Source organism: Simochromis diagramma, unplaced genomic scaffold, assembly GCF_900408965.1.
Source record: "Simochromis diagramma unplaced genomic scaffold, fSimDia1.1 OVJJ01000387.1, whole genome shotgun sequence".
Lineage (NCBI taxonomy): Eukaryota > Metazoa > Chordata > Actinopteri > Cichliformes > Cichlidae > Simochromis > Simochromis diagramma.
In genome coordinates, this window is record NW_024387152.1 from 9,532,816 (window position 1) to 9,769,188 (window position 236,373).

The 236,373-nt window shown below is 40.9% G+C and overlaps 11 protein-coding genes across 30 annotated transcripts; 8 read left to right on the forward strand and 3 right to left on the reverse strand.

The window, feature by feature from the left end:
• Positions 1 to 1,752: 1,752 nt before the first annotated feature.
• On the forward strand, positions 1,753 to 31,682 carry gnb1a (guanine nucleotide binding protein (G protein), beta polypeptide 1a). 3 transcript variants are annotated; one of them, XM_040048180.1, is made up of 11 exons: positions 1,753 to 2,145; positions 20,198 to 20,304; positions 20,920 to 20,958; positions 21,120 to 21,226; positions 24,093 to 24,156; positions 24,886 to 25,048; positions 26,163 to 26,229; positions 26,585 to 26,786; positions 27,234 to 27,450; positions 29,086 to 29,201; positions 29,352 to 31,682. In XM_040048180.1, the coding sequence occupies exons 2-10, from the start codon at positions 20,248 to 20,250 to the stop codon at positions 29,190 to 29,192; spliced, it is 1,023 nt and encodes a 340-aa protein (XP_039904114.1). In that variant the 5' UTR covers positions 1,753 to 2,145; positions 20,198 to 20,247; the 3' UTR covers positions 29,193 to 29,201; positions 29,352 to 31,682. The 3 variants fall into 3 exon arrangements, with proteins under 3 accessions (XP_039904114.1, XP_039904116.1, XP_039904115.1); XM_040048182.1 differs by lacking the exon at positions 1,753 to 2,145 and adding an exon at positions 17,824 to 18,919; XM_040048181.1 differs by lacking the exon at positions 1,753 to 2,145 and adding an exon at positions 18,989 to 19,639.
• A 2,747-nt stretch (positions 31,683 to 34,429) lies between these two features.
• On the forward strand, positions 34,430 to 52,604 carry nadka (NAD kinase a). Of its 5 annotated transcripts, none has more exons than XM_040048175.1 (12): positions 34,430 to 34,492; positions 35,945 to 36,121; positions 39,282 to 39,365; positions 46,904 to 47,033; positions 47,151 to 47,259; positions 47,357 to 47,442; positions 47,525 to 47,627; positions 47,774 to 47,916; positions 48,427 to 48,526; positions 49,724 to 49,881; positions 50,075 to 50,157; positions 50,559 to 52,604. In XM_040048175.1, the coding sequence occupies exons 1-12, from the start codon at positions 34,458 to 34,460 to the stop codon at positions 50,704 to 50,706; spliced, it is 1,356 nt and encodes a 451-aa protein (XP_039904109.1). In that variant the 5' UTR covers positions 34,430 to 34,457; the 3' UTR covers positions 50,707 to 52,604. The 5 variants fall into 5 exon arrangements, with proteins under 5 accessions (XP_039904109.1, XP_039904112.1, XP_039904111.1 ...); XM_040048178.1 differs by lacking the exon at positions 34,430 to 34,492 and adding an exon at positions 34,504 to 34,652; XM_040048177.1 differs by lacking the exon at positions 34,430 to 34,492 and adding an exon at positions 34,506 to 34,640.
• A 1,532-nt stretch (positions 52,605 to 54,136) lies between these two features.
• Positions 54,137 to 64,693, reverse strand: LOC120744057. The gene is made up of 9 exons (XM_040048184.1): positions 64,561 to 64,693; positions 61,105 to 61,198; positions 60,791 to 60,965; positions 59,713 to 59,858; positions 57,763 to 57,939; positions 57,451 to 57,567; positions 57,222 to 57,308; positions 55,171 to 55,318; positions 54,137 to 54,954 (listed from the first exon to the last, which is right to left on the reverse strand). The coding sequence occupies exons 1-9, from the start codon at positions 64,572 to 64,574 to the stop codon at positions 54,935 to 54,937; spliced, it is 978 nt and encodes a 325-aa protein (XP_039904118.1). The 5' UTR covers positions 64,575 to 64,693; the 3' UTR covers positions 54,137 to 54,934.
• A 3,247-nt stretch (positions 64,694 to 67,940) lies between these two features.
• LOC120743845 (solute carrier family 35 member E2A-like) lies at positions 67,941 to 75,637 on the forward strand. Of its 6 annotated transcripts, none has more exons than XM_040047774.1 (9): positions 67,941 to 68,064; positions 68,881 to 69,357; positions 70,956 to 71,091; positions 71,291 to 71,418; positions 71,601 to 71,721; positions 71,792 to 71,845; positions 72,127 to 72,199; positions 72,301 to 72,446; positions 73,473 to 75,637. In XM_040047774.1, exons 2-9 carry the CDS (start codon positions 69,090 to 69,092, stop codon positions 73,699 to 73,701), a joined length of 1,155 nt encoding a protein of 384 aa, XP_039903708.1. In that variant the 5' UTR covers positions 67,941 to 68,064; positions 68,881 to 69,089; the 3' UTR covers positions 73,702 to 75,637. The 6 variants fall into 6 exon arrangements, with proteins under 6 accessions (XP_039903708.1, XP_039903710.1, XP_039903707.1 ...); XM_040047776.1 differs by having other exon boundaries at positions 68,046 to 68,064; positions 68,890 to 69,357; XM_040047773.1 differs by lacking the exon at positions 67,941 to 68,064 and adding an exon at positions 68,071 to 68,573.
• Positions 75,493 to 80,162, reverse strand: LOC120743846 (solute carrier family 25 member 45). Of its 5 annotated transcripts, none has more exons than XM_040047779.1 (7): positions 79,873 to 80,162; positions 79,316 to 79,371; positions 79,173 to 79,216; positions 79,013 to 79,084; positions 78,723 to 78,902; positions 77,594 to 77,828; positions 75,493 to 77,145 (listed from the first exon to the last, which is right to left on the reverse strand). In XM_040047779.1, exons 2-7 carry the CDS (start codon positions 79,350 to 79,352, stop codon positions 76,850 to 76,852), a joined length of 864 nt encoding a protein of 287 aa, XP_039903713.1. In that variant the 5' UTR covers positions 79,353 to 79,371; positions 79,873 to 80,162; the 3' UTR covers positions 75,493 to 76,849. The 5 variants fall into 5 exon arrangements, with proteins under 5 accessions (XP_039903713.1, XP_039903714.1, XP_039903715.1 ...); XM_040047780.1 differs by having other exon boundaries at positions 79,864 to 80,162; XM_040047781.1 differs by having other exon boundaries at positions 78,723 to 78,822; positions 79,316 to 80,162.
• Positions 80,163 to 82,821: 2,659 nt separating this feature from the next.
• mad2l2 (mitotic arrest deficient 2 like 2) lies at positions 82,822 to 86,496 on the forward strand. Of its 2 annotated transcripts, XM_040047972.1 has the most exons (9): positions 82,822 to 83,103; positions 83,179 to 83,229; positions 83,497 to 83,615; positions 83,714 to 83,785; positions 83,880 to 83,980; positions 84,083 to 84,177; positions 85,057 to 85,130; positions 85,214 to 85,306; positions 85,397 to 86,496. In XM_040047972.1, exons 2-9 carry the CDS (start codon positions 83,190 to 83,192, stop codon positions 85,433 to 85,435), a joined length of 633 nt encoding a protein of 210 aa, XP_039903906.1. In that variant the 5' UTR covers positions 82,822 to 83,103; positions 83,179 to 83,189; the 3' UTR covers positions 85,436 to 86,496. The 2 variants fall into 2 exon arrangements, with proteins under 2 accessions (XP_039903906.1, XP_039903905.1); XM_040047971.1 differs by having other exon boundaries at positions 82,825 to 83,229.
• A 6,551-nt stretch (positions 86,497 to 93,047) lies between these two features.
• tmem82 (transmembrane protein 82) lies at positions 93,048 to 95,802 on the forward strand. Its single transcript, XM_040047374.1, has 6 exons — positions 93,048 to 93,163; positions 93,270 to 93,339; positions 93,504 to 93,702; positions 93,866 to 94,280; positions 94,461 to 94,648; positions 95,144 to 95,802. Exons 1-6 carry the CDS (start codon positions 93,070 to 93,072, stop codon positions 95,222 to 95,224), a joined length of 1,047 nt encoding a protein of 348 aa, XP_039903308.1. The 5' UTR covers positions 93,048 to 93,069; the 3' UTR covers positions 95,225 to 95,802.
• Position 95,803: 1 nt separating this feature from the next.
• On the forward strand, positions 95,804 to 125,207 carry spen (spen family transcriptional repressor). Of its 2 annotated transcripts, none has more exons than XM_040047373.1 (15): positions 95,804 to 95,985; positions 101,986 to 102,306; positions 108,570 to 109,184; positions 112,414 to 112,571; positions 112,742 to 112,942; positions 113,023 to 113,174; positions 113,264 to 113,389; positions 113,527 to 113,640; positions 113,745 to 113,858; positions 113,945 to 114,045; positions 114,132 to 121,932; positions 122,074 to 122,415; positions 122,503 to 122,697; positions 122,900 to 123,058; positions 123,181 to 125,207. In XM_040047373.1, exons 2-15 carry the CDS (start codon positions 102,107 to 102,109, stop codon positions 123,310 to 123,312), a joined length of 10,410 nt encoding a protein of 3,469 aa, XP_039903307.1. In that variant the 5' UTR covers positions 95,804 to 95,985; positions 101,986 to 102,106; the 3' UTR covers positions 123,313 to 125,207. The 2 variants fall into 2 exon arrangements, with proteins under 2 accessions (XP_039903307.1, XP_039903306.1); XM_040047372.1 differs by lacking the exon at positions 95,804 to 95,985 and adding an exon at positions 96,254 to 99,182.
• A 16,476-nt stretch (positions 125,208 to 141,683) lies between these two features.
• On the forward strand, positions 141,684 to 175,002 carry epha2b (eph receptor A2 b). 3 transcript variants are annotated; one of them, XM_040047708.1, is made up of 18 exons: positions 141,684 to 141,693; positions 152,016 to 152,147; positions 152,854 to 152,933; positions 154,420 to 155,068; positions 165,579 to 165,734; positions 166,099 to 166,443; positions 166,632 to 166,759; positions 167,055 to 167,226; positions 167,303 to 167,399; positions 168,130 to 168,185; positions 168,305 to 168,430; positions 169,155 to 169,352; positions 169,453 to 169,514; positions 169,678 to 169,887; positions 169,996 to 170,145; positions 170,276 to 170,469; positions 171,349 to 171,504; positions 172,875 to 175,002. In XM_040047708.1, exons 2-18 carry the CDS (start codon positions 152,063 to 152,065, stop codon positions 172,981 to 172,983), a joined length of 2,973 nt encoding a protein of 990 aa, XP_039903642.1. In that variant the 5' UTR covers positions 141,684 to 141,693; positions 152,016 to 152,062; the 3' UTR covers positions 172,984 to 175,002. The 3 variants fall into 3 exon arrangements, with proteins under 3 accessions (XP_039903642.1, XP_039903640.1, XP_039903641.1); XM_040047706.1 differs by lacking the exon at positions 141,684 to 141,693 and having other exon boundaries at positions 151,965 to 152,147; XM_040047707.1 differs by lacking the exon at positions 141,684 to 141,693 and having other exon boundaries at positions 151,965 to 152,147; positions 169,155 to 169,340.
• A 9,421-nt stretch (positions 175,003 to 184,423) lies between these two features.
• Positions 184,424 to 204,618, forward strand: fam131c (family with sequence similarity 131 member C). The gene is given in 8 exon segments (XM_040048054.1): positions 184,424 to 186,953; positions 187,898 to 188,137; positions 189,635 to 189,696; positions 191,326 to 191,410; positions 198,308 to 198,480; positions 198,482 to 198,554; positions 198,844 to 198,933; positions 204,009 to 204,618. Coding segments are annotated over 7 exon segments (789 nt in total). The 5' UTR covers positions 184,424 to 186,953; positions 187,898 to 188,106; the 3' UTR covers positions 204,284 to 204,618.
• Positions 204,619 to 207,349: 2,731 nt separating this feature from the next.
• clcnk (chloride channel K) lies at positions 207,350 to 227,746 on the reverse strand. The gene is made up of 20 exons (XM_040048173.1): positions 227,450 to 227,746; positions 227,200 to 227,355; positions 225,196 to 225,327; positions 224,944 to 225,072; positions 223,254 to 223,393; positions 223,055 to 223,132; positions 221,508 to 221,583; positions 220,860 to 220,985; positions 218,771 to 218,855; positions 218,372 to 218,473; positions 218,073 to 218,157; positions 216,152 to 216,304; positions 215,497 to 215,566; positions 215,233 to 215,343; positions 214,729 to 214,945; positions 210,876 to 211,006; positions 210,405 to 210,475; positions 209,711 to 209,791; positions 208,069 to 208,155; positions 207,350 to 207,814 (listed from the first exon to the last, which is right to left on the reverse strand). The coding sequence occupies exons 2-20, from the start codon at positions 227,348 to 227,350 to the stop codon at positions 207,776 to 207,778; spliced, it is 2,064 nt and encodes a 687-aa protein (XP_039904107.1). The 5' UTR covers positions 227,351 to 227,355; positions 227,450 to 227,746; the 3' UTR covers positions 207,350 to 207,775.
• Between the last annotated feature and the right edge of the window lie 8,627 nt (positions 227,747 to 236,373).

Genomic DNA, 236,373 nt, shown 5'->3' on the forward strand with positions numbered 1-236,373 from the left:
GAATGTGACACACACACATTTGTCCAGCTCACATTTTAATTAAACTGAATTTAAACTGAACTTAATGTGCATTTGAAAAGACAACACTAAACAGATCTGGCACAAACAGAGAGAGTAGCTCTCTCTAGGGAACATTTCTCTTACAAGCCAAATAGCAGTAGCTGTTGTCTTCCCCTGTCGGACCGAGCCCGTGCACACTTTGTTGTCTCAGAGGACGACAAAGTGTTCCACGTCTCCAAGTAACGCCTTAACCCGCTGAGCATTAACCCCCTCTTCTGAGCACTCTACTTAGACTACTGGTGATAACGATCAAGTCATCTCTGTGTTGCAGTGACGGCCCACCCATAAGCACTGAGTAGAGAAAGCAAACCCCCAATGATTTCAGTTTATATAATTGTGGTGAAGTTAATACCCAGAGAATATAATTTGTCAACAAGATTTTTTCCAGGACCAGCTTATACTAACCATAAGACATTACTGATAGATCAGCAGAAGAGAACATATTACTTGATACTTAGTTTTTGTTAAACACACAAAAAAATACAGGGTCAAATGTACATGTTAAACATATATAAACATCAGATGTTGGTGTAGCAAAATCGTGATATGTACTTAGTCACACACGCTAGCAGGAAAGTAAACATAACATTTGCCTGTTTTGGATTGCAAATGAAAGCGTGTTGTTCATTTGAAACACTAGCTGCTTTACTGGCATGAAGGTCAGATTTCAATGGAATTTGATAACATTTTCATATTGCAAATACATGACACTTTTGGATATGCATCCAGTCTAATAAAATGCCAGGGGCACATTTATTTGAACTTTTTACGTTGCTCATTGTGTATAACAACATAGCAGTGAATACAATAGTCACTTATGTTACTGCTAAAATGTATCCATTAATTTGTGGTCAGTTTTCAGTATAAAGCAACTAATAATCTGTACAAGTTTGTATTCCAAAGTGACAGATCCTCTGGTACAAGCATGGCCTGGCGTGTAGTTGGTTGTTAGCCCTGCCAGATAAACACTGCTGTATTGCTGTTAATGCCTAATCGCCTTAAGTTAGCATTTACGTTATTACCAGTAAGACCAGTAAGTATAAATGCAATCCATTATTATTATAAGTGTAACTGGTCTTTTAGCCATTATATATCCATCATGCTATATTTTGTTTTCTACTTCAAAAACACATCAGTTATTATGAAAGGTATATGTAATTACATAAATTTTCAACCATCATTTTTTTCGCCAATAAATGTAAGATTATTTGTATTGTTTATAGCTTTTAGAAAATAAGCCCTTTAGACATCATCTGAAGCCTGGTTAATCTTTCAGTCATTTCTTTTAGTTAACTTTCTCTTTTGCTTCCAACTGTAGTGTTTTAAATTCACTCGAAATGTATGTTGTTGTTGTTTTATGACATTTTCAAATGTTACTTTTTTCCAAAGTACTTTCGTTTCTCTTTATGTACACTCTTTAGTTGCCCCACAACTTTCCATGTACCTTTCAGCAGCTGCATTCTCTTAGGGTGAAAATTACTATTCAGCCTTGCCTTGGTTTCGAAAACTCTCATTCGCTTTTCCAATTTTATCTTAAGTTTTCACATTAATCGAGTTTTAGAATTAAAAGCAGTGTTTTAGCAGGTAAATTTCCCTCTAGGTACGTTGGAGATACCAAAGATGGCAGCATTTCCTGATCTGAAGTGGTCGCCGACCCCTCCGCCGTGCGTTGTGACGCTGCCGTAACGTGGGGTTTCCCAGACCTGAATGCAGGGTTACCGCGCCCATCTCTGCTGTTTGATGGCCGGAGGAAGAAGCGACTGAGATCCTGGCGTGAAGGAAGAAAAAGAGGGACGACGACGGTGGGAAAGACGAGAAGGGATTTTTTTGCTTTGAGTTGGAATTTGTGTTGAGACGGAGGAACGTTAAACCGGGACTCTGACACGCCTTGTCTGGGTGAACACCGTCTTGTCTCTGCGCCGGTGTGTCTCCCCCCTCGGCGGGTCAAAAACTGGGTTCGGGGAGTGCCGCTCCTCGGTGGCTAAACAAGCTAAATCTGAGCGCCTGGGCGGAGAGAGGAGAGGCAAGAGTTTGCTGTTTCCAGTCAATGTGATATAAACAACGGATACCCTCGATTGAAAGCGGGTAAGGAAATGTATTGATATTTGAAAATGCGCTTCAGGAAATACAGTAAGTCTGCAGTTCACTAGCTGCCAAGCAGGGACGGGGAACGAAAAGGGTTAAACTGGGTTGAGTGGCTCCTTCGTTAGAGTTAGCTGCAGCTAGCTAGACGTTTCTGCCAAGACGGTGAGTGGGGGTCACTGGTTAAGTTTCTCAAACAAAGTGTCGTTTAACCAAATAATATATATCTAATGGCTTTGTCCGGCAATGTTGGAGTTAATGGCCAATGCTAACCTTAATTAGCAGGGTGAATTGTGACAGCTCGTTAAGTTAGCCCGCACCCCCTCTCCAACGTCCGGGTATCTTTCGCTCTCGTTGAAGAAATTAGCTACCTGCGTTAACCTGCTTCAGCTTTACTTAAGTAGCAATTTTTCCCCTCAGCAATCGGGATGTAAAATTTATCAGTTGTTACCAGCATTTTTAAGCTCTTAAAGGGCCCTTTCCCCCCCCACATATTTCCTCTATAGGGTAGCCTGGGATTACCTGATAGGCTAATTGGTGGCACACTTGCTACTATCAGTTTATTGTTGATGAACCCTCGGTCAGCTGTTTAAGAAGAAACACAATGCTACTTCTCAAACTTACACAACTGAAACGGGCGTGAGCAGATTTTGGATTTACCACTACACATACTGCAAATTCGTAGCATCATGAAACTGACAACGAAGGGAGTCTAAAAATGGCTACTTCACCAACAGAATCACTACCACCCCCACTATTCCCTAGCCAGTCCATACAAGTAAGCCAGCAGTGGCCACAGCCTACGTTTGCAGCCTGGTATGGATCATCTGGGTGTGTGAATTACGAATATGGCAGCGACGACAACATGCCTGTATCCATAATGAATTTGAACATTGGTGCTGTTGCTGATTTATGATTTTTAAGCACATTGGTTGTATTTTAGAGGCAACATTTACTGTTATTTGCATAATGCAACAAAAATTAAACACAGTTACTTGCAAAGCTATGTTAAAACGGGGTAGTTGAACCAAAAGCATTTATGTGAGTGAATCGAAACTAAACCGCCGGAGATGATGGCAACTGTATGGCACAGATATGTTAACAAATCCCACGTTTAATCAACAGTCAGCCACCCAGTTCTTCAGCTTGGCCTTTCGTTATAATGCTCAGCGCGTTAAAGTAATATGAATTTGCATCGATTACCAAGCCGTAGGGCCGCTGTATGATCGCGAGGAAAAGGGCAGGCACGGCTGTGGATCTGATTGTGGCCATAACAGTTTTAGTTTCATGAGAGTTAACCCAGCGTCAGTTTGCGAACACAGTTAGGTTGATTTTAGACTTCTTCTTTTAACGGCGTGGAAACAAGATTGACGAGATCCAATTAGACAATCTGTTTATCTCAATCACGGCTCCGTTGCAGTGCAAGTTGTTAGCAGCTACAGTAACCGTGCCCAGTCGGGCCGCGCCGCTCCATAGTATCTCAAGCTCTAGCCCGGAAAACGGGCATGCTTCCTCAAAGGTGAAGCAGCATATCCCAGTCGGCACACTGTCGTAGAGGGTTAAGATAGAAATGAATTGGAACAGTTGTATTTAGCGGCGGGAAATGTTTCGTAAGTGGGTTCAGCGGCGAGGTTGGACGTGCTGTCGCAGGAAGCTGTGCTGTGCGCCTCCGACAGCACCGAGACGAGCTATATGAAGCCTGGCGCTTATACGGACTTTGGAGGCCAGCAGTATTGAGATACTGCATTAGAAAAATCCGTGACCGCACGTAGACGATTTTCAACCGTTTTAGGAAAATTGGTGGTGTTTCTTAAGAGAGCTAGCCGTTTTTAATGGCTCACAAAGATGAATTCATTTTGCCAGTGTGCCCCCTCCCTCCGCCTCCTCGAATGAATGGGTTCCTGTATTCAGGGCCCAAGCAGCTGCAATGAACAAGATGGCGTTCAAAGCCTTTTTCATCACCGCTTTTTCTCAGACAGAGAGAGGCAGCTGCCGAGCATCGGATGGGTTTAGGCTTGGCAAGCTAGATCTCATTGATTATCCTCATTCTAAAAATGTGCAGAATGTATTTGCATTAAAAACGTTTTCATTCTCATACCTGGTCAGATTAATCCAGTATGTGCACCTCACTTACAGGACAACATGGTGGGGAAGGGGTGTTGTACATCTTGACTGTGAACCTGAACATCAGGGGATCTGAAAATTACATTATATCTTTAAATACTGTATATGAAATGTATTTTTTAATTTAGATTTTAATATTATACTTATTTTCTTTTTTAGAATTTTTTAACCACACCTTAGGGAATGGGATGTTTCTTCTCAATCCTCACAGCTGCTTAGAGATATGATAGAACAGATTACAGAATTTAAAGAATGAAAGATGTAATGGCTTCTTTAGATTTTTAAGTTATTTCTTTCACATTTTGTTATTGTTGCAGTAACATGCATTCTGCTTATTTCCAAAACTTTACTTATTCTGTTTCTGTGTGCCTGTATATCAGACACATTTTGTGTATTTGTTTTTAATCATGCCTGTTCATTTCTTAGTCACAATTAGATTTATTTTAACACTGATCCAAAACTTCCAGTTCTAATCTCTTCATACTAATCACATCATACCTCACAACTGATTTGATGGAAGTTAAGTTTGGGAGAAATCTATGGCATTATTTGTTTTTGTATGAAGTGGTCTGGTTTTCCAGGCTTTTGGCCAGACCTGTAATAAACTACAAATAAAAGAGGAAGTTTATGCAGAACAGTATACTGTGAATAGTTAAGGTTTTATCTGTAGCACTTTTGGGTTAAGCGCAACCTGTATGCATGCCCAAAAGCATCCAGTTATCAAACCAAGCATAAAACATTGTTCTATTTATTGTTAATCAGCTCACATGACCTGGATGTGACCCACTCTATATTGGCACCCTGAATATATCCAACACTGTTTTTCTTTGGCCCTGTTGGAAAGCAATAGAAAAAGCTGCATGGATTTCTCCAGCATTTTATTGATGACTTTGCCTTGAAACAAGTCATATACGATAGGCCTGCCTAAAAGCATTAATTGCAGAATTGTCTGTTTGAGACTGAGTTTGTGCACAGTGTAGCTTGTCAGTAGCTTAGCTGTGAGTGAGTAGCACCACAAGATAATGACCATGTGTTTAAAACTTGAATAATTATCCTGTTGGCCTGGGATTTGGGTGGGTGGGGGGGGGGGGATTGTCATCCAGTTTATTTTTTCCCTCATTTAATCTGGGAGTACTGTATATGAATGGGATTAAATTCTTAGATATGTGGATTTCAGTCTTTGGGATTATGTGGCTTTGCTTAGTGATAGTGCTTATTTATTTTTATTTTTTTTTTCACATCAGGCATGATCCTGCTTTTCACTGTCCACTGTAAAAAGCAGATGTGCTGAGGGGCCAAATAAATATGGGTGTACATATAAGTACATACAAGTGATTGATACTTTCACAGGATTACCCCTTTACCCTCTCTTTGATAAAATACCTTTTTCATTCAAGTGTTGGATACCTGAACTCGCAAGATGTGTTGTATGTTTGTGACAGCCTTGGCTGTAACGTAACTTCTGACCAGACCAAAATGATGCAAGTTTTATATACTTGTGGCTCCAAGAGACCAAAAAGCAAGATTGGTTGGATCCAGCGTGGTGGTGGTTTTGTCTCATTGACCATTATGGTATATTATGATTTCTTAGTTAGTGACAGTCTCCACATCTTTGGTTTGCATCTGGTAGGTTGAGGTTTTGTTTTTGTTTTTTTGTTGTTGTTAGTTTTTGTTTTCTTTTACTCAATGAAAAGACGCATGCACTCACAGATTAGTATAGCATTAATGGTGCTGGACTGTGGGAAGAACCCAGAACCCCTGGAGTAAACCCACACAAGACCAGGGAGAACATGCAAACTTAAACTTGCTTCAGACGAGCTGGTTCAATCCAGAATTGTAGCAGTGAGTGTGAACACCATGACAACATAACTTTTCTATTGAGGTTCCTAATAGATCTGTAGTATGAATATATACCAGTCCCCATCCAGTGCCACAGAACATGTTTAATAATGGTTCTTTAATAACATTTATGGTTGGTAATCAATACATTTAGTCAGTAAAGCCCTATCACATCTAGACTGAAATAAAAGGCCTGCATTGAATTGAAATTGCCTTGGTTCAGTAGTTGGTTATGCATATCATCCCCAAGTTTTTTGCATGTTAATAAACAAGATAATTTTATATCCTGTTAATATAGGATATATAATGCTTTTGAGCAATTCCCTGATTGGTGTAGCCGATGGGTAATGGCTGATGTTCAGGAGTTTTGGTTTTATTGAGTGGGGAACTCTTCCGACTTTGTAATGGCTTTTTCACTGTTTTCCAGTGGACTGGTCCTGTTTAGCATGGCCATTGCAAGTGTTATTCAAGTAGTCACAGTATTGCTGCAAAACTGAAATTTTGTTTCCTAATTTCTGTACAAATTTATGATAGTTTTTTAAAATAAAAAAACTGAGAAAAACTGCCCCTTCTGTTATATAGTTATGGAGTTATAAGTATACAACTACTGTAGCCTGATCCAACTTCAGATGTTTTCCAACAGCCACACAAGTATTACTACAAAAAGGCTTAGTTGTGCAAATGCAAATTCAGGTATACTACAATGCTTGATAGAAAGCGTAGGATACATTATGTAAAGTTTGAGTTTCAGATTCAAGACAAGAATGAAATAATGCATTATTTGCACGTAATTGAATATGCAATTTTTGGGTAAATAATTATTTCCTGTTGCATAACAACCCTACATTTCTATCTACCTATATCTGACTTAAAACTTCACTGTGCCTGTATATTCATCTCAATTTCTTCAAAATAAAAAGGAATCATGACACATTTAACGGGGCCTGTGTAAAATGTTTCCTTTAAGGGAAACTGGTGGCATGCCATTTAACTGTTGGTTACAAGCCACAACAAATCAGTTTTCTGCGAAGCATTTTGGGGTTCTGGTTTCTAACACAGACAATTTCATGTAAGAGTTGATGGAAAAATACTCAACAGTATGAGCATGGAACTTGAGTTATCCATTGTAGTATGCCAAGCTCTTGAATAAGTATTTCTCTTCATCCACAATAGTGACTTTATCAGCGACATTATTTGTGAATATTAATTTTAAAAGACCATTAGTCGCAGCCTCTGCAGTATGCCTTCCATTACTATACTCATGGGTCTTGTTGGTTGAGCAATCTAAATCCTTTCTTCTTCTTTGTGTAATACAGCTCCTGAAAGCAGCACAAGCGCAGTTTCATCAGGGTGTGTTGATCATCCATAAGCAAATGTGCAGCTAAAGACTGTGATGGGATCGCTGTGCTAGTACAGTTTTGTTCTAACAATATCTTTCAGAAGATAATAAGTTTCTTAGCATCCACTGGTGCAAGTTATCTAACTATTAATTGCATGCACACCACACATGTGTTTCAGCCATATACATATGAGCACAGATGCAGGCATACATTAACACTAAGTGTTAATAGAAGTCTCAAGGCTACAATGTACAACTTCCAAATTCAAATTTTAGAGCTATTCACAAAGATTATGAAACTTGGCACTGAGTGCAAATGCCAGCACACCCACAACAACAGCAGGGCTTTCCCTCTTTACCACAGCAAGGTTTATAGTGAGGGAGCCCAACAGTAGAATCAAAAACATCTGCATTAAAAGTTCCTCGAATAGTTCAAAGAGGAAAATTTTAGCCTTTTCTAGTTGCAGGAATTTTTCATCAGCCATTAAAGCCTTTTTGAAACTTGGGCCTTTTACCCGCATGTTATCTGGAGGAACCTAGGTTTATATTCAGTTTCTGAGCCAATTTTCCTGTCTAAAAAGTCCCTGTTCAAGTTGTAGTACTTGGTAATGGCCCAGGAAGTAAGTAGTCGTTGATTGTTTATACACAAAACCCAGATCTGTTCTGTGCTACTCGCCCTGCTAGTACAGCTGCTTGCCAGGTATTTTCAGTGAGCTATGCATCTAAATGTATTGCCATAATTAATGTGACTGATGCATAGCAGAGAAAACTGTCAACATGTAGAAAATGTTTGCGTTAAGAACTGCGATGGCAACATGAAGCAAATTCCATGTCATCCAGAGTCCAGTTTCCTGTTTTATGTACAGAAACAGGTCACAGGTAATCCAGTGCCTTATCTAATGTAGCACTTGTAATTTATATCAAACATCTCAGTTTTGTTTTTTTGTTTTTTCTTGTTTGGGTTTTTTTGCCCATCATTGGAAACACACTACTGGACACTCAGTTATAATTTAAAAGGCAATTTAAAAAAAATAAATGAATTTTAAGACTGCAAACTGAACATTTTTGTGTTTGTTTGTGTGTGTGTGTTCTGCTACCTTTAGTGGCAATGCAGGCCAGCTCTCTCAAAAGTGTCACTACCCTAAAGTGGCAGCTACAGTGGTTTACACCAGGATGTTACGTTTCCTGAACACAATCACAACTTAAACGCAAAATGATTTGCTTTTCTTGAGTCATGATTTAAAAATAAATAAATAAATCAAAGGCATATTGGAGTTGGTTTTAATGCCTTACATTGTTATAGGTTATACAATTTAAAGTATTCTATTCAGTTCAGATCTTCCTCTCAGAAGTCTCATACATTTTTGTTAACAGAATCATTGACACAGGTTACCATCTGCTAACCTCACTAACAGAACTGTAAAATTTCAAACATAACAAAGTTATTATTATTTAAGTTATATTGAACATGATCCGTTATATAACATTCACCAATTGGATAAAAGAACATTTAAAAGTTTATTTGGTACTGTAATTGATTTATCAGTAAAGATTGTTTTAAGCAGTGGCAAGAACAGATTACTTATGAAAGGTGTGCAGTAACAAATAAAGATTTGTTTCTCAATCTGTGTCTTGGCAAACATTCTTAGTCTTTTTTTTTCTTTCTTTTTTTTTAATAGCTCCAGGCACTCCCAAGTGTCAATATTACAGCGAAAATTCTTCCTAAGCCTTTCCCACTGTTTAGATTTGTGTATAGTTTGACTGTAGGTGCTGTTATGCTTGCATAACTTGTCACCACTGGCCCAAAGGTCTTAGCCACTGTTTTGAATATTCAAAGTAAGTGGCACCAGAGCCGCTTAGTGACCCACACACTGGCCATCACTGTCATCACTTACACCGTAACCCTCCCACAAGCCCATAACAAACTCTGGCCGTCTTTTGCATGTGGATTTCACCGCCTGATCTGGTTTGAATAGAGACCATCTCTGTGTCTATTTACATTCTCGCCCTTATATTTGACTGCAAAGGGAAAATGTGACCAAACCTGAATCCCGAGATGACTGGGAAAGACAGCTACTATTAGTGAGTGTTCTTCCTCTTCAAAGCAAGAAAGGCCACAGTCACTTGAGCAAGAGTGGGGTAGCTGTCATGTGACTCTTCACACACTTGTTCCTCTCTTGGAAGCTTGGGGAGAAAACACAGGGGGAGGGGTGTGATTATTAATGCAATCAAAGGAGTGTATTTTATGCTTTAAATAAAGTCATGCTTTTGGCTTTGGGCTAGCCTGACCTTCCCTCACTTTCCTTTTTTTTCTCCCTTTACAGTTTTAATTAACTATTAACTCATTTATATCCAAGTATGAAAAGATGGTTGTGCAGCTTTGTAGCAAGTAAATGTTAAGATTGTATATGTCAAGAAAGTAAATGCATTTTATCTTTTTAACAGGCATATTTTTTTTTCTCGATGCTATTGTCAGAAAAAATGCTGAGCATTAGGAACAGCTTTTTTTTATTTTTTATTTTTATTTATTTTTTTTAAAGGTTGAGCCTCATGTTAGAATTCTGTTTTCTTGTTAGTAATGATCAGTTATATTGCAGAGCAGCTTATGTGCATTAAGTTTTTGTTTTGTTTTTGGCTAGGTTTGCCTTTTGAGAGCGTCTTGTTCTGAAATGTGGTCTGAAAAATGCCTGCTATTTCTACCAACAATGTTTTCTGTCTAGCAAAAGAGCACACAGCATCATGGAATGTTTCACTAATCAATCAATTAAACACTACTGTCAGTCGCATTGATGTTATGTCCCCTATCATCAGACATTACCAGCACAGGCCAACCACATTGACGGTGCATGCATACAAAATCGTGTCCAGTAAAAGGGATGGTTCACACAGCATATATAAAGAACACTCAAATGTAGGGCTGGGTAATTGGTTGAGTTGTATTGTTGTAAATTTTTCATTGTAATTGTGCAAATAAGATGAATCATTGTAAAAGGAAATATGTTTTCTTATGCCTTGCGATTTTTCTTTTCTTTTTTTTAAATTTAGGCTTCCCCTTCCCTTTTCAGCACTGCACCCTAAAACCACAAACCTCCAGTAAACAGTGGATTGTTCACTCAGTAAGGTTAGGGTTACCCCACTGATGGGGTTTTGTTTTTTGTTTTTTTGCAATAGTAACTTTACCAACAGACATTGGCAACTAGCCAATTATGCTAAAGTTTTCTCAGCTGATTCAAATTAAAAATAATAATAAAAATAGTTCCTTTACAATTTTTTACAAATTATTACAGACGTCATAGTTGCTGTTGTTGGGGGGGGTTCAGACTTTTATTTTGTGAAATTTCAATTAGATTTTGTCCAAGATCTAAAAAAAAAAAATTTTTGGATATTAGACAAACCTTTTTTCTACAAATGAAATAAGGTTAGGCATTTTATTCAACATCACTCTGTAATTACACCTCCACAGCGTTTGTTTGCTGTGGGGTTGTTATGTGGTGATGAGCTTTTTCTTCCAGTTCAGACATTGCTGATCATGCTGGAGTTGGAGCCAATAATCGAGCATTAGTCTAAACTATTACAATGCAAAAAGGTGTGTTTATAAAATTTCATTCATATCCAAATTAGCTTAAAAAAATCTCCAAGTGCTCTTGAGGATTAACACTTTGACTGCTGCATTCAGGCTGAAAGAAAGCAGTAGATAAGGCTAGTATTTAGTTTCAACTAACTTAACTGTGTTTTCTTGTTGTTGGGGGGGGTGTTTTTGTTTTTTGTTGTAAAATAATTAATTACTAGGTAAGCTATATGTTATGTTGTTGGACATAGCATCCTGAGACATGGAGTGCTTATGGATTTCCATCTCATGTCATAGAAGTGTATCATAAAGCCATCTGTTTTTGGCAGCTGTGCAGAGTCACACATGTTCATCCCCCTGTAATTGATGGTATTCTTATGTCTACATGCCAGAAATCCAGGAAATAGAAACTTGAGTTCCACCCAAAATGGGTTGGTAGTGGTCATTTTTATCTTATCGAGATTAAGCTGGATAGAAAATTTGTCTGTAAGATGTTTGTTCACACTACCAGAGCCTTCACTTCTCCGGATTGGTCACAGTGTAGTGCTCATGCAGAACATAAATTCCATAAAGTGTTGGTTTTTTGATTGCATTGATTAGTATACTTTGAGTAACAGAAGCAAGGAAATGGTGCATTGTGCCATTGACAGTATTGGTGGGGGAGGGTTGCTTAAAATAATTGATATCTAAAATTGGCTTTAGTGGACTTGGTACATATTATAATTCTAAAGCATACATAGAGAAATATCTTGTTTGTGGGGATATCAGTCTGTGTACGTCCAGTATGAGTGTTTCAGAGGCGAAAAAGTATGGATAATAGTGAATAGTTGAATTTGTGGTACATTTCCAAAACTGTTGGGGTAACTGAAGTCTGTGTACTGTACTTCTTTTCTTTTCAATAAATCTTTCAGTTGATTTTTGCACCTCCACTTGCTCACTTAATCAGAACTGTGCCATCTTATGCATACTCATTTGTAGCCTCAGGACTTTACTCTACATTCATTGGAGCAAAATGGGTTATGAGGCCCAAGGCTATTCATATTTAGTTCAGCCATTCTTGAGACTCAGAAAGATTTGCAACCCACCTTCTCAAACAGTGATTTAAGGACTAATCCCCATCTTGTCAACCTTTCCCCGTCATCTAATTTATATCATTAGTGGCACAGTATAAAGTGAAAGTGCCAGTTAATCTTTCATGTTAATTTTAGTTGCGTAAACATAAAAAGTGGTTATGCCCCCCCTCTTTTTTTTTTTTTTTTTTTTTTTTTTCTAGTATCAAGTCCTGTGTTGGTCGTGGGTTTCACTATAACTGCTTAAGCATTTTATTCACTTCACTTTATTTTGGGGTTTTCACCTCTTTCCCCTAGTGACTCTGCTGATGTTTCAGCAGTTTACATGCTACATGACCTTCTGACTTATTTTCTAGTATGTTCAAAAAATGGTAATGGCAAAGAAAACATTAACAACTTAAAAACTAAGGCACTGTTACTGTTACAAAACAGTGGGCTATATTGGTAAAAGTAAAATGAATGGTCATAAAAATGCAAAAATCTCACTTTAGTTTTTTCCAAGTCAAATTATCAAATGTGATGTCAGTACAGTTATATACATTTTATTAAATCCTTGAAAGTTGATTGTGGCATATAAATTACACCAGTGCAGTAATAACAGAAATGGTCTTAAAAATAGTAATATGGTATTGAAACTCTGGTATTTCGTGTCACCGGTGTGAAAACCATTTCATAGTGCATTCATTCATACTGATGCTAGCTAGTCAGGGAAGGGGAAGGAATCACTTCCTGCTCCACAGTGCTGTAGCTGCCTTGTAAACAAGCCGCTCAGAGCTGAATGGTGTGTTGGAAAATGACAAAGTGGATGAGATTGGTGGAGCTTTTAAAAGATGTCCAGGAGCGATTCCCTTATGTCTTGTGTTACTACATCATCACCCCCTTTGTCCTTTCTTCCTTTGTGACCTGGTTGTGTTTCAGTTACATTTACAATGGATCACTACCTCACAGCACTTAGACAGACCCTCGCCCACCAGTAAGACTTAGAAATCATGCACTTACTGTATCTTTTGCCTGTTTTTATACTCGAACAAATTGAACTATAACATATTTAAATATAGAAAGTTTTACAGTTATATACGTATTTGAATTGGTATTCATAAAGTTTGTTTTTTTTTGGTTATCCAAATGAAACAAATGTTCTAGAAATAATCAAGATGTACTGTGATGGTAGTCAGTTGCGACAATCCTCAAATATTTTTCAGTAGACATACCAGTCACACAAATGTTTGACTGTTGTGGAACGTTAAAATTCTCAGTTTTGCTTTTACTTTCATTCTGATGTGGCCCAAAGCCTTTAACATTATTAGTCTTGAAGCATGTCTCAATTATTATGCTCATCTCCTACAGTGTAACCAGTTGTGATGGCTTAACTTGATGTCAAACAGCAAAGGTTTAGGATGTTTTAAATGCTGTAAAATTTAAAGAATAGACACAGGAAGAAATAAGGTAGCTCCTCTCCACATAGTTTTCTAAAAGCTGTTGCTGTTCCTAAAAGTGCATTCCCCAGGTTTTAGGGAAACCATCTGCCATTTTCGTTTTCTGACTTGAACCCAGATAAAATACCACATAACTTTTTTTTTTTTTTTTTTTTTTTCCTTCCAGATATAAATGTTGAAATCAGAGAGGGATCTAATCACATTTTTGGGGGGAGTAGGTTTGGTATGATATGCATATTTAGTGTGTATTTTCAGGGGGAAAAATATTCCTTTTTTTTAACTTTCAGATTTTTAGTTTCACACACTTGTGCAGAAGCAACAGTGACATTCTTTTACACAGCCTGCATTTTTAAACCAGATGTGATTTTTAGCAATGTAAAACTATCCGCAAACACAATGATGCAAAGCACATAACTGGAAACGGGTTGTTGGCGTAATGTTGCATGTGTTTTCATGCAAACACTTCAGTCTGTTTGACTGTAGTGTAACATTGTCACCCAGTAAGAATAAAAGTGCAGCAAAGAAATGTCTTAATGCTCTCAGCTACACATTCTACTGTGAACACAAATGTTGTAAAATTACAACGTTCATTAGTATTTGTCAAATACCACTTACATGTATTGAGTATCGGACTAATTAATCTTTCTGTCCAGTTCACACTATAAACATGTTGGATATTGTGCTGAAGACCTGGCGTTGGATTTGGGGCGTTGGATTTGAGGATTTGGGCGTTGTTACTGTGAATTGAAGTTCACTCGGCTTAAATTCTTTGAACAGGTTTGGGAGCCAGTCTTAAATGCTTGCTAAAAATATTTCCTTTCCTCGTCTGAAGTACTGGATAATATCGTTTGTATATTGCCTTTTTGAATCAGTTGTCATACTTTCATCACCCCACCACCCCCCTCCAAAGCAAAGTCCCTCCATAGACTCTGACTTATCAATGAGTAGAGCTATCTTGGAAGCTGCATTAGCAGGATTCTTCCATGTATAGTTTTTGCCTGTGTGGTTTCTTCTCCAACAGCTAAGGACAGACTTAGAACACTTGTAGCCATATGTCTTCAGTTCTGGTAGACTTGTTGCCTATATGCTGCCTACAGTACCAAAGGAAATGAGTACAACACATTTAGAGAATTTTGGTATTGAATGGTGACCTCCTTATTCACAACTACCATACCTGCATGGGAAGTGTTTGCAAAATGTGTGAATTATAGCTGCAGCATGCACCACCATTACTAAATTCTCTTTTTGTAGGAAACGTACTAAAATTCAGACATAATTATTTAAAAAGGGAAAAATAAATGGACCACACACAACTCAGTCCTTGGTTGGCACATTTCCTTTGCGATTTTAAGCATTAGACTCAGCGGATGCTAAAATAATCTAGCCCAATCTTAGGTCTTTTTTTTTTTTTTTTTTTTTATAAGTCTTTATAACACATATTAATTTGTATCTATTTGTTTAGTCCTGCATGTGGGATGTTTAGTGGCCATTTGTAAATTATAGTTACAAAAAATATCCAGGTTACACTATTCTAAAATAGGCAGTGTACTAGTAGGTCTTATAGTGCCAGTTAACATAACATTAAATGTAATGGCTGTTACAGTAATAACTCTGTGACATCACATGGAAGGGTCCATGGGCTGCCAAGCTAAGAGTAAATACAGAAACTGACATGATGGTTACAAGTGACCTGTCCCACTGCATCCTCAGAGCCTAGCCTTTTGCATTAAGTCGGTCTTGATTATTTGTTTACGAGCATGGGCCAGGTCTAATCTAAGTCAGACTGACCTAATTCTGTGTGAAGTGCTAGCCTGTCCTCTGGTGTTGTAGCTCTCAACACACTGCCTCCTGCTGGATCTCCACCCTCCCCTCGGTCTCTTTGATCTGCTTCTTTTTCTTCTTCGATTTTGTATTCTCCTTTAGCGTAATGCTGCCAGTTATTATTTCCAGAGTAACCTGTTTCCATAGCCTGGTTCAAAAACATAAATGGACAATGGCAAACACGATTGTAATAGAAGAAACCACCGAGCAAGTGTATTTGTAAGTGTGTGTGTGTGTGTGCTGTCGCCACATCCGCTAAATGTTTTGACAAAGGGAAGAGAGAGACGAGCACAGCTAGGGAAACACCCTTAAAAAGGAAACGCCTGCTTAGAGAATCTATGCATTTTGTATCAAGGTGGAGGCTGCATGCTGACACAGATGATCAGTAGCTAAGGCACTGCAACAGCTAGACGCTACCAACTGACTTGCAAGCAAGAGCAGCTCCCATCCATACCATGCTGCAGCTCATACGGTTTGTTTCTACTAGCAGCAAATCTGCCTCAACCTAAGAGGCACATTAAAGGTCAAGAATTTAAAAACAAAAAAACCTTGAGACAAGTTGGCAGGAACAATCAGACAAGTGAGATGGGAGCAGCCCCGAAGAAAGAAAAGGGTGGGGCAGCTGGTATCGAGGCAGGAGGGTGTAAATTATTTAGCCCACCACCCTGCCTTTGTGCCTAATACATGGCTTTTTGTCTTGGTCTCCCAGCTGGGCAAGAGTTAGAAATGTAAAAAATAAATCCTTTTTTTTTTTTTTTTTTTTTTTTTTTAAATATTTGGAATACCTATTTATTCATTTTTAAGAAATTAGAAGAGGTATTTTGTTGTTGCACCAGTGTACAGGCTTTCCACATTGTTTCTATTTATTTGTTTATATGTGCATTAGTCTTTATTTATAAGATTCACTTGTCTTTTTTGGCATTTTATTTGTGAATGAAAGTATGAGGTCTATAGGAATATATCTGGCTTTTGGAAAGATTTAAAAAAAAAAAACCCAGTGCTGGATAGGTATAATCTTTCTTTGTTAGTCCTGGATGCCATGAAGCATATTGGGCCTTGCTCCCCTTTACCAAGCGGTTAATTAGCAGCTACCCTCCCAATTGTCCTCTGCTTGTTCACTCTCATTAGTTTAATCTGGCTCTGTCCTCCTGTTTGCCTCTCTTGTCTATATCCCCTTGTGCACGAGGACACTGTCATCACACGGAGTTATCTTGTCTACCCCAAAATCTGCTGCCTCACCTCACACTAGACCATTTTGTGCATGTCCCTTCACCTGTGATGCCTTACTTTTTTTGTTATGTCTTTATTAAGATATACACTTGATAATTTATCAGATGTTTTGATTAGTTTTCTCTGTATTTAGTGTTAAGTGTCATTGGCATAAATTATACTAGCAACTTTTTTTTATTTTTTTCCTTAGTATTGCCATAGTCACTTCCAAAAAATCACAAAGGGAAAATGTTCAAGAGTAAAAAGATGATGGCCTTTTTAATGAGGTAACTCTTGTATTTAAAATTTAACTCAGACTCAAAATTTGAGCAAACTCAAATTTACTCTATGAAATCCACAAATTTGTTCCTTCGCATGAAATATTTTTGAAATGTTTTGAGATATAGGCTTACCAACTAAAAAGGGGGGAAAAAAGACCTATAAATCTGTATGCTGTGAAAATGGATGCTGTATTTGTGATCATTGTGTATGGGAAGAAGAAATACCAATGAAGTCTCTGTGTATGGAGTCAAATTACACTTCCTCTCTCCTTGTCAATGTGTTGTGCTCGAGATGTCGGAGCTGATAGGAGTGGCTGGAAAATGTGAAGTCTGCTTCTCTCCTCCTCTTTCTACTCCTCCTCCCCCACCACCTCTCTAAAAATAGCTGGCAGAAAGAGAAGGCAGTGAAGTCGAGGCTCTATCTGTTGGGCTGCCAGTGGTTTCAACACTCCCACCACCAGCAAAAGGGGAAAAGAGTCCTCTGAATCACACCTTTTTTATGCTAATTCTAATCTCCACTAGTGCTTGATATTACGTTTTTGTCAATAGACTTCTATGAATTTCTACCATTTGAATAAATTTAGCATTTCAGAGGCTGTTATTTTGGAGCTCAGACACCAAAATTTTAATTCATTCATACAGAAAATTTTCAAGGATCAAACCGTGAAATGTTCATGACACCCTACATTGATCCCCTGACCTCTGGCAACTCCACGTGTTTCACTTGCTAAAGACAGAAAGCCCCTAAAAACAAAGAAAGAAATGACAATAGCTGTAGGCCTCACATGAGAGCAACATCAGGACTAAACTGAAGCTTTTGCACATTTGAATGGTTCTAGCATATTATACAGCTCTATTTTACACATACAGGCATATTATTTATGTAATATGTTATCTGTAGCCTAAAACGGTATACTGTGTAGATTACATGGATTTATTTAAATCTGAACCTGTAGGTTCCTTTTTTAGATTGCAGAAATTTAATATCACTGTAATGATTATGAAAAAAGGCTAATATGTTTACATCGTCTGTGTTCCCATCTAAAAATGTGCAGGAACAAAGTTAAGTTAATTCAGAAACTGCTTAAAAATATGTGTTAAAGATTGACAAAGAGCTCCAGAGTTCCCCCCGGATTGTCCTCTGTCTTACGCTCATTTAAAATCTTGACAATTATTGTAGCTAGAATAGATGTTGTGAATGATTTGGAAGCAAGAAGGCTCGTGTGAACAGCCAACAATGTTTCACACAGCAGACTCACCCCAAAAGTTCCTAGGCCATGGGAAAACAGTGGAGCTAGTATGTTTTTTGTTTTTTTTGTTTTTTTTTTGGGGTGGGGGGCAGGATCTGTGGCTCATTGTATTGATTTACAACAATGGTGTTTGACTGTTGTAAAAGAACAAAGGAAGAACACTTTTGTACGCACACAAAAACATTTAGAACATTAAGAGTCAGAAAAGGACGATCCAACAGCAGTGATTGAATCTCCAATCCTTTCTTTTAAACTCAGTGCCCACCATGTTTTACTGCAATAACTGTTAAAGGGAATTGGATCTTTCATGAGGTTTTATAGAAATGACTAAAATGAGAATAAGTAAATGGAGGGATTTTTTTTTTTAATTCATAGGCTTTATAGGAAGGTTAATCGCAGCTGTACTGATTTTTCTTCAGCTGTGTTGCCAGTTGTGCATCCACTAACCATAACCTAGACTTTATCAACCAGTGGGATGCATCCTTGGTCTCCCTCACGCTTTTCAAATGCTTGTCTTACAGTTTAGTTATGCTCAGGTTGCAAAATCTGAACTTGCAATATCTTTGAGAAAAGTCCACTGGTAGTTTTAGTTTCTTTACCTGTGATTACTTAAAGGGTTAGTGCAGAGAAGACAAGAATTAGCCTGTGATATTACCATGAGACCTTTTTATCAAGATTAGGGGGCTAAGAGGACTTGCTTAGATGCAGACCCATTTACAGCACTAGCCAATCAGGTGACAGGTAGCTACTAAGATGTCAGGCGCCTGAAGGGTAAAGTGTTCATTCAGAAGGTCTCGACACTCTTTAGGACAAAGGACCGAAACCCAGATAAACAGGAAGGTAAGATGTGTTTGCAGTGCAGATGGTAGTGTTCGTTAGCTTGTTTGACACACCAGGGAGTAATGATGCTTACGTTGTTGTCTTTAAATATTTAATTTTATAAAATCTTGAGTTTGTATTTTTGAAGTGAAGATAGGAGAAACCCTAATGAAGACAATCACTTCATATTGAAATATAACACATTTCAATGAGATGGGGTATTTTTTGTTTGTTTGTTTTCCTCCCCACTAAGCAGGTGAATTGGTCTGCTGATTTGTGTTGGCACCTAAATTTTTATTGGTGCTGAAAGTAGCAATGATTGTATCACTTCAGTTAATCTTCTGTCAGTGTAGAATTTCTGAGCTAGGGTTCATTGTTGTTATAGTATTTTTCTTTGAAGTCGAATTTGTCATCTTTCTGTGGATAGTGAAAGTGTCTGTGTTAACCAGAGGATTGGGGTCAGCAAGATAGCCACTGCTTTTAGGATCATCAGCAGGTTTTGTCTTAACCGGATTTGGCTGAGGAGCTGAATCAACTGTGTCCCAGGATTACAGGGATGACATTGGAGGAGAGTTTAGAGTCCCGAGGCCAGAACGTTGACAGCTTTGTCAGTCCCAGCCCATCATCTCAGCACCTTGGGGTTTCAGTAGTGCAGTGAAACTGCTGCTTTCTTGGCCTGTCTTGTTCCTTTCTTGATATCTGGACTCTTGATCCTTGCTCCGTTTTGTCAGTCAGTAGGGGGTATGTGTTTGGCCTGCATGGCCTAGTGGTTTTTTTTTTTTTTTTGTTTGTTTGTTTTAATGTATTTTTGCCTTGATTCTGAAGAAATGGTTATCAGCTGCTCATTGTGGCCAGATGTTTGCCCAAGGGTTTGCTGTCGTTTGGGAGGGGAGAGAGAACAAATTCAGCATCATCCTCAAAATTGTTATCTTAAGCCTAAAGTAGCTGCCTAGTGCTTGTTGCTAGGTAACAGTTTCAAGCTGGCGAGGACAAGTCTTGAGCTGTCTAGAAAGCGATTCCCTGAGACTTTGTCTGGGCCTCACAGATTGGATTTAAAAGATACTGTGTGATCCCCGGCTTTTCTGTAACTAACAAAATGATAACATGTCCATAAATACATTACAGAAGACAAAACATAATTCCATTTTGGCCAGAATCACATGTAAATTTTGTGTACTAGCCAAAGCAATTTGTCAGCACCATATGTTTAATTCACATGTACTGTATTACAACTGACTGCGTTACTACTAAGCAGCATGCGAAATGTATGTTGAGCATCTCGTTGCTTGTCTCCTTCAGATCAGCAAGAGTCTAGGCGGCGGAGCGAAGCGCACCATTAGCTGAGGAAAATGAGTGAACTGGATCAGTTACGCCAGGAGGCTGAGCAGCTCAAGAACCAGATCAGAGTAAGTCCTTCAGTCCCCGAAGTAACCTGTTTGTTTTCTTTAAGTAGATTTATAAATCCAAATAACATTTGTCAGTGACCTCCAGGTTTCACACTAGTAGTGATAATAGGGGTTATGCATTTCTTAGTTTGTCCTATTAAAGTGCTTAAATACATTTTTACAGGCTTTATCACCTGTAGCAGTACTGTAATGCATATTGTCACATGATCAAAATCAATGTAAGCACCACTAACACTAGCAAACAAAAATAGCTGTGGGATGACAGTATTTCTGCATTGAGCCTCTCTACTACATTTTACATGACTGCTGTGGGCAAGAAGTTAAAGCTGCCTCCTAACGCTTGCTCAGGTTCCTCAGTAGCATCATTGCAGTGGGATGCCACTGAGCAGGAATCCAACTTGATTTACATTAATCTCACTTGTATTGCACCATAGTTTCTTATTATTTACTATTATGAAATGGATGTTGTCATTCCAGTGCATTTAAGATGTCAGACATTTATAGTGTAGTTAATTTTTTTACAGAGTGCTTTAGAAGTAAGGAACCCCCAGACATGAAAGCATGCCATTTGCACATAAAATATGACGTTCTAATTTTACTGGCTGCTTTTTTCAGGATGCCAGGAAAGCGTGTGCAGATGCTACCCTGTCTCAGGTAAGCGCTATAGTTGTTATGATGTTGACTTGACATAATTTATTATTTTGAAACTTAAATGAAGACAATCGGCTTGATGTTTGGTTGGAAGGTTTTTAATACTTTGACTAATACATGGTGGTCTCAAGGTGACTTTCTCTCTCATCTTGATCCTTTTTTAGATCACAGCTAACATTGACCCTGTTGGCCGAATTCAGATGCGCACTAGACGGACACTGAGGGGGCATCTGGCTAAAATCTATGCCATGCACTGGGGCTCTGACTCGAGGTAATCTCATTCAACTCCATTCTGTCCATTAACTAAATATTTTATCCCATCAGCCCCAACCCCCACTGCCTAAATGCAGGAAATGGATATAAAAGCTTGCTTGGCTGTCTTTGTGCTGCTTACTTCCTCCTGAGGGTCCTCTTCAAACCGTGGCATTCCACAGTAACTCACCCCACTCTGAATCCCAAAGCAAGTCTTTTGCAGTCTGTTATATTAACATGTACCCACTGTTGTAAATTTTTAACAGTGGTGTACTGTACTGGTGCCCATGCACAATATTAACACACTCATTACCATGAATGGTTATTTCAGGTGCATCACTGTATCTTGGAGTGCTTCTACTGTGCTGTGCCTGTGTTTGTGTGCACTGGGGGTGTGGTATGTGGGTAGGGAAAATACTCAAAATGGAGTCAGTCTTTGTTAAAAACAAGTGTTGAGCCTCATAGCCATGGCAGATGAAGCAATAGTCCTCACTTCAGAAAGTGTATTCCCCAGAGCTGTACACACCTCTCACCTCAGCAATCAACAAGTTAATCACTGTGGCGCTGCCGTGCATCAGTCCACAGAGAGACCACTGCAAAGTGCTCATTCATCTCATCACCCTGCTGGTCGTATAAGTAAGAAAAAAAAAAATCTAACACGGTGTTTTCACTGTAAGAGCTTACTATTTGTTGAATCTCAATGTTTTATCCTCAAGAGGTGTTTGTGGGATTTTACCCAATCAAAAAGATGTTTTGAGCTGCAGTCTAGGCTAGAGTTGGTTCTTCACGTGCCAGACTAGGGTGAATTTTCTACACTTTGAGAAAGAAAGCCTTCCCTTACTTTCATTTACCAGCCAATAATGTGTAATTTTTCAGCATGCAGTCCTCAGTATATTATGAATCTGTTATAAAACACCAACTGTCTGTAAGACAAAGTTTAATTTAAGGAATAGGATGCTAAATCCCAGAAATAGCATGAATATTTTTTTCAAAAGCCTAAATGCATCTCAAAAATAAGTTGTTGTTTTGTTTTGTTTTTCAAAATATTAAAGCATTAGACGTTCTTAGAATAACACCTCAGTTATTAATTTAGAGCTAATTCATCCCCGTATATTTTTTCTTTTTTTTTTTTTTTTTTTTTGTCAGTGCATGTGAGAACACAAAGCACTGGTTTCATGTTGAAAATAAAGTAATTTGTTAAACAACTTTAAAGTAGAAGTTTGTACTGACTTCAACAAAGCAATTTGCGGTTTTTTTGATGAAATATCCTGAGTACTCAAATGTGACTAACTCGTCCCACGAGACGATCCTCAAACACATTACCTAAACACATGTTGGATCATTTTGTTGTTTTATGTAAAACATCTGTATTAGCCATCTATATTAGGCTCTTTCTTATTGCTGCTCATTGCATTTTCAGACCTCCTATTGTATCATATCAGACAACCACAAACGTGTATCTTATGAGAATGAGGTGTGGGTACATGACTGGGAAGCCATGAAAACGAAGTTGTTCGTAAAGAGTACTAAAAAATTGCCAAACGCGTGCACTTTGCTGCATGCGCTTGTCTGCCAGTTGACATGTACTCTGACCCAAAGAACTACGAGCTTCACAATTGGTAACTTTTAAATAGTTTCAGTGTTTTCTTTAAAAACCACGTTTTTGCCTTTGAAAATATTGGTGGCTTCTTCTCAACCCTCAGAACTCTGCCCTAACTTGAAAGCAGCTCAAAGTCTTGTGTTGCAGTCTGCTAACACACTCAGTGTCACAGCCTGATCTGAAGCTAACATTTTTTTCCCAGATCAAATGTGGTCATTTTTAAGACCAAGAAGCTGGTAATTATTTTTTTCCTAGACTAGAATTCCCAGCACAAACCTTTCGGTCCCCGACTTATTATCTGCTGGAGTGCGTATGTGAGCGTATTCCTGCCAGCACAGTAGTTAAGATTTCCATATTCCCAGCAGTCATTGGTGTGTTCACTCTTTTTCCTGGTCCTGTGTGCATTGGGACCATCACTGTGGTTACTCCTGTTGGGTTCACCCAGATAGCAGAGCAGTCACAGAGGTACTGAGGAGCTTTCTCTTGAAAGCAAAAACTGGAATATATTTCAGTGGGGTTTTTGTTTGTTTGTTTTAAAGATGCTCTTCTAAACATACTTGAAAGTATTGGTGTAATTCAGCTGCTAGATCAGTCCAGTTGGGATTCGCACCATCCATTCTGCATGTAAAATTATGTAAATGTATTTAAAACTGGTATCACAAGCTTTTTCATTTGTTTGGTTGCTTATGGATATATTTGTATCTGTCTAGAAATGTCTATTCACTTACTTGCTCAACAGTGCAACACTTAGCTTCCATGATGGTTCTTGAACAAGCCCCCCCCCCCCCCGAATCTCACCACCCACATAATTTACACAGTAAATTGAATCATGTGACCTGCATTGGTTTCTATCTTTTGTCCTGTTTGCTCACAGGAAAGTGACAGCACTGGCAACACTACTAAACATGGTTAAGTGATATCTTTCCTATTGTGTTGGCTCTGAAATGATGGCTCATTGTTACCCCTAATTCCTAAAGCGCAACAAAATATGGATGCAATAAATTGGAAACGCCTTCAAAAAGTAAATCTAAACTATCTGTCTAAATACCATCTGAAATGTTCCGTTCTATCACTTCAAACCCCTTTAATATAGAATAAAAATGTTCAAGTAAGACAAGCCACATCCTCGCGTACTGTGTGTTAAGCAGTGTTTTTGTATTGTGAAGGTCACGGATAAACATTTTCTGGGTAAAACTGTACTATATATACACATATGCATCACACTCTGCTAGTTCAAACTGATGACAGTCTTTCCCTTTATTAATGTCTTCTTTCTTTTCACCAGGCTTTTGGTCAGTGCTTCCCAGGATGGCAAACTCATTATTTGGGACAGCTACACCACAAACAAGGTAACTGAAACAATTTAAATGGTCAGTAATTTGGGGTGCTTTTTTAAGTTCCTGGTGTTTAACCAGTGAAATGTACAAAGAAAGACACACATCCTCTCTTACGTTGGTATGGGAAGTTTTTTTTTTTTTCTTTCCTTGTGGTTTGATCAGTGAGCAATACGTTCTAATAATATTTTAAAACTGATAACACCAAAACACTGTGAAATGATGAGATGATGTCATAAAATGTCACGTAGTTGGTTAGCTTGTTCAAAAACCAGAAAGCTAAAACAAAACTTCTGTTGACCCAGAGCTAACCATCCTTTAATCTTGAGCTGTAAACACAGACGGGCAGAAGATTTTAGATGTCACCAGGACATATAAAACACAGAAAAACACAATAAAGTGGGGCCAGGAGATCTGATGAGGTCGGGGTAGTGTAAACATAAGATGTGTACAGTCATCCTTCACCAAATTTCCAAATGAACTGTTGTCTTTTCCCTTTCATCCAAGATCAAGTCAGAATAGAAATAATGATAACTCCCAGACTTCCATTTGCAAAAGGTTAAGTTCATTGTAATACAATTCACAAGCGTTTTGTGTCAAGTAATGCTATTTATAGTGAATACTGTGCCCTTGAAAGGTTAAGTTAATACTGCAGACAGACTTTGTCACATGCCTGCCCCTTCTCCCTCTCTTCCATCTGTCACTGCATACTATCTAATATTAAATCTTGCTCCTCTCCTTCAGGTCCATGCCATCCCGTTGCGCTCCTCCTGGGTGATGACGTGCGCCTATGCCCCTTCTGGGAACTATGTTGCCTGTGGTGGCCTGGACAACATCTGCTCCATCTACAACCTGAAGACCCGTGAAGGAAATGTGCGCGTAAGCCGCGAGCTGGCCGGACACACAGGTAGGCAGGATGCTTCCATTAGCTTGTACCCATTTACCCCGTCAGTCCCAGGATGTTGGGAAAAGTCTCCCGTTCAGAGACACAAATCCCTCAAGGGTTATGTCAGAAAGGGCATCTGGCGTAAAAATCTGACAAGTGAAACATGTGGCCGTACCTGCTGCAGCAAGCCCTTGTGAAAGAGTGCAGCCCAAAGTAGCTTTGATTTGTCAGCGTTCTGCAATCTCTGACAAGGGCAGTATAGGTCATGGCAGGACTCAAGTCACTTGATTTTTAAGACTGCATTCCTCATTTAGGTTTCAATTTGGCCCTCCGTTTGAGTAGATGGAAGTTCATATTTCTCACTTTTTTTTTTCTTTTTTTTTTTTTTTAACTTTTTGTTGCTTGGGCTTAAATGTGGTTGTGAGACTGGTAGTTTCATCTTGTGAGTCTGATTCTGTCGGTGTGTGGTCATGGTAACATGCTTTTGAATATTTGGCAAGTCTTTTGTCAAAGCAAGACTTTGCAGCCATATAGGATGTAGCCATACGTGTGTGTGTGTGTGTGTGTGTGTGTGTATATTTATACATACATACAAGTCCTTCTATAAACAACCAGTCGGTTATAAGCCATTATGTTGCTAAGGTAGCCCTTATATAATGGTGGAAGCCCAGTTATTTTTTTCAGATCCAAAAGATACTAGTCATATTGTGCATCTGTCTCCATTGTGTCATATACCAGCTCAAGCTAATGAAAGTGTTGAGCTCTTGGGCGCAGAGCATTCATCTGATCAGTGTCACATGATGCAGGAAGTGTGTCAGCATTTTAGTTCCAGTTCCTTCGCTATTGGGAGGGGTTTAGAAACTCTGCCAGCTAGTAAAGGAAGAATTATGGAAGCAAGTCATGAACCAGGAGATGCCCTACAGCTTTTTCTTTTCTTTTTTTTTATCTGGTTGTGAATTAGTCAATTCATCTCTCCCACATCCAGCTCACATAACATTCTCTGAGGGTGGGATGATGATTTGGGATGAGATTTCTTTCTCTGTGCATAGTATAAGGGGAGGAAACTTGTCTTATAGCTCTGCAAAATAATATATCATATTATAGTTTTTGATTCAGTTTCTTTCGCTCCTCTCAGGTTACCTGTCCTGCTGTCGCTTCCTGGATGACAACCAGATTGTCACCAGCTCTGGAGACACCACCTGGTGAGTTGGGATATTGCACCCACTGCGATCAGTTCAATCAAGTACACTTTTTTTTTTCTTTTTTTTTTTTTTCTTTTAAACAGTTGGGTCAGAATTTCAACCTGTCAAGAGCTTCAATATTTTACTGGTTTCAGGGCCATCACATTGGCCTGTAAGTTCTTTAGGTTGTCTACAATATTTATGGAAATACAAGTGTTCCTAATTTCATACACTCGTGTAGTGCTTTCTGCTAGAGAGCTACTGTTTAAATACAAGGTGGCTAATTAGTACATCTTTCTGGGCTAGATTCTGCTCATAGGTCAACAGTCACTCTGCAGAGTAAATGACAGTAAATCATCTTTGCGTTTTCTTGCAGTGCTCTGTGGGACATTGAGACTGGCCAGCAGACAACTACTTTTGCTGGTCACACCGGCGATGTCATGAGTCTCTCGCTGGCGCCCGACACCAGGCTGTTTGTGTCTGGAGCCTGTGATGCCTCGGCCAAGCTCTGGGATATCAGAGAAGGAATGTGCCGACAGACCTTCACTGGCCACGAGTCGGACATCAACGCCATCTGCGTAAGGATACAAACAGAAACCTTATATGCTAGTCATGTCAGGGTGTCAAGTCTTAAAGCCACTCAGCAGATTACAGTCAGATCTGTCAGCAAGTCTGGGGTTCTTGAGCAAGTCGAGTAAAATGACTGGATGACTTGGCTCTGTTTGTGTTGACCTTTTTGCTACGTTTAACTTTAAAGCTCTTTCTAAAAAGGCTGAGACAGAGCAATTTGAAAAAACAATTAACGCTAACTGTTGAGACTTTGTTTTAAATGAACGATCTTGATTTCATAGTACATAGTAGTACTGCAAGTAGTATTCAGTATGCTTTGCTCTAAAAGTGATGACTAGACGGACTAAAAACAGATTTGGTATGTGATATCTGCCCTTAAGTGTAGATAATTAGCTTCACTCTGAAAAATCGCACAAAAGTAAGAATACTTTAGATTCCCCTGCCCTTTGTTACAGTTCTTCCCTAATGGCAATGCATTTGCCACGGGCTCAGATGACGCTACCTGCCGGCTGTTTGACCTGCGTGCTGACCAGGAGCTGATGGTTTACTCACATGATAATATCATCTGCGGCATCACCTCTGTCGCATTCTCTAAGAGTGGCCGCCTACTGCTGGCTGGCTATGACGATTTCAACTGCAACGTCTGGGACACTTTGAAGGCCGACCGTGCAGGTAGGCACCATACGGAGCAAAAGACTGGAGCTGTGTGAATGTGATTATACTTCACTGACAAATGTGAACTATTTTTCTATAATTTGAAATATTCACATTATGAAGCCTTTAAGGAAAAAACAAAACCTAAAATTATTATTGCTGATGATTTGATTCACTGCTGATGCTGAGTCGCCAATATGCCATGAAGTCAATATTTCCACATGTGCTGCATTAGAGTGGCAGCACTTAAAAGGGTAAGGTCAGGACTCCTCATTCACAATATGGAGGTACCTGTTGTGGCATTGCTTCAGTTTCAGAAATATTTGCAATTAAAATTTTCTGATGTCGAGCATTATTCTATGAAAGTAGCCGGCATGCTAACAGCACTTTTGCAACTTTGCTGGTGTGGCCAGTACCTGCACAAACTTGTCAGTTGGTCTTTTACAGTTAGTTCTTGTTGAAGAGTCAGTAATCACCATTGTATTGACATATTCACCATGTGTAGCAATAACGTCATTTAAATAGTTTTAAGTTGTTATTATCACTAGATCAGGCTGTGTGGCAAACAGAAGATTTTTGGCTTGGCGTCATAAATGTTTGTAGTTTGTTGAAGTTACTGCAACTGTTAGTGAAAACACTGATAGGAGTATGTTTGTTCTTTTGTTGTGTTGCATTAAAAGTAGCATTTGTGTTACAGCTTATACAGCTGCATCTATTCTGAGGGTTTTAGTTCTGTCAACATGGCGGTGAAGAGTTCACTGTGTGGTAGTTGTCAGGGAATGATGGATATGTTCAAGCCACCAAATAACCTTATAGCCTGCAGACACTGTTGAGGAGCTGCTATAAAGGGAGACACTATCATAAGGCCGTTCTGGGAAACTAGGAAGAGAGTGTATTAAAATGCCTATTAAAAATGACTTTGACTATTAAACCTAACACTATTGGTGCAAACCAGAGACGCGTCAGCATAAATGCACTACTCCTGCGCAATGCTTTACTTGTGAAGGTTGATGCTAATCTGGTCTAATTGCACTTGCACATTGTCCCTGTGAAACCTGACGAGTTTAAGCAGAGTGGGAATAAATATTTTGTAGCCAAATGTGCAACATGTAACATGTTTTAGTTATTAGTGTATCATATGCCGGTATCGATGTGTATCTGCAGTCTTGGTTAAGCATGTTTGGCTTTATGTGAATACTTTGTGGAGTAATATTTCCCCATTAAATATCTGAAGCCAAACTGTAGCCAAAGGCCAATAGTAAGCAGCTGAGAGAGGAGAATCATCCCCTGTTCGAGTAGTGAAGAGCCCCCATGGAGGCATGAATACTTGATCTATTGACTGCATCGTGGGATCAGAAGCCAACATCTTAGCAGACAATTTTTCTTTTTAAATATATCGATCCACTGGTGTATGGAGTATTGATTATCAGTATATTGGGTCAGCATCAGCCTTTACTAACTGGTTTATAGCCTCCTCTGCACTTTATGGTTTAAAACAAGTTTCATCTTGCCCTCTTTCACCTTTTTCTAAAGTGTTTCATCACGTAATCAATTTCCAAACCTGCATCTTTATTCTCGAGTCTATGTTAGCCTGCAGTACCCGTCAGACAGAGCAGGTTTGGTGCTTTGTCTCATCCTCTGCTGTCTTGGCAGGTGTCCTGGCCGGTCATGATAACCGGGTGAGCTGCTTGGGTGTGACTGACGATGGCATGGCAGTGGCAACAGGGTCCTGGGACAGCTTCCTCAAGATCTGGAACTAGAGTCTGAAGGTAGGTGTTAGCACCAGCGCCTCAGAGTTCATCTTTACTGCCATCTGGGGGTTTAGATTGAAACTGCAGGCACCGGCTTAAATGATTTTAGTTTTGTGCACAGTCAGTAACTTTGCAGAATAATAACGATAAAATGTTTGTTTTTTCCAGATGGCATCCGGACTCCAAAGTTGAGTGGAAGACCATTCCAACATCACGATGTTCAATTTTATTGCATATCCAATCTTTTCGAAAACACACCATGATACTGACTCCAAACACCCCCTCCAAAAAACTATCAAGGGCAAAAATTCTCTCTCTCTCTCTCTGTCTCCTTCTCATTTAAAAGAGCACAATTGTCTGTCACTCATTAAGCTACAAAAAAAGAAAAAAAAAAAGCTTGGGGAATTTAGTGCTTTCAGAGTGGAACTGAGGGGAAAATTGTGCATTCCTCCTACGACCATGGTCTGGTATTGTTATAACTGAAAATACAAAAACCCCACCACCGCTGCCACCACCACCATCACCAAGCGAAATGTGTCCTGCGTCCTCATTATGCACAGGTCTGAGTGAAGGTTATTACATGGCAGTGATCTAACTCTTGATAGCTTTTTGACCATGTTTATTTTTATTTCTTTGTTTTGTTTTTCTGTTTAGTTGAAGAGGTAGATCAGTGAACTGTCAGTTAATGTTTAAAATGAGGATCAAAGCTTTTATTTCCTAGTCTTTACACATTTTTAGAGAATGTTTTTAAGTTGGGAAAAATAAAAGAATCTCCAGATCGCGTCATTTTAAATCCAGCTTTATCCCACCGGAGAACAAAGCGAGAGAATTCAGCTTCAACAGGGAGTCCTCAAAGCCACTTCTGGCCCTTCTGTATATTTAGCCCCGTAATACTTTTACTGTCTTTTGTTTGGGTTTTTTTTTTTTTTTTTTGTTTGTTTGTTTGTCCCACACCACACCCCAGTGTAGTCCACAAATCTGTTTGCACAAAAATTAAACTTTGCATATATACTGTCTAAAGGAAAAAAAGTTAATTAACCAAGCACATGCTGTTTATGATGACGAATGCTCGTTTTTAAAACGGAAAACAACAACAACAACAACAACAAAAAAAAAGAAACCCAAACATTTTAACCATTCTTACACCTTTTTGTCTGGCAACAATGTAGAATAAAGATTAACCCATCAGATCATAATCCACCCTGCCCCTCGTTTTGTTTTGGTTTGTTTTCTGTTCATGCCCTCCCCTCCTTATCCTTTGTTTTTCCCCTGGTTTCTGTTGCCCGTGGTTGGGACCGGTGATGTGATTTGGTCAGGTAGAGAGTACCTCCACTTTAGCCCGGTTGCAATCCGGACGTTTTCTCTTTTAACAGAGGTGCCCATTCCGTGCTTGGAAATGCAGTTACTACTCTGTGAATGACATGTTGTATAAATCAATGTTTGAAAATAATGATATTGAAACTTTTTAAGTTAAAAACGAAAAAAAAAAATTTTGGTTGTCTGCCATGGGTGGGTTATCTCTTAGAATCGCATGCTGTAGAATTGCTTAAAAGGTGCATATGAAATTAAGTCCTTTTGATGTTTTTCTTTGAGAAAATAACCTGTTGAATATATCAATACGATGGTATTTATATTTTTCTTTTTCCTTTTTTCCTTTTTTTTTTTTTTTTTTTTTTTCCTCCTTTTTGTTTTTGGCTACTCCGTGCATACATGATTCAACTAAAATGTCAAAGCTATGCACTCGAGAAGCAAACCCTGCGACATTAACGGTTACTTGGTCCATACTTGGGAGGGATTCCACAAAAATTAAAGTAATGTAAGTGTTTAAATTGTACACACATACATACGTACATTCATTCACGTAAACATACACAATCTCCAATGGAACAAAATAAAATTTTCATTCCTTCTGTAGCAAACGAAATTCCATTTACAAAGGAAAACATTTTATAACAGGTTTTTTCTGTCCTTTAATAAAAAAAAAACGGGAAAAAAAAAATCTTGCAGCATCTGAATGGCAGAAGTTTCTGTTGTTCCCTTCTTGTAAACAAACGCTCTTTCTTTAGCAGTAGTGACATTTTTTCCATTCTGTTTTTTCTCTGCGACATTCTGTACAAAAAAATGTGCTGTAATTGTGCGTTAGGCCTGGAGTTGGCAAAAAATAAAACAAAATAAAAAAAAATATTACAAATTAATTAAATTCCCTTTCCTTTTTCTCTCTTTCTCTATCAAATAACTGTAGAGCTCTGCACCCCCACTGTTCCCTTTTCACCTTTTGTATTTAATTTTAAAGTCAGTCAGTGTACAACCGAAAGCTGGATGCAAGATAGAAACTATATTAAAATGTACTGTTATTTAAGATGTAATAAAAAGCAGTTTGAGATGACCTACTGTGTTGAGTGTGATTCACTTAGAGCATTTCCCACTGAAGCTAGAATGTTGCAGACTGTTTGGTTTCCTTGTAATTATGTTCAAGTCAATAAACAATTTCTTATCCACTGTTGAATCAGCCTGCCTCTTCTGTACAGTCATTAACGCACTCACTTAACTCTTTTTGTTCATCAGCACTTACAATGAGTGTGAAGGCACCTTCTTGTAGTGCCACTCTGTTTGAGTGTGAAGACTAAAAATGAAATTGCAGACTGTGACTATTCCCAGCTTGAGTAACAGCAGCATATGTGTCCACGCTTGCTGAAAACATCAGCGTAATTATACACGCCAATCTTAACTGGCGTGCCTTGCTAAAGAGCATTTCCCTCAGTGTTAGCAGTTTGCATATTGCTTACTCGGTATATTCTCACACTTGCTGATCCCTGCTTCACCGATGGATGATCAGAGTCCCTTCTAATGATGGACATGCTTTGGTAATAATCCTTGACGTTTACTGCCCTCTACTGGGCAGACATTGAAATACAAATACAGATTATTTTGTGTGGATGTGGCAGAGAATGCATGACCATGAGCAAGTAGTTTTCCTTCTAGATGACCAGCACATCTGTAACAACTCCAAAGAAATTACCGAGTCTGGTCTTTCTGATGACATGTAGAACTTGATAAACAAGTGGCAAAAATAAAGATAAAAAAAAAAATACTACATCAAAATGTACTGATTCAGCCTCTTGGGTAAAATCACATTTTTTTCTTAAGAGCTTTGTTTTTAAATTCACTGTATCTCCTGTTAGTTACTGGAGTCGTGGGAGGAGGGGGGATCTAAAAACGGAAGTAGTGGCTCAGGGTGGGGGAAAAAAAATCACACCCCACAATAATTTCTGTTGTAATCTCCAGCGTTTTCTTTGTGTACAGGCTGTGATCAGCTGAAGTGTGTTGCTGCTGAGGTTTACTGCTCTTTGTGGATTTACACAGCTGAATTCAAGCAAATGTTTCACAAGCTGTCTTGGCTGATTTCCATGGTATACTGTTTATACTGTCTTTTTACTACGCAGCACACAGTTGGTATAAAGATTCAGTAAATGAATCGAAGCTTAATCGCTTACATCTAAATTCATCTCTGCTACACTTGATGTATCCTTGATGTAATCTCTGACCATGAACACTACAGTCACTGTGGTGTTCAGTCCAAAGCAGTGCTTTACTTTAAATTCACTGAGCAGTTCTTACCTTTAAATCTAACATTTCTTCTGCCTCCCATCCTGTCTTTCTTATCTTTCTCCATCTCTGAGGTTTCTTTGCTTCTTTCTTTTCGCTCCCTAGGAAATGCAGCAGCTGAACCTTTAGCTGGCAACACACCGTGAGTCAAACTGCATACAAACGGCTTGTGTGTGTGCTGATATCTGTCCAGCTGTTAGAAATGTTGCATTTGATATGACCTGCCGCAGCATGTGTCTCTGTAGTGCGAACTAGATCCTGAAGTACAACACAGGCTCCACTTTAGCCACTGGTAAGTATAGTGCTGTGAATGATGCATAAATAATATGTTGTTGTTTTTTGTATTTTATCTCTGCATATGTGATAAGCTCCGGTGATGGCTACACCAACAGCATTGTCTTTTCTGTGTTATTGTTCCCTCCATTTAGGCTCAATGATGTTTGATGGAAATAAAAACTTCCCTCAAACATGTTAAACCTAAATAACATAAAGTTAGGTAAAGTAATGTGAATTCTAGTATTTGTACTCTGTTATTTCCCACCTCTGTAAAGTTGTACTGATTGACTGAAGCACACTGAAGTGTGTAACAATTGCCACAGTATTCTTTATTTTTTGTTTTTGTGCAAAAGTCTTGAGCCACACCTCATTTCTTCATATTTTTCTAAGAAAATGGGAAATGGGTGCAGCGATTTTTGAAACATGTTTCAAACATACACGGAAATAAGGCAAAACCGGAGTTTGTACAATTCTAATGAGCTTGAAAGTCAATATTATACGTTTTTGTAATTTCTTTAAGTAATCTTCAGGAATAGGCTGAATTCTATGGGATTCTTGACGCACATTCAAAGCTTTGGTTTGGATGTTGGCTGGCTTTTGTTGTGTTCTGTATCAAGTCTTTTCTCCCAGTTTCACTTCCTTAAAAATGGATTCTTAACAGCCACCCTTCCACCGAGACCATTTCTCCTTTGCCAGATTGGATTTTTCTATTTGTTAAAGACACAACTTTCAGACACTGTTCATTTGCTGAAGGATTATCATTTCTCTCCCACTTGTCCACGTTCCTCTGTTCTTTTAAAGACACCATGCACACCATGCTGCATGTTAACTTTTCAGATAATAGCTAATTGAGAATCACCTGGTACATCCCTCAAGTAAGGTAGCTTTTTTTATTGCTGAATGACTATATGAATGTTGAATGGCTAAAAAACAAAACAAAAAATCAATATCTGTCAAAATGGTGAGGTACGCGGACTGGAAAATTAGTAAAAAAGTAATGCCCAAAGAAAAACCTTGAAAGACCAGAATCATTGCTAAAGACCATTTTCAAAAATGAGAAGGAGAGTCTAGTTCCTTGTAAGCAAAATATAAAAGAAATGAGGGATGTTTTTTTCCCGCACAGTACTGTTTAATGGAAAGAAACAGAATAAAGCGGAATAAAGGTTAATTTGCGGTTTAATCATTATGAGGGGTGATAGAAATTTAAGCCTGGAGGCTTTAGTGGAATCATTAATCCAAAATAATCCCTTAATTCATGCAGCAGCTATATCTTTATGTCTTTGCCGTATAATTTTTACCTACAATGTAGTTACTTAATAGTTTGCTCCTGTGATATAATCTGAATGCTGTATATATAACCTGTGGTGCTGCAGCCTGGAGTGGTAGTCCAATATGACGTCGGCGCAGAGGGAGCCCGTGATTGGCTGGTCAGTGTGAGGAAGTTGCGAGGCGATTGTTGATTCCTGAGCAGTGAGATGGTGTAACTATATTATTATCAAAGCGAATAATAATGGTGAAGCTCTGATCCTGCGGGATTTTGCCGCGCGCCAGATTTGCATCGTCTCCCGTGACGTTGTGAGTAAAAAGGTAGCCGTGCAGCTGGATGATGTGACGCTCTGTGATCAGGACGGCTAACTGCTAGCTTAGCTTGGGAACTAGCTCAGTTGCCTAACCGGGGATATATCTGTGGTCGCCACCATTCATCCGTTTATATAGTCAGGCAAGTCTGTGGAGGTCCTGTTGTAGACCACACGGGACAGTTCGACCATTAGAAAAGTGATAAATCACAAAGAGAGCAAAGACGAGGCTGTTAGGCGCAAGATAAACATTAACCTGTGTAAGCTAGGTTGCATCTTTTTCTCTAGCTGGCTGACGGTAAGGAAAAAACTTTAGCCAATATAATTTAGCTGAAGCTTAATTTTGGCATAACTTGAAGTTTTTACTGTTTGGACAAAAACTTTTATTTCAATTTAATATTGACTTAGAAAAGAGTGCATAGTAACCCTTATGTAATTTGGTGAACGCCGGTTACTGGGAGATGTAATCTGTAAGATCGATAGAAATAAAATAAAATGAATAGAAATATTTGAGCGCGTCAGTGGATTTTATGTGACCCGAGCTGTAGACTCGCTCGTGTTTTCTTTATGTATATAATAGTTGGAATGATGTTCTGTAAGTTTTTGCCTCTTTTGGACCATCAGTACAAAAGCTGGTTTTATTACATGAAGTTTGGCGCATGCAGCCAATACACTGAGCCGGGGTTGTTTCTGCCAGCTGAGCTGATTAATGGTTGCTAGGGTGTTAATGAACAGAGTGAGCAGATCAGGACAAACTCATTGCTGTTGATGCACCTCATGGGAGGAGTGTGATTGAGGGGAGAGGGCGCAAATTTAAAAAAAAAATTGGCATTTAGCAATTGAAGAACAAATATATTTTATGTGTGCAACTTTGCCAGCTCTTTCACTAGGTAAATATTACTAGCTATAGTCTATTTTTAAGTTCTTATGCTATAGTCCCTGTATCTGTTAAGGCTGCGATTAAATGTTATTTCAGCAGCTCTTTTGTGTGATCATTTTCTTTGGGTGTCAGTGGGGATGAATACATAAATTGGCACATTTCTTTTGATTCTGAGCCGATTGTGAGAAACACACATACTGTTGTATTTTCCCACATTCAAAATAACTTGAACAAAAGGCTTTGAAAATCATCTTCGACCAGACTCACACAGTTGTGCGTCATCGCCCAGCATTTATTGTCACTTAGTTTTCATTCCTTTGTCGCAGTTTATATCCTGTATATTATACAGATCATATATCAGGTGTCACGCAAAGTGTGACACCTGATCGCTCTACTCACGAAAGATTGCTGTGTCATGTCAGTTTACCTCCAGCCTGGCTGTGTGAGATGGAGGGCGGAAAGGATGTGCGAGTGGAATCGGCCCCATACTCCTGCTCCACCTGTGATGGAGGGGAGGTGCCTGCCCGCAACCTGACTCGAAGAAACAGAAAAGTCCGCAGCTTGAGCACTTCCTCAGCCAGCACCTCCTTTGAATACAGGTAAAGCAGTTGTCCACACATGAAACTTGATTTTATGTTTGTTTGTTGTTTTTTAAGGTGGTAATGAGCCATGTTTAAAGTGCAAAGTCAGAAGAACAGTATTACTTATAACTTCAACCCCTCGTTTTTATCTTTCTTTAGGGTTATGGTCGTGTGAGTGAAAAATTGCTGATTCACTGGTCAAAACCTCCTGCTTATCAGAGATGTGACCCTGGTGCAGACTAACCTTTAAGCAAACAAACCAGTGCTTACTGGATTTAGGTTCCAATATGCTTTAAGTTGTTGTCCAGTTGGTCAGCTCACTTTCATACAGAGTTTTGCTATAAAGGTCAAGATATTAATTCATTGCTGCTCACTAAATTTGCAGTAACTCTGTCACACACATACACAGATACAAACAGCCACGAACAGGCCCGCTACATGTAACGATGCCAAGTGTTCAGCCTGAAACATCCAGATGTTTTTTGTTTTTTGTTTTTTTTAAATGGTCCATGTTGCCATGACTATAGTCCAGTAATGCAATCGGTTAACCTGATTGGTTAACCTGATTGCATTACTGCGCTACCACCTTGTAAGCAGATTGGAAAATGTTGAGACACAATCACAGTTGCAGCAGCTGAGACTTTTGTGAAATGGATTTGTGTGTGTGTATCTGACTTCACGGAAACAGGATGTTTAAAACCTCTTTGGTTTGCTAACTGTTCATGTTGCAAGGTTTTTTTTTTTCAGAAGCATTAAGATTTAGGAGGAATTTATCCTAATTTGGAAAGGACCCTTTTCATTTTAGCAAAGCAAAAAGTGAAGTGGACCTCCTTGGCTGAAAAGTAACTAACGTGAGTTTAGTTAAAAGCTTACAATAAGACCAGAGCTTACGATAAGCGGATCACAGTTTGATATCTGTGTATTATTTTACTAATACAACGCAATACAATATCTTCTGTTGGAGTAGTTTTAAAAAAAAATGTTGTGACTCCACCTGCACTGTGATCCAGTGCTGGACTGGAAATATTGATACATTCTCAGATTGCTCGAGAAGTTACGCAGAAGTAAAGCTTACGTACACAGCTGGTTGCTTGGGGACATTGCAGGCTCTGGTAACCTAGGTGACCGTCTAATGCAAGGATGTCAAACTCATTTTACATCGTGGGTCAGATACAGCTCATTTAGATCTCAAGTGACAATAACAATAATAATATTTATATTTATAACAAGGTGCAATAATAATTAATGTGCAATAATAACAGTGTGCAATACACATACACTTATTCTTCTTTTTTATACTAAGTTAATATACTGTGTTGTGTTGTTTGTTGCGTTGTGATGTGTCATATCGTGTTGTGTTATATGTAGTGCCGACGTAGGACAGTTTTCCAATTTCATTGTACTACTGTACTATGTATGACTGTGCAATGACAATAAAGAGTTATCTTATCTTAAGTGGGCCGGACCAGTGAAACTGCCCATTAACTAAACATTTAGTCAGAGGTCAAGTACAGTTTTAGCAGCAAGTCTCGGTTTTGGTTAATTCACAGAATTTTTTTTGGACCCACTATAAAAAAAATAGATTTCTATAATAGAGAACCTTTCTTTCAGTGTGGTATGAGTAGTCATGTGGAGGTCTTTGTCAGTAGGAAAAGCTGTAAAGCATCTTCCAAAGCCTTCCAGGCCAATTCTGTCCCCCTGGCCTTATGTTTGGTCACATGTCAATCAACGATATACTTAAGTCTCATTGGTAGTCTTGTCTCTCACCTGAGACTGACCTGAGCAGTCTTTTTGCCCATAGTTGCTTGAAGTCACTAAATGCCATTTACTTTTTATGCTCTCTGGTTGCTACCACCACAAATCCAGTGTACACACAGCTTTACTCTGTTTTTGTACTTTAGTGTCAGAGCTTCATCTTTTTATTTCTCTTCTCTTTTTTCCTTTGCCCATTTGGTGAATGTAAAAGTCTTAAAGTTGCATTACTTTTTGTTTTTTCTCCACTGGAGGGGAAAAATGACCCTAAAACAAGCTCACGACTGCTTATCGTTGATCGAACTGCTGTCACTTTAAAACATTTGCCTTTTCTCCACATCATCCCATTGGACTCCAGTTTTTTGGCGTTCTGACAAATACCAAAGCAGTGAGCGAAACAAGAGCAGCAGCAGACTCCGTAGAGTTGTAGACTTGGTGATAACTGTCAGTGCTTTTGTCAGTGTGAGCAGCGGCTCTGGCGTTGCGCGTTAGTTTCTTTACATGTTTGTATGAAAATATCGTTCAGTGCAGCTTTAAGAGCGCGTAAACGGCAGATGGTGCATTCGCAGAGTGAGACGGCTAAGAGGATTTGACTGAGTGATTCAGCATGAAGGCTGCGTTTGCGCCGTCAGTGAATGCCACCGCTGACCTTTTGACCCCACACTCCAGTCACAATGCATTAACAAAGCCTAATACAGACAGGTGCTTAAGATTTTCATTTTTTCCACTGCGCAGAAAGCAGATTTCTGTGAGCTCCAGAGTAAGTAAGTGGATAAGTAAGGCTTATAAAACAGCTTGTCGGGCTTAATTTCACTGATGCACTGTTAACGCTGCACCTACGACAAACAGACGCCCCAAAAAAGTCTAAATCTGAACAAAGAACATTTCAAGCACTGGGCTGTGGCGCCACAGTTTACACTTTCACCTATCAAGTGAAAGGTTTCCAGATCGACGCAGTGACACAAATAGAGACTCTAGTGGTGTGTCGAAGCTAAGTAGACACAAAATAAGCAAATATCGGCTGATTTGTGAATTCTGTAAATTCTGAACTTCCGCTTCTGTTTTGTAGACGTCTCCAACAGCCTTTGTTTCGCTTCCCCTTTTTTTTTTTTCTTTTTTTGTCTTGAAAACTGAAAATAAAAGTGTAATTTGTTTGGTGAAAACTTTGACAAAAAGAGTTGGTAACTTGGGAATTTCTAGAGACTAGCATCGGCATCAAAGGGTGAGTGACATCGTCTGGTCTTGAGCTCAGCTTCCAGTTTCCTGTAAACGAACAGATGACAGTAGAAGAGGTTGTGGGGTCAACTTATGCGCAGTTCGAACAAGATGAGATCATTTTAAAATGCCTTGGAATCTTCATTTGCGTTCTTGCCCAACTACTTGCTGTGTTTACATGTGAATGTTTTTTTTTAATCCTGTCTTTTAGGAGGACTCAATCACTTCATGGACCGAGCCCTGTGACGACATTTGGCCCCAAGGCATGCATGCTCCAGAACCCACATGCAGTAATGTAAGTCAAACAGGGAGAGTTTTTTATTGTTCTCCACCTTTGGAAGTCATTCCTAAGCTTTAGTTTCAGTGTGAGTCATTGTATAGTGAACAGTAGTGAGTTTAGTGTGTCTTTGCATCACTAAAACCCACCTGTACAACAAAGCATCGTGTCATTGCTTTGAAATCCGGTTGGGCCTGTAAAGGGTTTTGGAGCAGAGAAAAGAGCAGTGTTGCTAATGTCCTTATTTGCAATAGCCAATAAGGACATGAGTGGTCAACTTTTGGACCAGTTCTTTTACCTTCAGTTATGCAATCCTGTAGTTAACTTTGACGCTAATCCAGCATGTCAGTCTTGCAATTTTGTGTAGTTTTCGTAGCACAATGGGTCTAAATGCTGCAGTCAAATTAGCGTTAAAGGCTATAAAGGAGCTTTTTAGCATCACGGTGAGACTTGTGCCATCTGAACTTTTGCAAGTTCTTTCACATCTGGATGATTTTAAGGCCTAGCTAAAGCTAGCAGCAGAGTCTGTTTTTCTGGCCTGTTTTGGAGAGGCACAAAGAAAAATAATCTGAAATAACTGATTGTCACTAAGGAAGTGCTGTGGGTTCAGTATTGGTAATAAAAGCAACACCATAGTGTCATAAAGTACACATTCATTTCAGTTATTGTCGGATCTCTTTTCTTTTTTTAAATGACCCATATAGATCTACTCTACACTTAAAAAAAGCAATTTTATTTTCTGTTTTTGTTTTTTAAACAAAAAACAGAAATGCATTTCTGTTCAGTTAAAAAAAATAAAATAAATTAAAGAGTAGAACTGTTTTTAATCCTTTAAGACAGATTTAACACAAGCAAAGCAGGGCTAATACAGCTGACTGCTAATACACAGTCACTTTAGGTTTCCATGTTTAGAGTCAGGTTTTACTTTAAATCTAGAATAAAGCCTGAGCTGAGTTTGATGCTCGGAGGCTGTTTTCATGCTGATCTTCAAAAGCAGGTAAATTCCTCAGAGCTCAGGTCGTTGAACGCGTGCACATGCAGCACATACTCCAACGTGCCGAATATGTATTTTTTTTTTTTTTTTAGCCAACGCCTTTAACAATGATTAGCTAAATGTTCTGCACAAGATTGAAGACCATGTGCATACTAACTAATCAGTAACTTGATCAGCCGTCCACATTGTGCAGGACACGCCAGTATGAGGAAACGAGTGTAGAAAAAATACTGTTAAGCATGTGTCGGCATCATGACTGACATACTCCACTGTTTCTGAACTCCAGTGCAATTTTGCTGTAAAACTAGTTAACACAGCTTAAAAATCATTATCATTCACTTCTTTAAAATAATCAGTTTATGAGAACAAGTCTTCCATGTAAATGTGCCAAATTCCTCTTTTGTAACTTCCAAGTGTAAACGCAGCATGTTTCACATCGTTTGGTACTTCACGTCTAGTCTTTATCAGCCGGTTTCAGTGCTTAAAGTGGAACCTTGAATCCAAAATGAGCTTTAGCATTACACTAACATCATTCTTCATTGTTGTGTTGGCATTTATTAATTTGTCATCAGTGATTTCATTCTAAACAGGGCTTGGTTATTAGTGTTTATGAGTCTGTTGGGTGCTTCGTGATAATCACACATCACGTTGGATCACATCAGCGCATCTGCTTTCCTTTTTCTGAATCTGTCTGACAAATCTGTCAGAGGCACGCTGGGTTTAGTGTGCTGTGAAATGCAAGTTTAGAAAAGCAAAAAGTGCAGACTAGCTGTAGGTTTGAGAGATTCTTCCTTTATTTTAAATTATTTTTATTTTAACCTGAGATCAGTCCATGCTTGATTTGAGGTTTAAGGTCATGTGCCTTGACTACTTAAGAGTGTTTGATTGTTTGGCCTCATAAATTTCTTGGTTGCCGTGTCTGGATGATAAGTGAGTGTCCTGCTGCGCATCTACCTTTAAACATAACATGTAGCATCAAAGAACGCTGTGTTGCGTTGTTAAATAGAAAGAAGGGAACGTGAAGGTTCGAATAATGACTTTTACAACTGTTTAGATTGAGCATATCAACAATGATTTCTGTTCAGTTCTTCTCATGAGGCTGAAAACAGCCTCACTGTTCTTTGTGTCCTGTGTGTTGAGCACAATACCCAGAATAAGAGAAGCATTATGGGTCACTTTCACATTGCTGAACTTTATAATTGCTTGGCTATGTGACACTTTCACTATGTTTAAGCTGTTACCGTTTGACCGTTGTCTTTCTGAGCTTCCATAAACATTAAAAATTATTTTAATTGACTATTTAGTAACACAACTTGCAACAGCATGCTTTTCTTTTTTTTTTTTCTTATGTTCCTGTGGTAATGGCTGGTTTCATGGACACAAGCATAAACCGTAATTTAAAAAAAAACAAAAAGCAGCCAGAGTGTAAGTGTCTTAAACCTGCATTCTGCCTGAAGGTCAAAAAATGGTCATAGCTGTGGCTGCAAAAAGCTTTGTGGTCCTACAGACAGACGTCTGTGGGAAAACATAACGCTTTCCTAGCGAGTTTATGGGCTCGGTCACTTGTTTAATGTCCCACTCAATTTAAAAAAATAAATAAATAAATAAATAAAGAAGAAGAAGAAGAAGTCTGTTTGTTGTAAATCCTTGTCATTATGTTTCAAAATAGTGTTATCTACACACTCACTGGCCAAAAGGTGATCAGTCACAAACCATTAGCGAATAAGCGTAGGAGCTTTGTGGTCATTCCTGCCCCTTTTTGTCACATCCTGTTGTTTGCAACCAAAGATGAAGGCGGCAGGACAGATCATGTCAAGGCTTCAGATTGGGTGATGTCGCCGTGGTTACGTCAATCTTTTCTGCTGTCAGTCTCTTGGTCATTTTTTTTTTTTTTTTTTTTTGTTGATACATTTTTATTTTTTTTTTTTAAAAAAAGCCAAAGTTTCCTCAAATCTTGGATGCTCACCAATTTGCAAAGGAATCACCTTTTCAACTTTCATGTACAGGAATCCAGTAGTTTCTCTGCATAAAAGATTGCATGCAATCCAACATATTTTGATAATGTTGTTCAAGGCGTCAGCACTACTTGTTTCTTACAGTCATTGTGGCATCACTGTCATATACACGAGTCACCTTATTTGATTGTACCCTAGATCACTCATCGTGCTGCAGTTATGAAAGAGTCTTGACATTCAAACTGTTGATCTCTTGACTCGATCAATCACATAAGTGTCTGCGTTTGTTCAGGCAGATTAGCTCCCTTAAAGCTGCTCGACAGGTTAAAAGTAGCAAAACCAGACTATCTTTATTCCAAAGGCTGCACTGTAGTTCTTTTCAGGATAACCTGGTTTCACATATTCAGTGTTTACAAGTGTAATGTTTGCACCTACTGTGGACCCTCAGCTGCTGTGACCAGTAGGTGCTATGCTTTAGGGCAGTAGGAAGAAGGAAATGTGATTAAAGGTAAAGTAGCACCAGTTTAGACCTTCCTAACTGGAAACTCGCCTCTTAGATCACTCTCTGTGGAAGGGTGTGGCTGTGAGTGCTCAAAGCAGATGGATGCAGCCTTGTTTCACTCATTGTCGGCTTGTTTCGGGGAACTGCAGACACATGTGGCCACATTGATACCCGACACCCTAAATACACCCTGAAAACTTCACAGTGCATTGTTCTGAAGACCAGCCATGCTACTCCCTTTGTTCTGTGTTGTGCCTCATTGCTTTGTTGACTTCCACTTGAAAGACAAGAGCTGAGGCAACTGTAGTCAAATCCGAAGTACCGCTGAATGCACACAGAGTGCTTATGTCATGCCTACATGTGCTAAAACATAATCAGAACTTATGTTAATTTTTTCCCACTAAGTAGAGATTTAATTGAACCAAATTAAACCTGGCCTTTTATTAAATCTACAAGTACGTTTAATTCCTTGTGATCAAAACTACTTAATTATCCAGAGTGGCCGAATGGTAGTGACAATATGTTTAATATATTATTTTGAGGTAAAGCCCAATGAGATGCACCAAGCGTGAGCAGTTCACACAAGCAGAGATAAGAAACGGAGTGTGCATTACTAGCATACCAGTGAACAGGTGTAGTGATTTACACATTTGTGATTGTGGGAGGAGACACAAATCCATTTAGGGTTGTCAGGAAGGGCATCTGGTGCAAAAACGGGCTAAATTAAGCGTGCAGAGAATAAGAAGAGTTCAAATTAGTTGGGTTTTTTGTTTGTTTGCTTTATAGAAATTTACTGTAATGTTAGTGATCATCCTCAATCTTCCACTAAAACCTTTCTAAAGGACTCCCAGAAATGCCCCAAAAATATTTTACAGCAGGTACTATTCATAAACTTTGACTCAGCTCAGGCTTTTCTAATTATATAAATGTACACTGATGTGAAAATGTCAGTGGGGAGACTAAGGACAGCTAATGTCTGAAGGCAACTTCTTATTTGGTTTGTGACTTATTTGTGTTTCCTGTTACAGTCACACTGTAGGTTCCCATTATATCATGTGTGAAATGTGATTTTTTTTTTTTTTTATGCTATAATGTTTATCCTCTCAATAAAGCCCATATTGTTTAAGTCTCTCTCTGCTTACCGTAGAGCATGAGGAAGTTCAAATAGATCCTGGTGTAATACCATAACCCAGAATTGCATAATTTCCTAACAAAAGCTCTGTTGATGTGTTTGATTGTTTCCTTTCTTAAGCTGACAGATCACATTAGTCATCTGTCATGCCCATTGGTCTAAGAGGCCTTTCATTGCATTGTACCAGGTCTATGAGCTCCGAGTTCTACCGGCGTGGTTTCAGTGTTTGAGATAATCACACCTGTCTGACAAGGAAGGGCCTTCCCAGAAATGGGCGGGTTCAGTACAGCAGAGTGGGCGGAGTCTGCGATGAAGTCAACTTTAAGATGAGTGAGAGGTCTGATTCAGCAGCAGAATGCAACAGGAAGGTTTAGTGTTAAGTCCTCGCTGGGCCAAATATAGCCACAGAGGATCCATCAGCAGGGGTGGCGTTGCTTCTTGTTGTTGTTAGTTGTTTTCAGCGCATGGAGACACTTCCAGCCTCTCAGACTGCCGGTGGCTGACTCGCGACTGGACTTCAGGAAGCAAACTGATTCAGCTGCTATAATGTGCAGCTTTCAAGGAAGTAGTTAGAAGCGGAATGAACTGTTTTGTCAGAACGGGCCACGACGACAGAGCCCCGTTCTCCAGCTGAGTCATCCTGAAGCAGCATCTCCGTTACATGTGTACAGTTATGAAGTTCAACCAGTGTGTACTGCAGGACGCTCCCGCGAGCCACAGCGAGAACAGGGTCTGGAAATGGTGAGAAGGCTTTCTAGCATCTTCTGTGTCTTTCTCAACAGAGAGAACATGTTCAATAGGTGAAATATTAACTGGCATGCCACCGCTGCCAGACAGATGTTCAGAGAGTTGCACTGCAGTGACCTGCAGTGTAGGTAATATTAAACTGCTTCTTAAGTTTAGACAGAGAATTCCACTTTATTTTTGCGGCTCGGTAACAAAAATAAACATTTAAAAGTTGTTGTTTACGTGTGCCGGGCTTACTGATTGAAAGGGGAAGGTCAGGCTGAGCGTGCTTTGAGGTGGTCAGAGGAGAAACTGTCCATGAATGGATCACAGCTTGTCGCTGCTTCAAATGCTAATGAAGTTTTGCTTTTGTCTCATGTGATTGTGTTTGAAAGCAGGCCTGCACTGCTCAGTTTTAGATGTTTGGACACGTGTGTGTTCGGGTCAGAGCCAAATCATTCGAAATGTTTTACTACATCTAACTAGTCCTCTTGTTTTAAAGAATGTACCAGCCCTCACAGCCTTTGTAAGTAATCTGTGATTGTTCTAATTTTGAGTTTGGGGGTATTTTGTCTTTACGTCATTTTAGGGTTTTTGTTTTTTTTTTTAAAGAAAGGGGAACTGAATGTGTCATTGCTTTTTCATCTGTTACGGTGGGAGTTTCGTAGGTGTGTTTGCTATGGGGTTTTTTTGGGGGGGGTTTTTAAACACTGGTCACTGTTTTATCATATGGGGTTAGTAGGAGTGTGTTGCTTTAACAGTGTGGCAGCTGTTTTAGAAGCATGTAATATGTCCTCGGGTGAGGATTAAAGCTTTAAGGATGTTGAGTCAATCTATTGCGTTGATTCCTGTGACATTGATTCAGAAGAAGTGAAAAAGCGGGTCAGTGTGGTTGTTGCTGCAACTTCCAAATTTTTAGCATTTAAAAAAAAAAATAGCAGGTCATGTGCATTTGCTGTTGACAGAAAGCTGTAGACTATGTAGAGATGTAAGGTCTCAACACACTCACGGAGGGAAGAACCGTTACAGGCTGATGGAACAACTTCAGCACCACAGATATGATTTGGTACTTTGTCTGATTCCTCTGGTCACCCACACATTCAGTGCTGATTTCACAGAAATACTCATGTAGGTTAATGCATTACTTAATAATTATTCATTTTTGTATGTGTTTGCATGTCCAACTGTATCCATGAATGCGCTGAAGTCTTGTCATGAGTAGTTTTGGAAGTTTTTGCACCAGGATAGCCACATGATTTTATTTCATTCCTGAGGTCTATGCTCGTTCTACAGCTGAAATTGAAATGAAGTTTTATTGATAACAGATAAGGGAGAAGTTGTTCTGTGAAAATCTATTCCTCTCGGTAATTTAGCCACCTGACTGTAACGAGGCTCAACACCCCACAAAAAGTCATGCTGATGCTAAGCTAATTAATGTTCATTTTGTTTCAAAGCTAATGCTCGGTCGGTGCATAATACTCCTATTGTATCATGCATTTTAAGTAGCTTTAGTGGTTTGATCCAAACGTTTATTAAAGGATTTACTGAAATGTGTAGATGCGGTTTGATTAAAATCAATAAGGAAGGATTTTAAAAAAGCTCTTATATGAAAGTGTAAAAAATAAATAAATAAAAAATAACGAGTATGTTTGACTGTGCAGTTATGCTACTGGTGACGGAGCCTGAATAATTTCTGACTTTTCACTCCTGTAACTTTAAATGCATATATTTCCAGGGCTGTAAAACCAGCTTCTTGCATAGGAACTGCTTGTACAGAAACTAGAATCAGCTGATTGTAGAGTCATTAAGTTCCTAATATGTATGGCAGAGCTGTAACTAACTCAGGTCAGCAGACTTATCTCTTTTTAACCTGTGAGAGTTTCATCCATCCTGTTAGTTTCTACTTTAATGTTTTAATCAGATGTTTGTTTGTTTTTCTTGCATGTTTTGCAGTTTTGTAAGGATTTTAATAACCGAGATGATCATGGGGTTGAGTCAGAACCCTGCAGACAGATTCACAAGTGTGTGGCAGCAGAGCTAGACAGTAAGCCGACATGTCTAATTGGATAGGTTCTGAGCAGCCTTAGTGGTGATGAACAAGAGGAATTTTCAGTTAGTCAACACATCTTGTATCAGCTAAGATCTCGGGGCTCACGTCCCAGGCCCTTTACGTAAGCCGGTGATGCAGCTCGGTGCAGTTTTGCACCGAGTGACGATGTCTTTGTTCTGACCTGTTTCTTTGTTCAGGCACATTCAGGATCCCGCCAGCCAGAGGCTGACGTGGAACAAACCACCAAAAAGTGTCCTTGTCATCAAGAAGATCCGAGATGCCAGTCTGCTACAGCCTTTCAAAGAGCTCTGCAGGTTCCTCACTGAGGTAACCACAAACCGAAGGGCGGGGGGCAGCGTTTGTTGGTGGGAAGCTGCTGAGTGTTAATGTTATACCGCATGTCCAGTAAAAATAACAGGCTCTCGATTGTCGTGTGTCATTTAGGTGAAAAGCATGATTGTTTACGTGGAAAAGAAAGTCCTGGAGGACCCAGCCATTTCAGGCGATGAAAACTTTGCAGCCGTTACAAAGAAATTCTGCACTTTCAGAGAAGGTAGGGACACCAGTCATCTCTGATCCAGTTACATGAAGTGAATATAACTTTTTTTAAATAAGAGATTTAAATGAGTTGTTGTCTTCATATCTCTTAGATCTCGACGACATCTCCAACCGTGTAGACTTTATCATCTGTCTCGGTGGAGATGGAACTTTGCTGTACGCATCTTCGCTCTTCCAGGTATTCAGCCAGTCGCCCACGCCGCCACTCTGTGCGTTTTTGCTTTTGCTGCTGTAAACATAACAGTCTCCTCCCATCGTAGGAGAGCGTTCCACCAGTCATGTCCTTCCACCTGGGTTCCCTGGGCTTTCTGACCCCATTCAAATTTGAAAACTACCAGTCTCAGGTCAACCAAATTATTGAAGGTAATGAATGTTTTCTAACTGGTCTTTCAGCCTCCATGTTTGTATGACCTACTTGTACAAATCTTTCCATTCTTTTTGCACAACTGAAAGTTTTTGTGTGTTATTTTTCCGTAAAGGAAGCTTAAGAGCATTTGTACTGATTGCAGGTAACGCTGCCATTGTCTTAAGAAGTCGCTTGAAAGTGCGGGTGCTCAAAGAGAACTGGGAAAAGAAGGCCAGGGTGGACGAAAAGGGGATCATTTTGACCAACGGGGACATTGAAAGTAGCCGCAAAGCCATGCAGTATCAGGTAATGTGTCCACCTCGCATTGGGACATAGACATTCAAACTGTTCCTGCTGCAGAATGCAGATTCACAGACGATTGTCCCCCTGTAGGTTAGAGCTTCTGGTTCTCCGATAAAAGTTTTTGTCACATAACTGCAGGGTCCAGCTCCCCTCGCAGCCTGAGCCCGCGCTAAAAATAGGTCAAAACGGCTCGCTAATGCAGTTTGCTCGTCCTGACTCGGCCGTCTTCAAAGAAGGCGCCTGCAGGCTGTTAACCTGCTGTTTAAAGAGCAGCAGGAGCAAACTGAGTCATTAGCGAAATGTAGCTCTGACCGCACGTATGAGGTTAATGGCTTCTGACAAATATTTGTACTGGCACAAATCCAACAATGTGGTGCGAGTGGGTGACATCATATCAGCAGACATGGGGGTTGTGGCAAATTGAAAATCGTTTGATGTGTGAATTGTTTTTTTTTTGTGTTTTTTTTTTTTTTTTTTTTTTTTTTTTTTTTTCTCCCTCCCACAAATCTGCAGGTACTGAATGAGGTGGTGGTGGACCGAGGACCCTCCTCCTATCTCTCTAACGTAGACCTGTTCCTGGATGGACACCTCATTACTACAGTGCAGGGAGATGGTGAGTGGCATGAGAGCGCGGAGACTTAGAGGCCGTCCAGAATCAGGGCGTGCTGACAGTGAAATCAGATCAGTGCTGCGTGCTGATAAGGCTAACAACAGTTTTGCTTCACTATGTGCTTATTAAAACAAACAACAGAATTTGAATGAAAACAACAGAATTTGAATGAAAACAACAGAATTTGAATGAAAACAACAGAATTTGAAAGAAAAGAACAGAATTAAAATGAAAACAACGGAATTTGAACGAAAACAATGGAATTAGAATGAAATTAATGGAATTTGAATGAAAACAATGGAAGTTTAAAACAAACAACAGAATTAGAATGAAAACAACGGAATTAGAATGAAAACAATGGAATTTGAACGAAAACAATGGAATTTGAACGAAAACAATGGAATTAGAATGAAAACAATGGAATTTTAAAACAAACAACAGAATTTGAATGAAAACAATGGAATTTAAAAACAAACAACAGAATTTGAATGAAAACAACGGAATTTGAATGAAAACAACGGAATTTGAATGAAAACAACGGAATTTGAACGAAAACAATGGAATTTGAACGAAAACAATGGAATTTGAACGAAAACAATGGAATTTGAACGAAAACAATGGAATTAGAATGAAAACAACGGAATTTGAACGAAAACAACGGAATTTGAATGAAAACAACGGAATTTGAATGAAAACAATGGAATTTGAATGAAAACAACGGAATTTGAATGAAAACAACGGAATTTGAATGAAAACAATGGAATTTGAATGAAAACAATGGAATTTGAATGAAATTAATGGAATTAGAACGAAAACAATGGAATTAGAATGAAAACAATGGAATTAGAACGAAATTAATGGAATTTGAACGAAAACAATGGAATTTGAATGAAAACAATGGAATTAGAAATGGCGGGTTTTTAAAGGTAGAAAAGCCAAATGGCTGCTCTCTGGGACTCTAATATCCAATATAGGATATCCATGAGTCACTGCAAAGGTTTGGCTTTTTTATTTTAGGAAGAAAAATGTCTAGAAGCTTCTGCACAAAGTTCTTCTTCTTCTGCACAAGAATTACTAAGAGGTGACGGTCAGTCAGAGATGCAGGCTGAACTTTGCCCTTCGTTACACTCTTTTGATGGCTCAGTGCATTAAGTACCTGAGCTTCAGTGAAAATGTGCTTTTGCATCTCTGTCCACTCAGGTGTGATAGTCTCCACACCTACAGGCAGCACAGCGTACGCAGTGGCAGCAGGAGCTTCCATGATCCATCCCAACGTCCCGGCCATCATGATCACCCCCATCTGCCCGCACTCTCTCTCCTTCAGACCAATCGTGGTGCCGGCCGGGGTGGAGCTCAAGGTACTGGCGAACTTGCCAAAAAAGCTCATTCATCACGTGCATTTGCTATTATTTATTTGTTTTAACAAGAAACGGGCAAGTCTTACAAGTACAAGTAGATCTTGTTTGAATCTGAGCGGTAACGCCACGCACACAAAAGATGAAGCATGTTCTTTCTGTGACTTCTGCATTTTTTTTCTGCGTTGTCTCTCAGATAATGCTCTCATGTGACGCCAGAAACACAGCATGGGTGTCGTTTGATGGACGAAAGAGACAAGAGATCTGCCACGGGGACAGGTTAGTCTGCATGCCGAGGCCATGATATAGACATAGACACACACTTGATAAGTTTAACGCCCCTGCAGCTGCCTCAACACTTAAAGGCTTTGTTATGTAACCTTATCAACCTGCCTTAATGGGCTTGAGTCCATGAGTGTCTCCTGAGTCCGATCCAGCTTCTTCCTTTATGTAACTCAGCAAAAACATAATCAGCTTTCTGGTTATTGGAAGAGAGCTGCCAGGATTCCTCAGTAAATGCCTGCTGTTTTGTTTTTTGTTTTTTTTATAAGGAAGTTTGAAGACAACACCTCTTTTGTTGAGACTGCAAACAATGAACATTTTCTTTCCTTGTTCAGCCCTTAAAAAGTACAACTCCTTTCATTTATTTATTTTTTTTCCCATTTCAATTCTTGCTCCAGTATTACCATCACCACTTCCTGCTTCCCTGTTCCATCGATCTGTTTCCGGGACCCGGTTAATGACTGGTTCGAGAGCCTGGCCCAGTGCTTACACTGGAACGTGAGGAAGAAGCAGAACTACCTCAGCTCAGAGGATGAGGAATTCTGAGGCCTTCTTCGGGGTCTCCTTAAAGTGTTGGTTTTAGCTTGACCGTTCTCTGTGCCATTTTTTTTTTTTTTTCTTTTTTTTTTTTTTTTTCATCTTTTACGGATAGAAGGTCTCACCAAACTCCTTTCAAAAAAATAAAAAATCTGTTATAGTAGTTTTCAGTAAAACGAGGTTGCTACAGCCCCTCATTTCATCCACCTTCACAGCAACAGTTTTAGTTCCCCCACCCCCTCATGAAGACAGCTTTCTTTTGATTGGCTGCGCTTTGTAAACAGAAGGTTAGGGATTGTCTGTTCTCACTGACATCATAAATACCCAAAACTAGAAGGGAAAAAAATGACCGAGCAGTTTGAAGCTCTACCAGTGTACCACTGTGCATATATGATAGAAAATAAGGACAAGCATACAAGGTCCTTTTAATTAAAAAAACAAACAAAAAACTAATACTAAGTCCTACTTTCTAAAATACTGTTTCATCATTCTTGTTTTTTGGTAAACATTTCGTTCACGGCAGTAAAAAGCTAAGCTCCTGTAACGACTGCAAAAGGCTGAAATCTGGACGCTGCGACATGCCCTTAAAATTCAAAATATGACTTTAATAAATAAAAACAAATGAGCATTTTTAAAAGCATTAGTTAAAGAAAATTAAACCAAATAAATTTTTTTTTTTCTTTGTGAACTTTGAAGCATTAATACAATTTCCCAAATGTTCCCACTGGACGTTCGGTGTGTGAGACTTTTAAAACGATGGATTTTTGAATGGAGTTTGGTTCCACTATTACTCCAGGATCTGAATGCTGTGAAAACCTCTCCTTTCTTGAAGTTGAAACTTCAGCTTGTTAACAAAGTGTTTTGACTAAAAATGAAAAGGAAATGCAACACTTGAAGTGATCTTGTACTGAAACTTAAAAAGGTCAGTTGTGGTTATCAGATGGTGGTTATCAGATGTGTCGTAGCACTTTTTAATCAGATGGCAGGGTAAAAACTAGCTCTCAGTGGGGGTGACGGCAGAGTTGCACCTTCCAGGAAAGATCCAACTCTGGTAAAATAAATATGGATGTAATGCTATCAATGAAAGGCAAATGTTGTTTTTAGAGTTTTTTAGTTGCGTCTCATGGAGGAGCAGATTTAAAGTACATCTACCTAGCAACAGCAACACAACATTACAGACTGTGCCTTAAACACTGGTATCATTCATGTAAAGAAATAATATTTTTCAAGGTTTACACCACACTTTAAAAACAAAAATAAAAATCACAGATTTGTGTTTTTGTGCGTTCTCATTGTTACCACATTGTGACTGTTTGCGCTGTTCACAGCACTTGATTGTCACTCGTTTGTGTCATTTATTACATTGTGTAATATCTCTACTATCAACCACGGGGTGAACACTAGGAGGCGGTATCCATTCCAGGCTAAGAGAACACAGATTGGAAGTCTTCGTATTTCATACTTTGTATTTTTAAAGTCTGCTTTTTAAAATGTGCTTTAAGCCATAGTATATTTTATAGACCAATGTCTGTGGGCTGTGGGTGGTTTAATGGTCTGTGCGTGAGACTTTGGATCTGTTCTTATCAGTTTACCCCTGTGCTGCCTTTCGTGATTACTTTGAGGTGGCCTGCCTTACATGTCTGTTCGGGCTTAGTGCCCTGAAGTTAATATATATGTGTTGTGAATTGGCTCAACAAACTGTGTCAGGGTGAAAAGATGAATAGCTTTCATCTGTAACGCTAAACAAAAACCACCCGAGCACTAACAGCTAATTATTCCTTAAACCTTTGAGTATGTATATAAATGTAATGTTTGAATAAGATGTATTTTGTAAAGTTCATGTGTTTATTAACAGTTTCTAATGTATTACTAATGGATAATAAATCTATTTAGTACTTTTTCTTTTACATTCTTTGGTTGTAAATTCTGTCTCACTGATGAAGACCAATCTGCTTTTAGTAGTTCTGCTCATCCAACTGAATTTCTAGCACGGTGTCATTGGACAGAAGTACAAACTGAGTTAAATATCTCTTGAAATGCATTCCAGGACAAAGTGAAAAATCTCATTTCTGATGTGGACGGTGGCAGAATTATTTCAAATGTTGGTCTGAACTGTTTAATCTCAGTTTAAAAACACACACGCGAAGTTCAGTAAGATAACCAGGCTTTGACGACTCTTCTGTGAAGCATTGTCGACTCTCAAAGTGCTTTTCACTTTTGTAAATGGGAATTTTGTATGAGTACACTTGTTAATGTTTCTAATATGGAGTCTGATATTTTTCCCAAAACATTTAATAAACAGGTTTAACCAACAACCGTCTGATCATGTGCTTCGACAAATGAAACCAGTTATATGATAAAATCACGGGCATTTGCACAGAGTTCCTTTAAGTACAGTCCTGAGTCGCATCCTCCTCTTCGGGAATAGTTCTCCAGGCTTCTTGAAGATGAGGATGCGATTCAGGTGGTGTACAGTGGAACAAAATCTGATGGTACTCGAGATCCCCAACACCATGGAGTGAAGTGCAGGCTTCAGTGAGAAGTAGATGGATCAGCTGGTCCCGTGTCAGGTCTTTAATGACTTTCCCCCCTCTTTCTTAAGGACGTAACTTTCAGATAATGTTCACCTGCTGTAGATCAGTATTTTTATTTTTTTTAAAGTCCTGCCACTTTTTTGTCCTTCGTCCTGTCCAGTTTCCCCAAAATGTTTAAGTACACACTTCACATCACGCCAAGTTATAAGTTTTCACCCGATAGCTCTCTGTTTTGTGACGTTTCCAGCAACAAAGAGCCTAAAGAAACCATTTAAAATAGCTTCTTTGCCCAGTTGCCTGTTATAGAGACACCGGTTCATCCTTTGATAAGGTGTTTTTTCTGCTTGAATGATTCATCATGATTCAGTTTTAAGTGGCTTAAAATACACAAAAACATTCCTCTGAAAATCCTCGTGTAAAAGGTGACTGAAAAGACGACTTTAAAAAGTTACGTTGACGTCAGCCTGTTATTGTGACGTCAAATGTTGTTGTACTTCTCTCCATGCCCTTTCATATGATACATGGTTTCTTGGGCAGTGACAATTATGGTCAAGGTCAAATACAAGGCCTGGTATATTGTTGTGAAGTTTGAAAACAATCCACTAAGAATTGTGGGTAATATAAAGTTATTAGTGATTTTCACTTTTGGTCTGACCTTGAACTTGACCCTAAATTAAATCAGCTCGAGCTGTTATTGGTATGTACCATCACACAAAATTTGAAAATGATATATTGAAAACTGGGCGATACACTGCTAACGAACAGACGGACAAACAGAAGGATTACACACTCCCTCCCTTTGGAGGAGAAGTACAACAACGTCTGGCTCACTGAAAGCAAAATATGAGGAGTGGATCGAGACTTGCACAGAGCTGCATGTCCCCAAAAAGATCAGTAAATCAAAGTTTTTGTTAAAATACTTTATTAAGAACTTTGAATGGAAAAAACAGGAGCGCATTAAAGTGCAGCAGACAGTTTAAAAAAATATGTCAATAAAAACACGGCTAGTCGTGGTGGTCGACTGCACGAGTTAATTTACACATTTCTAATTTCAAAAAGCAAACTTAAATCAGTCATAACTGTGAATACAATTTACAGGAAGAAATCACATTTTTAAAAAAGTGGAGGATGTTGGCAACGCTACAAAACTCGATTTAGGTGTTAAAATGCATATTGGTGTAAAAACGATTATATGAAGCTAGTTTACAAACGCATGTTGACAGGACACCAGAACAATCTACCTGCGTGGCGACATTCAAAGGAAATATTTTAGTCGTGCCACAGAGAGCGACAGAGCGTACGCTCAGCAGGGGTAAAAACAATGGAGCTCATAGACTCAGTGAGCCATGCTTAGCTAATACACATAATGCACTAATATAAAAGTGTTGGCACAACCTGGATGGTGAGGACTTAAATACAGAGAGCCGCATCGCACGTCATGATGCATGCACGTATTCAGGTACAGACTGATCATATCAGATGCAAACAAAGCCTGAGAATTCATTTAAATTCTGTAAACAGGGACGTCGCTGAAGCCAGAAACACATTAACATTCTTACAGTATACAGAACATGGAAAAATAAAACAATGCTGAGTGATGATTTTGGCACACTTGATGCTGAATACAAATGTGAGCTTCGCAGTCAGCAGCACGGTGCTTTAAGCCCACAGCGTGCAGCTGTTTCCTTGGTCCTGATGTTTTATCACCTGTTATGTGCAAACACTGTGAAGAGCAATAAAAAAAAGGGTTTCAGTATTCTGATGCTCAAGTTTGGCAGATTCAGGAAAACTCTGGTTTTCTTACAATCAACATCTCGAACAAACAAATTCAGGATATTTAGGAACAAACAGAAACTGCTAACTCGTCGTTCTGCAGATGCAGTGTGTGTTTAGTGTTGTGCTCAAAGGAACTCTTAAGGGACTGAAGCAGTAAACTCACTTCTCTCTCTCAGGCCTTGTCCAAAGCTGTGTACCAGTCTGATGAGGCCCCAGAATAAAACCACTTTGATCACCAGTGAAATCAAAGCCCCGGTTATAGCAGCTGCCTCCACTGTGTACGTAGTGTCCTGGAACCATTTCTCTGCCACCTGCGATTAAAGCAAAATCATTGTTTCCCCGCAGGCGCCTGTATCTGAGCGCACGGCTCAGCCAAAGAAGGGAACGCCAACATGCGGCGTCATCCTCACATCACAGAGGCGCTGTCCTCTGTGATGTGAGCAGCAATCGTGTCAGAAAGTGATTTTTGGGGGGTTTACTGGAAATACTGAAAAACACTGGAAAGTAACTATTCAAGTGCTACGCTAACTGCATTTATTACTGCACCTACGTCACTCCCTGATGAGCAAATGCCCAACTTCACAGCACAAATAAACGGATTTGAAGTCTTGGAATAAAAAAAGGTTTATACGGTCATTAGCTGTTTCCACTGTGTTGCTGTGCAGGACTCACTGTGAAAGGAAATCTCTGCTTTGAGTGACTTTTCACATTTCGTAGTGACAGAAAGACTGTATAAGATGTCACCTGTTATGCTAGCCATGTTAGCATCCCATTTAATAATACAGTGCACTCCGCTACCCAAGCTTTACATCTACTCTCATCCATTGATTGTCATGTCCAGATTTGAACCTTGAGGCTTCAAAAAGGTAGCCAGCAAACTAACAGGTGACATCAGTGGCTCTGCCATCTGATATATACAGTCTATGAAACTACGAGGCCTTTTACACCCCAGCGCCAACAAATTTTGGATAGTGTGTAAAATGTAAATTTAAAAAAATCCAGTGATTTGCAAATCTCGTAATCCCATAATAGAAAAATCATATTTGATGTTTGAACTGAGAAAGCGAAATCATTTTGAATTTGACAGCAGCGACACGTCTTAAAATCGCTGGGACAGAGCCGTGTTTTACACTACAGCATCCCCTCTTCTTTTAACAACACCTGATATTTTGTCCGGGAACGGAGGAGATCAGCTGCTGGAGTTTTGTCCCATTTCTGTCTGATATAGCTGCTCCACAGTTGTGGGTCTTTTTAGTTGTATTTTTTTATTTCATCGCGTACCAAACTGGGGAACAACCTGGACTGCAGGGAAGTCACTACCGCACCCAGACTCTTCTACTATGCTGAAATATCCAAGGCCTTCCCTGAAAAATCTCTGCAATTCTCGCGAGGAGAAGATAGTGGCCCTTCTGGATCAAGTTCATATTTGTGGATGTGTTCACAGTTTTCTGTAATTGCTCCTGAGCCCCTGCAGTGATTTCCATGCTAGCATCGCACCTGTTTCTAATGCAGTGCTGCCTGACGGACGAAGATTTAGTCCTTGTCCCTTGCGCACAGAGATTTCTCCAAATTCTTTGAATATTTTGATGATTTTATGTTCCGTAGATGTGAGATGTTCCAAATCTTTACAATTTTACATAGCAGAAAATTATTCTGAATGTTAATAACTTGTAGATACAATTTCTTTGCACATCTTTACTCCTGAGAAACGCTGCCTCGCTAAGAATATCTTTTTATACCCAATCAAGTTACTGACCTGTTGAAAATTAACCTAATTAGTTTCAAAATGTTCCTCCAGCTGTTTCTTTTTAGTGCCACTTACTTTTACAGACTTTTGCTGTCCAGGTCCAAACTTTCCTGTTTTATTGTAAATAAAGTTCATGAGATTTGCAAGTCATTGGATTTGGTTTTTATTTACATTTTCCACATTGTCCCAAAAAACTCATCACTGAGTCACACTGGCACAATTTTCTATTATAAATTCTCACAGATATGATAAAATGTGTATTGATCCTCAATAGAAAGATAGCCCCCAACAAAGGCACCGGTCGGTCATATTTGAAGTGCGAGTTGTGTGACGTACTTTGGGACAGTCATTCCTAAGCAGGATTATTATTAGGAAGACTCACTTCATAAAGCACACTCACACAAACGGAACAACAAAATGTGTAGTTAAATAAAATATATGAATAAATGAGGGAAATCTCAGCCTACCGTGTACATCAGATACACAAAGAATGCCACCTGAGGAACGTTCAGCACCATAAAGATCCAAACCAAAACTTTCTTTTCCTTTAAAACCTACAAAACAAAAACAAGTGGTTACAATTGGCTGCTCTTCAGCTTGTGACTGTTTAAAGTGCATCTATGTTTCTTGTCTTTTTTGGTTTATTGTCGCTTGTGACTCTCTGGTGTGACCAGAGGATGTATAAAAAGGTCTCACCGCAACAGCGCCCACAACTGTAGTCAGGATGGCCCAGAACACTCCGACACCCACGATTATGTTGTTGGCACCAGTCGCGGCCAGGCTCGTTGTTAAGATCAGGGCACACAGGCACAACTGAAAAGGTCACACCAACAGCACAACATCACGAAGCCGCTCATCAGCTCTGTTAAAAACAAACTTGCCTCACTGTAGGACGCTGAACACCAAGGAAAAAAGCATATGACGAGGAGCACGTGCAGAGCGACATGCTGCGCGTGTGAAATGCCAAAAATTTCTACTGTAAAAAACAAAAGGAGAACGTGCATGTACCTGAGCCTGCAGGTCAAAGGTCACCATGGAGAAACACAGGTTTAGCAGGAAATACTGCTCTTGAAGGCACTCCAAGGCTCCGCCCACACGGAACGCCATCATGTTCGGTCTCCGGATGAGCAGCGTGGTGCAAAAGATGTGCACGACGCCCAGGGTGACGATGCACACGAAACGCACCTGCCACACAAACAGATCGCCGCTGTTCACTCAGTTTGTGCTTCAGGTTTGTGCACGGTGAAAAATTAAAGGCTCTGCAGTTATTACATCAAATTATTCTCTATCATTCATATCAGTCACCCGCCAGTAAAAAAGATGGTTCAGTTTGCAGAAATGTGGCATTATTCAGTAACTCAACACTCAGCTGCATGTACAGTAGACTGTCTGTGATATGAACTGCTCTTCCTGGGGCTTTGCATGCTTTTAAACAGAACACTGGTGGAGCTGTAACAGGTTTACCACCTTAGCTTTTATGTATGTTCAGCAAACACCAACACACAGCAATAACCATCAACATTCACTCATTGGATCACTCATTCACACATACAGTCACAGTGACATCAAGTGGTGGAACTGAGAATCATCTAAACGGGAAGTAATCGTTCACGATGCCTGCTGACACCTGTTTTGTTTATTTTGTTTCCTTTCGTGTCTTAACAGCAGCAGCAGGAAGCAACGATGACACTATTCAGAGCTGACGCATACACAGTCGGGTCCAGAAGGATTTTGGATGACGGCACAAATTTGATTTCCTTTTTCTTTTGTACACCATGGCAGTGGATTTTAAATCATCCTATCAAGCATGTTTGAAGTGCAGACTTTCAGCTTTAATTGAAGGAGTCAGAACTAAGGGCTTAACTCTGAGCAACCACCGAAGACAACTAGAGTGGATGATCGCAAATTTTTCCTTAGAGTTTAAAAATAACTTCATAACCTCAAAGCAAGCCAAGAACACGCTCAAGAAGATATCACTGTGAAAGGTGCAAACCACTGGTTACACTCAAGAACAAGAAAGTGAGATTAGACGTTGCCAGAAAACATCTAAAAGACACTTTGGACAGATGAAAATATGATGGGAAGAGAAAAGTGTGGAGAGAAACCACTTATGATCTGAAGCGTACCAAAGTTATCTGTCAAACATAGCGTGGGCATGTATTTCTGTTTACTGATGACTGCTGACACAAGGAGTACGATTAATGGAAAAGTGTACAGGGCTGTGCTCTCTGCTCAGATTCAACCAAATGCTGCAAAATCAACCCAAGAGTTTCTCAAGGAAAAGAAACGAGACATTATTGAATGAACAAGTCAGTCACCTGATCTCAACCCAGCGTGCTTGGCTGGAACAGCTCTCTCAGAGCACGTTTTCGGTTACTGAAAACAAAACTGAAGGCAAAGAGACTCACAGCAACTAGCAATGGGAGGGAGCTGCAGTGAAGACTGGGAAGAACATCTGCATTTGGTGATGCTCGTGGGTTCAGACTTCAGGAAGTCAAAAGACATAAAACATATATATCTCAAATTATGTTTGTTTGTCCAATCACTGCTGGGCCTCTTAAAATAGAAAACTGTATAAAACTGGCTGTAATTTCTTACAGTTAATTAAATATTTTGTGAAAAGAAAGCTGAATGAAGTCTGCACTTCAATCACAGGCATGTTAACGGTTTGATTTAAAATCCACTGTGGTGGTGTACAGAGCGAAAACTACAAAAACTGTCTCATTTTTGCAGCCATCGGTCAGTCACGCAGGACTTATGGAATATCTTGAAGTTTAATATACTTCTGTCGTGCTAAAGATGTTTTACCGTGGTTTTTTTTTTTCTTTTCTACATTTTCTCACATTGCTCATATTAACATTAGTATCTTTTCTGGTTTTGTTCTGCAAATCCAAATCAGTCAAAGTTCTATTTGCTTTTTGCACGAGAAATATTCACGATTCCCTCCAAATTCCTCACCAGCAGCTCCTGTTGGCCTTTCGTACCCAGCACGGAGAAGTTGACCACCGACCGAATCATCACTACCAGCACGCTGAGCACGAACGCCACCAGCTCCTGTCGGTTCTCCTGCAGCACGCCGCGGATGATGTAGTAGATGCAGAACACTGCAGGGGCCAGACAACAGGCAGAGCTCACATGCAGGGCAAGCACTTTGAATAAAGATGAAGTATTTGTACTGTGTGTGCACACCGTTTCTCAATCATATAGCTTAAGGATATAAGTATACAATACAAAGCTTTTAATGAAGCTCTGTGTAAAAAATGTTAATGATCATGAACAAAATCAGTTACTTTGCTACTCTGTTCATCAAACATCTCCTCAGAGGTAACGTTTACTCTGCACTAAGCTCCACAATTTATTTGCTAATCATTGCATTTTGCTTTTATTTCGGTTTTTCACAGCATCCCAGTGTTTGTTGGAAATGACGCTTCGAAAGCGACTTTAACCTCCTAAGACCCAAACTCTTCCATTGCATGTATTTTTAATTTCTCTTTGATATTTGTGCTGATTCGGACCTGATGAAAGTAAAAACAAAGAATTACCTGATGTTTTTTAACCTGATTTTTGTTTCTAAGAAAAATGAGAGCCACATATGAGGATATTTGTTTAAAATTTTGATAGAACAGTAGCAGTATAATGTCCTCGTAAGTGGATATCAGGCCCTTGTAGAGCAAAATTGAGTATTGTGGTCTAAATAACCCAAAATGTGATGTCCACATATGTGGATGAAAGGTTATAGGAGGTTAAGCAAAAGTCATCATTTCCTCAAATCTCTACAGGGCAGGTAGAGAGTGCAGCTCAAGTCATTTTTATGGGAAATGTTTCAGCGAGCTGTAAACCTGAGCTATGAGGAAATAAAGCTAGCTCAGTTGACATAAATCCTCACTGAACACATAAGCCACTGGAACCGGCTCCTTCCACTGAAGTTTTCATCATATGATTGCAACAGAAGAACTTCTGCTTTTTAAAAGGAGGCGGTGGGGGTGGTGATGAATGCTGCAAATGTCTTTTTTTTTCTTGCCCTCAACAAACTCACCTATTCCAACTAGCTGGATCAGCGACACAGTGAAGTTGTCCTCATCGGACACGTCCGTGTCCGTGTGCTGCTTGTAGAGGCTGGACACGGTGAGGCCGAGCAGCGCCAGCAGAGACAGTATGGCGAAGCAGAAATAGACCTGCAGCAGGCGCGGCAGCTCCGACCAGCGCTTTATCTGCAACAGCATGGAAAGGACAAAGACTGTGAAACAACCTGTGATAGCCACAACAACAACAAAAAAAAATCACAATCAAAGCACGACAGGAATGAAAACATGTGCTTCACTTCCCGGCACGGCAGCGCCAGTATCTCACCGGGCCACATGGTGTCAGGATCAGTTCCTGGTGTCTCGGCCTCAGGTTCGGAGACGGAAGGTCCGAGCCATGTGGCTGGTTGCCCAACAGAGGACTGAGAAAGTAAACAAATTTTACATAACTGCAGAAGATCATATTCATTCAGGTCACTAAACTTAAAAAAAGCACGGCTCACTGATAAAAAGAGAAACTCTAAATAAGCCGGGATCCTTCTTGCTGTTACATGCTGCACATTCAAATACAGAAAACGTCCCACAGAGGAGGACAAACATAACAGATATTTATGACAGCAAACATTTGAATGTGTCACTGGTTTCGATAACAACATTAATGATTGCTCGGTGTCACAGTGAAAGCTGTGTCTACTTGTGCATTTCCTCCTACAAAATATCAAAGGTTTTCTTATCAGAGGACTGGATCATAAAATAAATATGTTTGCAGCACCTTACTTCAGCAAATGCTGAGGTCTATAAAAAGGGACCCCAGGAGACGACAAACACACCCCACGTTACATGCGGTGTCCTCCTAAGGTGTGCTCACTGGTAAATTATGATGTGCAGAGAATCCAAAATATCAGAAAATCAGCTGTTCTTACACTGATACACAAAATTGGCGAACATCGAGTTCTTGACAATTGTAGGCGTTCTGTCTGTTCTCTCTAATGTGGCTGAAAAACTGGTAGCTGATCAGTTTGTCACTTCTTTAAACAGCACTTCTTCAGCTTTGCACCCAGTGCAGTTTGGGTTTTGAACCAATCACTGCAGTGATACAGCAAATTTGGGCTTTTTTTTTTTACATAGAAAAGTTAAGAGCGTAATTACACAGAGGGAGCTTGTGTTTTCAGTCTTTGCAAAGCATTTGATAGTGTTAATCATTTCTTTTTTCCCCCCCTCTGATGTCCTTTGTTGGATTGAATCATGTCTTCTGAACTGCAGTGACAATTCCATTGACCAATAACTGTCATTATAGTTTTCATCAACAGTCTTTTTATTTTGGAGAGGAAAACAAGACGATAACTAAATAGAAACTAATGCACGAGGACAAAAACTATGATGAAATGTATTGACACTTTCACCAATGAATAAAAATGAGATGAAAATATTCTGGAGAGATGAGATCCAGTCAGAACGAATTAAGTTGTTAGAAAAGTGGGATGAGTATGAAAGTTCTCCAATCAGAAGTAATCTCTCTGTGTAATAAGGTCAGACACGCACATTCAATCTGCCCCTGGAAAACAGCACTGTTAGCTCCCATGCTCACTGTTTCACATGAAAACACAACAAAATGTCACTGTTTGCGAGGAATAGGAGAGTAGACATATTGACACATTTAGCATTTGATCTCAAGAAAAAAATGACACATTGTAAACTGTGTGGAGCAACAGTCGCTGGTTAAAAATATGAAAAACTTCTCATATAATCAACAATCAAGCTCTTTGTTTACCTGTGGGTGTTCCTCAAGGCTCATTTCTAGATCCTCTTTTTTTCTTTTTGGTATATTAGTGATTTTCAATCTGCTTGTTGCAAACTAGTAGCACGTGAAAATGCTGGTCTACCGTGTCTACTTCAAGCTTTGCCTCTCCAAACGGGAAATGGACACAGATGCAGAAGCTGCAGTAAGTTGCACTGAGTTGCCGTACCAGCACAGGGAGACATTTTATTGCAAGCCAACATGAAAATAATGACGGGAAAGCGCTAAAGCAGACATCACTAACACATTTACATGTACATATTATCTGCCTATCTTAATAGTTACTTAATAGCCTAGCCTAATAGTTTCTGGCAATTAAGGACCCTGGTATGAAGTACACTTACACATACCTTCCTTGCTTAGTAACAACTTCTTGGATTTAAATGTATTATCTCCCACTGCAACTTGTGCATGCATGTGCTTTTCACATTTTGAAGAAGAAAATTTGAAATGGACACAGTGGACCGGCGTGTCTATAACATGCTTTGTCGTGATATTGATTGGCTTGTTCTGGAGCTAATACTCTTTGCTGATGATGTTGTTATATATGCATACAGTAATAATGAAACTGAAATGTTCTACCAAACATCCGTGATTTCTTAATTAATATTAATTATTGTATTACTACACGGTCACAGTCTGGCTTTAATACTTTAAAACTATTACAGTCTTTATATAACAGAAGATTGGAAATATTTAATAGAATAGCATTATTGTTATCACTACTGTTTAATTTTACAGAAGCACAGCTTACGTGGCTTTGAAAATCCAAGTATCCAAATTATGTGAAAATTTATAAATAAGACAAATATTCATGTGTTAAACATGTGTTATAAATTTTCACATAATTTGGATCCTCGACCTTTTAGTCATTACCATACTATTAGGGTAAATAGAAAACCAAACTACACAGAATACATACAATATTTTTAAATATCAGTTAAAAAGATGGCCAATCGATAACCAGAATTGCCAGCACTGAGGTGGTTTTATCTTGTTTCTCTTTAATACATCTGTCTAAATTTTCTCCTTTTACATTTCAGTTTACATTCATGCATCCCCAGCAGGGCCTTGAGGTCATGTCATCAGGGCCAACTGGTTGTGCATCATACCAGGCTGAAAACTATACGAAGCAGAGCTTTTGCAGCAGTGGCCCCCAGACTCTGGAAGTCTCTCCCTCTGAGCTTCAGATCTGTAAACTCAAGGGTCGCTTACAAAATGCAGCGAAAAAATTTTTAGATTTGCATTTGGTTTTATCTTGAAAGGTGCTGAAGAAATATTTTATATTTAAGTACTTACATTGTCCCAATTAAAAATATACAGATAAAAATGCAGAAGTCCTTATTGTTACTGCTTATATAGGTGCTTAAACAGTTAATACAAAGACAGATATTTCCCAGCCAGGTGAAATTACTCCATTTGTTGGGAAACTGTCTAGAAACACCATCTTGTAGACAGTTGATCATAACCACGTGACTTACCAATAATTTCTACAGTTGAGGATTGCAAAACTAGTAATTTACCTTCACACTGAACATGAATCGTGCCCCTTAGTTGGGGCAACTAAAAAGACTGAATGCAAAATACGTTTTAAGCATTAATGTGTCTTTCCTGTTTTGTTCCTCTGGTCGTTTATCTTTGTTTTATTTGGCTTGCATAAATATGACTTTATTCATATTTCTACAGAGGTTACACTCGTCCGTGCCAGGTTCAGTCCTCCACATACAGAAGACTTGTTGAACCATAAAGCCTCTACATTAGCTCAGACTCCATATAAAGCTCGTCAGATGAAGACTCACAGTTATAAATAACAATAAATAACCCGTTTATTGATGTTAATGGGTGTGTCCGGTTATAACGAGATAATAAGGTGTACATGTACCAGCTGTCTGATTACATTTTATCACGACACAAAAGCTCGGTGACTAACAGAGAGAGAAATAAAAAGTAACTTTTACAGTTAAATGCACGAATTAAGCTGCTCACCTTATCTCGTCCATTTCCTGGCGGACTACAGCGCAGCAGCTTACATTCCCGAAACCTTTTCAGTTCGTCTCCACCTCCAGCCCACACAACTTCAGTTTCACATTTTGCAATGTAAACAACGGGAACAGTAGTCTGGCTAAATTCTTCTTCTACTGCTTCATTTGTTGCAGCGCGAAAGTGATGCTGCCCCCTCGTGGACATAAAGAGGCTTGCACAGATTGATATTCACATTTTCATATTTTATGAATTAAATATATATTTTAATCATTTATATACTCTGCTAGTCAAAAGCTTGGACACATCTTCTCATTAAATGCTTTTTCTTTATTTTCATGACTATTTACATTGCAGATTCTTATTGAAGGCATCGAAACTATGAATGAACATATTTAGAATTATGTAGTAAACAAAAAAGTGCAAAATAACTCAAAACATGTTTTATATTTTAGATTCTTCAAAATAGCCACCCTTTGCTTTGATTACTGCTTTGCCATTCTCTCGATGAGCCTCATGAGGTTGTCACCTGAAATGGTTTTCCAACAGTCTTGGAGGAGTTCCCAGAGATGCTGGGCACCTGTTGGCCCTTTTGCCTTCACTCTGCGGTTCTTCTCATCCCAAACCATCTCGACAGAGTTTAGATCAGGTGACTGAGGAGGCCAGGAGATCTGGCACAGCACTCCATCACTCTCATTCTTGGTCAAATAGCCCTTACAGAACCTGGAGGTGTGTTTGGGGTCATTGTCCTGTTGAAAAATAAATGATGGTCCAACTAAACACAAAATGTTATGGGGTGGCATACCGCTGCAGGATGCTGTGGTACATATAATGGTTCAGTGTGCCTTCAATTTTGAATAAATCCACAACAGTGCCACCAACAAAGCACCCCCACACCTCCTCTTCCATGCTTCACGGTGGGAACCATGCATGTAGAGACCAACTGTTCACCTTTTTTGTGTTGCACAAAGACATGGCAGGTGGAACCAGAGATATCAAATTTGGACTCATCAGACCAAAGCACAGATTTCCACTGGTCTAATGTCCATTCCTTGTGTTTTTCAGCCCACACAAATCTCTTCTGCTTGTTGCTTTTAATTAGAAGTGGTTTTCTAAGACTTAGTCTAAGTCTTGCCCTGTCAAGATGCCAATGTTCACATTTTGGACAGAGAACACAGATGTGAATGGCCATTGTGAGCGACCATCTTTGAACAGAGGGGGTGGCTTACGGCACCAACTGTCTGCCATCTATAATCCAGATTTGAGATCCCTCGCCAGACGCCTTAATACACACTCACATCCCGGGCCATTTGACCTAAGTAAATAACATGATAGGGTGGGGCTAGGTTTCACCCAAAACCTTGGCTGATTGTGACCCACACCCATTTTCACACCTTCGCTCATGTGATTAGGCATAGGATCAATCAGGGGTCCATGACCTTCTTAGAGACACTCCCAATAGGATTTAAAAATCTTGGACTCTCCATCAATTGCTCTTAGAACTGAAGACGTTTCTTGTATGAGAGGTGAAACGTCTTCAAGGAAACTCAAGAAGTCCAGACACTTTTCTTTCCAAGCTCCTTAGACTACAGTGACCTGAATGACTGAGAACCTTCACAGACATATTGCCTTGCACTTTGGGAGCAACACCCTTCAATTAGTGCAGGAGCATGAAAGGGAATTAGTAGTGGTTTCTTAGCAGCTATTTGACCGTAAAGGCCTGATTCGTGCAGTCTCCTCTGAACAGTGGATGTAGAGATGTGTCTCTACTCTGACTCTGTGTGGCATTTATCTGGGCTCTAAATCTGAGGTGCTGTTAACATGCGATTTTTCTAAGGCTGGTGACTCAGATGAATTTATCCTCAGCAGCGGAGGTGACTCTTGGTCTTCCTTTCCTGGGGCGGTCCTCATGTGAGCCAGTTTCATTGTAGGGCTTGATGGTTGACTGCACTTGGGGATGCATTCAAAGTTTTAGTAATTTTCTGGACTGACTGATCGTCAGTTCTTAAAGTAATGATGAACTGGTAAGCACATCCAGCAAGAGACTACGACCTCTAACTCATGATTCACTGGAGTGGCCTAGTGTGTGCAAGAAAAGGTTTCCCTCACTTTTACATCACCAACAACCTGGACTGTTTGAATGAACAAGGTGGGGTTCATGGTTTCATGTTGGTTACCATATCCTGTTTGTCAGCTCCAACCCATCAGCTCATTCAGTTCTAAGCTAAAAACCACCAAAACCACAAAAACTATGAAAACTACACATGCCACTGGGCTAGAGTACTACTGATCTTACCACAGCCACGTGTGTTAAAATATAAATCTACTTATGTGATATGCTGATATCCATTAATTACGGTAAGTAGTTGAAGTCATCTCCAGGTCTGATATTAAAGCTGTAAACACCATATATAAGAATCAATTCATGACAAAAAGCACTTTGAGAGCACAAACATCCGCTAATGGAGCTCACTCTCTGTGCAGTATTTACTTTACAGTAGCATGACAGATGTTTACTTTGATTACAGACATTATGGAGGAGTAGGTAATGGGCAATAGATATTGATTTGTAAATAAATGGAAATAAATATCTTATTGTGTAATGTTATACTACAGTATATTTTTAACTAACTGGGCAGCTCATTATTTTTCTTGGGAATAATTCCTTCAAAGGTAAAACACATTTTGGGTTGAACTTGAAAGAAAGGCAGATGTGTAATATAAAAGTGAGCGGTCAAATGTAACATGATATTTGGATGTCAAATATAATGTTGTCATTAAAATCAAAGGCAGCAGAATTTCAAGTACAGTTTTAAAGATAAAAGGCATTTTATGAAAGTTTGACCTCATTTGAGCTTGAATGAGAGGTCAGGGTCAAATGTGACTTGATATTTTACCTCTTTATATGGAAATTTCTTTATGTTGACACCACACATTTGTTTCCTACACACTGTTTATTTCTAAATATGCCGATTTCTCTGTCTTTATTGTCCATCCTGAGCCATCTTGGTAACAGTGCTAGGCATTATTTGGTTATTTGGTTATTAATACGTCACCAATGAAATCAGATTAAAAAATATATTGTTCTCAACATTTTACAAAATTCACCACGTGTGCTGTTGCAGAAGTCATTCCTCTTGTGCCGACGGAAAGCTTAGAGAATGTATAATATTTTGACAAGTGTCAAGTTTGACTTGAGCCCCACCGGAAACACGCTGATGGCAGTATGAAATTAAAAGCACAATTTAATTAATTAATTAATTTTTTCTCCAGAAAAAGCCAGGATTTTTTTAAAGACTATAAATAAGTTTGAAAAAGACGTTTAGAGAGATATTTATAATGAGACAAACTTGAACTCATGATCCTCTGCAAGACCACGGCATTCGCCGCTGGAGATTTTATTTTGAAACTTCTGATCTGTGGCTATTTCGATGTAACTTGACGCATGCGCATTGTTAGCAACCATGTTTCGAAGCCAGGTGCACAGCTGTACGTAACCTAGAAACAAAGGTACATTCTCTTTAACAGCGGGAAGGGTGTTGCGATGTGGGTGTTGTCCGGTGTGGATGAGAGCGCAGCGTACTCTGTGGGTGACGCCACCTTATTATATTCAGTGCAGCAACAACAACCAGCAACGGCTGCTAGCTAACCTCAACTTCCTCCTGTGATAAGTCCGTTGCCTCGCTGAACCGCTGTCTTCTCAGTATTTGTCTGTACAAGCCTAGGCAGTCAGGTTACAGAGAGAGGTAAGAGCTGGGTCTTCCTCGTGACGTGATATTTTTGAGTAGTTTTATCTCGTCACTGCGAGTTTCTGGGGGAAGAAGCTAGTAGCCACCCCCAACCTTGTACGTGTCAAGCTTGTTTGTGTGTCGTTGGCGGTCCTTGAAGCCTCGCTGTAACTCAGTGTTATCATCGGTTTAAGTGAACTTTGATCTGGTTTCATTCACCGTCTGTCCTCAGTCCTAGTCCTAGCCACATGTACAGCTGCTCCTTTCAATTGCAGGACTTTAACGCTGAAGGTTAGTCGTGCAAAAATTAATAACATAACAAGCTGATTATATTCATGTTTTCATCAACGGAGGATACAGTAGATACGCGTTATATGCAGTGAATGGACTTTATGTAACATAACACAGCTTACCGTGTTGAACAGTTTATGAAGTAATTTCACTGTGCACTTGTGTTTCTATGTAAACTTTTGGAGCAGTGTGGGATAAATGTGCTTTGTTTGGTTTTTAAAGTAGGGCACAGCATTACAGAGCAGGGTGATTTATTTAAAGATTTTTTCCCTTCCCTGTGATCTTTCCTTTTTTCCCCCCTCCCCAGTATCTGCAGCAGAGGACTAGTAAGGAAACACCAAAACAGGAAGTGATTTCCAATAGTCACAGCAAGACTGAGAGGTAGCTTGCTGGACCTTTCAGAGGATGGACTAAGAACCAAAAAACAAACAAGCAAACAAACCCTAAAAAAACTGAGCCACATTAAGAGTCCCTCTTTTGGTGGGGCCCGCGGGGGGCCCTCGGGCAGCAGGAATAATGCCGGGCAGCAAGCAGCCACTCTGGTGCCTCTTGTCGCCGTTACGTAGCCGCCAGGAGCGAGTGGTGCTGACCCGCAGTGAGAGCCTCCCGGGGGAGCAGGTGCTGAAGATCACGGTAACGGAGACTACGGTGATCGAGGCAGAGTCCGGGGTGTCCAACTGGCGCTCCATGACCTATCTGGGTCTCTGGTACTTCTTCAGCTTCTGCACCTTGTTTCTGAACAAATATATACTGTCGCTGCTGGAAGGAGAGCCCAGCATGCTCGGTAAGAAGTAGTAAAATCATTCTGCTGCTTCTAACACTGATTAACTGCAATAATCACAAGATAAGAAACATGCACCTCAGTCATGAATCTTAAGATTAATGAAAAGCCATTGTGATTCAGATTGATGAAGGGCAACTTTCACATAAAACTCAAGAACGGCTTGCTGAGACAATACTTATTGTTTTAGATTGTAAAACTACTAGTGCAGCTGTGGGTAGGTGGTTTGGTGCATTCAAGGAGATTTTAATTTACCAGTAATGAGGACCTGTGTGCAGTGGCGGTCCTAGCCTGTTTGGCGCCCTGGGCGAGCACTCCCTAATTTTGCACTCCAGTATGAACACCCATCCCCCAACCCGAGAATCACCACAACATAACCTAATAACATAACCTACACCTTAGTTCACAGATTCGCTTTGTCTAGGGTTTATTTCTGGCATTTCACACAACCCAGGATTCAAATCATGAATACATGATGGACTTGGATTTACAACATTATGAGTGAAATGTGCTCTATTTGGAAGCAGCCGGGCCCCTCCCCTTTCGAGGGGTTGTGTGTGAGACTTTAAATCATCAAACTCTAAATTATAAATATTAATTGTTATTGATCCCTTTACCCCTGGTCCTAAAGTGTATATTTATTTTCTTACTCTTCTTATATATATTGTTTGTTTACTTGCACTGCTGTAACTGGAGCCTCGTCGTATCGTCTCTCTATATACTGGACTGTATGTAGCGGAGATGACAAAGTTTACTTTGACTTCAGCAGCGAGCAGGTGCACCGAGGGCTCTCGAGCTCACTTTTCGCGTATAGAATTTCGAAAAAACATCGGTGCAGATTACAAGTCTGTATCATGATGTCTGGTGTTTTCGTGTTTGTTGGTTTGTTTTTATTTTGTTTTATTTTGCGAGTTGGTTATTAGGTGCTGCTCCAGCCAGCCAGAGAATCCCCCACCGCCCCGCCCTCTCCTCCCTGTGCCGCAAGCAGCAGGCGCACCTCGCAAACGGAGGGCGCCCTTACTCCCAGCAAATGGGCGGTAGAAAACCGATCGGTGCCTATGCCATTCCCACTACGGAATGGCATAGGCACCGATTGAGTACGAGCACTAGTTGTTTTTTTTTTGTTTGTTTTTTTTTTTGCTGATGCCCGTGATGCCGCCCCCACCACGATGCCGCCCCGGGCAACCGCCCGTGTTGCCGTATCAAAAACCGCTACTGCCTGTGTGTGCTAACTGTATGTTCATGTGCATACCATTTTTGTTTGTTCAACTATGAACCGCACCTGAGCTGTTATACAGGCCGTTACAACATGCCGAAGCAACGTGCAGAACAGCACAGCCAAGTGAAAGGTAGTGTGACAAGATGACAGAAGTGAAATTGCAGTGACACAAATGATCAGGTGATCTGAAGTTCAGTTTAAATAGACAACTGTTTATCCCACATCAGTCTGATGTCAGCATTTTTGGCATGAATGGACCCTCATAGTCAGACAGGAAACATATTCATTACAGCAGTATTTTGAAGTGTTTTCTCCCTCATGAAAATTAATGTCTGCCTTCGTTTTTTTTGTGTGTGTTTTTTAACTGCCATTTTCTTGCTAGGTGCTGTTCAGATGCTCTCCACCACCGTCATAGGCTGCTTAAAGATGTTTGTCCCCTGCTGTCTGTACCAGCACAAGTCCAGAAACGAGTACCCCTCCAACTTCATCATGATTATGCTGTTTGTCGGACTTATGAGGTGAGATTGTTTGCTATCCTGTAAATATGCAGATTAATAACAGATTGAATGCATGCATTTGAAAGGAAAACAGACCTCATTGAGAATTTTGTGTTTTGTTTTTTTTTGTTTTTTTTTTTATAAGTGCAGCTTGATAAGAAATTACTCTTGACTGTTGTTGCAAGTTCAGCACAGACGCCATCATTGTCTCCACTTGCAGGTTCACCACAGTGGTTCTGGGCTTGGTGAGCCTGAAGAATGTTGCCGTGTCATTCGCTGAAACAGTGAAGAGCTCGGCGCCCATTTTCACAGTCATCATGTCAAGACTGATCCTCGGGGAGTACACGGGTAAAGTTCACGTTGCTGTGCTGGCTTCAGGGCGTGTCTTTCATATGCGAAGGAACAGTGAACGCCTTATTGGTGTTGGCGTGCCTGGGTGTAGCCAGACCAGTTAGGCAGCCGCAGCTCTGGTTGCTGGTTTAGTTTAGATAAACACGGGGATTCATTTCACCTATCCCTTTTGTGTGCAGGGCTGTGGGTGAATCTGTCCCTGTTCCCAGTCATGGCCGGCCTGGGCCTCTGCACAGCCACCGAGATCAGCTTCAACATGCTCGGCTTCTCCGCTGCTCTCTCCACCAACATCATGGACTGGTACTGCAGCACAGCTTTTCCACCAGCGGTGTATTCCCTACTTTGCCCTAACTCTTGTCTCTGATCTCAGCTTACAGAATGTATTCTCCAAAAAACTGCTAAGTGGAGACACATACAAATTCAGGTAAAATCATGCTTTAATTTAAACGGGTAGTCTCACTGAGAGCGAGGTCTGCCTTTCAAGAGAGACCTGTGTACAAAAAGCATATATACAAATAGAGACAAACGGCTAGATAATAAAAGGGCACATTGTACATGATCATAACTGAAGAAAAACGAGTGCAAAATGGATAATTAAACCCTTTAAAAGACTTCAGTGAAAGCATTTAATGCAGCTTTTTGACTCTAAGCTGTAAAAGGCTGATGGGGTAAACACACAGCTCTAACTTGGTTGTGTTATTTCAGCCCTCCCGAGCTGCAGTTCTACACCAGTGCGGCAGCAGTCATCATGCTCATACCTGCCTGGCTGTTCCTTTTGGTGAGGCAAAACAGAAGTTCTTAATTTCCAGACTTGTTAGGCACTACAATACTTAAGAAAACAAGCGGGTAACTTTCTTGATGGTTCTGTTTAATTTCCAGGACATCCCCACGGTTGGGAAGAGCGGACAGAGCTTGATCTTTAGTCAGGACATCATCCTGTTGCTGCTTTTCGATGGTTGCCTGTTCCACCTGCAGAGCGTCACTGCCTATGCGCTCATGGGAAGGATTTCTCCTGTTACTTTCAGGTAGGACACAAAGTCAGAAGCACTTTATCCTGCATGCCACGAGTTTCTTGGAGGCCATAGTTCCTGCTACAGTTAATTAATTGATGTATTTGAACCGCCCACGCTTAACTTAGTAGATAACCACTTGTTGCATCTGCAGATTTTAAAGTTACACCAGTATCATCTTATCTTATCATCTCACCGGCACTGACTAAAGTCTGTTCTCTGCTGTAATAGTACAGTACAGCACAGCATCGATTTGCACCTCAGTGCTGTCTATTTACAATAGACAAACCAATCCATTAGTGAGCGTATCTGAATCCACAAAGTCCAGCGTGTTTGGCTCCCTATCCCACCTGACAGATGGGATGTGTGCTGCAGATTCCAAAATAGCTTCAATGAAACCACAAAATGCTTAAACTTTACCGTGCTCTGCACAAGAACACGAGAGACAGCAGCAGAGATGCTGAGGCAGGAGCGTGCCCAGTATGGGAATGCTCTTAAGGAGCTCGTGCACACAACACTGTATATTTCCCAATATAGACCTTTTAGATTCTATAGCTGGAAGTTATTAAAGGGGGCCTACTATGCCCATTTCCAGCTCCATATATTTTTCCTTGGGCTTGAGTTGATTATTTTGTATATGCTTCACTGTTTATAGCGGGTCTTTGTGCAGGTATTTTAGTTCCATCTCTCTAAGGCGTCCCCTGATTTAGCCCTTTTCTTTTGATTGGTTGTGCCCCACTAACAGCAGCTTGGTGAGGCTTGGAGAACATGTTAGGGATCGCTCCTTTCTTTGACATCACACAGAGCCGAAAGAAGAAAAAAAAAAAATGAGAGAAGGAGTTTTTAAAGCAGTCTGACATGTCATGAAGATAACTTATATGTACGTTGAAATTAAGATGGGAGACTGTTTAATCTGAGAATTCACCGTTCTAACATTTATATGCAGATCATAAGGATGAACATATAAAAGTCATATTAAGAAGTTTAAACTGGATGAATTTGTTGTTAGCCCCAGTAATAATCATCCTCATTCTTCCTCAGTGTTGCCAGTACTGTTAAGCACGCCCTGTCTGTGTGGCTGAGCATCATTGTGTTCAGCAACCAGGTAACCATCCTCAGCGCCACCGGGACCGTCCTCGTGTTCATCGGGGTCTTCTTGTACAACAAAGCCAGGCAGTTCCAAAGAGCAACCTTACAGGCCATGGCTGCTGAGCAGAACCACAAAGCCCTTCTCCACGACCAGGACTTCAAAGCCTCTCAGTCTCACTGAGTAGCCCGCTCTTAAAGCTGCAGTGCTGCCTGAAATGAACTGGAAGCATCAACAGTTCACTCCGGTTCAAGAGCTTCTGTCTTTCAGGGTTCCTTCAGTGTCACTGTTAAAGTAAACCATTTGATGGCTTGATGAGCTGTGGGTGTGTGACCAAGCTGTCAGCCATCAGTCATCCTGTGGAACATTCTCACCAGTATTTCTTTGTACCTGACCGGATTACCACTTTAAGTCTTTTTGATCCTTTCTTTGTCTTTTATTGGTCAGTAAAAGGAAGCTCAGGGTGTTTTTCCTACATTTGCATTCCATTACAGGCTAGTTTATTTCTCATCTGTGGTATAGCAGCTACTAAACGCATGGGAACTGCAAAGCTCGGACGCTGTAAGATTTAAAATTTTGTAGTGATGTTAATCTTCATTGTATAATCCAGTGTAAAATGTATCTTAATAGCGTCTGAGTGTAGGATGTATGAAGGGCTCCTGTGCCCGAGGTAGGAGGCCTTTTTTGAGGCTTGTCCAGCCAAAGCTTAAGACTGCTTTACATGTTAGTAATCCATGTGTAAAACACTTGGATGCCACATTATTGCATTCTGAGAATGCTCATCCTCTATAACGTTATAGCTTTTTTCACTTTTTTTGTTTTGTGTACACATAAAGCTGACGTGACCACTGATCCACGCTGGGATGGCAGCCCTGTTAATCTAATCAGGAAAAGAGGACTGAAAGAAGGAATAAATAGACAAGCTGCTGTTTTTATACATTTATACCCTTTTTAAAAAACAGTTTATTACAACTTGGGTTTTATTTCTGTAGTTCTTGCCAGTGGCTATCAAGCTTTGTGTCTAGCAGTGCGCCAGCTGTATTTTAAATAAACTGTAAAATCAGCACTTGAGGCGTTACTGTGAGTGTAACTATGTTCCTTTGATCACTTGGTTAACAGATGTTTATGCATCTTGTTATTTTTGGTGAGTTGTTAAACAGAAATGAATTTTAAACTGAAATAAATGAAACACTACTTAATAAAAGAACCACAGCTGCGGTAGTTTTCCAGAACCTCTTTGGTGGGCACCATATTTTGTGTGTCTGCTAATCATCTGCCGTAAACATGGCAAACTTCCTGGTTCGGCTCTGCTTGCTGCAGTTGTAAACACTCGGTTCTCTTATGTGGTGACAGAAACTTGTAAATGCTCACTTTTGATTGTTCCTCAAACTAAAGGAATTATTTACCATATGTGGAAAACAGCTGATGCTTTCCAGGCGTTCTGTTTTTCTTTGTGGATCTTTTCCTGTAGAACTTACTCCACATTTTGCATTTCTAGCATTTAAAAAAAAACCCCCACAAACAACAAAAATAAAACCCAAGTTGCAGTAAAAACAAAAGTCATCCTGTGCTTGTCACTACAAATTTACACAATCTCAGTTCCTCCTTCTGTCCTCGCTACTTCTAATTTCAGCATCCGACCTGAAAGTGGAAGTTCCTCCACCCGTATGTAGAAAGTCGTTCTGACCGTACCCAGGACATGTCTGTCTTATTCATTTCCAGTTTGACTGTTTTTGCTGTGCCTCGAGAAGCAGCTTTTCTTCTTCTCTTACATGTTTGTGGCCACAGTTTAACCACAAGAGCTAACTGACTTGAACTTTTTGTCTTTACATTGGAAACATTTTTTTTTTCCTTCCGTGTGGGCTCTGATTGAACATTCAGACGTTAAGAATTGATCTTTTTGTACTAACCTTCCACTTTGAGTCTTTGAAATGCTGCTTCAGGAGGCAATTTTCAACATGCAGATGCTTTTTTTTTCCAGTCTGTTGACCAGGTTCAAAGTGTTGAGGTAATGATGAGCTGTGTTTGGAACTGTGCAAATCAAAGGTGTAAAATATTTTGCAGAGGATGTAAAAATGTTTGATGGACACTGTGCAGAAGATTAAAGTATTTTCTTTCACTATGCCGCGTGTTTAATAGTATCATGTGCTGTTAATTTACACACAGTGTGCACGTATCCTGATTATGGTAATGCACTCACCAGCCACTTTATTAGGAACGCCCAACTACTTTGAGTGGATAGGCAGGCTGCAGTAACTCTAATAATTTAAAACCAATGTATGCAGAAGAGCATCTTTGAATGCACAACAGGTCTAACGTTGAAGTAGATGGGCTACAGAAGCAGAAGACCATAGTTGGGGCCACTCCTGGCTACAATTTGCACTTGCTCACCAAATCTGGATGTTAGAAAACTGGAAAAACATTGCTGAGATTACTGCAACATTCGGATGACAGATCCAGAATTAGGCATGAACACAGAAGCTTGAGTATTGCTGACCATGTCCATCCCTTTATGACCACAGCGTACCCTTCTTTTGATGGTTGCTTCCAGCAGGATAAAGCAATATCACAGTCTCAAACTGGTTTCTTAAACACGATGATGAGTTCACTGCACTTAAATGGTCTCCATAGTTACCAGATCTCAATCCAACAGAGCACCTTTGAGATGTGGGGAAACGGGAGATTGAAATCAGGGATGTGCAGGTGCGTGATGCTATCACATCAATCTGGAGCAAAATCCCGTAAGAGTTTCCAGCTCGTTGCCCAATCGATATGTTTCCGGTATGTAAAGTGTATCCACTTTTTGCACGTGTGCACAAGATTTCTTCTTGATAGAGTTATTTTAACACTGAGAAATATGTTGACAGAGCACTAAAGCATCGTCTCCTAAAGTAATAATGAAATCTTTCCTCGCCAATATTTACTTTTCTTGCCATAGCCTTTTCTGCTCTCGGGCCAATCCTTGAAGCACTGTACTTGTGGACTCAACGTTTTATACAACATCTGTCACTCACCCAAAAAAACAAACTCAAAAGGTCGGTTTTTTACTGGAGTCATTTCAAGTCATCACTTTTATTGTGATATGTTGTTAATGCAGAAATGTTGACTGTAGCAGTTTTGATCTAAAGTGTGTATACTCGTGTAGCAGGAGGCTCACTGGCAGCAGCTAATCTTTCCTCACCAGTAGGTTGAATTTAAAGTGTTCCCAGGTTTCTGATGCTTTGACTTATTCTACAGGCAGTTTAAAAACAGCATTTAGTAACTGAGAACACTCTTTATACTGAAATCGTCTCAAAGATATTTTATCCTTGAAGTCAGTGTCTCCATCCCTTTACTGTGAAGAGTGACTGGCTCGTGGTGGATAAAAAATCTTCATCAGGCTCTCGTAGCTGAGGAATGTGACAGCGTTGACCGGAAATGCTCTCAGGCTGTTCAGCAGGAGGCCTTTGAAAAACACCCTCACTCCTTCTTCCCTCACGCTCACTCTCATGCAGTGCAGGACGCCGCTGTACTCCCGCCCGCCGGCCCCCGACATCTGGAGCCGAGCTTTCACGACGTCCATGGGCGTGGCGAAGGACCAGGTCACCACACCTGCGAATCCACCTGCCACCAATATCGCAAAGGTGCCTGAGGACAGAGAGGCAGAACTAAGACAATACTGAGGAGTTTTCTAAACGAATAGTTTCCAAAAAATGTGCCAACGGTTTTCAAAGCAGACTCTCGTAGAGCCAAATATGAGGTTGATATAGTAAAATATCCATGTGGGTTAATGTGTGCAGGGAAGATTTTAATGAGGCCTTAAAATCAGGATCCCTGAACATAAAAGTAACTTAAGAAATAAAGATGAATTTTCATGAGTAACTAGATATTTATATTCAGCTTCATCATGTGTGTTCACCTCATTACTGGATTCATGCGCTACAAACTGAAAGCCTTAAAGATTTAAATGACTAATTCCAGTTGAGCAGCTTTTGTGAGATGAAGTCCTTTTAAAATCTGTCAGAATACAAGAAACTATCCCACTATGATATCCAGTATTATGTTATGATTGTGACTTTGTAAGTTACTCTCTGACCTGGCTCTTTTCCATCTTGAGTGAGAACCTTACGAGTGACCTCGTAAGGTAAGAAGTAGAGCCCATAGCAGGGGACGTCCCTCAGAGTGAGGGCCAGGCCTCCTCTGTACAGACCCCTGAGCCCCTCCTCCCTCACGATGACAGCGACGCAGTGCACGGGTCCGCGATATCGTGTTGACGTCGATTGACCCTGAAGACGCACCTTGACCAGGTCAATGGGTGCAGAAACCGACACCTGAAAACAGATTGCCCCAAAGATTCAGTCCACCAAAAACAAACAAACAAAAACAACTTCTTAATAGTTTTAAATGTGTTTATATCCCTGGAAATAAAATAGGCCAGTGTGGCTGGTGCAACATAAAATACACAACTACTGCTGAAAGTCTGTATTAAAGTAGAAGTACTGTTAACAGATCCATATTACTTGGTGCATCAGTTTTTTTTAGAGGAGAAGATTAAAGTAGCGTAAAGCCGAGTCATGATCTGCAGTGTAAATAAATCTCAGTTATGAAACATGAGCTGGTTTTTAATTTCCTTAAATCTCTTATCTGGTTCTGAGCTGCAGTCAGTGAACACTCGGAGGCCCCCTTGTGGTCAGATGTAACATTGCATGAACAAAACCTGAATTTCTGTGAAAGCAGTGATAATCCAGGTTTAATTGTTTAATACAGTTTTTTGTCTATTTGTTTGTTTTTTCTTTTGTTCTCTGTGTAACAGAGTTAGAAATTAGCTTTATGAATTTCCACAAAATTGATGTGCTTTGTGAATAGTTGGAGCCACCTGGTGGACAAATACCGCAACTGCAACTGTTAAGGTTTCAAATTGCTGCACAGCGCATGCCTCAGCAAAGGAAAATACTCCCAAGCTGGTGGTAGGTGCTTGTGAGCGCCAAAGTCTGTCCTAATGCAGTCACACTGATGCAGTAATGGCTGATAAAATACTTCAAACGGACTTGGTTGAGATTCTTCTGTAGGTATGTTTGTATCTCGTGGCTTGCAGCTAGAATGTTGGTGTGAGCAGTGATTTTTGCAACGTGTGTGGTCTCCTGCAGCTCTAACAGATGAAGCTTTGTGCATACACAGTTGCATGGCAGTGACATGTGCAACCACAGAACATCAGGTGATCTTACCTGCACCAGGCCTGAGAAGCAGCCAGCAGTGAAGACCTGTGCAGCAGAGGCCGGTTTGCCTCGACTGTGCTGAGAATTAGTGAGGTAACCTAAAGCATTACTGTAACAGCCAAAGACAACGGAGTTGGTGATGCCAGTGGTCAGCACAGGAAATGCCATGCCCTTAAAGAATCCATGGAGCTGATGTGATTAAAGCATAAAGGATCAGTGCTGTCTTATCCCAGTGGAGCATTACACTACTTCACGTCAGTATTTCTTGCAAAACAATGTAGGAAAAATGTGGTACCCACCCCTTCATGAGAGTATGTTTTAATCACACAGTGAAATATCCCTTTATACACAGACTGGGCTTGGAGACGTACCTACAAATGTAAGAAGAGATGTAAAATAAAAAATAAGAAACAATTTATGCATTAAGTCATATTTATTGGTTTCAAAGTGTCATGCAACCTTCACAGTGTCTAACGGATGTCCTACTGCAATTCCCAGTGCACCTACAACAACCAACAACAACATTTTATTTCTCCACAATCAGACAATTACTGCTCTGTGTTACATTTTCTGTTGTTCTCTTAAAAACAGGATTTTCCTACCTGAAATGCTCCCAGCTAAAAATTCCAAGAGAGGCATGACTTTTACAGTTTCAAATCTGCAAGAAAACCACAGTGTTTCAAAACTCATAAAGATAAAACCTAAAGATGCAGCTTTACAGCTGTCATAACTGAAGCTGATTGGTCTGGCAGTCAAGGAGGTTAATGTGTGACTTATTTTAGAAATGGTACTCTATGGGGGTTGCATCAAAATCAAAGTCCAAGGTGAAAGGAAAAGGAATTTTCAGGAGTGATTGAGAGCACAAACATATGGATTCTGGCCTGAGTTAAGGCAGTATGGCATTTCACACACATTCCTCACAATCTATTGGTATTTACGATCATCTGACAAACAAAAACATTTATTATGCTTCAGTGAATGAACATAAAAGATGGTTTTTAGGGTTGCCAAAACAATAAATGGTAACCAAACCTTATAATTTAGCCAGGTTTAATCTTTGTGGAATGGTTAAAATACAATATCGTGTTCAGGAGGACAGTTCGGTGTTTTTCAATATCTAGTTCTAGAAAGAAAGAAAAAATAACAGCACCTTGCCTACCTTTAGAGCTGTAACATCCTACGAATAAATTTGGTCACAACTCATGTCATTCTTCGCTCTGCGGTCAGAGAATCCCATGGACATAAAAGCCCACTTGTGTCACATGAGGATTTGGCCGCTTCCCAAGATCGCTTTAAAGGTGCAACAGAGAGTGAAGAGGACTGCCCCTCCTTGGTCTCCTTGTGTTGGTCTGGAGTTTTGATCTCCTCCATTCCTGCTTCATGCCCTGGTGGACGGGGCTGTGGCTCCCCACACCCTCTAGCAGATCATTACCTTTTAAAAACAAGCGCGTTCATGCTCACAGGTGTACACACGGGTGCTCACACACACGTGCGGAGTCCTGTCTGTGCCCCTCAACAATAATATTTAACTATTAGTCACAGTTTTGCTAAATAAAAGGATCTGGCTTGCATCAGTCACATGATCACATTTAACCAATGGTCGCTCTTGACGGTAGAACGCGCTAGTTATGAGACGGGAGCGAGCTCACAAAGAGCACGCGCATTTTTAGCGGTCCGGAGCTGTAGGAGAAACACAAGTTAACTCAGAGACACAGACTGATGCGACAAAACCAGTAAGTAGGTGTACAGCGTACACTGTAGTGTATAACACCCAGGAGTATCAGCTTATTACGTACACGTTGGTAAGCTGTCTTGTTGCAACTGACGAACTGAAACAAACGAGCGTGCTGTGTGTGCAACAGCGCGACAAACATTACCTGTCCTTTTATTAACTGCACATGCTGTCATAGCTGCTGGCTACCTGTGTAAGGCTGTCATGGGTCTGTAGCTTTGTCACCGTTTTAGGGAACATATTTAGTTTTAAAGTATTTAGAACATATTTAGTTTTAAAGTAAGTTTCCGGGCTTTTCCTGCCTTTCTGGAGGGATTATATTTCACTAAAAAACGATATAATATGCATGTCCACATAATTATGCATTATTATAATTATAATATATTAAAAAACACACGCTGTATTTTAAAGAACATACATTAAGAAGCAGATTATATTAGATTTATATTTTAAATAAGACAAAATTTGGATTTTACAGCAGTAAAATGATTGTATCTTTGCAGTTTAAAAATGTAATAAGCTTTGCCCTGCACAGAGTGGATAGTGAAACAAATGGAATCATCATAAATACATTATTTCATATTTATTACTTCCCCCTCCTCATTGCTTTATTATTGTAGCTCTAGTAATAAATAATAATGTAAGGATTCTGGATCAGCACCATGATGCCCATAGTATATACAGTATTCTGAAGAAGGTCTAAAATGTCACTGTGTGTGCATGCATGTGTGTGTTTTATGTATATAGATTTTTTTTAAATTATTACTCATGATATAACATTGTCCAGACATGGCTGGTAAGGACATGAGGAGGAAACAGTAGGAGCTGCGTGAGGCTACTAAAGGCAGTGCTATAACATTTTTCTGTCATCATTTTATTATAGATTAAGTGCAAGAGTTGTTAGGTGTGGATAATTAGATTATAGTTTATTGCAATAACAAGTTGTGCCTTGTTCTCAGATAGACAGCAAGTGGAGAGTGATATATGAAATGATGGGATGGAAGGAAGAAGAGAAGCAAAGAGTGATTCACAGGCAGAGCCTAAATTATTTCTCACAGTTTTTTGTTGCCTTATGGTTCCAAGCGCTGTCACCAATCTTTGCATTTTGTTATTATCTCATGACACTTGTTTAATCAGCTACCATCTCTCCTATGGACTTTTTAATGTCTACAGTCTCAGATCAGCACAGCCCTGCCCTTCCCATATTAGATTCTTGATGAATGTGTGTTGTTGTTGTTCAACCTGGTTCAATGTGCCCCTTTTTAACTTTGAGCACCCGCCCCTTTAAACCTCTCTGCACGGCCCTGCCTCAAAGCACACTGCACTGTCCATCTTACGTGCTGCACAATAATGTTTAACACTTAGTATTTACTGTTATATTCCCATAGATCATCATGATGTTGTTTATCCCTTGTTAAATGCTTGTTTTCTTTTTTCTTTCTCAACAGGTGATCCAGGTGATTGATATATGTATTTTTGTCTGCTTATTTTGTTGGTTTTTGTTTTTTGCCCTTTATCCCCGTCCCTCTTCTCCGCTGTTTTTTCCTCTTTCTTTCTCCCTTTTCTTTTCCTCATTCAAGTCTGTCCCGTATCTAGCAAGTGAAAATAAAAAATAAAATAAACAATAAAAGGTGAATCAAATAGACCATTACGGCAAGGCTGGGATGGTCCATTTGGTTAAGTAAATCCGTTGGGCATCTTTCTTCGCCTTTAGACAATAATTCTGATGGCAAAAGAGCCAAACGGGACAGGCAAAAAAAAAAAAAAAACAGAGTGAAGAGGACTTTTGATGTAAGTTAGCATTTGAATTCAAACAACCAAAAAATGTAAAAAGAAAAAGAATAAGCGTAATAAACAGATTGTTGTGATTGTCTAAATAACCAGGTATAACATTAGTCACCCTTAGTTAGGCTGCATATGATTTACTGTTTTAATTCAATATGTTTCATGCATAATTGGTATGTTTTCATATTTATGAGCAATGGGACACCTCGGGATGGCATAACCTTGCCGAGGAGACAGAATACCTGCATTCGGCAAGGCTGATAATTAAGGATATTTTCATTCATGAAGCTGTCATAGCAAGTATAAAACCATAACTAAAAAATTAAAACCAACTTTTAAAAAATCTGATAATTATCTAATAATTGGTAATTATCAAAACAAAATTGTGAACTCAATTAATTAGTGAAATAAAGCCTATTATCAATTATAATATAATAAAATATAATATAATATAAGACAAAAATAAATGTTTCAGTGCTTTAAATCAATCACCTCGCGGTATTATTATTATTATTATTATTATTATTATTATTATTATTATTTTGTAATAACTGTTGCGGAAAAAAGGTGGAAACTAAAAATAAAACCAACGGTCCATATCACGTCATCACAAGTGGACGGCAGAGTACGCAATTGTAAACAACGAGTGACGTCACCTCGGCGGGCGACGAAGCTTCGAGTACAAAAAAAAGAAATGCCGCGGTTCGGGTCGGCAGGTTGCTAATGTCTCCGGGTGTCTTCATGTGGACCGTTGCGGGTTTTTTTAAACACGTGTAAAATTCTGTAAAAACTGAACTTCTTATCTCTTCGGTTGTCAGGTACAGCAGCAACAAAAAACGAGATATTGAACCATTAAAATCAATACGAGGACCGGTAAGACTGCTGCTTTACACAAGTTAGCAAGTCGTACAGAAAATTAAGCATTTAAATTTAATTTTGCTGAACCAGGGGAGTAAAACATGACAACTCTAACGAGGCAAGATCTCAATTTTGGGCAAGGTAAGGCCATTAAAGGAATATATATACCAGGTCTGGTCAGCTCGGCGAGACTACTGTTAATTTTCCAATAGGTAGTTGCCCCCCTTGCAAAGTCATGGGCATATGGAACCTACATAAACCATGCTGTCACTGTCTGCCTGGGTTTTACTATGAATTAAAGTGAGCTAAGTAGGCGACGCTATATTGCTGAATGTTTGCATTGGGTTTGGCGGGACTTTGTCACATTAGCAAGAACACGAGAGGTTTTATTGTTCGCATGTTTTCCAGTGGTTGCTGACATTCTGTGTGAATTCCTGGAGGTCGCTATTCATCTCATCCTGTATGTCCGTGAGGTTTATCCCTCTGGGATATTTCAGAAGCGAAAGAAGTACAACGTACCTGTGCAGGTACTGTTTTATGTGTTATTACTATTTGTTTGCAGCTGTTAGGTGTGTGCATATTAGCTTCTCTAATACAGGACTTCTGTTGGTGTGTTTTATTCCAGATGTCATGTCACCCAGAGCTGAATCAGTATATCCAAGATACACTACACTGTATAAAGCCACTCATTGAAAAGGTAAGCTATGTCCTGAAAGTGACGGGTCAATGTCACACAAAGTGTACTCTCATTTCTCCTCTTACTGCTCTGATATCCTCCATTCGCCTCTTAGAACGATGCAGAGAAGGTGGTTGTGGTCATCATTGACAAAGAGCATCATCCAGTAGAGAGATTTGTTTTCGAGATTTCCCAGCCACCACTGCTCTCCATCAGGTTGCCCTCCACATTTTAATGTTTACTAAAAAGAAGCATCTTTCCGTTGAAATACATTTTTACTGTGACACTGGTCACTGACTGCTATTTGTGTTTTCACAGCTCAGACACGTTGCTGTCACACGTGGAGCAGCTGCTGAGGGCGTTCATCCTGAAGATCAGCGTGTGTGATGCTGTTTTAAATAGTAATCCACCAGGTAATGTCATCGTGGCTCACCGGAAGAGAAGACAATTACATACATGCTTATATACTCATATACTCTGCAAAAGTTTTGGAAAGATTTTTAAATGATATCCTTTAAGTCACATGATTCAGCACAAAGTCTTGCCTAAGCAGCTTAAGAGGATTCTCTTCATTACTGGGGTAAATATTTGTGTTCACCTTTGGAAGATAGGAGGTGCATAAATTGATTTACCCATTAGCAAATGATTTACATTTATTTAACTCTGTGCTCAATTTTCTTCATTGCAAACACCACATACTCATTTAAAGGCTTACAGACACAAACTAACTCATTCACTTGGCACACATAAACATGAGAACACACCAAATCTACCTCAGAAAACTGTCAGAACTCTTATTAATGTCAGAAAGCCTTCCAAGAAGACAGAGTAAAGGTCAATTTAGATTGTGTATATATACCTTATTTTATTTGACTTTGCCCTTTGACTGTACTTGAGATTATTTATATATTTTTGGATTTTAGATAACATTTTCTTTAAAAAAATTTCCATTTAAACGTGACACGGAAATACAGTCAAAGGTTTAGTTTTTTTGTTTGTTTTTTGACAGGTGTTGTATGCAGTTAAAATTTAAAACATTACAATTTCTAAAATGGGAACCAATTGTGGTTTCATTTTGAAATACCTGTAGAATTTTCTATATTTATTATTGCTAATTAATAAGACAAAAGTATTTCTTATCAGATTAATTGATGGAATAATCGAACCTTTGTCAGAAATCTGTGCCAATTAAACTGAAGTCCAGAGAAAGGTGACATTATAGTGCACATAAGGTGGTATGGGCTCATAGATTTGACTGATTGAACTGTTTTACTTTTCTTTTTTTGTCACAGGGTGTTCGTTTACAGTACTAGTACATACCAGAGATGCTGCTACTCGCAATATGGAGAAGGTTCAAGTAATCAAGGTGAGGTGTTTAAATGCACTTACTCAGAAACACAGAATTGTTGTTTACATGTGTTGGTCACATTAATGTGTTTGCCTCTGCAGGATTTTCCATGGATAGTCGCTGATGAGCAAGAAGTCCACATGCAGGAGCCTAGACTCATTCCACTAAAGACTATGACTTCTGATATAGTAAAGGTAAGCAGAAGCATCCCATTCACTGATTCATTTAATGGTGAATTATTGTCATCCGCATGTCCACATTGTTTGGTTGTTTGCCTTTAACAGATGCAGCTGTATGTGGAAGAGAGAGCCCAGAAAACATAGATGCTTTCTTATCAGAAACCATGCTGCAGGAGATAATCTGTGACACCAGGGAATCCCAGGCAGAATCTTCAACACAGCCTATCAGTGCTGAATTGATGAGTTGTTGAGGAACACATGGGGAGAGAGTGATGTTCCCTGTGAAATGTATTTTTATGAGGTCCATTAACTTTGGTTCTGGCGGCGTTAAAGGTTGGACTCGCACACTGGGTTGATAGAAGTCCTTTATCATCAGCGTGGGCCATTTTCTCATTCCACATAAATGCGTGATTATGGTTCTGTTTGTGAAATTCTGGGCCGTTGGTTAAAATGTATATATTTTTAATTTATTTCCCGTTATGTGCCAGGAAAGTCTTTCAGCTCTTCATCACACTCCACTGCTAAATATCATCCTGTTTGCTGATAGCAGTCAAGTCTGATATTGTCATGAATGTGGCCAGTGCAGCTGTGCATCCGTGCTGATACGTAATGTATTTTGTTGTTTTTTGAATGGAGATTTTTTAGGGTAACCGGATGGAAATGTCCTTGTAACTCTATGAAATTCAAAGCATATGGAAATCAGGAAAACAGTGTAATATGTACCATTAACACCAGTCTGTAAACTGAGATGACAGTTGTATTGTTAGTGCAATAATATTACTCTGTTTCTTTGTAGGCAGATTTATTTGCTGAAACTCCCACAGACAGCCTGTCCTTATAACTCCACATGGAGGTCGTCTGTCAGTCTGTCTCACTCTGTTTATTGTACGGTGTCTTAACTCTCTGTAATGTCCTGCCGAGCAGTTTCTTGCATGGTGTCTACAGCAGCATCTGTCAGGAAAGCCTTCCTGGAGTTTCTGTGAAGTTAAAGGATTTCGTTGTGTGCATTTGCAACCAGGGGTAGCATTCTCTTCTATTGTTGGATGGCAAATAGAAAGTTCTAATGGAGCATTTGATTTTTTTTTTTCCGTTCACAGAAGTTTGTTTTAATATGTGAAAGTTTATTAAACTCTAAAAAAAAAACAAAACGAAATGTAACGTAAATAAAGGTCTTGGTATAAGAATTCAAGGACCCAAACACATGACAGGAGGAAGAGTAACATCTGAAAGCTGAATCTTTTAACAAGTTGAAGTCATACAAACAGGTGGTTAATTCCACCAAGGGGCAAAAAACAAACCAAGTGCTACAGGAGGAAATCTAACAAAAACCAATAATGTGCGAGAAATAAACTAACACAGGGAAAATGGGGAAAACAGTTTGTCTTTGTACAACCGAGCTGTCGGCTTTCAATCTGCCGTTTGGGAAATGATGCACAGGAGGTCTAAATACCACGGAGACCGATTAGCTACATGAAGTGTCTCACAAAGCTGTTCTGGCACAAGAATATGAGTTTTCCTGTCTGACAGCAGATCATTTATGGTCTGCATAACAATAGCTAGAATACCACATTAACACAAGATCTTCAGCCTTGCATGCAACTGAACTGTTTACAGTGCTTTTAAATGTAAATGGTTGGCATTGTTTGCACAATGATTCATAGGCATTAACTTTCACGTCAGTTTAGCCCTTAATAAACTTAAAGCTTAAACTTAATTTGTATCGTTTGCAGGATCGTGTCATATGAAACCAAAAGACACTTCATAGATTTAAAATATTAAAATGATCTGATACCACACAAACACGACAGGCTCTCTAAAGTTCAGTTCATTAAGAAAACACAGAGGTTGTGTTCTTTTATGAAAAACAGAGATAACTTAGATTGAGTTGAGGTTTAAAAATAGATCACTTTTTAGCATAAAAGTAAAAAAGTAGGTTTTTAAACATCCATTTTGTCTTTACTGCTTATGTACTGGAGTATGTGTGTGGAGTAGATGTGTTAAATACAAATGTATTAAAGGAAGCTGAGATCCAAAACTGTTGAAGCTGCAGTTGTTCAGAACAGTTGGGAAGAAACTGAACAAAAGCAGAAGGTCTGGATGAGTTTGAGTGTCACTAAAAGACCAGCAGTAGCAAACATTAAACTCAGTCAACTTCCAAGTTGCTGCAGATTCAGGAAAAGTCCACCCCCCCCACCCCGACAGTGGCTGATCTTCAAATGACTCACAAATGTTTGTCTAAACTATTGCTCACCCTCAGTCTAAACCAAGGTGATCTAAGACTCCTGCAGCCCACAGAAATACCACAGTCAGTAGATCCAAAGGTATCTCCTGCCCAAAGGAGTTTATCTCTAGATATCAGTTTGGGCAAAAAAACAGCCTGATATTTTTGGAGAAGGATATGAATTAATATTTTACACTTCATAGAACATCATATAATGATATAACTCCATTTTCATGTGCTGTAGTATCAGTATGAACCATGAATTTGTATATTTTCTGATCACAATAAATCCGATTCAGTCACAGCTCATTCTGCATATGAAGCTTATGCTTTTTTGGTGTGTTTTAAATCTCTTTTCTCTCCTGACCTCCTGGTTCCCCTACGGGCATCGATGGATGTAGTACCCCGTCACATATCCTATGATGTAAACTGCCACCAGTGCAGCTACGGCTCCTGCTGCTTTTACTACTATTCCAGTGCTGCCGACACACATGTTGTTGCAGATCCTGTGAATGGGAAAGAAAGGGGGCGGGTTTATTTGGTACCTGTGGTTTGGTACCTATGGTGGATGTAAGCTTAATTTTAATGGATTAATAACATGACCCCACTCTACACCTTTAAAACAAAGTTATACCACAGTTCATTCAGAACTTGGAGCGATCCCATTCACAGACACACAAAAACTGTCAAAAACACAAGTTCCCTGGAGGAAGTAACTACATATCATTTAAACTATAAAAAATAGGTTGCAGGAAGTTTAAGTGAGATGGATACATGGATAAAACCTATTACAACCTTTCTCCTACACTTGATTTAAACTGTATGGTCAATGTCAAACTCATAAAACCTGGATTCTTTTTATTAAACACATTTAACCTTTGTCAGTTTAACTTAGTCCTCATGTGGTGTCAAGCCCAGCTGCTATCCTCTAAGTCTCACCTCCTCAGTGAGGACTCTGAAGCCTCTACATTCATGTTGATGTTGTCCTCATTCCAGCGGTTGTACTGCACGCTGCCGGAACCGTTGGAGTCCATGAGGACAGTTTTCCTTCGTCTCAGGGGCTGATCTGCTGGAATCACCGCTCACTCACTGCTTCACTGCGCTCTGAAACAGCGAGTTTGGACAGTTGTGTCTTCGTAACAAAATACTAACACTTTTAGGGTATCTTAAAGTCAATCAAATATCCCGGGGCTAAACCATAGCTCATGACTGAAATAATCCAGTTCAAAAAGCAGTGACTGAAGGATTACAAATTCCCTTCATATCCTCACAGTCTTACAAAAGTCTTGTTCACCTGTAGGAGTCACAAACACTCACCAGCCTGCTTAGGAATCTCTGCTCTCCGGCACTTGTAAATCAGCGACTGAGACGAAGAGCTGTGCCTCAGCCTGTCATAAGTCCTTTGCTCCTAATCCATCTGTTGTTTTTGACCCTGTTAAATGACTCTTTCTCAGTGATAAAGGCCAGCTCGATGTGGTTTGTTAGTCTCCTGTTTCATCAGAGCCTGTGCAGATAGTGCACTGCTTAGCAAAGATAGTTGATTTTGTAGAGTTTAATGGTTTGGGCTAAACACAACAGCATGCAGGTTTACTCCTTGGCTTCACTGAAAAGGCAAAATGCAGTACTGTAGTACAGTCCGTGTACTGTTTCAGACACATAATTCAATGATCCCTGCGACTTACTTTAATTACAGTACATACAAGGTAATACCTCAAAAGAAGCAAAGGGATTTTGTTTTTACTTACCTTGAAGTGTCATATTTTAAGCTGAGAAGTTGAGTTAATGAGAATCCTGCGTGTGAACAAAGTCGTTAAGTTGATTTAACCAGTCTGGTTAACAAACATTCAAATCATTTGATCCTTGAAATCGGAAGGAAGAAGAATCGCGGTAGAAGACTTCAGCACTTTGGATTGACAATCTGCAAGGATATAATGGATCCTAATAAGACTACAGCTTGCACTAGTGTTGTTTCACTCTGCTTTAGACATTCTGCAGGTAGAGGTAGAGACTCATTCATCATTAACTTGAATGCTGTACACTGCTGCCCACTTATGGACACGCACTGAGCTTGCCTGCAGCCTATTTCTACTTTCCCTATGTGATACATCTCCCACAAACCTAAAAAAAAATAAGCAATATTGTACTTCTTTAGATTTTCTTTCTAAGGAGCCAGACTTTCAGATATTTTAACTGGTCTTGAGCAACAGTTCTCCAGGGTTTCTGACGGTCTTTCAAAGTCTTTCTTTAAATATTGACTGTGTTTTCACTCGTTTTTCAGTCCAGTCCTTGTAGCTCAACATTTTAAGAGAAATATTTGTTTTTGTTAACACTGACATTGAAATTTTAAAAAAAAGGCACCAAAAAGACACCTAACTCAAGGGACGTAACAGACAACTTAGCAAGGAACAATGTTACATTATATCTTAGGCCCCCAAAAGGTTGATTCTGTTCATCTGGACGTGGCGTTTTGTGGGAGAAACGTTTCGTCGCTCATCCAAGTGACTTCTTCAGTCTCAGCTGACTGCAGGTTTCCCCAGCCTTATAAACAGTACATTTGCATAATGACTGAAACCAGCCTACTGAATGAACAGTGGGCTGTGAGGTCAGTTCCTTGATCATTAATATGAAAATTGTCATGACCACCAACAACCACTCAAACCAGTGATCCTCCCTGTCCAGGATGTGTCCATCCTCATCACTGAAAGAGTGTCAACTGGCTTGTAGGTATGAACAGACTGCAGTCCTGGCCCGACGAATTAGCTCTTCTGTCTTGTGCCATCCGCTTAGCGGCTAAGTGGTATGAGGGGGGAGTCAGGTAGGCTCTTTATGTGAAAAGGGAAAGACCATCTCTGAATCGAGGAGGGGGCCTAAGGGTACATCTTTCACCATCTTACAATGCTGTGATTGCAGCCATTCCCCAACTCTCTGTGAATGGTGCTCATGGCCATTGATCAGTGGTTTTTGATCAGTGGTTGTTGGTCGATGGTCATGAGAATTTGCATATTAATGATCAAGGAATTGACCTCACAGTCCACTGTTGATTCAGTGGGCTAGTTTTAGTTATTGTGCAAATGTACTGTTGATAAGATTGGGGAAACCTGCAGTCAGCTGAGACTGAAGAAGTCACTTGGATGAGCGACGAAACGTTTCTCCCACTGAAAACGCTACGTCCAGATGAACAGAATCAACTTTTTGCGATGTCCTTACCTGGATGATTGAGCATGCATCAAGACATTGTATCTTATGGCACTTGGTTACTACAAGACTGTGACGAAAACACGCAATTTGTTCCAGTTTCTTTCACTGAGTCTAAATATCGAAGATGACACAGTTTAGCAGGGATACAACAGTAATTTTTGCAACGACAAGGTGATTCATGGTGAGTAGCGTGTCCTTAAAAAAGACCTGACATAAGACCTGAGGGATGGATCTGGTCCTTCAGCTGATCCATCCTCTGTTCACTGAAGCTTCAAAGGAAATGGTGTCAGTGGAAGGGTGGCTGTCAGGAAGCCATTCTTAAGGAATCACTCTCATTATAGAAGGAGGAGGTCAGAAAAGAGGTACAACAAGTGAATGTCAACAGCCATATGTATAACACTGTGGAGGCTCTGTCATGGTTTAGGGACACCTTTTAGCCAGTCTTGTCAAAACTGATGAAATTATGAACACAGAAACACAGATGATTTTGATTTTGAGCCACCATACACGACCATTTGGAAAGAGTGTGATTTGGATCGTTGCCATAAAGTCATTGCCAAACACACTGCCAATGCAGTAAAAGCATAACTGAATAAACACACTGAATAACACACAAACAGTGGAACACTGACAGTCATGGGTTGGCCCCCAGCATTAATCAAGCAGAGTGGGATCATGTTGACAGAGAACAGAACAAAAGCCAGCCAACATCCAAAGAAGAGCTTTGGATGTCCTTAAAGAAGCCTGGAAAACTATTCCTGAAAACTACTTAAAGACATGACAAGAAAGCTGCCGAAGAGAGATCAGAGTGTGTTCAAAAATAACGGTGTTCATACCAAACACTGGCTGTCAAGTCTGTACTGTACAAACTGTTATACTGTATTTCTGTTAGGATCCTGGGTTTTTGACTGAGTGTTTTGAGTTTCCTGTGTTTTTGTCACTTTGTATTCTCATTGTTGGTCTTTAGTTACCCCCTTGAGTGTAGTTTCTTGTGTTCTGTGCTTTGTGTTTCCCTCTGTGTATTATTTTTCATCTCTAGCCTTTTGGTTCTTAGAGTTCTCTGCCTTATGGTTTATGTCTCTGTGTTTCTTAGTTGCTCTGTCTCCACCGTGTCTCAGTGTTATACTTCCTGTTTTACTTTGAAGGTCTGCGTCTCATGTGAGTGTATCCTGCTTTGCTTCCTTGTCTCGTCAGTTCTGATTTCTCCCAGCTGTGCTCTCCTTCTGTGTCTCATTCAGCCTTGTGTTTCTCTGTGTCGGTGTCCCGTCGTCCCTCATGGCTGTGTTTCTCTGTGTGGTTTCCCCGTGAGTTTAGGTTATTCTTTCCCAGTTTAGTTTTTGTGTTGCATGCCTTTTTCCTTTGCCAGTGAATAAAGCTGTGGTTTTGAGTTTATCCCTCGTGTCTGAGAGTCTGCATTTTGGGTCCAACTCCTGCCCGCACACAGCCGACACCTGACGATTTCTTTGTACCTTTGCATTTTTCCAATAACACATGAGGTGACTTTTGCACACTGCTGTATATTTTGCTTCAAACAACTGTTTCTTGATGAGATAATAAAATAATATTTGTAGAAATGTGACATTTGAGCTCCATCTTCCCCCAACTTTAAATCTACCATTACACACCTCATCTCACACACTTGGTATAACTCAGGGGTAGGCAACTCCAGGCCTCGAGTGCCGGTGTCCTGCAGGTTTTAGATCGCACCCTGGGTTAACACACCTGAATCAAATGATTAGTTCATTACCAGGCCTCTGGAGAACTTCAAGAAATGCTGAGGAGTCATTTAGCCCTTTAAATCAGCTGTGATGGATCATGGACACATCTAAAACCTCTAGGATACTGGCACTTGAGGCCTGGAGTTGCCTACCCATAACTCTTTAGGTAATTACTGTGCACACTCTAATTTCTTTTCACATATTATTATTACAATATTGCTGTTTAATAATATTGCAAGTCTACAACTGTTTCTTGTGTTTAATGCCATCAGAATAATCCCATGCTGTTACGTGCAGATCACCACAGAACTCAGCTAATGCTTGCGACTATATTTCAGAGAGAGTGTAAAGTCTTTCCCATGGTGCAATAACCTCCACTATCTTGCCATGACTCAGGCCTGAGGGCGCCTCTGCTCCACTGACACTCAGTTGAACTTTGGTACAGGACACAGAACAGGCTTCTGGGTGAGCAAAGCACAACGCTGGGGCAACAGAAAGAAAACGGAAGCGCTGAGCTGATACTTCACAACACTGTAACGCGATCTATGAACCATAAAAGATGAATCTTGAGAGTGCAGATGCTTAAAGTAGCTTACTTTTATAGACATTCAAGGTGATTTTTCCTCCCTTGAGGTAGTACTATGTTATCTTTCATCACATGGCTTCTTCCAACTTCCTACTTCTTACCAGGGTGGCTGACTCTAGATATAAATCCACTGGAAAGTTTACTCCAAGGTGAGTTCCTCATCCTTCAGCACGGCTGCGGGCCATTTATTAAAAGAGTAAATGTCTGAGGTTTGTTATTACTTGTGCTCAAAATTCACGGCTATCTGACCTGCAGGGCTGGTAGCTGCATGTGGGATCTCTGTGCTGTGCTCCCTGTTGAGAGTGCATTTATTCTTGGAGGAGAGGTGAGAGAGGTCGCCTCTTGTGTACAGACTTATGTGGTGTTTTGCTGAAGAATTTCCCATTTTCACTTTTAAAAATAATTGATTTTAAAGGGATTTCATCGTCCACACAGTTTATTTTTATGTCTTTGATGTGACTTTTTTTCCCTCCTCCCTACAACTTGGAGCTGGAGTCAAAAAAATGGTGAAGACACATCAACTCGGAAGACATCTGGTCATCCGATAAGGACAAAACCTGGACTTACTGGGCTGCTTCAGTTTCTCTTTGTAACTGGGATACTGTGTGTAGTGGGCTCCCGTGTGGCCTCACTGGTGGTACTAGAATTCTGTCTTCGAGCTGTCTCTGGATTGGTTACAGCTGGACCAGTAAGAAACCAATTATGTGATAAAAATATATATGAATATGCCTCAGCTGTATAAGGTGATTTTTCTGTGGCTTACTCTGCTGAGTTGGTGTCAGGATGACTCGCGACAGCCATCGCCGTCTGCTTTGATTCATTCATCACTCGTGCTCCTCTTTTTTTCCCAGGAGTCGGGGAAATTTCTGCAGCAGCTGTTAGTTCAAAGCCAGTTCTCTCTGGGTTGCGCCCTAACCTGCAGTTTGCACTTTCTACACGAGGGGGCGGCGCAGCGCTGGCTATGCTTGCTCCTGGCAGCAGCACTCAGCTGGTTTCTGGCTAGGCAGGCCACAAACCTGCTGCACCATGTCATAGCTCTGTATAAACTCCACAGCTCACAGGGCTACTGCGGCATTTGCATCAGCCTCCTCACATCGGGCAGCTCCCTGCTGCCCATGCTGTGCAGGACCATCATCATTACCTTCTCTGTGGCTGTGCTGGCTGCTGTTTCAACGATCAACCAACATTTCCTCTCTGCAACAGAAGCCCTTAGGTTTTGGACACCACTTACTATCTGCTATACGCTGTTGGTGGTGTACATGCAGGGTGAGAAACGTTTAAAGACATAAGCCCTTACAAAGCGATATGCCAGTAGCATCACTTGCTTCTCAATTCACCTGACTAATCACTACAGCATCTGTGGCTAATCTAAGACATTTGCTTAGTTTGTTTAAATGTAAATCAAATACTTCTCCCTAATAGTCCTCTAATGTCATGGTTCTGTAGAAGAGCAACACCGTCTGCCTAGCAGCCAGGCCGTCCTCAACGCAGTGGTGGTGCGTCTCGGGGGTTTGATGGTCCTGATGCTGACTGTTGGACGCTGGGCAGACGTATTCCACATCCTAATATGTTTCCTCGGAGAGGCTAGCTGTCTACTCCCCACCAAGGATCTGCTGGATGCAGCATCCTCACAGGTCAGTGAGTCTCCCTGGGAGCGGCACACGGGGCCAAAAGCACTTCGTTCCCACCGAGGCCTCCCAAAACTGGAGCAGAATATCAATATGTTCATTAGATGAGTCTCAAGATGACACTCGATTTTTTCCAACTTGTATCCCGGGTGGAGAAGGTTTAAGACCCCCAAGACAGATTCAGGTCAACGTGATCTCTGACTCAGAATACTGAGTCTACTTTTCCTTTCACTGAGCTGACCTATTTAAAGTTGCGGGGTTTAAACAAAGTATAATGCAAAATAAAACAAATGTAAAAAAACCTTGCATTTGAATAGACTTTTAAGGTGAGTCGGGTCTGTTTTGCTATTAAAATGTAGCTCATGTGGTGATTGAGAATCATGCATATCAAGAAATCATGGCTACATCATTCACTAAGCTATATGTCTGGCTGTAGCTTAACAGCAGACATGTCTTCAGTCACCCATGTTTCTAGCATCATATTTTGCTGTGTTCACACAGGATGAAGAGGATTATACAGAGTACAGAAGGAGGGAGCGTCAGCAAAAACCACGAGCCTTCAAGAAGGAGCATCAGAGATAGGCACTCTGGGATTTTAAAGCCTGCACGTCTCTTTAATGGCACTATTTAGTGGAAATCATATCAAGGCAACGTTGCTTTCTACCTACAATGTAGTATGCATTTTGTATTAAATATTTGACACAACTCATGTAAGGAATGTTTACAGTCTTTTCACATTTTCTAAAAGAACAATTTCATGGTTATCAACAACTATTCAATAGGCAGCCTTTCAACAAGTCCTGGAGTTCATTTTACTTAGGATGCTAAGGATGTGTTTTTAAGCTTGTTTTCTTCCTGCTGTTAGTCGTATACTGTTTCAACAATAATGGTTGTCTGGGTCTGTGTGACCTCTTGGGAAGATTTACCGTTTGAGATCATTTCCAGTAGAGCAGATTAAGGTCAAAGTATTATTATTTTTTTTATTCAGTAGATTTCGCATTTCCCAGCATTTTCAGTTGAGAAGCAATACAAAACCCATTTTTTTTATATTTCACCAACGCTGAACCCCTTTCTTTTATTCTTGCAGTATAAGGTAGGCATTCAACAGAAACAGAAGTAATAATAAAGCTGCACAAAATAGGAAATTATTCCATTTATTGGAAAAAAAAACCCGACAGAAAATGTAAATTTAGACTCCCATATCACGTCGTCGTTTTTAACCATTAAAGCAGTCGCTGTTACAGCAGGTAAATGCACTCTACAGAGGAGCTAACATTACTAAGTGCAGTACTGACATGACTGCAAACATCCAATAACTGCATACCACACAGCCTGGGCAGTGGGTAAGCTTATTCGTTTATTGTTTTGTTGTTTGTTCACTTATTTCCCCGCGACAGGCCCGCAAACACCATTGTGCTCTGCTAGTGTTCTAAGGCTGTGTGCTTGAAAAGAAAAGGCAAAATGGCTGACGACAACGTTAGTGCTCCAAAGACACACAAAATGGCGTTAGACAAAGAAAAAGCTAGTTTACTTGATTATGCGTCGACCTTAGCTCCATTTTGTTGGACAAACACAGTTAAACAGCTAGCAAGCCGTATTAATTCACACTGTTGTTGTAATGGCACCAAATTCGCTTTATTAGGCTACACTCAAAGGGGCTTTTTATGAGGAAGTTTGAGATACCGCCCTTCCAGTCTGTGCTACATTGTCTCAATAACAGTAGCCAAGGTTAAAGCCTGACTTCGTGTGACAATTTAACACCCATATCGAATTAAATCCACAATGTGTCGCCGGTGTTATGCCCATTAGATCTGTCTTTATTGAGAGCTGTGGACAGACAGAAACATATTCCATGAGAGGGTTTTTGTTATGTCAGTCCCGTCATCCCGTGTCAAAAAAAATTACAGGGGGAAACATTAGCCTGACGGTCCAGTTTCCACGATAATCCACGTCTGAAAATCACTGAAGATGAAATTTAGTTTTTTGGTGTCTAGCCGATCCACCAAAATGAGAAATTGTACTCCCAGAGGTTTATTAGACTTTTAATGGAGTAAAGTTCCACATCAGGACGCTTTCAGTAGACATAGGGAGGACGCTCTGAGCACCCGAGTACGGTGAAAATGCCCATAGAACTAACTGAGCGCCGTTGTAACCTCCTCTGGAGATTTCCAGATTGTTCTGTCTTCATCTGATAGGCACAGTGGACGCATGCGCAAAGCAGTTTCGCGTGTCCCCTGTTACTGCATTTTAACGCAGGCGCACTTCTCCCTTTAAGTATTCTTAATATAGTAACAAAAGCAGAATAATGCCCCGCTGTAGTTGCAGCTTTTTTTTCAAACCAAACAAGCCAGTGATCATTTTCCACAGGCAAAAAATTACAAATAAAATAAAAAATAAAACAATTCAGCTCCAAGGAGGATTTGGGCACAACACAATGTGGAGAAAATAGTTGTTCATCTACCATTTTACTTAAATGTTGACGCCCCTCTTGATTATGTGGACATCATTATTTGGTCTGTTATTTATCAGTCATGGTGGTCATTCAGAGAAAGTGTGCATGTTTTATAATGGGGATAGTCTGTCAAAGAAAAATACACACACATACAGTTTGTATTTTCCCTTACAAGAGGGCTTATCGCCACTGTACTCTTGGACTTTTGGACAGGGGCCTGATTGTTTTGTGTTACTTATTAGCTTAAAGTAGAGCTCAGACCAGGTCAAAGTACTTGACTTAACAGCTCCCTGTGCCTTTTGTAACCCAGTAGTAGAAGCAGTTAAATGTGTCAAAGCATCTTTTTTTTTGTTGCTCTGACAGACTGCAGGTGCAACATGCAGAAGGCATATGTGTCAATTCAAAGTTTAAAGGTTCCAAACACATTCAAACTACCTCAGTGTGGTAAAGTTTCTTACTGTAATCTTAGCCGTGTTGTCTCGAGTTTGCTGGATTGCTTTTCTGGACGATCCGGCTTGGGGATTCTGAATTTTGGGGATTTTATTTATTGTGTCACTGCCTCAGCTTTTCTTTTTCTTTTTTTACTGATCTAGCAGTACGTTGATCTTTTCCATACAAAAGAACAGTTTCCCACATAAGTTTCATATCTGTCAAAATATGAAACTCATGAAAATCCACCTAAACTTCCTGTAATTTCACTTGACACACTGACAAGCAAACTATTTTCTGTGATACATAAGTTATGAATTATGTGGTTTCCCCTATTTCCCTGCAACAGTGCCTTATATCAGCTTATGTGGAAACGTTTTTGTTTCAGTTTTCACACACTTAAGTGCAAAACTAAAGGGATAAACAGAAAGTGTATTGAACCCAACTGAACGAGACAAAAAGGCCCTCATGTGGTGTTTTGTTCTGTTCCAGATAGCAGTCTACTCTAAAACATCCCACCAGTGTTGGGAAGACATAGCATATTATTCACACTAATTCAAGTTAAGGAGAAAAAAAAATCTCTTAAACTTATTATAACTTATTATAATAAGTTGGTCACAGATTAACTTGCAGCACATTCTTGTTAGATTATTAGCATGCAGAGTAGCCCACAGCTGTCCTTCAGTTTCCTGTTTCCTGTGTGCAAGTTTCCGCTTCAAGTGTCAAAAACTTCAACACAACCTGTGCTTAGAATGAGAGTGCATCTAGTCTCCTGATTCTTATGAATGACTGGACTGCAGCTACTGCTGTTTCTGCTGATTTGTTGTGCAGACAAACAGAGCAGTGATCTGAAGTCCCAGCAGTTGGATATGGTAAATGAGTGCCAACCAGCTAGGTGACAGGGAGCAACACTGAAGGCTTTGGTAACTTTTTAACATGTGAGCTGATGGCTCACTTTACAATTATGGGGCGACATTTTTTTGCCTGTGCTTTGATAACAACTGAACTATTACAACGTTGAAACATAAAAATACCAAACTTGGGCTCACTGTGCTGTGCGCAGGATGATTCACCTTGCCACACTTAACTGCCACTGATGGGATCCTCTTGTGAAGCTGCAGATGTCAAAGCACCACCATTCAACCAGGGGTTTTCTCACGCATGCGCAGGGGTGAAAGACCGTCTCATCGGGGAGGGAAAAAAAGAAGTTCACACACAAAGCCACGCCTGCGCGGTGTGCCTCTCATTACAAGCGAAGTTGCTGCATCTTTTTAGGAAGCTACATGCTTTCTTTCGACACCCAAAGGTCGCATGGTGTCAGGGACGCGCCTAGTCACGGGAACAGACCGGAGCGCGTTCATGAGGTGCAAGATCGCGCTTTAACACTGAAGAGTATCAAACAGCGTGCGGGGATACAGCCTAATGGTTTACATTGGGCCACAACGAGCAGTCAATGATTTGCGCCAAGCATCTTTTTTCTTGTCCGCCGTTTATTTTGCAGAGCTTTTGTATTTTGCACGGGGAGAAACGGACATAGCAAACTCATCTGTATGATCGGGGAGCAGGAGCACACAGTATGGTCCGGGAAACCAGACATTTATGGGTGGGAAATTTACCCGAAAATGTACGAGAGGAGAAAATTATTGAGCACTTCAAGCGGTGAGTAGAAACACAAATGAGCGGCGTGTGTGTATGTGTGTGTGTGTGTGTGTGTGTGTTTGTGCGCGTTTTGTAATGTTAAGAGCGGTGCACGTCCAGCATCTCTCTCTCTGTTGTGTCACATTTTAGAGAAGTCGGGATGAAGCAGGAGGTTTCCCTGTAGCAAAGTCCCATTTGGCAACTGTGCTGTCAGTCCCCCCTCTCTCTCTCCATACACACAATCCGAGCAGCAACAACAACACACGGTGCTCCTGCGTTTGAGCTGAGACGAAAAAGCAAAATCTGCTAGCACGCCTCAGCCACCCCAAGCCAAGCAGCCAGCGGACATATGGTTTTGCCATTTTGACACGCTTATTAACTTGTCGAGCTAGGTGATAACTTTACTCACCCCTCTTACGTCTTCCTGGTGCGCATTGCCAGCAGGCTGATTTTTAAGCAGGCTGACTTTTAAGCAGCCTACCTTTCCACCGGGTGACCGTAAAGAAGGGGCTTTTTCTTGTTTATTGTTTTTGTGGTGCACAGTCAGTGTAAACAAAGTTCAGTCTACCCGGAGAGCCCCGTGCTTTTATACGTGCCCGCATCTCCGGCAGACACCATAAAGTCTCTGTGTTTGCTTCTGCTGTCTGACTCGACTCTGTGAGTTTGTCAGGTCACTGCTTCCAGTCAGACCTGCACACACGCACACAGACACACACACACCGCGGTGTATTAGCACGCTGTGCACCCATCTATGAGAGCGTGCCGTTTGCTCCGTTCCTACATCTTCACACAAGTCTGTAGAAGCCGAAAGGTGACGCCGTCACGCCGCCGTCCACGCTGCAACATCGCCGCGGCAAACTGGCTGTGATTGACCGGGCTCGGCTGTGCCGCGGAGCAGATGTGCAGTGCTGTAACGCTGTAGTGTTTACAGAAAATGGTTGTTAAAACGGCGCTGACTCGCACAGCCTGCAGCGTGATCTGATTTCAGGGGAGATCAGACAGCATATCCATGTATACACACGCACACACATGTATATTTGTAATGCAGCCTGCCATAATCGCACTGAGCTCCATTGCTACTTTTGGTTAAGAGCGAGCCGCCGGAGACTGTCTGTGTGCCTTTAGCTCTTTGTTATCTTCCTCGGGCTGAATAATGATTTAAATACGTTTTCTTTCTATTTTTTTCCCTGCGTGTGGCTTTCACGGTTGTCTGCGCGCTCTCGCCTCTCTCCTCTCTCGGCTGTCAAGGAAATAGCAGCCCGCGTCTCCGTTCATATGCTGGAAACCAGACTGCCCCAAAAACACCAGTTTGCCCATATGAGACCTTTTTTTTTATTGTTGTTGTTTTGGATTTTTAATTATTATCACTGTGTGGGCGTCGCCATATCGGATGAAAGCTGCTAAATGGCAACATTAATCCTTAATAACCACAGTGTAACCGAAAGCCATACTCGTCCCACAGCACCCCCCACCTCCCCCACCCTCATCCAAACCTACAGCTGGATGAAATATAAAAACAGATGATATGCATTTGGTGCTTTGCCCTCTCGCGGTCTTATTATTTGCAGTGGGTTGATGCAGAGACTCAGCTACAAATATGGCTCGTATCTAATACGTGCAGCCTCCGAGAGCAGCAGTAAAAATGAGCTACCTATATACACCGTTTTATTTACATAACCCCCTCTTTGAAGTACAACGTAACGTTATGTTTGGGGGGGGGATGGCGACTGGCAGCATCTCTTTCTTTTTTGTGCAGTAGGGGGAACGGTGCTGGCGAGCCCTTTTTCCCCCCTTTTTTTCAGCTCGCTACCTCAGCTCCAGCGTTAACCCAGAGGTAGCGAGGGTATGCAGGTGCATGACAGCCCAATGTGTGATAGAAGTCATTGAAGATGGGGGACGACAGAATGAGTAAGCAGTGTGAACAGCTTTTCTAAAATGGCGTCGGGGGCTGTTCGGTGTTGGGAACTGGCATGCCAATAAATTTTGTGATCACCCTACTGTCTGTCTTGGACAGCAAAAAATCACACTGCTAAAAGACCCATTTTTTTGGTGGTGGTGGTGGTGGTGGTGGGGCTATAGAAGATGATAACAGCTTCTTAACTCTCCAGTGGGAGAAATTTTCTGTAACAGCCTTCTCATCCCAAAATTGAATCCTCAGTTGATCAGGTGTTTTGTCATTTTCAAGACTGAAAAGGGTGTATTCAGCAATTATAACTCCCATTACACCTTAAAAATAAATATAGGCTATAATATATAATATAAATATACTCTGCATGTGTGTCTTGTGTGTATATATATATATATATATATATATATATATATATATATATATATATATATATATATATATATATATATATATATATATATATATATATATATATATATATTAGGAATTTCTTAGGAATTAAGAATTTCTTAAAGGAAATAGGAATTTCTTAAAGAAACCCCATCGCTGTATAAACTGCTCAAAACCTCATCTGTGTGTTTTTCAGTAGCTGTGTCTTCATGGCAGCACCTTTTGCTCGGAAAACGTGCTAATTTTAGAAAATCTATGCATTTATTAACACGCAATGTGGCAGGGTTTCAAGTCCAGTTGCTGGGTTACTGTTGCCGTGTTAGAAAGTACCACAGTAGGGAAAGTAAGAGTAGCAAAATTGCCTCATCTCCCTCGTTGCCACAGACATTTGTGCACATGTACGCACAGTCAATTTCAGGACTGTGCAGAACCCTGTGTGTTTTTTAACATTCCTAAAAAGTTATGCAACACATTTGCAGCTGCAAACCTGGTGGTAACCATGCTTTTAATCTATTCTGACTTTAGATATGGACGAGTGGAGAGTGTCAAGGTCCTGCCCAAGCGGGGATCAGAAGGTGGAGTCGCGGCCTTTGTGGATTTTGTGGACATTAAAAGTGCTCAGAAGGCTCACAATGCTGTCAACAAGATGGGGGACAGAGACCTGCGCACTGATTACAATGAACCAGGAACAATTCCTAGTGCGGCGAGGGGGCTGGACGATAGTCTGTCCTTAAGCTCTCGCGGCCGGGATGTATCAGGATTCACAAGGGCGGCAGGGGGGGCCGTGTATGGGCCCCCCACGTCGCTTCACAGCAGAGATGGACGCTATGAACGCAGACTAGACGGGTAAGTGGACAAAGTTTCTCTGAAGGCAGGGGGAACCGTAGTTTCTGGTAAACACCTTACCTCCAACCATCTTTCACCATCTGTTCATTTACCTGTTTGGGGGTTAAAGAGGAGAAAATGAGCTTGTGTTCGACAATGAAATCTAATAGGAATCCCTTCTAAGTTCCTCAGAGCGCAGCCAGCGCTCCTGGATTCCTACTTACAGGTAGACACTTAAGATATTTTTGTTAAAACGAGGGCACGTTTGCAAGTGTATCTGATAGTCGAATGATAGTCAGTAGTTTAAATGGCTGTTGGGGATTATCTTTGTGACCTTTAAGCATCTCTGTGAGGTGGAAATATCATTTGAGGAAAATACGGGGCAAAGATTGGATATCGTAAAATTTCCCAGGATTATTGGCGATTTCTGGAAAGAGAGAGAGAGAGAGAAAGATAGAGAATACAGAGTGGGGGAAAGAGAGAAAAAGAGAGAGTGGTCCAGCAGCCATCCCCGGGATTCCCCTAATCTGGAGTTACGTGCCCTTGTCGGAGGATTAATATCACCCCTTTTTCATCATGTAACCAAACATCCAAGAGCACACATTACATGTATAGAACACCATTGTTTGGATTAGTCTAATTTGGCTTTAAGTTATAACGCCCACCTCACTGAGGTGTGCACTTCTGTCGCGGGCTGGAGTCATGTGGAGGATCTACAGAGGATATTTATTCCCCACTGTTGGATTAACTCTGGCCCAGTACTTAAAGGATATGCGGTCATTCTAAAGGTATGGGTTGCTTTCTTGGTTCTTTTTTTTTTTTTTTCATTTTGTTTGGGATTATGTCTAAAATCAGGGCATTACAAATTGAGTGCTGGGAGACCTCTACTGGTGATCCGACTCAGTAGAATCAACAGAAACAAGTGAGCAAAAGACTCTTATTCCCGCCTTATTTTTGTGGAGATGATTTTTTTTTCTTTTTAAACTTTCCAACAACTGAGACTTGCAGACTCGATGAGCAAAGCGAACATTTGGATCATACAATGCAAAGAGGACTGCTGGAAATTGTGACTGGAAAATTGCTACCATCCATGCTATTGGAGATAACCTACGTCAAATTTCTGGATTACCTCCTTCTTTCCTAAATGTGGAACTATAATTAAACTTTGGATACAATTACACCGTGTCAGCAGCGCGTTGCACCTATGAACAGTGTTTGATATTGACTCTGTCCAGGCTGGGACAGCATGCACTCTCTTCTGCTTGAAAGCGAAAAAGCAGACATAAACATCCAACAGTGTTTTGAACTGTTATGCATGTTGTTCACCGTTGGGATGAGTATGGTGCTACTATGAACAAGAACTTGGATTACTCATGTGACATCTTCCTCATTCCTAACTTTTTTGTGGCCATATTTCCTTCCCTCTACAAAAGGAATTTGACTACTTTGTTGCTGTGAACGGTGTTGGCCAAAGTGGAATGTGCAGGACTTAATGCAAAAGACGCAAGACTTAATTTTTCACATCAACCATTGCTGTTGGGGAATCACTGGTCAACTAAAGGTGGATTCCTGGATATCATGTATTTATTGCATCGGACTGAAATACAACGCAGGTTTTGTTTTTTTCACTCCTGTTTGGATGGATATTTAGACTCGGACATTTTCCAGCACACAAAGCATCCTAACATGGATCTCTACAAGGCCAAAGTTGTCCTCATTGTTTTAACTAAACAGACACTACCACTCATTTGTGCTCATGAGGTCCCGTGTGCTGAAGACGAGGATTACGTATTCTGTTGTGAACTAGTTTTCTTCATTTTTTTTCCCTTCTCCACTCAACATTTTTGCCCAGTTTTTGCTCACAAAGTTCTATCTCCCAAAATTGTATTTGGAATAATAGGTCAAGTTACCACTCTCTCAAAAGGTTGGTATGTCCTGCCCTGTGCATTTTAGCTGTCCTCTCTAACCCCCTAGTTTGAACCCCTGTCTCTCTCCATTTTCCACACTAACCAAAATAGCTGGTGCATTATTACTGCCTGTGAGTTTGAACCTTACCTGTATTGCTTTCTTTGCTCTGCCTCTCACCTGACCTGACCCCACCTTCAACTCCTTCCCCCAGCCCTCTCTCCTCTTTAGAATTCACAACGCAGCTGATATTTATAACGAATGATCATTGTAAAGATGTTTTTTAATATAAAATATTAATATTTTAACATAAGAAAAACTACAGAATCTTTTAAAATGCTCAAAATTCAAGTATTTGTCACATACCTATGATTAAAGAAATATGCAGTGAAGTGTGGGGGTGGGATTCTCCTAATGGCTAAATGCAGTAAAATAGAAGGAAAAGAAATAAAAAGTGATGTAGATCAAATAAATTTTTCGTGTTTTTCACTAATTCAAGTTTTGTTGCAGTCACACTTTAAGATTTTAGTTTGTTTATACATGTATTGCTTAATTAATTTTGCTTTGATTAATTTGATTTAATTATTTGCCTGGGCCCTGAATGTGCACGTAAGCATGTTCGGTCCATGAACCATGATGCTTATATTACCTTGTTTGTCAGAAATCTTTTTAGTTTTCATTTCTGACCAGTTGCTAGTAAATATTAGTTAATATAAAATCAATTTTACTTAAAACACCCCAAAACAACATATTTACATATTACAATTCTGCTGATTTAATTTTGGTTCTTATTAAAATGTTGGTAGAGTGACAAGGGAAAGAAAATTGTAGTCATTTGTCAGCTCTGGATCATTTTAAATGAATATCTGAATTTTTGTCAGCTTTAAAACAAGAATTGAAATCCTAAATATCATTTTAAACTCTAGAAACAGTACAGTGGCAACAATATTTTAAGTAATTGTTTTACAAAAATGACCTACAATCCTTCCTGAAACACACGCTGCACATTTAATATTATTTCTATGTAGGATATTCCTTTTGTAATGTTGTTAGATTTTCTGGCTTTTCTCTGCCACTTATACTATAGAAGCTTTACAATTTAACAAAAGAGATGTATGTAATGTTTCTGTGTAATCGTGCAACTCACTGAGTGGTGAAGTGACCTCCAGTTATTGGATTACCAGAAGAAATATTCCTATTTTGTTGTTTTCAAAATTTTCTTTTTAATTAAATTAAACATTTAGATATCGCTAAACCCTAGCTCTATAGTTTGTGTTCTAGCTTGCAAGACAAAGAGATTCTCAACAATTAGATTCAATTTGTTGTTTGTACTGCAAAATGGATATTTAACAATTAACCTCTTATACTGATTTTAAATGGATGTGCATGCGTTGCTCCCATATGACGGAGCCTCCATACAAGGCAGCGTTTTGTCATGCTGCTGGCATGTCTCCTCATAATTATGCTATTCACGTGTCCCAAAACAGGTGCTTAGCATGCTCCGCAGTAGATAATAATCAAACACTGATGGAAATTCTGTCAAGAAAGTCTAACAGAATTATTTTTAAGCTCGATGAATAATGTAAAAGCCGATTTGTGTAGAGTGAAATTGAAGAGAAATTGAAAGGTATCTGTTGAGCAGTGAGCCTTGCGCCAGCAAATTAGCATTTTCGAGAGCACCTAGGGGTCAAGGTAATCCGTCATTTTTACAGCCGACATCGTTATAGCATAGATGTTATTCATGAATCCAGCACACAGATGATTAAATCAAATAAGCTGAAAGAGTATTTTCTCCTAACCTGCTCTACTCTTATGTATATGCAACAAAATACAGACGTGGTGTCAGTCTCCTAAACTTAAATTACCCTCAAGATTTTTCAGCAGTGTGAATGCTGCATACAGTCTTTTCTTGATTCTTACGACCCTTAGTGAAAAGACTTCATGGATGACTTCCTGGTTACTACCTGGTTATGTCAAAGGTTTAACACTGATGGATATTTCCAGGTTTGCCACTTTATGGTCCACAGAAGATGGTAAAATGGGTTATGAATTTAATACAAAGGGTTAGGTTTAAGTGGATGTTTGGGGGTCACCTTAAATATAGCAATAAAGTATGAGCATAAATATTTTGAACACAGGTGTAATGGCCAGATTTGGGAACAAAAGCAAAAAAGAAAAACCTAATCTAATCTTCAGCATCATTTACCAAATGACAGTGAGGAGGAAAGATGCTTGTGTCATATGTTTTAAGAGGAATTGCAGACGCCTTCTGTAACGCCAGGTCTAATCCATTTGCCGTCTCAGTGAGATGCAGGCAGCATCTGATTGAGATGCAGGCAGCCGATTTCACTACAGTTGTGGATAAAGAAATCCAGATCGTTAGGTCAGCTGTTTGGTTTGAATCACCAGATTTCATTAAACTGACATTTTTTATTTGTGCAAGAATTTCCACTAATGAAATGATCCAAATCAAGTGATAGAAGACTTGCAGTGGAATCCCCACTTTAAAGCTGTAGAGCACGAACACTGAAAAACTGTAAATGTAAAACCATTAAACGTGTGATGACACATAAGGAACCAGTTGCGAAGCAAAACTCATTCATGACCGTTTCATAACCCTGACACTGCTTAATTACCTTTTAATATGAAGCTTTTTTTTTGACCATGCAGTTCAACTACGGGCAAATAAAAAAGCAAGGAAATGTTTACATAAACACATTTTTAGACAAATAGACAAAAGCATAAAAAAATTCTGCTGGGCCAAACCTTTCAAAAGATTTGCATTTAGGAAATTTAAAAAGTCAGTCTGTGGAATAAAATGAGATAATGGTTTTTTTTTCTTCAAGTCTTGTTAACATTTGTATAGTTTGCACATGAGGCTTTCTTTCTTTCAGACAGTGAGTTGTGCAGTGTGGAGATTGGCAGGAAATGTTAGGGGAGGAGAGAAGAAGGTAGTGCAGGTTCTGGAAAGCACCAGAACTATGGGACCTTTGTCAATGCACAAAATCAACCTCAAGATGTTTCAGTTTTATGATATGGATGTTTTTTTTTTTTTCCCCCTCTCTCTTTTTTTCAGCCTTATGAACAGACTGTGCACACATACAGCAAATACAGTTACTAGTATTATTTAGTTACTATTACACTAGCTTTATGAAGCTTTGACTAGACATATATTTGATTAGTTATTTGAATAGTTATACCTTTGTTACACAGATATAAATATAATGATTTTTGCAGTAAATTAAATAAGACTTCGCAGTTTTTTCCTTTCTAAAGTCTGACTCTATAATCTAACTATTTTTCCATCCTCTGATTTTACCTTGCTAGAAGAATAAACGCCGTGTTTTTTTATCTACAGAAGCACTATAATGAAGTTTTGTAACTGTTGTCATATTAAACCATATTCTGCCTTGTGTCGGAACATCATGGCTAATTTGCTGATTATAATTTGATCTGAATTCAAACGGTGGTAATTGCCGCCCTGTCCCGCTCATTATGGCGAGTTTGGTAATACGACTGCTGTAATGACACAGCGGTCGTATTACCAAATTAATTTCTGATTGCTTTATTCAGAAAGCGAGTGTTCGGGTCTGAACAGAATGTCCTTTCAGGGCCGTTTCTAATGTGCGTCTTCACAAAAGATGCTACTGAGGAGATTCAGTTTTCAGAGGAACAAGTGGTGTCAAATTGTGTAACGATATAAACAAAAGGCTCGTCAAAAGTCACCTCGAAAACCTTTATCCAGGCTTGACTAATAAAACGCCTTTAGAAGTGGCTTCTGTTATAGTGTGCAGACCAGTAGGACTTTACAGCCTATAATGACATAATCTGCCATTCCTGTTATTACGGTAGCTCTGATATATAATATAGATTTCTGTTCTGTTATAAACCAGATGCATGCCTTTTGCTGAAAATGTTGGTGTGCTATGTTGATTTACTGATATATCTAAAAAAAAGAATGAACATAAAGCTTATATTAACACCTTGGAGTTGACAGAAATGCACGAAAAACATCCTGATAGCAGCATTCTTGTTCTAGAAAGAGGATTTCTAGTGTAGATTTGGTCGCAGAAGAATCTGATACAGTTCATCTGAAAGCCATAAATGGTTTGGCCATGAAAACATGTCAGACTTGATGCTCAGTTTCATCAAGCTGTTACTTTAATCCCCTTGGTATAGTGCTTTCTTTAAGATGGGGGGGAAAACTAGCTTGGCCCTTCTCAAAACACTTTGCCCAATCTTTCCATGTGTCTAATTATTGACAAACGCACCAGACACGCCTGTTCATTTTTGTTTGTCTACTGTCTGATGCTAGCAGCTATCTTTTTATGCCCAAAGTGTAACTGTAATATAACTTGTTGTTTCTTCATGTTTGTTAGGACCGCTGAAAGTCGGGATCGGGGGTACGATCACAGTGCCTATGGACTTCACGAGCGTACTGGTAGCAGTTTTGACCGTCAGCGGCATTATGAAACAGACTATTACCGTGACGCGAGGGAGAGAACTCTAAGCACAGCTGGGAGCGGGTCTGGTACCTCCAGCGGAAGTGGTACAACTGTGCCGTCAGGAGTCGGTGGAACTATAGTTAGTGCCGTTTCTGGGAACACCGGAACAAGTGGATCTTCAGGGGCCACAACGGGAGGAAGCGGAGGGTCTACTTCCAGCGGGGTTGGCTTCTACCGCTCCCACAGCAGGAGCCCTTGTCGATTTGAGACACCCGAGCCTCGCTACGAGTCTCGAGCCCGGGAACCCTTTACTTTGGCCAGTGTGGTTCACAGGGACCTGTATCGGGAGGATAGGGGTCGGCGTGGGGAACGTTCCTACCGCCACAGTCGTAGCCGGTCTCCACATTCGACGCATTCACGAAATCCCTCTCCTCAGAGACTGGTGAGTCAGGCGACTCGTCCTCCACGCTCCCACAGTGGGTCAGGCTCTCGCAGCCGTTCCTCCAGTTCAGACTCAGTCAGCAGTACCAGCAGCAGTACGAGTGGCAGGTGAGTGAAGCTTAATCTTTCTGTCAATATTTCTACTTATGTGCTGTTGTTTACCTTTGTGCATCCCAGTCTGTGGCCTTCTGGATCCAAACTGGCCTCTGCACTTGGAAATGAACTCATATTTCCGTCATTATCTGTGTTCAATAAAAAAGCGGTTTCCTCAGCTTATGTTTTTATCATCTATAACTATGGATTGCGCAATATTTTTCACACCCACACCAAACAAACTCAGACTTGTGCAAGATGTGTGCATTTAACTTCTGTCATTCGTTAGCATAGGCTCTTTATAGAACAGGTGGCACCTATTTATGTGGAAGCTGTGTTTACTTTGCCTTTATGTCGCTTTCTTCACTAGCATGTGTATGTGTGGACAGACAGACACAGTGTTGTGGCCAAACCTGTAAAGTTAGGCTCGTTGTTTCTGTTTTAGAGACTGTGTCGTATCTAGAGGCTCCACCCAGCAGGAGATACAAAGGGTGGAAGGTGACAATTGCAGAGAAGTATCTGCACGATAGAAAAAAAAATACATTTCACAGACACGGCATGACGAGGAATATTACTCCACACTTGATTGTCCCCCTCCCTCATTGGTTTTTAAAACTTTGCCCGTGTTTTATTTGCTGATAGGAGCCAAAGAAACTTGGAGAATGACCTTTGATACCTTTAGTGACACAATTGTTACGTAGTTAAGATTTGACCTGAACTGCTTTACATAAACTGGATTAAGTTGAGACGCATTTTATTTCTGCTAGGAAGGCTTTACGTTTACAGCTAGCTTGCCTTCGATAGAGTCTGGTTTCAGTATGGATCCATGTGTTATTCAGGTCCTTTATACTTTACATGCTAAACTTATCGTAAGTCTTTTTTTAAAGATACATTTGGTAAAATATAGTACTCATTTTGTCCAAAATAAAACCAAAACACAAGTTTAAAAATAAAGTAAGGTTTAGGTAGTTTGATCTCACACACCCTCTCACACAACCTAACTATAGGTCGAATTATTTGCGTACAACAGCTTAGACTCATACCATAATGGCACAGGATATGTGGACTTTCGATGTTTCATGGTATGCTGTGTGTGCATTTTTGTGATTGTGATGTCAGTTTCATTTTTGTGCATTGCCGTATGTGGCTTTATTTGTGGTAACTGTATTTTCATCCAAGTTTCTATAAATTTACAAGTAAATCAAATGGAGAAGAATCCTGCCGTTTTAAGCATGTCTGCCCAAGAGGATTTACTCCACCGCATAAATAAACATACTGGAGAGGGGTTAACGGCATCACCTTTGGACACAGCAGAGTCCACAGCTTTTAACGACATGTAGCGACACATGTGGTTTGATGAGGAAGTGCTATGGGGAAATTTCAGGAGACGGCTGCTATATTTTTCTCACTGCCTACCTCTGTGTATGGGTAATGGCTCCCCCCCCCTCCGTGAGATCCAGTTGGAACTGGAAATTTCTGGCCAATGCTGGCTGCCTGCCCACTCCCACAGGCCAGGCTCCGTCAGCAGCTCTTCCGGGAGTGTCTGAGCACAGGAGGAGAAAGTGAGAAGGAAACAAACAGCAGAGGGCCTAGAAAGCTGAGACAGATATGGGAATCATTTGAAATAAAAGGTGGATGAGGCAGCCATGAATTTTGCGACTCATGTACAAATGTTTTTGTACTCATAACTCGATGCAGCATCTAAATGTGAAACTGGGAGGAGAGGGGCGTGTTTTTTCTCATCATTTGGGAGCCATTGCATTTTTTTAAACAGTGGAAGGACACGTCCACAATGCATCATATGCTCTTTTTTCCAGAATGAAAATCTGTATATACAATATTTAATCTGAAATGTGGAGATAAATTATGCATAATTTTGAAAAGGCAATGTTTAACCTTGGTAATTTTGCAGTTCCCTTCAGTTTAGACAGAACCATGTCTTTGGAATTTAGGTATTTTATTTAAAGCAGTGTTAACAAAAGTCATATATTAACTGTTGTTGTTGTTTGTGCACTAGTAGTAATTTCTGGCATTTTCTGGCATACACATACATACATACACATATTTCTGGCATACATATATATATATATATATATATATATATATATGTATATATGTGTATATATATATATATATATATATATATATATATATATATATATATATATATATATATATATATATGTATATATGTATGTATATATACATACATATATATACATATATATGTATATATGTATGTATATATACATACATATATATACATATATATGTATGTGTATGTATGTATATATGTATGTATATATATATATATGTATGTGTGTGTGTGTGTGTGTGTGTGTGTGTGTGTATATATATATACGGGTGGCTGTAGCTCAGGTGGCAGAGCAGGTCAGCCACTAATCAGAAGGTTGGTGGTTCGATCCCAGGCTGCCTCCTGGCTGCATGCCAAATATCCTTGGGCAAGATACTAACCCCATGTTTGCCTACTGGTGGTGGTCAGAGGGCCCGGTGGCGCCAGTGTCCGGCAGCCTCGCCTCTGTCAGTGCGCCCCAGGGCAGCTGTGGCTACAATGTAGCTTGCCATCGCCAGTGTGTGAATGGGTGAATGACTGAATGTAGTGTGAAGCGCTTTGGGGTCCTTAGGGACTAGAAAAGCGCTATACAAATGCAGGCCATTTACCATTTACCATATATATATAGAGAGAGAGAGGCAGGACGGTGGCACGGTGGTTAGCACTGTTGCCGCACAGCAAGAAGGTCCTGAGTTCAATTCCACCATCAGGCCGGGGTCTTTCTGTGTGGAGTTTGCATGTTCTCCCTGTGTTTGCGTGGGTTTTCTCCGGGTACTCTGGCTTCCTCCCACCGTCCAAAGACATGCAGCTTGTGGGGATAGGTTAATTGGATAATTCAAATTGCCACTAGGTGTGAATGTGAGTGTGAATGGTTGTCTGTCCCTATGTGTTAGCCCTGTGACAGACTGGTGTCCTGTCCAGGTTGTACCCTGCCTTTTGCCCTATGACAGCTGGGATAGGCTCCAGCGCCCCCTGCGACCCTGAAAAGGATAAGCGGAAGCGAATGGATATATATATATACATATATATATATTAGATGTAACTATATTCTCAAGATGTAACTATATTCTCAAGTCAGTCACCAGGCACATCATTTTTATTGTGCATCTCTAATGCGAGAGATGACTATGAGGCTTTAACGTTTTAATTCATGTTGCTCTTTTGCTACAGTGATTCTAGCAGTAGCTCAAGCGATGACTCTCCAGCACGTTCAGTGCAGTCAACAGCTGTGCCTGCACCTTCAGCACTTCCCTTATCCTCCCTTGACAAGGATGAACCACGCAAAAGCTTTGGCATCAAGGTCCAAAATCTCCCTGTGCGCTCAACAGGTTAGTTTAGTGGTACTCTAGCAGTATGTGAGCATAAAGTGCCTTTTTTAATGTTAAAAAAAAATAATAAAAAAATAGTGATGCATGAAATTCAGGCAAATTTTATTTTTAAAAAAATCACTACCTTTGTATTTTTTTGCTAAATGTGCGTTCATTTGCTTTATTTACAGACACAAGCCTGAAGGATGGTTTGTTCCATGAATTTAAAAAACATGGAAAGGTCACATCTGTGCAAATTCACGGCGCTTCAGAAGAGCGCTACGGGCTTGTGTTTTTTCGTCAGCAAGAGGACCAAGAGAAAGCCCTTGCAGCATCAAAGGGGAAGCTTTTTTTTGGCATGCAAATTGATGTCACAGCCTGGAATGGCCCCGGTAAGTTTTCTTTGCCAACTGCATTGTAAAGAAAACGTGAATATTGGCATGTCAGTAAGCTCACACTAAGCAATTTTTAGAGACGGAAAGCGAGAATGAGTTCCGGCCCTTGGACGAGAGGATTGATGAGTTTCATCCAAAGGCTACGCGGACATTATTTATTGGAAACTTAGAGAAGACCACCACTTACCATGACCTGCTTAACATCTTCCAGCGTTTTGGAGATATAGTGGTAGGTTAATTTTCATATAGTTTGAGAATCAAAGCATGCAGTGCTGTGAGATAATCATGCTTACTGACAGAACATTTAACTTTCCAAAGGATATTGACATTAAGAAGGTGAATGGAGCCCCACAGTATGCCTTTCTACAATATTGTGACATTGCCAGTGTCTGTAAGGCAATAAAAAAGATGGATGGCGAGTATCTTGGAAACAACCGACTAAAGGTAAGAATTTGTTTGATTTTAATTGTAAATCATAACCTTTACACCATTACAACATTCTTGTCTTTCTCAACCAAAGACATTTGTGTAAGTTGAAAAGGTAAATGAATTGCTGACTGAAATTTGTTCTCTTTTTGCAGCTGGGCTTTGGGAAGAGTATGCCAACGACATGCGTTTGGTTGGATGGATTAGCATCGAATACAACTGAACAGTTTCTTACTCGTCATTTTTGCCGATACGGACATGTTGTCAAGGTAAGCCTGTTTAATTTTCTGCTCATTATTGCACTTTTCTTTTTCTTTTTTAATCTTTTGTTTGCTTTCTAGACTTTTTACCTTATTTTCTGCCATTATTGTAGGTTGTACTTGACAGGATGAAAGGAATGGCCCTTATTCTGTATAACAACATTGAATATGCTCAAACAGCTGTTAAAGACACAAAGGGATGGAAAATAGGGGGGAATAAAATCAAGGCAAGTAAAATATAGATTTTTCTCTGAAATTTCATTCTGTGTTATTGTGCTTGACACACTCTAACCAGCTTTTCTTCCATCTTCAGGTGGACTTTGCAAATCAGGAAAGTCAGATGGCCTTCTATCGTTCAATGCAGGCATCTGGTCAGGATATTCGAGACTTTTATGATATTCTCTCTGAAAGAAGGTTTGTGAAATTGGCTTACAAAATAATTTGACTCCATGACTGTCTAATATTAAAACTGAACAAGATTTGTGGTTATTTCTTGGCAGGGATGATCGACGAACCCAATATGAGTTTCAAGCAGAAAGACAATATTATGAAAATGTTAGAACACCTGGAACGTACACGGAAGATCCACGTCGAAAATATCCTACCAGAAGTCGGGACTTCTACACTGAGTGGGACCCATATCAGGGAGATTACTATGATCCACAATACTTTGAAGACCCTCGGGAATATCGGGAATACAGAGCTGACCCTTATGAGCAGGACATACGTAAATACAGCTATCTGCAGCGGGAACGTGAGAGAGAAAGGGAGCGCTTTGAAACAGATCGTGGACGCGATCATGGAAGGAGGACCATTGAGCGTAGCCAGAGCCCGTCTCACATTACCACTCGCCGACCTGCTAGCCCAACTGCATCTCCATCACTCTCTGAGAGAATACCAAGCGATTCAGACCGCCGTATTTGTTGTCGATCATCTGAAAGAAGTGGTAGCTGCAGTTCAATATCTCCACCGAGATTTGAAAAACTTGAAAAGGCACGCTCTGAAAGGTATAATAAAAGTGAAAAACTCGAGAAGGACAGAGTTTTTGAAATTGACAGTGGGAATGTGGTTGAAAAGGAAAAGAGGACTGGACGAAAAGAACGAGGAGACAAAGACAAAAGTGAAAAACAGAGGGTTAAGAAGCTTAAAATGGCGTCACCTATTATCCAGACATGTGAACCAGAACCTGAACTTGAAAGAGATGTTAGTCCTGAGTCTGTTCTGCGTAGTAAGGCCAGCAAAATCCAAAAAGAAAGCTCAAGTAAAGGGAGGTTAGACCTTCTGCCTTGTGTGGTGCAGTTAACACGAGTTAAAGAAAAAGAAGGAAAATTGATTGGTCATGTTGTCCAAGAAAAACAAATACAGAGGGGTGGGAGTGACAGTCCGAGACTGGCATCACCTCCAGCTGACCAGAGGAGTCCTCCATTCCGCACAGAGCCATCAAAAATTGATATTGGTAAGCATGGGAAGGTTCCCAGAGACAAAAATATGCACAGTTCAGTGGAGGTCACTGACAAAGATGGTAAAATCAAAGCCAAAAAACATGGGAAATCTGAAATGGGATTTGACAGTGGCATTTCAGTGGATATTGACCGTCTAGCTGCAAGGAAAAGGCGTTTTGAAGACTCTGGTAAAGCTGATCGACAAAAGAGAACTAGTGAAGAGGACCTTGGTAGATCTGGACTTTATAAGCTGTGGAACAGTGCTAAGGAGACAGATTTGGATAAGAATCTTTTGATGAGAGGGATTCATAAAAAGGATCACCACAAAGAAAAATGTGTGCGGATGATTTCAGTTAATAGTCCAAAAGAAGGACAAGACAGTGATATCAACCCCGAAGGCCTTCCTCTGGAGCGGCACTCACAACTAGTGCAACTGGCTGAAGATTTTACAGATCAGTTAGACTCTCCCTACCTTAAAATGGATCTAGAGAGCTCAAAAAGGGAAAATACCTCAAGTTTTACAAAAATATCAGATGATAACGCTGTTGATTTGGACGAGTTAAAAGAACAGAAACAAGTTATGCCTGAAAACGCACAAGGCAGAGCGAAATCCAGAGACTCTGATGGAGATGAACAATTTGTGCACATTGACCAGACTAATATTTGCACAAAACAAACTGAACACAGTCAACGGCTCAGATCCAAGCTAGGGGAGCCTGATAAGGGAGTCAAGTTTGACAACCAACTACATAGTGAGACTCGTGACTTTGAAAAGGATTATTTCGTTCAAGACTTTGAAAAATCAGTACCGGATGTGGCCAGTGATGATTTATTTTACTGTAAACGAAAGAAATTGGAGAATATTGACTTTGAAATACTCAAATTAAAAAGAGAGCGCAACTTTTCAAGTTCCCAAAAGTTCAATGAAGACATTTACACCATGTCATCATCAATAGGAGCTGCTCAGTCTTCTGAAAACGAGGAAGATGAAACAGCCCATGTCTCTTTGACAGGTACAAATAAAGAAAGAAAATCCTCTCCAACAGCAGGTGAGAAATTTTCACACACCACCGAGTCATTGAAAAACAGTTTGGACCTGACGCCTAGACATTTTCAGTCTTCTGACACTGAGCTCCCAAAGCTTAACACGTCCTTGCTCGGATGTGATGAAGAGTTAATGCAGCACTGGGAAAGAGGGATAAAGCCTGATTCATTCAGAATGGAAATGGCATTCCAAAGTGATATTTCAAAGCATGAAAGCATTCGGAAGCGCCTTGGTCAGGATTTGGAACCTGGAGAAGTGCAGTCTGATTCAGATGATGATGGAGAAAACAAGTCCAAGTCGAATAGTTCCTTGTCCTACATCCTCAGGGATCGTGATAAGAGGATGACAGACCTGAAGCTTTCAGGCTCCTTGGAAAAGAATAAGTTTTACTCCTTTGCTTTGGATAAAACTATAACTCCTGATACAAAAGCACTCCTGGAAAGAGCCAAAACATTGTATTCTTCTAGGGAAGACAATTGGTCCTTTCTCCCTTCACGCTTTCCAGCCTCCCACAGGTGTTCAGATAAGGACAAGGTGGAACTAACACCTCGACCAATACCTTCTTGGTATATGAAAAAGAAAAAGATTCGTACTAACTCTGATGAAAAGCTGCATGACAAAAAGGAGGAACTTAAGCCACAGGACCAAGAGCGTCAGGAATTGTTTGCCTCTCGTTTCCTTCACAGCTCAATCTTTGAACAGGATTCCCGGCGTTTGCAGCATCTTGAACGTAAAGATCAAGATTTAGAAATTGGAAGTGGAAGGCCTTTGAACAAGCCAGTTGCTGCTGAAGCGGAGCCTGAATCTGCAGGAAGTGACATCCCACAAGAGCCGATAGTGCTTTTCCATAGTCGTTTTTTGGAGCTTCAGCAACAAAAAGACAAAGACCACCTTCCACCTGATACTGAGAAGGATTCATTAGTGCCAGACATAAAAAGAAATGAAGTTCAGAACTGTGATAATATCATACCTGATAAGGAACTGGAGCCAGTACAAAAGGCAGATGACAAATCAGCCAGCCCCTCATTAATCTCTACTGCCTTACCATTTGTTCCTTCCCCTAAAGAAATTTCACCACAAGAAAAGAAAGAAGTTTTAACTCCACCCTCAGATCAACCTGTGCCAGTTGTCAAAGAAGAAAAAGTAGAGCCAATCCTTGAGGTTTCGCAACCTCACTCTGTCGCCGTGGAAGACTTCAAACCTGTTGCTGTTAAGCTAAACAGATCCCCTTCACTTACTCTTTCAGAACCAGAAAATGAAACTGAAACAAAACCAGAGTTAAAAGAACTGAAGGTAGAATGTGGTGATAGTAAAACAGTGGAACATACTCCCATTGTGGAAGATAAACCTCCAACTCCTGGTGGTTCCCTGGGTGGTTTTGAAAGAGAGACTGCAGAAATCACTTACTCTGACTGCCCAAAGATGGAAGAAAAACCTGAAACTATGAAGTCAGAACCTGAAACTGAAAATCAAGAATCAAAAGACTTTGAGGAATCTCAGAAAACCGAAACCGATGGTGAGGTGTGCATGCCAGAACTAGAGGCTGAAATAAAACCGTTACCAAATCGCAGACAACCCAAGAGTAAAAGGGCAAAACCGCTGTCAGTATTACGAACTACACAACCTTCCCAAATTGCTGCCACTGAAAAACCTGCAACACGTAAAAGTGAACGGATTGACCGAGAGAAACTCAAAAGGGCTTCATCTCCTCGTGCAGAAGCACCAAAGACATCAGTTGACTCTAAAACAACATCCAAGTCACCAATACATGCATCAGACTCTGAACAAAACATCGAGTCAAGTTTGATCCATGGGAGAACACGTCGGCGAAACGTAAGGTCAGTCTACGCCACACTACATGAAGACGACCAAGCTGGCAAAGAGGTAGTTGAGTCACCACGCTGCATGCGCAAACGTGGTGCTGATAAAGAACCAATACAGCAAGATGTTCAAATTTCTACCAATACTAGACGTGGACGCCCACCTAAAAGAGGCATCAAACGAGGAGAAGATGTTTCTCCAGTAAAGGTTGATCAGAAGAAACTGATGGAAGAAGACACAGAGGCGTCATGTACAGTAGAGGTTGTGAAAGCCTCTGAGGGCTGGCGTTCACCCCGCACCCAGAAGCAGCAGCAAACACCTCAGACTCCATCTACTCCAACTAACAAGAAAGGAAGTAGAGCAGACAAACTGTCTGGGAGCACGACAGAGCTAGCTGAACAAGATGATATGGCAAGTCAAAACGAGCCAGAGCTTAAGCCTAAAACTGAACCGCTTGGAAAGTTATCAGAAAGGGTGGAAAATCCAAACTCAACAGTGCACAAAAAAGAAAAGGAATTAAAAGATGGTGGAAAGAAATCTGGTGATGTTGATGATGAAAAGCTAGACATTGGCCCCTTAGAGAGGAGACAGCAGCCTGAAAAGAGTGCAAAAGTTAAAACACCAAGGTTAAAACGTAACACCAAACAGATAGCTGAAGACAAATCACACAGTTTAAAAAATCTCGAGATCCGTGTTAGTGTTGATGATGTAAAAGGTTTACTCCGTTCAGAGGATGATGAGCTTGAGACCTTTGAAGCTCCAGCTATTACAAAAACTAAAACAGCACTACAAGATAATGAAGGAATAAAAACAATAGACCAAATTCCAAAAGATTCAAAAGAGCTTGCTGCACAGGATAAGGAAGACTCAGAATCAGAACTTCCAGCTGATCCAGCTGCTGCATTATTAGCACGACAGATGGAATTAGAGCAGGCAGTCGAAAATATTGCTAAGCTTACAGTGGAGCAGCCTTCTCGACCATATAAAGAGCCACCTTCAGAGCAAACTACGATATTGCCTCCTGTTGCAGTGGAACCAGAGAGTGAAGTTGAGGAGAAGCGAGCTAATCCTGCTAGTGAAACTGAACTTGCAGCTGCTATTGATTCAATTACAGCAGAAGAAACATGTGTAGATGCAGATAGCTTCACATCTCCTCCCACTTACACTGCTCTTATTCCCACCCCTGAATCCTTGATATCCTCCTCCTCCAATGAGATTATGGAGCCTGAAACACACATGGTGATCAACAATATTCTTGCCGGGGATTTAGATGATGGTCCTGTGACACCAAGCTCAAATCGGCCAGGGGCAGAATCTAAGGCAGCTGAAGATCCCATTTTACTTGAAACACCCAGGAAAACCGGAAAAGTTAGAGCCAAAACCCCGAAAAAGCCAAGAAGTCGTAAAGGGGCAGGTAACAGAAAAGGGGATGCTGCTGAAGAGGTTTCTCAGTCAGAGTCCACTCCAGTCAAGTTACCTGAATCAATCCCAGAAGACCCAGAAACCAATAATTCAAAAGCAGTCACTGTTACAGCTGCGGCCTCTTCAGCAGCCTCTGTAGTCACTGCTGTTGCTACTTGTAGGCGAGACTTAACAAGTGCCATAACGGTCGACACACCCAAAGAGGCAGAACAGCCCGAGGTTGAACAGCCTGTGCCTAAAGAATCTGCTTTTCATTCTGGCACAAACAGTATCTCCAGTGTTAAAAAGCACCCCCAAGCAGCAGAGCCATGTACTCCTACATTTACCCCTGCTCCTGCTTGCACACAACCTGTATCCCAGTTAAGTGTACCTCTGTTGCGTCCTGCCAAAGTGCCACTTTCACCTGACTGGCCTCAGAGATCTGAAGAAAGCAGAATCTATGTTGCCCCTTCAAGTCATGTAAAAGTGGTAACTCCTTCAATGCAAGCATCAGCTGCACTTGGAACCCCTGCAGCAAATCCTCCAATGCCTCCAGACACCAAGGCCTCTGACATTGACCCCAGTTCAAGCACGTTAAGAAAAATTCTGATGGAACCTAAATATGTGTCTGCGTCAAATAGCAATTCTATACCTACCACTATAGTCACACCAGCACTGTCAGAGCCTTCACGGATGTCAGAGAATGAAAATCCCTCTGATGCAGTGGGTTCAAGACAGTTACATTCTGAAGAGAGGCCACCATTACCTCCCCAGCCCATGCATCATAAACCATCTCCACTGACAGAGTCACAGCAGAACTGTGGAGAGAAAAACCAGCATACAATTATTTCTCCTGCTACCTCAGTAATAAGTCGAATTCCAATGCCTTACGATACAGAAGAAACTCCACGTATTTCACTAAGCAACCGAAGCATTGGCCTAACCATTCCCAAGCAAAAATTCAGATCAAACTCCAATGAGAACAGCCGATGCCTTGCTATGGATATAGTAGAAGATGGGACAAGAGGACGCTCTGTTGTTGAAAGCACTCCATACATTACTGGTTCCAGTCCTGGCCTACGGGTCAATACATCTGAGGGTGTTGTCGTACTCAGTTATTCAGGTCAGAAAACCGAAGGACCTCACAGGATGAGAGCCAAAATTAGTCAGATTCCTCAAGCCAGTGCTGGTGATATAGAGTTTCAGCAATCTGTTTCCAAATCTCAATTAAAACAAGACCCAGTCATCTCATCATCCCAGTCACCTACTCCCAAAGCAGCCCCAACTCCTTCTGGTTATGGTCACACAGGAGTTCTTTTAGCCGGCCAGTCGTATAACTCTCAACCTGTTATTTCTAGTACCAAGCAGGAGAGTCTTGGATCTGACAAATCTGAGTCTCCATATCACACAGCCCCCCAAGGCAGTGTAGTAAAGATGTTCCAGCAACCAGTTAGTTCTTCTCAAGTCTTAATGTACAACCCACCTGTGATACAACAACAGCATGGCAAGAGAGGACTAGGGTCAGAGCCTCTGTCGAAAAAGATGGACCCTGGCAAAGCTGCGCAGCAGTCTAATCTCAGCCCAGTCACACACCACCCATCACTTTCTGGAACCCGCATGAGCCCCAGCCCTGGCATTGTAAATGATCGCTCAGCTCTGCACCTTAAGCAAGAACCACAGTCTCCACGAACAGCTGTTCACTCTCCTTCACCTTTTGTCAAAGCCTGTCCTCCAAGCAGTTCTCCTATCGGCACATCTGTTGTTCTGACTCATGGCATGCCACCAATGTCTAGCTATCATTCTGCGATGCATCACTCGCACTCAGAACAGTCCTCTGTCATAATTCAACCTCACAGTGTCACTCAGTCAATGGCTCATGATGCCAGGATGAACACCCCACCGATGCCTGGGATAAATTATGGAAGACGAGGTGATTCGCTGTCTGCGCCGCTTCCGGGGTCTCAACAGCGCTCAAACCCACAACAGCAAAATGTCATTCGAGATATGGTTCTGCACTGTCATTCAAGTCCCCAAGGTTCAGTGTCAAGTGGTGGCGGCAACAGTGCAAGTGAAGAAGAGCCTAGACACTTTAACCAAGCACTCAGTAGACCTTCAGTTCCCCAGCTGCAGTCAGATGTAATGATGATTCACAGTGATCACAGAGGACTTCACCCAAACATACGCATGGAGCAGTACAGAGACATGCACCAGCGCATCCTCATGCACCAGCAACGGGGTGAACAGGCTGCTGTAGAGGCAAGACAGTCACGCAGAGACTCGGAGACTGGAACAGCATCTTCAGGCAATATCTCTGGACCTTCAAAGAGTCCTATTTCGGGGAAGAGCATTGACCTTTCTGCAAAGGAACCTCTCAAACCACTCGAAGGAAAGCTTATCCATCCAAACTCCAGTGAAAGCAGAATCCGAGGAGTCCATGCATCTAGTCCTGTCATGGTGTCGCCTCACCCTCATGGGGTTCACCTAATGCATCCAGGTGGTGCAGGCTCCTTTCCAGTTTACAGGGACATTCGAGGCTTCTCATCCCAGTTTTCACCACACAACCTGGCTAACCAAGGTGTTACATCTTCACAGGTGAGTTAAGATGCTTTAATGATTACATTTGTGCAAATAATACTACTACTATACATTTTCAACTTAACAAGCACATTTAAACATATACATAAAATATATATGTAAAATATATGATGTCTCTTGCTGGGTTCGGACTATCAGGTACCTCCAGATACTGAACTGGGTAACCGTGGTAAAATGTCTCAGTCCCATGGGTGTGGAGGAAGTGATTCCAAGTCTGAGACCTCCCACCTTCGCCATGCTACCTCTTCGGACCTCTCACACATTTCCCGAATACAGGGGGATACAGTCTCACCCTCATACCAGTCTCCCATGATGTCCCCTATGGGTCTTACACACAAGTCAGATCTATCTCTTCAGAAAGGCCCTCCAGCCTTCCTGTCTACTTCAGCAGTACCCTCTTCGACTTCAGTACAGCCACGGCCGGATGCCAAACTGGAACATTCAGGACATCATTCCGTTGACATGGTGCAGCTATTGACGGTAAGAAGAATGACAGACCAGCTCTTTGGTAACGTGTAGAATTTATTTTCAGGGAAAATAAAGACGTTTTTTCTTTTCTTCATGCAGAAGTATCCTATCGTATGGCAAGGCCTGTTGGCATTGAAAAACGACCAGGCTGCTGTCCAGTTACATTTTGTTTCCGGCAACACCATGCTGGCCCAGCGCTCCCTTCCACCCCCAGAGGGAGGTCCTCTTCTCCGTATTGTTCAGAGGATGAGGCTCGAGGCTTCCCAGCTGGACAGTGTGGCACGCAGAATGACTGTAAGTATTTGATTTCTGCTACCTTTGAACAGCAGGTTCTAAAATTTGGCTGAATATAGCTTTAATCAGGACCCTGACTTTGAAGAACTGACTAAAAAGATGGATCTATGAATTAATTAAGCAATAACGTAAGATAGTGCCATTATCTTTGTTTATATACATATATATACATTTTAAGATTAAAACTTGATATGTGTGGCAGGTGGAAAATGAGTACTGTTTGCTACTGGCTCTACCCTGTGGTCGAGACCAAGAAGATGTCCTTGGTCAAACCCAAGCCTTGAAAAGTGGCTTCATCACATACCTGCAAGCTAAACAGGCAGCTGGCATCATCAATGTGCCCAACCCTGGCTCTACTCAGGTTTGACTTTAAGCATTTTATGTTTTTATATTTTCACATTTTACTGTGTTGTAAGACAGCTAAGATGTTGAAGATGTTGCTCCTTCTCTCATCATGTTATTTTTTCTTCCTTGGGTTTACAGCCAGCTTATGTGGTTCAGATTTTTCCACCTTGTAAATTCTCCGAGAGCCACTTGTCACGTCTGGCCCCGGACCTTCTCAACAGCATATCCAGCATTTCCCCTCACCTCATGATTGTCATCGCCTCTGTTTAATTACCTCCATTTTTTTTCCTGAACTAAGCCAACACCAGCCCTTTTGGACTCATCCAGTTTGTTGGAAGCTGGAATTGCCTCATATTTTTATGAGTTGGACTTCTTTTTACGAAAAAAACAAAACAACCTAATTTAGCATGAACTCACCTTTTCTCCTTCACTTCACCAAGTCCTTAAGTCACCCAGTGATGTTGAATTCCAAAAACTATACCTTTCCGAAAAGGATATGAAGGGTTGAGGGGGATTTTATTTTTGGATGAGGCTTTGCTCATTTCATTCTTGCCATTTTTGGAGGTGTTGTGCATAGCCTTTTTTCTTATTCATAGCATTCATTAAGCTGTGGATGGATACCTTCGTATGGGATATTTTTTATCTTCATAAAAGTGATTGTGATTTTTTTTAAGACTATGTCAGAAGTCATTGCACTATGTTGAAGAAATTGTGAACTTTGTACAGATTTGAGTATAAAATGATACATGTTATGGACTAATTCTTGTGATCACATCAGTCATGCTTGTGCAAGATAAAAGAAAATCATTGCCTGGAAAAACGATCAATCAAGATCAGTCATACATGCTTTTGCTTATTCACCATCAGCAAATTTCTACTTAATTTCTGGACTCAACTCTCCATCCCAAAGTGTTCCCTGCCCCAGGAACTCGTAAGGGGACGATTAGAGTTGTACAGTTTACACTCAATGCCTCAACAGGGGACTATATAAAGAATATTTAATTAGTTTATTTTTGTTTGCATCTTCTTTAAGCCTAAAGGTATTGTTGACAATTGTGAAACTGTAAATATTATAAATATTTAAAGACTGAAGCAATGTGGAGAGACCAAGTGAATATTTTACAAGACAGATCATCAGATCTTTCTTTGGACCGGGGCAGGGATGGGGAACAGCGGGGGAGGATCTGTACAAGATTACCGATTGATATTTGCCCCCAAAAAAACAACAACAAAAAAAAACTTGATTTTGTGCCAAAACATTTTTTTGCTAATACTCAACACGCGCAATGTATCTAAAACATTTGATCAGAACATATTTTCATATGTGACTTTGTATTTTGTCATCCGGAGGGCAGATTTGATTCCTTTTTTTGTATTGTTCATAAACCTTTCTCTGTTATTACAGTGCTTTTACATGATGGAACTCTGTGTTCATTTCAAAAGGACCATTGTACTGTAGGGTTTGCAATTCTGCTCCTATTCCTGTTTTTATTCTCCCCCCATGTGGTCCTGTACTGCCCCCTGCTGTCTGAAAAACAACTCTCTTACTTATTAGGCACTGCATCTTGAGGTCATTTATCTACGACTTCATGGCAGATATGCATGCTTTTATTTTTCAAATTCTAAAAAGCTAAAGTAGGATCATAAAGGCAAAGAATGTGACTTAAACTTGACATCAAGCCGCTAATGGATGTGTTAATCATCTGTCTCCACCCCTCCCCTTAATTGTGTCCTTGAGCCAAGCTGTAAATACTGATCTCCTTAATCTGTGCTCTCGTGTATTTTTCTCCCCTCCCCCCCCTTATAATTGTCTTTCTTCAGGGTCTTTCTTTTTGTTTTGTGCAACAAAACAACGCAGTCTGAAAGAGACGGGAGAGGAGGTGAACCGATGCTGAAAGTAAAAACCATGCTTGTCAGTTTTGTGTTGTAAATATTTCTATGACTGCAAGCTGAGTACTCTCATGGTTATGTTGAAGGCACTTATAATTTTTGATAAACAAATGAAAAGAAAAAAAAACTTCAAACAGCGATTAATATGAAAACTGTCTTTTGATCAACCTTCATTTTGAGTGTATTTTGCTGTTCCTCCATGAGGACATTTTAAACTGTAAAATAAATGGTTGTTTAACTTACTTCTGAAGATCATTAAATGGTCCGTAACTCTGTTTTTCTTCTTCTCCTTTTGTGATTTGTGAATCTGAAGGTACAGGTGAAGAAGGATTTCACCAGAGACCTTCAGTGCTTTAAACCTCAGCTTTAATGCTTCTCTAACATGTTGCAAAAGCTGCAAATGATTCAGCAATTAAAATGCTTAACAAGAGCGGTCTTACCTTGGATACCTTTGCATCTAGACTATTTCTTAAAGTTCTTCCAGTATTCTTTCAATTTAGAATTTATTGATGAAAATATGACACAAAACGTACAATATTGTCTCTCCAGCAATGCAAAGACTCCAGATCTGAATGAACTGGATGAAGTTAGGCCAAACTCTAGTGAAAGTTTTCACATTTTGGATCAATCCTGCCACCAAACGGAAAAACCAGTCACAATCTTCTGGGCGGGGGTAGAAATACTTTACCTGGCATCCATCCATCAATCCGTCTTCTTGATGGGCATGTATACTCCAGACAGAAAGGTGGATTCAAGCCCAAACCGCTGCCCCAGCATGCTGGCTTACTCATTATTACAGTTGTTGCTGCGATGTTTACAGCGGTCAGAAGATGTCACTATAACACCAAACTACAAGGCTTATTTTCAAGCCATGGTACGCTTTGGGAGTGTGAATCAGACAACCACAGAAGGCAGTTGCAACATAAACCTACCCTGCAAGTATGAGTTTTCCTTCACATGATGGTACCTGTCCTGGAGCTTAGGTTTTCTACAGTGTTTGAATTAGAAACTGTCAAAGAAATACGTCCACCTAGGGAAGCAGAAGATCTTTGCTGAGACCTAAACAAAGACTTCATTGCAGATCGGTTGTATTTTCATGTATTTATTTATTCTAAAACTTGTGCATATAAATGTTTCTGTCTGTCTTGCTGGGGGAAAAATTCTAAACACAGGATCACTGTATTACTGCCATAATGGATAAGGAGGATACAATCAGGTCATCTCCTCCTGCATTATGATAACACACAGATGTTGACAGAAGCTGACAAGCTTCGTCACAGTTAACAGAAAAGAAATTGTATCAAATAAATAGGAGTGCTGGCATCTTTTAGACTCTTAGGCTGTTCTGTTGGGCAATGCGGTCAGGGAGGATCTCGATCTGTGCCAAATTCCAGGCAGGGTGATAAAGACCTATCTTCACTGACAAGCATAACAAGGAGTCCTGCAACCACTAAGCCTTGATTTCAACATACAGCACGATATTGTATGAAGACATATAAAACACAGAGTGAGCCTCAATCCACAGAAGAACTGTTAAAATTTGTCAGATATGCACAAAACCACACATCCGTGATAAAAGCAAAGGGCACTCACACCAAATATGATTTTAATTTTGTTATTTTTTTGTTTTTATATTTACTGCAATTTACATAAAGTTATTTCAAACATGCGCCTGCACTGTTGTTGAATCAATCTCATTGCCTATAAATTCTGTCCAAATGTGAGTGCGGCAGAGTCTGAAAACCTCTTTGTGGCTCCGTCTTTAGAGCAGTGCTCAAGTGGATATGGAGCAAGACAAATGAGCACCGTGGCTGTCAAAGCTGCAGTTACAGACTCATCCCTGAGGCAGGCAGCTCTATGGTTTTGGAGGAATTTTAAGACTGTGGCTGGAACATCAGGGTTTCCGGCTTCACCCGTCCAATTCGGGTGTATGTTAGTTGACAAATTCCCCAGAGGGAGGCCTGTGGGGATTTAGAGACGATTGGATTACTATTTGAGAAAGTTTGGTGGTCGGGGCTGTATTATCTCTCATTAATTTTGGAAGTACTCCTTAGGCAGGGAAGAAAATACATTCAAACACATGCAGGCGGTGATTTGATCAATATTAAATACAGTTTTTCATCAAGTGTAATGCATCACCTCAGTGCTTCTCGAAAAAAAAGAACAACAGCTGCTGAGAAGGGTAAAGGGCTCATACCCGAGCTTCACTCATTTTCTCCCTCCTGTCGTTATGCCTACAGTAGAAAGGACCAGAAAGAGGTGAGGCATAAGTGATTTAGTGGCCTGACAGGCCAAGACTTGGAATGTTAATTGACACCCTGTTCGCAGCGTGAGAAGAAGCAGGTCAGACATGACAGAGGAACACCAAGACAAGAAAGACTTCCGCTGATGCTCTCCACACACCCTCCTCCTTCACAATCGTGGTGCTTCTAAGATTACACACTTTGCCTTTGAGCGTTAGAGCAAAGTGCGTGCTTTTGTCCTTAAAGCGGGCCTTGTTCATATTTCAGAGCTGGTTTCCTCTCGAATACATTTCCACAGGATGACATTTTGAAAGTTCAGCTTTTGCCAGAAAATGAGAAGAATGTTGGAAATTTAGAGGTTCTTTTTTCAGAGACCGATAAGTGCTTGTTTTCTGGTTTGTGTCCTTTGCACAATGAGCTCCATGCATTCCACCATGTGGCTGTCAGACAATTTGTCCTTTCATGAGAGCGTAGAAAGGATACAGAGGGAAAAAAATCATTTGCTTTGATTACTTTCTTGCACCTTTTAAAACCATTTGGGTGAAATGAATTCTTAGTGCATTGCTTCCATCATGGGGACCTAAACCACCAGCCACTGCAACAAGGTTAGCGGTTAGTGCAACTGAAGTTTACTGTGGGATACATCAGCAGTGATGATTTAGTTTTAGTTCAGTTTCTTAAGACGCCCATTAACTATTCTTCCTGGTGTCATAAATCTTTATTTTTAGACAGTGCACTAAAAAACATACGCACACACACAAAATCCAACTGTGATCAAAAGTCAGACCAAATAAACATTTTAAAGGTTTTCTAAGCCCAGTTTTATTGCTTTCTTGCATTAGCTGTATTGCCAGTGAATAGCTGTGTATAAAACTGTTCTTTTAATTTAATTGGTTCTTGATATGGTTGATAAAAAATGTTCTCCTGTAGCCTGTCTGTTAAGCTATTAATGTCCATCTGCACATAAATGCGCCTTTTGATGCAAAATGATTGAAACTGCTGTAAGAATAATGCTTGTAATAAACACAACTAAAGAAAGTAATCTATTTTTGCAGTTAACCTAATAAGACAATTATGCATTGTTACAATATTTGTAACCCACGCTCAAAAACTGTTTTGACAAGGACACTGTAACCACCATGCTTTTGATTAAGCATCTAATGATAACACATAAGAACTCATTTAAGTTCTTCTTTAGCTTCTTTTTGAACTGAAGCCTGAAATGTGTCCAAGGCGCAGACCTGTTGTGGAGTGGATAAAGGCACTCCTGTCGTCAGCTTGGTGCTTCTCACCAGATCTCATCATGTCAGATCTACAGAGTCCGGTGTCATTATTCAGGTCATGATGAGCCAGGTAGTAATAAAGGTTACACAGGGATTACTTGTGAGCCAGCAAGTAATCCCTGTGTAACCTCTGTTGCCTCAGAGTGTTCTAAATGTCCCATACAGAAAACAATACTGAAACAGCCACTCACACAAAGTGAACATGACTGATTTCCCTGTTAGGCTGATAAGATACAGTAATACATGTGTTTGTTTATTATCCATGCATGGAAAAAACATTATCAAGGGGAATATGCGAGATATAAACACCGACTGGAGCCTGAGTGTAAATGCTTTAATCCAAGCAATATATTATACGCTTTAAAAAACAAATGAACTGGAATGTGTTAGATAAGATATTATTTTAGTGTTTTAGTGAACCTATCAAAGCATTAAAGATAGGAAGAACAAGAGCCAAAGGTCATGTAGATAAATACACAAAGGCTCTATTAACTACATTAAAGTTTACAAGTTAGCTTTTTATATTTCCATTAGGTTCCATTAGATTATGAATTCTTAAACACTCCTTGGTGCACTTTTTTATAAAGTCAATTTATCTTTCTGACCTGTAAATATGACCAGTTTTCAGAGAGTGAGTGTGACACATTTATAATAACTGTCCATGTGTAGGAATGTTTCTCCAGACTGAAGAGGAGAGGTCGGTGCCAGACGGGCACATATATTGTGATCTCTCCGCTTTACAATGCACAAGAGTCAGAAATGGATTAAGTGACTTACAGGGTCACAGTACACATTAGGTGTGGACAGGCTGCAGTGGAGTTATAAAGGCCTCACCCTGGTGACTCAAGCCTCATAAACGCAGCACCTTCCCCTGACATTGTGGCTCGGTGGCCTACTTGCAGTTCAATGTCTGTATCAGATGTGATGCATACATTTTCATATTATGTTTCCCACTTTGAATGCCTGCTAATGTAATGAAAAGTATGCAATGCTGATAAACACATAACATTGATATGAAAATCAGAGTTCCAAGTGTTTATGTCTTTTACATTTCAAGCATTCAAATGATAGGTTTGGCACCTGATCTGAAATGCGGTCTTTGTCTTGATGGTCTGGAAATAATTCAGATTTCTGTAACGCTTTTTATACGACTCGACAAATGTTTTATTACTAGCGTTACTAATCTGTAAGAGTCAAAACATGGTTACTAGTACATTATCAGTCTAGGAATTTATTCAGTGAACTTCCAGAGAGTCACGCTGTGGAGTTCTTTAAAGGGTTGCGTGATGAGAATTGGCAGAATATTCAGGAGAGTGCGTCATTCATGGGACAAATCAGCTCAACAGTAAAAACAAAGTGCTTATCTTATATCTTGTTTAAAAATAAGTCATGCTAGAGGAGGCAACGCTCTACATCATGCTGAGTGAAAGAACTCAAATGTTCACACTCTGTTTCTGATATCAGAGTTTTATCATGCAAGCATGTGTTTCCCGTTTTATTTTTAAAGTACTTCGTTTTCGTGAAATTCCACTTCCTGGTCTCGTCTCCAGTTTTGCTGCCCATTCTCCCACCTCCTGCCAGCCCTGTGCCTCCTCCTGCCCCTGGCGTCTGCCACTGTCAGCCCCGTGCACTCCTCAGTTCTCCTCGGGCCTTTGCCATGTTGTCTTTGGCTTCCTTGTGTGTTCAAAGCTTTCTTGTGCGGGGGAATAAAAACCTTAAATTCTGAAGAATCATTATATATCCAGTGTCTGCATATAAATACTTTTGAGAAACATTGCAACATGTTTCAATGGTACTTCAAAACTAACCAGTCCTAGGGTTCCAAAGGTTCTGCAAAACTTACTGCGTTTACAGTACTTTTAGTTTTCTGAAGGTTCTTAGATGTTGGTGCAAGAAACTAAAAAGGCTGGTCCCATAAAAGTCCCTGTGACATCATTAATGGTTCTCTAAATGTGGTAAAAACATACTGTAGAGACTAGTGTAGTGTAGAGGGAACATCCTGACTAAAAGTCCTCTGAATGTCCACCAAATAACAACCTACCACTACCTGGATCTTGGGTGGCTGTAGCTCAGGTGGCAGAGCAGGTCAGCCACTAATCAGAAGATCGGTGGTTCGATCCCGCGCTGCCTCCTGGCTGCATGCTAAATATCCTTGGGCAAGATACTAACCCCATGTTTGCCTACTGGTGGTGGTCAGAGGGCCCGGTGGCGCCAGTGTCCGGCAGCCTCGCCTCTGTCAGTGCGCCCCAGGGCAGCTGTGGCTACAATGTAGCTTGCCATTGCCAGTGTGTGAATGGGTGAATGACTGAATGTAGTGTAAAGCGCTTTGGAGTCCTTAGGGACTGAGTAAAGCGCTATACAAATGCAGGCCATTTACCTGGATGCCTGAGAACCTACACAGACACATCTGAAATGTCACCTACATTCAGCAGCCACTTTGTTAGGTACACATGTTTAACTGACAATGCAGTTACTTGGCAACAACTCAATGCATTCAGGCATCTAGACATGATCAAGATGATCTGATGAAGTTTAAACCGAGCATCAGAATGACAAAGAAAGGTCATTAAAGTGACTTTGAATGTGGCATGGTTGTTGGGTTCTGAGTATTTCAGAAACTGCTCAACTTCTCGGCTCTTTGTGCACAATTATATCTAGAGTTTACAGAGAATCGTCAAAGAAAGAGAAAATATCGTGTCGGTTCTCTGGGTAAAAACTTCCTCGTTGATGCCAGAGATCAAAGGTGAATTCTCTTCTGCTTATTCTTATTGAGGTCATGGGGGGTGGAGCATATCCCAGGTACAGTAGGGGGAGAGATGGGGTCTGATGCAGGGCTAACACAAAGACACAGATGACCATTCGCACTCACATTCACACCTATAGGCAAATTTAGAATCACCAAACGAGCACGGGGAGAACATGCGAACTCTACACAGAAAGGACCCGGCCAGATGGTGGCTTTGCTTGCAGCCCTGCTGTGAGGCAACAGTGCTAACCACCATGCTACTGCGCTGCCCTTTAGCATTCAGTTTTATTTACATAGCGTCAGTTCACAGCAACAGTCATCTAAATGTACTTTATATTGTAAGGTAGAGACCCTACAGTCTTACAAAGAAACCCTAACTATCAGTCATACCTATGAGAAAGCTGATAGGAAGGCCACTTTAACTCAAATAATCACTCGTTATAACCAAAGTATACAGGAAAATGGTTGAAACCTTGAAGCATATGGGCTACAGCAGCAGAAAAATACACCACCCTGTCAGCTAAAAACAGAAACTGAGGTCACAGTTTACACAGGAACTCACCAAAATTACACAATAAAAGATCAGAAAAACTTTGCCTGGTCTGATGAGTCTTAGTTTCTCTGCTGTGACATCTTCTGATGGCTGCTTCCAGCAGGATAACACGCCACGTAACAAAACCCAAATCATCTTGAACAAGACCGTGATGTCACTGCCAACAGATCTCAATCTGACCTGGTACTAACAAGGTGAATCTAATACAGTTGGTACTGAGGGTAGATCTCATTAAACACTGACAGTGCTGCACACGTGACCAGGTTATGAAACAATCGCCTTTGAGTGAGCCAAATGAGGGTCTTCAAAACTATTGGGAGCTCTTTAACCAAAAGCCAAGTGACATTAAAAAATGTTAAAAAGTAACATTGTTACTGCCAGAAGGATTGCTGGCAAACTAAAGAGTTTAAAAAGAAAAGTTGGACTTTCATCCAAATGCACCAGTGTGTTCATATGCTTCACCAGTAAATTTCAAAATAAAGCAAACACTACACGTGTAGTGTAAGCATAAAACATGTCAAGTCACTACGAGTTACCACTGCATCAGAATTAGCAGGCAGTAAATATAGTACTACGGTCCATATAGTTACAGTGTGTGTGTGTTGTTCCATTCCTTCTCCAAAGCGGTAGAGTCTGAGTCGTGATCTGGCCCCAGGGAGATGTGAAGCTGATTTGTGGTCGTTTCACTTTTCAGGGAAAATAAAAGACGAGCTTGTGTGTTGCTGTCTTTTTTTCCAGCCTCCATCTATTCTGAACTTAACCACTCTCCGCCTCCAGAACCCAGTCTGTCAGCCACTGTGATTAAGTGTGAGAGACTCGAGATTATGCCTCAGGCATTCGAGTGGCAAAAGTGGACGCAGGTCACATGAGGCGAGCGTATAGTTTGTATACTGTGTATGCAGGTCTGACTCACTCTCAAATACAGTTGGTTTCCAGGGAGGGACAACAATAAGCTTTTATGCCATCCTGGATGTGCTGATTGTTTGCCTGCTTAACGTTGAGCACACTCTCAGTGAAAATGACAAGGTTTGGAATTTTTTTAAGACTGGAAAATACAAAAGTATAATTAAGGAAGAGATAAAGCACAAAGGAAGCCATTTAACTGTCAGGATTCCTCAGCAGCTTTTTCCCCTCTCACTCTCTCGCTCCCATTGTGTGTCTGTGTGTTTGTTGGTTAGCTAATTGTTGCTGCATAACTGGCTTGTGAATCTCCGCTGCTAAGCATCCAGGATACTAACAAGTTATAAGCTGTTTATAGGAATATTACTGCCGCCCTCAAACCTCAACCATGTTATGATTTATAGAAAGCTGTGGTCTCACCAGAGATTTAGGCAATTACCAAAGTCTAGTTTCATACAGATTTATGTCTTGGAGAGAGTCTCTGGAGCCTTTTAAGTTGTATAAACTGGAACGCTGCAACTCTGATAATAATACTTAGCCATTTGGCGCTCTTAGAAGGAGCAGAAGAAAGTAAGTCAGTTTCTCATTTGTTCGGCGAGCCTCTTCCAATTTCACCCAAAACTTTTCAAGCAAAGAACGACCCTTTCATGGCTCGAAGTGAAAAACAGTGCTACCTAAACTCTGAGACGTTTAAGGGTGCTACTAATTATCTCCAGATGATGTCTTCATAACATCCTTGACGAGCATACTCCCCCAATGTCCTATTAAAGGGCAAAACACATGGCATATACTCATCGACGAGTGCCACTGTTCTGCTCGTTCTTATCATGATCAGGATTCGTCCTTGGATGCAGTTATTTTGTATCATAGTCAACAAGATGCCTCTCTTTCTATTTCCTTAAAGGGACAGCTTCTTCTTCTATTAGCTGCTTCTTTAAGGATCATCTACCTGCATCTGACCCTATCCCCAGCATCCTCCTCTGTCGCACCAGCCCTATGCTTGTCCTCCTTCACTACATCCATGAATCCTCTCTGTGGTCTTCCTTCTTTTCCTCCTGCCTGGCAGCTCCATCTTCAACATGCATGGTCCAATATATTTGCACTATGCCTCTCAATATAATCACTAATCAGTCTAATGCACTCATTTCTAATCCTGTCACTCCTGGTCACTCCCTTTGAACATCGTAGCATCGTCAGCTCTGCAACCTCTACGTCATGCCTTTTTATTAGTGTCACTGTCTAGAGGTGGGCGGATCGATAGCATCAATACAAACTCTGGCATTGGTATCGGATCAGTGACTGGATCAATACTTTGTTTCTATCATTTAGATCAGTATGTATCCCACATACATACCTCAAACATGCACAGTAAAAAATGTTTGAGCCTTTTCACATCTATTTGATTTACACCTTATAGTACTTAAAAAACAGAAGTTGCCCCTCAGTGCTTTAGAGACAGCCACATTTAGATTCCAGATTTCCACAAAACCCAGTTTCAAAATACACAAAAAGCTGAAAGGCGTGTTTTGTCATGTTAACTAATTATTGTGGAAAATAAAAAGTGATTCATTGGTCATTAAAACGTGTTCAGAATTTGCAAATTGAATGTGATTCATCTCATAAGTCATGACACACTCCTCTCTTCTGCATAAACTACCTTAATGAGTTAAAAATATTGGCATTGATATCGGCAATTCAGGCGCTGTATTTACTGGGTATTGGGTCGATACCAAAGTTTGCATTATGGCACAGCACCACCACTGCCTCCAAACCACACATCATCATCATCATCATCATCATCGGCGGGTTTCACTGCTGTTATAAACCTTCCAAGATGGTAGTGAGACCTGCCATAGCCTATGGGGGACAAGAAGCCAGTGTACTCCGACTGCCGATCCCAAGCCTGAAAGAGATGGGGGAGGGTTGCCTTTGGCATAAAGTCTTAGCCAAATTAAATATGTGAATCATCAAGAGTGGCATTTTCTTCAAGACAGATCATGTAAGAACGTTTTTCACATAAAGCTCGACTTAAATAGCCTCAATAATTGCTTGACTCAACTGTGACTTGGTTGTTAGGTGTTCGTGGTTACTTCTTATTTAAGCTGCAGGCAATTTGTACAACACAAAGGAGTTTCAAAGAAAACTCTCAGAATACGAGCGGTTGGATTATCCCGCTTATCCCGACACGTTTTAAGAAAAACATTATCTGTTATTCTTTAATTATCTGATCATCGTGGAAGTTTTACCTTAAATCCCAAAGAACTGATTAGCAAATGCTAAAGTTATATGTTTTGTACCACAGTGCAACTCACACATTTCCAGCTGATTAAGTGAATGAATGTGAACTAATTAATTATGATGTTTTAACCAACAAGCACAATTTTCTACTCCAAACCTGCTGAACAACCAAAGACTAAGGCAGATGTGCACAATGGAAGCACAGTGGTAGTTGAAGTTACTTATTCCACATAAAAGATCATATTATTAAACAAAAAATGAAGTTCAGTTATGTAATTTTTTAAAATGATTTTCAGCATTTGGGAGTCAATGTCAGGTATATCGCAAAACTTCAGCAGATAAAATCGCAACTATCTGCATGGCTGTGCACCATAGAGGTATTTATGAAACACAACTCAACATCTCGCTATTAAATCAATAGCTTATTATTAAATACGCTCAAAAGAAAACTGGTTAGTCAGAGTGAGCAGGTTATGCGGGTAATCGGAAATTGTCTCAGTTACGGATGAACTTGCTTTGAGACGGGTGAGAAAATAGTTTGTAGGACTGAGAAAATCTTCCCAGGAACATGTTTGGGCTGGTAATACAAAAGACAAAACTATGCAGCTCAAAAATGCAGCCATTACAAAGCTTATTTTCTCTTTTATTCCCCGTCTCACGCCCACGCTATCTATGTGGCCTCCTCGGCCTCACAGGTGCATGCAAAGATTTGCTGTGGTATTTGGTGTTTGTTGAAAGAGATCAACAAGCAAGGACAAGCTCTCTGCGAAGCAGTCCTGACAGCCCGACATCATTCCACGAACAGCTGTCATGCTCGTTGTCTCCTGCACCACCTTCACCCTATTCGGCCAGCGCCTACGGCACCCCATCAGCGCTGATGCACACTCGCTGTCAAATATAGCAAAGAAGTAAAAAGGCACAGATTGCACCTGCATGTGTACAAGCACACACTGTGCATTCCCACACTTGAATCTGTAGATGTGACAGCTGCAGGGAGGGCTGTCCAAACACAGCCACTTCTGATAGCACTTCAAGTGAAAGTGAGCATGTGGAGGTTTGTAGTAATTTGCCATCTGGAGGGTCACTTTTGGTGTGTTTAAGGTGGCAAAAGGTTAAAAGACTGGAAGTTTCAGTCATCTGCGACGAAGGTAACAGTCGGCTAAGAGACGCGCGCTCCTCTCTATACAAGAAAGCAAAGTGATCAGTCATCTCCAGTGATTTGGCATTTTTGATCTGCCCACACACATACATGCCTCGCCTTGCATTATTATGTCATTGCAGCCCACCTCCTTCTGTAATTCCTATTGGCACACCTGGGTGTGGCAGCTTATGAGGATTCATGTTTGGGTACTTTCGAAAATTACTTCCAGACATTTTGTCCCGGCACTGTTAGGTTTCGTAAGACTTTCATCTCCGAAATGGAAATTAAACAAAATCACTAATGTTAAGTATTTACCTCGGGAATTTGCAAAGTGGAAAATTAAAGAGTAGAAAGAAAGACCTTTTCATTTAAACCGAAGATACTGTTACAGCCGCTATCGTGATTACTGTTGCTGCAGCGATTAACTCCACAAGTGCTGGAGTGGCAGCGAAACACACACGTGAAAGAACGTGATCATGGAGTTTAATGTCAAGATGGAAGAAGAAGAAATGTGAGTGTTAAGGGGTTAAAAGCAGGAACACTGCTCGGTGTGTACTGTGGGCCTATAAGGTTCCATAATTTATCAAAAACAAGTCTGCAATGATCTGTCAATGCAAGGAAATTTGGTTGGGCGACGACTTAACTAAAAGGTTAGTTAACTACATTTGTTAATATGTAATTTGCACTGTCGGACAGTTTGCTCACATAACTTCACACAGAGCTGACAGTCAGTGATTTACACTGCTGCCAGGACACTGACAGCCTTTCACACATACAAACACATGTATAAACGGGTTCATAGAGAAATTCTTCTAAATCAAATAATGACTCATCCTCTAAATGCAGCTGATGTAGCCTCCTCTGTCAAAAGGGAATTATTTCCGCCAAGGCGGTTGTGTTTGCACGCATGTGTGTCATTCTGTCTTTAAACATGATAGCTCAAAAAGTTTTGAATGAATTGTGATAAAACTTTGTAGAGGTGTAGAGTGGGGTCATTTTAACAATCTAGCTGACAGGTGTTGAACTCCAGGCCTCGAGGGCCGGTGTCCTGCAGGTTTTAGATGTGTCCTTGATCCAACACAGCTGATTCAAATGGCTAAATTACCTCCTCAACATGTCTTGAAGTTCTCCAGAAGCCTGGTAATGAACTAATCATGTGATTCAGGTGTGTCGATCCAGGGTGATATCTAAAACCTGCAGGACACCGGCCCTCGAGGCCTGGAGCTCGACACCCCTGACTAGCTTAATTGGTTGAAAATTGACCAAAAGTCTCACAACTTAGAAACTATGATTCTTACAAGTGTGGTTTATAGAGTCAACATAAAGAAAGTAAGGTATAAAGATTTCAAAAGGGTCATATGTGACCTCTGACCTCTCCTTCAAGGTCAGTCTGAAGGTCAAAGTGATAATAATGGTACATAGAGCTGTTTAAACTACCATTATTTGTATTGACAACATAAAGGCATGTAGGGGAATGATATAAATATGATGGGATTTTATCCTGACTTTGTTACATAGATATTTGATATCAAATACAAACATTATAGTAACAGGTTATAATCATTTAAGTATGAATACATGTACAGTGTTTCTGAAGAAGTATAATCTTTGGGTGATCGTGGCTCAAGAGTTGGGAGTTCGTCTTGTAATCGGAAGGTTACCAGTTCGAGCCCCGGCTTGGACAGTCTCAGTCGTTGTGTCCTTGGACAAGACACTTTACCCGTTGCCTACTGGTGGTGGTCAGAGGGCACCAGTGTTCGGCAGCCTCGCCTCTGTCAGTGCGCCCCAGGGTGGCTGTGGCTACAATGTAGCTTGCCATCACCAGTGTGTGAATGTGTGTGTGAATGGGTGGATGACTGGATGTGTAAAGCGCTTTGGGGTCCTTAGGGACTAGTAAAGCGCTATACAAATACAGGCCATTTACCATTTTAATACAAATTAAATGCAATCTAATTATTGTGGAAGTTTTGATAAAATATAATACATTGGATATTTTAAAAATGAACACATTAAGTAAATGTGTACATACTGGTATCAGATGCTCAGTTTTTGTAGAAGCATTATGAACAATTAAGAGGCGCAAGTCATGTTTTAGCTAACCCTACTTTTTCTTTATTTTTTATTTTTTCTAATTTCACAACAGAATAATTTGCTGAGGTTCTCTTGTTTCATGTCCAATTTCAGGACAAGTGTGCCAAACTCCTGTTTCATTGCTGTGTGTTTTGAGAATGTCTTAAACCTCCCAAGTACATGTCCAGTCTGTGCTTCATATTCGGGGTATGGGGAAGCTCACACCCAGCTGTCCCAACACTTTCACTGCCATAACAGCCCTTTATTACTTGGAGTCAGAGTTAGACATGCCTGACGTGCCTACCTCAGCAATCCAAAAACCACATGGGGAGGTGGGATCCAACCGCAAGGACAGGTGCTACTGAGGTGACATCACTGCCAATTGTGGGTCCTGCTGAAAAAGCTCTCACACATCCAGGACCAAGAAGTGATGACGGATACTAATGTGAAATAATAGAGCTACAATAATCCAGCATGGCCAACATAAGGTCCTAGCAATGCTGTAGTCATTTGTTTTTAGAGATCAGATTTAATGTTTTCAGCAGCAGTGGAGATAAACAGAGATTTATGAGTAAGGCTGGCTCATTGGATCAGAAAAAAAGAGAAGAAGACGTCAACTGAAACCTTCTTTGGTTTCATCTCCGAAATTATTCATGACTGCCGAGCTGTACAAATAATCAAGCCTGAGACTTATAGCTAGAATTAAAGTTTTTGTGGGTAGATTTCACAAGTTGATGTTTTATGAGTTCGGCACAAGTAATTTCCATGTTGTGTGAACATAAATAAATTATTTGATATGTCAGAATCTTGGCAGAATTGAGAGTCCTCTGTTTGCTTTGAAAGTAAATCGTGAAGCTTGGGCATGTGACCAACTGAGATCAACAGTGAAGCATGAAAGTAGCGTTCTGTGCGGTTGTCAATCACCTGTTGCTAATTGCTACTGGCAGGGCGAGTGGTGGGAGGAAGGGAACGGAAACTGCAAAACTGTTTATCTTAGTGTTGATCTTTAAACTTACCTACCACAGCTCCGACATCTGGGGCACCTTTTTAGGCAAGTTTATGCTTAACAGGACTGTGTGAGCAATTTTAGTTTGACATACATCCAACTGAGAGTGCTCGCGCATAAACTGTTAACATAACTGGGTTTGCTGGGCTTTTAGTGTCTGTAACTGTTTGACTGGCAGAGTCTCTGTTGTACCATGCTGCTGTGCTGAATAAGGAGCCAAGACAAAAGAAAAAGCTTTCAGAGAACCAGTCGAATCATCGGCTAATTCCTGGGTGAAAGAATGAGATTATGTTACAAATTAGTCTCCTTCATAGCGGTGGCACGCACCGACATATGACTGTAGCTCTAACTACTCAGAAATATATAAGCAAATAAAACAATCATACATAAAACAGGGGCTGCGAGAGAGTTTGGAGAATGGCTGTAGCAATGTATTTCACATAGGGGACGTTGTGAAGATAGCAATATGAGATGAGTTGCACTGTTTGTGCATGTTTCCTAATATGAGGACTGTTTTTAAAATGAAGTTGGTTTGTTAAAAAGTTAAAATGAAATGCTTTGTTCTTTGAAAGCACAATATGTTAGAAAAGACACAGAAAATAAAGGTATCGATCCACTAACTTTACGCAGTGACAAAACTGATCAAGACTAATTTGCTGCACAAACACTGTTACTTCCTGGTAAAACCAGTGATGATCAGATAACAAGCTTCTCATGAATTACACAAACACTTATCAAGTGGCTCTGCGCTGGCTCTTAAGAAAACCACATTTACAAAATATCTTTAAGATCAGAACATATTCACAAGCAAAGCAAAGGCTTTACGTCATCAACTAAAAACACTAACACGTGTGTGTGTTAGTGTTTTTTTAATGCTCTGTATGATGGCAGAGCATTAAATGTTGTTTTCAGGATTTACTCTTAGATGTTTGATTAATAATAGTTGCTGGTTTAAAACACATTAGCCTTCTGCTGCCTTATCAGCAAAGAAATGGTAACATACTCAGGCCATCATTATTACTAGTCTAATGTATGAACAACTTATTGATTTGCCATGTTTGGCCATTTTCAAGGATTCGTAAAAATAAAAAAAAAATCCAAAGTTCAGATTTACGTTGCCATTTTTATTCAAATTTTCATGTTGCTCACCTGTTTGCAACTTTGTGACCACTCTTTAGAAATGGACACTTCAGTTAGCTAAGATCTACTACAGCCACTATTAAAATCCTTCTGTCAGTTTCAGTCATAACAAGAAACCTCTGCATGACTGTATTTTTTCTCCCATTCGTACGGTGGCCCTGAGAGATCAAATGCACTGCAACTCAAAAGCACACAAAACACAACAGAAGTTGGAAAAAACACCACAAAAGTTCACAAGAAATTCAAATAAATGAATGAATTCTCAAAAACACAATGGAAGAGACAATAAAGTAAGCTAACAGTAAACAGCTAACAGCAAACATGTATCTGCACCATTGCATGAAGCTAACAGACCACCCCCACCTGTGGCAGAGGGATAGGCCGTTTCAGCCGGCTGCTCAGCCTTAACACCTGGCTTTCCTCCGCCTGTGTCTCCCACGGCGTGGGTTTTATTAACAATTTTGATGCCTTCTGGGAGAGGAGGCATCTTTTTGGGGCAGACGGGCTCCACCTCAACGCCTGGGGACGCCGTTTGCTGTCCGCCAATTTGGCATTTGGCGTACAGCACTCCCGCACATCGCCCTGTCACTACCCCAAATTGACATTACCTGCTGATCTGTCTGCCACTGACTGATGTTCCCCTGGTCCCAGCTCCTATATTTGTGCCACTTTTAACAGTAATACACAAAACTCTGGACTCGGACCTCTCTCTCCCACAGTCAACACAATACCCGTCATAATCACAAACAGAGAGCAACAGAATTATCATAAATCCAGTAACTCCAAAAACATTAATAACCTCCGGCCTCTTCAAAAATATCAACATCCATTCAACTCTATTGTCAAAAATCCACCAGTCTCAATCAGTATGGCACTTTTAAATGTCCGCTCTCTGTTGAACAAGTCTTTTATTATTAATGATTTAATTTTAGATAATAAACTTGACTGTTTATTTTTAACTGAAACATGGCTGGGTTCGGATGCACCAGTTGTTCTCACTGAGGCCTCCCCACCAAATTTTAATTTCTCTTTTTCTATTAGAAGTGGTAAGAGAGGTGGTGGGACTGCATCTTTAGCCAACAACACACTCACCTCCAAACAAATTTTATTTGATCATTTTACCACTTTTGAATTCCATGCTATTGTTTTCAGCAGCCCTCCAGTTTTATCTGTCACAATTTATAGACCACCTAAAGACAGCGCTGCTTTTATCAAGGAATTCTCAGAATTTTTAACAAACATACATTCAAAATATAATATGATAATTTTAACCGGTGATTTTAACCTGCACATAGATAATCCTTCTGACCCTGCATCAAAAGAATTCTTAAACATTCTTCACTGTTTGGATTTTACCCAGCACGTCACGCAGCCGACTCACAACAGAGGACACGCTCTGGACCTGGTCATCACCCATGGGCTGTCCACCAGCGTGTCCTCTGTTGTTGACTTGGCTGTCTCTGACCACTACTGTGTGTTTTTTAACATCACCGGTTTTATTCAGCGGGAGACCTCGGTGCGAACTGTGAGGAGGCGCTATCTAACCTCTGAAGTGGCTGCAAATTTTACCAGGGTTTTAGACGAATGCCCCCCTGTGATTTTACCTGCACCCTGCGATTTGATTTTTAATCATTTCAACAGCAAACTGAAGAAAAGCCTTGACTCCGTTGCTCCACTCACCACCAAAAAGATTAACGTAAAACATGCATCACCCTGGAGAAACGAAGAAGTCAAAAAACTCAAAAGAAATTGCAGGGCAGCAGAAAGGAGATGGAGGAAAAATAAAAATACTATCAACCATCAAATATTTTGCGAGCAACTTAAAATGTACAATAATACATTAAGGAATTCAAGAAATTCATACTTCGCCAAAATAATCAGTAATAACAAAAATAATCCCAAGGTCCTCTTTTCCACCATAGATCATTTATTTAACCCTGATTTTAACAGCTCCCAAAGAACCCCCACAGACTCACTCTGTGAGCAGTTTGCAGACCACTTCAGGGGAAAAATCAGCGCCATCAGATCTGATATTTTATCTAATCGCGATATGTTTGTAAACACATCTGAGGGCTCGATTGTACCTGAGGAGACACTGGACAGCTTTGTCCTGGTTAATGCTGAGAACCTTAAGAAATTTTTCTCCACAGTGAGACCCACCACATGTCTTTTAGATCCAATCCCTTCTTCACTCTTTAAAACACTTTATGGATTTTTTGAGGCTGAGCTTTTATACATGATGAATTGCTCTCTTCAGTTGGGTGTCTTCCCTGCTGCCTTTAAAACAGCGGTGGTGAGACCCCTTCTGAAGAAGAGCAATTTGGATTGTAATGATTTTAATAACTACAGACCTGTATCCAACTTACCATTTTTAAGTAAAATCTTAGAAAAACTTGTTTTTACTCAGATTAATGATTTTCTAAATGATAGACAGATCCTGGAGATATTCCAGTCTGGATTTAGGGTGAACCACAGCACAGAGACGGCTCTCCTAAAGGTTTTAAATGATCTTAGATGTAACTGGGACTCCCAAAAGCTCTCAGTCCTGGTGCTACTGGATCTAAGCGCAGCCTTTGATACAGTAGACCACAATATTCTTTTAAACAGACTGAAACACACGGTGGGCCTCTCTGGTGCTGTACACAACTGGTTCACTTCCTATCTCTCTGACAGAACTTTTATGGTGAGTATGGATACATGCTCCTCTAAGATCCATAAAATGACATGTGGTGTCCCTCAAGGGTCGGTTTTAGGCCCTGTACTTTTTAATTTGTGCATGCTCCCTCTCTGCAGTGTCATCAGGAGGCATGGAGTGAACTTCCACAGTTACGCTGATGACACGCAGCTGTACATCTCTGTGTCTCCTGATGACACCAGACCAATGGATGCCCTTTTTAACTGTATTTTAGATATAAGATCTTGGATGGCAGAAAACTTTTTACAGCTTAACCAGGACAAAACTGAAGTTTTAATCGTCGGTCCTGAGGCTCAGAGAGAGAAACTCTTGTCTAAATTACAGGCATTTTCACTATGTCCTTCGCTACAAGTGAAAAACCTGGGTGTTATTTTTGACTCTGAGCTTGGTTTTATCCCACATGTTAAACATGTAACCAAAATTGGATTTTATCATCTAAAAAATATAGCCAGAGTCCGCCCTATTCTCTCTCGGGCCAACACGGAGATGCTGATGCATGCTTTCATTACCAGTCGCATTGATTACTGTAATGCCCTGCTCTCTGGTCTTCCTAAGAAGAATATTTCAACTTTACAACTTTTGCAAAACTCGGCAGCTTGTGTGCTGACGAAGACCAGAGGGCGGGCCCACATTACACCGGTTTTAGAATCGCTGCATTGGCTCCCCGTGTGTTTCAGGATCGATTTTAAAGTTCTTTTATTGGTTTTTAAATGTCTTAATGGTCTTGGGCCTTCTTATCTCTCAGATCTGCTTTTACCATATGAACCCTCGCGGACCCTGAGGTCCTCTGGTACTGGCCTTTTGATTGTCCCTAAAGTCAGGACACATACTCACAGAGAGGCAGCTTTTCAGTGGTATGGTCTAGGGATGGGTATCGTTTAGGTTTTATCCGATACCGGTGCCAAACCGGTACTTTTGAAACGGTGCCGGTGCTTAAACGGTGCTCAAACCGGTGCTTAAAGAATGGAGAACACAAAATTGGTCCAAAAACCTCTCATGTTCAGCTGTTTTTTTTGTAAAAAGATAACAATGTTAGCCTTTTCTGCAGCTATGGGGCATATATGGTATCACTCTTGGCTGGAAGCAGTGCTTAAACAATGGAAAAAAAACACAAACTTTGTCCAAAAACCTCTCATGTTTAGCTGTTTTCCACTTTTTCTTTGGTCATTTTAGCCTTTTTGGCCAGGGTGAAGGGAGTATCTGCCATCAAACAAGAAGACAGCCGCATGTAGCTATGATGATGTTTGCTAGTTCACCTTACGTGCATTAAGTTAATAACATGGTTAGCCTACTCAACGTAAATTACACACGAACAACATTAAGCTACTGACCCAGAGAAGAACGGCTGCTGCTGCCATCATCATCCGTCATCATTTCTGCTACACTGGCAGGGCTAGGGGCCAGGACTCTACTCTTCGTGTTTTTGGGGGATGTTGCTAACTCCGGGTCCGATAACAGGCAACCCACCCGCAGTAGATGTGCACGGTGTGAGGTCTCACAGCAAGCTATCAAATACGGCGCATTTCTCGGCTTTAAAAAAAAAAAAACGCTATGTGTCGCCAGGTGTTTCATCGGATTTGAGGTGTTACCTCCTTTGACAGTATCACAGTATCAGCTTAAAGCACTTGTTGCAGGCTGCTGAGTTTGCATATTTTGCTGTGAAGTACAGCCAGACTTTTGACCGCTTTGCCTTGGGCATTTTTAATCTATATCTCTGCTCTAAAAGAATGTACGTACCTGGCCCCGCCTACTATCCTCGGAAACGTAAAATGATTGGCTAGAATCTAAAGTGTATCACAGCTCAGAAAAAAAAAGCACCGAAATAAAGCACCGAAATGTGCGCTGCTTTTCGGTCTGGTTACTACCGTTTATGTCAGAACCGGTGCCATCATGGCACCGGATACCGGTACCCATCCCTAGTATGGTCCTTGTCTGTGGAACAGCCTGCCGGAGGAGCTAACGTTTATTTATTTTATGCTTATTTATTCTATCCTGTTATTTTATTATTAATTTAGGCTTTACCTAATATTTATTGATTTTATTCTTATCCATTTTTTAATCTTCTTACTCTATTTATATTTACATTTATACTGTATCCCATTCTTATTTATTTTATCATTTTACCCTGTATATATCCTTATTGGGTCATATCTCCAGTGTTTCCTCAGAGGGGGCTCTCTGCACCGGGGCTGTGATCGACCGTGGCTGCTGGGTCTCTGGGGGTCCTCTCAGCCTGGCTGGGGGGCTTCTTTGCCTCCCTCCTGCTGTGTGCCCAGCCTGGAGGCTGCGGTCTGTGACCGGCTCTCGGTGCAGACGGCTCCCTGTTATAGTGTTTTGTGAGATTTTTTTTAATAGCTCCATAATGTTTTCTTTTGCAGCATTTTTCTACTGGCTGATGTTTTCTTAAGTTGCTGTGCATTTGACCTCTGAGAGCCACCATACATTTGCACCCATTTTGCCTTTTATTTCAACCAATGGTAAAGGGTACGTGACCCGGACCAAACATGCATGGATAAACACATTTCCACACACTTCCAATCACTTCCTGACTCTTTCCATTCCATCTGATATCACTTATACCTACTTACCCAGTAGGTTCATCTGGAACCAGATCAACAGATGCATTTCAATGGAGGCTCTCAGCAGCCCAGGGGCCTCTTGTCAGAGCCCACGGGACATCCCTCCTTCCCTGACCCTCCAGGAATCCCCCTCAACTATTCTAAGCACTGTCTCCTTTTGCTCTTTCCTCTGCGCCTCCTTAAACGTCCACAAAGGCCTTCAGGTTAGCAGTCACTCGATATGGCAGCAGGAGAGGAAGGAGGCGCCTGAAGGAGCAGGTCATTCTACTTGGGTGAGCAAATGGGAACATCTGCCACTTCATTTTGGTCTGTGTCTCTAATAAAAAAAACACAGGAGGCGTCGTCTGAGAAAATGAGCATGTTCCAGCTCAGGGCATCGGAATGCTGAGTTAATGTTGTGATAAGGAGTTCAATGAATTATATGGTATAACTATTCTGCCGTTCCACCCGCAGGCTAGGCCAATATTTTCCAAGGACAGTTAGCTGGAATGGGTAGAACGGGAGGGAGAGGAAGTTTGTCAGGATAGCTGTTTGAATGATTCATGACTTGATTCACAGGTTATGTAAGCTGCTAAACCAGGGAGATGATACTGTAAATTAAATAAGTTTTGAATTTGAATGAAAAGGACATGGAAAAGTTTTATGTAAATAATGCTCTAATAAAGTCTTTAGTTAATGCTTAATCTGACAAATTCCTTCAAAGATAATGACTAACAGAAACATTTGTATGTAAATACATTAGCATTTCAGTGTGAACAAAAACCACTTCCAGACTTTAATGAGCTTTTGTAAGGCCTGAGTTCTCTTTACTTAAAGTTACTTGAAGGAAGATTTGGTAAAATCGTTGAATAATTGTGATTTTGTTATCATGTCGGTTTATTTTCTCACACGTTAGAGTTCAAGCTTTACCTTTAAACTCGGGTACTGTGGTCAAGAAAAACATTTAATAAATAAATGGATCAACTTCAGTCATAAATCACATTCAAAAGCCCACTGTGGACAAAAACTGTAGGGGACCTTGTTGGAGATGGAGTATATTTTGTCTTGGGATACAAGAATTTCAAGTCTTTCAAGTCATAAAAGCCTGCTGCAATTGCATATTTTGTCATTTCCCTTGGATGACTCAGTGGTCTGATGCTGGGTTCATGCCATGTATTTGGAGAACTGTGTGGTTTGATTCCATGTCGGCTTGGGAACATTCCTGCATTATTTCAAGACTGATACCCCGGTTCCTGGCTGTGTATCACACCATATAAAGATAAATTACGCTCAAATAATTGTGTTTCACATTTGAGGTATAGTCATCTAAAAAAATAAAATAGTTTTCACACGGCTCTATGAAGTCTGTTAAAAACTAAGTATGTCCTTGGTGCTTTCACAGGAATTTAGAGCACCAGGTGTTGCTAATCAAATGCACTCGACTCACTGACTATAGAAGAGTGTGACCACCTCTAGAAAAGCAGAGAATTCAGGTGTGTGTTTACACAATGCAACAATCTTCACAGGAGTGGACGTCCCAGCAAATTCACCCCTAGGTCAGAGAAACTGCAAAAAAAAAAAAAAAAAAAAAAAAAAAAATCCAAAATATTTAAGCTCAACACAGTGGGAAAAAACGACTGAAAAAGCATGGCTTGTGTGGAAGGGCAGCATAGTTTCCAAACATGCATCCTTTGAAAGAACTTTTTCCTTTGGACAGACAAGTAGAGATATTTGGTTATAACGCACAGCGACTTGTTTGACAAAGAAACTCTAACACCCTGTATCAACTTTCAGGCAGGGTGGTGGAGGAGTAATGATTTAGATGTTGTTTGGACACCTTGCAGGCATTTAATCAACCATGAACTCCCGAGGCCTGACCAACAACTAAAACTTGTACCAAACTGGGTCATGCAACAGGACAACTATCAAAGCATAGGAACAAATCTACAACTGGATGAATGAAAAAAAAATAAATTATTTTACAAATCAAGGAGTTACAGTGACCCAGTCAAAATGCAGGTTTAAACCCAACTAAAAGGTGTGTCCAAAAGCTATCGAATCATCCGGTATACTTGGTTTTTTAGAGGACTGTAGATGCCAGCCTAGATGTAAGCCAGCTATAAAACTGTGCTGCTCCTTTAATATCAGAGTTGACATCAATGCAGTGACTTTGCAGCTATTTTTGTACTGAACTTTATTTTTTGCAAAGCAAGCAATTAGAGTCTTGTCATTATGGTCTCTATGATGTGAATTCAGTACAAGAGGAAGATGCTACTGGATGCACTGTGGCACTGTAATAATGTGTGTGTGTGTGTTTAAAATTAACCCATACTAAAGAGCAGTATCGGGATGCCTGGCTTTGACTTCTTTATTTTGAAGGAATCTCTTGTAAGTTCCTCCACCTTTAAGAAACTCAGCAGAGGGCCCCTTTAATCAGCAACATTCAATCTGAGTAGTTTTAGCGCATGACTAGCAAACATACACAAACCCAAAAAAGAAAACAAAATGGGAAAAGTAGACGATAAAAGCAATCACAGACTAAACTCTGAAAGAACCGGAGATTAATCTGAGCATCAGCTGTCCCTGAACGTTTCCCCGCAGCAGTGGCCTCTTTAGCTGTTTGAAATACAAATGACCACAGTGAAACCAGCCACACATGGGTGGTTTACATTACACATCAACACATATCGGTCACACATGCCCCCGGGCCTCCCAGCTTCTCACCTCAATACACGCATCAAGTGGACATTACCACCAACATTTACCCATTACTGCATACTCACATTTGTATATGTAATATATACAGCTCTTACAGATGTCTGCCTTGTATGTTGATGTGTAAAAATCCAGCTGCCATGTGTTTGGCATTTACAGTGACTGATGACAGCTATTAGTGCTGAGTGCTTTCGGGTTGTTGCGCATTGTTTGGGGTTGTATAGCTAAAAATTTGTAGTGATCATTGTCTTTCGTTAACATCCAAACTATCCACGCAAAGCCCAGGTACAAACGGCTTGACGTTTCTTCTTCGCTCGTTTTTTCTTTCCCACTGTCGCCAAGTGCTTGCTCATAACGAGTCGTCTAATAGTTGGGGTTTGCTGTGTTATTGTACGTTCTTTGCCTTACACAATAAAGCACCTTGAGGTGATTCAGTTCCATTTGATGCTTTATAAATACAATTGAATAAAATCAAAAGTAGCCATAAATGTGACAAGTTACATGGAACTATTTCTCAAGCCAGCTCCTGAATATAGAGAAAACCAAAGGGATCAGGTGCTGAGGCTGAGGTGGGTGGGGGAGGGCACTATTTGGAGGAGATGGAAGTTCTGGGCTGTGCAGCTTATAAGACAAACAGACGAGCCAATGTCCTGTTTTCACATACGCTGGCCTGAGCCACACTTGTTTCCCTGTATGTGTGTATGTGGAAACAATGCCCCTGCTGTTTACCCCCCACCACCTCAGTCACTGCTGCTGTAGTTGCTCTACACCTGTGCTTGGCAGAGCTCCCAGCATTTCCACCCCCTCCAGGAACAGACGTTACCTCAATCTAATCTACCCGCCACCCCCGCCTCCACAGACCTCAACCGCACATCCCAAATCCACTTTAGTTCTCAGTTTACACCCTGCACTAACTTTAAGCGCTGCAGTACAAAGAACAATACATATTCAAGAGCTGCACCATGGTCAGATAGTGTACATGTGGCCCCTTTGGGATGTTTTATCATTTCAAGATGGAAAAGAGGACAAAATCAAAGGTTTCTTTTAGCTACTTGCATCCCATCATGAGCCTCAAACCATAACCTCCCCCGTGCTCGCAGCTTGAGGATGAGGCGTGAGTAAGGGGTGCGTGAAGGCAGCTGTGGAGGAGAGCAGGCGGGCAAGTGGCACGTTTTTTAGGGGGTTCATAAGCTCACGAGAGCCATGATGTTCTTGTGGTTTTGGAGTGGGGGAGCTTTGTGAAACCGGAGTCCCCTGAAGGCATAAAGAGGAGGGTGAGGGGAGGGTGACTGGGACACAGCCTTGACCAGCAGAAGCCCACCTCTTTTCCCGCAGTGTCAGCGTCACAGGTGTGTGAACAACAATGCATGTGTGTGTTTGTAGGAGGCCCATGTCTAATCAATGACACACTGTATTGTAATAGTCTATTGTGGGGACACAACTGGTGCGCAAATGTAAACAGAATTAGGAATAAACTCTTGGGAATCAGGTACAGCCCTCGGGCTGGACTGGGATATGCAAGATGGAGTGGGAAGCAAGATGTAAAGTGCGGCAGCGACTTATCGTTTCTATAGCCGGTTCTCAACATTTTGTCACAGAAACAGTGCGCAACAAACAATGAAAGCAGGTCAGATAAAGCTCAACAGTGAATTCCACTCTGCAGCAGTTGCTAGGTAAAGGACTGTTCCTAAATCCCATATTCATACTGGACTCCCTCACTCCCACTCCCACATACCCTCCTGAGACTGAAAACAAAGATTAAACCTTTTTTTTTCCCTTCATAAGTTGACCACTGTCTATCTCCAGGGTTGGCAGGGTGCTGCATTTTTGGGATATTTCCCATAAATTATGATGGGTATCAGTAGGCCAGCTGTACTTTTGAATTCTGGTATTCTGAGTTGCTATTATGCTGATATGAATACATCTCTCTCCGCCTGTCACAATGATTCTGCTGCTGTATGTGGCAATGCACAGAACAAAGGTCGCCAAGTAAAGCGGCTCCCACTCCTCCTTGCACCCATTCAGTGTGGCAAATAATTCTAAATCAATATTTCCATGCAAATGGTGCCATGCAGGCTGCTTGATAGCCAGGTAGGTAAAACTATAACCAACCCAATGATGCCTTCAAGTGGCCCCGGTAAAATGAGCTTCTTTTCCATGAAAACTGGATGGCTGATGGTTCATAATTTACTACAAGGCAAACAGAGCATGAAGAATTTTTTGGTCTACAAATGAGGAGATTTGTGTGTGTGTGTGTGTGTGTGTGTGTGTGTGTGTGTGTGTGTGTGTGTGTGTGTGTGTGTGTGTGTGTGTGTGTGTGTGTTTTTAACAGAGCAAAAAAGTTTCAACACAGCATTTCTTAACACTACCTAAAGAATTGTTGATGCTCACAAATCAGGAGATGAATATACAAAGTAGTCAAAGCTTTCCAGAGTGTCAAGAACTGGAGAACAAAGTATAATTTAGAAATTTAAAGAGAGCCACACAGCAAAGAACAAGCCTGGCTGAGGTAGGAAGGGAAAGATTTCAAAGACTCTGGAAAGAAAACTAGTGAGATGTTTCTCAAGACCAGCAACTAAAGAACAGCTGCAGAGACACGAGTGAATGACTTTGCCAAGTCAGGCAAAGTCATACTTTCAAAGAAGATGATCACTAGAACCCTGCACAGGAATGGACTTTGAGGTTGTAGACCAAGAAGAACTGAAGTATGACTGAAGTATGCTGAGGTCTATTAGGATTATGTATACTGGAAGTGCCTCGTTTGTTAAGATGAGATGAAACTTGAGCTCTTGGGCCACAGAGATGCTGTTCATGCTTGGAGAAAGAAGGGAGAGGTGTACAACACCACCCTCACAGTGAAACACGGTGGTGGGAGTATTATGTTGTGGGGATGCGTCAGTGCATCTGGAACTGGGAATCTTGGTCATGACTGGTAAGGACTGGTCAGGAATCTTGGTGAAGACTCACTGAGATTTTGAATTTAAAAGAAAACCTCCAGCAGGCAGCAGCAATCCTGGGTCTGGGTCATCACTTTGTTTTCACTCACAAAACAGACATCGCTCCTTGTGGAAAAACTACCTCCAGAAGACCAAAGTAAACGTTGCTGACTGGCCTGCACAAAGCCCTGACTCGAATCCCTTTGGAAATCTGTGAGATGAACTGAAGATCAAGATCCGTGCCTGAAGACCATCAAATCTGGAGAAGCTTGAGAGATTCGTCAAAGAACAAGGAGCTGGAATTGCTCAGCAGACATGTGTTTTAAAAAAAGCTGACTATTAGCATCTATTTTGACCCTGGTAGGTTTGGGGAGTTTTGTGATTTATTTTTGTGTGTGTGTGCAAAGTAAAATAATGTAACTTTCAATAATGCAAACTTGGATGCTCTGTTTTTGTTTTTTTAACAGCATTAGGAAATATTAAAAAAAATTATTACTAATGTAATTTTCATTGGAGGGTAATAGTTCTGTCCTCTAACCCTCCTCTCTCCCAGAGGCTAACAGTGCTTTGCCCTTTTAGTGCAATTTGAGGTTGATTGCACACAGAAATATTTCATGTTTTCTCTGGAAACTTGCACCAGGCTGTACTAACTATGAGAAGCTCTTCGAGATGTTCGTGATGGTTCGTTTGTAATTATGAAATGTCCAACAGTCCCTAAGTGCCTCACCACCCCACTGCCATTCACTCCCACCTCTGGAAACGCTAAACACACCATGCACACACATTCCATCGGGCGGAGTCCGTGACGTGTCGTGCTGTTTGTGAATGAGCTGCAGCGAGCTGTGCTCACCTCTCAGAGTCCCAGCCAAGCCCAGCAGCGGAGAGAGGAAGGAAAAGTTTTTCCAAATGGATTTCTTTGGTGGAATCAAACGTTATTTGTTTTCATACGTACTTCTCAGTGGCATATTTATTACAATACAAACTAAAGAAGGTGAGTGACTTTTTTTTTTATAAAGCAAATCATTTAAAAACCTGGTTGCATTAAATCTGTCTGTGAGATTTTGCTTAAGGAAAGCACGCGTGCCATGCGGGACACCAACTTAAAAGCTGTTTTTTTTTTTAACAACCAGGAAATATTCTTCATGCTTTATGACAGTCCTGCACTGCTCTGTCTCTTTCTTTATTTCAATGTTTTATTTGGATAAAAAAAAAGAACTTCCCGGAGTTTGGTTTGATTATTAACCATCAGCAATGCTGAGACTTCGTGTGCGCTGCAGTAAACCACGTCGCACCAGCAGGTGAAATCTGCCACAATTTGAGTGATTTTTTTCCCCTCCCACTGCTTCTCTATATTAAAAGAGGAATAATAGATTTCAACACGCTGACTCGTGTTGAAATGATAATTATTTCAACACGCTGACTCGAGTATATCAAAGTTTGCTGGCATGTGGCAAATGAAACGTCTAATATTCATGCAGCAAGCTGCCGCTCTTATTTAACTAAAATCTGATCGCTTCTTTAGTCTAAGAGCAAAACTCCAACTTATTCATGGCTTCTTATTTACAGATATCTCTTCTGAGGAATCAAAAGTCTAATATTTTTACTTATTTAAAACCAAACAAAATGTTTTCTGGATAAATATATATTTTAAAATAGGTGCATTCTCACTTACTGAAATTGTTCTCGTGTTTCCACAGAAGTGCTTTTGGACATGAGGGCGTCAGGAGATGAACTGGGCTGGCTGACTTGGCCCTTAGATCAGGGAGAGAAGACCGGGGTGAGTAAAGCTCTGCTTCTTTCTCCTCCAGCTCCCACGTTTCCTGTTGGAATTTGCCTTAAGGACAAATCAGCATTGAGAAAATGCACGGAAAGGCTCCAGCTGAATGTAGACCCTCCAATTTGATGACATTTGACTGTTTGACTCCTGTGGTTAGATGTGGAGTGGCTGCTGTGTGTGTATGTTTAGTGTTTTTTTTTTTTTTTTTAATGAAAATCAGTTAACTTTATATGCGATAGAGTAGCAGGATCCTATCAGGAGCTGCATCCAAGCATGTCTGGACTATACCAAAAGCTTAGGCAGACAGAATAGCTGCTAGCGCTCAACTGGGAATACTTGTGGTTTCTTGTGGTTTGAAGGCTTCAGCTCCAGAATTGTATGTCAGAGAGCAATTAACTTTTAAAGTTTGCAGCATGTGGTGCCTCTCTACTTTTTTTTTTTTGGAGAGGATGGGTTTAGGATGGAGGGGAAAACGTAAACGTCTACATTTAGTGCAGTGCCCGGCACATTATTACACCAGTGTACTAGAAACATATAATGCCTTCCGATTGGGCTGCAGTTTCACAGTAATTGACCAGTCAGGCTCATACAAATTCACAGCAAATGGCTTCATTTCATGTACTGATGAGTCAAAGGCATGTGCAGGCGTGTTTGTGATGGCTCACCCAAATTTCTTGAAGAGGAAAAAAAAAAAGAAGAAAAGAAATAAAATCTTTACATAAGTTTCACTTTTTCATTAATCAGCCTCAGGTGTTTTAAGGGCCCCTCGTAAAAATTGTGAAAAATGTTCACCAGCTGTTTTATAGATGTGTGGGTTCTGCTGCTGCACATTTAGTTTATATGCACAGCCAAACAATCGGCCAGCTAAGCACATTTTTTTTAAATTTTTTAATTAATAGGACAGGGGCTACATGCAGAGACTAAACCACAGCCTCTGTCTCCGTGGGGCCAGTTGTTTCTCAGGAGCCAAGGTTTTGTTAAAACTTGCTGTCACTTTTTTTTTCACCAGAAATATTTGTGGCACCATTTAATATGCAAGAAGCAAAGCTATTTGGGGAACATGCCAACAAGTAGCCAGAGGGGGGAGAAAAAAAGAAGAAGAAAGAATTGGAAATAATTTGGTATCTTTGCAATGTCAGAAATGCTCATGCTCATCAGCCCCTGAGGTTTGCTGTATTGTTATGCTGCTCGTAAAGTGCAGTTTTCCATGTCCCAGAAATGTGTTATTGCTGTGAAGCTGTAAAAATATTCACAGGGAGTAATTAGCAATTTGTGGAGCATGGCTTCCCTGACACACACTCATACCGTTCATACAGTAGTACAATAGCTGAACCCTTATGAGGAGTGCAATGGAGCCTTTTTCCTTTGCTGTCTTGGTAGTTTTGGTTTGCACATGCTTATGGGCTGCCCAGGGCTCGGTGTTCGTACCTCTTAACCTTTTTCGCTTGTTTGTGTGTGTGTGTGTGTGTGTGCTCTTATTCTTTAGTGGGAGGTTGTCCAGAGGACTCTAAATGGCTCTCAGTTCTACACGTACTCCATCTGCAACGTGGAGGAGCGTGAGCAGGACAACTGGCTGCGCACCACCTTCATCCAGCGGCATCCATTGGCCTCGCGGGTTTTTGTGGAACTTAAGTTTATCGTACGCGACTGCAACTCTTTCGACGGAGCCTCGTTAGTATGCAAGGAAACCTTCAACCTCTATACGTCCGAATCGGATGCAGATGTGGGCACCACCTTCCGCAAGAGCCAGTTTAAGAAGGTGGCCACCATAGCTCCGGATGAGATCACCGGCAAAAATGAAATGCACATCAACACAGAGACGCGAGTGGTGGACGGGCTGTCTCGAAAAGGTTTCTACTTGGCCTTTCAAGACATCGGAGCCTGCATCGCTCTTCTCTCCGTCAGGGTCTTCTACAAAACCTGCCCGGGCACCATACAGAATCTCGCCACGTTCCCTGAGACGGTGGCCGGAGGTGAGAACCAGCCACTTACGAAAGTGAGCGGGGTATGCGTGGATAACGCAGCCAGTGAGGAGTCACCTCGCATCTACTGCACCGAGGAAGGGAAGTGGGCGGTGCAGGTCGGACAGTGCCAGTGCAAACCGGGCTACGAAGAGGTCAAAGACGCATGTCAAGGTGAGCACATGGGATTGAGTCTCTGGAATTCTCAAAGTCTTTCTGTCTACAGGCGCTTCGTCTGGGTGTAAACCAGGATTTGCTTCCCAGGAGAGTGCGCTTTTTAAAGCACCCATCCAGCATTAGTCACTATTTACCTTTATTTTAATTGCCACAGGGTGTAAAACAGGCCTGGATGGCAGAGTGTGGATCTTCATGATGGGTATTATTATTGTAATTCAGTGGAATTCTGCCTTTGGCTAACATGGTTCTTTTTTTGCAATGGAAGGAATGTTGAGGCCTACTTGTACATGCCCTGGCATTATCCCTGACCTTGAACTGATACCTGTAAAATTAGGAAAAGTGTTTTTGGGTTTCACTATGACTAAGATGTGCAGTTCTGAGGAAAGAGTCATGTGAAGCACTTTAAAGCCTTTGTGATATGGAGGCTTAAGTTGGGAGAAGAGGTTTCGAGTCAGGCTGTACTTGACGTATTCATTTTTCATCGCTGGTGAATCTCATTTGGTAACAAAAAATATTTGAAAACATATCTTTTAAATAAAGAAACCTTTTGGTTGGAGTCACGCTCAGCTTTCAAATCACATATTTTAAAGTCTTGCTCAAGCACATGGCCTTTCATGGTTCAGGGCTTACAGCATGTTGCATCAGGTTGATTTCCTGCCACCTCATTATCACCTGTTCTCGTTATCTTTTGAGTGTGATATGTCGTCCAGTGATACATCTGTCCCTTTGCCTTTGTAGTTGTGGTGCAGTTGTGCCTAAAGTCCTGCAAAAGAAGGGTTTTATTATTGCGGTGAGGGCTGTCAGAGTGACTGAAAGTGATCAAAGAAGCTGGGAGGCTACTGTACTGTGATGGATTAGCATCTTTAAAGATGGTTTGGGGAGGGGGGGAAGTGGGAGGCGGCAGGAGGAAGCTTTTTGAGCCTCACTCACTTTGTTCATATCAAGCGTCACAGAGCGCTGAAGCCCTCCTCTTATGTGTGAACGGGCAAGTTGGCTGCATGTCCCCCTGTCTGCATCCATGTCTTGATCCTCCTCCCTCTGTTGTCACAGATTTACTGAGCTTCCACTGTGGGGTGTGTGTGTGTCTGACTTTAGCAGTGTATATGAACATATTGCACAGCCCGGCATGCAAGGACCTGTTCAGATCCGTTTCCATAACTGAACATAACTGAGCCTCATTCTCTGCTGCTCGTGACACTTGCTCGTACCCACCCACATGCCTGACCTGAATCACTCGTATACGGGTATGAATACCTCTAATCGTCATCTGAAAGACATTTTTGGGGGCAGCGGTTGTAAATCCACCTGTGGCTCTGTAACAGATCTACTTTCCCATTTAGTTTCCCCACCAGTGGCAAAGAGCTGTTTTAAAAGCGATTACGTTTTCTGTCAGTAGATCATTTTTAGCTGCAGGAAAGTGGCAGGTAAGATGATTAGGGAGGAGAAGCAGGAAGGAATGAGCGAGAGAGAGGGGTCATGCAAAAGCCAGAAGCTGTGTTTAGAGGAGGGGGCGTGATTTTTTTTTTATTTTTATTATTTTTTTTAAATGGAGAGAGGAGAGGAATGTAAAGGTAGGAGAACAATGGAGTGCTGTGTTTCCCACCGCATGGCCGGTGGAGCACACCTCCACCTCCTCTCCCTCGTGGTTGATACATTCCTGATCAGTTTGCTGAGGAGGAGCCTTCCAGCATTACTCCAGACCTGTGGAATTCCCAGGAGGGGGAAGAGCAGCTCCGGGTCGAGCCCTCACATAAAGATGACTAAACAAAGAACCCCCCCAAGGGGGAAAAAAACTACCAGGATGAAGTTAAATGAGAGGCCTAAGATGCATGAGGGCAGTTGCAGATGAAGGTGGAAATGAATCACAGAGCTGCAGTGTGGGCCAAGATGAATGGTTCAGAGAGCTTAAAGTGGAATATCCTACCGACGCACAGTTAATCATTCTCCCCGCTTCTTTCCTGTGTGGAGCGCTGTTACGGGAGAAACCACAAAACTTCAATTGTGGCGCTTTTTCGTACTTGGGTTGAAAGTTTCCATGTTCGGCGATGTGTTCACTCACTTTTATGACTCCTCGCTCCTCCCGTGGGACCTATTAAAGTAGAAACCTGTGACTTCATCTGGTTTTTGTCTCCCGTCTCTTCATCACAGCTCCTCACTGTGGTACTTTTTTGGCTTGGGGATCACTCTCTGTCAAACTGTACCGCAGGGATCTTTTTCCCCCTTTTCTCCCCCCCCCCCCCCCCCCCCCTTTTTTTTTAAACCTCTGAGGTTTTTTGTTGTTGTTTTTTTTTCTATTTGGTGTGTGGCGCTGTTCTCTTGGTGGCCGTCGATGCTCATCGTAACGACAGAACCGAGCAAACAGACCCTGAAGATAAAACGCATCGCTTCCTGCACTGCACTGAGTGTTTAGAGCAGTTATTGTAAACGTTTTTATGAACTGGTTGTAAATCATATGAGTCAGCAAGGCTGACAAGATGGGTGGGGGGGGTGGTTTTTAAAATTGGGACACTTTTAGATACTTTACAAGTGTATATTTTGTAAAAATAAAAATAAAATCTTTTTACATTTTTTTTAAAATTAAGCTTTTTATTTAATGCTTAAAACTTTTCAAAAAATTGTATTTAAAAAACCCCACTTAATCTAAACTGTAAATAGAGCACCGAGGAAGCTTTCTTTGATTGTTTCCCTTCACCATCTGCTATGGATCAGGATGCTGTGGAAATAAACTTTGCTTTTTTTTTTTTTTATTCTGTGGGGGGAAAAAAATCACAACTTTCTTTCAATTACCTGGTCAGTCTTTTAAACCTCAACACTTTCCCCTTGTGACTCACTTTTGACACTGACAGTTTTCCTCTGCAGCCGATCACGCCCTTCCTTACCCACAGTCCTCCCTGGCACAATGCAACGGCATACCCGTTGCACCTCCTCAAAGGATCACAGCTGGTCCTCTGGTTTTTGTGTCTAAGTGCCCTGGTCCACACCTCCTCGGTCGCTCTAAAGCCTCAACAAATAAGGCCTAATCCCATATTATGGTTTACAGAAGACTCTAAAGAAAAAGACACGCAGTGTGGAATATTTGGACTGCTGAGGGCACTTTCGGTGGAACAACTGTTCCCCCGAGTTCCAGTAAAGTTCCGACTCCTCTCTCCAAAAAGGTTCCAGTAAACCATTTTCTTCCCCCCCCCCCCACCTCCTGCTGTCTGTGTCCGTGTTTCCGAGCTCGTCCTCAGCTGATGTAACAAACAGTTGGTGACTGTTGTAATTGTGACTGCATGCTGTGGTGAGTGATTTGTATGGGTAGTAATTGACTTGGGTGTGTTTAGTCTTTTTAAGCAGAGTAACTACTGGTTCTGCTTGCTTTTTTGCCTTTGTGCAATCTCTCTTTTTGCCGTCCTCTGCCCCCTCTCTCCCAACATCCTCCCTGTCCCTGAAGAGTCTTTCTATTTTAGCCTCAATTTTCCGCCCTCTCATCTCGTATTTATTTAATAGTTTCGTATCTCAGCGGATTATTTGCATCGTCATTTTATTGCAATTTACTCCCGAAACGCGCTCTGTTGCAGAAGCTGCCCCAAGTACAATAAACTTACAGACAAACAAAAAGTCTTTCCTCCACGTCTTGTGTTCATGTCTCCTGTGAAATCACTGAGTGGCTGTTATTACTGGCCGGGGTTCAGGTCATGAATATGACACCAATAGAGTTTAAACATCCCGTTTCACACGGCTATGATGGGACTATTTAGACTGTGTACAATTCTCATCTCAGCCCTTGATAAATACATTTCTCCGCAAGTGGCTCGTAAAGATAAATAGAAGCTAAATTAGAACAAGTCTGCCAATGGGAGAGTTTTTAGTGGACGGGGAGAGGAAAAAACAACTGGCTTCATGTAATGGTTAAGCCATAAACATTTGATGGAAGTAAATTATTTAAAAACAAAATACTTGATCTGGCATTTGCAATCTAAAATGTCAGAGATAGACACTTCAGTAGATGTAAATCTTTTAATCTGGTTGCGCTGAGAGCTAGCTGGTTCCTCATGGTGACTGCAGACTTATTAAAACAAAGGTGTTGTGCAATTTCACTCAATCTGATGGTGACTGTGCAAAGACGTGAACACGGCACCACTCCTCAAGATGACAGGGATTTCATTTAGCTGGCTTAAAGTGGATTTTACACAATGGAATCATCTCACTCCTGCAGGATAATCCCCACACTGAAATTTTCTGCTCTACCAAACTCCTTTTAACCTTTGATCCCTGTGGCTGATCTCCAAAATAGGGGAAAAAAAGGGGGAAAATTGCTTAAGTCACAAACTTGTTGGACAATGCTGTTCATTTAGATGCACAGTCTAGATATAACCTTGGCTATAAACCCACTGTGATTACACTGATTTACTTTGGATTTCTCAGATCTTACGCCAAGCTAACGTCTGCCTAGCGGGCTGAACTTGAGTGAGCTGGTTAGGTAATGGGGGTGGGGGTGGACTTTCAAGTGGTGTCATGCACAGTCTTGTTGGGCCACGCTTTTAGTGAGCAGAACACTGGCAGTTAATTCAAACAAGATGACAGAAAATGTAGCACAAGTTTTTAATGTGGACTGCAGCTAATCATACTACTGTGGTTTAAAAAGTGTGACTGGTGTTGCGGTCGAGCTGTGGGGCACTTCATGATTTTATTTTAAAAAAAAATATATATATATGTATGTATATACTTTAAAAAAAAAAAAAAAAAAATCTGAGGTGAATACCTAACCCTACAGTGGCCCGGAGAGGTCAAACCAATTGCAACTCAAGAAAACACCAGCAAATAGAAAAACACAATGGAAGTTAAATAAAACTCAGTGTTTTTGCGGAGACATTAACGTGACAGAACAGTTGCGTCTAACCTTGTGAGGGCGAAAAAGTTGCAGGTAATGCATGTTTTAATTCATATAATGCCGCAGATGCATGTTTGCTATTAGCCATTTCCTGTTAGCTTACTTCCACAGCTGTTCCATCACATTATTTTCTCCCCCTAAAATTTGGGAGTTTTTCTGCACAGCCTTTTTTCTATTTCCGTTGAGTTTTATTCAACTTCCGTTGTATTTTGTGAACTTTTTGCAGCTTTTTTCTTTGTTGGTCTTTTTTTTAATTTGCAGCGTGTTTGAACTCTCAAGGCCAGCATACAGTACTAACCACTTAAAACACTTGCTGAAAATTCAGTGAGTTCTAATTATTTTAATTGTAGGCAGACCTCCTGCCTCCGAAACATTTAGGAGATGTGCACTGTAACAATATGGCAGCCACATTAAGGTTTAGCTAAGCGAAAAATGCAGTTGTAGTCACTTGAGCTGCAGAATTAAAGACCAAAGTCTCACACATTGTCCAAGTTAAATGAAGGAGTTAGTAGGCAGTGGACCAAACAACTGTGAGGCACATGAGGGGGAAGCCCACTTTTTGAAACCTAAAAAATGTATAGCTTTGCATCTACAGTGTAATTAGCACAAATGGTTTCCATGCGTATTTTATTATTTATCATTAAATAATTATATGAACATTGAGGCACTGAGAACAGTGCTAGTTTTTGGATGTTCAGCAATCCTCATGTCATGGAAAACCAAAACAATGAGTGAAAAACGGGGGGGGAAAAGGTTCTTTTGAACTAACGGGAAGTGTTTACTTTTCGTGTTCGTCATGACAAACAAGTGTTTTTGATTTACACGTAGTGCTGTGAATGTATTTTTAAAAAATTGATTAGTGCAGCTTTAATCGGAGTCCTCAACATTCTGACCAACACAACCAGTTTGTTTTTGCAGTCGCCTTATTTAGTTTCCAAATGTCCATTGGCCCAAACAACTGACCCTTAACAATTTTTAGCTTTTTAGTGTGCGTGTTGGTTGTGGTGGGGAAGTTGGGACATATTTCCTCTTGGTGACATTCCTGAGCCTGCAGGCTGTGTGTGTGTGTGTGTGTGTGTGTGTGTGTGTGAGCCGATGTGAAGCACATTGTATTGTACTGCTGGTGTGTGAGGTCAGCACTTTCCTTCCCCCATGTCAGTCAGTCACCCCCACCTCCCCCAAGCACAACACACCAGCCACCCGCCCTTCACTGCTAACAGGACGAGCCCACAGCGGAAACCGGAGGTCACCTAATCCCTTGGTGACTCCCCAACCCGTTGGCTCAGGGCTTTCCATTGTCGGTCGATGCCGAGCGGCCTTGCTCAGCCGCTTTCCATTTCGTTGTCCTCCCTGATAACCTTTATTGTTTATTGGTGCATTTCGGTCTCATTTTGGCCACTTCCCCTAGCCAGGAAGCAGACAGTGATCAGCATCCAGCATGTTACCTGTTGGCTTGTTGTGGTGTAGTAAAACGGGTGTCGCGTTTGCCACCTGGTCATCTGGCTCTACCAAGCAGCTTTGCGGAAAACCACTGGAAGCTGTCTCTGTTGGCTCACCTCAACCAGTACTGGTTTCTTCGATGCATCTGCAAAACCTTAGAAACGCTGAGCACATTTCGTGTCTGCTTGACTCGACCTTTCTCTCCCAGTTTTCCTCCTCCTGTCAGTGAATCTGGGTGGACAAAGGGAGTGAGAGGCGAAAGCAGATCGGGGAATTTATTGTGTTTGTTAGCAACCCCAGATGAAAGCCTGAGAGCAATTGTAAAACAGATGTAATGCCCTTACAGCTGCTCCATTGGTCAGCTAATCCCTTTGACTAATGCTTCTCTACCCACCCACCCCCAACATGCACACATGCACACTCTGCTCTCAGCCCTTACACCTTTACTGCCTTCTGCTGCTCTCTCCTCCTTTACCTCAGTGACCCCCCCACCCCAGCTCATATTACCAGTTCACCTCCTTCAACACAGACCCCCATTGTTCCACTACCTCCGAGTACCCCAAAATGCTAATGGCATGTTGTCACCCTACATACAAACAAAATGACATGACATATTGCAATTACAGGTTTGTCCCAAGGTGGAGAAAACCAGGGGGATGGGGAGTGTAATAAGAAGACAAGGGTACAGGCAAATGCCTTCAGTTATACTCGGGGAGCCATTCTGATTAAGATCTAGACATTGCATTTATTTCTTGGTTGGTATTATTTTTGCAAGATGTTTTTTCTTTTCTGTTCACTGGCTGTAGTTCTGAATTTATCCTTTCTCTCTCCCTCCTCCTCCTCACTGCGAGCATGTGTTTGTTTTACTTGGCCACTGACTCCCTGTAAGCCATGCACAGTTTAACTCACAATTGCCCTGAGGCAGACATGACCTTACTGCCTTTAAAAAGCCCTGCACTGGCTTCAATTGTTGGGGGACCAGGGGGGTTTCCCCTTACCATGTGCTGCCCGAGTCCTGAGGGCCGATTCCTGTTGTTGAGCCACCATGTTACCCATTCATCCATCTTTCCGACCGTGCATTCATCATTTCGGCGCCTCCATCCATCTTAACTTCAGCTGACAAGCCTTATGGGGTGGCCATCGGAGGCTCCCACTCCAGAGCCACTCAGGCTCCCAGCAATGTAGCGGGCCCCTGCACTCACTCTCAATAAACAAACACAGAGCCACTCGAGGCACACGGGGCCTCTCAAATGACAAACAGTTCCTTTCTTTGTAGCTACAGGGAGGGGAAAAAATGGCCAGTCTAACTTTGTGAAATGTTTCAACTCTGAAGAAGCTGGCTGAGAGACATTTGTATACACGATCATTCATCTAAGGAGCCCCCCCCCCCCCCCCCCCCCCCCCCCTTCTCTTTGTGGGTTTAGTGCCTCTGTTCGTGTTGGGTCAACACATTCTGGCTTCCTTTTGGGTTATTATTCTGTCTCAGGTCTCTGGTAGCCACAGCGGCAGTTCTTCTCCTGGTCACGCTCCCCTTATGCTTCCATGCTTTGATTGGCTGCTTTAGGAAGGAAGTCTGCGTCAGTCTCACACTTCCTGTTTCCTGTTGTGTCCAGCAACAATCCAAAGCCCCTCTCTCCACCTTCTCCGTGGAACAAGGAAGTTGTCTTTCACCGGACTTTTCTCCTTTGTCGAGGAATCCTCTCATCAAATACCTCAGCAGAGAATCATCTACTTTCATTTACCGTCACAGTGACTCAAATGTTCATGATACACAAACTCCTTGACCTTTTTTTGTTACAGCAGAGACCTGGGCTGAAAATGAATCTGCTCTCAAGGCGCTCTGGTACAGGCCTCCTGTTGGGTGGTGTGCGCTGGAATGCATCTTGATTATAGAGGGGACTCGCAGAGTAAGGCCATCATCTCCGCAGGCCTGACCACGATGCATTGCAGCCGGCACTGTAGCGCCAAAAAGAGGCTAGTCCTCCTCTTTTCAGTTGCCATGTGGCATTCCGGCTATTCCCATCTGCAGCGCTTGGTTGTTTGTATGTTTTCTTTTTTTTTTTTTTTCTTCTTTCAGCACTTGAATGGCATGGCATTCTCTTTGCCTGTTGGTCAGCGGTGAATAGCAATGTTAATGGGTTAGCTGGGAGGCTTTTTAGAGGCGACCGGGAGGAGAGAAAGGAGAGGAGGAAGGAATTTGGGGATTACGAGGAGGAGAGGTAGGGGTATGAATTGGGGTTTGAGGCAGCAGCTGTTCCCCCTTCTCAATGAGCGAGTTCACCCTGCCCCGTCTTCTTTCTTTCTCCCCTCTTTTCTTCAGTCCTCAGCAGGATACAGTATTTCTTCTGTCCCCTTCACACCACCTCTCTCCTGCCTCTCCTGTCCTCTTGCCTCGTCTGCGTTAATGAGTAGCAGTAGCTGTTGGTGAAACAGCTGGCTGAGACAGAAACGAGGCGCTGTCTTGAGGGAGGATTGAGTAACGCGTAAGCCTGTTGGCCAAACTTTAAAAAAAAAAACAAAACAAAATACCTCAAGCTGAGCTTTTTCTGTCTTCTAATCCTTATATAACACACACACCCGTTCACAGCAGCGCAGCTCCCAACCCGCAAAGATCGAGAAAAAAACAAGCCAAGCTGGAGTGAAATGTACGGTTTATTGAGGAAATCCCCTTGATATATCTTAAACAGAGCCACAGCCATGTGCTGTCTGTGTGTGTGTGTGGGCACTTGTAGGTTGCAGATAAACTTTGACTCATTTCGACCTCAGTGAAAGAATTCTGCGTGAATCTGATTTTTATCGTCATCCTCGGCTCTCCTTTATAAGTCGCCCCACTGTTGGAACACGTACATTTTGCCTTTGATTTGAATGTTTTGTTGCTTTTCCTCTGTCAGCGGCGTTAACCACAGTCTTTGAATATCATGAAAGGTTCTTACATTGTCTGATCTCTATTTCTAGCACCTCTTTTGAATTTTTTTTTTTTATCACTTGAACCTTTACAAGTGAGAAAATGTAAAGGTCTGTCATTACTCATTAGCTATTTACTCCAGAAATACAACTTGGAACAAAGGCAGAGATGTCTTATTTTGTGTTTCTGTATGTATATTGTGTGTGTGTGTGTGTGTGTGTGTGTGTGTGTGTGTGTGTGTGTGTGTAGTTGAACTGACTTAGCAGAGGGATGTGAACAGGTGACAGGCAGTGGACATAATCCCTGTTCTGATGTCAGCTTGTCCCATGTGTCCAAGGCTGTGCTTTGCATACATGTATGTGTATTTTGTGCATGTGTTCGGTGCACACATGAACGCGTGTGTGGATGAATGTGCAACGGCGTGAGGACACGAGCGGCAGCAGGCGTTGGAATGCTCTCGCGGAGTTAATGGGGAGCCATCTCGTTTTCACTCCCCTTTATGGCACGCTCTCTCTGAGATTTCACACCACATTAAGTTCGTATTTCACCGCGGCTACGCACAGCTGGACCCCTACCTGCGTCTCTTTATTCAGAGTTGGACGTGTGAAATCGGGTGTCATCTTATCTGAGCGATACAGTTTCAAAGATCTGCATGTGGTTCTGTAAAAGGAAAAAAAAAAAATAGAGATGATGGATTGTCAGGCGCACGCGGATGCAGTTTTGGGCTGATTCTTGGTGTTTTTAATGAAAGCTGTTGCTTCCATTCCTCTCTCCCGTTGCAGCACTGAAAACCTAAGTATCGTCAAATGTGGCATAACTGGTTGTGCTTTGAGAGACGGTGAGAAGCCAGCAGTGGAGTGAGGGAGGAGGCGTTAGTGGTTGAAGAAGTAAAGGGCAGGAGTGCAGGCTGGGTTGGGCTCATCTGAGTATTTTAATAAGTAGAGCCAGCACCATGCAAACTCTTGCACATGTTTTCCCTACAAAATATCTTTCACTTGGAGGTGGCTGAGGCTGAGGAGGTAGAACAGGTCATCTGCTAATTGGAAGGTTTGATCAATCCCTGTCTGCAACCAGCAAATTACTGAGCCCTGTATAAATGTGACTTTTAGTCTTGACATGTCAACTTAGCCTGATTGTGTTGCACATGAGGTCAAAAGTTCACAGCATTGCTGCTCTATTGACGGGTGTAGAAAGGTCTGGAGAGACTAGCTTTGCATTGTCATTTGGGATGCTGCCTGAAGTCATTTGTTGTTCTGCTGCTTATGCAAATGTCGTCTTTGTCTCTGCAGAATGTCGGCCTGGCTCTTTCAAAGCGGAGGCATCGAGTGACGCGTGCGAGCCATGTCCTGCCAACACCGATACGCTGGAACATGGTGCTGTGCTTTGTCCCTGCAAGGATGGCTTCTTCCGGGCCCCAACCGACCCCACTACTGGACCCTGCTCAGGTGAGACCCGTGGAAGAAAAAAAAAGAAACATTTGAAATGAGGATGTGTTTGCTACTCAGCCAGTGCAACCAGTGCCATTTCCACACGTGACCTTTCCAGTGTGTAATCAAAACAGACATTTTAAAAGTGACTGTGAATCCTTCAGGATGTGCAGGGGTGTGTTTATGGTTTTGAACTGGCAGCATGACTTTCAGCCGACACCGGACATGTTTAAAAGTTATTTTTATCAAACTTCTTTTCTAAAAAAAAAAAAGTATATTTCAAGTCATAGCTGGAAAAAAAAAATCCCACACATCTGGCATCGTGTGCTTCTCTTCTTCGTTGCTCTTAATGCTGCGTGCATTTCAAACCTGTGCTCACCAGGCCCCCCCTCTGCACCACGAGATCTTTCGGCTGTCCGTCAGCCCTCCGTGGGAAGACTCATCCTCTCCTGGACCCCCCCTGAAGACACCGGAGGTCGTAATGACATCACCTACAGCGTGGAATGCCAGCGCTGTGATGGGGTTGTGTGTCAGCCCTGTGGGGAGAGAGTTCGCTATGAGCCGGGGAGCACAAAGCTGACTGAGGCCAGGGTGTCAGTGAGCGAGCTGGAAGCTCACCTCAACTACACCTTCATCGTGCAGGCGCACAGCGGCGTGTCGCAGTTGGCTAGTGAGGCTCAGCGGCCAGCATCCAGGAGCAATGTCACTATATTTCTGCACTACACAGGTGAGCGCAGCTGATATGAAGCAGCAGTGTGGGGCTATCTGTGAGGTAGCGACAACTCCACAGGTTGAAAGATGAACTGTCGGATTTTATCTCTAAAGTCTAACTGTTATTTTATCTATTGTTTCTTATATCCTCTCAGCTTTTCACATCACAAAAAAAACCCCTAATATTCTCTACCCTCTCCTTAGATCCCCCCCAAATTACCACAATGCGACTGGTGGGACGGACCTCCAACAGCCTGGCTCTTTCCTGGGATGTATCCCCTCGACCACGTGCCCAGCTTCACGTCCGGTATAAACTAACTTACCACAAGAAGGTGAGCATATTTTGTTTTTCTCACCAGGAATGCCCTGAAATCAAACTTTGTCTTATGTATCATTTTGGTTTTGTGTCAGTGTATGTGTGTTTCGCATGTTGTTTAAATAACAGATCCACTGGATCTATTTTGAGTATTCATAATTATCATCACGAGGCATAAATTTTCAAAATCAGACATCGCCGTTTTGGCCATAAGCTTAAGCCACTAATTTAAATGCTATAAATGGCTGCAGGATCACGTCTTCTGCAGTAACACTGGCTGCTTAGATCACATTTCTTCCTCTGCCTCCCAGGATGATAACCTTGATAAGACTACCTACACCGTGCTCACGCTCGACAAGAACTCGGCGCAAATCAAAGATCTGGCCCCGGGTACGGCCTACCTGTTCATTGTGCAGGCCCTCGGCAGCGATGACAACTCCGAAGGCTCCAGAATGGAGGAGCATTTCGAGACCTTGACTGAAGGTATGGAGCAGAATCCCTCTACAAGTTTCACTAGTTTCATGCAGATGTGTGCGTCTAACCTTGTTTTCTCTTCCAGGAAGCCCGTCTCAGAACTACACTGTCTTATTAGTGGCGGCAGTTGGGGTGGCGATGATGCTGATCGCAGTGTTCGCGTTCCTTTTCTTCCACAGACGGTCAGTAAACGTCCCGCTCTGCTTCCCTTCCCTCCACTCTCTGTCTGCTAATCGGTCAGAATAAGTCCTCCTCCACCAGCTTCCTCCCTCATTCTTCTGCTTTTCCTTTTTGAGGGGCCTCCAAATGGCCCCCGCATTCATCTCTCCTCACCTCTCACTTTTTCCCTTCCTTTAGCCAGCTTTCTCTTTCTATTTATCTGGATTTGTGTCCCAGCATTCACTGGCGAGGAATTTGCGTTGAATGTGCCTTGTCATTGCTCAATGGTGATATTCTAGTGAGTGTTGGGGGGGTAGTGGGGGGGCCCTTGAAAGGAAATTTGCCCAGAGTGGTACATTGTTGGTGATAAGAGGGGCTTGGTTCTTTCTGCACCAGGCCACGGGTACTTTGTCAAAGGTGACCTGGGTCTCTGCTGTAGCAGATTGTACTGTAGCCCGCCTGTCTACCTCCCTCCCTCCCCTCCTGCTCGTCTGTCTTTCAGTCTTTAAATCAGCTTTGCAAACACAGCCTATCGACAGCCGCTATCAAAGGGCCACTTCTTTCTGAATGGATGCATTGCAGCAGTGAAAGCCTTAGAGCAAAAGAAAAATTGCTACAAAGGTTGCCATGTGCTCTTGATGTTAAAGGAGGGAAATAATAAAGAGATAAAGTAGGGCATTAATTTGCAGATGGATTTTTTAAAAATTTATTTATTCTTTTTTTTTTTTTTTGTTTGTTTTTTTTTGTTTTTAGAAAAAGGAACTCTCACACCAGGCAAGGACCAGAGGACACATACTTCTCCACCCCAGGTAAAAATAAATAAAATTCTCCCACCTTTCTGTCTCATTTCAATGAATTGACTTGATTTATTTGTCGACCTACAATAACAGTGTTTGTTGTTGTTGTTGTCTCTTCCTTTGGTTGACAGAACAATTGAAGCCTCTGAAAACCTACGTGGATCCACACACATACGAGGACCCCAACGTGGCCGTCCTCAAGTTTGCCACCGAAATCCACCCCAGCCACATAACCAAACAGAAAGTCATCGGAGCTGGTGAGTGACAGCCCTGCTGAGACAGTCTGTTGTGGGTCTTAGCTCTGAGACGTTGAAAGATTTTTCCAATCCCCCAAATTTGCTGTTTACATTGTGCATTTTCCACAGCTTAGCAGGGTGACTGACGGTGGTTACTTCAGTGAGATTAACATCCGTCAGGCTCGCACAACAAGTTGAGACATTTTATTGTATGGCAACGTCTTGGCTGTGGCACCTTTTTTGTCGTGGCTCAAGTTGACAGCACACTTACACAAAAAAGGAACTGTTGCAAGAACGGTGTTTTGGAACGATATCAGAGCACCTTCCTGAGCGCTGTCGGCTTTTTTTTTCTTTCCATTTTCTGCCCCACATGATGATACGTTTACTCAACTGCGACAAACTTTTACCCTGTAAGCAAACGGTCTTTTCCAACACCCGCTTCCCACGACCGCGTGCCCCCCACCCGTTCTCCTCTCGTGACAGCTGATTCCCATGCCCACCCCCCACCACCACCCTGAACTACAGGCTAATAAAACAACAACAGAGAATCAGGCTCTGAGAACACACCTCTATGAGAGAGCCCCGGGCAAAACAGCCGCGCAGACTTCCTCATTTTCAATCTGTAGCACAGCCAAACCCCTGTGGGTAAACTCTTGAGATGTATCAGATGCATGTTCCAATATTGGGCATCTAGTTTTCAACTCAAGTGTCTGAGTGATGGTGTTTTTTCTTTTTTTTGTTGCAGGGGAGTTTGGCGAGGTGTACCGCGGTATTCTGAAAGCGCCGGGGAGGAAAGAGGTGGCAGTGGCTATCAAGACACTGAAGCCTGGCTACACCGAGAAACAGAGGCAGGACTTTCTGAGCGAGGCCTCCATCATGGGCCAGTTCTCCCACCAGAACATCATTCGCCTAGAGGGAGTGGTTACCAAATGTAAGGGTTTCTGTGAGTTTGGCCGCTTCTTTTCTAAGTTTTATATGTTTCAGTTGTTTTGGTGCAATGGAAAGATGTGTAATTTATTATTCTTGGTGGCTTCTTTGTGCAGTTAAACACGCCATGATCGTAACTGAATACATGGAGAATGGAGCTCTGGATAGGTACCTTAGGGTAAGTCCACAACATACAGTTTTTACTAATGCAACTATCTCTGTGAGTATAGCCACAAAGAAGCTGTTAAAAACACAAGAACGAGCTCTGAAGTTCAGAGTTTGATCCTTTTTCTGTTTTGTTTTTTAAGTTATTATAATAACTGTTTTGTTTCTTACACCAGGACCATGATGGTGAGATTTCTTCCTTCCAGCTGGTGGGCATGCTGCGTGGCATCGCTGCAGGCATGAAGTACCTCTCTGACATGAGCTACGTCCACCGAGACCTGGCTGCCCGCAACATCCTCGTTAACAACAACATGGAGTGCAAAGTGTCTGACTTCGGCCTGTCCCGGGTGCTGGAGGACGATCCTGAGGGGACGTACACCACAAGTGTGAGTAGATGTGGGCCTTCCTGAGAGCTTTTCTCCAGCCAGAATCATCTTACCACGTTTTAAAGATCTGTTTCTTACCGTTTTTTAACATTTTTTTTTCTCGCATAGGGAGGTAAAATTCCGATTCGCTGGACAGCTCCAGAGGCAATAGCATACAGGAAGTTCACCTCGGCTAGTGACGTGTGGAGTTTTGGCATAGTCATGTGGGAAGTTATGGCTTTTGGAGAAAGACCTTACTGGGACATGAGCAACCACGAGGTATGTGCCAGACAAGCAAACTTCATAGAATAAAAAAAAAAAAAAAAAAGACCACAAAGTTTGAAGAACCCTGTCATTTTAAAGAGAAAAAACAAACAAAAAAAGGGCTAATGAGATCAACTGTTTCCAGGTGATGAAGGCCATCAATGAAGCTTTCAGGCTCCCAGCACCTATGGACTGTCCCTCAGCTGTTTATCAGTTGATGCTGCAGTGCTGGCTCCAGGATCGCGCCAAGAGGCCACGTTTCGGAGACATAGTGAGTCTGCTGGACAAGCTGCTGCGCAGCCCAGAGTCCCTGAAGACCATTGCAGACTTTGACCCACGGTAAGATTTATTTAAACACTAGGCAAAAGGCTTATAGTGCATATTTTTCTAGTGCTGACTCTACAGTGGCTGCCACTATCAGCAACCAGTTCTTGGAAAGAGCCCTTTAACCAAAACATTTGGCAATACAATAATAATATAAATTACTTTTTTTTCCTCCTTCTGTCTCATTTATGTAAACGTCCTTTGAGCTCTTTCAGCTTCCCTTCTGCTAGATGTTAAGACGGAGCCATGCGATGTGCATTGAAGACTATGCACATCATTATTAACAAGTCTGTCAGGGAAATGACTCAGTTTATTTAATAAATCAAGGCTTTTTTTTTTTTTTTTTTTAAACAGTTTGACTGACGTCTGACTGGACTTTTGTCACAGGAGTTTTAAAACGTGACTAATCTGACTCGACGCTCAGCTCAGAGTTGGCCGTCTGACTTCAGACTCAACCTTTCCTGGCTTCAAAGGAGAGCTTTAGGCAGCAGCTCAACCATTAAGTTTAATTTTACAAAATTGCAGGATGTTTAGGGTCAACTGGGGCAGTGGCAGTGTTAAGATGTTATACTTAAAAACATCAGGACACACTGACACCTTTGCTGCTGGGCTAATGGAAGAATTATGCGTGCTAAAGATTTTTTTTGTTGTTTTTCGTTCTTTTGTTTTTGATGTTTTTTGTGTGTGAGAATACATACTTTCACCTTTGTGGAAAAAGCATTAGAGCCAGAAACGGTGAGAAAGGACAAAGGATGCCACGCTATCTTTCGCCCCAACTCCTCCGACTGGTTTTTATCACTGGTTTCCTGCAGAGTAATTGCAGTTCAGTCATCAGCCTTTGTTGTGGGGAAAGCCTGCTGATTATTATCATTTGGATCCATTTTACTTTACCAGCGTATCCATCCGCTTGCCAAGCACCAGCGGCTCAGATGGCTCTCCCTTCAGGTCGGTGTCTGAATGGCTGGAGTCCATCAAGATGAGCCAGTACAGCGAGAACTTCACCTGCGCCGGGATTGTCACCATGGAACAAGTCCTGCAGATGAAAACTGAGTAAGTGTGACATGATATTAAAGTAGCAGTTATCTTATTTGCTCACAGGTTTTAAGATTGTAGATCCAAAAGTTGCACACTTGTTTTTCCTCCCAGCCCCTGACGGACTTCTCTCGGGCAGTTCATGTATCTGTTTTCCCAAAGATGTTAAGTTTTAACAGCCAGCAAAATAGTTTGCACTCAATATAATCGCCAGCCTCGGTTACAACTTAAGAAATGTTTGAGATGGAAAATTTAATCGAGGGAAGGAGAAGAAGTGGGGCTCATTTGTGGTCGGCTGATGGTGGTGGCTTGTGGTTACTGCAGTTCTTATTTTTCTTGCCCTCCTCCATCCTTTCTCTCCTCCCTCCCTGCACCCAATCACACCCGCTGCCCTGGACGGCACTTTTACTCGAGCCCCTAACAAATCGCCAGTTTTGCCCGTTTAGATCGGAGGCCTTTTGTGGCTTCTTCAACATTAAAGTAGGGGAAAGAGGGGGGGAGGAGGGAATAGGCTGTAGAGGAGCAGCAACTAGAGGAGATTACTGAATTGAAATGGATGGATGTGATTTCTGGAGAGATTGAAGAGGTGCGCTCAGAAAGTACTCCCTGAACTCATCACAAGATGGTTGAGGCAATTAGATCTTCCCTGACTCCCCCGATTACAAAAGGGGTAATTTAATGAGATGAACTCAACGTTTCGGGAAGAAAGGCTTAGTGAAGCATATAGTATAAGGTTGCTTTAGGTCTATAACGAGGGCCAGAGCATTTTCTAACCACATGACCAACCAAAAATAAACCCCTCCACACCCCATTCTGCCACAACGTATATATGTAGGTCTTGATCTTGGGAAGATGGGCAGACTGTGAAGCAGAGACAAACCCTTTTGAAGTATTTGTCATACAGTATGGTGTGATTTCATGGCCCCATGTTTCCATCTTGGGGCATCTGGTAGCACTCTTGGAAAACCAGCAGTTATTTACAACGCGCCCTCTGCTTGCCAGACAACTGATTCATCGTCAGCAGAGAGAATCCTTGTTAAGTAATTAAGGCTGTAATTAAGGCTTTGACTTTAGGCTGCTGCTTTGCAGGGCTTTTGCAGGTTCGCGTCGTGCGCTCGTCGAGCCCCCTGTGATGTCCTTTTTATTTTTCTTATGAAAGATCAATCAAAGCCTTGGCAGACTGCACACTTGGAAAGCATCCCACGTAGGCATGAATCGGTTCAGCTCCGGGCTGGCATTTCATCACGTCGAATGAGTCAGTGATTACTTCAAGGCTCGAGAGGCAGGAAGGATGTGCGTGAAAAGTGTTGGAATGTGGCCAGACTGTAAATCCATGTGGCGCTTCTCTTATATATCCTCCTCGGTGTGTGTGTGTGTCTCCTTTGCAGGGATATTAAGAACATTGGAGTGAGACTGCCTGGACATTTGAAAAGAATTGCCTACAGCATCTTGGGCTTAAAGGACCAGACCAGCACACTGAGCGTGTTTGCAGTGTGATCCTTATAATGAAGGGAATTCAAATCAGGCACTGCAGCCGGCAGCCCTTTGAACTCTAAACGGAGCTGGAGCACTACTGCGGGGATGGCTTGGGATCATCAGAATCAAGAGGACTGTGCCATCCTTTCAGGCTGACTGAATAAGACAAGCTTACTGTACATTTTTTCTGATTTCTTCTTATCTACAGGGAATGGAGCAAATACACACCGACAAATATATCAAGTAGACTGTGTATATTTGAATATCTATTTTTTTTACTATCCATAATTTCTGTACAGATGCAATTTTATCTTTATTTCTCTCTCTTTTTTTTTTTTTTTTTTTTCCATCTACGGTTCATAAAACAGTCTACTCCTTGGAATGCTTTACACAAATCGTACCCTGAGCTTGTTGTATCCAGTACCAAACAAACAAGCGAAGGCACAGTCAAGGTGTGATCAGCCTTTTTGTTGTGACTGTGGTCGGCAGTGATGTCACAAAATCTTCCTTTAATTGGCACCTTGCTCCATTTCCTGTTAGGCCGGCCGGTGAGGACGGAGTGCCGCAGTGGCTGAAATGAGCTTGAGCTGGCCCAGAGTTAAAGAGATGGTGTTGCCCGGGTGCATAAACACAGATGGACCTTGTGTTTTTACTGGCCGCCTCCTGGCTGTGTGCAGAAATTAAGCTATAATCTTATAAGTGATGTTTATATGAGAAGAAAAAGAGAGGACATATGTGAGGTACTCTATGTGTACAGAATCCCCCCCCCTCTCTCTCTTAGTTTATAGGAACGAAAACCTACAATGAAGCACTTGGATCAAAGAATCAAGAATTGCAATAGTTTGCAATTCCACTCAAAAGTTTCTATTGGAATGCAGCACGTTTGTTTGTAGTGTGCCGGCAAACGAAGAGGGGGAAAAAGAAAAAAAACATACCCTGGGGAAAAAAAATGGGGAGGATTAAATAATGAGTGGTTGTGGTTGAGACAATTTCACACTAAATAATAGTTTGGTTTGCAATTTCAATGTCTCCTTTAGTTTTGTAAAAGCTTTACAGACATTCGTTCATATTCTTGTTGGTTTGGGTAACACGTCGACTGGATGAAGCTCTATGAATAGACAGTTGCTTGATTTCCGACATTTAAAGACTTTATCTTTTTGTTAAAGTGCCTCTTTCTAGGAGTTTAGCGAGAGTTTGCTTCCGTCTATATAAAAGAAGCGGCTCTATAATGTAGTGGATAGTGGACAGTGTGCCCCAGTGCTTTAATTGATGACTGCAATGCGTTGTTACTGATGTACACCTTCCTTTACTTGAATTTTTAATGTATTTTCAAAGTGTATCTATGATTCTGTTGTAGCAGTTAGACACCCATCTTTGGAAAAGGGATTTTTTTTATTACTGTGTTTTATTGATTGCAGTTACATTTTGTATAGTTTTCATGATTTCGCTATTTACCAACTACCAAACAGATTATTTTTCTAAGTTCATCACTTTCCAAAGCAGCATCTCCTACTTTTTTTTGCTTTCTTCCTTCATCAAAGAGCAATTTCCTCCCTTTGTGCCTGTTGTTTTATACTGTATTTAATAGTGTATTTATTTTGAACTTGTATTTATTTATCCTGATAAACATTGAGCTGGGTTTATAATTGGAGCTTGCTCTCTTATTGTCAGTAATAAAAAAAAAAAAAAAAAAAGCTGTAATGTCCCTTTTTTTTTTTTTTTTTTTTTTTTTTCTTTCTTTCCTGGTTTCTTTTTACTGCCTTTGTTGCATTTGCGGAGCAATAAAGTCTCGAGTTTGGCAAAGCCCGTTGCATGATGGACATTAAAACAAGCAGAAGAATGTGTCTTTTAAAAGACGCCGTAATGTTTTTACACCCACCTGGGTATGCTGATGCTATTGGGTGTTTTTAATTCTAGAGTTGGAAACTATAATAAAAAGTCCTCGACGAACTCTTTGGAAACAGATTACAAGGCTGCTCCTGAAAATGTTTTACAGGAGTTATATGATCTAATCAACATTAAAAAACATCTCACATTTAACTCTGATTCCTGCATTTATTAAAAACTTATTTTAATGGCATTTAATTACTTCTTGGGAAATGATCTGATGTGTAGTGCTGTGAAATTTTACAGTAATGAGAAAAGGAAAGTTTTCACTGGACTCTATGCAGTCCTGTGAAAAACTAAGAACACCCTTACTGCTTCCATACGAATTATGAGGGTAGGTAAAAGCCAGGTGTAAAAAGTCGATGAGCTGATCATCAGCGAACATGGCATGGAGGAGTCCTGATCTCGGCTTGTTTTGAAGCCACAGGACATAACCAACTTGCAGTCATTGAGTCAACCATGAATTCCGCTGTGTATCAAAGTACTCTAGAGTCTGATATGAGGCCATCTGTGATGGCTAAAGCTTGGATTGAACTCGGTCAGGACGACGATCAGAACAGACTGACAGGAAAAAAACAAAAGTCCAGGTTTTGCAATTGTCTAAAGTGCTGCAGTGGAAAGGAGGTTATGAGAGCTGTGCTGAGAAAAATGCCCACAAAGAGGCTAAAGTCGTATATAAAATGATCACATCAAGATATCGCTGCTCAATGTGGTTCTACAAGCTACTGAATCCTGGTGTGTGTATATGAGAACAAGGAAGGCAAATCTTAAATCCTTATAGTCATGCATAAAAACCAGAAACTCAGTTTTAGCACCACAGAAAGTCTATCAATCATTTTTTTAAGCATGAGATACGAGACAAAAGTGCAGAATTTCCTTCTGTTAGTTGTAGTGGAAGGTCGTTTCAGTTGATTACATGTTGGCCTTTTCCCATAATGTGGTCATTAAATTATCATTTTTACGTCACTACACTGAACTCGGTGACTGATAAAGGGGGAAAAAAAAAACAAGACCTTCCAAGTTTAGCAAAACTAATCTTAAAAAAAAGAACAAAAAACCCATAAAAACACCTGTTGAAAGGTCAGATTGTAGTTTCCACATTCTTGCAAATTCATGTGATGACAGATTACTATCATCTTCCAAATAAACTGATTCAGACATTCTGATTTAGCGGCTGGCAGGGTTGCAATCTCTGCGTCTGTCCGACTCCTCCTGGTTCTTGTCCCGTCCCGACAGCGTAACAAAGACTGTCGGGCTGGCGAAAAACAGGCTTAAAACAAAATGTGCTTACCAGAGAAGCTGAAAGGGTGACTATTAAGAGTGTCTTGTAATACAACAGAACACAGAAACGGCACCTACCTGTCACTGAAAGCAGCCACGCTTTTAATTGTCTTAATTTTAAGCCTTAATACAATATAGATGGGGAGTAATAAGAAGTTTAAGCCATGACAAAGGACATTTGCTGTTCTTTTGTTTTTATCTAACCAGCCTGTAAACTGGTAAATTGGCCTTAAGTGTCCAGTTTAGGAGCTGCGGTTCTGCATTGTTTTCATTTTTCAATGCACCACAGGTTGCTGCTTGGTTCTTCCACACCTGTGATACTGCCTCTCTTGCTCTAGTGTCTGCACCATTATCTAAACTAACCAAAAAACTATGCAAAAAAAGTCCCAGCATGATTTCTAATACTGTGATTTTCACCTCTGCCCTGAAAATAAGAACGCACTAACTACAGATCAGCTATTTCTAAGGCTGTGGGACAGGATTTTATAAAATAAAGTGTTAACATCGGAGCTTTTCTTTTAGTCATCAGAATGAATAAGGCATTTCTTCCAGCAGGAATGTGGGTTTGCATAAATGTAACTGATCAGCGCAGTGCACTGAGCCAGGTTCAGTTTTTTTTTTCTTTTGCTGGTCCGTTCATGTAAACGATAGGGTTATAATTTCTCCTTTTTCTTCTTCCTTATTTATTTTTTACACGGGACCGTCTCGGGCCTCAGAGTCTGCTGTGCATCAGTCCACATTTGAACCGTGAATGACGACCGGCCCAGCAAACTTATAAATAAAATCACTGGATCACTGAAAAAGACATCAAGGCCGTTTTATATTTGGAGCTCCTTTCTATGTGACCTTCATGGGAAATAGAAATATTGGTGTTGAAACAGGAGAATGTTGTATCAGTTTCTTTTACATTCACACACCTGCTGAGGACAGAAATTACCAATAAAATGTAACCGTGCACAAGCCCAAGAATCCAGCAAGTCTAGACATGCCCCATACTTTTCACTTCACCTTGACTGATCCACTGCGCCTTATCTGACTCACTCTAACCTTGCCGCCCACATTTTGAAAATTTATCAGCTTTGATTTACTGATGTAAAGAGGGGGGGGGGACTTAAATGCACTCTTCCGATAAGAGCCACACACTACAAGGAGGAATGTCAATATTTAGATATTGAATTAATCTGCAGGTCAGTGAAGTAGCAAGAAAAAGACCCTACAGGGCCGGAGCATGGGAACTTGGATCTGCCGCTAAGTCCCTCACGAGTCTTTGTCCTTGACTCCCAGCTGGCTGCGTGTTCTTGCCTCTGTTAAACCAATAGGACGCCTAGAAATAGTCTTGGCTTTATGTGGCGACTGTAAACTGAGAAAGTATTCCACTATTTTCCATCCATGCCTTTACTGTTTCACAGCGAGGTGGATTTTTTTCCCCCCCCCCTCTCTCTGTCTCTCTCCCTTCCAGCCACTATGGAAAAAGAAGAGCAGAGCCACACAGTTTAACTGCTGATTGTACTGTTTGGATTTATGCAAATCCACGTCTGAGTGCGTCCAAGTTGAGTTCGGTTTACGTCCCTGTCGTCGGCTGTAATGCGATTATCCTCGCTCGCCGAGGGTTGAATGTGTGGAAGTTTGCGTCTTGTCATTAGGACTGTAAATGACAGGGATGCATGGAGAGACAGACAAAGAGCAGGAGGTGGGACAGAGAGGCCTGGTGGTGAGAGTGGGGGTGGAAAGGGTTAGCTGCAGATTTGAGCCATACCAGAGCTTTACTGCAGGCCACAATAGCATGTGTGGTGATTATGTTGAAGGCTTGGCGTCCAGGGCCCGAGCCTCCCCCTGAGGACTGTTGTGCGTGGGGGCCGTGGCTTTCGCTTTCAGAGTTTTTCCCTCCTTCTTGTGGCTTGTTAGATGTCTTTGTTCTCGGGGCGAAGGTCAATTTAAAAAGAAATAAAAAGAAGTAAGGAAGGCGGAAAACATTACCCAGGCACTTTTTCATGTATGACCTCTTCCTATACCGCCGCCCTTCCTTTACTTTTTGTTGCTGTTGTTTGTTTGTGTTGTTTTTCTGGCAACTCTCAGTGTCACGCGTGGATCTGAAAACCGGCAACGCTCAGGAATTTACATCCCTGCTAATTTTAGCATCGGGTTCCTGACCAGAAAACACACGCTCCAATTTCTGTCTATATTGGTCTTCCTGCGTCTTTCCGCTGCTGTTCCTCTCAGCAGCACTCCAGGCTTTTGCAGATTATTCTGCTAAGCTAACTCTCCTCCGAGCCCCTCAATTTTCCCATTTTCACCGCATTCTCAACTAGAACATCTTACATGTCCTGATCCAACATTGCTCTTTGAACACTGCCAAAGCTCCTCTCCAGGTTTAATCCACGTGAAAACAAACTAAGCTGCTGGAATTAAACGATTTAATGAACTTGTTTAATAGGATAGTAGCTGAGGAGCAAATAATTATTACCGGCATCAAGCGTTTCCCAAACCGCACTGCTGGGATCTGTTTGATGTTAGCGCAGGCGACATGAGGGGGCGAGTGGAGAACAGTAACACATGCTGCTGCCGCTGGCCTCGTCTTTCCACAGGCTCCTTGTATATTTTGAAACGGCGACCCTAAAGTCACTGCACATTTGCGATAATCACTGTGCTGATGTCATTCACTTAGAGTGAGCGTGCACACGCACGCACACACACAAAAAGAAGGGCCACGAACACATTAGTGCTCTGCAATACTGCAAATTTGTAAATGCGGGGCTAATATTGGCGACACCGATACTTTCAGCCTATGAAGAGAGCTTACGCAGAGGAGAGCAGTGTGTTATGACTTATGACAGAAATCATCATCAGTTTGCAATCTTGGAACACATTTTAATGACCATTAAATCTATAAACTAAATCATAAAATCTAAATGTTTTACTTTCCATAGTTAGTTAGTACAACAAAACCCACTTTTCAACTTTTTATATATTCCCTAAAGCACTTTGGGTCAACTTCTGCTGAAAGCTATAGTTAAAATGAAACGTGTTCATAGTGCATGTTAGATATATATTTTTTCACTTCAAAAAAAAAAAGAAAAACTTATTTAACACAATTCAGTTTGCCATATACTGAACTTAGAGGATAGAATCAAAGTATCGATCCTACTGAACGAGTATCGATCTGATACCAATACCAACGCTGGTATCAATACTCTCTTAAAGAGAGCTCTTTGGCCCACCTCTGGTACACATCATGATGCTGCTTTTCTGGCTGCTGCAGTATACAAGAAGGTTTTGTAATTAACACAGTAAATAAAACCAAAAGCTAGACAGTAAATAAGGCGACAACGTCCCATTAATACAGGAAAAACTTTCTTTGTATAGGTGCAGACATGGTTTCAAATTTTAGGATGAGTTTTTGTCACTGTCTAACTACACATGTGACAGATTTAAACATGTGCTTCCATTCAAAACAGATGTCAACTGTGAGGATGGATTAAGGCAGTCCAGTTTATGGTTAAAGGCTCTCGGCGTGCATTAAAGGAGAAAAGTCATTTGTGATTTGACTGAATCACTGCACAGTACAATGCCAGCAAAATCAACAGAGACCAAATACGTGCAGTTGTGCATGTGGAATATATTGTCTTATGGCTGAGTCTAATTTTTACTTACAAGGTAATACATTTTACAAAAAAATGTCTGAAATGTGATCTACAGGATCCTGAATGGTTCTTTTCATAGACTAGATTAGAGTTTACGCTTCGCTGGTAGTGCTTTATGATTCTGGAGCCAGAAAAATCCAGATTTGATTAAAGAGAAGTAAACATGGGCAGACCAGTCGAATGGGTTGAGTGGCGACCACTCTGATAGGCTGAGACACCTGTCGCGTAAGGAGACATGCGCCTAAAACAGCCAAGTGAACTGCCGGCCAAGTATGTTGACACAGGGAATTTGACTCGGGCGGTCCGTGGTTCTTAGCATACACAGAGCTAAAAACAAATACGGGAAAGTCCAAATACAGCCAGACACAGATAATGGGATGCAGCATAAACATGTAGCCATTACGTACAAGAATTTAGGTATGAAAATAATATTAAACAGCTGGAAACAAACACTCCATTTCTATAGGTCACATACTTGCTGTGTGCTATAAACAGTGGTCAGCTGTGCTATAAGTTTCTTAATGGAACAATAATTCCCAAGATCAGCCCCAGACATCAACAGTGAATCTATCTAAATATTCTCACAGTCGACTAATCGTTAGCTGAGCGTTCCCTCATTGTTCTAACATGGGAAGATTTACTGCTTTTTCATAACATATAAACTAAAACAAGAATTTTTTTAACGGCTGAACAAATGTGCAAGTAATTTTGACGGGAATCTTTTTTTTTTAGTTTAATTCAATATAATTTTATTTACATAGCATCAAATCACAACAACAGCTGCCCCAAGGTGCTTTATAAAACCCCAACAATCAGACGACCCCCTGTGAGCAAGCACTTGGCGATGGTCGGAGGGAAAAATTCCCCTTTAACAGGAAGATATCTCCAGCAGAATCAGGCTCGGGGAGGGCCTGATTATTCGAGACCTTATGTGTGAGGAGAAGGATTTTAAATTGAATTCTGAATTTAACAGGAAGCCAGTGAAGAGAAGCCAGGATGCTCTCTCTTTGTAGTCTCTCACTGCAGCGTTTTGGATCAACTGAAGGCTTTTCAGGGAGTTTTTGGAACAACCTGATTATAATTTTGAAGATATTGCACAAATATTTCACATCAAACAGTTTATTGATTAACTGAAAAACATCACAACCCCCCTCATGCCTCCAGCGCTGACCTGTTGGTTTCTTTGCTTTCTGTCTCTTGTCTTTCTCTTGCTCTGCGTACCTTTGGTTGTCTGGACTTCTGGCGGCGTGACTATACTCACCAGTACCTGCCAGGTCCTTTACCGGCACACATGGCTGGCATCAACTAATTACCAGCCTGCTGTATATCAAAACTGGCTCTTCCACCCACACGGTGTCACATTATCTGCTGTAGTGTAGTGGAACTCATTTCCTCCCAGGCTCCTCTCTTTGGGTTTTAAGTTTCTTTTGATATTCACTTCTTGTGTGTCTGCTCACTGTCCTGCACCTACACAACTTCAGCTACAGGCCTCTTCCAGCACCTCAGGAAATCACCTGCATCCTCTATGTCATAATGAAGCTTTTTAAATCTCCCTCTAGGCGTTGCATCCACCATTAGAGTCAGTCAGTTCCTGTTTCAACCATTAGAGAAAATAGGTCCTTTTCAGTTTTATCATGTGTTGCTATTTGTAACTCCAGAAATGTGCATTTACTCAGTCAGTCTCCCCAGTGATAGTAAACAAGAGAAATGTTGTATACCAATTCTTTTAACTCGCTTATGAGGAAAATCTCTTAAAGAGAGCACCTACAGGGCATTTGTGGTACTGCAACCTAACTCTTTTTTTTAATATAAGTGGTTGTTCATATACAGATGTTTTCTAACACATCATTAAGGTTAACTTTTACCTTTTAACTGTATGGGTGGCATATGTTTTATATGTCCATATGTGTCTCAGATTACATCTCATTAAGATTTTTTTTTAACTTAGTAGAAGATTTCAACCAATAAAGTCCCACAGAGAAAAGGAAAAAAGCTCAAAGTGCTGTGTCATTGTTCTGTTTCTCTTAACCAGCAGGACGTGTCTCCCTCTGCAGCTTTACGGCTCTTTTCTTCTGCACAGCTATTCTTTGTCTCAGTGCCCCCCTCTCTTAATTTCCGCCTGTCTGCATATGTTTTGGAGGCCATTAATCGTCCCCGGCACAACATGCACCCCAGCAGATAATTACAGTCATTAAACCAATTAGGGAGCACATGGAGGGGAAGGTTTAGTCAGCCCTGAGGCCTCCCACTCCTGTTCTTCTCAACAGGACAGCCGAGGTGGTCCGCTGAAAGTCTGGCAAAGCCTTAAATAAAGAAGGGGGTGAACTACTTCATCCCAGCTCTGGATTAATGAAATTTCCTGTTGATGTAGCCTTGAGAGACCTCGCTAACTTCGCTGCAGGCCAAGTAACCAGAGCCATTAGCCAGCAAAAGCCGTCTGAATTTTCCCATCTTTTTTGGAGGGCGTAGCAGCCGTTTAGGTCGGTGTCATCAAAATACGTTTTCACGGAGCCAAGAGGGTTATTTTGGTGATTCTGTGGCAAAACACAAAAAGAGATCAGAAGTGGCAGGAAAGGGAGGGAAGAGTGGTCAATCTGCAGACAGTGGTTTTCAGTATGCTCAGTCTATCATGTGATTGTAGAGCTAATATTATGGTTTCAATGCCCTGCACAGTGGGAGTTCTGGCAGAACAAGGCCGTAACACACAATAAATTAAACTGGGATTTCTTAGTTATTCAGAAAGATGGGAGTGAGACTTTTAGTTACTGGCTACATGTGCAGGCAAGCCACAGAAAGTCCCTCACGCTCGCTCTAAGTCACCATGTTGGATGACAGATTGTCCTCCCTTGTATCAGAGAGGTATTTCCCAGCATTCATGTTATGCTTGGCACATGTTTTTTTTTCCAACCTCTGAAGAGAAAAGAAAAGAAAAGAAAAAGCAAAAAAACTGGGAGCGCTTTAAGTTTTGTCTGTCCTTATGAATGAGATAGAAAAGTAAAAGGCAGATCTTGTAATGAATCCAAAATAAGCAAAGAAAAAAAAAATCCTGCAGGTTAAAAATATGAACATGACCAGCACATATGGTCTGAATAAGGCTGGGCTAAGCTATACTGATGGTGTGAACTTCATTTGCAGGCCTGAAAAATGAAACTTAAAGAAAGAGAGACGTTACCGGCTCAGTTGTAGAGACAAGCAGTTATTATCTGTGCAGAAAGCATGGGGAAAGTAGCTACCTTGACATTTTCCACTATTAGAAAAATACACAAGACGCTTCTAAATTTCAAGAAGAGGGTAATTTGTCCAACCATGCATTGTCTTAACCACTTGACCAATTCAGGGTTGAGGAGGGGGCTTGCTGTTATAGGACAAGAGGTAAGATACACTCTGAGTAGTTTAGCAGTCTATTGAGGTTTTATAGATACTTTTCCACCATTTTGGGCATGTAACAATCCTGGTAACAATGTAGGATCAAGTGAATAAGACTCAGGTCACGCAAGCCTAGACCCGGTCCACAACCATCTGGCAAACATGACAAACATGAAAAACTGGCAACTGTGGCAATCTGGCAGGCTTTTGGCACATCATCTTCTTTGTAACCAGTTGTACGCAGTGAGATCTGGAAACTTTCAGGAATCACTGCCAATCACTTGAGTAATACATATGTTTCCCTAGCAACCAGTGTAGCACATCCAATATGGAGAACTCGGGAGCAACATGGCATGATGTAACATGAGATGCCTCATAAAAAAGGATGTGTTAAATAAGTGCAGCAGTGTGAAAAGGCTAACTAGCTATTACCCAAGTCCAGTCTTAGATTCTGCATTTTAAAGCTTCACTGTTCGTGTTTTGAAGTCAAATTCTACATTACTACGAAAGGGTAGCGGGCTTACTTCTCAGCTAATACTAGCTAGCTTGGTTAGCAAGCTGCATCCATATATCATATTGGTGCAATGCTAAATAGCTTGGTACCAGACTAACAAAGCAATAGAATTTCACTCATCAAAACTGAAGCCAAAGTTCTTGGATGGTCTGTGTCACACAGCAAGCCAAAATCTTAGTCAAATAATGCACAGTGAAAAAGATCCAGTTATATTACTCAAAGTAATGGAGGTGAGGGCTGTCATGCTCCAGAGTTGGTGTGAGGACAGACGAGAAGAAGAGGATATAAAGAACAAAGGATGCCTAATATATAGAGCAACCAGGCAGGAGGAGATGAGAAAGACCACAGAGAAGATTCATGTTTATAGTGAAGTAAGATATTGGTTTGACAGAAGAAGATGCTGTGGATAGGGTGAGATGGAGACAGATGATCTGCTGTGGTCACACCTTAAGGGAGCAGTAAAAGAAGAAGTGTTGAGTTGTATGTGTTGTGAAGACAGTGTATAATATAATCGACTAAGACTGAATGAAACCAGTTTGCTTTCTGTCCTGTCAGGTTATGGTCTGCAGGTCTCATGATCCTTGATATTCAAATTTTGACGTGTGACGCGTGAGCTTATCCTATATTAAATGACATGATTTGTGTTTTTAAAAAACTTTTTTTTAGATACCAGACTGAATTTTAACATCATAATTTGCACAAAGTAAGACATAACTATAATAATAATGGGTATATTTTGCTTTAAGCTAACATTAACTTTAGTACAGATTTTCATCTTTCACTTGTTTTAATGTTTCTCCATTTTATTTATGTCTATTGTGTTCGCCAAAGAAGTCTTTGTCAAAGATCGTCAGGCCTGATGTTATTGTTGGCTGCACATTTAAACCTCATTGAGGTCACATGTTTGATTCTCGTTCTTCTTGAAATGCTGAATTTTCTCTGGGCTCCCACTGACTCTCACTGAAGGACTGCTGTAACATTCAAAAGTGGATCTAAAAAACAGAAAAAGCATGGCGGGTGGACAGCTTTTTAAAGGATTAAAAAGTAATCGTCCAAGAAAGGCTTTTTAATTCATTCCCTTTTTTAATCCTTGGAAATTCCCACATTGACACAGACTGCAGCAAACAGAGGTTGAATTTCCCCAGAAGCTGAATGACTACTTGCTTTGCAATAAGAGCAACAAAGTAATCACACTTGTATTCAATCAAAACTTGGCTGCATGAAGTAAAAAAACAACTTTCATGTTGAGTACACTGTGCATCATCCGAATCATCCAGTACTGAAAGGCATCCAACTTTCTCTCTGCCGCGAGGGATGACAGAAATGACTGTTGCTGAATGATTGTGGCTTCCCACTGAGGAGAATCGCATACGCGTATGTGGATGTTAGACATTCCTCCTTCTCTTTCTGCTCTCTCCTCGACTACTAAGCAAAAACCCACATTCCCCTCAAAGCCTACTCGAGATTGGTTTCGTTTGATGGACAGAGATTCAGTCACACCAAAGGACCATAAAGAGGCCGGTTTTATTGGCGCTGTCTAACAACTGCACACGGTGACAAAAAAAGGTTTGCACAGCAGCCGGCACTGAGACGTGTTGAGGCGTGGTAAAGAGCTGATGTGAATATGCAACAGCAAAGGAATTGACTTTTCTTCAACATGCAAGGTGAGAAGTGGGATCTGACCCTTGGGGCTTTAGTGAACACTTCCACCTGCTGGTCTGAATTATTCATGAAACACTTCCCTAAGCTCTTCCTGTCTAATATCCAAGCTCCGGCTGCTTTAACCACGCACCTTGTTTGGTTTAACAATACATTTACAAGCAACTGAAACACAAATGTCATGAAAGGTGGTAACACAGCCTTCCAAGTTTCTCATGCACTTTTGCCTTTTTGCCACAAGGTGTCAGGCTGCTCCTAACCTTGACCCCATTCCTTTCACCAAGCGTTTCATGATGGGATGGAAGGACATGGGGGAGTCTGGGACTACAGCAGACATTATTAAGAATGTTCCAGAGCAGGTTCAGAATTATTTAAAGGAATAATAAGATTCCTTGAGCTTCTCAAAGGGTTTCTGGAGGGATTTCAGAGCCCCCAAAGTGTATTAAAAGGGTCAGTGAACATATTACAGCCCTCCTTGAGACTGGTCCTGTGGCCCTGAAAGAGGTTTGAGGGGCTCGGAAGGGTTCCTGCGGCTGGAATAGGCTAAATTTGAAGTAGCGAGTTTTTCATTTTCATCTTAAGGTTTCTTTTAGGGGAGCTGAATGGATCAGTGAGGGGTCTCTTTTTCTTGAAGGTGTGTGGTTTCTTCACTATGTTTAAGGAGGAATTTTCTTCACTGTGTTCACTGGTTGTTAGCAGAAGGTCTCAGAGGTCCTTAGATTTTTGGAGGAACATCTGTCATTTCTAGATGAGATGTTAGGGTTCATTAAGTTATCCTGAAGCACAATTTTCTGGAAAAACGTCAGTGAAGGTCAACAGTTTTTAATCGGGATTTCATTTAATTAAAGCAGCTCATTGATTATATTATTCTGTAAAGCTACTCATCAGCTCATACTTATCTCTGTGTCAAATTAGCCAGAAAGAACTTCTCTTTTCCAAACATCGAGTTTCACCCCATCTTCTTTCTCCAATGTGCAACTTCAAGGCTCACTTATATTTTCAGTTAGTTATTTATTGTATGGTTGAGAGGTAGGGTCTCTGGGAATGTATATGAAGGAATACCCTGTGGAGTTTGGGCTTAGTGGAAATGATCTGCCCTTGGAGAAAATACAAAGAGCACTGTTTCTTTTAAAGGGAACGTAAACGCAGCACGATTTGCTTGAATGTTTGAGGTCAGCGTCTGCTGTTTCTCTAACTTTATCAGCGCAGTCCTCCCATGTTCATCAGATAATGTTTCTTTGCATCCTTTCCCCGTCCAATTACAGCAAAACGCTTCAAAAGTACGGAGCAACGTGGTTGCCACGGCAACAGGATTTTCCCCACGTTGCTGCGGGTGATGTCAGCAAAGCCCCGGTTACTACTGTGCCAGCAGGCACCGGGCTCTGAGACCAACTTGCGAAACACACAAGGACAAGAAGAGTCGAGAAAGAAAGAAAAAAATCGTTCCAGGTGAAATGAGCCACTGTGTTTAAATGCTGTGTTTAAGCAAGGGCAAGAAAATCTGAACATTCAGCTCAGGCTGGCAAGTTCAGAGAGAAGATCGTCTCAAAGGCATCTCAATAACGCCACAAAAATGCGTTTAAAGGAAGATTTGGCTTCAATATCATCCATAAAAGTTTCATATCCCCGGAGAAATTAATCAGGTGAGACAGAATTTGCAAAGGAAAACATATAAATTATATATCTATATATATATATATATATAGATATATAATTTATGTGCAGTGTGCGCTGTTGGTCTGCTGTCCTTCTGTGAACTGATGCGCTTTCCCCCTCGTCCCTCGTATAAGGTCCAACTATTTCTTTGTCGTCTGTCGGGGTTCTCTCCTCTGAACTTGTGTGAGTGCTTCTGATGTGTGTTTGGTGTCTTCTTGTTTTTGTGTTGCTTTGTTTGTTTTTCTTCAGTCGTTTTCCTTCTTTTCGTTTTTAAGACCACCCTGTACGTGTTTTCCTCCCCGTTTTGCATTCGGAAAAGTCGGGCTGGTTGCTTCTTTAGTGCTGTTGTCTTAAATACGATGTCATATGCACACAATGTAATAAGAGATTGTCTGCCCTTCGTGGTCAAAAGATAGAAATGGAAATGACTGCGTAAAAATGAGTGAGATCCACCAGAATCTGCACTTAAACATTTTGCACTTTCTGCATGAAACATAGTTTAAGTCGTGAATCAAATATCTATCTATCTATCTATCTATCTATCTATCTATCTATCTATCTATCTATCTATCTATCTATCTATCTATCTATCTATCTATCTATCTATCTATCTATCTATCTATCTATCTATCTATCTATCTATCTATCTAATATTATTTGTCCCACAACATACTTACATACCTCCATCAATAAGCCCTCTTGTCACAGTGTGAAGTCAAATATATACAGCAGCATGAAGACTGGGAGGAGAATAGACGAAAGAGTGGGGAGGGGATTCAAATCGTCACCAAACAGACATTCATGCTTTCTCCCCCCTTTTCCTCTCTCTCTGTCTCTTTTTCTTTGTGTCCCCCCTCCCCACACTTCGTGTCTGTTGCTCTCTCTCTCTCTCTCTCTCACCTCCCTTCTCCTGTATGGAGCAGTGCCTCAGCCTACAGCTCACCAGGCATTCACTCTTACTTACCCCCCAACTCACACACACACCACCACCACAGTTTCTCACTTCCCTCTGCTCCTCTGCTTGCTGATACTTCTGCTTCCACTGCTGCCTTCCTCGCTCCCTTCCCTCCTCTCTGTAGCTCGCTCCTCATCCTCAACCCACCATGGTGAACAGATAACCGCCCCTGCCGTCCCGAGACCATGGGTGCCTGCCTCTGCAAAGGTCACAAAGGTCAGTGCCCGACTCCACCTGCTTGCTCTTCCTCATCTGTGTGTATGTCTGAGGGTTTAATCAGCCTTGAAGATAATGTGACAGCATTCACAGGCTGTTTCAGAAAGTTGCATTATGCCTTTCAGGAATAACTATGCACGTGAGGACGTGGAAAATCATGGAAAATGTTTGATTTCTGATTTTGGCAGATATTCCTGAAGTTCTAACAGCAGAAAGACCACCTGAATCACACTTTGAGGCATGTTTACAATGCACTCCATCATGCGAATCCAGAAACTTATTTTAAGCTGATGTCTTATCTATCCTCGAGCGAATCTGTTGAGGCTGCTTTAGAATAAAGACTCTGGGAGAAGAGGCTGATGACGAGGCTTGTGTGGATCAGTGAAGGACAATTGTAGCTGTAGGATGTCAGAGCTTCGTCAGAAGCCGATTCCAAGTTGTCGTGACTTGAAGATGTGACTTGGGTTGCAATTTATTTTCTCTCCTACTGTGTTTGCTCACTGTCTCTGCTTCTGGGGGAAATAAGTTAGTGTTCCAGCGCTGCCTAGATGAAATAACAATACCTCAGCTGAATGCAGGGCCTCTTCCAGGGAGAACATAGGTAGTAATTTATGCTGTCAAAAATAAAGGTTCACTAGCATCGAAGACAGATGTGAGGTGTCTGTGATACCTCAGAACAGCAGTCTACTTAATATTTTCCCTTTATATTTTACATGACAAAATATTAACATCATACTGCAGTCTTATATATTATTTTCAGCTGGAGCGCCGAGTGCTGTTTGAAAATATTTTGTGAGACAAAGGTGACAGAGTGAGCAGCGCTTTCAAGCTGGGAGGAAAGAGAGAAGGCAGCTGTGAGGATCCAGACAAACAGATAAGAGAGCAGCGGAGGTGTGTGTTGTGTGTACGTGCACAGGTGTGTGTGTATGGGAGTGAATCAGTGTGGGATTTAACCCCACAAGGACAGTGTATTGGATCAGGAATCGCAATGGGGTTTCTTGACCTGCTGATAGGATCCGATGAGGCCAGAGAGCAGATACAGCCCTGTGCACCAGTGTGTGTGTGCATGTGTAAAAGTGTGCTGGCAAGTAAATGGAAGGGCATCACTAGTCACCTCTTGCTGTAGCGTTTCCATAGCAATACCCAATTGTATTGAAGGCACCTCCCGTGGGAAAACCCCTAATGTGTGAGCGTGTGTGTGCGTCTGACATTTCTAATAATGTTAATTCGCCATCGCACGGGCCTGCACTTCATTTCCTCCTGTCATTCATACGAACCTCATCACCATCAATTAGAAAGCAAACAGTGTGAGCTGGGGACGAGCTAAATATGCAGAGAGGCTTTGGTTAAATGACTCTAACAGGATTCAGCCGTCTCCATCTCATCATTTATATATGAGGCTCACTTGACCCCTGGAAGCACATCGACACACACAAAGGAAGCCTAGACACGTACGCTCCAAGTGTAACACCAGGGTTTGTCTGTCACTCCCTACAGAGATCAGCATTCCTGTATCAACACTGCACCACCCCGAGGAGGGTCAGTCATCCCCTGCCAAGGTAAGTGGAAGCCCCCCCCCCCCCCCCCCCCCCATCAACTTGTCAATACGCCCTTTTAGATTTTTAATGGTAGCTTTAATGGCTGTCATTACTAGCTAAAACCTTTTTAAAACCAACAACACAGATCATAGTTTAGCTAATTATCTCCCTATGATATCATCATTAGCTGGACCAGCTCAATTTATGATGACATCTAATATGCTGGCAGCTCTTTCTATACCCGTAACACAAATGTTACAACATTTACAAATTCTCAATTATTATAAAACATTTTTGTCCTGCTGTCTCTCCATTTTTGTAACCCTTTAATATTTTTATGTATGTTTTAAGGAATAATCTTCGTGTTAGCGATGTCACAATTATCATTTTGTAAAAAATGTATAAAACAACACATGTATTAAAACCTTCAAGTGAAATTGAGTTTAAAGGAATCTATATGAACTTTTTAATTACTGTTATGGAAATCTGAAATAAATCAATTTACAAGCAAACATGTTGGTTTTGTGAGGTTTTGATTTGCCTCTACAAAGGGAACAACAGTGGCGTATTTCTCAAAAACCACGAGTTACAGCTCATACACTGAAACACTGCAACTACAGTAACTTACCCTAAACTTTTATTTCACGTGTTAAAAGTGTTGTTGAAAGCCTACCCAGTCAAACTGGTCAAATATTCAGTCCTGGTGAATTCCTCGATTTCTAATTTCTTCTACAATGGTAAAACAAAAATGCGTGCTGCTCCAGGCAGGTTATTTTCTGAGGATAAATGACTGCTATTGTCTATCAAGGTGAAAACTGGGGACCCTAATTTGAAGAGATGAAGATTTCACTTGCTTTTGTAAAGCAAAAGAGCATCTACATTTGGATGTAATGGGGAAAAATAGATTGGACCTCCAGCAGTAACATTAAGCTATCAACTCGCGTAGATTGTACAAAACTGAAATTGAACACATCCCAAAAACATGCAGCCTGTCTGTACCAAAGGGAAAAAAAAATCATATTGTAGAAAACTGAAATATTTTTTCGAATGCTGAAAAACGATAGGAAATCAGGAAACCGCCTTTCTGTGATGCACAAAATGTGAATGTCATTTATTGTTATACATGAAAAACCGTAATATCTGTACAAGTGGATTTGAACTGGTTTCCAGCAGTCTGGAGTGGAACCTTTATCTATGCTCTAATGTGAACAGTTTACACCGTCAGCTTACTCTCAGTTCAAAAATACTAAAACCAAGAGAACACTGTTTGAAAAGTACCTCCCAAGTCTGTATTGATTGCAGCTTCTTGGGTGTAAACAGCAGACACGCTTATAATACCTTTTGTCTGCAACTTATTCAGGCTGAGTGTGATTACTGAGGGACTGTTATTGTCATTATCACCATTTTGCCAGGAAGAAAAAAGTGGGAATAGTGTGGGTTGAGGCTCAACGTGACTGGATGCGGTTGCTGGAAGAGGGTGTATGCAAATGTTCTGTTGCATGCATATGTTTGCATCTACTGTTTTTTTGCAGTTCCCTGCCCCTGAATTAGGTCAGATGTCATAAATGCATTGATGGCAACCTAAAAGGAAGCTCAGTCCTGAGAAGTAATGAATATAAATCCCTTTTTTTATGCTATTATACTGTGCAGGATGACCAGAATCCCTCCAATGGCAGCGTATCAGATAAAACCAGTCGCTATGACATTGCAGAGCTGGCCACATCCTCTTTACTGGGTGAGACACACACACACACACACACACACACACACACACACACACACACACACACACACACACACACACACACACACACACACACACACACACACGTGTTTAGTTCATGCTGTGTTTAATTCCTGCGTGCTTCATCATGAGTCACTGTGCTTGTAACTACGGGAGATTAAAATGTCATTTCCGTCTTTCCTTACTCCCTCATACACAGTAATGCCAAGCAGCACACATATTTCCTTCATCCATGTGTATTTTTTCCTTCTCCACCTTTAACTCTGGCTTCCTGCTCCTCGTCTTCTTCCTCCTTTCCCCATCCTGCGTCTGTCTGCCTCATCTCGACTGCTTCCCCCGCTCAGCGGGGGGTTCATTATCTCGGTTAATGTGTTATGCCTTGCTGAACTTTTCCGAGTGAACGCTTCTTTATTACAGTGACAGAATAATTACGGAGGCCATGAAAACCTCATGAATGCAATAGACAAATACAGACATTCAGGAAGACGGCTGAGATGCTGGCACCTGCTTTGAGAGGCTCCGTGATATAAAAAAAAAGAATCAAAAGGCTTTTTAACATTTACTCAATCTTAATCAGTCTTCAGTCATCACTTAAATTGGCACTGTAAATTCTGTGGACGTGGAGCTGACATCCTAACTGCTTAAATGAGATCACACTGTGCTAACGCAAATATTATTGTACCACTGTAATTGCATTTTGAATAATATTGAGCAGCCGTTGCTGCTTTTATTCTCCTTGTATGATGCTGTTTGATGAATGCGTCAGGCTGACGTGATTGTATTAAGAGCCAATGGTGCTAAAGCGCTGTTAGTAACTCTGGGAAGCTAAAGTCTTCATCAGATTGCAAAGCTGCAATAATATTGGACTGAAAAAGAAATGACAGTTTTGTTATTCATAGAAACCCTGTGTTACTAAACATGCAGTGTTTTTCTACACGTATGTTTACGCTGGTCTTTAAAATGAAATAGGCTTCGCACTATCAGAGTATGAAGGTGCTCAGTGAATTCAGTGTCATTTGAAAGGTAGTCATAATCACAACTAAACTTCAGTTTATATAATGCTGCTGATTCTTTCATCGTGGTATACAGCAGTTCTGCAGGCTATAACAGTAAATGCTGTTGCCACCTCCTAGCAGAAGCTCTTGCTTGACTGCTGTGGCTGGGTAAAGTCAATTGTAAACACCAATCTGCTTGTCCTGTCATTACTTTAGATTTAATTAAAACCATAAAACTAGAAGCATATTCTTGCTAGCTTTGTGCAGTCACAGTTCATTAATGATACTGTAAAGGCCCGATCTCCTTTATCTGGACGTCTGTACAGCTAAAAGGATCTGCTCAGCAGATCTAGTGGGAGTGTGCAAAGTTAAAATAAAAAAAAGATCAGAGAAGTAAGGAGGCACAATCCATGCAATGACTTAAAATCAGCGGGAAAAATGGGGCCGATAAAAGGAAATCAATATGGTTGATCTGTTAAGACCCAAACATTTTAGCCCAGCTGCAGACTGAGCAACAACTCACTGACAGGTGAATAAAGACTGTTACAACAGTCAAGTCACGAAATGAAGGCATGAATAGCCTTTTTCAAAGTCTGTCGAGCAGAGAAATAGCCTCACCTTTTAAGTACCCAGAAGCTAAAAGAGCCTAGCTTTAACAACAGCATTTATCTGTTTATCAAAAGGAAAAGAGCTGCCGCCGGTCATTCTCAGGTTCTTCACAGAGGTTTTGTTTGTTTGTTTTTTAAATAGATTTTTAAAGGTCTGAGTCCAGTGGGTGTCAGGTGCTCCAAAAAAAAATCACTTCTGTTCATTTAAAGTAAGAAAATTGAATGCAATTCATTTTGACACAGACCAGACAGTCCAGTAGGGCCTTCAGAAGAGCCACGGTTTTGCATTTTAAGCAGATAATTCTGTGAATTATCTGCATAACAGTAAAATGAAATATCATGTTTGTTTGTTTTTAGATTAAACTCAAGCAGAGCATATACAATGAAAACAGAAAGTGGACCAAAAATGGATCCCTGAGGGACCCCACCTTAAAAGTGAAGCTGGTGAGGATGGTGCGTCCCCCACCCTAACTAGAACAATTCTGTCAGCTGAATAAGATTTTTAATAATTACAGAGCAATACTTTTATTTCTGACAGTGCTCAAACTGAGCAGTTAGAATATTATGCATATTGTAGATAAGGGTACTAATCTCTAAAAGGTCATTTAAAATTTTAAAAAATGCACAGACTAAAATACTTCTGTAACTCAGCTTCAATCTAATAGGAAGCTTAGCTTTTCGGTCTGAAGCTGATAACAGCTTTCTCCAGCACTTTAGTCAAAGTGAACTCATTAAATCACATCTCAAAAGAAGCAGCCCATTAGCAGACCTTTTAGTCTTTCTGTGTGCAATTTGAAGAACATACAAAAATTTTGAACATGCCATTTCTTTTTAATAAATATTAAATTTAGTAATGGCTGTCTCTACTTACAGCAATGAAAACAAGGCAAACTGCTCTGAAGGCTATTTTAGACCAGATCAGTGCAAGTGAAAATAAATGGGACAAATTTGCATGCCGTCAAACCAACTCTTCTAAATGAGAAAAAGTAAACAAAGAGCACATTTGCCTACAGTTATAGATCAAAATTAATGCCCTAGGTTTTTCTTGAGTTCAGTTAACAAGTTTAACAAATTAAAAACTTATGAAGACTCCAGTTTAAGTTCAGTTAATGCAGATTTTTAACACAGCACTTCAACTTCGTGTTTTAAAATCTCTATTACAGTGGCTACATAAAATGTAATTGTTCATCTTGAAGCGAGCTGAATGTTCCCGGCAGTTTATTTAATACAAAGTTACAGCTTAATATACAGAATTGATGGTGGCTTTGAAGGAACATTCAGGAGCTCCCCTAAATATTGCACTTAATTTGCTGCTCCTTCCTCAGTGGCCCACCCTGGCAAGACTGTGCTATATTGGTAATAATGTAGTAAGGCTGCAGCAAAAGGTAATGCTAACCCATGAACAGTGCATAGAGATATGGAGACAACATAGAGACAGGCAACAGGTCACACTCCTACATGAAATAAAACTGGAAGTTCTGTTGTTGGTGTGCCACCCCAATATTTTTAGTGGCCCCCATATGGCCATGGTATGAAAAAAGTCTGGAGGCGCCCCTGCTTGTCACGATAGATTAGTGTGAACATGGACGTCTGTCCATTCACAGTGGCCAAATTTACTTCCTTTAAGACTATAACCATGGTAAATACACAGAGCACCCCTTTGCCTGTATTTAGAGCCTTACAGAGCTGTTAGCAGGTTCATTTAATGGTAACAATGAATACTTAAATACCCCCCAACAATGCAAAACCCACACTACAGCTCCAGATTTTAAAACCACAGTTTATTCATCTGTCTGTGTTTGCTCATAAACAAAGCACACCAGGAAGTCGTGCTCCACACAACACAGTATATGTTTTTGGTTTTTATTTGATAAAATCACTTACTCCAGACTTATTGGTTGTTTAAGTAGTACCACTATCTTGATTGCAATAAATGAGACATTGAATCATTTATTACAGTCCCCAAGGAATTTCAGATTATTGTTGATATGCTTGTTGCCTCTGACATGCTAAACATGGCTAAATGTTTCATTTATCATCTCATTTCCTGTCTTATTTTAGCGGTGACTCATTTTTAACAGCAAAGTGACTCTTACATATTTTCTGTCAGTTTCATTTTTATGACTGCTTACTTTGTTTCCACAGTCACCTCTACTGAAGCTGCCCATGTTGTGCAATAATGTGTTTAAGGCCAACTTTATAAAGTTAAAAAAAAAAACTCAAGCAAAAAACCATTGGTTGAAAATGTTGGTTTGCATGAACCATTCAATATTTTAAAAGGAATGCCAGCTCTACACCAATTTAAAGCTTGTGTATGTGTGTATCAAATGACTTTGAATGTGGGATCAAAAACAGAGCAAAAAGCATAGTTAGCAAATGGATTTGAGCAGCCAGTCGGCTACAGTAAATGATAAAGGGGAGACATTAGTGGAGAAAATAGCTGGCGACAAGCAAACCAGTTGTGGAAATGGCTTAAAGCAGACTCTTAAAAGCTATGTGGGTTTTTTAAATCATAAAAGCATCACGGTCCTATCCTTTGTTAGGTAGGTACTTTCAGCTGCCCCCTTATTTCCCATGAGGTCACCACAGCAGATGGATTGGTATATTTGATTTGACACATATTACACCAGATGCCCTTCCTCACACAACCCTGCCATTTATCCAGACTTGGAACTTAGGACACTAGGAACACATTAACGTGTGACCCCCTAAGGGTCGGCATGCGAGTTCTCAAACAAGGGATGTTTTGCATATTAGACCTATGTGTTAACTACTGCAACATGGAGCCACTGGACCGTAGCCTTGTATCAGCTTGTTTGTTTGTTTCATTTACTACGAGCTTCTCCTTTTAGCTGTTCCCTTCTTTCTACAGCAGTTCATCTCATCCTATCCCTGGGATCCACCTCCCTCACATTAATATCCTCCTTCTCTACATCCATGAATCTTCTCTGTGGTATTCCTCTTTTCCTCCTGTCTGGAAGCTCCATATCCAATATCCTCTGTCCAGCATATCCACCATCCATCCTCTGTACCTCTGAGCCTGCTAGCCCTTCACCTCAGCTACGTTTTTGGTCTCTACCAGGTCTTGAGGGAGATTTTTTTCTCTTTAATTGCCGACTGCCTAGCTAAAGGCTAATCACCATTTAACCAAGCCTCTGCATGCCCTCCTTCAGTACATCAGTACATCCATGAATGGTCTCTGTCTGCATTTAAAAACTATAAATCAACTGATTCAGTTCTTATATATCCCAGTTCACTCCGTTAGCATAAATGTCAATCATACAGTATAACCTTATTGTTCTTACAGCTTTACAGAATGGCATAAAATAATGAGAAAAAATCATTTCCTGTTTAAAGAAATATAAATGAATTTTTTGTGTCTGCTGTTATTGTCAGGATCCATATGGTTCCAGTAATCTTAACAGGCAAGCTGGGTATAGGGTGAGATGCTAAACTAAAGGCAAAGAAGGACAATATCACTGCCTTTTGTGCTCCACTCACAACTGCTTAATAGGCTCATTGCTTTCAACGCCCAGCAATAATTGAGGCTGACTCAGACAAGCATATGTTTCAGAAGTTTTCAAAAAGACTTCTGTGATAAGGAGAATTATCTGAAACAATAAAAGCGAGGATGACAAAAATAACATCTTGAAAAAGCCCTTTCAGTTAACTGTGCAAACTCATGAAAATGTTTTACTTCTCTTCACACAGAGACAATGCAAATGTGACATTTTGTAGGTTTTTTTGTCTTTTTTTTTCAGAAACATAATAACAGGCCTGTATAGAGGCATGCAGCAGCAGCAGCACAGTCAGTAGCTCCAAACAGCACACTGTGCATCAGCCTCCCATGGACCTGGCGGTCCCTTAAACACTGTTTCTTGTCTGCACTGTACCTACAGATTAACAGCGAAAATCATGCCTGGCTTACTTCTGCCCACTGCGTTCCGGGAACAAATAGGTTGAGCTATGTCAGCCTATTATGATTTAGTCCGTTTCATAACGCAGTGTTGACAGTTATTGCAAAATACCCCGTTTGGAAAACAGATGGGATTTTATTGCTGTGTGCACATAACATAAATAGATGCAAATATAGCTTTTCCCACATCAACAGTCAGCCAGAAAAGAGCCGCAAAAAAAGAGTCGTCACTGAGTGAACGCAGCATGAGACGGAAGTGGGTGTCACAGTGTACAACAAAACGCTGAGAAGTAGGTGTTGAGCTCAGAAGGGAAAGAAGAAAAAGTGATACCAATGTTTTTTTTCTCAGCTTGAACCCAGGTGTCCAGCACATTTGGATCCCTTATCTTATTTACATCATTTCTCAATCCTCAAAGTCACCTTTTGATTTCTAATCCTTGGTTTTCCTCTAAGCTTCTGTAGTCTTAACATTTTATTTCTGCTTTTTCCATAAATTCATCTCTTTTTTTGACCTTTACCTTTTCAACCTTTCCTTTGTTTGTCCTTTGTCAATTTGACTTTAACTCGTCCTTTCCGAAGACCTTTCAACTTTTGTCTCCTTTGATTAAATTAAACGATGGATCCTTTGAGGTTTTGCCCGGTGATTCCTCAGGTTATGAATAACACATTAGCGTAGAGATATGGGAACACGGAGACTTGATATTGCTTGACAAGACTCCATTTATGGCAATATTCAAAGATCAGAGGGAAATGCACCTGATTTGTGGGATCCTTCTGGTTAAGCTAACAATTATGATGTCTATCTAACTACAAAGGAGTCCAAACAGACTGAAATGATCTAATAAAATGATAAATGTCACACAGTTTTTGTTTCAATGGTTTTCTATCTAAGTGAGACTCATACAATACTGTTAAAGTGCTGAGAGTTATAAACAAGAACTGCCTGAGGCGTGCAATGCTCTCATTTCTGTTCTGTCCAGTTTCGTTTCAGTGGCTCGCTACATAAGAAGGCAGGAGTAGAAGTTCTTCTTTTCATGGTTCATGTTATGCAAATCAAGAATAAATGCTCACCCTCAAGCCTGAATTATGCAAAGCTGTAGAATTTCATGTCAAACAACAACCATCTCATTATAGTTCACCTTTCTCTTGCCCTCTATTAGATTTCACATGCTTCGTTTCTCGCTGTTTTCATCTCTTTCCTACTCTACATCATTTTCATGGAGCTATTTCATCTTTACATTGCCTTCCCCTCAATTACTTTCTCTTATTCCTTCGTTACCACACTTACTGCATGCTCCATCTTTTCACCCTGGACAACCAAAATCTAATCTTGAGCTTCATCCCTTCTTGTCCTCCTTCCATTATTTAGGTCTGGTGGCCACAATAAAGGAACACATCACCAAGCCGACGGCAATGGCCCAGGGGCGAGTTGCGCACCTGATTGAATGGAAGGGTTGGGGTGGATGCGGTGAAGCCAGGGGAGGCGGAGGTGGATGGAGTGGGGCCTGGGGTAGAGGAGGCGGCGCCTGGGGGGGGCATGGAGGCCGAGCTGCAGGAAGACGAACAGCTTTATTCCCAAATGACGGACGAGTTCAAAGAAGCTCGCTTCGCTGCAGGTGAGGCAGACGGATGAGTTTCATAGGAGGAAAAACAAGATGTTTTCTGTGGAGATGAAGCGATGCTGTGATCCCTCCCAACATTGTTTTTGTGTGATTGGTTTGTGCCGAGGGAGCATCTACAAAAATCAATAACCTTTAGAACGTCTGATGACCGTGACTCAAACCTCGTGCACTTATTGAATTTCCCTCTTTTCTTTTTTTTGTCTTGTGGTGCTTTAAGAAAAACAACTGATCGACTTCTGAGAAGCGCAGCACGAAATGTGTTTGTTTGGCTTGTGTCTCGCAGGTGTTGCGGAGCAGTTTGCCCTGGCTGAGGCAGCCATGAACGTGTGGTCCATGAGCGACAACACAGAGCAGCCGTCCACCAGCTTACAAGGTTGGTGTCTCCTTTATCGGCATTTCATTTTTGTTTTTCATGCTGCGAACGTGGCCGATCCATTGTGTCTGAATACAAATGAACCAAATGCATTCATTTCTTTTTTAACGGTCTCCGTCTGGGTTTGATTAATTATTATCCCAAAGTCATAATTTTACCTTCAAGTCGTTGCTTTAATGTTGACAATGGATTTTATTTGCAGACAGACATAAAAGATAAAAGAATGAATTTGTCTTTCACAACATACCTGATTTATAGCTGCATAGTGATGTAAGCTGCTCTGTTGTCTTCTTTATTTTGTTACTGCTGCTTTGGCTTGGAGATTAATCTGTCCTCTATTAGCCATGAAAGAATCCAACTGACTGACAGTTACTTTACCTGACATCAAACGTCATCAGTGTGTCAGGATTTATTTTGTCTAGTAGTGGTGGAGATCTCAGAGGAACTGTTTATGCCGTGTGCACCTATTGCTTGAAGGTGAGTGGTGCTAAAACTTTACAGCAGAAAAATTCTGTAACCCCAAGAATGAATACTACTACCTCAGATATGATGGTGTGTACATCTAAAATCTTAAACTACCAATGGTGAAGACTTTTCATCTTCAAAGCACACTGAAATTATGATTCCTAATATGTTCCTAGATACATATATTTAGTACTTTGATATATGTTTGTCTGTAATATGTAATTCTGGGCTTGTTACACTTTCCAGTCGTTGTAAAATCAAAGTACATCCTCTTTCAAATATAAGGTTTTATGTGTATGGACATAATCGAAATCATCTGGTACTTGCAGGTTTTAAAATTGCATAAAAAAAACATGGCAACATTGCTTAAGTTTGCTATGCCTTAAGCCAGTGGTTCCCAAACTTTTTTGCTAGGCCCCCTTTGTTTTACAAGAAAAATGTTCGCGCCACCCCTCCCGCGCACACACACAAACACATCCTTCAACCACACACACCCATATTTTGAGATTTTTTTAAAACTGCTTTTTTGCGTTTCCGTGTGGACGAGGAATACAGAGTTAGTCACGCAACGTCAAAGGTATGTGCCCTTTTTCACATCACGCTGTGCGCCACGTTATTGTTTACATGAGATGAATTGCAGATATGGCAGATAGAGACAAAATACTGTTAATCTGACTATCTTCAGATTTTACACGCTTACATACACACGCAGTTACTGTCCCTCCATTTAGAAAGGCAGAGACGTCACGGTGTGATTATTTTACGTGTAGTTGTTTTTTTTCCTGTGTATTAATATTCAACATTGCTATCAATACATTTGTCAAAAATGCCTCTCTGTGCAAAATGGGTTCAAAAACATAAACAACTGTGGGATACTGTTTGTCCGTGATTTGAACCGGGGGAACAAATCGTGGCAGGATCAGCCTGATGTTATTTGTATCCCGCTGTAACTTTACTGTATAAAGAGCTAACATCTCCAAAATGTCAGGAGTAGTTAGTTATTATAACAAGTGTTTGTGAACTAAAAATCAAGAACGTGGGATACTGTTTGTTCGTGATTTGAACAGCCCAGCGCTGCTCCTAACGAAGGGAAAGCCAATTCTGCAGGGGAGACCTACCTCGGCACTTGTGCAGGTGAAGCCAAAGGGAAGATATGCTTCACCATATTTTCTAGTTTTTGGCTTAGAATGAAGTTGGTTTGGAAACATATTCAGCGATGCTTCATCTCCTGCGTTTGCGTTTGTGTGGGCGCCCCGTGCTAACAGTGTCCAAGCATTTTGTGTTTTTTTCACCTTTTTCATACCCCCCCCCCCCCCCCCGCAATGGCTCTGTGCTACCCCTAGGGGGCGGGCCCCACACTTTGGGAAACCAAAGCAATGCCTTAAGCAATGGTGTTTGGCTATAACGTGCAGCACCACAACACCAAAAAGAGCATATCAGCACAGCACGGTGATGCAGGGGTGATGATTTGAGCACTTGAGTTTTGCAGCACCTGGGCACCTTAGAGTCGTTGCACCATGAAATAATCTCCACACCAAAGTTGGTGTAGTGGGATCATAAGAAAACTGTGTGTGGACACATGTCAACAAGTGTCAGTGAACTGAAGCAACACTGTAAGGAAAAGTGGGCCACAGTTCCTCCACTGAGAGGCTGATAGTCAGCTAGAAAACTGTTACTTAAACTCACGACAGCTGAAGCTTCTGGAGCTATTGAGTCATGGGATGAACTCAGGTTGTCACACACTACTCCTGAATTTTGGCTTGGTATTTGTTGAATAAGATACGGTGTAACATCTCACATGTTGTTGTTCAGCCGAGGTTGTATTTATCTAGTTTGGATTATTTTTTGTGATGTTCTTACACATAAAACCTTAGAACAAAAAGAGGACGTGCTTTCTGTTTAGCATGACTCTTTGTCTTTTTTCTGTTAGCTGTTTTGTAAGGAAATTAAAAAAAAACTTACTGCCTAAAATTCCAACTTAAAGGAAACTTCACCAACTGAAACGTCTCCTAATTGTCACAGTATGGAGTCATGCTTTGTTTCAGTTAGTTTCTGGTTACATTTTGGTGATTTCTAGGTCTTAGGTTTCAAAGATTCAAGATTCAAAGTGTTTATTGTCATGTGTACAGAAGAAAGAGCATTTCTCTGTGCAATGAAATTCTTCCTTTGCTGTCCATACACAAATGCCAAATTAGGTAGGGTCGAAGGAACGAGATAAATAAGGATAAGAATAAGACAAGGTATTAAGATAAATAAGGTTAAAAAAATAGTGAAAGATAAATCAGTACAAAATAAGTAATTGAAGACAAGTGAGATATGGAGTTGTTAATGTAAAAGGATGTACAAAGGAGCTTAATGTGAATGATGAACTTAGTGTGCAGATTGTTCTGATGTGCAAATTGCGGTTGAGGTAGTTTAGCTGTTCAGGAGTCTGATAGCAGTGGGGAAGAAGGAGTTGTTGAGTCGAGATGTTCTGGATTTCACACTTCTAAACAGTCCGTGCGAACAGTCTGTGTTGAGGGGTGTGTGGGGTCTCTAAGGATGGAGGCAGCTCTCCTCTGGACTCTGTGATGGTAGATGCTCTGCAGAGAGGGCAGCGGGGTCCTGGTGATCTTCTTCGCAGTTCTTGGCCGACATCTCAAATTTCCTCAGCCTTCCCTTAGGTTTGTTCCCGTGCCTCCCACGTTTAGAGTGTAATGATTCAGTGTAGGTTTGGTTCTGTCTTCATGTTCATTCATCTGTTTCCCGGTCACATCTTTTGCTCACTCTCTTCCTTATGTTCTGTCAATCTGCGTCTCAGTGTGAGTCTCTGGTTTCCTGTTTTATGGTGATAGTTCTGTGTGAGTGTATTTTGTTTTGCTTCCTCCCTGACTCGTCATGTCTGATTAGGTTCAGCTGTGTCTTCCTTCTGTTGTGTATTCTACGGTGGCCCTGAGAGGCCAAACGGACTGCAACTTCAGAAAACACTTGCAAAAAGAAAAATGCTGCAAAAAGGAAAACGCTGCAAAAAGAAAGATGCTGCACTGCAACTTCAAGAAAAACACTGCACTTCAAAAAGAAAAATGCTACAAAAAGAAAGACGCTGCACTGCAACTTCAAGAAAAACGCTGCACTGCAAAAAGAAAAACGCTGCAAAAAGAAAAGTGCTGCAAAAGCACACAAAGCACAACGGAAATAGGAAAAAAGACAACGGAAATGTTCCTGGGGAGACAATAACCCGACGGACCAGTTGCACGGTACCCCGCATGCGCAAATCTTACGTCACTTCCTCTCTTTGCCAACATTGCGACATTCAATATATTTGAATGACACGGTTAGCACCCATTTAGCTCCTAGCATTTCTCAGCCTTTTTGACTACCGGGACATTTAAACAATGGATAATCCGTAACCGCAACAAAGTTTTTCTTTTCTCCTCAACAGAGAGCGTTCCCCTATTGAACAACAGCACCGTCAAATAAGAAGAATGGTGCCTAATGACAGAGTTAATAATACAGACTTTATAATATGTCACGTGAAGGTTCATCAGCCAGATGAAGTGTTTACTGGCAATTGACAGTGATAGCGGACATCATCATCACTATTCCAACAATCCTCTCCACACAGACAAGCATAAACACACTCGATTATCACTAAATCAAATGTAACACACGTTTGTGATGACGCTAATTCAGTTTACAATAGGGTTCACTAGCTCAGTCAGCAGGTGGCGGTATCCTCGTACACTGGGGAGTAAACTGCCATTAAACGAACAGAAGAAGAAGAAAACCCCTGCGCATGCGGGTGACCGATCGGGTTTCCGGTACGGATCGGGTAGTGACAGACAGCTTGTTTTGGTTAAAAAAAAAAAAAAAAAAAAAAAAAAAAAAGACAGCTTGTTTTGGTTCGTGCAACTGGTCCGTCGGGTTATTGTCTCCCCAGGAACATTTCCGTTGTCTTTTTTCCTATTTCCGTTGTGCTTTGTGTGCTTTTGCAGCGCTTTTCTTTTTGCAGCGTTTTTCTTTTTGCAGTGCAGCGTTTTTCTTGAAGTTGCAGTGCAGCGTCTTTCTTTTTGCAGCGTTTTTCTTTTTGCAGTGCAGCGTTTTTCTTGAAGTTGCAGTGCAGCGTCTTTCTTTTTGCAGCGTTTTTCTTTTTTGCAGCATTTTTCTTTTTGCAAGTGTTTTCTGAAGTTGCAGTCCGTTTGGCCTCTCAGGGCCACCGTAGTATTCCCTGGTTACCCTCTGTGTATATAGTGTGTGTCTTCTGCTTTGTTCCCCGTCAGTTTGTCTGTTAACTTTCCCATATCTCCCCGTGTTCCAAGTTCCTCGTGTCTCAGGTATTCATGTGTTCCTGGTGTTCCTGGTTTTCGTGTATTTGGTTTTCCCACTTTAGGATTTTGTGATTAGTTTCTCATTCATCTGGTTTTTCATGTCTGGTTCCTGTTCTGTTTTTCGGCTTCAATAAAAGTTATGTCTTTTGTTATAATCCAGTTCAATTTCCACATTCCATGTAAAGACCTTCTTAAAAAGTCACAGCAACCTGTGATGACTCACTTGTTTGTGAAATCCAGATACTTTTTTTCCTTTTGTTTTTACAAAGCTACCATCTGACTGATACTGATACCCCTCCACAGCAGCACAGAGCCACTACCTGTCTCAGTTCCTGCTTGATGGTGGAAGCGTTGGCGTCCCTCAGCATCTGTACAGCATTCACACCCAGGTGTATGGCAACAACACTGCAGTCAACCTGATCCCCCCTCCACCACCACCAATCAGCTCCGCTTCCCTGATGTCCAACGCCCAGGACAGAGATCATCCTATTCAGGACAGAAGCACTGTGATTGCAGAAGCCGCTGTCCGCCACGTAGACAGCAGCTCCTTATCCGAGGACGATGTTTTTTACAACTAGGCTGTAAAAAAATAAGTCTTGATGGCAATCTCTAAAATGAGCCTCGGTGTAAGGAGTCTCAACCACCAGCAACGAGTGAGAGGAGAAGTAAAGGCAGACATTTAAGAGGCGACTCTGTAAATGGCTTTTCTGAAAAGGTTCAGAAGAATCCGGATAGTATTTTCTTGAGAGCTAAGGCATATAGTTTTGTTAATGTACATAGTTCGACTGTGACATTAAAAAAAAACATTTTTTATTCCATGTACATGAAGTAGTTATATAGAGCTGAACAGTCAAATGAAATATGCTGTAAATACCTTGTTATAAAGTATGTTTTAATATATGTGATGAACAAGGCTGTCTTGTTTGTGTCGTGGTCTCTTTTCTTCTAACAGGTGAACTGAAGGAAAAGGTTTCGCTTATAAATTAAGGATTTCTCATGTGAATAGAGAGGTGACGTAAGCACACATCCAATTATCCGAGTTTCAGCCGTGATTAGCCATAATTCACACTTTCCTGTCTGCGAGCTGAGAGCAGATGCAGGGAGCGGTGAGAGACGAGGAGAGCGTAGAAAAAACCGAGTGAGAAGAACACAGAATATACTGTGCAGCCGGTGTGTGTTTGAGAGGGAGAGAAGGGAGAGGAGAAAGGTGGTGTTGCTGTTTCCTGTCATGATGTTCTTTTAGCACAAGCTTACACAAAATGAAGCTTCGCCGCGCGGCGTGCTGTGGCTATTCTGTTACCTCAGTGGCTGTGCACGGCTAGTGTGATCGCATCCATCAACAAAGTCTTTAAGGAGTTTATTTATTACTGCAGTGCAGCAGCATCTAAAGTTAAATGTGACGCAGCTGAATGAAAGGTCACAAGTGTATGTTAGCAAGAGAAAAGTAAACAGAGGCTGTTTTTCAAAAGAGGGCCTCGGTCTAACAGTAGGACAAGGATAAAAAAATAAGTCCGAGATGGCAGCGTCCTGCAAAAGAAGAAGAGCGACTCCTCTGGGAGCTTATATTTGACCACCAAACGTCTGCGACTGTGGCTGCTTTCGTTCACCGCAATCAGATTACCCATGTGCTAACTTGAAATGAATGGACAGCAAAATTGTTGGCTTGGGTTGATGATTTGGAATTGAATGCATGAGCAACTGAAAGGCTTCCAAGGGGGTTTTGGAAGTGGAGCCACTCAGACTCAGATCACAACAGAATTTAATGCACCAGTGGCCTGCAATTACCACTTGTGGCCACAGAGGCTCCTGAAAGCCAAAAAGTAATTTATTGCTTCAAAGAATTTCCTAAAGGATGACTCCAGTTTATTCATGTTTGCCGCTGGAGCTTGTTATTTTCTGCCCTTGTTCTCAACAATTACTTACATAGTTATTACACTGTCAGCATAACTGAAGAATGCCAGTGTCTTTTCCTTGTGGTAACTCTAGGAAGGATGTCCAAGTCACAAACTGTTACATTCAACACATAGCAGCTATAATTTTAAATTCAGGGGGCCTTCAGTGGGCAACAAGTTTATAAGATTCAGTCAAAATGTGTTAATAGGTTCGTGAAATTTAGGCACCTTACCTTGTTTGAATTTGGTGGATTTCCAGTTTCCTGTTTGTTGATCACTCCCTTGAAGTCTAGTTATGACCACCTCCACTGTGCACTCAACAATTTCTCCTCAGACCTCAAATTTGTGCAGAGGAAAAGTGAAGTTATGTTTCAAATTGACCTGAATTTCATACGGAGGTGGTGATGAGAGAGCAGAGCAATTTTCTGCAGTTTTTAGTGGAAAAGTCACTGTTCCCAAGCCCAAGGGCTTCGTGTTAGGCTGTCAGTGCAGAGTTGTAATATAACAGCCCAAAGAGGCTGAGGAAAAAAATTCAGCAGGAACGATCTGAACCTTGAGGTGTGGCAGCGTAATATATGGCACATGTGCAATGAAAAGGTCTTTTGGTCACATGAGCATAGAGGTCTGGCTCACATAAGTACAAATGTTCAGAACAGGACTTCTACTGAAAGGTTTAAAAATAGCAGCCATGCTGAAAACAGCCCAGGGGCTTATAGGAAGACCTTGAACCAAATTTAAATCAGGACAAGCTTTTTGATTTTACAACCCCAAGTCTGAAACTTCTGAACTTTCAAAATTACCTCTCATAGATACAAGTCACAGGAGAAATCATAGGTCAGTGTACCAAAGTAGTGCTGTGTGATACTGAAATGTTGGTATCGATTACTAATACCAACACCAATATTGCTACTTTGAACTTATAAATGCAGCTTATGAGTTGAAGCATCGATTTGCAAACTCTGAACACATTTTAACAAGTTAACACAATAAAACACAGCTTTCAGCTTTTCATCAGAATCCAAAATGGTAAATGGTAAAAGGCCTGTATTTGTATAGTGGTTTACTTAGTCCCTAAGGACCCCAAAGCGCTTTACACGCTCAGTCATCCACCCATTCACACACACGTGATGACAAGCTACATTGTAGCCACAGCCAGCCTGGGGCGCACTGACAGAGGCTGCCGGACACTGGAACCACCAGTAGGGAACGGGTGAAGTGTCTTGCCCAAGGACACAACGACCGAGACTGTCCAAGCCGGGGCTCGAACCGGCAACCTTCCGATTACAGGACGAACTGCCAACTCTTGAGCCAAGACTTTATTTATCCCCAAGGGGCAATTATGTATTTTGAAACTTTTTTTGGAGATCTGAAATGTAAATGTGCCCATCTGGAAAGCACTTTGGATTAGCTTCTGTTGTTTAAATGTGCTGTGGGCTGTAAATAAAACAGACGTGACTGTCAAAGGTTCAGACATTTTTCATAGTGCATGTTTTGTTTAACACAATTCATTGGGCTACACACTGAACTTGGAGGATAGAAACAAAGTATCTTATCATATATTGGATTGATCCGCCCAGTTCTTTACCAAAGATACACTACACTGATCCCTTAAAAAATGCAATAAGCAAAAAATAAAAACAAAAACATTTGGGTGTATTTTCAAGGAAGCCTCATCTTGCAAAAAGACACCCCCCCCCCCCCCCCTCCAACCCCCCTCCCCAAAGGGAAAAAAAAACATGGCTGCCCCTGGGTTATTATTTAAGATGCATGGTCACATAACTTTCAGTTGCGCCCCACAGGACCTAATATATACTGAACAGAGACTGACTGTTATTACTTGTATACATTTTAAAACTGTTTTTCTTCTTATTAGCACTGGTTAATATTCTTTGTGCTTACAATTTTACTGTGAGACAAAGTGCAAAGCAGTAAATGAGACTGTGTGCTATCTGCTTAATGGACGAGATCCTTCTAATTACAAAAATAAAAATGAAAGATAATAGGCTCTGATAAATGTTTTTCACAGGAGTTTGCAGGTGATAACAGTATAGTTTGGTGTGCAAATATTGTTAGAGAAATTACATCATTATTGAGCTAATCAGGCAGAGACGGATACATGTTTATTTAAAATAAATTTTGATAGGATGTGCTGACGTGATGATGTCGCTGTGATGTCGCTCAGATTTCTTTGGCCAAGTCCTCTAATATCCTCTTCATCTGGAGGAGAAAAGGGAGAAGGAGGAAGAGATGGAGGTAAGGAACAAATGAGACTGCTTTGAATCCATAAGTAGCTATTTTCTCCCAGCGCCCTGCTGGGAGATAATTTTGCATAATTTTAACAAATCCATACAAGGACGTGGTCTCGTTTGCACAAAGTAAAGCTCATTTGAGGAACATGGGAATGTGACAAAAACGTGCATGTTGAAGGTAACATCTGTGCATGGGTGAAAGTACACAAAAACACTCCCTACCTCTGGCCACGTGATAAGCCCGACCAGCTTTCCTTCGTCTGCAACAAACAAGGTTTGGGATCCGAGTAAACTCAGTATACTGTGGGCCTGAGAACACGCAGAGGAAAAAAGGGTTAATGAAAGCAATTTCTCAGATGAGATCATAAATATTCATCTGATGTCCTGGAAACTGCAGGGTTTTTGTTGTTGTCGCTGTTTTGTTTCTTCCCCACTGTTTTGTCAGATACGTTGCAAAGAAGACTTTTTTTTTTTAATTATATGCCCTGTGGATGAGACTGTCTTTATCTTCACATATTTAAGTAACTGAGTGTTTAGAGTGTTTTTCAGCCATCTGTTGAATCTAATTTTAATTTGCTCTCATTTGGCTTCATTTTTTTGTCTCTTCCAACTTAACGAGAGAAATATCTTGCTCTTTATGTGCTAGGGTAATGTAATCCAACAGTATCTGTCCACTATCATTTGTTAAGCAGTGTAGTGGGGGTTATTATTTCTGAGAACAGCTGCCTGCTTATTTAAAAAAAAAAAAGTCTAGCAAGTCCCCCAAAATAATTGCATATTGTTGATCAGAAACACAAGGATTTGGGTTCGCTGTGTGCAATTCAAACATCTACTTCACTCTAATTGGCTACAAAGCTTTTTGTTTGAGTGTGCAGCGAGAGAGGGAGAGAGAGAGAGCACCAGTTAACAGGGCTTTTAACTGTTGGCACTTGGTTGCTGGTTGTTTGATTGGTTGGTTTGCTGTGGGTATAAAAATATTTTGCAGGAAAAAAGATGGTGACAGCAACAAGGAGCAGGCAATGCCAGAAGGTGGAGGAAGTGTAGTCTCCTGTTGCTGTAGCGGCCGATGAGTCAGTGAAGCACACGTGCCACAGCCTCTGCTACAACTTAAGGTTTTGTGAGGAAGGGAAGAGGATGCTTTTGCAACCCAGCAAGATAAACCCTCTGCGCAAACTGCAAGTTCACCTGCCAGAGACAAACCTGAGCTCACAAAAGAGATTCATGATCTCATGAGTTTTGCTCCTTGCTTGAATAAAAGTGTTGTGCATTAAAAAAAAAAGGTTTATTGTATTTATATTTGTGATCTAATCATCAAAAAAGTGAGATTTTCTGGCATTCTGACTGCATTCTTTTTAGGAGAACAACAGCAGAGAGAACAGGTGGAGAGAGATGAAGAGTGTGGCAGATGGTTGAGGCACTCTAAGAGCTAGTGGAGAGGATCAGATAGACAGAGATAAAGAGTTAACACAGTTCAGTTTATCCATTCAGAAAATTTGCTCATTACTTAAGAGAAGCAGGAGATGTGAGACCAGATAGGTCCATTTTCAGAGACAGACTGCATCAGTGTTTTACTCATATCTAAATATATCAAAACTAAGCTAGCTCCAGTTGCTTTTATTTTCAATTTCAGTCTGTGCATAAATGGAATAAAACAGTGAATAAAACAGCTCATTAGTTATTAGCTGTTTCCAACTGATTATGCTATGCTCTGCTAACTGCCTCCCGGTTTGTGTTTTGGAAAGTGTGCATCATCCTCCAGTTCTCAGAAAGTGATAAACAGTATTTCTTGCAATTGTTGGGCCAACTGTTGCTTTAAATCAATGACTGGTAACGCTGCCAGTTCCATTTAACAAAGGGCCCCTACCTCCTGAACAGTGTTGTGAGGTGATATCACGATGGAGGTTTGGTAAATGCAGCATCCTTCATCCAGATGTTTCTCCGGACTCTGCACACACACACGGTTTTCTATTGCTCATAAACATGAATCAGTAATTTGGAGTAAAATGCAACAGAAATATACAAAATCAAATGTTTATTTATTCAAATTATAATTGGTTAAGAAAAATATTCATGGTATAAACTCAAGTAAGTCAAGTAAATGCCTTGATTGATTTTAAATTGTACTTGCATAACAACACTAGAAACTAGAAAATTTTAATGTAATTCTGTAATTACAATACAGTCAACATTTTGGGCAGACATTGTTTTGGAGTTTCACAGCTAAGCACGACCTGGAATTAATACCAGTAGGTTCCATTTTCTTGAAAAACTGATTTCCTACTTTTAACAGTTTATCGTAATCCTCTAAAAAAATAAAATAAAATAAAGTATTTTTCTGTGAATGGAAAATCCTTTAAAGTGGATGTGAGTTGTCATGAAATGAGCTCTTCCATCAGTTCGCAGTCCTGCCAGCACATCCTACTTCAATCATCTTTTTTTCCAGCTGTTTCACATTCAGTCAATGTCAAATGGATGGCACAGGCACGCTCTGCTTTTTAAATGGCTGCTTTTAACCCCCCCCCCCCAGTGAACTCTCTGTCTCCATTCAGCCTTTTCACCTCAGTCTTCCAGCGACGCAGGAACGTCAGCAGCTCTGATCGCAGGACAAACCCCAGCAAAATCTGCGACTCTTCAACAAAACAGAGGAGAGAAAAATCAATTTTCTTTGCCAAAGTCGGTGCTGCAGTTTAAAGTGCGCGCAGCTCTCTAGTGGCTTTGAGTCATCTGTTCCAAACACAAAAATTCATCCGTGAAACTGCTGCCGAAAGGCTCAGCTGCCCAATTGACTATTTTCTCATAATTGTCACCTTCTCGGGGAAGCACTTTTATGAAGCTGTACTGCTGCAGCCTTTAAGATGGCTACAATTTTTCATCATTTTATTTTACTTTCAGTTGATCTTTGAGATGTCATACCTGTGCGTGTGCTTTAGACCAGCATGCATGTAAAATTTAAAAGCAATAAAATGAAGAAGAGATAATATAGGCAGACTATTGGAGTGAATTATGATCAAATACATTTGTCCGCTCACCGTAGGAGTCTACCACAGGGATTTGCATTTCAGTGCTGGTTCTGACAGCTTGCTCAGCCTCCACTGGCCCAGCTGCTTTCTGAAGCAGCACCGATTTCACCGCAACCTGTCCGACTGGTGTGGATGGAAGCCTGCAAGAGAGATGAATCGTGTCACACCTGGAGAAAAAGCAGCAGTGCTTAAATTAAATGATCAATTCTGAAATTGCATAATAGCGGCTGCCAAATGATAAACAGGAACGCATAAAGGAGAACTGCAATGCTCTGCTTTTACTGATGAATTTGGATCACTTCCACCCCTCATACTCAGGATGCATGTTGTATAAGAGCTGGTTGGAAGTCAGACAGTACAGCTGCTGCTGTCAGGGCAGTGATGTAGAAGACCTTTTGTTATTCCAACAACACTTCATCTGACAGACATAGGCTGATCCATGCGTTGTCTGAACTTACCAAAGTCGTGTCATGATATCTGTTAGTCCTGTGTGATACTGTCGATTTCGGTATCGATCTGATTATTAGTTAACACGACAAAATACACTTTTCAGCCTTTATTTATTTTGAAACTGGGTTTCTGGGACTTTGGGTCAACTTCTGCTGTTTAAACGTGCTATAGGTTAGAAATAAAATATATCTGAAAGTGTGACAGCATTAAGCATGAGAAAGCATTAGCCCTCTCAAGGCAGGCGTTGCCGATTTGCAACAGTTAAAAACTAACAACCTGATTACCCCACATACATATTTTATGAGTTTTTTTTACTCAGAAGTACCACTGCAGGACTTGGTTGTGCATTAGCAACTAAAAACTTAATTTGAGCCTGAGGGTTAAGGGCTGATATCCTGTGTGGGTGGCAAACAGATGATGATCCAAGTATAGACACATAAATCTCTGTTAAATCTGAGTTCATTTGGATTTTCATTCTAATTACAGTTCTTAGCAGATATATGATTACTGACATTCATAGCCTGTGTGCCCAGTTTCCAGATATTGTCAGTGTGGGTTGTCATGATGAGTTTCTGTTGTGTTTTTTGTGACTGACTTGGTTAAAAGATTAAATTCATTGTTGTGAGTGTTTTGATTCTGATGGTTGCCTGTGCTCCTCGGAATCAGAATGTAGGCGAGACAGGTTTGTTGATTGTTGATTGGTTAAAACGTCTTGATGCATTCTCAATCATCCAGGAAAGTAAATCTCCAAAAATTGATTCTGTTCATCTGGATGTAGCGTTTTGTGGGAGAAACGTTTCGTCACTCATCCAAGTGACTTCTTCAGTCTCAGCTGACTGCAGGTTTCCCCAATCTTATAAACATCCAGAACACCCTGGATTTCGTTGAGAAGGCGAGAGATGTCATTATTGAGACAGATGAAACCATGGTCTCGTACGACGTTACATCTCTCTTCACTTCCATCCCAGTCACGGAAGCGTTGGAGGTAGTCCGTAAGAGATTACAGGATGACCCCAACCTCAGCAACAGGACCACTCTCAGCATCGACCAAGTGTGTTTGCTTTTGGAACTGTGTCTTCATTTCACCTACTTCACATACAAGGGTCAGTTCTACAGGCAGAAACATGGGTGTGCCATGGGCTCCCCAGTTTCACCCATCGTGGCCAATTTGTACATGGAAGAAGTGGAAAAGGGGGCTTTGCTTTCCTACCCTGGAACACCACCAAGCCATTGGTTCAGATATGTGGATGACACCTGGGTGAAAATTAAATCTTAGGACGTACTACATTTCACGGATTACATTAACTCGGTGGACCGACACATCAAATTCACCAGGGAGGATATGAAAAGTGGCAGGTTAGCCTTCTTAGACTGCGAGATTTCCATCAGGAATGGGGGACATCTAAAAGCTGACGTGTACCGTAAACCTACGCATACGGATCAGTATCTAAGGTTTGACTCTCATCATCCACTGGAGCACAAACTGGGTGTCATCAGGACGCTACAACACAGAGCGAACACCATCCCCACTGACACAGCGGCCAGGGAGGCAGAATAACAGCACATCAAGAAGGCCCTGAGTAAATGTGGTTATCCCAGCTGGACGTTTGTCAAAGCTGGGAAGGCACCTAAAGAAAGCTCCAGCCGATCCAGGAGAGAAGGACAACCGCTGCCCAAGCGAAAACCTGTAGTGATCCCATATGTGTCAGGAGTATTGGAGCAGTTGAGACGCATTTTTTTCTAAACACCGGGTCTCTGTGGCTTTTAAACCCCAAAACACGCTGCGCCAAAAATTGGTCCACCCCAAGGATCGGGTCCCCCGACACAAACAGAGTAACATAGTGTACGCCGTTAAGTGCCAGGAGGATTGCCAGGATTTATACATCGGGGAAACCAAACAACCTCTGGCGAAGCGGATGGCACAACACAGAAGAGCTACCTCGTCAGGCCAGGACTCTGCAGTTTATTTACACCTACAGGCCAGTGGACACTCTTTCAAGGATGAGGATGTACACATCCTGGACAGGGAGGAACGCTGGTTTGAGCGCGGAGTCAAGGAGGCCATTTACATGAAAAGGGAAAGACCATCTCTGAATCGAGGAGGGGGCCTAAGGGTACATCTTTCGCCATCTTACAATGCTGTGATTGCAGCCATTCCCCAACTATACTGCTGTGAAAAATGAAAGGAACTCTTTCAAAACACATCAAAAAGTCGTGCTGGATGCATTGATATGGACTGGATAATGTGCTTGGAATGAAAGTAAGGAAATTAAAATACAACCTACAGGGGACTGAATTCAAAGACATACCTAAAATCAAAGTGCAAAAATGTTGCAGCAGGCTGGCCCATTTTGCACAAATTTCATTGCAGAAACTAAAAATGGTACTCAGTAGTTTATATGACCCCCACATGCTTGCATGCAAGCCCGACAATGTCGGCGTGTGCTCCTAATAAGACAATGTCTGGTGTCCTGGGGGATCTTCTCCCAGATCTGGTGCCAGTCCAGATTGCCTGTACTGTAGAGGTTTGAGCATCCCTCCATGAACATGATTCCCCAGACGATCACTGATTTACCACCAATCCGGTCATGCCGAATGAGGTTAATGGCAGCATAATTTTCTCCATGGCTTCTCCAGATCCTTTCACGTGTGCTCAGGGTGAACCTGCTGTCATCTGTGAAAAGCACAGGACGCCAGTGGTGGACCTGCCAATTCTGGTATTCTATGGCAGTGATCATCCTGTTCTGTCAAACGAGCAGACATCAGTCCTGCTAATGGTTTAAGGACCTTCTACGGTCCTGTCAGCTCTCCTAGAGTAACTGTCTGTCTCCTGGAACTCAATAACACCAAAGCAGCTGACCCGATCAATATCCCAGACGTTCAACTAACTTGATGCTGTACTCTGATTAAAAAGTCTTCCTTTAATTTTTTAAGCAGTTTATATACAGCCATACATAAAAGTGTTAGTTGTATGATTATTTACACTTTGGTTGGCTTCCTTATAGTTTTATAGTTTCAGTCATGGACTGAAGTTTTGTTGAAACTTTTGATACTCGGCATAACTTCAGAGTCGGAGGATCCAAACATCAACTGATGAAATATTTCACTGTGAAACACTGTTTGAAAAACAAGCTTTGAACAGCAATGAGAAAACCTAAAATTAACTAAAACAAACTTTATATTTTATTAATATAAACTTTGTATTCATTTTTTTTCACATTTTCACACATTTCCCCATTTCTGGCTAGAATTCAGTAATAGTGTACATTTTCATGCCTTATACATTGATATGACTTTCTTACTAATATAATGTTATTACACACACTGCTCAGCTAGATGCAAAAAACCCACAATCAGCACCACAGTCAGAGGTTTACTACAGATTGTCAGACGGCCTTTTGTGTTTACTTACTGAGGACTTGCCTTCTTCAGAGAGGGAAGGTGTGGGAGCCTCTTGCTGATGGACAAGGCATCATAGAAAGATGGGCGTTGTCCAGAGCGTGACAGGGCGTTGGCCAGCAGAGTTGCCAGGAGGATGGGTACAGCATGGGTGAACTGACCAGTCAACTCTATAGCCACGAGAACTGGGGACAAAGTGTGTGTGACAGCGCCAGAGAAGGCCGCTGCACCTAAAGCAGACAAACCATACGATACACTTTGAATTGTTGCTTTGTTAAATTTAATGCCACATTTCAGCAAATTTACTTAAAAACTTAAAAAGTTGAAAGGCATGATGATGATAGAAATTAACTTATTAGCTAAAACTGGGTTCAAATTGTAGCTCTAGGAAAATGTTTAGCAAAATTTGAAGTAAACTGATTAATGCAGGCAAAATTGTCCCTTTCAAACATTCAGGCAAAAGTCAATGCGAGTGTAAAATATTAGCACCAAACTACAGCTGGTCAGGTTTTTCTACCAGCAAGTGCGTAGCCTCCTGGGTTTACAGAAGCCCACTGCTGGCCTGGAGTCACTCCAGTGGAAGACAAATAAGCGGCTCCTTCCCCAATCAAACGGCCAATAGCTGCCCCTGGAAAAGAGAAACAAAACGACCAATAAGAAAGGGTTTCTTACTTAGTAGCTTTGCCATGTTAGCTTAGGCAAAAGACGGCTTTCACTCCTACAGATGGGGGATGCAGTGAGACGGACTTGTTATATTGAAATTTAAAGTTGAAACACTCACCATAGATGAACACTGGCATGAAGTATCCAGCTGGCAGAGGCAGGGTGCAGGCGAGGACCAACATCCACATCTCAGACACAACAGACAAAGACACAGAGCATCCAGAGGAGTCACATCAGGCTGTGTTTGCACTGCTCTCATTTATGCACAAATGATTCCATTATGTGCATTTGCGTTTCACATTTAAATGTAGAAATGAGAGAACTGCTCATTGGTTCCTGCTAAAGTGACTATCAGAAGCTGTTCTCAGTGTAGAAATTTTCTTTTAAACTCATTTTCTTTTTTGTGCGTTTCCAAGGTGTTCTGTCTGCTTCAAACACAAATGAGAAGAAGAGATGTGTGGACACATAATGGGACTGATTAAAACCAGTAACTGGGCTATTACTTTAATAGCTGTTAAAGGTCAAAAACCCATTCTTTCCACCCGCAGTGCTGGTATGACTGAGCATCAAGCATCACAAGACATTTCATCCTCAAAGGTTAAACAGCCTTTAGTTTGCCTATTCTATTGTGAAAATGTCAATTACTGTATTCCAATTATGGGTCGCTGTGACCCAGCAGAGAGGAACAAGAGGAGTCGCAGCCGAGTTTGGTGCCTTCTTAGGATTCCTAGACAGATAAAAAGATGATTTCATTGACCTTTGCATTGCTGTACCTTCATGAGCAGAAAGAAAACCAAAGAGAAGTAGACAGAAGTCCCTGATGAGCTCCACTCCAACAAAGGTTGCAGCTGCTCGGAGGTGTTGTGGGATTGTGAGGTCCACTGCCTGCTATCCAGGAAAGAAGTGAGGAGCTCCTTCATGGTGTACTGATTAAAAGATTAGTGATATTAGTATTACTACCTCACATTATGACACAAAAACAGACTGATGCTCACACTGGTCCTCATTTACAAAGAGTGCGTTTGCACTGGAGCTGGGCGGATCGATCCAGATATCAACAGTAACGCTGGTGTTGGTATCGGATCGATACTTTGTTTCTATCCTTTAAGTTCAACATGTAGGAATTGTGTTAAATTATTTTCTAAGAAATAAAAAATATAACTCAATCAGGCATTATGAAAAATATCTGAACTTTTTCGTGTTGACTGTCACGTCGATTTTACTTATAAACTATAGCACATTTAAACAGCAAAAGCTGACCCAAAGCACTTTATAAAAAGGCACATTTGCATTCCAGGTCTTAAAAACCCCAGTTTCAAAATACACGAAAAGCTGAAGTATGAGCTTTGTTGTCTTCTCTAATTACAACCACAGATTTAGTGGCTGTTAAAATCAGAAAATGCAAATTCACGATGATTCATCTCATAACTCATTACACGCTGCTCTTCCCTACATAAGCTGCCTTTAAGTTAAAAGTATTGATATCAGTGTTCGTATCGGGAATTCTGGCTCTGTATTTGGTATTGGATGGATACCAAAATTTGCACACACCACTAGTTTGCACAAATCTGCATGTAAACTGTGTGTACCAATATTTTTTAACATTAATTTTTTGACCTTTATTAGATAGCACAGTGGAGAGCAGGCAGCAAAGGTGGCAGAGAGTCGGGGAAAAACAAAGGGCCTCATGTTCGAGCTGAACCGGGGCTGCTGCCTAATCTGGTAGTTTTTCATGGAATAATTAAGCGGTGGCTCATCAATGTTTTCTGAATTTGTTTGTACCCTATAAAAATTTTTTAGATCTGCTTCAGATGCATGCAAACAAACGATGAAGGCCTTCTTATAAAATTTATTTTAAATCTATTTGTTAATTTATAAATTTATTTTTTACTCGATTGGAAACACTTTGGAAAGATTTTCCTGCATTTTCCTGTTGGGCACTTCACGTGGAGGTAAACATGTTTCCTGTTGCAGAGACATGGATGAGCTGTAGCTGATGGTATGCAGATTGCACAAACCTGTTGGTTTAGACTGATTCAAAACAGGCCAGTGTCCACGTGCACATGACCGTCATTTTCAGATGCACTACCTCTGCTAAGAGCATTTCTATGCTGATATTCATTCTGATGTGATGATGATATTCAACAACGGCATCAATTAGTGTCTTTGCTAGCTTAATGGGATTATTATGATTTGAAGAAAAAAAAAAACAGCAATCAGAGTCAATCAGAGCTTTTTAAATGGAATTAGGAAACAAGAAAAGTTTCTTCTTTATATTAGAACTGGGAAATTATTCAAGAAGCTTTGCGCCAAAAATCTCAGTTATGTGTTACTGAGATAGAATTAGATATTGTGAGCTGACACCCTGACAGAAATAAAAGTGAAATAAGCCTCTGTGGTGAGTGTAATAATGTCTAAGGAAGAGCAAAGTAATGACAAACACAAACAAAGTGTTTGAGCTTGTAATGCAGTTAAACAATCTGATCAGGCTCAGATCAAGTGTTGGAGTGAGCGGTGAAATTGTTGCAGACTATAATTGTGGATTAATAGTTACAATTTATAGGAGGATGAGAGCAAGGCAGCATACACGGGAGTGACTCAGAATAAAGTGCATTATAATGAAGGAACATTCAGACGAAAGCAACAGCGTGACTCACTGCAGTGTTTATATCTTTAAATGCTGCTGATGCCCACCTTAGAAGCCATGTAATGACCAGCAAAATGGGGAAACGTCAGTGATGCCAGGAAGAAGACAACCATGCCTGAGTACAGAGCCTTCCTGCAAAATACAGGCATTTGGTTCATTCCATTAGCTTTTAAAACTGTCTGTCCGACTTCTAAATAACCTGAAATGTTTTCCTATCTACTCTAGTCCATGCTTTCAGGGGTTTAAAGTGTGTTACTCGACAAATGTTTGCTTCTATCTGGAGAAAAAGGCAAATAAATTGTCAACCAGATTTTACAGCACAATTCAGGTTGCAAAGAGCTCTCACTCTGTCGTCAGCATCTTGGCGAAAACTGGGTTTGTTTTAGTGAAACGCAGGATCCACCTGTGGCAGAAGAGGTAGCAGCAGCTCACAGCCCCACACAGCAGCCTGTTTTCAGACAGTGACACAAACCACAGTGAGAGATGAGAGGCTAATTTTAATCCAGGCAGCAACAGACTATCGGAAGTCATTACACTTGGAGAAGTCATGGGAAGGAGGAGGAGGAGGAGGAAATGGTTGAGATGAGACTAAAAAAATTGGAATGCTAATTGGTACAGCAGGAAAAACAGCTGGTTTTCATTGTGACTGATATGAATACGAATGCCAGAAGTCAGGGATTATCTGTCAGACAGAGAATAAAAGAGGACCTGTTTGATTATGCAGATACTGTCAAAATAAACCTACCCCAAGAAAGCAAACAGCAGAATTTCCAGCGGGTAGAAAGGTAAAGCATCGGGGAAATTAGTTCTGAACAAGGCCTGGAGAGTCTCTGTGGACATAAAACAAATTGCATCACTTCAATCTCCCCCACAGCCTTTCAAATTTAATAATCCCTCACATTATTGAACTCAAAATGTATTGGATTTTACAGTCTGCCAGCTTAAATAACTTTGCCAAAGTTGATGTTTGACATGGCGAGTTATTATATAGCTGTCAACATTACTGACAACAGAAAGAAATAAAATCAGAATTTAAAAAAAGAAAATATTTCATTTAATTAAGGATTTACTTCAACATGAGACATCTTCATGATAAATACCATGAGAGAGATGGAGAGTCTGTTTATGTCAGACAGTCTGGCACATGGGTTTCTGAGAGATCCATGTGTCAACATGATCAATAGGCCTCTGAAAAAGCTGCAGTGACATACATCTTCTGCCCACTGGTGGATTATTGGTGCACTGCAGGCAGTAAAGGAGCTGCTGTCATGTAGACAAAGCAACAGGCCACACAGTCTCTTCTTTGAATTCAGGTGTTTTCAGCCCAGTTACCACAGGCTCAGAAAAATCAAGCACCTATCCACGCAGTCTGCTTTTACAAACACTGGTAAGAGAACAAGTCGTTCTGCAGAGCTCACTGAATTCCAACGCTCCTCCAAAGTGGATGCTGGATGCTTAAGTGGAAGTGAATGCTGATCAATGTAAAAGGAAAACATGCTAAAAAAGCAGAAAGTAAAGCCAGACAATGCAAATAACCAGGAGCCACTAGGAGTGATTTTACAGAAAACTCTGGGAGTGGATAGACTTTGTGGTCGACCGGGCAAAGGTCAAGGGGTTACTGAGACAATAACTATAAAAGGACATGAGCCTAGAGGGAAACAGGTGGGAAAAGCAGTGGGGACAAATCAGGGATGACAAGGGAAGTAGAACCTTTAGCAAGGCACAGGGGACAAACATCTATGAAAATAAAACAGGAAGTGGCAAGACGAGCAACACCAAACACAGAGATTGAGACGGGCAGGATGAACTGAAACAATAACTTAATATAAACGAAACCAGGAAAAACCGAGGGAAAACATAAAGCAACTGTAAACGGTAAGTATTAAAATAACCAAAACTAAGAGATCCTTAACTTAGAAAAACTGGGACAGCAACCCAGGACCATGACATGATCAGCTGTCAATGGTACTACTGCACAGTGGAAACCAGCGTCACCAAGTACTAAAGGCACACAGTGTAAAAAAAAAAAAGTGTCCAACGCTCTGCTGACTCAGTAACTGGAGACTTCCAGATCTTCTCTGACATTAACATCAGCATAAAAACTGTGCGGTTGGAGCTTCATGTCCTGTGTTTCTACAGCTGAGCGCTCATGTAGGTGTAGCGTGTAGGTGGCCCAGTATAATCTAGGACACATGTTTAAAATGTCATTATTTTCCTACGCAGTTGTTGGTGTTAAGTGGTCCAGCTTTTAAAAAGGAAATAGCACAGTGTCCTTGTAAGTCTGACTTCAGTAAAATCTCAGCTCTTCAGTCATTATCATCATATTATCTTGGCCTTGTTGCTGTGAGGAGCTGTTACTGTGGCCTGATTATTGAGCTGTTAGCTGCTGGAAAGCAAGTTTATTACCCTAACCCTTCCCTGCTGGAATTTGGTGTTTGGATCCAGTTTGAATCAACACGCTGTCTGGCTGTCTGGCTGTCTGGTGGAAGGCTGTGGATAATTAATAGATTTGGACCCTCTGAACCACTTACTCGACGTACTGTTGAACATTTTTCTCTGACATCTGTTTCAGCTCCACTGCCCCAAGCACTGATACAGAAAAACAAGGCGCGCATTCATATTAAGCTTCTCATTTTAGAATATTTCGATTTTGATTGAGTGAACTGTGTTCTTTTTTCTTTTTTTGGCCACTGCAACACAATAATTTTCCATATTTGGAGGGAATTCCTTCTTCTTCTTCTAGGCTTTATTTGGCTTTTTTTTCTGTGACTCTAAAGTAAACCATCTACTTCTAGACTATTAAAGGAGCGAGTGGTATTTAGTGCATCCATCACCTCCATCTCCACCCCACACTGCTAAAAGTCGGAAGGTCAACGCCCCACAGGCTGCTGAGAAGAAGCATGGGCAGTAATGCCTCAGGGCGAAGTGAGAGCTCATCACCTCCACAGAGAACAACACACCTGCAGGGGAAGAGGAGCAAAGACACAAAGGAATAAGAGTAAGGTGCAGATGACATTTTGCATGCGACGGCAGTAGCCCTTTCTACTTTAAACAGTACAATCTTTGGAAGGCTGTAATAAATAGTGTTGTCTGCATCTGTGCCAACAGAAATAGGGGTATATTTCAGGTGTTAACAGACCCCCTGCTGTTTTATGTAAATTGTGACATTTTGAGCTTATCCTTCAAGCACAAACCTTTGGCAATGAACCTCCAGCAAGGATGCAAAAGAGAAATGGAGGTAAGAAGATCAAAATATTAGGCGGATCAAAGGAGGAAGAGGTGAGGGAGGAACATATACAAACACGATGGGGGACCAAATAGGGCTGAGGGAGGATAAAAGGGAACAGCAACTTTGTGAAGCATGCAAAAGGGAAATCAAAGGCAGAAAAGAGCATTACCTGAGTAACTGTGCGAAAAACAGATTTGCTGTGAGCAGATACATAAAAAGTTATTGATTGTAAAGCTCAACCTGGCTTTCTCACCGCCAATGGGAGCTCCGAAGCAGCTGGCTACCCCGACCCCGGCAGATACAACCAACATTTGTCCAGCTGCTTTTTCCTACAAGAAACACATGCTGTAGTGTGTGTGCTGTCTCTTTTTTTAGACTTTTATGCTTTAAAGAACGTAGCAGGATTTCATTTATTGTTTTCCAGAGAAGCATTTCACACCCCGTCTGAGCCCATCTGAGGTCCCTTGCTATGATTCAAATAACATGGCCTCCAAACAGTGGAAGAATCAAACGCAAAGCTCTTAACATTTAGACATCACTCAGGCCTTAACAAGCATGTAGGGAGCCTATGTTCTCTTATTGTGTTTCCTGTAAAGGTGACTCTGTTTTTACTGGAATTATTTCAGTCCTTCGATGTGATTCATTTTTTCTGATGTGTCAAAAGCTGCAGTTCCTCAAACGGCCACTCGTGGCTGGCTCCAAAAATGAGTCGTCCTCCATAGACCATCATGTTAAAACGCCCAAATTTAAAGTATAAACCAAAAATGTTTGCAACCTGAAACAAGAAGCAATTTTAGTTTTTATCGCTAATTTTCTCATTTAGGACAACTGCATGAGGATTGAAGTTTGCATGATTTGCTTATGGCAGCTTTGGCTGAGAGGTGGAAGATGACACTGGCCACTTACAGCTAGCGCATTTTGGCAAGGCTTCACCTGAGCACTGATCTGGACCTCTGAAAAACATTTGCGTCCTTTTGAGCATTTTTAATGGAATTATCTGACAAATAATGGGCTGCTGTGCGATTAATATTTCTAGACTGTCCAGGAAGACTGTAGACAAGTTCTAGTATTTTATTTATGCATCACTTACTTTTATTTCACTTAGCACTTATTTCAGCACTTTCATTATCAGGTATCTGTTAGGCTTTGCAGTTAGGCTTTGATCTTAACCCAAGGATTAAATGTGTTGCAATGAGGTAAGCAGACAGAGATGAAGATGGATTGGCAAATAGATTCTGAGTCAGAATTATTTGTCCAAACAGATTAGGGGTCCTATTTACAGCAAAATGATGACATCCAGTGTTCACACTCCTTTTGTTTTTTACTAACTTCTAAATCTCTTTTAGCCACTAAATGGATTTATATAGCACCTTTCCACTTGTGCTGAGCACTCAACTTTCTGTCTCACTCAACTGTGTCATTCACCCGATCAAACATTTATTTAAGCCTAAGCACACGTACTGCTTTGGAGACAAGTAAAAGTTCTGTATTTTGTGCAAAGACACTTGGATTGGTGGACTGGAGGGGTCAGGGATTAATCCAATGACCTTGTGATTGGTAGATTACCTACTCTAACACCTGAGCTTCAGCTGTGCCACTAAATCATCTCTGGCTTTGTTTGCCTGGTGTTTGGTACTTGATGTGGTACTTGTGTTTATCAAAGCTTTTCTCTTTTTTTTTTAACTGAAAGGTTTCTGGGCTTAAATATCAAAAAAGTTGAATTAAAATGTGCTTTATTTCTAACATACACAGACTGTTTTAATGTACAGCATCCTTTTTAGTTACTTCTCTGTGCTTTACCTTCTTATCACGTTGTATGAGAGTGCAGAGATTGCTCAGGTAACCTCCCACCATGGTGGAAAGATGCACAAATGGACCCTGATGTTTCGAGGTAAATATACAGAACCGTCACAACAAATCAGAAAACACACCATTAGCAAAATGATTACATTACTGCTGTGCATTCTGAGTAGCAAAAAGACATGCTGAGTCATCTTACCACTTTGCCCAGGAAAACAGTGCTGCCAGCAGCCAGTGTACAGATGAGGCCCAAGAACTTGGAAAACAAATTAGTGAGAGACAAATAATGCGGCATTTCAAATCCCGCCAACATGGTTCTCACCTCTGGTATCCCTGAGCCTGAGAAGATAAACAATTGGGATTACAAGATTGAGTTTGAGGTACAAAAGCAATCACAAAGGCAAAAAAGACTATTATAGGTGAATACGCAAGAATGATTTTTGAATAACTAAATAGAGGGGAACGGCAAGGCAAGGATTTCTTTGGGACTTAAAAAGACCATCAACACAAAACAGGCAAGCTGAAGATGAACTGTGTTTCAGTATTTGATTGTAAAGGCTATATCTGCACAGGCGGATTTTGGTTGCATAAATCAAACCAATTTCTCCTTTTTTATGGTTCAGCTGAGATGTCTCCTTGTTTGCTTTGTTTGCAAGTAAGAGACCAGAGGGACCGCTGGGCTACAGTACAGAGCTGCACTGCGAACGGTGGACAGATAGAACACATAGTCCCTTAGATATGCTTTATCCTACATCCTTCATACTTCATACAAGATTTCTGAGACTGCTAATATCATAGTTGACTTCTTCATATCTCATTTGACTGTTTTTCAATACCATTTATTTTAGATAGACAGAAAGACGTTTCCAAGAGAAAAAGTGGGTGATGAAAAATGAATGTTCACGTTCATTTGTGCTCATTTATCTTTTTTCTAAGACTATAATGAAGATAAAAAGGTTGAATGTCCTTTCATGTTACGGTGTGACCGCACAAAATCATCTTGGATAATTAGCCTTTCTAATCTTATGCCATGTTGTAGCCAAACACTACATAACTTCCACGGTAATGATCACTTGTAAGTGAATGAATGGCAAAAGCTTGCTACTGCAATACTCATCAGCTCACACACATCCACATTTGGTAGAGACTCAGTGTTTGCTTAGCTGTCACATCTAAAAAAAAACTGGTGCTTTAATGCATGGGCTCACAATTTTTCCAAGTCTGTCTTACAACAATAATCAGGTTTGCATGTAAATATATGGAGAGTTTTTCGTGCTGTAGTAGTTCCTGTTGTTCACAATAATAATCACTTTCTATTGACTTTTAACCCTGTAACAAGTGTTTGAGACCTCTATATCATTAGTGTTATTGTTTTGTATGTTTATGTTAAAGTTGAATTAAAAGTATGAATAAATAGTATAAATAATATAAATACATTCGAGTCTGAATCTAGAGGCATTATGAGGCGTTGATGATATGAGTTGTAAAGAAAAATCAAGTCTTTTTAGTTATAAACATCATCTTTGGACACAAATAGTTTTGCTTTTTTCTTTCAGTTTTGACATGGACACCTTTGTTTTAGGTAAGCTTGTTGATTAAAAATGTTCTCACAGAACTAAATTGCATACTGAAGAACGTTTCAAGGAAGGGGTGTTTTCTGCTAGAGCTTTGTTTGTAGTGTGTGGTTAATTTTGGAAAAGGGTCACTATCCCCCAAGCCACAATCTAACTAAGATAGCTTTGAGACTTAAAATAAAAACTAATTCCCTCTTTCTTCACCTGTGGACTTGGACGGTTGCAATGCCATGCTCTCAGAATACAGAGAAAAGCAGCACAGCCTGTGAAAAAACACCTGAACTAATCATGTTTCCTGCTTGTTGCTCAACAGACCTGTGGAGAAAGGACAGATGTTGTGGGAGAATGATGATGCAATGGCACAAATGCATGCTGGGTAAAGAGTCCAGCAGAGAAACTGCAGCAAAACATTTCCTTCCAGCATCGTATAAAGCCACTGGTGAGCTGCAAGAGACACGAGAGAGAAGCACTGATTATTTGTGTGCTTTGCTTACTTAGCTTGTGTGTGTGTGTGTGTGTGTGTGTGTGTGTGTGTGTGTGTGTGTGTGTGTGTATGTCTGTATCCACCTCGCAGCAGCTTCGCTACACTGAGGTCCATGAGGAAACTGAGGATGGCAGTCAAAATACCCAGAGCAGCGTAGCCATACCATTCAATCCCACACACTGTTCCCAGACAACACCTCAGCTTCAACAGCAGCTCTAAGGAACCAAAAAGGTTTAGCATGTCAGAGCAACAGCGTTGTGCTGAGATGTTACAGAGGTGGTAAAGTTAAAAGGTAAAGTTCACAATTACTTGGAAAGCTGTGGAGCATTAAAGTTTTACATTTTTCATCAGATTGGATTCAGTTCAGTTTCGATTCAGCAGTTTCCAGAGTAGGTTTGAATCTTTTAGGTTAGTTTGCATTGTTTGATTCCAGCCTTCTAGTTGTTGCCTTTGAATTAGATTGTACAAAACAATCTGAAAATACAAACACTTGGCTCACAGTAGTATGAGCATCCCAAAGTATTGAACATAAATGATCATATTAAAAATAGGCCAAAACTAAGGATATTTTTTTTTCTTCATCTTGTTTTGTTCTACTTTTGTTTGTCCACTTGGAGTTAACCTCTTAAATGGTAAATGGCCTGTATTTGTATAGCGCTTTAAGCTCCAACGCCCCCTGATACGGAGGCAAAAGGCAGGAGATCAGGTAGGCTTGGGGCTTAAGAGGTTAATAATAATAATAAGGTATACTTTATTGATCCCCGTGGGGAAATTCCTCTCTGCATTTAACCCATTCCCTCAGTGGTGTATCCTGGGGTAATCAGTTGTTTTGGGTCTCACAACATCACAGACCCTCGCTCAGGTGAGCCACCCGATGGTGATCAGGCCTTGACTTGCATACCAGTAGCTACCAACGGATCAGCCCTTTTAATCCACAGCCACCTTGTGGCTTTCTCTGCCGCTTCACTCACAGCCTGGATGGCATTCTTTTTGGCTGCCCCAGCCACACCCAGCCAGCAGAGGACTTTGCAGTGATCATCCTGCAAAGCCCCTGGATTGCAGGAACGCCAACGATACCGACCATCGCCCGGGCCTTCGGGCTGCTGACGTGTTCTAGGGTGCCTCTTCCAGAACACAGGGGACAGACAGATTTCCCCCACACTTGTGTATTCAACTATGGAGCTGTGCACAATCCTTATTTTTTTCGATTTGTGCAAGGCTTGAGTCAGATGACTTAACGTGAAACAACACCTACAGAATCGCATAAGCTAATATTGAAGTAAGCACCCATCAGAACAAACACTAATATGTTCAAACATGCTGTACTTAAGTAGAACTACAGACACTAGTGCTAAAAAACACTCCAGAAAAAGCTGAAGTACTGATTCAACCTCTTTACTCAAATACAAGTGAAAAAGTACAGGATCTGAAATGTACTCAAAGTATAAAGTAGCTCTTTGGAGGATGTTTCTATCACATATATCTGTGTAAAGGTAACAGGAATATTTTAGCACTAGCATTTGTTCTTCTACTGCAGTAAAGAATGCTTTTACTTACTTCAGTATTAGCACGAGTGGTTCTGTAGTTGTTGTTTCAAGTTAAGTGACCTGACCCAAGCCTTGCATGAATCTAAAAAACAAGGATTGTGCGCAGCTCTGTGGTTGGATACACAAGTAACAATGAAATCAAATGACAGTTTAGTATAACTGAAATAACAGAAGTATAAAAATATAATATGAAAGTTAAATCACCAGATGTATAGTATGAAATATAACAGCAAACGATTATACTTGGGTATGAGAACTGAATATTAATAAGATATCAAATCAGTAATTAGGATTCAGTGTTGCACCCTGTCCTTAGAGCAGAAAATACATATTTAAAAGATGTGATAATAGCTTATCAATAAACTCTGTTATTGAGTTCAAGATTCTGATCAATGTATGACTTTTCAGATTGAGGTCAAACCAAACTGGAGCTCCAGCGTAAAACTACATACTTGATTAAGATTGCACATGGCTGCTCTCAGATAGATTGATTGCATCAGTATTGATCAGATTATAACGATTTTCCAACGTCACTCTGACCTTTGACAACAGCACGGTGCCGTCTGCATGGTTTCCATGGATCCGAAAGGAGCGGGCTCTTATTATGGGATGTGTCCGATTGATTTTCTTGCTCCCAGTTGTTGTTCTCGCCATCCGCTTTACTCCTTCGAGGCTCATCCGGGCTCTTCATTTTGCCTTGAAGTGTTTGCATTGCAGTGTGACTAATGCAATTACAAATAAGCTGCTTGAATGAAGATAAAATACTTACATGTAAGACAAGCAGACTTACCTTCAAGCCCCAATTGAAGTAGTATGATGTGTTACAGACAAATGTCTGTGTGTAGTACGTACAAACTGGTAGCTGGTTGTCAACTGACCTCTGTTAATGTGTTATTATTAAGGTGATGGGGCAGTCACGGCTGAAAGGGTAGCTAATATTAACTCTTTGGGGGAACATGGGTATGTGCCCTTCATTTGTCTGGACGTGCATGATATTCAGCTTTTAGGTAAAACAAAATATGCTTAAAATATATGTTCCACTGTGTAATTTATGAATTATCTGATAACTTTAGCTATTAAAATCTGATAAATTTAACTGGTTAAACTAAAAATTGCGATTTGTTATATATATTAGATATTCAGTGTCTATTTTCCAAGGTCATAGAGGTTTTGTAATTGAATGACTTACAAATGTAAAATGAATGATTTTCTTTTTTTTTTCTTTTTCAAATAACTTAATGGTCCAACTTTTAAGAACAAAAACAGAATATTATATTATATTATATTATATTATATTAGATTAGATTAGATTAGATTAGATTAGATTAGATTAGATTAGATTACATTACATTACATTATATGGAAATATAAACTTGAAGGTAGGTCAGTTGAAAATCAGTTTTAATCTGAGCTTTTGTTACTGCAATAATTTTACAACTGCAAGAATTGCAATTAAAAAAAAACTATGACCTTGCTTAGAAGAGTGATTGTCTTTAAAAGCCCTGAGAACCAGAAAAAAACATTTTGCACAAAACTGTCATTGTGAATTCTTTTAATGTCCCAAACTTTGCAGGAAATGCAGGTTTAGCTTCAACAGGTTGTTGAAGGTCAAAGTAATCATTGTTCAGTCCTGGAATACACATACACATGTGTGCGCACCCACACACACACACACACACACACACACACACACACACACACACACACACACACACACACACACACACTTTAAATCAGCCCTAAGTTAATGGCTATCAGTTATACATCCAATTTATTCTTTCATCTGTTTTGTTTTAAAAAACTGAAGTAAAGTATGCACCCCCCCCCCCCCGCCCACACACACACACACACACAATTTACTCAGTATAAAACTTGTTTCCATGGGAACAGCACACTGAGGTTCCTAGAGAGCCAGACCGAGAGACGCTACTTTACTCTTGTGAACAATGACTGCTGCCGACTTGAGAAGTTTTCCTCGCTGTCAAATAAGTGAATAAACCAATCAATTTATTCCTTACAGTTTCTGAATCCTGAAGCTGAAAATGAATGCACTTGCAAATATAGATAAAGCTTTATTTGAGAGTAAAGTCACAAATTAAATGACCTCCATTTATTTTCTTTGTGAGGCTGAGGAGAGCTGCTTCTCTGTGATAAACTGAGGTTGAAAATGTTTTGCTTACAGCAATCTCGACAAATGACTTCTGCCTACATAGCTATGTTTTCATGGAAATACGATAGGTTAATGAATGAAAACATGTTATGACCTTCAAGCACAGCCGCAGTCTGTTACAGTGGGATCTGTCTGCAACATTAACAACCAGCAGCTGAAACCGGCAAAATCATACGTACTGTGTGTGTGTGTGTCGCAGGTGACATGGTGTCACTAGTTAGTGAGAATGTCATGCCTGATCATTGTGTTTTGTCTATCCACACTCACTCTGACCCACATACTGAATATATAAAAGTGGTGATCATCCTGCATGACTCGACTGTACTAATTTACTGTTAATTCAGCTGTAAGCCTCAGACTAAACAACTGGTCTAAAACTAAGAAACACTCAAGTTAAATTTAAAAACAGTTTTTAAAAAAAACATCCCCGTTCCAAAATGCCATGTGATTCATAAAGAGTGGACATCATGCCTTTGATCCTTTGAAGTTTTTTCCTTAAGTAGGGGTCAGGAGCAGCAAGTTTTAGTCAGTTTGTTCGCAGCCTTCAAACGTTCGACCAGAGATATATTGAATGAAAGTATTTGTAAACCTCTTCAGAGTCACTGTGCACAGGATTAAAAATGTATCCACGAAAACGGCAACAAAGAACAAACAATCTTGCTGCCTCTCCTTCGAGGTCTGGCCGGCCACTCGCTCCAGGAAAAACAACCATGGATAGTGTCTTATCAGTCCAAAGGACATTACAGGAAAACTCCGACCTACATGCAAAAATTAAACAAATTGAAGAAGAGAAGCTTCAACTGGAGGAGAAGTGCAGACAATTGGAAGCACGAAATCAAGAGCTGGAAAAACAACAGCAACGCCAGCCTTACACAAAAATTATTAGTGAGGCCTGGGAAGGAAAGTTTGGTGAAGCACGACAGAAGATTTTGTTCCTGATGAAGGAAAACAAGACAAAGAGTGCTGAATTAAAAGAAACGTCTGCCCAGCTTCAACGCGCAAATGCTACTATTGGGGAGATGCAAAGGGATCTCCAAAACATGGAGCAAAAGAATCAGGCGCTCCAAGGAACGCTTGATGAAGCTATGGAACAAACTGCACAAATCCTCGGACAGAAAAAGGAAGGGGTCACACAAATGCAGGACCAACTCAAAGGCATAAAGAAAAAATACGAAGTGCTGAAAGTCAGGCTGGATGAAACAGAGTGCAAAAATAAAGAGCTTCTTCAAGAGAAAGAGCAACAGGAAGAAGAAAAACGTATTCTCCAGGACTTTGAGAGAAGAAATCTAAAACTGAATGAATTTTGTAATACAATGAAGGACAGAACACCTGAAGTGGAAGGAGAAGTATTGGAAAAACTACGTTCAAAGATGCAGCGTAGGATCAACGAAATGGCGAAAAAACACTCAGAGGTCATTAATGAGATGTTGTTGAAATCAGACAACTTGAAGTGCGAAAACGCTGAAATGCAGGCGCAAAACCAACAACAAGAGCAAATAAAGGAAGACCTGCAGTGTAAGCTTCAAGAAATCACGAGAAGAAATGAGCATTAAAAGAAACGGAGCAAAGATGCCAGAAACTTGAGAAGGAAATTGAAGAAACAAACGATCAGTTGAGAACCCTCATCCTGGAGAAAAAAGAGCTCATGGAAAAGTACCTGAAAAAGAAGAAAAGGCGCTGCTGCTTATTCATGTAGCCTCGTCGTCCTCCACCTCTGTTCCATCTTAATTTTCACCACTCCTCTCCCCCTTCTCCCTTTCTCTCCTAACACCTCATCCCTCTCTCCTTCATCTTTTTTCTTTTTCCACCCTAACCCCCCAACCAGTCCCAGCAGTTGACTGCCCCTCCTGAGCCTGGTTCTGCTGGAAGTTTCTCCCCGTTTAAAGGCAGTTTTTCTTCCCCACTGTCGCCTAGTGCTTGCTCAGAGGGGATTGTTGGGGCCCTTTTTTTCTTTTTATTACCGTTTTCCTTTATTTATTGATTTGTTTTTGTTTGTTTTTTTACTTTTCTTTTACGTTGTTTCTTTATTTACTTGTTTAACTTTTTTTTCCAACTTATGTAATAAAATTATAAACCAATTGAATTTATCCTTTGAGTATTTTATGGTCATGCCTTGTCCTTTATGTCCATCCTCTACACTGACAGTATTCTGTTTATGCTGTCTTTTTTCCACACAGGATAAAGTTGGTGTGAAGGTTTCAGTCTGTGAATGAATCTAAGCACCATCACCTTAACTCTGTTACCCTTTATGTAACTGAACTCTGACCGTGAGCACCACAGCCACTGCGTACCAGTCACACGCACTTTAAATCCATCACAGTAAACCAGTTATTTTATCTCAGTTTGTTTTGCAGCACATTTCACAACATGAAAAAGCATAATGTCAAATGTACAGACTCAAAATCTGATTTAAAAACACGAGGACTGACCTGTAAGCTTTACATTTACAGTTTATCACATACCACTGAGCAGTTCTTACCTGTAATTCTAACCCCTCTTCTTCCTTTTCTTCCGTCTTTCTTATCTTTTTCCATCTCTGAGTGTAGTTAGCTCTCTTTCTCTTCCTGTGAAATGCAGCAGCTGAACCTTTAGCTAGCAACACACTGTGCGACAAAATGCATGAAAGCCTGTGTGTTTGTGGACATTTGTTGAGCTAATAGAAATGTTGCATTTGAAACGACTTTCAACTTAAAAAATATGACTCGCTTAATGCTCGCTCATCTTGTGTAGGGCTAAATAGATGCTGACGGAGTGCAACCGTCCTGCAAGTGTTCCGATGTTGTGCAAAATAAAATGAATAAATAAAAATGCCGGCCCACTTTAACCCCTGGCTATGGCACACCATTTGCCTCTTTCATCTATTTTCATGCGACATCCCCTGGTGTTTAATAGGGGAACAGGACTGACTCGAATGTGTTAAACCAAAAATAAACATGTTTTGAAATACATAAATTCCTAAGTAAAGTGGAGATACCTGAAAATTCTATTTAAGTACAGTAAAAATTTGTACTTCCTTACTTCTCACTTCTGCTGCCTATCAAGCCCGCTTGTCGTTTTTTGAGATTGCGCTACAATCACCTAGAGGAGGGACCGAGTCATTGTTTTGTAAGTCTCAAGTAAGTCTCAAGTCTTTATCTTCAAGTCTCAAGTCAAGCCTCAAGTAAAGTCAGGCAAGTCAGAGTCAATGTAAATAAAAGACCATGTGTTCTTTTTTAAATCTGTATTTATCTCAACACTTGACAAAACAAGTGAACTTACAAGACATGCACAAACTAATTCTGAAATTGCACCTCTATAACATACAGCTCTATTAAACTTTGCTGCAAGAATATTCTTCCTCTAAACTACAAATTCACAGAATAAACATTCAGCGAAAAATGCAAAAGAAGAACTTCCTGTTCAAACAAAAAGTGCCGAGATTTCCTTCTGTATATAACAATGAACCATTGCAGAAAAGTTAGTGCAGTGTGATTAGCTTGTCCACTCTCTCTCTCATCTAGTCTCTGTGTGAACACGTGTGTTTGTATGTGTCCATGTGTCAGCGACAGAGGAAACAAAACAAAACAAAAGACCCATATATATATATATACATATATATATATATATATATATATATATATATATGTATATATGTATATATATATATATATATATATGCAAGATGCAGGGTGCAAGATGCTAGCAGGCAAGGCATACATGGAACGCCATAACCAAGTGGCCGGCATAGTGTACAGGAACATCTGTGCCGAGTATAACCTGGAAGTCCCGAGGTCAAAATGGGAGATGCCCCCAAGGGTGGTGGAGAATGACCGAGCTAAGATCCTGTGGGACTTCCAGATACAGACGGACAAAATGGTGGTGGCTAACCAACCGGACATAGTGGTGGTAGACAAACAGAAGAAGACAGCCGTAGTGATCGATGTAGCGGTTCCGAATGACAGCAATATCAGGAAGAAGGAACACGAGAAGCTGGAGAAATACCAAGGGCTCAGAGAAGAGCTCGAGAGGATGTGGAGGGTGAAGGTAACGGTGGTCCCCGTGGTAATCGGAGCACTAGGTGCGGTGACTCCCAAGCTAGGCGAGTGGCTCCAGCAGATCCCGGGAATAACATCGGAGATCTCTGTCCAGAAGAGCGCAGTCCTGGGAACAGCTAAGATACTGCGCAGGACCCTCAAGCTCCCAGGCCTCTGGTAGAGGACCCGAGCTTGAAGGATAAACCGCCCGCAGGGGCGTGCTGGGTGTTTTTTATATATGTATATATATGTATATATATATATAGGAATGTGCAGTTTAAGTTATTTCAGTTAACTATTGTGCATTGGATTTGCCAAATTGGCCAAATGCAGGTACACACGAAGGTACTGCCAAAACTCTGGTGGCCACATGAAACAGAGAAGGAAGAGTCTGTATGTTCATTGTCCAGAACAAGAGGGCATTGTGTCCATCAGCAATATCCAGGTAGTGACTCAGCTGTAGCCCTGCTCTTCCCCACATCCTTCTTCTGCTTCTTATACTAAGCAGCAAAGAGTCCTCCATCTTCACAGTCTTCTTGATGTTTCTCACCAGGAGTCACAGGTTGCTCTGACTTTGCAGGATCCGCAGCATCTTGCAGGATCAGATCTGGCAAAACAAATTAACAACAGCAAAAGAGTCTTTATTACAATTTTAGACAAAAAAAAAAAATACAGAAAAAATATACACTATATTCAGTCTTTACCTTTAACTTTTAGTGTCACTTCTGTCTTTATGTCACAACTGCCCAACACATGGTGTTCCACCCACAACAGAGAAAATGCTGGATCCAAAGCAGCTGCTTTAAGGTACACTGGATGTGAAAAGGCAGCAGTGATCCCATCTTCTGCTCTAGCCATTTGCACACTGATAAAAATTCCAAGAAAGATGCTTGGAGACTCCTGACCAGACCATTCTCTGTTTTTGATATAATTGTTCTGCAACATACTACCCGACTCTGTATTTTCTGTCAACTACTAGCAGAAAGTGTCAAAAATTCTTGTTTTCCACAATAGACAGGGGCAGTTTGCAACCAATATTCAAGTCACTTAAGCATGCATTTGTGATAGCTTTCTGCTGTGGATGAGTCATGCTGTGCTGTCCAGCACAATTGTCCATAAACTGTGATATGGAAGGCTGTTCAGGTTCATTTGTGAACCTCTTTTTCATCTGGTATTCTTCAAATATGCTTTCAAAGGTGCAGCCATTCATGAATTGCATTTGACTTTAAGTTGTTCCTACTAATCGGTAATAAATATTAACACTTAAACCCTCATAGTTTTCAGACAATAAAAAAATATAAAAACGATTTATTAAAACACTTTTCTAAAAACTCTGCATAAAATAAGATAACCTTTATTAGTCCCACACGTGGGAAATTTGTTTTGTTCTAATACGTTCTAATAAGCAATGTTTAGCGTCAATGTTAAGAATAACTGACATTTTCAAATAAACAACAGCTAATAATATAAGATCAAAGTATTTTATGTGATGTACTGACATAAATGACAGGAGAAAAATGACTACTACTCAATGACACACTAAGGTGGGCCAGATTTTCTAACCAAAAAAAAAAATTCCCTGGGCCAGACATGCAAAAGTTACACACGGCCATGCATTAATTGCAAATTAAACACAGTGGTTTTGAATTTTGATGTGATGGTAAAATAAATATTTGTCAGTCTAAACTGCGTTAAATCTACGGGGTTAATGATGGGGAGGAGACGGAGACCAAGTTCCTCGAGTTCAGGTACAGAAACCCACTTTCCGAAACGGACCCTGCTCACCATTTACCGACAATTCTGAGCTACCAACTTGCATGTTATTCTTGGATGCGCTTGTAAGACCGGGTGTAAAATAGCATGACAAAAATATCATACATGTTGAAGCCAAACAGTATCATCAGCGTAGCCCGGAGAACAGTTGCTAATAAGATGAAGTTAGCTAAGTCAGCTATCTCATCGTAGCAAAAGAAAAGCACCATGGTACCGTTCTTTATGCAACTTCAAATGTTGGACAAAGTTGGAAGTTGTTCCATCTCTGTTAGTGATTCTCTTCTCGCAGGTTTTTCATATTACATTTCGTTTTTTGTTGACTACTTCGTAGTTTATGTACTTGGGAGCATTTTTGGATTGAGTGTTTTTTTGTTTTGTTTTTGTTTTGTTTTTTTATCTGGTTAATTTGATTGGCTGTGTTACAGCTCACGCTCACATACGTACGGAGTGTGGTAAGAGTGAATGAACAAAATGAGTTAATGGTCCGCACTTTTTAAATAATATGTATGTTGAATTTTAGTCCCAAGTCATTCGTGTAAAGTCCAAGTCAAGTCACAAGTCTTATAACATTTTTTCAAGCCAAGTCTAAAGTCATACAATTAATGACTGGAGTCCAAGTCATGTGACTTGAGTCCTCACCTCTGCAATCACCTGATTTCAGTTTGCGTGTCAGAGGAGGAAAATAGCGCTGCAGTCTAGAGCCTGGACAGTTATTTTTTTAGTGCACAACAGGAAAAGATAAATGGTAAAGTGAAAGACTGCATCGAGGACAGGAAAAATTGCATCATGCTGCTAACACAACACGGTTTCAAGCATCTGCCCAGACAGCATGCTAACGCCAAGCTAGCCAAGAACCCACTGTGGTCAGATTTGTATTCCACTAAGAGACTGATCTTCGAGACATGTCTTCTCATTAGGGATTTGTCTTGGTGTGTGGGATGTTGCCTGGGGTTGATAGTGTTAAATAGTGATTATATGTGTTTCAGCTATTTTACAGAGTAACATGAATTTAATGTAATGTTAGTCTCTGGAGTAAATAAGTCATATACTGGGTAATATGTGAAATAATGACTTTTTTGAGTAAAGACTCTGATCACAACAAAGAGGGAAAATACCACAACAAACATGCGCAAACATTTGACCAACAGCATTAATGTAATTTCTTAAAGATAGTGGTGACTCTGAAAACATACCCAATGAGAACTTAATCTATAAGTGACATTGCTAATGGAATAGGAATCGCTAAATTCTTATCAATTCCCATCCCTACAACCAGCAGCTTTAATCTCCATTAGAAGTTTGAAATACTGATTCATATCTGATTCTGAAATAAAGTAACAATATTACTGCTGTTACTAGGTAGGGAGGAGGCTCTGTTAGGGAGGTACTGAGTTGCTGGGCTGGATTTAGACCTTCAGCAGGGGTCTGTACTGATAAGAGTGGAAGCAAATAACACAGTGTGGCGTCATTTTCAATACTGGGTAACGTTTCAAAAAATAAAGATCACCTTGCATGGTGGATTGCCTGGGAATTTACTGTAAAGATTTACTGTGATGGTCGTTATTAGATGTTAAGGACTGAGGTTGTGATCTCTGATTTGCCTATAATGTGTCTTACATACAAACCCCTGCGAATCACAGGCAACCTCCTTTTGACTGGAATAATGAATCACAAGTCAACAAGTCAACCTCAGAGAGCACATAAATGGATTTTAATGGATTAGCTGTCAGCAGCACTAACTAGAAAAAAGGAGCAGAG

Coding starts and splice junctions, on each gene's coding strand:
- LOC120743845 (XM_040047774.1), top strand. CDS start 69,090: ATGCCGGGCAGCAAGCAGCCACTCTGGTGCCTCTTGTCGCCGTTACGT. Junction 71,092..71,290: donor CTGTTTGTCGGACTTATGAG/GTGAGATTGTTT, acceptor CTCCACTTGCAG/GTTCACCACAGTGGTTCTGG. Junction 72,200..72,300: donor CTGCCTGGCTGTTCCTTTTG/GTGAGGCAAAAC, acceptor TTTAATTTCCAG/GACATCCCCACGGTTGGGAA.
- clcnk (XM_040048173.1), bottom strand. CDS start 227,350: ATGAAGAGCCCGGATGAGCCTCGAAGGAGTAAAGCGGATGGCGAGAAC. Junction 215,344..215,496: donor CATGCCAGTGTTCATCTATG/GTGAGTGTTTCA, acceptor TCTCTTTTCCAG/GGGCAGCTATTGGCCGTTTG. Junction 208,156..209,710: donor CTCACAACACTGTTCAGGAG/GTAGGGGCCCTT, acceptor GCGTGTTCTCAG/GCCCACAGTATACTGAGTTT.
- spen (XM_040047372.1), top strand. CDS start 99,100: ATGGTCCGGGAAACCAGACATTTATGGGTGGGAAATTTACCCGAAAAT. Junction 113,175..113,263: donor AGCGTTTTGGAGATATAGTG/GTAGGTTAATTT, acceptor AACTTTCCAAAG/GATATTGACATTAAGAAGGT. Junction 113,641..113,744: donor GATACGGACATGTTGTCAAG/GTAAGCCTGTTT, acceptor CCATTATTGTAG/GTTGTACTTGACAGGATGAA.
- LOC120743846 (XM_040047778.1), bottom strand. CDS start 79,403: ATGAGTTTTGAAACACTGTGGTTTTCTTGCAGATTTGAAACTGTAAAA. Junction 79,217..79,315: donor TTTAGCTGGGAGCATTTCAG/GTAGGAAAATCC, acceptor TGGTTGTTGTAG/GTGCACTGGGAATTGCAGTA. Junction 79,085..79,172: donor ATCCGTTAGACACTGTGAAG/GTTGCATGACAC, acceptor TTACATTTGTAG/GTACGTCTCCAAGCCCAGTC.
- LOC120744057 (XM_040048184.1), bottom strand. Junction 59,859..60,790: donor GATCCAGCTAGTTGGAATAG/GTGAGTTTGTTG, acceptor TGGCCCCTGCAG/TGTTCTGCATCTACTACATC. Junction 55,319..57,221: donor TTGTGTATCTGATGTACACG/GTAGGCTGAGAT, acceptor CTTTAATCGCAG/GTGGCAGAGAAATGGTTCCA.
- nadka (XM_040048175.1), top strand. CDS start 34,458: ATGACGTCGGCGCAGAGGGAGCCCGTGATTGGCTG. Junction 49,882..50,074: donor CGGCCGGGGTGGAGCTCAAG/GTACTGGCGAAC, acceptor GTTGTCTCTCAG/ATAATGCTCTCATGTGACGC. Junction 50,158..50,558: donor GAGATCTGCCACGGGGACAG/GTTAGTCTGCAT, acceptor TTCTTGCTCCAG/TATTACCATCACCACTTCCT.
- epha2b (XM_040047706.1), top strand. CDS start 151,982: ATGAGCTGCAGCGAGCTGTGCTCACCTCTCAGAGTCCCAGCCAAGCCC. Junction 166,760..167,054: donor AACTAACTTACCACAAGAAG/GTGAGCATATTT, acceptor TCTGCCTCCCAG/GATGATAACCTTGATAAGAC. Junction 168,186..168,304: donor CACATACTTCTCCACCCCAG/GTAAAAATAAAT, acceptor TTTGGTTGACAG/AACAATTGAAGCCTCTGAAA.
- gnb1a (XM_040048180.1), top strand. CDS start 20,248: ATGAGTGAACTGGATCAGTTACGCCAGGAGGCTGAGCAGCTCAAGAAC. Junction 21,227..24,092: donor CACTGGGGCTCTGACTCGAG/GTAATCTCATTC, acceptor TCTTTTCACCAG/GCTTTTGGTCAGTGCTTCCC. Junction 27,451..29,085: donor TTTGAAGGCCGACCGTGCAG/GTAGGCACCATA, acceptor CTGTCTTGGCAG/GTGTCCTGGCCGGTCATGAT.
- mad2l2 (XM_040047972.1), top strand. CDS start 83,190: ATGACAACTCTAACGAGGCAAGATCTCAATTTTGGGCAAG. Junction 83,230..83,496: donor AGATCTCAATTTTGGGCAAG/GTAAGGCCATTA, acceptor CATGTTTTCCAG/TGGTTGCTGACATTCTGTGT. Junction 85,131..85,213: donor AGAAGGTTCAAGTAATCAAG/GTGAGGTGTTTA, acceptor TTGCCTCTGCAG/GATTTTCCATGGATAGTCGC.
- tmem82 (XM_040047374.1), top strand. CDS start 93,070: ATGTTATCTTTCATCACATGGCTTCTTCCAACTTCCTACTTCTTACCA. Junction 93,164..93,269: donor ACTGGAAAGTTTACTCCAAG/GTGAGTTCCTCA, acceptor TCTGACCTGCAG/GGCTGGTAGCTGCATGTGGG. Junction 94,281..94,460: donor GTTGGTGGTGTACATGCAGG/GTGAGAAACGTT, acceptor ATGGTTCTGTAG/AAGAGCAACACCGTCTGCCT.